The sequence below is a fragment of the Rana temporaria genome, chromosome 3 (genome assembly GCF_905171775.1).
Source record: "Rana temporaria chromosome 3, aRanTem1.1, whole genome shotgun sequence".
NCBI lineage: Eukaryota > Metazoa > Chordata > Amphibia > Anura > Ranidae > Rana > Rana temporaria.
This window is the reverse complement of record NC_053491.1, coordinates 71,873,226-72,132,630: the sequence shown is the minus strand read 5'-3', so window position 1 is coordinate 72,132,630 and position 259,405 is coordinate 71,873,226. Positions and strand designations below refer to the sequence as shown.

Sequence of the window (259,405 nt, the reverse complement as noted above, 5' to 3'; positions counted from 1 at the left end):
CACTGGCAAACAAAGCTGAAAGGACAGCCCAAGCATAACCCCTCCCACTCCCAGCAAGTCTCTGTTTTTTTTTTCATTGGTGTCCTTTGGTGCATGGACATTTTCTATTTCTGCTCTGAGAGAAGCAAAGCTCATTTTTATTTAATTTTTTTTTTTTTTGCTTTTATCAAGCCTAGAGCTGCCTATTACCACTGCGGCTTCCATTTAGCAGCTTTCTGGATTGGTTGACTCCTTGACTGCTTCTCGGAGTATTTTACTGAGACACTACTAGGAAAAAGATGCAGAGCTTTGCTTCATTGACACCTAATCCTGCACTGGTGATAATTTAGACATTTTAGCCGCAGGTTGCTATACTGGTCCAGGGCCATGACAATGTCACCTGGGATTACCCAGTCCCTGAAGAACCCCTGTAAGGTATGTACACTGGAAAAAAGCTGGGGGGGGAACTGTTTGGACCGAAAGACTCAGGGGCAAGTAAGGGTTATGACCCTTTCAAGGAAGCCTGAGGTGCCACTGCCCCCTTACCTTACTTAGAGGTTAATGTGGAGTGACAGAGCTGTATCTTCCTGCAGCCTGTGCTGGGAATTGCAACCATTGCCCAGGAGGATTGCCCCCATGCTAAGTTGGTCTCCCAATGTCCACATGTGGTGCTGGGTTGCATGTTTTATGGGTGCAGCCCATGACGGGCTTTTTTTTCTTTAAGTACATTACAGGACAACGGTACCTTCCCTCTGCTTGCTACTAAACTGAGGCTTGCTGGGAGTGGGGTGGGGATTATGCTGTCCTTATAGCTTTGTTTGCCAATCACCTGAAGGTAAGCCACAGAACCCAATAATCTAAGACTATTATGTTATGTCCTGTAATGTACAAGAAAAGGATTTTACAGGTACGTCAAAAATCCTATTTTGATCGACAAGCATAGGAAAGTCTGACCATTTCATTGTTTTTTGTTTTTTTGTTTTTTTTCTTCTAATGGTCAGTCTTCAACTTTAGCATGTATATATGATGTCAATATAACCTGCCCCTAGATACTATACAATGCCTGGAATATTAAACTACTAGAATGTAGTTTTGAGAACATAGGATGGATGTCTTGTTTTCGGATGGGAATACTGTTTGCTGTAAATATCCATTCTTTTAATAAATGTTTGCAACAAAGTTGTGCCTTGTGTGGATATGTTTTTTTTTTCCAAACACACTTTGAGTATTAATTATAAATAACACGCACTCCTAAGGTAACATCTTGTGATAACCTTTTACTAAAAACCAACAGTCCTCTTTAGCCCCCAAATGCAAAATTGGTAGCTGACTACATAAAAAAAAAATTATCAATAAATAGTACCTATAATAGTAACATAGATCTCATCTTATGCCCTGTACACACAAATGGAATTTCCATCGGAAAAAAGTTGGATGGTTTTACCAACGGAATTCCGCTCAAGCTTGGCTTGCATACACAGTCACGCAAAAGTTCTCTGAACTTTCGAGTGTTAAGAACGCGGTGACGTACAACACTACGACGAGGTGAGAAAAAGAAGTTCAATGCTTCCGAGCATGCGTCAAAATTCTGGATGTCTCTAGGCACTGAAAATGTTGCACAGCCTCCAGGAAAGCCTGTAAATTCTAATTGCACACATTTTCCAGGAGGCTGTGGGAAGGCAGCAGCACATTCTTACCAGATTTTGAATCAGCTCTTCAAGGAGGCTGTGGGCAGGCTGTTGTTGATGTCTCTGGCACTTAGACTGAAGGTCTGGAAACCACAATCTATGGAAGTGTACTTTTACTGTTTAATACTATTGGAAAGTAGTCCACTAGTCATTTTTGCAAGATCTGCAGATATACCTTACTTTTACGCTTTTCTTTTCCTACCTTTCCTTTTGCTTTGGAAGTTTTATCCAGGGCTGAAACAACTAATCAACATAATCAATAATAAAATTAGTTGTCAACTATTTTCATTATCAATTAGTTGGTTAGCCGATTCGTTGGCCTGCATACAGAATGCATTATTGGTTTTACATGTCAATATACAAAGTGCAGCACACAAACACACTGTCCATACATATCAGTAAGTGCCTGAAAACATATAAATGTGTGAAGAGCAATTCCTCATGTGACATGGGACTGGACAGGAAAAGGAAGTAATTTAAAGTGATTCTAAAGACAGAAGGGGGTTTTCATCTTAATGCATTCTAGAGACCAGCACCCCCTGTATACTTTCCTGATCTTGATCCAGCACTACCCTCTCTCTCTCTCGCTCTCTCTCTCTCTCTCTCGCTCTCTCTCTTTCTCTCTCTCCCTCCTCACAGGACTCAGATGCAGCAGCATCTCCTGCTGCTGTCAGTCACAGTCTGCGAGGTGGGGGGCATTTTCAATCACTTTAAGGGCTCTGTGCAGGGAAGATCAGCATCTGAAACCAGATAAGCTGGAGGCTGATAGACGGGAGCTAAATTAAAGTGGTTGTAAAGGCAAAAGGTTTTTTACCTTCATGTATTCTCTGCATTAAGGTAAAAAAAAGTGCAGCTCCCCTCCCAGCCCCCTCCCGCCTATACTTATACTTTCCCGAGCCTGATCTAGATCCAGTGGTGTGTACAAGAGCAATGGCTCTTTCTCATTGGCTCAGACACAGTAGCAGGAGACAATGACACAGCCAGTCAATCACAGCCAGTGAGGAGGAGGTGGGGGCTGAGCCCTGTTCTGTGCGTTAATGGACACACTGAGTGGGGCACAGGAGTGGGCACTTGGCAGGGTAGAGGAGCCAGGAGCACCTGCGGCGGACAGCACATTGCACAGAGCAGATAAGTAAAACATGTTTGTCATTATAAAAAAAACTTGGACTTTAGTATCACTTTAAGGCATTACAACTAAATTTAAAGTAGATGTTTACCAGTATTGTGCATTATATTTAAGAATGATTATATCCATGCAAAAAAGTCTCAGCCATTAGTACTGCTTTAACATGATTTATATATCCCCTTTTTCCACCCTTCACGCGACTTCAAGTCTGACTGTGTGTGTGTGTATATGTATATATATATATATATATATATATATATATATATATATATATATATATATATATATATATATATATAATGTATATGTGTGTATATATATATATATATATATATATATATATTAGGGCTGTTACTGATCAAAAATGTTGTGTTCGATTAATCGTTTTTTTTTTTTTTTTTTTTATCGATTAATCGACTAATTTCGATTAATTATAACGCACATACAGATCCAACTACTTTTAGCTGATCTCCATGCAGGCTGATTCCCAGTGCAGCTACCAACCACTGGAAAATTGGATAGCAGGATACAAAAAACACACAAAGGCAGCGCTCGATAGGAATAGCATTAAAAATGTTATAGTCTTCAAGTAGGTAACAAAATAAATATTGCACTGGAGATAAAAATCGATGTAGCTACATAAACTAAAAATGGTGCGAGTAATACCAAACGGTAGCAAAAGCAGTCATAAAAATAGGTAGCTAAGTATGATACTGGTATAAAAATGTGTACAACGATACCACTGCTGAATCCAGATGAGGGGCTAACATCAGTCCATCGGCATGTAGATGTCCCGTGAAGGGAACTATCACAACTCCCAGTGGATGGTTGTAGAATCCCAGGTTGATAGAGGGAAGTTTAACAGCCCTTACATGTGGCAGATAGTAAGGTCCTGCCGGCATGCAGATATGAAGGCACAGCAAAGAAGCCTTTCAGATGAACACGGCAAGCCCCGCCGGTGTCCGTGACATGACCGGATGTCCGACAGAACTCCCGGAAGCCGGCGAAGAGGTGAGTACCAATCAAAACAATCTTGATCGAACAAAAAAATTTTGATCGATCAAAAAAATTTAAGATTTATCGATGAATTAATAGTTAATTTCCACAGCCCTAATATATATATATGTGTGTGTGTGTGTTATATGCACTATATTGCCAAAAGTATTGATGCCTGCCTTTACACGCACATGAACATTAATGGCTTAACAGGCTAAACTTTACATATTAATGAAGTTGCACACCACACTCCACACAATAATCAACCTAGCCCAGGCCAGCATAGACATTTTTTTGTTTACATTCAGCCGGAACTGTACAGTGTACAGTAGGGATTGAAAGTTTGGGCACCCCAGGTAAAAATTTGTAATAATGTACATAACAAAGCCAAGGAAAGATGGAAAAATCTCAAAAGGCATCAAATTACAGATTAGACATTCTTATAATATGTCAAAAAAAGTTGGATTTTATTTCCATCATTTACACTTTCAAAATTACAGAAAAAATGACGTCTGCAAAAGTTTGGGCACCCTGCAGAGTTAATATCTTGTCCTGCCCCCTTTGACAATTTTACAGCTTGTAAACACTTTTTGTAGCCAGCCAAGAGTCTTTCAATTCTTGTTTGAGGTATCTTTGCCCATTCTTCCTTACAAAAGTCTTCCAGTTCTTTGAGATTTCTGGGCTGTCTGTCACGCACTGCTCTTTTTTAAGGTCTATCGATAGATTTTCAATTATGTTGAGGTCAGGAGATTGTGAAGGCCATGGCAAAACCTTCAGTTTACGCCTCTTGATGTAATCCCCCGTGGATTTTGAGGTGTGTTTAGGATCATTATCCATTTGTAGAAGCCATCCTCTCTTTAACTTCAGCTTTTTCACAGATGGCATCAAGTTACCATCGAAAATGTTCTGAAATTTTATTGAATCCATTTTTCCTTCTATTCGTGAAATGTTCCCTGTGCCACTGGCTGCAATACAACCCCAAAGCATGATTGATCCACCCCCATGCTTAACAGTTGGACAGAGGTTCTTTTCATTAAATTCTGTGCCCTTTCTTCTCCAAACGTACCTTTGCTCATTCCGGCCAAAAAGTTAAATTTTAACCTCATCGGTCCACAGAACTTGTTTCCAAAATGCATCAGACTTGTCTATATGTTCATTTGCAAAGTTCAAACGCTGATTTTTGTGGTGAGGACGTAGAAGAGGTTTTCTTCTGATGACTCTTCCATGAAGACCATATTTGTACAAGTATCTCTTTATAGTGGAATAGTGTACCACAACTCCAGTGTCTGCCAGATCTTTCTGGAGGGATCGTGCAGTCAAACGTGGGGTTTGAATTGCTTTTCTCACAATCCTGCGAGCTGTTCTGTCTGATATTTTTCTTGGTCTTCCAGATCTTGCTTTAACTTCCACTGTTCCTGATGACTGCCATTTCTTAATTACATTCCGAACAGAGGATAGTGACATCTGAAAACGCTTTGCTATCTTCTTATAGCCTTCTCCAGCTTTGTGAGCGTCAACTATTTTCAGTTTTCTAGACAACTGCTTAGAAGAACCCATGGTGCTGATTGTTGGGGCAAGGTCAGATGAGTCTGGGCATTTAAAACCTTTGAGATTGACATCACCTGGTCTTCCCAGACGATGATTGATAGCAATCCATGACATTGGCAGGTCTCAGCTTTGCAAAGGGGGCAGTGCATGCTATGCACTGCCCGCTTGTTTTCTGTAATTTTGAAAGTGTAAATGATGGAAATAAAATCTAACTTTTTTTGACATATTATAAGAATGTCTAATCTGTAATTTGATGCCTTTTGGAGATTTTTCCATCTTTCCTTGGCTTCGTTATGCACATTAATACAAATTTTTACCTGGGGTGCCCAAACTTTCGATCCCCACTGTAGATATCAACATGACTGCAGACCAGGGCTAAGAACAGTGAAAATTTGCTTAGTGCCAGAAGTGATAAATGCAAAATTCTATTTAAACACAGAACAAAAGAACTTATATAAAATGGCTCAGATGTTTTATATTCATATTTTTTTTGTTTTTCTTTTAATACATTTTTTTTTTATTCACTTGCAACATGTCTTGAACTTGCTAGAAACTTTGTTCTGTCAATTTCGTAGCACAGTCCCCTCTCTTCTCAAAAAATGTTAGCCAAATCTTCTGAGAGTGTCTAATTACTGTCTCTGCTGGCCAGGGTTCTCCACCCTTCCCTTCACCTCCCTATATAACCTTTTATGTATCTGCTGGGGTGGGGGATTTGGGAATATTATAGAGTGCCACTTGATTGTCCTGGAGCTGCTGACATCACAACCAAGATGGCGGTGCCCAACAGAAATCTCATGCCTTTTGGATGTCTACACAAGGGAAGCTTTTACAGGTAAATAAAACACACAAAATACATTTAAATGTACATGTAATCTTATGGGATTGTTATGGCTGAAATAGTTGGTCGGGTGACAGTCTCTTTAAAACTTGTGCGGGATTGGACAAGAATTTTGTCACATCATCACTGAAAATTTGGCAGGACACTATTTCCTGCTCTATGAAGAAAGCTTTAGGCATGGCAGCTATTTCCCAGAATGCAATTTATAATCTTTTATGGCCCGTACACGCGACCGGATTTTCCGACGGGAATTGTGTGATGGCAGGCTTTTGTTGGAAAATCCGACCGTTTGTATGCTCCATCGGACAATTGTTGTCGGATTTTCCGACAACAAATGTTGGCTAGCATGCTTTAAATAATGTCCAACAACAAATGTGTGCTGTCGGATTATCCGATTGTGTGTACAGGAGTCCTTCGGAAAAAAATCAAGTACAAACACGCATGCTCAGAAGCAATGCTAACCATAACACAACATTAGCAGAAGTTGCCCAAAGGGTGTCGCTAAAGAGCTGAAAAACACATAGTTTTGTGTTTGTTGGTCGACAATTCTTTGCCGTTTGTATGCAAGACAAGTTCATAGCCAACGCCCTTCCGACAAAAGTCCTACGCGGAAAATTTGATCGTGTGTACCAGGCTTCAGATTGACCCTTGTTGGAATTTCTTCTCCATGCCTGTAGTGACATAACATAATTGTGTAGTATTCCTAAAACCGCTCTTTCCCTTGTTACATCCTGAAAAAACTAGACAATCTTGAAACTGTAAAGATACACGTGGCAGGTGTTTAGGAGCCCATAGGTGTAGGCATGGGAACTTTACTAACAGCCTTGTACTTTACATTGGTTGCGAATTAATAAAACACACATTATGGCGTATTATAGCGGCAGAGAGCACTACAAGTACTGAGCCTAGCCCAAGTTCTTCATGGTGAGAACAATCAAAGATGTATCTCATTGTCACCGAAAACACACAGCTGCCACTGAAGAAGTTTGCTACACTCTAGTAAACCGCAGGAATCAAACAGCAGGTATTTGTAAAATGCGGCCTTTCAATCTATTGTTCTACAGCTAGAATTCTCAAGCAGTAACCTAAATTGATATTCACTGATTTTATTGGACAAAACTAACCAGTCGAATTAAGCTGCTAATGTTTTGTATACAAGCCATATGAAAGCAAGGGTGAAGAAAACAGTTAAATGTAAAATGTTTCATCCTCCAGGAGTTTCATCTAATTGCCGTTGCCTGCAAGCTACAATAAAGCTAATGCATCTACGCTCATAAAATACTACTGTTTTTTTCCCCTTTTTGGTGAGGGTTATTTACTATTCTAATGGTTATTTCTAAGAGGCCAAGAATTTAAATGACATCCACATGGATAATGGCAGCTTTATGTGTTTGCATTTCAATTTAGCCTCCTTCACTCTATATCTACAAACAAAACTAGAACTAACTGTATGCAGGCACGATGGTCCTCTAAATATTAACTGGCCTATCAAATTCCCTTACCTTTTGGTTTTGTTGCAACTTAATCAAATGGAAAAAAATCAAATGTTATTTTGGATTGATGCAAGGCTATATTAAAGTGGTTCTAAAGTCTCGGGGCCAGATCCACAAAGAAGTTACGCCGCGTAACTTCTAGGATGCGCCGGCGTATCTTTTTTCTGTATCCAGAAAGCAAGATACGCCGGATTTTTGCTTAGATACGACTGACGCAAGTCTCTTACGCCGTCGTATCTTAGTTGCATATTTACGCTGGCCGCTAGGTGGCGCTTCCGTAAATTTCTGTGTAGAATATGCAAATTAGGTAGATACGCGAACGTACGTGCGCCCGGCGTATCTATATGCGTCGTTTGAGTAAGGCGTCGGACTGGCGTAAAGTTACCCCTGCTATATGAGGCGTACGCAATGTTAAGTATGGACGTCGGGACAGCATCGAATTTTCCGACGTCCGACATGATACTGAGTATGCGCGCACATGCGCCGTTCAAAAAAGCGTCATTTACGTGGGGTCATGCTTAGTTTACATAAAACACGCCCCCTGTTCCTCATTTGATTTAGGCACGCTTACGCCGTCACATTTACGCTACGCCGCCGTAACTTTAGACGCTTTGTGAATACAGCACTTGCCTCTATAAGTTGCGGCGGCGTAGCGTAACTACGATACACTACGCCCGCCTACATTTACGCCGCTGACTGTGGATCTGGCCCTAAATGTTTTTACCTTAACCACTTAAGCCCTGAACCATTATGCAGCTAAAGGATCTGGCCCCTTTTTGCGATTCAGCACTGCGTCGCTTTAACTGACAATTTTCCACAAAAAGAGCTTCCTTTTGGTGGTATTTGATCACCTCTGCGGTTTTTATTTTTTGCGCTATAATAAATATCCCCAAAAAAAGATATTAAAAAAATAGTTTCCCTCAGTTTAGGCCGATATGTATTTTTCTACATATTTTTGGTAAAAAAAAAAATCGCAATAAGCGGTTGGTTTGCGCAAAATCTATAGCGTCTACCAAATAGGGGGATAGTTTTATTTTATTAATATTTTTTTTTTTTTTACTAGTAATGGAGGCGATCTGCGATTTTTATCGTGACTGCGACATTATGGCGGACACATCGGACACTTTTGGGACCATTGTCATTTTTACAGCGAACAGTGCTATAAGAATGCACTGGTTACTGTAAAAATTACACTGGCAGTGAAAGGGTTAACCAGGAGGGGGCGCTGTAGGGGTTAAGTGTACCCTATTGGAGTGTTTTTACTGTTGGGGGGTGTGGCTGTGCGTGTGACGTCACTGATTGTCGTTCCCTAACACAGGGAACAGACAATCAGTGACGGCCACGCTAGGAAGTACGGGGAGAGGTTTGTTTACACTTACCTCTCCCCGTTCTTCCTCTCTGTGACCCGATCGCGGGGATGGTCACGGAGAAGAGGACCAGGTCGGGAGCACGCTGCGGGCAGCGCGTTGGCAACCCACGGCTGGGATCTTAAAGGGGATGTACATGTACGCCCTTGTGCCCAGCCGTTCCATTTTGTCGCCGTATATCGTCGTGTGGCGGTCCTCAAGTGGTTAAAGTGATTGTAAACGAGCATCTTGTAAAACAACTCATTCGGTTTAAAATAGAAATGAAACGCAACACATTTTTGTATAGATATAATTTTTTATATATATATATATATATATATATATATATATATATATATAGCGCCTGGTTACTTCAAAGTACCGGTGCTATTTAAATTTAGAGGGAGATCAGAGTGTAGTTAAACTCTGATCTGGCTGATATGTTCAAATTGGGTCTCTGTCTCAGCTTGCCTGTGCTGTGGGCTCATTCTGTTGTGCTGGGGGGTTCTTTCCACATCAGTGCAGCAGTGGAGTCAAGGTTTGGGTGCTCTTCCCCAGCAGCCAATGAGGAGGGTTGAGCCTCGCTGTGCATGCTGGGGGAGGGTATTTATGGGGCAGACGCCATTAGTTCTGGGTCTTCTTCTTCAAGTGCGGCATCCCCCTTTAGGGCGTCTGCACCACGGCGCCCTGGCTTTATGGCCTACCTGGACGGGGTGTGCGTGCACTGGCGGCCATGCTTTTGGGGCCTCAGTATGCTTGACCTCTAGCGCCTGAGCGGCAGTCATCTTATAAATCAGCAGCCAAACAGACACACGCTGCTGACTAGCAAACAAGCTGATAAGGACAGCACCCTTGTAGATAGCAGCCATTCAGCAGACTGACAGTTATATTCAGCAGACAAGAAGCAGCTTAGCTAAACGGCACTGCTGGTTCCAGGGTGGTGAGTCCTCTGGGGGGGTACCCCTCATCTCTGCTGCAGTTAGGAGGGTGGGTTGTCCACCTTGCTTGGAATCCCTGTGTCAAGCGTGTGGGCAGCATGGCGTCAGAAACAGAAGTTTTTTCCCTGAAACACCTGAGCTGGCAATCCTAGATGCCTTCATTGCCAAGGTGGAATCAGCGCGTGGAAGAACGGGGGCTAGAAAGCGCCTCCTTCCCCCCCGCCATCTTCTGGGGATAACTCAGATACGGAGCCAGGTCTAGCTACCACTCAGGACCCTGACTCTGAGGTATCTGACGGTGCAGACCTAGATCGGCCAGACAGTGAGGATGACTCTGGACCCAGGTCAGCTCGCAAGAAGGCTCTGGTGAGTGACCTTATCACCACAGTGCGAGATACCCTAAAGATAGAGGGGTTTGTAGAAGCAACAGAAGCGCTGGTCCCCTTTGGGTTCCGTAAGGTGACCCGCACTTGCTAAAGTGTTCCCTTGTGTGTCTTATTTAGACAAACTTTTATACAAGGAATGGGATAGACCACAAAAAAACGTTTTTTTACCTAAAAACCTAGCGGTACGTTACCCACTGGAGGAGAGTTTCTTAAAGAAATGGACCTCGCCCCCCATAGTGGACCCTCCTGTGTCCAGACTAAACAAGCTTACCACCCTTCCCGTGGAGGGGGCTCCTGCCTTCAAGGACCCGGTGGACAAGAAAGCAGAGTCGATATCCCGTAACCTATACACTGTAGTAGGTTCAGTGGTACGCCCAACCATAGTTGGGCCGGTGGGTTCGCGAGGTAGTCTCATCGGGTACAAGATAGAGTTCCTATCTTGCCCACCAAACAGATTTTTTCCCTCCAACCTCCAGCTACTACTGGCTCGTCGGGAAGCCCTAGATGGGGCAGTTCAAGACCTGCTGGAACGCGGGGTGGTTATCCCTGTCCCAGTACAGGATCGGTTTCAGGGGTTTTACTGTTCACTGTACAAAAGAAGGAGGGCGTCCGTCCTATCCTGGACCTCAGGACCCTCAATTGCTTTGTGAAGGTACAAGGCTTCCAGATGGCATCAATCCGCTCTGTCGTTGCTACCCTCCAGCCGGGGGACTTTCTGGCATCCTTGGACATCAGGGATGCCTATCTACATGTCCCCATATGCACAAAGCATCAGAAACTTCTGCGCTTTGCGGTCGGGGAAGACCACTATCAGTTTGTGGCTCTCCCCCTTTGGCCTGGCATCGGCACCAAGGGTCTTCACCAAGGTGCTTGCCCCAATTCTCGCCCTACTAAGACAACGTGGCATTGTTATCGTGGGCTACTTGGACGACCTGCTTCTGAGGGCTCCTTCAGCCTCAGAATTAGAGGAGAGCATGTCTATAACATGTCAGACCCTCAGACATTTTGGGTGGCTTCTAAACATTCAGAAATCAGTAATGATACCGACTCAACGCCTAGTGTATCTGGGATTGATCCTGGACTCATCAGAGGCAAGGGTTTTCTTCCCTGTGGAAAAGTTGCAGACCCTTCGGACTGCAGTGCGGCAGTTGACGTCCCAGAAATGGTTGTCACTCTGTTTCTGCATGCGAGTCCTGGGCCTCATGGCGGCCTCCTTCGAGGCGGTACCATATGCGCAATCTCACACGCGAGTATTACAGAAGGAAATTCTGTCCAGATGGGACAAGTGCCCATCATCCCTGGATTATCAGATCTGGGTGAGCCACCTGGTCAGGGCCTCCCTGGTTTGGTGGCTGACCTCACTGGCACTTCTGTCCGGGAAGTCGTTCCTTCCTTATCACTGGACAGTCATCACGACGGACGCCAGCCTTATCGGGTGGGAGGGAGTCTGGGGGGTTCAGTGGACCCAGGGTCGCTGGTCCCCGGAGGATTCCCACCTGCCGATCGAAGTCCTGGAACTTCGGGCAATCAGGCTGTGCCTCGCCGCATGGTCTCAGAGACTACAGGGGTGTCCAGTCAGGATCCAGTCGGACAACTCCAACGCGGTGACATATGTCAACTATCAAGGAGGAACAAGAAGCTCGGCTGCAGCCTCAGAAGCCGCGCACATTCTAAGGTGGGCAGAAAGGAGCATACCGGCACTGTCGGCCATATACATTCCGGGTGTGGAAAACTGGCAGGCGGACTACCTGAGTCGCCAGTCGTTGGACCAAGGAGAATGGTCTCTGCACCCGGAGGTGTTTCAGCTCCTTTGCCAGAGATGGGGCACACCAGATGTAGATCTCCTGGCGTCTCGACTCAATCAGAAGGTATTGAGGTTTGTGGCCAGGTCGAAGGACCCATGGACAGACGCAACAGATGCGTTAGTGGCACCGTGGAGTCAGTATCGGCTAGTAGAGGCAGAAGGGATTCCAGTGATCCTAATTGCCCCAGATTGGCCTTGGCGCCCTTGGTACGCCAATCTAGTGCGGCTAGTAGCAGACGTCCCTTGGCATCTACCGCAGAGAAAGGACCTCTTGTCACAAGGTCCCATACTGCATCCTACTTTACAGTCGCTGGCTTTAACGACATGGCCCTCGAGAGCCAGGTACTAAGAGACCGGGGCCTATCGGATTCGGTCATTTCTACCATGAGAAGGGCTAGGAAGTTATCCTCTAGGAGGATTTACTATCGCACCTGGAGGGCTTACTTGGCACTTTGCGAAGAGATGAGGTGGAATCCACAGACTTATTTTGTGTCCAGGGTACTGCTGTTCCTACAGCGCGGGGTGGACCAAGGACTTGCCTTAAGCACGGTTAAGGGACAGATCTCTGCCCTGGCTGTTTTCTTTCAGCGACCCCTGGCGACTCTCTAGTGAAAGCTTTTGTACAGGGGGTCCGGTATGTGACCCCTCCGGTCCGTCCTCCACTACCTCCGTGGGACTTAAACCTGGTTCTCTCTGTGCTTCAGAAGGCTCCGTTTGAAGAGATCACGGAGATTTCCTTATTGACACTTTCTCAAAAGGTGGTCTTCTTGGTGGCGGTCATGTCAGTTAGACGAGTCTCTGAGCTGGCCGCCTTATCATGTAGGGCTCCCTACCTAATTTTCCACAAGGATAAGGTGGTGCTGCGTCCGCAGCCATCTTTTCTGCCTAAGGTCATCTCGGCCTTTCATCTCAATGAGGACATTGTACTTCCATCCTTGTGTCCTAACCCGTCGCACCCTAGGGAGACGGCGTTGCATTCCTTGGACGTTGTCCGAGCCCTAAGAGTATATTTAGCTGCCACTGCTCCGTTCCGGTGGTCAGACTCACTGTTTGTTTCGGTAGCTGGGCCCAAGAAGGGCCTAGCGGTCTCATCGGCCACCATCTCTAGGTGGATCCGACAGACAGTAATTCAGGCTTATGCCATAAGGTGTCGGGCACCCCCCTTTCCTATCACCGCGCATTCGACCAGGGCAATAGGTGCCTCCTGGGCTTTCCGACATCAAGCGTCTGTTTCCCAGGTGTGTAAGGCGGCGACTTGGTCGTCCGCTCACACTTTCACCAAATTCTATAAGGTTGATGTGAGTGCATTTTTGGATGCTTCTTTTGGCCGCAAAGTTTTGCAGGCAGCTGTTTAGAGTTGCAACTCCTCAGTGGGGAGCTCTGTTGTTTTTGGGTGAAGTTTAATTTTTTGCTGTTCCCACCCCTCATTTTTTGACACTGCTTTGGGACGTCCCACTAAGTCAAGATTAAGGCTGTGTCCATCTATGAACGAAAGAGAAAATAGGATTTTATGCTCACCGTAAAATCTCTTTCTCTGAGTTCATGGACAGACACAGCATCCTTCCCTCCTTTTTATGTTTGAACTACTTTTTGACGAACTGATCTGCGAGATGCAGAGAGGGGGTTTAACCCAGAGGGCTCGTCCCCTGGGCCGGGCTATAGGGTGTATGATAAGTTAACCTTTTATATATAAGTTTCTGCCTAGTCAACTCCTAAAGGAAGGCTAATACCCACTAAGTCAAGATTAAGGCTGTGTCCGTCCATGAACTCAGAGAAAGAGATTTTACGGTGAGCATAAAATCCTATTTTCTTTATCGTACATCACGGGACACAGAGCAGCATAGCCATTACATATGGGTTATATAGTGTACCTTCAGGTGATGGACACTGGCACTCTCCGACAGGAAGTTCCCTCCCTATATAACCCCCACCCATAGTGGGAGTACCTCAGTTTTTTCGCCAGTGTCTTAGGTGTTGGTGCACGTTGAAGGTTGTGCCTGCAGTTTGTCCTTGGGACCAGGGCCAGCCGACCGGATCCGTCCAAGGTGCTTCATAGCCAAAGTGGACGGTACCCGGGCCCCAATTCGTGGATGGGGTTTTGCCTATAATGCCTCTCCTTGGAGGGCTGGACTCTGGGTTCCAGGACTGGGTTTTTTAACCTATGAATACCTGCTGCCAGTAGTGCTGTATAGGTCCAGGTGTGTGGTGTTCCTGACTTGGACCCCGGTCCCTGAAGGTCTATGACCATACCCACGGTGAAGGGGGAAGATTGGGCCTCTTGCATGAGCAATACCCTGCGGCGTGGAAAGGTAAGCGGGGGGCCTACGGAACTTGGTTTGTCAGTGGGCTCCCCACAGGGGACTCTGGGGAAAAGCCTTTTTTATGCCTCTGTGCATGGGCTAAAAGAGAAACCACAAAGTCTGCATGACTGGATGGCTCAAACACCCAGGTATACTGTTCCTCTGGCTGGGCTAATAGACTGCTGCTGCTGCTACAAGGTGTTTTGCTCCATGAAATGTAAAAGGGAGCATGTCAGGTTTAAATTACTTACTTCCTGATGTCTGTGTGTCTCCAGCAGCTCCCGGGCTCCTCTCCCCACATGGATTCTGCTTCCTGCTTCCTGAGAGCGGCGTCGGGAGCGCGCGCGCGCGCGTGCGCGCGCACTGTTATAGGCGCCGACGCTGCGTGGAGGGGCGGGGGACGCCCAGGGAGTTCCCTCCCCTCTGTACATCAGAGGGAAAAACTCTATTTAGCCTGTCAGTTTGCTGAAGGCTGTGAAGGGACACGGAGCAGCGATGCTGAGCTGAGCAGGATAGGTTTGCCTATGTTATGCTGACACAGTGACACCTAGTGGCCGTTTTTTTTGTACACACCTTGCTAAAGAGCTGTTTAAGCTCATATTTTCTCTGAAAAGCCGGTGTACTAAGTAGCAGTCAGAGTACTTAGTATTTGGTACTCTCTTAGCCCAGCATTAAGGGAAGCAATATTAGGATATGATTAAGCCCTTGGGGCTCAATATTGCTATCTCTTGTTAGGTTTTGGGAAGTTTAGTTTCTGTCTAACATTACCCTAGCCTAAATTTTTTTCCTCATTTATTTAAATGTGTGTTTTTCTCCAGCTATTACAGTTAGTTGTATATTAGCGGAGTATCTCAGATTTGTTATTATGGCTCCTAAGGGTGCAGGGAACGCTAAAAATGCTAAAGGTGTTAAAAAGCCGAAGGGTTCCCCATCGGGCTCGGAGGATATTTCCCAGAATCCACCTGCCCCTACCTCCCCGGAGGATCCGGAGGTTGCTGCCCTGGGTGAGCCATCGGGGTTGCTAGGTGCTATGGCGGGCCCTATTCAACCAACTCCTTCCTATGTCACGGAAGAGATGTTAGCCTCCACCTTGGGTGGATTTGAAAAGAGGATGGCCGCTCTTATTACGGCCTCTTTATCCGGGAAGAAGCGGGCTAGGTCCCCGTCTCCCAGGTTTGAATCTCCTGAGGAAGATGTCCTTTCCACTGAGGAATTGGAAGATACAGGAGACCAGGCTGAGGATCATCTGGACCATTTGGGTTCTGAAGATTCTACTATAGAAGAACCTTTTTCAGCTTCTCACGCAGAAAAATTGTGGGTTCAGTCCTTAACGGATATGGTGCGGTCAGCTTTTAAAATGCCTTTGCCTCAGCCTCTGGCCTCCGCTGTGTCCTCATTGGGCTCCCTAAAAGCGCCCCAAGCCAACCTGGTGTTCCCGGTCCATCCTTTGTTAAAGGACCTGATATTTCAGGACTGGGTTAAGCCAGACAGGATTTTTTTGCCTCCTAAAAGGTTCGCAGTTATGTACCCTTTAGAGGAGGAGTTTTCAAAAAAATGGGCTGTCCCCACTGTTGACGCAGCCATATCATGTGTCAATAAAGCTTTAACATGTCCAGTGGACAATATTCACATGTTCAAAGATCCTGTGGATAAAAGGCTTGAGACCTTACTAAAGGCATCCTTTTCCACAGCGGGGGCAGTGGTCCAGCCAGCTGTAGCTGCCATTGGCGTCTGCCAGGCTTTAAAAGACCAGGCCAAGCAGGCCCTAAAGGACCTCCTGGCTCAACAGGCTCAGGACTTAGCCGATCTACCTAGAGCCTTATGTTTCGCGGTAGACGCTATCAAGGATTCAATCCAACAGGCGTCCCGCCTATCCCTGTATTTGGTCCACATGAGAAGATTACTTTGGTTAAAGAACTGGTCTGCAGAAACCCCCTGCAAAAAACTCCTTACAGGATTCTCCTTTCAAGGAGAGAGATTGTTTGGAGAAGATCTTGACAAATATATTCAAAAGATCTCTAGTGGTAAGAGCACCCTTTTGCCGGTTAAGAAAAGGTTCCGAGGTCCCTCTTTTAAGCGCCCAACCTCTCCAGTTCCAGGGCCCTCATTCTCTAGGCAGTATCGACGGCCTCCTGGACGCGCAGCTGCAAACAGGCCCCAGGGGCAAGCTGCAGGGAACAAGAGACCGTGGAACCGTAAGCCGGTTAAGGCTGCCCCTAAGGCAGCCTTGTGAAGGGGCGCCCCCACTCTCTCGAGTGGGGGGAAGACTCCGGTTGTTCTCGGAGTTGTGGGGGGCCCAAGTTACCGACCAATGGGTTCTGTCCTCAGTAACTCAGGGGTACAAGCTGGAGTTTCGGGAGTTCCCCCCTCCTCACTTTCAAATGTCAAGACTTCCAGGCGACCCTCAGAGACAGGCATCGCTTCTGTCCGCCCTAGAGCGACTCCTATCTCAAGGAGTGATTATGGAAGTACCAGCAGGGGAGCAAGGACAAGGGTTTTACTCAAACCTCTTCGTTGTCCCGAAGCCAAACGGCGACGTCAGGCCTATTCTGGACCTAAAGTTATTAAACCGCTTTTTAAGAGTCCGGTCTTTTCGAATGGAGTCCATTCGTTCGGTGGTGGCCGCCCTCCAAGGAAAGGAGTTCTTGGCCTCCATCGATATAAAGGACGCATACCTGCACGTTCCGATTTTCCCAGGCCATTACAGGGATCTGCGTTTTGCCCTAAACTATCGGCATTATCAGTTCGTGGCTCTTCCGTTCGGACTAGCCACGGCCCCTCGGGTTTTTACGAAGATCCTGGCCCCCGTATTAGCCATCCTAAGGGAACAGGGCATTCTGATCATGGCCTACCTAGACGATCTTCTGGTAGTCGACCACTCAGCGGCCGGTCTAAATCGGGCAGTGTTGCTAGCAGTAAACTGCCTAGAGTCCCTGGGTTGGGTTCTAAACCGGGACAAATCGGCTTTACAGCCCACAAGAAGGTTGGAGTATCTAGGTCTGATTTTAGATACAAGACAACAACGGATCTTCCTGCCCCAGTCCAGAGTGGACTCGATAAGGGAGTTAATCCACATAGTCCTAAGCAGCACAAGGCCATCTATACGCCTCTGCATGCGCCTGTTGGGAAAGCTAGTGGCCACCTTCGAGGCAGTGCCCTATGCCCAGATCCATTCTCGGAGGCTACAGAGAGCAATTCTCGCGGCCTGGGACAAAAGACTCCAGGCCTTGGATCTTCCCATTTCCCTTCCCTATGCGGTAAGGCAGAGCCTGTGTTGGTGGCTAGTCACAAAAAATCTTCTGAAAGGAAGATCGTTCAATCCCCCCTCATGGAGGATAGTAACCACGGACGCCAGCCTATCAGGTTGGGGTGCAGTCCTAGACGATTTAACCCTACAGGGGAAATGGTCAAGGGCAGAATCAGCCCTACCCATAAATGTCTTAGAGATCCGAGCAGCTCGGTTGGCTCTTTTGGGCTGGACGGAGGTTCTGCAGGGCTCCCCAGTAAGGGTACAATCCGACAATGCCACTGCCGTAGCTTATATAAACCACCAGGGTGGCACCAGGAGTCAGGCAGCCCAAAGGGAGGTAGATCGGATCTTTTCATGGGCAGAAGCCCATGTCCCCTGCATCTCAGCTATCTTTATCCCCGGGGTGGACAATTGGCATGCGGACTTCCTCAGCCGCCAACAGATGTCCCCAGGGGAGTGGTCCCTCCATCCCGAAGTGTTCCAGGTCATTTGCCGGAAGTGGGGTACTCCGGAGGTGGACATTATGGCGTCCAGATTCAATGCCAAAGTAGCAAACTTTGTCTCTCGAACGAGGGATCCATTGGCCTGCGGGACAGATGCCTTGGTGTGTCCTTGGCATCAGTTTGCGCTAATCTATGCCTTCCCTCCAATACGGATGCTACCCCGTCTTCTTCACAGAATTCAAAGGGAACGCAAGCCAGCGATTCTAGTGGCCCCGAAGACCTTGGTACTCCTTGATAAAAAGGATGACCGTAGAGGAGCCTTGGGTCCTCCCTCTACGTCCGGACCTCCTCTCACAAGGGCCATTCTACCACCCTGCCTTACAGGCCCTAAATTTAACGGCCTGGCGGCTGAGTCCCTGATTCTCAGAAACAGAGGCCTTTCAGGGCAGGTCGTTTCTACCCTTATAAACGCAAGAAAACCAGTTTCCAGGTTAATATACTATAGGGTGTGGAAGGCCTATATTACCTGGTGTGAAACCAGGAAATGGGATCCCCGCAAATATACTATTGGGAGAATCCTGGAGTTTTTACAGTTGGGAGTGGAAAAAGGTTTGGCGGTCGGCACAATCAAGGGGCAGGTGTCTGCCTTGTCGGTCTTCTTCCAGAGATCGTTGGCTGCCCATTCCTTAATGAAATCCTTTTTACAAGGTGTTATTCGGGTGAATCCCCCGATTAAAGCTCCCCTGTATCCTTGGGATCTAAATTTGGTTCTATCGGCCTTGCAAAGGCAGCCCTTTGAGCCCTTGTCCGTGATTCCTTTGGTCCTTTTGACTAGGAAACTAGTGTTTCTGGTGGCCATGGCATCCGCCAGAAGGGTGTCGGAGTTGGCAGCCTTGTCATGTAAGGCACCTTATTTATTATTGCATAAGGACAGGGTCGTTTTGCGGCCGCTTCCGTCCTTCCTGCCTAAGGTGGTATCAAATTTTCACCTTAAATCAAGATGTGATTCTTCCATCATTTTTTCCAAAGCCTTCTTCTAAGGAAGAGAGGTTACTACATTCCTTGGATGTAGTTAGAGCTGTAAAGATTTACTTGGAAGCTACAGCCCAGATTCGTAAGACGGACGTCTTATTCATTCTGCCGGAAGGGCCCAAGAAGGGCCAGGCAGCATCTAAGGCCACTATTGCTAAGTGGATTAGGCAGACGATTATTCAGGCCTATGGCCTGAAGGGGAAGAGTCCACCCTTATCGGTTAAGGCTCATTCCACTAGAGCTATAAGTGCCTCTTGGGCAGCGTATCACCAGGTCCCTATGGCTCAGGTCTGCAGGGCAGCAACCTGGTCATCTGTCCACACATTTGCAAAATTTTATCAAATGGACGTTAGGAGGAACGCTGATTCAGCCTTTGGGCAGGCGGTACTGCGGGCCGCAGTTTAATCTCCTCTTGTCCGGTGGCACCTCTTGTTTGGTTTTTTCTGGTTGTCTCCCTCCCCTCATGGAGCATTGCTTGGGGACATCCCATATGTAATGGCTATGCTGCTCTGTGTCCCGTGATGTACGATAAAGAAAAAGGGATTTTTATTAACAGCTTACCTGTAAAATCCTTTTCTTGTAGTACATCACGGGACACAGAGCTCCCACCCCTCTTATGGGGAATTTTGGGATGCATATTGCTTGCTACAAAACTGAGGTACTCCCACTATGGGTGGGGGTTATATAGGGAGGGAACTTCCTGTCGGAGAGTGCCAGTGTCCATCACCTGAAGGTACACTATATAACCCATATGTAATGGCTATGCTGCTCTGTGTCCCGTGATGTACTACAAGAAAAGGATTTTACAGGTAAGCTGTTAATAAAAATCCCTTTTTTTGGCCTAAAAGCAAAACACTGTGTGGCGGAAAACACTGCACACCATCCCTACCGTGAAACATGGTGGTGGCAGCATCATGTTGTGGGGATGCTTTTCTTCAGCAGGGACAGGGAAGCTGGTCAGAGTTGATGGAAAGGTGGATGGAGCCAAATACAGGGCAATCTTAGTAGAAAACCTGTTAGAGTCTGCAAAAGACTTGAGACTGGGGCGGAGGTTCACCTTCCAGCAGGACAACGATCCTAAACATTCAACCAGAGCTACAATGGAATGGTTTAGATCAAAGCATATTCATGTGTTTGAATAGACTAGTCAACATCCAGACCTAAATGCACTGGCAAGATTCAAAAATTGCAGTTCACAGAAGCTCTCCATTCAATCTGACAGAGCTTGAGCTATTATGCAAAGAAGAATGGGCAAAAATGCCACTCTAGATGTGCAAAGCTGATAGAGATATACCAGAAAAGACTTGCAGCTGTAATTGCAGTGAAAGGTGGTTCTACAAAGTATTGACGCAGGGGCTGAATACAAATGCACGCCACACTTTTCACATATTTATTTGTAAAAAAAAATTTAAACCATTTATTATTTTCCTTTCACTTCACAATTATGTGCCACTTTGTGTTGGTCCATTACATACAATTCCAATAAAATACATTTACGTTTTTGGTTCTAACAAAATGTGGAAAATTTCAAGGGGAATAAAGACAAGTTGAGCATCACACTCCATTCAGCATCCGGGCTCTAAAATAGGTAGTTCCTGAAGAATGGAAAAATATGTTACCAACTTGTTCATTCCATGCTTAGAAGACTTTGTGCTGTCCTTACAAATCATGGGGGGTCATACAAAATTGGTGTTGTTCCGATACTACTTTTTTAAGACCGAGCACAAGTACTGATACTTTTTTTTTTAATTACTCGCCCATACCGATTACAGTCGGTCCCCGGGTTACAAACAAGATAGGGACTGTAGGCTTGTTCTTAAGTTGAATGTGTTTGTAAGTTGGAACAGGTACACTGTGGGGGCACGCGCGTGCGTGCGTGCCCGCCGCATCACTGAGGTGCCAATGCGTGTGCCTGGCGGCCGCGATGTCCGCCAAGTACGTGGATCTGTGTGCGTAAACACACAGATCCACGTCCTGTCAGGGAGAGGAGACCGATGCTGTGTCCCTTGTACAGAGGGACACAGTTCGGTCACCTCCCCCAGTCAGTCTCCTCCACCCACAGTAAGAATCACTCCTAGGGAACACATTTAACCCCTTCCTCGCCCCCTAGTGTTAACCCCTTCCCTGCCAGTCACATTTATACAGTAATCCGTGCATATTTATAGCACTGGCCGCTGTATAAATGTGAATGGTCCCAAAAATGTGTCAGATGTGTCTGCCATAATGTCGCAGTCCCAATAAAAATCACAGATCGCCACCATTACTAGTAAAAAATGTAAAAAAATGTCATAATTCTGTCCCCTATTTTGTAGGCGCTATAACTTTTGCGCAAGCCAATCACTATACGTTTTTTTTTTTACCAAAAATATGTAGAAGAATACGTATTTGCCTAAACTGAGAAAAAAAATAGTTAAAAAAAAAAATGGGATATTTATTATAGCAAAAAGTAAAAAATATTGGGCCGGATTCAGGTAGATCGGCGCATTTTTAGGCAGGCGTAGCGCATCTCATATGCGCTACACCAACGTAAAGCAGAGAGGCAAGCACCCAATTCACAATGCATATGCTCCCAACGTTGCGCCGGCATAACGTAAATTCGGCAGCGTAAGCCCGCCTAATTCAAAGTAGGTGGAAGGTGAGCGTGATCCATTCAAATGAAGCGTGACCCCATGCAAATAATGGTCCGAACGAACGGCGCATGCGGGCGCATGCTCAGAATCACGTTGAATATACTCCCTAAGATACGACGGCTCAATGCCTACGACTTGAACGTAACCTACGCCCAGCCCCATTCATGTACTACTACGTAAACGACGTAAAATACGACGGCTGTTCCCTGGTCCATACCTTAACATGACTTGCACCTGCTTTATGTGGCTTAACTTTATGCCGGACGTACGACTTGCGTAAACCACGTATATTAAAGCGCCGGGCGCAAGTACGCTCGTGAATCGGTGTATCGCACTCATTTGCATATTTGCAATGAGGCGGCCAGCGTAAATATGCGCCCAAGATACGCCGGCGTAGGAAAGTTACGTTGGTCAGAGGAAGCCTATTTTCAGGCGTATCTAGGTCTATGGGTACGGCGCATAGATACGACGGCACACATTTACACTTACACGGCGTATCTGTAGATACATCAGCGTAAGTGCTACGAGAATCCGGGCCATTGAGTTTTTTTTCTAAATTGTCACTCTTTTTTTGTTGATAGCGCAAAAAATAAAAACCGCAGAGGTGATCAAATACCACCAAAAGAAATTGTATTGTATCTGTACTGTCTTCCTTTATTTTGTAAAAGCAGCAAACTGTTAGGACTATATAAATCTGGTATTATAACAATAACGGTGGGGGGGAAAAGCACATTGTAGCATACAAAACAACTCTAGGAAAAAAATATGTCATGTTTGACATAACATTTTGAGACACAGAGAATGCTCTTTATAAAATGTGTTTATACATAGCAGACTTTCTGTCCAAAAAACTGTCAAGCAAAATTAAAATGCATCTAAACACCAAAACAAAAAAATATAGTTTACCAATCCTCATATGTACTGGCTGCATTTTTTTTTTTTCTACTGATAATCCTATCCCCGAGGGGCTATGTTTACTCCTCCATGGTATAAGGACTCTATTCATACCTAATCATTTAGGGGTAGATTCACGTAGATCGGCGTTTCTTTGTGCGGGCGTAACGTATCCTATTTACGCTATGCCTCCGCAACTTTTACAGGCAAGTGCTTAAAACTTCCGTCCGTGGAATTTCCCAGTGTGCATTGCTCCAAAGTACGCCGCAAGGACGTCATTGGTTTCGACGTGAACAGAAATGACGTCCAGCCCCATTCAGGGACGAATTACGCAAACGACGTAAAAAATTAAAAATTCGACGCGGGAACGACGGCCATACTTAACATTGGTACGCCGCACTTACGCCACCATATAGCAGGGGTAACTATACGCCGGGAAAGCCTAATGTAAACGGCGTAAATGTACTGCGTCGGCCGGGCGTACGTTCCTGAATTTGCGTATCTTGCTGATTTACATATTTTGACGCGTAAATCGGCATACATGCCCCTAGCATTCAGTGTAAAAATGCAGTTACTATCCGACGGCGTAAGAGACTTACGCCGGTCGGATCTAATAGAAATCTATGCGGAACTGATTCTATGAATCAGGCGCATAGATACGACCGGCCGGACTCAGAGATACGACGGTGTATCTGGAGATACACCGTCGTATCTTGTCTGTGAATCTACCCCTTAGTAGCTAAAATGTACAAAATGCTAAAAATACAAAAAAAAAAGATTTTCATGGTGCCTGTTTACACCTGCCTGCCCCTTCCAAAAGTTCCCGAGCATCTTCTTGGGCAGCTTGGAATTTTTTTTGGGCATTGTGTGCCCCATAGACTTGAATTGATGCACCTATTCTATATATGTGTTTTCCTGCATATTTTATGCTCATGTTTCAGTTACAGCAGTAATTAACCAAGATAACATAAATAATAAGTCCAATGCTACATAGGGGACTTGTTATCTCTTTTTGATCTAGAGGCATTTATTAGGATTGTGATTAAAGCGGAGGTTCACCCTAAAAATCAACTTTCTACCATGCCATCCAGCATACTAGCGTCAGCTAAAGTATGCCTTTATTTTTATTTTTTGTGCTGTACTCAGTTTAATCCATTAGTTTCGTTTCTGACTCCCGCAGGGAATAGGCGTTCCTATGCAGAGGGGAACATGATTGACAGCCGGCTATGGCGCGTCACGCTTCCCGATAATAGCCGGAGTAGGACTCGGCTCTTCACGGCGCTATACGGCACCTGCGCACAGACTAGGAGCTGACTGCGCAGGCGCCGTGAAGAGCCAAGTCCTATTTCGGCTATTTTTGGGAAGGGTGATGCGCCATAGCCGGCCGTCAATCATGTTTCCCTCTGCATAGGAACGCCTACTCCCCGCGGGAGTCTGAATGGATTAAACTGTCAGTACAGCGAAAAAAATAAAAATAAAGGCATACTGTTGCTAACACTAGTATGCTGGATGCATTGGTAGACAAAATTATTATTTTTTTTTTTAGGGTGAACCCCCGCTTTAAGCACTCTTGGGCCAGATTCTCATACATTAACGTTGCTCCTGGGCAGCGTAATGTATGTGCTGTACGCTACACCGCCGCAGGTTTACAGGTTTACATCCTGATTCTCAAAACACTTACCTGTAAACTTGCGGCGGTGTATCATTAATTCGCTCGGCGCAAGCCCGCCCAATTCAAATGGGGCGGGCACCATTTAAATTTGGCGCGCTCCCGCGCCGAGCGTACTGCGCATGCTCCGTCGGGTAAATTACCCGACGTGCATTGCGCTAAATGACGTCGCCCCAACGTCATTTGCTTAGACGTTTACGTAAATGGCGTCCAGCGCCATTCACGGACGTCTTACGCAAACGACGTATTTTTTTAAAACTTCGACGCGGGAACGACGGCCATAGTTAACATTGGTTGCCCCTGCAACGCTACGGAAACTACGTAAATTCTCAGCGTCAGACGCGCGTAGGTTCGGGAATCTCGCGTACTTACCTAATTTGCATAGAAGACGGGGAAAACGACGATGCGACACCTAGCGGCGGGAAAAAAATTACTTTTAAGATCTGACAGCGTAACAGCCTTACGCATGTCAGATCTAATGGGTATCTATGTGCAACTGATTCTAAGAATCAGTCGCATAGATACCCGGGGCCAGATGAGGAGTTACGACGGCGCTAATGGTGTTGCGCCGTCGTAACGCCTTTGAGAATCTGGCCCTCTTGTGTTTACCATCCCAGGGACCATCAGTACAAAAGTAGAGGAGGCAGAAGGAGGGTATGGGACCAAATAGGCACCCAATTATATCTTACTGTTGATTATATCAACAGCAGTCCAGCTGAGGAGTGGGAAACCAGCACAGGAGCTAGCTGAAGGACGAAGAACTGTATCTGACAAATATTTTTTTAAGTTATGCTATGTCAATGGGATATGTAGCCCATATAAAATAGGTGTTATCCCAATTTGGCTGCAAAAGTGGAAATACACTTTAGGCCGGGTTCACATATGTGCAAATTGGATGCAAGTTTGACCGCATCCAATTTACATGACATGAAAGTGTGACCGGCTCTCAATGGAGCTGGTTCACACGTTGAGGGCGGCCACGGTGCGGATTCCAAAAGTGTCTTGTGTGTTTTTTGGGTCCAATTCAGGTGCAAATTCACACAAAAATTCGGACCTGATTCGCACCTGAACCAGTGAACAGAAACGCAGGCTGGAAACCGTGGCCGCACATGTGCGAACCCTGCCTAAGGCATTGATGGGAGGAACACTGATCTTGTAAGAGGTAATAAATAACTTTAAGTGATACATTTACCCACATGTTCTACCATTGGAAGCTACAGAGAGTGTTCTGTTTGCAAATAGGCAGAAATTGCCCTTTAATGCCACATACACACTATCGGAAATTCCGACAAGAAAACCGTGGATTTTTTTTCCGACTGAATTTTGGCTCAAACTTGTGTTGCATACACACGGTCGCACAAAATTCCGACCGTCAAGAACGCGGTGACTTACAACACTACAACGAGCCGATCAGTGGCGGCCCGTCCATAGGGGCGCCCGGGCGCCGCCCCCCATCCCACAGTCAGTAAAAAAAAAAAAATATATATATATATTTTTTTAAGTCTGTCCCTTTAAGAATTTTTTTTCCCAAAAACTGGCTTTATGTGCTCTGTGTCCGGGCGCCGGACGCCGGGAACAGTGCTGTTGGAGTAGCGCCACGTCTGTGCAATCACGGGATTGCAGACGCGGCGCTACATTGGCACAAAAAATATGCCATTGTGGCGTTCTCCATCGCGCCACTCGCTTCCGGCGCGATGGGGTGTATTGTTATGGCCGGGCGGGTGCTTACACTGTCTGTGTGCACCCGCCCGTCTCTGTGCTCGCTCCGACGTCACTGGGAAAACAGGAAGTGACGTCGGGGCAGCTCGAGCTCAGTGCGCCCGACCGTGGAAGAGGTAAGCCTGCCTGTCTCTACATCGGCGGCCGCTTCACAGCATCCAACCCCTCCCGCGATTTCCATAATATTCGGCGGCGCCCCCCCCCCCCTCCCCCGCTTATTCAAAGTCTTTTTTTGCATCTAATATTTTAATATTTTATTTTATATTAGTTAAATATATTAAGCTTATTAACAGTTTATTTTTTATATTTGATTCAATTTAGCATTAAGTATAACAAAAAAAATTTTTTTTTTAATAACTGGGGGGGGGGGGGGGGGTGGTCTGGTGGGGTAGTGTTACCGCCCGCTGTAGTGTTACTTGTGCTGTAATGAATTTTCACATAGAAAAGAAATGTTGTTAATAAATGGGTAAATGAATTATAAAAAAAAGATTTTTCCAATAACGGTTATTAAAAAAAATCTTTTTTTTATAATTAATTTACCCATTTATTAACAACATTTCTTTTCTATGTAAAAATTCATTACAGCACAAATAGCGGGCGGTAACACTACCCCACCAGACCACCCCCCCCCCCCCCCCAGTTATTAAAAAAAAACTTTTTTATACTTAATGTGCAGGGAAAATATCGGCCGTCAACACCACCCCACCCCCCGCTTGCAAATTGTCCTGCGACTTGGGACTGGAAAGTTGCAGGATAAGTTGGACCCGATGATTTCCAATGAGAACTGTTCATATCTGTGCAACTTTGAAGTAGTCCCTGCATTGCTTTTGTCCCACCTTGATGTGACTTGATGTGACCTCCAGAATACATAGGCATTGCTTCAAGTCGCTGCAAAATCGCACCAAAAAATTGTGGCAGAATCTTGCGACTTTCAGGCTAATGCAGTCTGAAAGTTGCACAATTCTACTGCAATTCTGATGTGACTTAAAGGAGTTCTCTGAGCTAAAACTTTTAACCCCCGCTGTGCCCGGGCTGTAAAACTATACAAAATAAACTTTCACTTACCTGCCTACGATCCCCCGTTGTTCCGATATCGCCGTCCCGTTCTCCGGTCCCGGTCTCTTCCACTTCCTGGGGGTCGGTGACTCACAGTGCGCTCAGCCTATCAGCAGCCGCAGCAATGTCCCGTCGCGGCCGCTGATAGGCTGAGCGCACTGTGAGTCACCGACCCCCAGGAAGTGGAAGAGACCGGGACCGGAGAACGGGACGGCCATATCGGAACAACGGGGGATCGTAGGCAGGTAAGTGAAAGTTTATTTTGTATAGTTTTACAGCCCGGGCACAGCGGGGGTTAAAAGTTTTAGCTCAGAGAACTCCTTTAAAGCAATACCTGTGTATTCTCGAGGTCTACGGACCTCAAGTTGCATCAAAGTGGGACCAAAGTAATGCAGGGACTACTTTGAAGTCGCACAGAAATGAACGGTTCTCATTGGAAACGACTTGTCATGCAACATTTAAGTCCCAAGTCGCAGGACAAGTAATTCCTGCAGTCTCTGGTAATCTTGTGCAGTATGTCCGCAGTCTCTGGTAATCTTGTGTAGTATGTCCGCAGTCTCTGGTAATCTTGTGTAGTATGTCCGCAGTCTCTGGTAATCTCCTGCAGTATGTCCGCATTCTCTGGTAATCTCCTGCAGTATGTCTGCAGTCTCTGGTAATCTTGTGCAGTATGTCTGCAGTCTCTGGTAATCTTGTGCAGTATGTCTGCAGTCTCTGGTAATCTTGTGCAGTATGTCCGCAGTCTCTGGTAATCTTGTGTAGTATGTCCGCAGTCTCTGGTAATCTTTTGCAGTATGTCCGCAGTCTCTGGTAATCTCCTGCAGTATGTCCGCAGTCTCTGGTAATCTTCTGCAGTATGTCCGCAGTCTCTGGTACTCTTGTGCAGTATGTCCGCAGTCTCTGGTAATCTTGTGCAGTATGTCCGCAGTCTCTGGTAAACCTGTGCAGTATGTCCGCAGTCTCTGGTAATCCTGTGCAGTATGTCCGCAGTCTCTGGTAATCTTGTGCAGTATGTCCGCAGTCTCTGGTAATCCTGTGCAGTATGTCCGCAGTCTCTGGTAATCTTGTGCAGTATGTCCGCAGTCTCTGGTAATCCTGTGCAGTATGTCCGCAGTCTCTGGTAATCCTGTGCAGTATGTCCGCAGTCTCTGGTAATCTTGTGCAGTATGTCCGCAGTCTCTGGTAATCTCCTGCCCATTTCGAGTCCTTCATTACTAACAGTGTCATATTTTAGTTTGTTTGCACCGATCTGTAAGGCTGCGCTATATACCATGATTTGTGATGCTGGGGCTATATACTCTGTGCTGTGACGCTGAGCTGTATACTCCTGACATTGAGTGGAATACAGGGGACGGAGTGGTGGATTGTATAAGGGGTGTGGCTTATGAGAAGTGGGAGGGACCAAATGTGGAAGGGCGGGGTATTGCGCCCCCCCATCATAAAACTTCACCAGCCACCACTGGAGCCGAGAAAAATGAAGTTCAATTATTCTGAGCATGCGTCAAATTGATTCCGAGCATGCATGTTTTTTTGTTTGTCGAAATTGCATACTGACGATCGGAATTTCCGACAAGAACTTTTCCCATCAGAAAATTTGAGAACCAGCTCTCAAATTTTTGCTGTCAGAAATTCCGACAGAAAAAGTCAGATGGAGCCTGTACACGGTCGGAATTTCCGACCAAAAGCTCACATCGAACTTTTCTTGTCGGAATTTGCGATCGTGTGTACGCGGCATAAGTGTTTTTAAATCTCAGAACATAATTATAATATATTACAACTTACCAGTCCTAAAATATGGTGCCTGCATTTTTTTTTTTAAGCCTTTACCTTGTTTTTACCTGGCGATTTCGCCAGTAACACACTTCCTGTTCTAGAGTGACGATGCTCACTCATCATCCTGTATCTATGGAGAAGCTGTGTTGTCACTCAAGTACAAAAAGTGGGTTGGGACTGCAGAACGCCTCCCCTTGCCTTATCTTCATAACAGATAGAGGGATGATGATAGTTGTGCAGCATAGACAGAGTGCACAGGAAGTTATTGAGATAATCCGGAGTTGTATTACTGGCAAGATCATCAGGTGCAAAATGGAAAAATGCATAACAAAAGAAAACTATTACAGCCAGAACATCTAAACTGCAATCTAAACTGTAATACAATAAATATTAAACATAAGCTGCAATATATTTAAGAAGTTTTACTGCCATTTTAATAAAGTGTCCTGTTACATGTAGTACTTTGTCCAATTTTCCTAGGTGTCGGGAACATTTTAGCTGACAAGCCCCTCTCCCCCCTGCATTTGGCGTGAAGAGCTTGTCTCAGGCAAGTGCTTGGAGACTAAGAAAAATGCTATCTATTAAAGCAATCACCTCCTTGCTAGCTGCGTTGTTGGTTTGCCATGGGTGAAGTAGGGCACCCTGGCTGACCTCACAGCTGGCCTTAAGCCTAGTACACACTATCCTGTACTAAAAATCTGATGTTAGTACAACGATGCCGCCCGATATTCGGCCCAGGTGTACCGACCTTGAAACCTATGAAAATAGGACAAAGCACTCCATGCACTTTGTCTCCTAGGGAACAGTACCGTTTTTTTCCTGGTTTTAGAGACTTTACACTTGTGGTGAGATAAGAGGTTCAGCAGTAGGCAGAGCATGCATGTGTAAAGATCAAACATGGCTTTCTCCACGTTCATATACATTTACAAGCAATATCTAGAAACAATGCTGTAAAACTTTTACTGTATATGATTTACATTACACTATTCTTTTACATGCCAGTCTAAGCAAAAACAGAAAACATTAAAAAGACTGTAGTTCCCCTTTTAATGGGAAAAGAGAATGACTCCTGCTAGGAAGCTATGTATTATTTGTGCTAATACTTCTGGTTCGTAAGCTAGGGCTAGTGTACTGCTTTGAAAGACTGGATTTAGATCCATCTACCATATGTCCCAGATTTAAACAACCGATAATACCTACATCACGCAGCATCATTAGTATAATGTGCTTGATTCTCATAATACTGCTGGCAAGCTCAGGATGTGGAAGCTAATGCAGTGCATTAAAGTGCAAGCGTTAAAATACACTGCTTTAAACTTCTTATCTCTGTAGGTGGGAGGAGGGTTTTTGTTCCCCCACAGATAAAATACTTGGAACAATATCTTCTACTCCATTATGAAAGCTTTATACTGTATACAGGTTAAGGAAATGGCTTACAAATGACTCACTTGATGGTGAAATTTGAGCATATAGGTGCAGACCACAAGAGTCTGCAGTTCAGTTTGTGGCCATCCATGTTGTAACATGGACACCTTCTGATTCAGGTTATTTCAGGCTCAGTCAGCATTCCACCACTTCCCCACTCTAAAGCCTCGTACACACGATCAGACTTTCCGACGGGAATTGTGTGATGACAGTATGTTGTCGGATAATCCGACCGTTTGTATGCTCCATCGGACAATTGTTGTGGGATTTTCTGACAACAAATGTGGGATAGCATGCTTTAAAATTTTCCGGCAGCAAATGTGTGGTGTCGGATTATCCGATCGTGTGAAAAAATCCAAAGTACAAACGCGCATGCTCCAAACTGTTGTGGAAATTTAAATATGTATTTGTTATGTATTGTCATAGTGTCACCCATGGTTGGTTCTCCCTCAGCCCGCTCTAGAAAGCTGACTGGGGCAGACAGACTGGTGGAGATACACTTCCTGATTTGGAGAAGGGTGTTTGTGGAGTGGGGGTGTCGGCCGGCGAAAGGGCCCCTGTGTGATGCACAGATATTCGCCTTCTCGGTGCGTCCGCTCTGCAAACGCATTGTCAATTTAGCTGGTGTGCGCTTTTATTGCGTATGTGCGTATTATTTTGTTATTGTTATTACTGTATTGAATCCCTGTTGGAAGGGCTTCCGTATGTGAGCATCTGCTGGGTGAAGCTGACACCCTGTGAGCTCACTTCCTATGGAGGTGGTCACATGTTGTGACCTCACTTCCTACTGGACTTAATTAAACTGCCTGCAGCCGTTTGACTAAGCATTGTTCCAATCACATGTCTGTGATTGGTTCGTTTGAAAGCAAACAACATGTCTGATTGGCTGTTTTGTGAAGCCACATCTTTTGTTACTGATGTTGATGCTATATAATAAAGGGAACAACCTGCAGGAAGCCAGTCATGGCTGGAGCGAGAATGATATGAGAACAAGCTGGTGATGGTGTCTTTTTGTATGGATGGTGAGTGAATCTATTTAGCTTAATTATGGATTATTTCATTAAGATGAATAAGACGCAGAATATCTGTCTGTCTGCTTTGCAAACAGCCAGAAATTCTACGACAAAACCAATGCTAACCATAAGACATTAACCACTTAAGCAGGGCCGGATTTGCTCTCCCTGCCGCCCCCAGGTTCCGCAATGCACCCCCTCCCCGCCAACCGAACCAGCCCCCCCCCCCCCAAATCAACTAAGAATCGCAACCGGATGGCAGGGGCGGCACGGTTAGTTCAAATATATATATATATATAATATATTTTTTTTTTGTTTGTCTTTTTACTTTTTTTTTATTTTTGTATAATTTTCTTATTTTTAATATTATTTTTCTTATTCTTTTTACTTTTTTAAAAAAAAAATTAATTAAATTCTTATTTTTTCTTTTTCTTTTTTTTCTTTTTTTTTTCACTTAACGTTATTGCTTTGTCACCTCCAATTGTGTGATAGCAATTGGAGGTGACAGGTTCTCTTTATTGACCCTGTTACCTCCAAAACAGGGTCTAGAACTCCTGTCACGGCTGAGATGGGAAGTGTGCAGCTCACCCCTCTCACTGTGTAGATCGGTGGCAGGGACAGAAGACAGACTCAGTTGCCGGGGGGAGGACGGATTCCCGAAGACAGAGCCAGCAGAGAGAGGTATGTGTGTGTGGGGGGAATGGATGGCAGCACACATTTTACACTACATTTAGTCCTGCTAGAAAGCAACTTACCGCCCTTAACTGTATGTTCCAGGCATCGGGGTACTCCATGCCACTGCCGCCCCTTGGTGCCCTGCCGCCACGAGGGCTGGCCTCGGTGGCCTTGTGGGAAATCCGGGCCGGCACTTAAAGACCCACTCATGTACATATACGTCGGTACTTTAAAGATGGATATCTCGGTATCTGCTGCCACAACCGAGATATCCATCTTTTCTTTGAGCGGTCCTGAAAACGATAACGGTGGTCTCCGCGGCAGATCAGCCGCAAGATCACCGTTATCGGTGACGGGGGAGCTGTCGGCAGCGGCGGAGGCGATCAGATCCTTTCCCCTGCTCGGCTGGGATACGAGTGAGGGCAAGATGGTCCACAAAGCAATATTTTCTTGTCATTTTTTCAAATGACAAAGTTTTTTATTTATTTTTTGCATTTTAGTCTAAATAAGAGATCTGAGGTCTTTTTGACCCCAGATCTCATATTTAAGAGGACCTGTCTTGCTTTTTTCTATTACAAGGGATGTTTATTTTTTTGTTGTGTAAAAAGTAATAAAATAAGAAAACAAAAAACATTTTTAAAGTGCCCCATCCCGACGAGCTCGTGCGCAGAAGCGAACGCATACGTGAGTAGCGCCCGCATATGAAAACGGTGTTCAAACCACACAAGTGAGGTATCACCGCGATCGTTAGAGCGAGAGTAATAATTCTAGCCCTAAACCTCCTCTGTAACTCAAAATATGCAACCTATAGAATTTTTTAAACGTCGCCGCCATTCCACGAGCGGGCGCAATTTTGAAGCGTGACATGTTGGGTATCATTTTACTCGGCGTAACATTATCTTTCACAATATAAAAAAAATGGGCTAACTTTACTGTTGTCTTATTTTTTAATTCAAAAAAGTGATTTTTTCCCCCAAAAAAGTGCGCTTGTAAGACCGCTGCGCAAATACGGTGTGACAAAAAGTATTGCAATGACCGCCATTTTATTCTCTATGGTGTTAGAAAAAAAATATATAATGTTTGGGGGTTTTAAGTAATTTTCTATTTTAATGTTGTAAACACCAAATCTGAAAAACAGCCAAGGTCCTTAAGTGGTTAACAGAAGTTGCCCAAAGGGTGGCGCTAAAAAGCTGACAAAACACATAGTTTCGTGTTTGTTGGCCAACAATTATTTGCTGTTTGTATTCAAGACACGTTCCTGGCCAACGTCCTTCGGGAAAAAAAGTCCTACGCTTTGTCCAATGAAAATCCGATCGTGTGTATGAGGCTTAAGTGTCTATCCACCCCCCTCTGCTTTCCCAGTGACCACATTCCTTAAGATTCCCCCAACATCTTGTCCAGTGATCACACAGAGTGAAGAGAAAGTATGTTACAGACAAAAGTAAAAAAAAAGGGGACATCTTCTTGTAGCCCTGGGCTCACAATAAGTTGGTTGAATGACAATGGGTGCCATTCAACCTAGAATAGGACTGATACTGGATTTCAGTAGAGGTGAGTCTACCGGGAGCCAGGCTGGGGAATTCATTTTTTTACATTTCTTGGGAAGCTGGAGTTGGCCTTCATTTAAAATGTATAATTTCATTTTGGTGTAATGTTGGTCTTATACTGTAGAGAAGAGTTAAGCTTCTTCAGGTTATCAGCCAGACGTGTGATTCCTTGGATACTTCTGTAAAACTTTGTGGAAGTGGCTTGACAAAGTATTTTTTACACTTAACAAAAAACACAAAAACAAAAAAACAGACGATACAACACTTTTAATATGAGTAACCTAATACATTTATTACAAAAATATATATCAACATGGGACACCAAGCTGGCCCCCCTAATGATATCTAAAAGCTCCACTTCCCCACTTGGCTATTAACCTCCCCTAGACCACCCTCAAAACCAACCTTGGTATAAAAAAACACCCTGCATCAATGACAGATGAGCGGGGTGGAGGATACAACCCCACAAGGGAGCTGGGCCTATCCTCCCCAAACAAAAACTACTGACCTGAGCCCTATACAGCATAAGAATGGCAAAGTCTACCCCACTGCAGATTGTGTCACACCTTAAACCCACAATGGGCGAGTGGGGCACCACAGTGCTGGCAGAGCCCACCACAGGCTAGCATCCACCCGCAGTAGCCCGCTAAAAGTCTATGATGGTAGTTATAGTAACTGTAGTTAATAGGATGTAAAGTGCAAAGTAGCATGCGTCAATGTCCCGAAAAGCTACACCGAGCTGGGCGTGACCACAGCTCCAAGTATATCATCCATGTGAGCTGATCTGGATCTCACTGGCCGCTTCCCATCTCATAGGAATGATCCGTGGTGCACAGATGACATTCTAGGCATCCCAGGTATCCATGCCTCATAGACGAGGCTGATAAATATAGTGGCGGATTTAGGCTCCATGCACAGAGATTCCAGTAATAAGTGCCAGCGCCATAGATCTCAAATTTCCTGGGCTGAGCAGTGGTTGGGCCGTCTGTAGGGGGGGGGGGTGTCCCTGTGTGTACATTGTCTACGGGTTTCGTTCCACCCACCGGAACTTCATCAGGACATGTGGGCTCATCAGCTGTCACTCAGTTATATGTCAGACTGGGTAATACAAACAATAATACAAACATTTTGTTTTCTGGTTAGTATTTATCATTATGTATTTTAAATTGCGGCACAGAAACACCTTTTATATGTTGAATATAGTAATTATCTTAATAATCTCAATTGCCTGGGTGTCAGTACAGAGCTGCATATTTTATATTACTTATTTAATATTAAGACTGTCATGTAAGGCAGATTTGTTGAAAGAGGTCGATTTATTTGCCACACTTCAGTTATCCAGGATAACAGAAACTAATAAAAAAAAATGTTGGAGCTTAGACACTGGGGCACATACCCTAAAAGCTATAGAGTTTTGACCCACTGGCACACCCACTGAAAGCTGTAAGGTTTGGACCACCAGGAGACACCCATTGAAAACTATGACATTTTTACCAACAGAGGACATCCACTGAAAGCTCTAGAGCTTGGACATATGATGTCATAGGGTGCACCCACTGAAAGCTCTGGATTTTTGGCCTGTGGGAGCCCAGTGGAGGACTTGATGGCCTTCTAGAAAGCTTCTTTACAGGTAGGTTCATACAGTGTAATATGGGTGTTGGTTAGCTCAGTGATAGATGCATTTTTTAATTGAGCCCACATTGATCCAAACATTAGTTTGAAGGGCATGGCAGACCACTTTTATTTAAACATAAAATATAAGTTCCAACAAAGATTCACACACAGGATTTTCCAACTTCAGCAAAACAACCAATCACTGGTCTCCCAGGCCACTGGCTATTCAGGCTATTTTTCAGCCTTGGTTGCAGCACCTTTTGTACAGACCCACTTCTGGCCTCCTGATAGGGTTTTCCAGCCCTATGAGCTTTCTCTCTCTAGAGCAGTGGTTCTCAACCTTGCTAGTGCCGTGACCCCTTGATAAAATTTCCCAAGTTGTGGGGACCCCTAACAGTAAAATTATTTTCGTAGCATGGGTTTTCAGAACCCAAGGCAAGACAAGTAATTTGCGCCCTTAGCCTATGGACCTTTTTTTTTTTTAACAGATACGTTTTTATTTATCAAAATGCACAACAACAAGAACACAGTACATTATACCATGGTACATAACTCAGGACACACAGGTGTAAGCATACAAGCAGGCAATTGATTCATACATAAGAAAACGTTGAGGTTGCTAGTCCAGGGAACATCACTCCAGGTAATTACAGTAGGAGTACTCAAGCACATCAGAATCAGGTATTCAGCAGGAGGGGGGGGGGGGGAGCCCTCCAGACGGAGAAGGGAAACCACAGGGTAAGAGGCACGGGGAGGGCCCCGGGGGGGAAGGAAGGGGGGAGAGGCAGAGACACCCCAAGGGACAGAAGAGGGAGGGTCGGAACTCAAGAATTAATTTTACCCTACAAACAGAGCAGTTCATAACATTAGACTCAGTAGCACCAGCGGTAGAATATCTTATCAGTAATTGGACACTTCTCAACCCACTTCCGCCAGATTTTATCAAATTTCTTGGGACACTTACGGCTCATATAGGTTAATTTATAGAGGGGGAGCACCCGATCAACCATTAGCCTCCACTGTGAGACTGTGGGGGGATCGGGTAACTTCCATTTACACAAGATCGTCTTCCTGGCATAGAAGGCCGAATAGAACACAAACAGCTGTCGGTGCATATTGGGCGTTACTGTGTCACAGACTCCCAGCAATAGGACTCTAGGATCCACGGTTACCTGCAGCCCACTAACATCATTAATCTCGGCTACCACACCTCTCCAGAAATCCTGTATTATGGGGCAGGTCCAAACCACATGCATAAAGGTTCCCACCTCTACCAGGCACTTGGGACATTGACCCGAGCATGACGGGTAGATCCTAGCCAGTCTCTGGGGGGTATAGTAAGCCTTGTGTAGAAACTTAAGTTGTATATACCTGTCTCTGGCAGAAATCATCAGCGGGATGTACTGTTGGACTCCCTCATCCCAGTCGTCTGAGTCTAGGCTCGGAATGTCACTCTGTCAACTGTGGAAAAGTTGGGATGTCTGGTCAGTGTCAGAGGAGGATATTCTAAGATACAAAGATGAGAGAATACGATCCGCGTGTTGGAAAGACAAATATGACTTAATACTGTGGGTCACGACCGTCGGGGTCGAGGGATGAGCTAAGTATGATACTGGTATAAAAATGTGTACAACAATGCCATTGCTGAATCCAGATGAGGAGAAGTTAACATCAGTCCGTCGGCATGTAGATGTCCCATGAAGGGAACTATCACAACTCCCAGTGGATGGTTGTAGAATCCCAGGTTGATAGAGGGAAGTGTAACAGCCCTTGCGTGTGGCAGATAGTAAGGTCCCGCCGGCATGCAGATATGAAGGCACAGCAAAGGAGCCCTTCAGATGGATACGGCAAGCCCCGCTGGTGTCCATGACCGGATCTCTGACGGAACTCCCTGAAGGCCTGGAAGCCGGCGGAGAGGTGAGTACCAATCAAAATAATTTTGATCAATCAAAACATTTTTGATCAATCAAAAAAAATTAAGATTAATCGATGAATTAATAGTTTGTTTCCACAGCCCTACTTTCTTTGGATTAGATTGAAGTCCATGGACCAGACTAGCCTTCACTACTTTGTTTAGAACATTGGACTTTCTTTTATCATTTTTTACCCATTTTATGCATACAATTATGTGGGACTTTTTCATTTAGTTCTGAACGTATTCAGTTACGTCCATTGTTTAATGTGTTTTTTTTCATATCACATTAGGGCAGTGTTTCTCAATTCCAGTCCTCAGGCCCCCCCAACAGGTCAGGTTTTCAGGATTTCCCTCAGATGAAAAGGCTGTGGTGATTACTAGGCAGTGAAACTGATCAAATCACCTGTGCAAAATAATGGAAATCCTGAAAACCTTACCTGTTGGGGGGGCCTGAGGACTGGAATTGAGAAACACTGCATTAGGGTAAGCGCTACATTTTACTCACCGTGCTCCTAGGGAGAGGGATATGGGGGCGGTAATACAAGATAATAGTTTGGACGGGTGGGATTCTCTCTTCCTTTTTTTGTTTTTTCTCAAGGGGGGAGGGAGGCCAGAGAGGGGGACGATGAGATGTAGCTCAAACGCCAGGATAGGGAACGAGGGGGAGAAAACGTATTTAAGCTGAGGAAGGGGAAGATATGTATATATGTTTTCTCCCCCCTTTTTTTCCCCCTCCTCGTTGTTTCCTTTCTTCTCTTTCTCGTTCCTCTCTCTCCCTTCCTGGTAATAGTAAAATGGGGGGGGGGGGGTATGGAAATTAAGATAAGATAGCTAACATTAGTATGAATGATATCCCTACCCCCTCCTTCCTTTGTCCTTAGATGGTCTCTTATATGGTTTCAGTGTTTTCTTTTTCTTGGTCACTCTTCAGCCTTTCTTTTCATTTTTTTTTTTCGGGGGGCATGGAAGATCCGGGAATCTAATCCTCTGTCCAGTCCAGGCCCACAAATACCCTAATAGGTAGGCGTTCAAATACCGTTGAAACGGTGAGCGTTTTTTTTTTTAAGCAATATAGCTAAGTCTTCTGTTTGGGAGGGGGGGGGGGGTTGCCTCCTTTTTTTTTTCTTTTATTATTTTTTACCCATTTTATGCATACAATTATGTGGGACTTTTTTATTTAGTTCTGAACGTATTCAGTTACGTCCATTGTTTAATGTGTTTATTTCATATCACATTAGGGTTAGCGCTACATTTTACTCACCGTGCTCCTAGGGAGTGCTTTCTAACTATGGAGGGAATACTGTCACTGGAGGAAAACAGAGATCCGTGATCCTGCTTAGCAGAAACACAAGGGGGCAGATTCATCAATAGATACGACGGCGGATCTCCTGATCCGCCGTCGTATCTGTGAGACCCGACGGTCGGATCTGTGAGATCCCACCGTCGGAGCTATGCGACTGATTCATAAGAATCAGTTCCGCATAGATCTCCCTTGGATCCGACTGGTGTAAGTGACTTACACCAGTCGAATCTTAGGCTGTAATCTCCCACCGGCCACTAGGTGTCGTCGCGATTTTTTACCTGTCGCATATGCAAATGAGGAAAACCGCCGATTCACGTCCGTACGCCCGCCCGTCGCTCGTTTTCTACGTCGTTTGCGTTCGGGTTTTTCCGGCGGATAGCTACCCCTGCTTCTATGAGGGGTAGCTAATGTTAAGTATGGCCGACGTTCCCGCGCCGATTTTTAAATTTTCGACGTCGTTTGCGTACCGCGATCGGGAATACCGATGGCCGCAAACGACGTACCCGCCGCAAACAATGACGTCGTAGCGATGTCATTTGGAGCATGCGCACTGGGCTTTTTCGCCCCGGCGCATGCGCAGTTAAATCAGCGCGGGAACGCGCCTGATTTAAATTGTACACTCCCCCTAGCCGCGGAATTTGCATTCCGCCGGGGGGAGTTAGGATCCGACGATGCAGTTTGCGAGGTAAGTGCTTTATGAATCATGCACTAGCCTCGCAAAATTGCGGCGGCGGATCGTAAATCAGATAGATTACGCGGATCTAAAGATCCACTAATCTATCTGAATCCGGCCCAAGATCTCCATTTTCCTCCCTCACAGAGCCGCGATCTGCCTTGTTTACATAGGCAGACCGCCGTTCTGCCTTTCCTCTGAACAGCCTCGAAGTGGCCAGCTGCCATTGCGGCCACCGGACCTGCTGCTTGGCTCCCGCTGTGTCCAATTACAGTGGCAGCACGTGCGCCCCAGACCTCGTGCACTAAATCACGTACCAGTACGTGATTTTGTGCAGCCGGGCTGCCCTTACGCAGTATACATGTGGTGGGCTGTCCGGGAGCAGTTAATGTCACTTATTCTTAAAGCGTTTGTAAAGGAAAACATTTTTTACCTTTGAAATAACAAAAATGTCATATTTACCTCCACTGTGCAGTTCATTTTGCACAGCGTGGCCCCGATCCACGTCTTCTGGGGTCCCTCGGCGGCTGTCTCTGGTCCTCCCTGCAATTACTCACCACAGTCATGCGAGAGCTCGCATGGTGGTCAGTAATTGCTGGTGCACTCCCGTGATACAGCGAGCGGCCATCACTGTATCACTCGGCCCCGGCCCTCGGCGCGCCGCGTCACTGGATGTGATTGACAGCAGTGCCAGCCAATGGCTGCGCTGCTCTCAATCCATCTGCTCTAGCCAATCAGCGGCCAGGCTGAGCAGCAAAGAGGATATCATGACTGCGCGGGACTTTCGAGGGGTCAGGTAAGTATAACGGGGGGTGGGGGGGTGGCAGCATTTGATGTTTTTTAACCTTAATGCATAGATTGCATTAAGGTGAAAAACATTTTTTTTTTTACAACTCCTTTAAGAATAAGAATTCCTAAACTTTTTTTTAAGAAGCCAAATTCAAAAAATTTAAAAATGTTGCCATCCTTCCACAACACAATAAAGTTTTGCCTGCACTAAAAATCTCCCTAGCATGACGATACATTTTTAATGAATCTCACAAAATACCATTTTGAAAATGTGATATTCTGTCCAAGAAAGTTTTACTGCAAAACAAAATGCTCTGAAATGAAAATAAAAATGTACAGATTGTAAATATTCTTAATTACTGTGTCGTCTTTGGCAAATTAAAGGGCAAAGATAACAAGACTAGATTCAGTGCAGCTTTCTGCTTCGACTCCACAAGCGTTTGTTGTGAATGCTATAATCACACGTGTTATGAGTGGCAGGAGGGTTGGATCCTTGGCAATATCAAGGCTTCATTATAATAATGCAGATATGTCTTCAGGAGCCTGACTTTAACTATCAGGAGATATACAATCTGTGTTGGAAAAACGCCTGTAAATTGTCTTTTTAACAGTGTGTTTATGAAAATCTTGTGCAGACATAAAATTTTTGTTGTGTGGAATAAAAGACATCCTGCATAAGAAAATGTTTATTAAGTGCAAAGATAAAAAAAAAAATACATTTGTTAATTACTTCAGGGAATACTACGCTCACCCAGAATTGGAGATTCAATATTGCCGTAGAATGAGAAGTATTTAATATTGTATAGGGCAACGTCGTTGAAAACGAGCAAAAAGCTGCCTTGATCAAATGCCATATAACACTTCATCTTGGCTGTTCTTCTGTTACTGCAAGTTGTAAACATCTGGTGCGGCATTTTTTATTTTTTTCCCTCTTGCACCTGCAAGTGTAAGGACACACATAAACAAAAGAAAAAAAAAAAGGAAATTAAATCTTGCACAGAGCCTGAGAAAAAAAAAAGCAACCGCAAGGCTCAAGGGAGCAGTGTGACAAGTACTGAGCAGTAAACAAGCTTGAGTGGGATTTAATTCTTGTGACAAGTGCCAGTGGTGGCTTCCCCGCATGGACCGAGCATATGTACGCATTTCAGCAGAGGAACTCACACAGGGCTTAATTCAAACAATTGAGAGATCACAACATATCACCTTACTTTATAACAAAAGCAGCACAGGCGATCGCAAGAGGTGCCGGCATTAAAAATAACGTTACGGTTTTGGTTTGTTTGCGAGCGAGAAGCGACACGTTTTGGGGGGAGATCTCTTACGGCTGCAAATTTGCTTTAGAGCTGATGTACCCGCATCTGCAAGTGCTTTGTCAGTTTCATTAAGGTAACGCTTATCAAGTGCGCGGGGCGATTCTAGATATGGCCATGAGACAAGAAGGAATTTGCTTCGTTCATCTTTGCTTGTCATTTCTGATAAAGATATGTTGCACAGGAATCAAAGATGTAATGTCTCTTAATAAAAGCTGTCTGCTGCGCTCAGTGATGATCACCAGTATTTTTTGCCCCCTGGTATATTCCGATTTAAAAATAGCTGCTTGGAGAAGTCACTTAGCAGCTCAGCTGCAGAAGGGTGCCGAAAATGTTCTGTGGCCACAGTGCAACTGTTGTCACTTGTGTTTTCAAGCTTCAAGCTTTTAACTCTGTATGCGCCATAGAGAGGTACAAGGCGCTGAAAATTTTGATTTATCCCTTTCTGTAGTCGATTTTTAAGTAAGTTTTCATGTAAAGTCACATGACCTATATACTTTTTTTTTCCTTTTTATATTATCTTTTAAGGAGTTTGGGGCCTCCTGGAGGTTCTACTTAAATATATATATATATACACACAGTGCCTTGCGAAAGTATTCGGCCCCCTTGAACTTTGTGACCTTTTGCCACATTTTAGGCTTCAAACATAAAGATATAAAACTGTAATTTTTTTTTGAAGAATCAACAAGTGGGACACAATCATGAAGTGGAACGAAATTTATTGGATATTTCAAACTTAAAAAAAAAAAAAAACTGACAAAATTTGGCGTGCAAAATTATTCAGCCCCTTTACTTTCAGTGCAGCAAACTCTCTCCAGAAGTTCAGTGAGGATCTCTGAATGATCCAATGTTGACCTAAATGACTAATGATGATAAATAGAATCCACCTGTGTGTAATCAAGTCTCTGTATAAATGCACCTGCACTGTGATAGTCTCAGAGGTCCGTTTAAAGCGCAGAGAGCATCATGAAGAACAAGGAACACACCAGGCAGGTCCGAGATACTGTTGTGGAGAAGTTTAAAGCCGTATTTGGATACAAAAAGATTTCCCAAGCTTTAAACATCCCAAGGAGCACTGTGCAAGCGATAATATTGAAATGGAAGGAGTATCAGACCACTGCAAATCTACGAAGACCTGGCCACCCCTCTAAACTTTCAGCTCATACAAGGAGAAGACTGATCAGAGATGCAGCCAAGAGGCCCATGATCACTCTGGATGAACTGCAGAGATCTACAGCTGAGGTGGGAGACTCTGTCCATAGGACAACAATCAGTGGTATACTGCACAAATCTGTCCTTTATGGAAGAGTGGCAAGAAGAAAGCCATTTCTTAAAGATATCCATAAAAAGTGTTGTTTAAAGTTTGCCACAAGCCACCTGGGAGACACACCAAACATGTGGAAGAAGGTGCTCTGGTCAGATGAAACCAAAATCAAACTTTTTGGCAACAAAAATTGATTAAAATTGATGGGAAGATGGATGAAGCCAAATACAGGACCATTCTGGAAGAAAACCTGATGGAGTCTGCAAAAGACCCGAGACTGGGACGGAGATTTGTCTTCCAACAAGACAATGATCCAAAACATAAAGCAAAATCTACAATGGAATGGTTCACAAATAAACATATCCAGGTGTTAGAATGGCCAAGTCAAAGTCCAGACCTAAATCCAATCGAGAATCTGTGGAAAGAACTGAAAACTGTTGTTCACAAACGCTCTCCATCGAACCTCACTGAGCTCGAGCTGTTTTGGAGGAATGGGCAAAAATTTCAGTCTCTCGATGTGCAAAACTGATAGAAACATACCCCAAGACACTTACAGCTGTAATCGCAGCAAAAGGTAGCGCTACAAAGTATTAACTTAAGGGGGCTGAATAATTTTGCACGCCCAATTTTTCCTTTTTTTTATTTTCTTTTTAAAGTTTGAAATACCCAATAAATTTTGTTCCACTTCATGATTGTGTCCCACTTGTTGTTAATTACAGTTTTATATCTTTATGTTTGAAGCCTGAAATGTGGCAAAAGGTCGCAAAGTTCAAGGGGGCCGAATACTTTCGCAAGGCACTGTGTAATATATATATATATATATATATATATATATATATATATATAATCATTTATTTTTTATAGTAATTAGTTATTTCAATTGGTGGTAGTGTGGCTCTCAGAGGCCTCTTATGCCCCGTACACACGATCGGGCTTTTGCCCGGCCAAACTCACATCGGAATTCCGACGGAATAAAATAGAACATTTTCTCTATCTAAACTCCGATGGAATTAATTGGAATTTCCAATGGAATTACTCCAATGGGGCATACACACGGTCGGAATTTCTGATGGAAAAAGTCTGATCGTGTGTACAAGGCATAACACCTTTTTTTTGCCTTTTCACTATTAAGTGCACAATAAATAAAAGGACAGGAGTAAGGCAGAGGAGGGCCGGAGCAAGGCAGGGGAGGACCTGAGCAAGGCAGGGGCGGACAGGAGCAAGGCAGGGGAGGACAGGAGCAAGGCAGGGGAGGACCAGAGCAGGGGAGGACCGGAGCAGAGCAGGGGAGGACCGGAGCAAGGCAGGGGGTGTAGGCTGGAACAGGATCGCTGGCAACATAGGGGCAAACAGAATAGTGACACATTAGGGAAAGGGAGGAACGGCTTAAATAGCCACCTAATGGCTGAACCCAGGAGTGGCTAATTATTACAGCCTTCTGGCTTCTGGGAGACACCTGCTGGTGGACACTGGAACTGCATCCTATGGATCTGCGACCCACAGTGCCACCAGCAGCCGAGTCCTTTCCTGACACATACAGTCTGTGCTGGAGATGCCGGAACTGAGTTCCCCCGCGTTCCCTCTGAAAAATGCCCAGCTTGCAGTCAGCTATGACACATACTTTTTGGTATGCTGTGTCAATAGGAACACATAACAAACATACTGTATAGTGGGATTTTCTCAAATTTGACTGCAAACATTTGTATAATGTTTGTACCTTTCCTACTCAAAAAGGACAAAGCTAAATCAATCAAACATATAGTTATTGTATACTGCTATCAAAAAAATAAATACAAATGTATAATTTAATCTCATTCAGATCAATCTCATTCAGATCTGAAAAAAAGAGATGGGGAGATCAGATTTTATGGATTCAGATTCCTCCTGGTACATCTGAGCTCACTGCACACCAAAGCCACGCTCACATCTGTGCATTCAGGGTTAAAATGCCCTGTGGTATAAGCAAAATAAAAAGCCGGACCTCTGCTCAACAGAGTGCAACAATCCGACACGCTCCATGCCCGGTGCTCCAACCAGCAGTGCTCACAATTTTATGTTGATTGGAGCACTAAGCATGGGGATATCGGACCACTGCACTTATTGATGAGCAGAGGTCAGACTCTTCAGTGTTCTAGTAGCACCAGGTATTTTAACCATTTTTGTAGCAAAAAATAGGGAGGATATTAAAATAAATAAAAAAAAACATTTTATTTTTACAGTTTATTCAGCCTGACTGCATTACAATAATATAGTATAATACTGCACTTTTAGCTGCTATATAAAATGTGCAGTCAACACACAAAAGGCCCAAGCTTTTATTTGTACATAAAAATAGGAACACTTGACAAACACTGGAATACAGAGCAGTACCCTCTGTGAGCGGTATTAATGTAGGGCCCTTGAATACATCTTATATTGATTTGAACATATTATTGTTCCCTTGACACTTATGTGTAGAAAAAAACATGAGCTAGTTTATTGTAACTGTCGTGTTGCTGAAAATCAATGGTGCTGCATTCTCTGTCAATGTGCTCCCCATCCTTGCTTTACAATTTTTGTAAGTAGCCTTGAAATATAAAAATATTTAGTTCAGTTGGTTCAGTATGGTTTAACCAGTTACTATCCGCCCTGTAGACGATATACGTCTACAAGGCGGTTGCTTAACTCTGGGAGGACGTCCATGGATGTCCTCCCAGAATCGTGTGCGCACACGGGAATGTCCGTGACCGCCGGGTCCTCCGTCCAATGACAGAGCAATCACTTGTAAACAAACCGGCGTCATGTGATGACGCCGGTTCCTCCCTCCCCTCCCTGTACCGAACGGTACAGTGTGAGAGGAGAGGGGGGAGAGAGAGCGGATGCAGCACGAGTGCTGTGGGCTGGATCTGTGACAAAGGCAGACACAGATCCAGCCAGCCATCCATCCCCGCTCAGCCATCCCTGTCAAATACTGTGCAATACTCCATACCCATACTGTGCAATACTCTGCAATACCCCACAATACTTTGCAATACCCCACACTACTCTGCAATACCCCACAATACTTTGCAATACCCCACACTACTCTGCAATACCCCACAATACCCTGCAACGTCGCCTATGGGGATCTTTAAGTAGCAAAGTTTGGCACCATTCCACGAGCGTGTGCAATTTTGAAGGGTGACATGTTGGGTATCTATTTACTCGGCGTAACTTCATCTTTCACATTTATGCAAAAGAATGAAGAAAAAATACAAAATTTGCTAAATTTTATAACAGAAACAAAGAAAAATTCATTTTTTTTACAGAATTTTCAGTCTTTTTTCTCTTATAGCGCAAAAAATGCATCAGATGCATACTAGCTCATTAGGCCTTTATCTTGCAGTGTTTTTTTTTTTTCAGGAAGGTTTACAACCACTTTAAAGCAATATGCAAAAGCAATATGCCTTAAAAATACACAACAAAACAAATGAGGAACAAATGGTCAAAAACTGGAGTCAATGTCTGTGACCAAACTGTAAGACATAGGCTAAAGGAAATGGGATTTACATACAGAATAGCAGTTGGTTAAAGAAAAGCAATCATGGACTGCGGATGACTGGATGAAAGTGATATTCAGTGATGAATCTGCATTGGGCAGGGTGATGATGCTGGAACTTTTGTTTGGTGCTGTTCCAATGAAATGTATGAAGACAACTGCCTGAAGAAAACATGCACATTTCCACAATCATTGATAATATGGGGTTGCATGTCAGATAAAGATATTGCAGATGTTTGTTTTAGAACTGCAAAGTACATGGTAATTAAATAAAATTTTCCTCAGAATTTTGTGATTCCATATTGTTTTTTCCTCTGCTTGATCTGCAAAAACAGTTGCAACTGACTACAGTTTTCTTTCTTCTTTTATTTTTTAAGTGTTTCTTAAAGCCAGGAGGTTGGAATGTTAAATGGAAATAGTTTTGAGGCATGTCTGTAATTTTTGTTAGTTTTATTTTACACAATTAAATAATTGAATGAACATTTTCCAATGAGTGGTGATTCCATAATTTTTGCCAGGGGTTGTACTTTCTAGAAATTCATAAAAATGCAATAATGGGCACTCAGAAATTAAACCCAAGTTCTGTATCCTTCACAGTGCACTTTCCAATCACAGTGCTAAAATTGTTTATGAATTTTATTTACTGTATAGCTAACCCAGGCTACACCTCTCACGTCACAACAGATGCAGAGACATGTAAGGACAATCCGTCTTAAGGGTCAGTTCACACCACAGAAACGCAGTCCGGATGTGTTCGTCTTCTAGATTGTAAGCTCTAACGAGCAGGGCCCTCTGATCCCTCCTGTATTGATTTGTATTGTGACTGTACTGTCTTCCCTGATGTAAAGCGCTGCGCAAACTGTTGGCGCTATATAAATCCTGTATAATAATAATTCATTTATTCATGTGTGTTTTGGTGCGTTTCCAATGTGTTTTTTTCCCCCCTCTTTTTTCCCTAAAGTTTCCTGGGTCGCTGTAATGTGTTTTTGATGTGTTTAGAAAAGTTATGCCCTATACACACGATCAGAATTTCCGATGGGATAAAATCCGATGGAATTTTCCATCGGAATTACGTTAAAGCTGTCTTGCATACACACTGTCAGACCAAATTCCGACCGTCCAAAATGCGGTGATGTAAAACACTACGACGAGCCGAGAAAAATTACGTTTATTGCTTCCGAGCATGCGTCGACTTGATTCTGAGCATGCGTGTTTTTTTCTCCGTCGGAATTCCACACAGACGATCGGAATTTCCGATAGGATTTTTTATTACCGTAGATAAATCACATTAATAGAGTTTCAGCTGTACAGTGCATCTGAGGGTATGCTTTGCAACCTAAGTTTTCCATTAGCTTGTCTATGTTTCTGATTGTACTATGCACTTCCTGTACTAGTTATGTTCCTGACTCTTTTGCTGTATAATTCTCTTCCAGCACCACACATGATCAACTTCTTGGGTCTGCCCTTGGCAACTCATACCATCTCATTTGACCCTTCTGGAACTGTATATGCCCATTGTTTTTGGTCTCTGGTCTGTATGTGATACTTCCTGGCTATTGTACCTGTTCATGATGCCTTTGGCTTGCTTGGATCACTCCATGCAGAACCCCACTAAAGAAAGATCTCTATCTAAAGCCTCATACACACGATCGGACTTCCATTTGACTTTTCCGTGGATTTTGCTCCGAATGAACGTTGGCCATGAACTTGGTATGCATACACACATCAGGACTTTTCAGCCAACTTTCACCAAATCAGGTGGTTTTTCAGCTCTTTACCACCACCCTGTGGGCAACTTCTGCTATTGTTGTCTGATCTTTAGCATTGTTTCTGAGCATGCGTGTTTGTACTTTGGACTTGTGTACACACAATCGGATTCACAGCGAACATTGGTCCGATGCAAACGCGAAAACAATTGTCCGATGGAGCATTCACATGGTCAGATTGTCTAATCAAACAGGTCCGTTGGACATTTGTTGTCAAAAATTCCGATCGTGTGTATGAGCCTTTAGACTTCATAATATGGTGCATAGACCTAGGAGAACCTGAGTACAGACAAAGCTTTTCAAGAGTCTCCAAGTGGTAGCTGCTGTAGTAGAAGTTATGAATTATGAACATTCCAATATTTATGAGATCTGGGATTTGTTGGTGTAAGTGAGTGAAGTCCCTGACTTATTTGTAGGTCAGTGACTTAATTGGACCATTGGATCAGCATGACGGCCAGGAAATGAAGGGTCAGCAAGGGAAGCCCATGTATTTTTCTTATTATAGATTTTCCTTAATGTTTAAATTTACCACGGTGGCCTAAATTGTGGAGAAATAAGAACTAAAGAAATAAAATTAAAAAACAAAATACTAAAACTCTGTTATATATACACACACGCTACCAGAACAGGATAAGTCTCCCCCACTATATCTAAAACTGTATCACAACTTACAGTACAAGCCTTGCCAATTCATTTTTTTATCCTCCAGATTGTTCTAGTGATTAAACATTTACTAGATACTATAAAACATAATGAAGCTATATTTTACCAAAAGCTGTACAGCTGACTGCTAGAAATGTATCCAACTTACAATTATTTTTAATGGGTACTATTATATGTATATTGTTTTACTGCAGAGCTTTATGGAAGTGTACCCATAGGAATATATTTTCTTAAAATTGTGGAAATAAGATGAATATGCTTTTGTACAAGGTGATATTAATGACCTGGTAGTACTGGCACTATGTTCCCTTTTATTATACCTACATGTATCAATAAAAACATACAACATGCTCTACAACAAAAAAAACACTACACACTTTTAGAAAAACTACAACATATTCTACACACAGAGGCCCAGATTCTCGTATCTGGGCGTAAAACTGCGGCGGCGTAACGTATGTCATTTACGTTACGCCGCCACAAATTTTACAGGCAAGTGCTTTATTCACAAAGAACTTGCCTGTAAAGTTGCGGCGGCGTAGCGTAAATCCCCCGGCGCAAGCCCGCCTAATTCAAATGAGCCGGGTAGGGGGCGTGGATCATTTAAATTAGGCGCGTTCTCGCGCCGAACGTACTGCGCATGCGCTGTCCCTAAAATTTCCCGACGTGCATTGCGCTAAATGACGTCGCAAGGACGTCATTGGTTTCGACGTGAACGTAAATGGCGTCCAGCCCCATTCACAGACGACTTACGCAAACGACGTAAATTTTAAAATTTCGACGCGGGAACGACGGCCATACTTAACATTGGTTGCCCCTCATATAGCAGGGGCAACTTTACGCGTCGCAAATCTAACGTAAACGTCGTAACTTCACTGCGTCGACCGGGCGTATGTTAGGGAATTCGCGTATTTTGCTAATTTGCATACACGACGGGGAAAATGATGGAGGCGACACCTAGCGGCGAAAAAAAAAAATTGCATTTAAGATCCGACAGCGTAAGAGCCTTACACCTGTCGGATCTAATGGTTATCTATGCGTAACTGATTCTAAGAATCAGTTGCATAGATACGACGGCCCAGATCAGGACTTTACGACGACGTACATGGTGTTGCGCCGTCGTAAGCCCTTTGTGAATATGGGCCAGACAGTATATTATACAGATAGATTGATAGATAATAATGTAAATAATTCCATCGGAGGAAATGAGAAGGTTCTCTATGTAAACTCTGATAGAATTCCTCGGAATATCTGATGGAAAAACTCCGATGGCCATACACACAGTCGGAATTTCCGATAGAAAAAGTCTGTCTGACTTTCTTCATCGGACATTCCGATCGTGTGTACGAGGCATAACTAGATTAAATATCAATAGAACAGTGTTCAAGAAGGTAGCAAAAAAAGTTTTGTGGTCTTCCTTTTTAACATCAATGTTATGTATTTTCATCATACTTTAGTTTGCACGCCATTATGTGCAGTAACACAAATTGATATAAGTTTACTTGCAATAGCTTACATGCATTTTAAGGGCCTCTTCACCCTTTTCATTTGAATTACCATACACACCACCTTATTGCATGTTATGCTGCATGTTCATGTGCATTGCGTTAAGGCAGCCCATGGGCTACCACTGCACCATAGTACATCTTAAATTGAACCTTAACCCTTTTTAGCGACACAATACTATACTATAGTATACAGTATAGTGCAGGCAGATCTGTCACCTTAGCATAGTAAGGTGCCACTGCCCTATGTTTTTCCTTAAATATAGATACAATTTGATGGTTAGAATTTAAAGGGGTTGTAAAGGTAATTTATTTTTTTCCCTAAATATCTTACTTTACCTTAGTGCAGTCCTCCTTCACTTACCTCATCCTTCCATTTTGCTTTTAATGTCCTTATTTCTTCTGAGAAATCCTCACTTCTTGTTCTTCTGCCTTTAATTCCACACAGTGATGCGACACTTTCTCCCTGGTGTGGAGAAAGCCTCTTGAGGGGGGAGGGGGCGAGCAGGAGTGTCAGGACGCCCACTTAGACCCCTTTCACACTGAGGAGTTTTTCAGGCGGTACAGCACTAAAAATAGTGCCTAAATACCGCCTGAAAAACTTCTGCCCGAGGGCTTTCACACTGAAGCGATGCGCTGGCAGGAGAGAAAAAAATCTCCTGCAAGCAGCATCTTTGAAGCAGTGAGAGGAGCGGTATGTATACCGCTCCTTCACGGCTCCTTCCCATTTAAAACAATGGGAAACCGCGGTAATACCGCCTGAAGAGGCGCATTGCAGGCGGTATTAACCCTTTATCGGCCGCTAGCAGGGGTTAATACCGCACCGCTAGTGGCCAAATCCCGCGGCAATTCCGACGGTATATCGCCGCTAATTTTTCCCTCTTACAATGTACTTCCAGCGCTTGTTAGTTGAGGTCATGTACACTGCTCTATGCACACTACACATCCCATAATCCATAGTCCATCTCAGGAGTGAGGAAGACTGGGTGGCTACATTACTACATACAGTGGGACCATGGAGAAAGAATGTAGCCACCCTCTAACAGGAAGTAAGATCACAGCAGCAAAATCAAAGGAATTTTGAGATTTGAATGAAGCTGAGAGCAATGTAAGCTGCTTTTAAGTTAGGAATGCGTACTTGAAAATAATTACCGTATGTATTTTTTAAACCAGGGTTTAGTGTCACTCTAAGCGTACTCAAGGTGTCACTTATCTCATGAAAAACTGGGAACTTATAACAAATGTTCATGCAACTGGCCATAGGCGTGCGCACAGGGTGTGCCTGGGCACACCCCAATTACCCTGTGTGGTGCAGATTCCCCCTGTTTAGACCCCTGATCCCCATACCTATCATGGCTCCTAAACAAATTGTAATAAAATAGAAAAATGTAAAAAATAATAAAACAATCAAATAATAAAACTAAAAACTACTGACACTGTCCACTGCCTTGGCGACACCAGTCTCTGACCGACTGACACCATCCATTGCTCTACTGAAAATGTCAATATGTTTACACATGCGCACACACGCATGTGTGTTTGAGCTTTGGGGTGCACACCCTAATTCAATAGGCTGCACACACCTATGAAATTGGCTTTGATCTATTAATCGATTCATTTATCCATAACCTGCCTGTCAATAAACACAATAGAGTTGATTTACTAAATGAGTACACAATGTGGATGTTCATATTGGCTTGTGAAGTTGTGTTCACTTCAATTATCCAATCATGTACAAGCAGTAATCCATTAAAAAAAAAATCCTGTGCCTATAATTGGATAATTTAAGTTTAAACAGCTTTATCTATTTCCCCAATAAGTGATGGAAGCAAACTGAACACTGTCTATTCATTTAATAGATCAACCTAACTGAGTTGCTTGTCTGCATGTGTAAATAAAAGAACAGAGCAATGCATTATGGCTGATCCACCAACCTGTACGCTTATTGGATCAAGTACATATTTGTAAGACTGCCAGGTCTCAGTTTAATGGATCCAAAAAGGGTGTTAATTCACCAGGAAATAAGGAACGTCTGAAAATGGGATAAAAAGCAGCACACAGACCAGTAAGTAGGAGAAATAGGTTAAAATGCAAATAAAAGTTAAATTGCACATTACCCTGAAAAAATGCATTCTACTTTAGATTTGCCCAAGTCTTCCTGTTCTGCAAATTGCAAATCATGGACGCTGAAATTGAATTCCATTCTGCCTTTTGAACATTATTTTTTCTGCCAACCAAAATAAATAAAAGGATAAGCAAATCAGGCCGTGCAAGCAGTCATCTAAAGGGAGAGAAAATAGCAGTGATACGCTGTTCTCTGAGCTTCAGTCCATTAATTTCCTGTACGGGTAGAACCACAAACCTCACATTAGTAACCTGCGAGATTTGTTTAAGACTTTAGCCTTCAGATTCCCAGGTGGGTGTTTTAATGTTGACAGCTGTTATAATTCTCAAAGTGGAGCTTAGGATCTGTATAACCCTCCGAACAGACACCTGTAATGTGATTCATTTGTTTTCTCTGCTGTTCCCTATGCTCATTTAAAAGTAATTTGCATCTCTTGCCATATTGTAGCTTGAACCCTTTCAGTGCTGGAAAGGACTAGATCTGCAATAATATATGGGGCACAGGTTGGTAAAGAGTTGTTTGTTAAACACACATGGAACTTGAAGCTAACCCCTCTTTGCAAAACATCTCAGCTGTTTTTTTTTTTTATTAGACATGGGGAAATCGTAATTTGGTGTGAGCCTCTGAACTTTGTCTTCTTTCTCACTGTATTAATGTTAGTGCTCCACCTAATATGAAGATTAAGGAATAAAATTCAGTTCTTCTAATGAATCCGGACCACCCCTTTATAAGAGCCACAGTAGGCATCATATGTTCCTGATCAGCAGACACTTCCTGGGATAAAAGAAGCTCTAATTGCCTGATTTGGTGTTGTGTTGCATATTAAATATGAAAAACACTTTGAAAAAGTCACGTGTCCAGTGATGTAACGCGTAAGGAGGAGCCATCTACCTTAGTGCTGTGTGAGCACAGACAGCCAAGTGAGGAACTCTATTTATGCAACTGACCTTCTTACATGCGATCATATTGCGGGGCATGTGTGAGTGCAACTGTGGCGTATTTCATTTATTTCACTCCCAGTTTAGTCCATCTGCGCAATGAGTTTGTAATTGTTTATTTTTTGAGCAATATGGGTCTATGAAGGATTGAGAAGTAATGAAGGTTTGAGAGCAATTCATTACAGCATTGGAGACCAGAAACCTGTTCATCTGGGTATAGTTATCCTCCTGATTTCTATTTCACCTATTAGTGGTGTCTGACTTGGTTTTATATTATCATAACTCTGGAAACTAGGGCTGTGGAAATGAAAGATTAATTCCTCGATTAATCCTCGATTAATCCTAAAAAATTTTGGTTGGTACTAGTGGTGCAACGGATCGTAAATGATCCGTGATCCGCAGGGCACCGCTGCTGCCTCGGCCATATGAAAGGCCGCGGCTTCGACCTAGCTCCCGGAGAGGCGGCCATCTTTGTCCACCCGGCGGCAGCCTAGGTGAGCCTAGAGCGCCGCGCTGAAGTCATCACCCGGCCTCAACTGCTCATGTAAGAATAAGCAAGCACTAATCTTCCTATACAGTGGGAGAGATGTGGACCATATTACAGTGGGGGAGATGCCTGTGGATATTACAGTGGGGGAGGTGTCTGTGGATATTACAGTGGGGGAGGTGTCTGTGGATATTACAGTGGGGGAGGCTGGAGTGGATTTCTCCGCATCCAATTCGCATAACAGGAGATTGAGATCGGCTCTCAATAGAGCCGGTTCACACAGCTCCATGGCGGCCGCAGAGCAGGGGGGTCCTGTGCATCTTTGGCTCCGTTTCAGTTCTGAATTTAATCAAAAATTCGGGCCTGATTTGTCCCTGAAACGGAGAACAGGGACGCACCGGACCCCCTACTGTGAGTCGCATCCGTGTTAAGTGTGAGCCCAGCCTGAAGGCTGCTAGACCACTGTGCCAATATTTTAGCGGCCACTTTGTGCACTCATCTGCCATCATGTTTGTGAATGAATTATAGCTTAAAAATAAACTATATTACCAAAACTATTGGGGCTCTGCCTTTACACACACAAACTTTATTGAACTGGCAAACCCTTTGGAGCTATAACAGCTTCAACTCTTCTGAGAAGGCTGGGTCCGGTGCATCTCCCTTCACCATCTCAGGTCCAATTTTAGCCTGAATTTTTGTCTGAATTCAGACCTGAAATGGACCAGAAATGGACCAGAAAATGCACTTGACTCCTGTGCAATTCACTAGTGTGAACCCAGCCTAAAGCTTATCTAACCTCAAAAACAAATCCAATATGTTGCAGTGTACCGATACTTAAATGTGGAGGTTGCATTTTATTTATTTTTTAGTTGTTTTTCCTTTACCTTTACCTGGTGATCCTGACAATAAATCTATTTCAATTTTCAACTGGCCAAGGTGTTCAGCAAAAGTGGCAGCTGGAGGGTTGAGAAAAGCCATTTAAAACTGACAGGGGTGCTTGCAATGATCCCTTTTTCCTTCATGTAAAACCTTTATCCCTTTATTCTCTAATGGCCTTAAATGTGTTCGTTGTAGTGTGGCGTAAATTTTTTAGTCAAGTCCATCTAATTTTGATCATGCATTTACCCACTACCCTCTCTGAAGTTTGACAATACCGCTGTCCAAGGGTGGCTTCGTTGCTCCTCCACAGATTGCAGCCACCTTAAATATAAGTTCACCTTTTGACAAAAAATAATAAATGCACATTTTTTTGCAGGTAAAAAAGTTGTGCATTTATTGTTTTTTGTTGCAGCAGCCTGTTAAATATTCCACTAGTGATCAGCAGTGTAGCTCGTACCGGACAGGAGGAATCAATGAACTACCACAGTGTCCACACCGCCATAGGTGCTAAGGTTGTCGGGACTTGTAATTTTCCATTCACAGAACACTGAGAATAAAGGACGCGGCCAAGCTGCAAGGCCCTATGCGGCCGCGTTTTTATTTAAATTGCAAGGGGAGCGGGAGGCTGCTCCTTTTTATAACATGTTACATGTTACACCTTTAATATGGGGTAACATGTATTATGAAAAATGAACTTCTCCTTTAAGACTGGAAGTGTTAGGAAATAAGCCTAGAAAAAGGAAACAAATGCCAGCCCATTTAAAAGAGAAGTATGGGATTTTCTTTTAATCAAAACTTACATAGCTGGATGCAGCATTGGTCCCCCACCGGCTCCAACACTGAGAACCGAACAATCAAACACCGCCAATCGCTTGGTTCTCACAGCTCCATGAGCAGAGATCTGGTGATTGTCAGTCAAGGGCTCTCTGCTCTGCCCCCCACCCCCCCATGCGCTTGCTGAAATGCTAAGCCGGGTGCCGGTCCAGGCATGTAAGTGGATCCCGTTCTTGCGATCTTTCACGGGCCTGAACCAGCTCTGTGAAGTCAGCCGACAGTGAGCTTCAGCCCACTATCTGCTGAAAATGGGTCACAGGAGTGCAGAATGAACTGCACTCCTGTGATCCACAGGAGGAGTACAGCCAAACGAGCTTTCGCTGTACTTCTCCTTTAAGGACTGGTAAGCTGCAATATATTGCATTTTTTTTTTTTTTTGGTTTAGATACACTTTACCCTGAAGTGTTCACACCAAATCCTGCTTGTGACCAGTAAGTTGGTGGTCCAAACATTTGAGCATCTAGACTCCACCAACAGCTGTGTGTATGTGTTCTCCAAAGGGTACTTCCAACACCTTCACGCAGTATTAAAATAAATTCACCCCAACAGAAAGAGTTTAGCAAATAATAAAAATATATATATATTTTACCAAATATCTAAATTAATGCCAGGTAGTACTTGAGGTTACGTAGCCCCCACCAGTGGGTACTTGGTAAACACAACCTTTTATAAAACGGTGCATACTTTTATGTAGTAAAGGATCTACAAGAGTAGGCTTTGGGGCTAGAACATCAGTGACCGAGCGGAAATATGAAGTCAATATTCATCACCTTTATATTAATATTAGACAAGCAGAAAATGTTCCATATGAAAATAGGTGCATATAGCCAATGGGGAAATTGGTATACCCTTCAGTCATCCCCAACAGAGGTGCTGAATATAATTAGTGGACTGAAGCAGTGAAATTATTCGGTATGCTCTCTCTTTGATATGGTATTAGAGAACGTTATCACCTAGGCAACTTACAACCCTGGCTACATCTATAACAAACAACAGATGCTGGAGCAAGATTATGTAGCGATATTGTTGTAAGACTTAAGGATAACTAAATCCAAAATTTCAAGAAAGGTGTTTTTTTTTTTGTTAACTAGGAGACACCTATGTAAATGTGTATATTTGAAAGGAATAAAAAAGACAAAAGCACATCTTTCACTCCTATGATGATAGATGTCATTAAGAATTGATTTACCTTGCAACAAAATCAAATCTTCAGAATAATATTAGTGAAGAAATAAAAAAAATGTAATGACTGCCACTAGAGGACTTTAGCCTACAAAAAGAGCTTCCGGAGACTAAGGTACTTTAAGAATAAGGCTTCATTTCCATGGACGTTTAGCCTTTTTTACAGCTTAAAAACGCCTGTCCATGTTTTTTTATTTTTTGAGCTGGAGCTCAAAAATGCAGCGGTAGCGTTTTTAGCGTTTTTTTGCGTTTTTGCGCATTTTTTAACATCTGACGTTTTTACAGCTCTAACGCTGGAGCTTCAGAACGCACTGGTCCTGTTTTTTTTTTTTCAGCTTAAAAACGGCTCAGCCATCTACAGCTCAAAAACTTCATGGTGGGCATGATGCCATAGACTAACATTGCAAAAAACGCTCAGAAAAGTGGCTGTAAAAACGTCCATGGAAATGAAGCCTAAAGGTGAAGGGCGGGGCATGAAATGTCCCTGCCCTCACCACCTGTGGGATCGTGGCAGACCTATAATTTAAATTAATTAAAGTCCGTTAAGGCAAAAAGTTAAATAAAATAAAAAATAATTACTTACCAGAGATTGGTTGATAGGTTGACAGTTGCCCCAATAAATGGTCCTCTAGTACGAGTCTCAGCCTATAAAAGAAAAGAGGACGCGTCATTAGTGGGCAGAAGACGATGAAGATCAGAAGAGGAGCACATCCTACCCTCCCTCCCTGTCATGGCCTGTTTTTTTATGAGGTTTCATCCCTTCCCTTTGAAAGGGGATATTATAATTGATGTTACATTTATAGCTTGAACTTAAATGGCTGAGCTATATATATATATATATATATATATATATATATATATATATATATATATATATATATATATATATATAGTTATATGTTTATTAGGAAGAGTTTAATACATGCTAAGTGTATTGATTATTTATAAATGTATTTTAAGTTAATATAAATTGGTTTATATAAATTGGTTTAATATTTATACCTATAAATAAAGGGCCACAGCCAATTTAAACCACAGGTATTCACCAGAGTATTTTTATTCATTTATATAACTAATGGAATATTTTATTTAAATATCAATTGTTAATGAGTTCTGACTACGATCCCTTACTGAAAGCTGCTTCCAGATATAAAGTGCAAGGTTCCCAGAGATGCAGGTTTCATTATCATGTCTTTCACCCAAATGACTCAAATGATTTTACAGGAATAAAAAATAGCAATTGTAAGTTCTAAGACATCCATAGTAAATTGTGAATGGTTAACAGCGCTATACTCAGGTAGATGATTGTATTATGAGTGAGCAGCAAAACATCTGCAGTGCATCTTCATAGGAGCATTTTAAAGGACAACCTTCCGACTCTTCTAATTGAAATAAGCAGTTGCAGGCACTTTAGATCCATTAATTGAACTCCAAAGTCAATGGCAAACAATAAACCAATTTCCAGCACTACAGACAGTCATAGACATCATTAAGGCAGTAAAGAAAACCAATGATAATGCACAAAGTGCAATAAACCATGCCAATCAATCTAATTTCATTTCACCGTAGGAAGCCCCTTTTTAATACTATTTCTTATTAATTACTATGGGTTTCTGCACTTACCATATCACTACTTGAATCATATGGAGTATTCCTGTTAGTTTTCAATCTGAGGAAAGTTTTAAAAGCAATTAATGACTCAGTCCACCTACACATGATATTTTAGATATAAGAGGAGCATGGTGATCCTAGTCTCTAGCTACTTATATATTTTAGATCCTCCAGCAGAAATTGTCATTATTTCAAACACATTTTTTGTCTACCTTCGAATTCTGCATGTTCCTGTTTCAGTGAGTGAGTAACTTGTATAGCGCAACAAATGCGAACTAAAACGCCTCAAGGCGCTACCCGTCCAGAGTCGTGCCGGTCCTTCAGAAGAGTTGGGTCTTTAGTTTTTTCCTAAAGGCCTGATGGTTTTCCTCCAAGCGGATGGTAGAGGGTAGAGCATTCCAGAGCCGTGGTCCTTGGACCGAAAATCTATAATAAAATCTAAAATCTATAAATTTCATAATATGAAAACAATAATAATAATTTCCCCTTACTTCCTGTTGTGGTTATGGGACAGAAAGTGAAGGAAAATACCCCTGATTGGACACAGATGCCAAAAAAAACCCTGAGGTTTAAACCCTCCATTATGTTGGAAGCACAACAGCATGTAATGCAAAGTACTGTGAACTATATACTGTATGCATTATACTTATCTATGCAGCAGGTGGCACTGTAGTGTTATAATGTGTATTCTATGATATGACTGGATGTTCCGTCTATCTAAGTTCAGTGCACTTGTTTGTATTTAGTTCCTGTTTCATGTTTCTCAAGCTGTAAGACATGCATTTCAATCCTCCATAAAAGCAAAGCAATTGCTGCATACAAAAAGCTTCCAGCGCATGAATTCAATACTCGGCAAAACACCTTACTCTACCTAACATGAAGAAAAAAAAAGGGTTTGCCATATCAGGTGGTTTACCTTCAGCATCTACTAAAATTTAAATATTAGAGTAACCCTTTAATGTTTATATTAGCTACTAACTAAGTACATTTTCTAATGCCTAGACACCTTTCCTGAGAAATAAGCTTTAAACTCTGCCCCCTTCCCATGTAAGGGATAACACCAGTGCAACTGCACTAAATGGCCATTAGGAGTCTATCATAGACCTGAAATGCAGGCTGCACAGTGGGTGCAGTTTGTACTGGAAATTGTTTGTTGGCACTCTTAGGCCTCGTACACACGGGCAAACATGTCCGATGATGTTACGACCCTGACAGTGAGAGGACTCTATTTAAAGTTTAGACCGCAGCTGTAGAGGCTTATCAGAAATGAACCACCAGATCACTCTCACTGAACAATAAGAGTTTGGGGTTATATCATCATATCCTCTAATGGAACAAAACACAAGAGTAATAGCTTAATTCCTCTTAAGCTTAAATAATGAATACAATCCAGATACTACAAGTATAAAGTCTTGTCTAAGTAAATTCAACAATTAAGGGTAGTAGTATTACAGGTACTGTAGAATATCACCACACTGGTATCAATAGAGTGAAATATCTCTGCTGTATCTGGTGCTAGTATATAGTAACAAGTATAGAGTGAGATATACAGTTCTGAGATATACTAGGAATCACTGTTATTGTAACAAGCTGGTTTCAGATATACTTGCGGTTTAGGAGGTAGTCTGTACCGGGAATGTCCGCACAGGTGTTGGTGGTATCCTTATACAGCAGTAGTTTGGTATTTAAATATACTTGCGGTTCAGGAGGTAGTCTATACCAGGGATGTCCGCACAGGTGGTGGTGGTATCCAGCATGTAGTATGCACAAGTGATGAGTCTTTATCCAGTAAGTACTGAACACTCGGGACTTTGAAGAGGTGTGTTGTGGAGAGAGGTGCTACAGAGAGTCTGTAGCTTGTCCAGGGTTCCCAGATGGCGGCAGGGTCCAACAGGAATATCCGAACCCCCTGCCGCCATTCCCGGGAGTTTAAATAGCCCGGGCTGTGGGCTGAGCTGGGCGCCACACGCTGGAACGCACTTCCGCGTTCCAACGTGGAGCGCAGACGTCCGCGCACCGGAAGTGACGCGGACGTGTGTCTGAATGGAGCGCAGCTGTCATAAGTGACAAGTCTGCGCTCCGTGTAAAAGGAGTAACGCTGACGGCGTTACATACTCCCCTCCTCAAGGGGGCACCTCCGGGGCGCCCAGTAAGAGATGGTTTATTAGGATATTTATGATGAAACTGCTTAATGAGTCGAGGAGCATGAATATTTGAAGAACATTCCCAGGAATCATCTGTGGGAGAATAGCCTTTCCAACGAATCAAATATTGAATAGAGGATCCTCTCTTCCTAGAATCAAGAATCTTCTCTACCTGATATTCAGTTTCACCAAAAACTTGAATTGGAGGAGGAGGTTGTGGATCTCTATCTGGAAAGGGATTAGGTTTGTAAGGCTTAATTAGTGAAACATGGAAGGATGGATGAATCTTCCAATCTGAAGGTAGAAGTAATCTAACAGCATTTTTGTTTATGACATGAGAAATTGGGAAAGGTCCTGTGTATTGACGACCAAGCTTCTTTGAAGGAATATTAAGTCGCAGATTCCGAGTGGATAACCATACCAAATCTCCAATCTTGTATGAAGGTGATATTGTTCTATGAGAATCATAGTATTTCTTCTGTCTAATTTGAGCAGCTTCAAGGTTAGAACGAAGAGTATTTAAAGTGTTTTTTATGGTTGAGAAGAAATTCTCAACAGCCGGAACATTATTTGGAAGAAAAGTAGATGGTAAACTATTAGGATGAAACCCATAATTTGCGTAAAAGGGTGAAAACTGAGAAGATGAATTGGAAGCATTGTTATATGCAAATTCTGCATGTGGAAGTAAGTCAAACCAGTCATCTTGAAGATGAGTGCAATAACAGCGCAAATACTGTTCAAGTGTTTGATTGACACGTTCCGTTTGCCCGTTTGTTTGGGGGTGATAAGCAGTAGACCTGCGATGATCTATTTGTAATGTTTGGCAAAGGGCTCTCCAAAACTTGGAAATAAATTGTGACCCACGATCTGAAATGATCTGGGATGGAAGACCATGTAATCTAAGAATATTAGATACAAAAGCCCTTGCTGTTTCTTGAGAAGTAGGTAATTTTTTCAAAGGTACAAAATGGGCCATCTTGGTTAATATATCAACAGTGACCATGATGGTGTTTGCTCCATTTGATCTAGGGAGATCTACTATGAAATCCATGGAAATAACATCCCAAGGTCTATTAGGTATTGGGATGGAGGTTAATAAACCATAGGGAGGCTTCCTTGAATGTTTGTTGGTGGCACAAGTGTGGCAAGAACTAACATAGTCGTGAACAGTCTTTGTCAGGTGAGGCCACCAATAATTTCTCTTCACTAAATGAAGGGTTTTACTAATACCAGGATGACCTGCAAGTGGGGCGTCATGGAGTTGTTTTAATAGTATGAGTTGTAAACTTGGTGGAACATAGATCTTGTTGTTGAAAGTTAATAGTCCATTAGGCTCCTGTTGTAGACCTTTAGGGAGTTGAGATCTGTCTTTGGAAAGAGTTTGAATGAGCAACTTATTAAATGTCAAAGTTGTTCCAATGAATCGGTTGGAGGGAATAATGGAAAGTGGAGGAATGTCCATGGATTGATCTTCATTCATACGAGATAAAGAATCTGCTTTAATATTCTGAGTACCCGGGAGGTATGAAATGACGAAATCAAATCGATCAAAAAATAAACTCCATCTGACTTGACGGGCAGAAAGAGTTTTACAAGTTTTAAGGTGCTGTAAATTACGATGGTCGGTGAGAATAGTAATAGGGTGTGTGGAACCCTCCAGAAGATGTCTCCAGTTTGCGAGAGCATCCTTTATTGCTAACAGTTCCTTCTCACCAATCGGATAGTTCTTTTCAGCTGGTGATAAAGTTCTAGAATAAAAGGCAACAGGATGTAGTGGTTGTGATAATGTGGGTCGTTGGGAAAGTACAGCACCCAAAGCAAAATGTGAGGCATCAACTTCCAAAGTGAAATGATACATTGGATTGGGCAGTTGGAGAATGGGAGCTGAAGTGTAACTGAGCTTAAGTGTTTCAAAGGATCTCTGTGCTTCCTTGGACCAAATGAAAGGTATCTTAGAACTAGTTAAACTAGTAAGTGGTCTCACAATTGATGAAAAATTCTTAATGAATTTTCTATAGTAATTAGAAAATCCAAGGAATCTCTGAAGGGCCTTTCTAGACTGGGGAGAAGGCCAGGTCAAAATGCAATCCACTTTAGTATGGTCCATCTGAACTCCGTCGGGAGTGATTTGATAACCAAGAAAGGAGATAGTCGTCTGACTGAAAACGCACTTCTCAAGTTTTGCATATAGAGAGTGAATTCTGAGCCTATCCAGAATCCAACGCACATGCTTGTGATGTTCTTCCAGAGTATCAGAGTAAATTAATATGTCATCCAAGTAAATAACAACACAAATGTCGAGCAGATCATGAAAAATATCGTTAATAAACCACTGAAAAGTTGCTGGGGCATTACATAAACCGAAGGGCATTACACAATACTCGAAAAGTCCGTATCGGGTTTTGAAAGCAGTCTTCCACTCATCTCCCGAGCGGATCCTTATCAGATTATAGGCACCTCTGAGGTCCAGCTTTGTGTAGATCTTAGCTGTTTGTAAACGTTCAATGAGTTCTGGAATGAGTGGTAATGGGTATCTATTCTTTATAGTAATGTTATTGAGAGATCGATAATCTATTATCGGCCGAAGTGATCCATCCTTATTTTTTACAAAAAATAGAGCTGCACTAGCTGAAGAAGTGGAGGGCCTTATAAATCCTTTTTTAAGGTTCTCATCCAAGTAATCTTTTAGGTGTGTAAGCTCTGGTTGTGAAAGGGGGTAAATCCGAGCGGTAGGGATAGGACTGTCAGGAATTAAGTCAATAGGACAATCATAAATCCTATGTGGAGGAAGTTTATCTGCGTTAGTCTTACTGAATACATCAGCGAAATCTTGTAAGTAATTTGGTAGATTAGCAGGATGAACTTCTGAAAAGGAGATGATACATGGAGGATGACAGAATTCTGTACAGTAAGTAGACTGTAAGGAAAGGGATCTTGTGGACCAAAGAATAGTAGGCTGATGAAGATGCAACCATGGTAGACCTAAAACTATAGGAAAAACTGGAGATGAAATAATATCAAAATTGAGAATCTCAGTGTGGCCAGTGGCACAAGTAACTGTTAAGGGAACTGTCTGAGATGTAACTGGACCGGAAGAAGAGTTAGAACCATCAATAAAAGTGAGTGACACTGGAATTTGCTTTAACACACTGGGAATTTTATTAGCTTTTACAACATTTGAATCAATGAAATTGCCACATGCTCCGCTGTCGACCATTGCTTCAATGGAAATCTTTCCTTGATCCCACTGTAGGGTGAGAGGAACAAAAATATAATGATTAGATATGGTTCCAGATGAATTTAATTTACTAATGTGGGAGAAATTACCTTCTGAGTTCTTCTTGAGAAGAGGACAGGTGGAAACGATATGGTCAGGAGCAGAACAATATAGGCAAAGATTGTTAGCTCTGCGGCGCTGTTTCTCTGCAGAAGTTAAAGGTCCTTTGATAACACCAAGTTCCATTGGAGAATCTTTGGGAGGTGATCTAGACCTCCTGAAGGGAGTGACAGAGTAAGTAATGGCACGTTCGGTCTTTCTTTCACGAAGGCGACGATCAATAGTCACTGAGAGGTGCATAAGATCTTCCAGAGTAGTGGGTAGGTCAACGCGGGCAAGCTCATCTTTCATGGCCTCAGATAAACCCAAACGGAACTGGTTTCTGAGAGAAATATCAGACCATTGAGTCTCCCTGCACCAACATTTGAATTCCGAAATAAAATCTTCAACAGGCCTCTTCCCCTGTTTAAGACTCCTGATTGAATTCTCAGCTGTTAACTGTTTGTTAGGATCTTCATATAACAAAGACATTTCATCAAGAAATGTGTAAAAATCTCCTAGGAGATCTCCGTGTTCTTCTACGTAGGTGTCAGCCCATACCCTGGGCTCACCTTTAAGATAAGTAATTAATGTGAGGATCTTTATCCTATCAGAATGATAAGTACGTGGTCGCAGCTCAAACATCAATCGGCATGAACTAATAAACTGTCTGTAATTTTTTCTATCTCCAAAAAAAGGTTCCGGAGAACAGGCCTTGGGTTCAGGTCTTTCTCTGGCTTGTGCAAAATTTTGATCTCTTAAAGCATCATTCTGCATACGTAACTCATTCATGTTAGTGGTAAGATTATCAACCCTTTGAGAGAGTGCAACTAAATGATTTGCAAGGTCAGCTGGATCCATTTTAGATATATATATATATATATCCTTTCTTTCTTTATGAGGTTCGGATATTATGTTACGACCCTGACAGTGAGAGGACTCTATTTAAAGTTTAGACCGCAGCTGTAGAGGCTTATCAGAAATGAACCACCAGATCACTCTCACTGAACAATAAGAGTTTGGGGTTATATCATCATATCCTCTAATGGAACAAAACACAAGAGTAATAGCTTAATTCCTCTTAAGCTTAAATAATGAATACAATCCAGATACTACAAGTATAAAGTCTTGTCTAAGTAAATTCAACAATTAAGGGTAGTAGTATTACAGGTACTGTAGAATATCACCACACTGGTATCAATAGAGTGAAATATCTCTGCTGTATCTGGTGCTAGTATATAGTAACAAGTATAGAGTGAGATATACAGTTCTGAGATATACTAGGAATCACTGTTATTGTAACAAGCTGGTTTCAGATATACTTGCGGTTTAGGAGGTAGTCTGTACCGGGAATGTCCGCACAGGTGTTGGTGGTATCCTTATACAGCAGTAGTTTGGTATTTAAATATACTTGCGGTTCAGGAGGTAGTCTATACCAGGGATGTCCGCACAGGTGGTGGTGGTATCCAGCATGTAGTATGCACAAGTGATGAGTCTTTATCCAGTAAGTACTGAACACTCGGGACTTTGAAGAGGTGTGTTGTGGAGAGAGGTGCTACAGAGAGTCTGTAGCTTGTCCAGGGTTCCCAGATGGCGGCAGGGTCCAACAGGAATATCCGAACCCCCTGCCGCCATTCCCGGGAGTTTAAATAGCCCGGGCTGTGGGCTGAGCTGGGCGCCACACGCTGGAACGCACTTCCGCGTTCCAACGTGGAGCGCAGACGTCCGCGCACCGGAAGTGACGCGGACGTGTGTCTGAATGGAGCGCAGCTGTCATAAGTGACAAGTCTGCGCTCCGTGTAAAAGGAGTAACGCTGACGGCATTACAGATGAAAACGGTCCGCCGGACCGTTTTCAGCGGACATGTCCGCCCGGAGATTTCTGTATGATGGCTGTACACACCATCATACAGAAATCCGCGCGTACGCGGTGACGAGGCCGTGCCGTCGCCGCGACGATGACACGGCGACGTGTGCGGCCCTGGAAGTTCAATGCTTCCACGCATGCGTCGAAGTGATTCAACGCATGCGAGGGATGGCGGCCGCTCAGACATGTACGGTAAGTCTGTACAGACGACCGTACATGTCCGACGGACAGGATTCCAGCGGGCATGTTTCTTAGCATGCTAAGAAACATTTGTCCGCTCGAAAACTGTCGGGCGGACAAATGTACACTGGAAACCTGTCCGATCGGCCGTACACACGACCGAACATGTCTGCTGAAACTGGTCCGCGGACCAGTTTCAGCAGACATGTTCGGTTGTGTGTACGGGGCCTTAGATTTTCATATGTGATGGTAGTTGCAGGGTTTTTAAAAGTATAAAAAATGGGGAAATATTGTAAGGATGCGCTGCATATGTATTATGTTATTTCACCCTGACATATGTTTTAAGGAGGACTTGCCGCAATTACATTGTATGAATATTCACGTGCTTGGCTTCTATTCTATAACCATAATTTGTGCTGGCATTGTGAGTGAGTTGTTGCATTCAGCTACTTGGCAAGCGGTAAAAGGTATTTTAATCCTCATGACATCTGAGGGTACTGACTACTGAAAATAAAGGATAACTTTCCCAAGGACCACTATAAACAAGGAAAATTGTCTCCAAAATGATGAAGCTTTCTGTGGGAGTTATGTCCTGTTATACAGTCCTTAGATGTAAATGCTCATGGTATGTATGAGCCAGAACTACTAGAATGGCTCATAACTACTAGAGATTGGAAAATGTATTTGCTTTGTGCCAGGATCAACACCGATTGGGATGATTCACTCCATTACTGCATACATTTTGGTTCATACCAATAATTATTGGTGACATTTAGGCTTCTCTTGCTGGATTTTCTGCTCTCCTTTTTAAATATTTACTTAAATTTTTAATGCTGGCCATAGAGGGTTTGAATCTCGGCCAGTTCAGCTGGAACCGGCCGAGATTCGAACTGTGTATGGCAGGCTGAATGTACCAAATTGATCGATTGATCAACTTGGGTACAACCAGCCTGCCAGGTTTTACTTGCGATTATCAATAGCAATATTTACCATTTTCTCCCGGCAGGGAAACTTGTGGTTTACAAGTTAAAATCAGTATTTTTTGCAAGAAAATTATTTAGAACCTCCAAACATTATATATCATTTTTTTTAGCAAAGACCCTAGAGAATAAAATGTTGCAATATTTTATGTCACAAGGTATTTCCACAATGGTCTTTCAAAAGCAATTTTCTTGGAAAAAATACACTTCACTGAATAAGCAAAGAGTGGAGTATGGCTTCACTTAAAGAACATAAACGAAAATAACAACGTACCATCATCCAAATTACTAGAGCAGAATAAGGGAGAGTGGGGAAAAGGGAGTAGTTGCCCTTTTCCCCACTCTCCCTTATTCTACTTCACTGAATAAGAAAAAAAACGAAACAGTAAAGTTAGCCCAATTGTTTTGTATATTGTGAAAGTTGATGTTACACCAAGTAAATAGATACCTAACATGTTATGCTTTAAAAATTCTCGTGGAATGGCGACAAACAATGGTACTTAAAAATGTCCATAGGCGACGCTTTCAATTTTTTAACGGTTACCAGTTTAAAGTTGCAGAGGAGGTCTTTTCCTATAATTAATGCCCTCGCTCTAATGATCGCAGCGATACTTTATATGTGTGATTTGATTGGTTACATTTGCGTGCACTACTTACTTGCTTTGATACACAAGCACACGGGGAAGGGTGCGCTTTTTTAAATTATTTTATTTCTGTCACAAGGAATGTAAACATCCCTTGTGACAGTAATAGGCAGTGACATGTACTCTTTATGGAGGTATCTGGGGTCTAAAAGACCCCAAACCCCTCCTCTGCACTTCAATGGATTTTAAAATGCCAAAATTATAATTTTTGAATAAGTTGGATGTTTTCAAATTGGCACCGTTGGCTGGCGAGTAAACCAGAAGTGACGTTGTGATGTCGCTTCTGGGCTACTACATCGAAGACCTGATTGAAGCCGATTCCGGCTTTGTTTGGGACTCCAGTCAGCCAGCGGTGGAGCGGCGGTGTGGGGGTGTCCCATGCCACTGCTTCTAATAACGGCCAATCGGCTGCTTAGCCGCATCGATTATTATCACATGAAAACCGATCATGCATTTTGCGAGAAGTGGTTAAAAAAGGCAAAGAAAAATGTAATAACAAACATGTCATACTTACCTGCTCTGTACCATGGTTTTGCACAAAGCAGCCCCAATCCTCCTCTTCTTGCATCCCCTGCTGACTCTTCTGGCCCCTACCTCCTGTCGAGTGACCCCAGAGCAAGCAGCTTGCAATAGGGGCACCCAAGCAGGCATACATCAAAGCCGCTGCTCTGCACCTCTATTGAGACATGGAGCTGCGGCTCGGTTTAGAGGAAGGGGGTCTGTCCTCTGAAACGCGTAAGCCTTTCCACCGTTTGGCCAAAGGATCACCCGCCCCACCGGTCAGAGCATTGTATATGACAAGCCTGGTTTTATTCCTACTTTTGTGAGAATAACACACTGTTATGTGATTTTAATAAACGGTTATTTATGGTAATGCTCTAGGTGTTTGCCCCCTCTTGTGTACATTTTTAACAGACAGGAACAACACCAAGTGTATTACTTATCTACAGCATAGAAAGGCCAGGGCAACAGTCTAGTTCTGCTATCTGACAGTGTTGTGTACAGTAATGAATGGACATTCAAATTGTTTAGCAGGCTTCCACAAATTTATTTTCTGTCTATTTAGCTGTTTGCCTGGAGTTTAGCTTTAATTTAAAGGAACACTAAAGGTTTGTTTTTTTATCAGATCAATTGATTGCTGTAAGCTAGAGCATTTAAATATCACTTACCTCGTTTTTCCTTTTGACCTCCAAAATACAGTAATCCAGGTATGAAAATGCCATTTCCTGTCTCTCCTCTTCTTGCTTTCCACCAGCACCTGAGCCGTTTTGCATGGTGGAAAGTAGAATGTGCTCACCCCCTCCCTATGACTACAGCCCTGTGTGAAGATGCTCTCTTATCCCTCACAGGCATGGAGGCTAAGCCTAATGGGAACTGTAGTTCCCATTAGGCCGTGATGTAGCAAGAATGAATGTGCACCGCAAACCAGGAAGTCAGTGAGAATAATGATTCAGGAGTGACGGAGGTGAATAAAACAGATCGATTTCAACAGTTATCAAACTAGTTATAATGCAAAACATTACTTTTTACTTTATCAGCTACTGTCAGACTTTAATTTAAGAGGAAAATATTTTTGTCTTTACAACCCCTTTAAGTTTATTATAGAAAAAAAAAACATTTGTAACTAGAAAATAGTAAATAACATTTTGATGAATCAGTATGATGGTTGTTGCCTCTTGTGCCTTTCAGTCCACCTATAACTTCTACTTCATATCATTTCTACTTCAGAGAAGTTTATCTGGTGGACAATTAGTTCTATGGTGTCATTAACTTGCCTGGTATTTTTTTTACACCTATATTTTTGGATACAATTTGTAAATGATCCTTGCACTTGAGAGAATTTGTTCTACTTGAATTGTTGCCTTTAGAATTACTGAAAAGTTCATAAAAATCAAAATTAATCAGTGTATTCAAAACACAACTATCAGTAGGGTTAAAAACAGACATGTAGGAATGTCTAAAAAAATAATAATAATCTAAAACCAGATTTGCATACCGGTATGTATTTTTATTAAATTAGTGTTGGGAGAAAACATTAAAGCAGTATTAAACCCAAAAGCAAACATGTATTATATTGCTTCTTACCAATTCTTATATGTGATGGTTGTATTAGTTTCCATTTTTCTTCTATTTTCATCTAGTAATCCAGCCAGCAAGTCTGCTGTTTTTCAAAAGAACAAGCTCTCTTCCAGATGTATCACTTTGTAGGGATGAGACAAACCATTTTACACTGGCATGGTTGTTTGAAATGATCAGCTTTTATTTATTCATGCAAAACCTAAAAAGGGAAAAAACTGTTTGCTGTAAGTGTGAGCTGGAGTTTGGCTTCAGTTTGTTAGTATACAGTATTTAAATCTCCTAGTCCATTCAACGCTAACCTCCTTTCAGATTGACAATGCTGTGCCCTTTGTGCTCCTTCATCCAGAGTGCAGGTTTTGTAATACATGAGGGGCCAGATCCACAAAGAAGTTATGTCGGCGTATCTTTTTTCTGTATCCAGAAAGCAAGGTACGCCGGATTTTTGCTTAGATACGAGTGACGTAAGTCTCTTACGCCGTCGTATCTTAGTTGCATATTTACGCTGGCCGCTAGGTGGCGCTTCTGTAGATTTACATGTAGAATATGCAAATTAGGTAGATACGCCGATTCACGAACGTACGTGCGCCCATCGTATCTATATGCATCGTTTGCGTAAGGCGTCGGACTGGCGTAAAGTTACCCCTGCTATAGTGAGGCGTACGCAATGTTAAGTATGGACGTCGGGACAGCGTCAAATTTTCCGTCGTTTGCGTAAAACTTTCGCGAATAGGGCTTTGCATAAGTTACGTTCACGTCGTCTAGGCATTGAGCGGGCTTAATTTAATTTGAAAATTCGACGTGATACTGAGCATGCGTGCGAATTTGCGCCGTTCGAAAAAAGCGTCATTTACGTGGGGTCATGCTTAGTTTACATAAAACTTTACATAAAACACGCCCCCCTGTTCCTCATTTGTTTTAGGCGCGCTTACGCCGGCACATTTACGCTACGCCGCCGTAACTTTAGACACAAGTGCTTTGTGAATACAGCACTTGCCTCTCTAAGTTGCGGCGGCGTAGCGTAACTACGATCCGCTACGCCCGCCTACATTTACGCCGCTGACTGTAAATCTGGCCCGAGGTGTGTTACTGGCCAGATCAGCAGGTTAAAACAAAGGGGAAAAAGCCTAAAAAATAAAACGAATGCAGCCACCACATATAAGGCTCAGTAAGCTACAATATATTACATTTTTGTTTTTTTAATACCACTTGAATGATTTCTACTTATCATAGTAAAAGATAAAAAGTCATAAAATACAAAAAGGAAAAACAAGTGACAGTTAATTGCCATATAAGTTATTTGCTAGATAGTTGGCAGCAGCTGGAGGTATATCAGAAGAGGAGAAAATACAGAAACCTTTCTCTCCTTATACTTACTAGAACTTCAGGCTCTTTTTTTACTCCTATGTAAATGAACACTAATCTTTACAGACACTAATGAATTAGACCTCTAGTCAGGCCCTCTGAATTAAGATGGAAAATAACCTCCTTCTGCACCTGACTGGCTGCAGTGCTGATTTATAAAATCATGCAATACTCTAATCTTCTATATTGTAATCATTCTTGTTCTATCCTGGTATGTGGAGTTTAGGTTGTTGTATACAATCATATAAAGGCAGTGAGAAGAGCTGCACTGCCACCTCTAGTATTACTGATGCAATGAGTGTTGCAAAATTATGATCCTTGTCTGCAATATACGGAAGTTTTTTTTTTTTTTTTAAGAAAAGATGTTCAGAAGGTATGGTTTTCTTAACGAAAAAATCTATAGAAAATATCACTTGCATGATGATAGGGGAGGATGAGATAAAAATTGCTTGTTGAATTGTTAGTGGTGTAATCTTGCAATCTTAAATAATAAAACAAGTTTTTTTTTTTTTTTATTAAGATTTTAAATCCTTGTTTCAGTGTATAATTTGTAAACACATAAAAAAACGGGGGTTCACTTACTAAAGGAGAATGGGCTGTTCACTACACAGAGTGAATTTTCATTTAGCTTGGTGAATAAATATGTGCTGACTTATATTTATTATATTGTGTTGTATTATATTGTGCTTGCAATTTTATATAGTACATGGACATGGATGAGCGAGTTTGGCATTTTATGGAACTTGACTGGCCTGCACAGAGTCCTAACCTCAACCCAATAGAACACCTTCGGAATGAATTAGGGTGGAGACTGCGAGCCAGGCCTTTTTGTCCACATCAATGCCTGACCTCAAAAATGCTCTTCTGGAAGAATCGGGAAATATGCCCATAGACACACTCCTAAACCTTGTGGGCAGCCTTCACAGAAGAGTTAAAGCTGATATAGCTGCAAAGGGTGGGCCAACTCAATATTGAACCCTATGGACTAATGCTGGCCATACACTAGACAAGAAAATCATCCGTAAAACGGTCATTTAGACATTTTTCGCCCACTACGGCAAGTTTGGAAAATTTCTGTCGAACGAACGATAAATTGCAAGGTTAATACGTTATTCGTCCATGAAAAACGAATGGTTCCTGCTGCGCATGGGTGAAAAAACGTAACCTGGAAGCAGGGGCGGACTGGCCATTGAGGCACTCGGGCACTGCCCGAGGGCCCCATGCCACTAGGGCGCCCCATCAGGGTTGCCAGGCTCAGTAAAACCAGGGACAGTATGTAAAAATCTGTGTTTTTTTTACACCTGTCCCTGGTATGTCCGAAACCGACATGCTTTTGATGTGAAAATCCCGAGATTTTAGCTGCCCCGCCTCTGCACTGCCTCCTGGCATGGTGGCCATCTGTAAGCCGGGGGGCCCCATAATCTTCTATTGCCCAGGGTTCCCATGAGTTGTCAGTCCGCCCCTGGCTGGAAGATAAATATTTGTGCCAAGAACGATCACGTCAAAGGGTCACGCCAAATAGTATACACCCCACCAACTATATAACCTGAAACATCGTTAATCATGATATACCTATCTTGTAAAAAAACTAGTACATAATAGACCAAATATGCTATATTAAAAAAAATAGAACTGATCCACAGAATCAGTTTTCCATAGTTAGGCAGAAGATCCGGCATGTGTAAGGGACTTACACTGCCGGATCTTAGGATGCAGTACCGCATCCGCCGCTGGGGGCATTTCGTGTCGAAATGCCGCTTCGGGTATGCAAATTAGCACTTACGGAGATCCACAAAGTTTTTCAGCTTTGTTTTTTCTCCGTAAGTTTTAGTTTGCAAATGCAAAATTAGGGCTGCTTTTACAAAGTGTAAACTGTTTACACCATGTAAAAGCAGACCCTTCTGTCCAGCGACACGATTTTTTTTTTGTTTCAAATTTTTTTTTTCCCGCTGTATCTTTTTTTTTTTTCAACTTTATTGACCCGTCGCGATCCACAAAGCTCGGCGTAACGTAATTTCGCGCTATGCACGTCGGGAAAATGACGTCACGAGCATGCGCAGTACGGCCAGCGTGGGAGCGAGCCTAATTTAAATGGGAATCGCCCCCATGAAAAGAGGAACGCCTTGCGCCGGCGGAATTTAAGTTACACAGCCAAAAATTTCTAGGTAAGTGCTTTGTGGATCGGGCACTTAGGTAGAAATTGTAAGGCTGTGTAACTTAAATGGGAAAATTTACGTTACGCCGGATCTTTGTGGATTACCCCCTTACTTCCTGGAAGTCTTGGATGGGGAGTGATAATTGGGTAGCGCACTGCATCCTGGGATATGATGACACACATTTCCCAGGAGCATTAGAGGGAGATGATGTCAGGATCCTAGGTGATTCCAAAGGCTGATTTTGTGGGACTGCATAGCAACAGGCATTTCCAGATGAGTGAAAAAAAAAATGTTTTTTTCTTTTTTAGGTCTAATGAGCACAATAATGAAAAAAAAGTTTTGGGATGGAAACTCCACTTTTGCCTAGGTTCACACTGCTGCGAATTCAAAATCGCGGTAAAATGCTCGATTTTACCGCGATTTCGCGGCCGCGATTTTGCCGCGATTTGCCGCAATTTAATGTAAATCGCGGCCCGAAATCGCAAAAAGTAGTACAGGAACTACTTTTTGAAATCGTAGATGCGGCGTCGCACTGATTAGGACAGTGCCATTGCCGACAATTGCCGCCGATTTGAGATGCGATTTGACATGTCAAATCGCATCTCAAATCGTTCCAAATCATACCCAGTGTGAACCAGGGCTTAAACAAATTTGTGTTTTTGGTTGTAATATGACAAAATGGGGAAAATCTCAAGGGGTATGAATACTTTTTCAAGGCACTGTGTATGTATATATATGTGTGTGTGTATATATATATATATATATATATATATATATATATATATATATATATATATATACAATGATTATGGTGAATTAAATAAATCATTTGCAAACATTCCACAAAAAAAAAAAAAAATTCACTATGATTCTCAGTATTCATTAATCAGATTATGTCATCTAAATTTCCTGAAAATGTTACAAGATATGGTCCAGGGACACATTTATTATAAATTAGGATATACATGCCCTAAACTATTATTAGATGATTATATATTGAATCAAGAGTTGATCAACAGTTAAAGCTTTCTGCAAACTAAACAGAAGAATTATTAAGACACAGTACAGTGGTTTTTGGTCCTTAAGACAGTTTGTGGATTAATGGGGCACTTTCCCTTATCATCCTTCCTCCTACACAGCTCCCAGCTATGAGCAAAATGCTGACAGAGTCAGCACTTCCAGGGCGTGATCCTGGGTCCTCAGCACAATGCTTAAAAGCCTTATCCTCATAATGGATTACTTTTTTAATGATACTCCTGCAAACATATGGTGAGTGGAAATGTTGAACAAACAAGATACTTTTCTATTAACTGATAGCTCTTATTAACCATTTATCCCTCAGACTCTCAGGAAGTCACCTAGTGAATTATTGATACATTTTATGTATTTGCTAGGAGCACAGTGCCACGGCTTTACTCATTGCTTGTACCCAAATCAATTGTGTTCCAATTAATCCTGTAATAAATATTTAATAGTATAATGCACTGAAACTGTGAAAAGGCAACAAAGTGTTCTCTACATACTAAGTAGATGAGAAGCAAGCTATAAATAAAAAGTTTATGCTCCTGCTTGTCATTTCATGTAAAAGTACAGACATTCCCAAATAGTCAACCCAGTCAGCCACCAAAGAAACCTAAAATACAAAATGCTTCTATACTGAAGGGCCCTCTCACACTTATGGATTGTAAAGCAGTGGCGGCAAGTCCATAAAGGGGCACCTGGCCACTAATCTACATGCAGGGCACCGTACGCATGGATTCCAAGGGGGTTTTGTTTTTGAAGCACATGATTAAAGCCTGAGGCCCCGTACACACGACCGAGTTTCTCGGCAGAATTCAGCCAGAAACTCGATCGGAGCCGCATTCTGCCGAGAAACCCGGTGGTGTTTACACTTTTGGCCGAGGAAGCCGACGAGGATCTCGTCGGGCCAAAAAGAGAACATGTTCTCTATTTCCTCGTTAGTCAATGAGGAAACTTGGCTCGCCGAGATCCTCGGCGGCTTCACAAGGAACTCGACGAGCAAAACGATGTGTTTTGCCCGTCGAGTTCCTCGGACGTGTGTACGGGGCCTTAAGCCTCGTACACACGCTCGTTTTTTTCACGGCAAGAAAACTGCTGGCAGAGCTTTTTGCCGAGAAAACCGTTCGTGTGTATGGTTTCTTGTCGAGAAAACTGTTGTGAATCTTGACGATAAAAAAAGAGAACCTGGTCTCTATTTTCTCGTCGGGAGTCTCAATTTTCCCATCGTGATTCTCGTCGAGAAAAACGTTTGTGTGTATGCTTTTCCGAGTGTTAAAAACGCGCATGGTCAAAATCAAGTATGAGACGGGAGCGCATCTTCGGTAAAACGAGCGTTCGTAATGTAGTTAGCACATTCGTCACGCTGTAACAGACTGAAAAGCACAAAGTCTCTCACCAAACTTTTACTAACACGCGGTAACATGAGATTATCAAAAGCAGCCCCAAGGGTGGCGCCAATGGAATCGAACTTCCCCTTTATAGTGCCGTTGTATGTGTTGTACGTCACCGCGTTTGAGAACGACAACATTTTGGCTTGACAGTGTGTATGCAAGGAAAGCTAGACAAGAATCCCTTCAAGCTTGACAAGAATCACGTCGAGTTTTCTTGTGAAAAAAAAAAATGAATCACGTCGAAGAAAAACTACGTTTTTTTTATAACGGGATTCTCGGCTGTGTGTATGAGGCTTGAGGCTCTAATTGGCTTTAAAAAGTGGTGGGCCCTTGTGTAACAATAGTGAATTAATATATTTAGTATGTATATCTACACAATTTGTGTCAACATATATACTAAATATAACATACTAAAGTGCTCAGTGCTAATATAGTGCAAAAATAAAATAAAGTGCAATCAATAAGAGTCCATCTGGTGTGGAATGTTGAGCTGAAATATATGAAAATATTTTCTGTTGACTTTCTGTGCTCCCCTCCTGGGTCTCCAGATGGAAATGGTAAATACGCCTGTATCAGAATGATGACTCCCGTTCACAGAGTAAGTTGGTATGTCTGGCCTTTAAGGATCTTCCTCCCAGTGGTCTGGATCCTTCAGACTCACACGGTCAATAAAAATCCATTGTGACGTGATTTAAACAAATGGAGGAAAAAGCATATAGTGTAATACTGCAATTTTTATTTTAAAAGGTTTAAAATCATTGCACTTACATCCAAAACTTTAAAACGTGCAGAAATTGGCCTTGGCATACAAACAGCCTTCACAGATACTCCTTAGCTTAATATTCGCTATTCGCGGGTCCTGATTGGCCAGGGGTCTCAGGACCCACTGTCTGTTTGGCCGGGAGCAGAAGCAATGGCTCCAGTGTCATCCCAGGCAGGACTTGTCATATGCCTCTTAAGGTAAGGAGGTCTCAGATCACCGCCTTCGCATCCGTCTGTCTCCCATGGGGGGGGTCTGACTTATCAGAGCCCATCAGTGAAGGAGAAAACATACTTATTTACAAAATTTTATAACAGAAACGGAGAAATTTTTTTTTTTTTTTCCAAAATGTTGGTCTTTTTTTATTTGTTTAGCAAAAAATAAAAACCGCAGAGGTGATCAAATACCACAAAAAAGAAAGCTCTATTTTTGTTTGGGTACAGTGTAGCATGACCGCACAATTGTCATTTAAACAGCAACAGCATTGAAAGCTGAAAATTGGCCTGGGCAGGAAAGTGCCCGGTATTGAAGTGGTTAAGGTTCTAGAGGAGACTGCTGTGGAAACACTAGATAATCAGGCATATATTGTACAGTAAAAAGGAAAACTGTCATGAAAGAGACATTGCATTACCCATTTCTCATTTTGAAAGTGTGAATTGACTGGCTGTCATGCTGACCCTTGTGCTTCATTTCTTTGAGTTATTGACCTGTAATGCCGCGTACACACGATCATTTTTCGGCATGAAAAAAAACATCATTTTTCAGCATGTCCAAAAAACGAAGTTTTTCCAACTTCATCATTAAAAATGACGTTGCCCACACACCGTTGTTTTTAAAAAATGATGAAAAAAGCGTGGTGACGTACAACACGTACGATGGCACTATAAAGGGGAGGTTCTATTCGCCTTTGGGCTGCTTTAGCTGATTCCGTGTTAGTAAAAGACGATTTGTGCTTTTCTGTCTGTTACAGCGTGATGAATGTGCTTACTCCATTATGAACGGTAGTTTTAACAGAACAAGCGCTCCCGTCTCATAACTTGCTTCTGAGCATGCGCGGGTTTAAAACCTCGTCGACGTTAAAAAATGCAGCATGTTCGAATTTTTTTTTTACGTTTTTCAGAACTCGAAAAACGATGTGAAGCCCACACACAATCATTTTAAATGACGTTTTTAAAAACTTCATTTTTTTTCATGCCGAAAAACTATTGTGTGTACGCGGCATTAGAACCATGCAGATAAGGAATTTTGACTTTCCTCTGGATTTTTTGACTTGCTTACTTGTTGCAAGTCAGCAATGCAAATAACAGAAAATAAGTAAGTATCTGTAATCAACTATCATCTTCAGAAGGAGTTTGGTAATGGTAGCCTTTGTATTTCTGTATTAATATATGACAGAAGTACTTTAAGAGAATCTGCTTCCCTAAGAAAACACTGATCCTTTTAGGCAGTGGATTCCATAACTAAGCAGAATGAGTAATATTAATTGACTGAATTGTCTTTTTTTTTTTGGTTCAGATAGATTACAATTTTTCTCCATAATTTCTTGAATGATGCAATTTGAAAATGGCTCTTTTTCCATAATGATTTTTAAATGCTTCGAATACTACTTTTGTTGGTACGCTCAACTTCTCTAAGCTCCCTGAAGCAGCATACCCTTATAATTTGGTTCTTCTCCTCTTCCGTTTTTGTTCTTCTTCCTGATCTGGGGTTTGTCTGGGTGTTCTCTGCCCCCCTGATGATAATGCCTTGGAGATTCTTGCTGTCTCACATCTAAAAAACGTTGTGGGGTTCTATCGCAATTCTGTTCAAATCTTCTCTCTTGAGGATATCTTGGTGTTCTTCCACCTTCATCATTCCTACTTAGCAGTTCAAATTTATTATATGTAGGTACTGTGTAATAGCCATTATGAGTGGGTCGCTCATTCCTATCATCATAATGGTAATTTTTTTTTTTAACTCCATAATTCCTCCACGGTGGTGTTGGGGAACTTCTTCCATAATAGGGTTGTTGATAAGATCTTGATTAATTATAGCCATTATTTTGGCAATTATTCTGTCAATTATTCCTCCAATATGGCTTCTTCCAATTACCATTGCCATTCCATCTTGGTTTCTGGTTGGGGTATTTTCTCACTTCAGTATCCTCTTTTATCATTTTTTTTTCAAGGGAACTATTATTGGATTTTAAAGTGGCTATTAACCACTTCAGCACTGGAAGATTTTACCCCCTTCCTGACTAGAGCACTTTTTACCATTTGGCACTGCATCGTTTTAACTAACAATTGTGCAGTCATGCAATGCTGTACTCAAATGAAATTTGAGCCCTTGTTTCCCCACAAATAGAGCTTTCTTTTGGTGGTATTTGATCACCTCTGTGTTTTTTTTTATTTTTTTGCGCTATTAACAAAAAAAAGCGACAATTTAAAAAAAAAATATATTTTTTTAATTTTGCTATAATAAATATCCCCCAACAATTTAAAAATTAAATTTCTTCATCAGTTTAGGCAAATATTTATTCTTCTACATATTTAAAAAAAAAAACACAATAAGCGTATATTGATTGGTTTGCGCAAAAGTTATAGCACCTACAAACTATGGGAAAGATTTACGGCATTTTTTTTCATTAATAATGGCGGTGATCAGCAATTTTTAGCAGTACTGCTACATTGCGGCGGACAGATTGGACACCTTTGACACTTTTTTTTTGGGGCCATTGACAATTATACAGCGATTAGTGCTATAAAAATGCACTGATTACTGTGTAAATGTCACTGGCAGGGAAGGGGTTAACACTAGGGGGCGATCAAGGGGTTGACTGTGTGTTCCCTCAGTGTGTTCTAACTGTGTGAGGATGGGAGTGACGAGGAGAGGAGACATATCGTTTTTCTTACTTAGTAGGAACAAACAATATGTTTTCTCTTCCCTGACAGCACAGGGATTTGTGCGTTTACGCACACAAATCCCTGTGCTAGCGCTCGTGCACACGATTGCGCATGGCCGGCGGCGATCGTGCCCACCGGCTACGCGCATTGGGTTCCCTGCTGTGCAGCTGGCGCGCACCCTCTGGTGCCTGAAACAGAGAAGAACGTACCCATACAGTGATCAGTGCTAATGCACTGATTACTGTGTAAATGTCACTGGCAGGGAAGGGATTAACACTAGGGGGCGATCACGGGGTTAACTGTGTGTTCTAACTGTGTGGGGATGGTAGTGACTAGGAGAGGAGACATATTGTTTTTCTTACTTAGTAGGAACAAACAATATGTTTCCTCTTCCCTGACAGCACAGGGAACGTGCATGCCCTCTGGTGGCTGAAACAGAGAAGAACGTACCCATATGGGATTTCGCCCCTTAGGGGAGCTAGTCTGCCGCAGTATATCTGCGTGAGGTGGTCGGGAACCGGCTTAGTAACATATTATTAATATGTTACTATGACAGACTAAGCATGCAACCATAAGGATATCTGATTTAAGATATTTGATTCCCCAATTAGTGAAAAGAAAAGCATAGGTATAAAGCTTACATCTTCAAAAAACAAGTCGGCAATGGCCGCTCTCATATTTAAATCACGATAGGTTCCTTTTAGTGAGATTTTCAGTATTTTCTAGTGAGTGGTGACATCTTGTGGATGCATACTGTTAATACAGCTGTCAGAGGCTTTAACTGTTGTTGGGGCTGAGGCACTGCACAGAGTCTGCATACCCCAGTGCCTCATATATACATATCATATTTCTACAGATATATTATGTAAAAGTGTATAGACTCGTACATAGGAATAACTGCAGAATAGAAAAAGAAAAGTCAGAATCTATACATAGCATGTAGGCTGCCAAGCAATGCACATTAGTACTGCAAGTGTCATGCTCTGGGAACTACACCCTAACATAGGGGCCACATGCTCTGGTAAAAGGGCATATCTATTAGGTGCATACAGTATCTCAGAAAAGTGAGTACACCCCTCATATTTTTGTGAATATTTTATTGTATCTTTTCATGTGACAACACTGAAGAAATTACACTTTTTTTTTTAAATCAAAAAGGTGTTTTTTATAAAGAGGCCAAAGGCCACAGAAATTACAATTAAGCATCCAAAAGAAAATGCCAAATACATTACACTGACAGTTGTACAAAAACAAGGAGCATAATACAACCACAATATTATTGCTGAAATAGGTACCATGTACAACTTCCACCTCGCCCTTCGCTATATTTTCCAAAAGGAGGAACAAAAATACAAAACAGTGAAGCAAAAAACAAACAAAAAAATTGTAAAGCTTGTATAACAGTGTAAATTTGTTGTCCCCTCAAAAAAACTCAACACAAAGAATGGAAAAAATAAATAAAAAATCATGTCTTGAGCTCTTTGCTTTCAGGCCTCGTACACACGACCGAACATGTCTGCTGAAACTGGCCCGGCGGCACACGGGGACACTGAATCGAGCGAGGACCCGCTCGCTCACACAGCGGGGATGCATCGCTGGATCCAGGGACAAGGTAAGTAAACCATGCCTGTGGATTCAGCGAGAAGGTAAGCCGCGCCGCTGCACGCTCTGCACATCTACCCCGAGCGTGACTCGGGGATACCGATCCTAGCATGGAAAAACCACCCCGAGTCACGCTCGGGGATACCACCAAGGAGGTTAAAAAAAAAATCTCTGGTTAGGCCACATCTGGAATATTCCGTCCAGTTCTGGTCACCAGAAAGGATGTGCTGGAGCTGGAGAGAGTCCAGAGAAGGGCAACAAAATGAATAAGGGGACTGGAGGACCTCAAGTATGAGGAACGACTACAAGCACTAAGTTTATTCTCACTGGAAAAGCAACAGTTGAGAGGGGACATGATGACGATTTACAAATACCTTGATGGTGATTCCAGCATAGGAAAAAAAACTATTCAGTCTCCTTGAGTGTAAGAGGACACGGGGCCACACAACGACATTGGATTAGAGGCAGTTTAACCTTAAACTGCGCAGGGGGTTTTCCCTGTCAGGGCGCTACGGATGTGGAACTCTCTTCCACAAGTGGTGGTTTCAGCAGGGAGTATTGATATTTTTAAAAGACTATTTGATGTGCATCCTAACAAACACAATATACAGGGATATGGGAAATAATTACCAACACTGACACACGTACACCTACGCAGGTTGAACTGGATGGACTATTGTCTTTATTCAACTTTACCTACTATGTAACTATGTGAACTCATTCACATTATAACAAAGGCTTCTGTGAAAGGACAGCAGAGGGCAGAACTGTGTGAAAAAGCAGTATTGCTCCAATCAGAGAGTGTGGCGATACCTGTACTTCTGCTGCTTAGTAAAACTATCAGTTTTAAGTAAAAGAGGTAAGTCCACAAGGTAGCAACTTATAGCAAATAAAGTGGATACATTCCAGGATTTCTAACTATTTTTTTCAATTATATGGAGCACCTCATGATCCTATCTGATGGAAATGGGTGGAAAGAAATCAATGCTCTAAATGTGACTTCAGTGAGGCAGATGTTCTGCATACATTTTGGGAATGACAAGCAGTTCTGGGTGACCATACATTCTTGCACAACAGATCTATATTCCCTGGAGCCCAGAGAAGGCTATACTTTGAATACCTAATGTACAAAATATAAATTGAATAAACCATTTAAATCCATCAGGGGTGCTCACAATGGTCAGATTTTATTCATTTAGTTAAAACCTCAATCCTTTAACTGCTTAAAAAGTAAGCTAGAGGTTTTAATTTATTAGTTACGTACTTTATCTAAAGTTCATCTAAATCCAAATAAAACTTAATCTACAAGTCCATCGACCGTTGCCCTCTCCAGACAATGCTGCTGTTTGTGAGTGTATCCATTGCTCCTGTATACACATAGGAGACACCCTAATGCCGCGTACACACGATCATTTTTCAGCATGAAAGAAAACGTTGTTTTTCCAACTTCATCATTAAAAACAACATTGCCCACACACCATCGTTTTTCAAAAATGATGAACAAAGCACGGTGACATACAACACGTACAACGGCACTCTAAAGGGGAAGTTCTATTCGCCTTTGGGCTGTATTAGCTGATTCCTTGTTAGTAAAAGACGATTCACACTTTTTTGTCTGTTACAGCGTGATGAATGTGCTTACTCCATTAGGAACGGTCTCATTACTTGCTTCTGAGCATGCGCGGGTTTAAAACGTCGTTTTAGCCCACACACGATCATTTTTTACAACCCGAAAAACAACATTTTTTAAAACGACGTTAAAAAATGCAGCATATTCGCCCACACACGATCATTTTAAATGACGTTTTTAAAAACAACTTTTTTTTCATACCGAAAAATGATCGTGTGTACGCGGCATCAGACCTGTGTCACTGGCCAGACCACCTATTAAAAATAAAGGAATGAAAGCCTAAAAACAGAAAACTTAAGCCACCACTACATCTAATGCCGCATACACATGATCGTTTTTCATGGCGTGAAAAATATATATATTTTTAAATGTCATTAAACACGTTCGTGTGTAGGCTCCAGAGCATTTTTCTCGACGTGAAAAATGGCCAGCAAAAATATAGAACGTTGTCATTTTTCACGTTGTGAAAAATGGTCGTGTGTAGGCTTTAACGACGGGAAAAAAACGCACATGCTCAGAAGCAAGTTATGAGACGGAGCACGCTGTAACAGACTGAAAAGCACGAAGACTGAAAAGCGCAAATCGTCTCTCACCAAACTTTTACTAACACAAAATCAGCAAAAGCAGCCCAAAGGGCGGCGCCATCTGAATGGAACTTCCCCTTTATAGTGCCGTCGTACGTGTTGTACGTCACCACGCTTTGCTCCAGCATTATTTTTTCACAATCGTGTGTATGCAAGGCAGGCTTGACAAGAATCACGTCGAGAAAAACGTTGTTTTTTCGAGGACATGAGAAACGGTTGTGTGTACATGGGGATAAGCTGAAATATATTACATTTTTATTTTTGGGCTATATTGCTACTCACTGCTTGGGTGTATATGCTTTAAAGCAGAGGTCCGCCAAAGTTTTTTTTTTTTTTAAAGTCAACAGCTACAAATACTGCAGCTGCTGAATATTAAAATAAGGACACTTACCTGTCCAGCGCGCCCGCGATGTCAGCACCCGAAGCCGATCTCTCCCTCGGCTCTCGGATGCTGCCCCCATCTTTGGTAAGGGAATCAGGAAGTGAAGCCTTGCGGCTTCACTTCCTGGTTATCTACTGCACATGTGCGAGTCGCGTTGCGCAATCCGAATGGTCCCTGCTGTCTTCTGGGACCTGTGTGTCTCCCAGAAGAAAGCGGGGGGAATGGGAAGTGGCGTAGATACCCGCAGATAATGCGTCTATCTATGCCCAGAAATGGGAGCAAATACCTGTATTAAATAGGTATCTGATCTTACATGACAACATGGGATCCCCGGTAGGCATGGACCCGAAGATTTGCTTATTGGGGCTTCTTCCAGATATAGATGCGGATAAATACCAGACCATATTCATTAATGAGACGCTGTTTATGGCTAGGAAAGTGGTGGCTAAAGTATGGATGAGAGCAACTGCCCCATCTCTACAGGATTGGAAAAGGGAGGTGAACACCACCCTGCCATACAGAAAGTTTATATACATACACCGGGGCAGGCCACAAAAATTCTCCAGCGTATGGGATAGGTGGCTAGAAGATGGAGAAACGTGCACAGCATAGGATGATGAATATGTGGCTTCTTGAAATTGGAGAGAAGGGTAATGGAGGGTGGGAATGGTCCCAGATATTAATAGATGCATAAGGTACGGGTTGCTACTAGTTGCTAGAAGAGTGGAAACGTGGGAGGTGTAGAGCTCAGTGATTAATTGGCCAGAAAACTTTGTATTTGTATAGACGGGAAAGGACGTGATGACATGCATTTACTGTATAACTGTACATTCTTGATTCATACTGCTGTATGTGTGTACTTTGTATTTACATCTCAATAAACTTTGACTTCTTAATTAAAAAAAAAAATAGGTATCTGATCCCCCCTGAAAGGTACTAATAAAGAAAAATTATTCAGCGCTGGAATGTAAATATAAACTAAAAAATGCGAGCCAGCACTAAGGTAAATTCAAATAAAACACCTCACATTGACATAAAATAATAATAGTGCAGCGCAAAACAAACAATTTTAAACTATACATACAGAAAGTTAAAACATATGATATATGATATATAATTAAAAAATTATATAATAGAGTCCATATAAAGTGCTCAAGTGCAAAAAGATGATCCAAAACGGAATAAAATAGTGCAAAAATCCAAAGGGTGATATCCAGAAGGAACCTCCACCAAATAGCAGGAATGGCCTCTCACCTTACAACTTCGACCTGCAATAGGTCACAAAGCATAATCAGAGAACCACCTGTTCTCAGAGGACAGCAAGCAATGCAGCAATAGAACCACGATATCAGTCAGACTCAAGGCTGCCTTTTTTCACCCCACGCTGATGAAGTCCCGCTCATAGGGACGTAATGTCGTACGAGGGGAAGGGGCCACATGTGACGTCAACCGCGATCGCCGACCTAGACTGAAACCCATGCTCTTATGGATGTTTTATGCTGTTTCGCTGCACTCATTTGAGAGTGCTTATACAGTGAGTATATTCGCTTTTTATTCTTAAATAAATGTATTTTGGCTTCAGAGAGCACTAGATTTCCTCTCCTTTGTTTTTTATGCCCTGATTGCCATGTCCTGATCCTGAGTCTGACTGATATCGTGGTTCTACTGCTGCATTGCTTGCTGTTCTCTGATTATGCTTTGTGACCTATTGCAGGTCGAAGTTGTAAGGTGAGAGGCCATTCCTGCTATTTGGTGGAGGTTCCTTCTGGATATCACCCTTTGGATTTTTGCACTATTGTATTCCGTTTTGGATCATCTTTTTGCACTTGAGCACTTTATATGGACTCTATTATATAATTTTTTAATTATATATCATATATCATATGTTTTAACTTTCTGTATGTATAGTTTAAAATTGTTTGTTTTGCGCTGCACTATTATTATTTTATATTTTAAACATTCCTGAAAGGTGCCAAATGTGATGCTGGAAGGGGGGGGGGGGGGTTCCGAAAAGCAGAAGTTCCATTTTTGGGTGGAACTCCGCTTTAAGCTCATTTTATTTTTTAGTTTAAAAAGAAAAACTTTGGGCATATTAATTAACTACCCGGAGTCCTAAGCTATTGTTTACAAGCCCCCTCTATAACCTGTGACTACTAGCATTGATCTGAAAATGTCTGTGGTCTATTTGAGATTGTGTTAATAATCTAAAAAGCACAGCATCAGCAGGAAAACAGTGCTACAGTTCTAATGTACACTAATAATATCCACCAATACTCAGGTTTAAATGCATGTGGTTAATGAACAGTGTCAGGTAAGGGTAATGTAGAAGATTAATGTCCTACCAAACTCCACAGGCTATCTTATCTACAAACTGATACCCAGTGTTATCTCTGCTGGGACAGGACTTGTAAATGGGATATTTTCACCATTAATAATTAATTATTCATCAACTTATTTATCAACCACAGCAAACTCTGTGTTCTTGTTCTGATGTTGTTGCCAGTAGACCCTTTAAATAATTCAATTTCGTTGAATTTAAACAAAGCTAATAATATAACTTTCCTTTTCTCTTTTTGTCGTAATTTGCTTTATTTAACGAAGAATTTTACAAGAAAATAGAAAAACATGTGTCTTTGCAGTCAATACACTATAGAAGAAAACATATAGGTGGATTCAGAAAGACTTAGGCTGGCATATCAGTAGATACGCCAGCCTAAGTCTGAATCTGCGCCAACGCAAATTTAAGCGTATTCTGGTAAACAGATACGCTTAAATTAGGCTCAGATACGAGCGGCGTAAGTGTCTTACACCGTCGTATCCTAAAGTGTACTTTTTAGGCTGACCGCTAGGTAACGCTTCCATTGCGGTCGGCCTAGAATATGTAAATGAGTAGATATGCCGATTCACGAACGTACGCTTGCCCGACGCAGTAAAGATACGCCGTTTACGTAACGCACTTTCAGGCCTAAAGTTATTCCATCAAATAGCTGGAATAGTAATGTTAAGTATGGCCGTCGTTCCCGCGTAGAAATTTGAAAATTTACGTCGTTTGCGTAAGTCGTCCGTGAATAGGGCTGGACGTAATTTACGTCCAAGTTGAAACCAATACGACCGTGCGGCGTACTTTGCCGCAATGCACACTGGGATATGTACACGGACGGCGCATGCGCCGTTCGTAAAAAACGTCAATCACGTCAGGTCACCCCCCCCCCCCATTAACATAAAACACGCCCCCTCAGCCGAATTTGAATTAGCCGCGCTTACGCCCGCCTGATTTACGCTACGCCGCCGTAACTTAGCAGGCAAGTACTTTGTGAATCATGCACTTGCCTCGCTAACTTACGGCGGCATAGTGTAAACACGATACACTACGCCGCCGCAAAGTTAGGGCGGTCTATGTGAATCTAGCTATATCTCCATAACTGGATTAAAAAGAAATGAAAGTGGAACTATGGGCAAAATTTTTAATTACATTTATAATCCATTCCGTCACTATGGTTACACAGCAGTTGACGTTTTTCTGCGCACGTGTTATTACCTGTTAATCCTGCCAGTAAAACTGGCAATAGATTTTAGAAACAAACATTTGTACAAAAATTCTCATGAGTACATTTGATGACTTTTGTTTCAGAAATCCGCTTGTTTGTTTGTTTGAATTTTTCTCCTCTTATTCCTTCAAATTTGACCCCACTAATGAGTAGAAACTCAAAAAAAATCTTAAATTAAAATTTTTCAAACGAAATTCTACTAGTGTATGGCCAGCTTAAGTCTGTTATTTTTCAACTTCCTTTAACCAGTTCTAGACCGCATATAAATACTGCGGCTGGATGGCCAGGTACGTGATTTTGTGCACATGGTTTTGGCCGCACACGCTCTCCGTAAGGAGCGCCACTCCTGCTGTGAGTGGACACAGCGGGAGCCAATCAGGGGGTCCAGCAGCCACGATGGCCACCTCGACCCGCCGATCATTCACAGGAGAGACGGATCAGCCATCCTGCCGGTGTAAACAAGGCAAACGGCAGATCTGCCAGGAAGGGAAAGAGAGATTTTGTGATTCAGCTAAGCTGAATCATGGATCTTTCTTTTCCTTCTGTCACGTATCAGGTGGGACCAGACTGTGTGGATCCCCACAGAGGAAACAAAAACGCATATAAGGTGAATAATAATAATGTTTATTAAAGATAGGTGATAAATAAGTAAATACAAACAGTGCACACCCAACCAAACAGAAACCCACAGACAACAAATAGTTATATACAGCAAAAAGGGAGAACCAGAATCATACACGTAAGCCAGGCCAGGGTCATACACAGCAGATCAGCAGATGGACAAGGGATGTTCCAGAAACATAAACGTTAGCCAGGCCAAGGTCATACACAAGGAGATCAGCAGATAGGGTAAGGAACACAGGACAGGGAGAGGATGGACAGATCAGATTGCAGGGCAGGGATGCAAGGTAACAGGTGGGACAGGATAGGGATCAGGACAGGGAGACAGGATCAGATACATGGGTAACAGGTTTAGGGCACAGGAACAGGTTCAGAATCAGGATCAGATAACAAGCTAGCAGGTCAGGGCGCAAGGACGATACCAAGACAATGAGAGTAATCATCAGCCAGGTATTTATGTGAATACCAGTAATTGGCATCAGGTAACACCTGAGCACAGGAGGTGATGTCTGCTCCACACTGCCGGTATACACCCTCTGGTGAACACCGGTACTATGGCCCAAGGGTCCAACAGTGCCACCAGCAGGTGAGTCCTTTCACTACAGGTCCTGAGTGTTGGTGACACCCACTGGTGGACACTGGTACTGCGATCCAAGAGACCAACAGCGCCACCAAAAGGTGAACCCTTTCTTGACACCTTCAGTGTGACACTACACCACACAGTAAGCTCCCTAGGGAACAATTAACTCTTTGATCGCCCCTGGTGTTAACCCCTTCACTGCCAGTGTCATTTAAACAGTAATCAGTGCATTTTTATAGCACTGATCACTGTATTGGTGTCACTGGTCCCCAAAAAGTGTCACTTAGTGCCATATTTGTCTGCCGCAATGTCACCGTCCCACTAAAAATCGTATATCGCCGGCATTTGTAGTAAAAACAATGAAAAGTCCCTAAATCCATACCCTATTTTGTAGGCACTATAACATTTGTGCAAACCAATCAATATATGCTTATTGGGATTTTTTTACAAAAAATATGTACATATTGGCCTAAATATATGAAGAAATTCAAATTTTTTTAAAAAAAATATTGGGAATGTTTTATAGCAGAAAGTAAAAAATATTGCTTTTTATTTAAAATTGTAGGTATTTTTTTTGGTCTATAGTGCAGAGACGATAAAATACAGCCAAAATAAAGCTCTATAAAGTAATACATTTTATTTGGATACAGTGTCGCATGACCGCGCAATTGTCAGTTAAAGGGGCGCAGTGCAGTATCGCAAAAAAATGGGCCTGGTCAGGAAGTGGGTAAAACCTTCCGGAGCTGAAATGGTTAAACAGTGGTTCTCAACCTCAGCCCTCAAGTACCCTCAACGGGCCATGTTTTTAGGTTTGCCTTTACTTTGTACAGCTGCTTTAACCAGTTCCCGACCCCCGCATGTACATATACGTCCACAATATGGCACGTACAGGCACATGGGCGTACATGTACGTCCTCGCCTATTAGCGGGTGGGGGGTCCGATCGGGACCCCCCCCGCTACATGCGGAGGTCGGGTCCGCTCGGGGAGCGATCCGGGACCACGGCGCGGCTATTTGTTTATAGCCGCTCCGTCGCGATCGCTCCCCGGAGCTGAAGAACGGGGAGAGCCGTGTGTAAACACGGCTTCCCCGTGCTTCACTGTGTCGGCGCATCGATCGCGTCATTCCCTTTATAGGGAAGACACGATCGATGACGTCATTCCTACAGCCACACCCCCCTACAGTTGTAAACACATACTAGGTGCACCCTAACTCCTACAGCGCCACCTGTGGTTAACTCCCAAACTGCAACTGTCATTTTCACAATAAAGAATGCAATTTAAATGCATTTTTTGCTGTGAAAATGACAATGGTCCCAAAAATGTGTCAAAATTGTCCGAAGTGTCCGCCATAATGTCGCAGTCACGAAAAAAATTGCTGAACGCCGCCATTAGTAGTAAAAAAAAAAAATTAATAAAAATGCAATAAAACTATCCCCTATTTTGTAAACGCTATAAATTTTGCGCAAACCAATCGATAAACGCTTATTGCGATTTTTTTTACTAAAAATAGGTAGAAGAATACGTATCGGCCTAAACTGAGGAAAAAAAATGTTTTTATATATGTTTTTGGGGGATATTTATTACAGCAAAAAGTAAAAAATATTGAATTTTTTTCAAAATTGTCGCTCTATTTTTGTTTATAACGCAAAAACTAAAAACCGCAGATGTGATCAAATACCACCAAAAGAAAGCTCTATTTGTGGGGAAAAAAGGACGCCAATTTTGTTTGGGAGCCACGTCGCACGACCGCGCAATTGTCTGTTAAAGCGACGCAGTCTCAAACTGTAAAAACACCTTGGGTCTTTAGGCTGCATATTGGTCCGGGGCTTAACTGGTTAAATCAATATCAATGACACCAGTCAGATTTTTGTTTTCGCCATCTGTGTCTCATTGCGGAGATTGCCCTTCCTTGGGGAACTCCAGGTAACCAGAACTAGTATCAATCGCCATTGGAAGATTTTCCCTCTATTACTTTTTCAGGGACAACCCAAAATTTGTGATTTTCTTTTACTTTCACTTTCAATGATAATAGTAAACAGAACAAATAGAGAGTGTGAATCTCCTAAATAGGGCACAGACTGCAATAGTTGGCAACTACTACTGAGATATTATATAAAGCAAATTTCATTCCATTGTTAATTGAGATTAAGGTACAGTTTAATATAATTGCCCCGGGGGGAACTATCTTGGAGTGGCAGAATAAATATCTTTAAAAAGTTAATATTACCCAAAAAAGTATACAAAATGAAGATGCTCCCAATTCCATTACCACAGGTACACTTTAAAAAGTTACAGTCAATGTTCCTAAATTTTTTTTGAAGAGGGAAAAAAACACGTATCAAATTAACATTATTGACAAAGGATAAGGCACAAATGGGATTAGGGCCACCTGATATAAGAAAATATTATCACGCGATTGTAATATCGCGAATAATAGAATGGGTTAAAAATAACACTGAAAAAAGGTGGGTAAATATGGAAATTACAATCAGTAAAACATCACTGGGGAAATTTATTTGGATTCCGGCACAGTACAGAGAACTGAGCACAGATACACATTGTATTACTAAGCACGCTTTAAAAATATGGGACAAGATGCACAAGAAGGAAAATTGGGATTACAACTCACCTTTTATACCACTAACCAACACAAAATATTTCACACCAGGAGAATGAATTATACAAGAAAACACACAATTAAAAGACGTAATGGAGCAAAATAAACTGTTAACTTTTCAGGAACTAAAAAATAAAAAGGAAGTGATTCTGATTGATGTATGGCGATATGCACAATTAAAACATTTCTTTGAAAGACTACCCCAGCCTATTCGATCAGTAGAAAATCTACGGCCCCTGGAGAAATTATGTAAGGGGAAAGATGATTATTTCCAAAATATATAAGATATTAAACGATTTAAAAATGCTGGGCATACCGCCATACATCAAGAAGTGGGAGGAAGAATTGGGCTCAATTTCGAAATGACACAATTAATAAAGAGATTGCATGCTACGTTGGTAAACTGTAATATAATGGAATTGAATTATAAATGCCTCGTTCGTTGGTATCTTATCCCGGACAAGGTACATAAATGCTCAGGGGTAACATCACAGTTATGCAAGGAAACTGGAACTATGGCCCTCATATGGTAGACATGTCCCAAAATTAGAAAATACTGGGGGAGATAAGACAAATAATCAGAGAAATAATAAACATTGAAGTCCCAGATGACCCGTGGGTATGCTTGTTACATGGGTTTCGAACACCAACTAAACACTACCTGAAAACAACACTCTCACAGCTCCTGAATGCTGCAAAGAGCCAAATACCCATACATTGGCAAGAACAGGAATGTCCCATACTGAAGGGGCGGTGCAATAAAGTAGATGAAATTTATAATATGGGATATCTGAGGTTCAGCGAGGGAGATGAAAGGGAGGATTTTGAAGAAAAGTGGAAGGAATGGACTGGGTATAAGCATACAATGGGATACGCAGAAGTGATGGGAGTACAATATAATACTGTATGATATTGTGCAGTATTGTATGGTACTGTATGGTATTCTTCTTTATGTACAATATTACATGGTACAGGATAATATAATAAATCCGAATTATATTAGGCAGTAGGGAGAAGAGGAGAAAAGTATATGAAAAAGAGAGAAGATGGAAGTTGGAGATATATTAGAGGAGTGAGGTTGGGGGATTTGGGATATTTTATACTTTATATGATATATCTATATTAATAATTATCTTTTTGATATGTTATGTACAAAGCAATAATGGTATGTGTATATTGAAAATTAATAAAGATAAAAAAAAAAAGACTGCAATAAAAAAAAAAAAGTTTTGCCTTTAGTTATACTAAGCTTGAATTATAAGCTTAGTTAGTTATAAACTTGAATTGTCTAGTAACTAGAAATGGGTGAATGTGCATGAGTTTGGTTAGCAGGGTGTTTGGCAAACCCCTATTAAAGTCCAAAATATGCTGACTTAAATCTGAACCCGATTGAAGTCTCTGGTGCAAATCTTGAAAATCAATTCTGGCCACTTTCAAACCTAATAGACAAAGGGATTGTCAAACAAAGGGCATGGGAAGCTTTGTCCTGCCATGGGGGACATGTACCAATGCAAAATTACTTTACAGTGGGGAGAGGGTCCTCTTTTTTGCAACTTCAAGCTTGAGAGATGGGTTTAAGTTGTATGTGGGGGTTAAAAAACAGTACGATTCTCTTGGACAACATCAGTGACACCACATTCTGGAATACATATTTTTCATGTATAATGGGTATTTTTACTTTTACATTATTATTTGGCCTAAATACAGCAGCTGTATCACTTCAAACTGATTCATTACAATGTTTACATTTATTTTTAGGTAGTTTTGACTTTGACACAAGATTTTTATTTTTATCCAGCAGTAATAGTCCTGAACTGAACAGTAGAAATAGCAGCAAAAAGAGCCCTAATAGTTGTAGGAAAGGATAAAGCCCTCAATTTCATTCCAATTGGTCCGTGAAAGTAAGCATAGCAAAAGACGAGGCAGGTCTTATCAGGAAAAAAAATATGATGCATTATTTCTAAAGCAATAGCCAGAAATGTTGTACAGCTACTGCATAGTATTTAAGCTGCTTTAGTAGGACAGAATGTAAGAGGGAGAGAAGAGACATTTTTTTCATGGATCAAAAAATATAATTCAAGAGACATTTGCCACAAATAGTTTACATTTGCTGAAGACTATGTAAACAGTTCTTAGGCTTAGTACCAATACTTGCGTGCTCGAATACTCACTGATACCGATTATCGATACCCTTGCAGTGCGATTTGAGCCCATACAAATTTGAAGTCACTATGACAAGCCAGGGTTCACACAGGAGCAGTGCGGGAAACCATATGTGATTAGGACAGGAATCACACTGCATTCCTGTTCAAATCGCATGTGATTCTTTGCAGTGGGATTTGAGCCCCTTAATTTTGTATGAGCTCAAATGGCACCGCAAAGGTATCGGAGCATTTGCACGAGTACTTGTAATCGTGCAAATGCTTAGTATCGGTATAGGTGCAACTCTAGTTTTAATCGTCAAAAACAATTAAAGTGTTTTAAAATGATAGCCACGATTATTGTACTTTAGTGGCAGATACAGTACCTGAATGAAGAGCCTGAGATGATGCAGGTGGCCTCTAGCACCCCCTGGAAGTAGAGACAAGGCCTTTAGGAGTGATAGAAGGGCACACGTGTTAGCGTGCAGAAACTGAAGAATGGAACCTGGTAACACAGGACTTTGATGGGCAGAAGTACAGCTGGTAATTTACAGAGAATACACTATGAGCAGAGTTAGGTCACAAACTGGGTTCCGTAATGGCCATGCAGGAAGGCACCAACTTGTAGGCAACTTTAAGTTCAGGAACAAGCAGAGGCTGGCAAAGTGCAGGCAGTGGCATACAAAGTCAGAATCCTGGTCAGCAGTCCAAGTCAACATTGGTAACAGAAATAAGCAGCAATCATAGGCAGACAAAGATAATCCAGGTGCAAGTCCGCTGTAAACCAGGTCAGTAACAAGATCAAGCACAGGGTTCAGGATCAGGAATCGGAGATTGAAAGAACCTTCAGCAAGGATCCTCTGCAAAACTCAGGTTTAAATATCCTGCTATTCACCAATATCTGTGCTGGACTTGCCCACATGTTTGCATGTATGTGCATATGTGTACACAAGGTCCCATGTCTAGTTTGGTTTCTATGCCAACAAACATGTGCACACTTATATGCATGTGCATGAGCTTGAGGGCTGGCATTTCTTTTCTGTTCCTGAAAATTTGACAGAGACTAAGTAAGCAGCTTAATTAGGCTGCAAAGGAAGAGAAAGGGAGAGAGAGACAGAAGACAAGTTTTATCATGGAATAAAACTAAAAGTAATACTAAAGGATCTTTTTGTTTTTAAAATAACAAACATGTCATATTTACCTCCACTGTGCAGCTCGTTTCGATCTGCAACTTCTGGGGTCCCTCGGCGGCTCTTGTGGCTCCTCCCCCGCATTAGATAACCCCCTAGGAGAATCGCTCTCCCTGGGGGTTACCTTGTGGGCGTGCTCCCGAGTCATTCATTCCGCGTCTATAGACATCAAATGTATGTCTCAACCCCGCCCCCTGGCACCCCGCATCATTGGACTTGATTGACAGCAGCAGGAGCCAATGGCTGCGCTGCTATCAATCTATCCAATCAAGAACCAGGACCCTGTGGAGAGAGTTAGGGCGCGTCACTGCCGAACGAATTCCACGACTCAGGTAAGTAAAACGGGGGGCTGGGGGGCCGATGACTGCCAGAATGTTTTGCACCTTAATGCATATCATGCATTAAGGTGAAAAAACATGAAGGTTTACAACCCCTTTAAATTTTATTAATTGAGAAACAATAACCACACATTGTGTACATTCACTGATGATCATATAAGCAACTTTGTAAGGCTGAATTATGAGTAGGAGAGAAAAGACAGTTTTTACCATGTAAGAAAAAATAGAGTGTATTATTTCAGAGACAATGGCCAGAAATATTTACAGTCGCTGCACAACATGTATGCAGCTTATTAGGCTACAATGAAAAAAGAAGAGACAAGGCAAGTTTTATAATGCAATAAAATTAAAGTGTATTTTTTCCTGTTGGCCTGTTGGGCATGAGTGGGGATCCTGCCACTTTCTGGAAATGTAGCCTGGAGGTTCTTCCGCAGCACCTCTTTTGCATGACTTTTGCTCCCTCTAGGATAGTAACATTAAATCTGCCATTTTCCCTTTGTATTGGGGGTCTAAGAGGGTTGCGACACTGTAATGGGCCCTCTCCTTCATGGCATGAATCCTAGGGTCCTTGCATTTGACATTTCAGTGTAAATGAGCCCATTTGCTCAAAATTGCCTGGAACATCACTGTTCTCAATGTTTTGGCCTCAACCATGTGACTTGATGTGTGACACCAATGATGGGGGCCTTTTTTGCAAACATTGATTTAACACCAATGTGAGTGACAGAAATAAGCAGCAATCATAGGCAGGCAAAGATAATCCAGGAGCAAGTCAGCTGTAAACCAGGTCAGCAACAAGGTGAAGCACAGGGTTCGGGATCAGGAACCAGAGATTGAAAGAACCTTCAGCAAGGATCCTCTGCAAAACTCCTCCGAGGTACGATATCGGCGTATAACACGCACCTGTGATTTTCCCCCTATTTTCAGGGGGAAAAAGAGCGTGTTATACACCGATAAATATGGTATACAAAAAATTATTAATTAAACCCATAAGTGCATTTTTTACCACTACTATTCCTTTATATTGGCTTTTAAAATTTACAAATGCAACAATTTAGAAATTGTATGAAAGGTTTAGCACTGGGAAACACTTTTTGAAAGATAAATAGTGCTATTTATATACAACTATATGGATCAGACCAGAATGAGGGACAAATGAGAAGGAAGGAGGGACAGAGGGACATTGCTCCAAATCAGGGACAGTCCCTCAAAATCAGGGACAGTTGGGAGCTCTGTGTAAAGCCACAGCTGCATGTTTGCATTTTTTTATTGTATCCATTTAAAAGGTTTTGCAGGGGTGATGTGCACTTTAAGAATACTCTTAGAAATAAAACAAATGTTTTATTCCAAAGTGGAGGTTCACCCGAAAACTTAATTTTTAACATTAGATTGAGGCTCATTTTGTCCAGGGGAATTGAGTAGTTTTTTTTAAATCGAAGCAGTACTTACCGTTTTAGAGAGAGATCTTCTCCGCCCCTTCCGGGTATGGGCTGCGGGACTGGGCGTTCCTATTTGATTGACAGGCTTCCGACGGTCGCATACATCGCGTTACGATTTTCCGTAAGTAGCCGAACGTCGGTGCGCAGGCGCTGTATAGAGCCGCACCGACGTTCAGCTTCTTTCGGCTACTCGTGACGCGATGTATGCGCCCGTCGGAAGCCTGTCAATCAAATAGGAACGCCCAGTCCCGAAGACCATACCTGGAAGCGGCGGAGAAGATCTCTCTCTAAAACGGTAAGTACTGCTTCGATTTTAAAAAAACTACCCGATTCCCCTAGACAAAATGAGCATCAATCTAATGTTAAAAATTTTGTTTCGGGTGAACTCCCGCTTTAACGCTGTTAGTATGATTAAATCAATGTTTTTTTAGCTAAAGAAACAAGCATAAATTTACAACATTATACAAGCTATGGAGCAATGACTGAAACACAAACAATCTCACACATGAATGCAGAAAAAAAATCAAACATGAGTAAAAAGTATCTGAAAGAAAGTTATCTGCAATAATATCAGGCTTGCCATGAGGAAGAATAGTGGAACATTAGGAAATGCAGACACCCCACATGTGCATTCCATTACAGCTCTAATGCATTTAACTCCAAAGACTCCTCTGCTGTTAATGTAGAAGAATCAGGATTCAGGAAGCCTTACATCCAGACAGATCTTCTCCTAAAGGCATCCATTAATATAAATCAACAGTAGCAATTTGGTTCGATCATTTATTTGCAAGAATCATTAAGGTTTATTAGCATAATTATTCCCTGTGGGGTTTCATGTCATGAAAGTGAAAAATGGTGTTATCAATATTTTAGGGTATATTTGCAGTGTTCAAAAGGAGCAGAAAGAGAGTTCTGCAGGTGGTGTCCAGCTGGAGCAAATTCAATTAGATATGGTTCATTAATGCATAAATGTAAACTTTTAGGGCTCGTTCACACCATGTGCTGTGACCTACGTTTGTCAACACAGGATCAACGCAGGTCACTGAAAGGATACATAAAAAACAATGTTTTCGATGTGCCTCTTTCACACCACAATGTTGTGTACAGAGGCAGCTCTAGGCTTTGTGAGGCCTTAGTCAAAACTTGACATGGGGTCCCACTAGGGTTGCCACCTCATCCCTTTAAAAAGGAACACATCTGAATTACACAGGTTCTGTGGCTGATTAAGGTGGTAATTAAACTCACTTGGTGCCTTATCTGCATTAAATTAGCCTCAGAATCTGTGTAATTGCCACCTCATCCCTTTTTAAAGGGATGAGGTGGCAACCCTAGGTCCCACTCACACCCATGATGGGAAAAATTATTCAAGGACAAGGGCCTCTTCCCCACAAACCTGGTCGGTGGTTGTGGGGGTCTGCGGGCAGGGTGCTTATCAGAATCTGGAAGCCCCCTTTAACAAGGTGGCCCCCAGATACTGCTCTTTAATAACCAAGGGGCGTGGGTCACCCGGTGATGTCACCTGGTGAACCCGCCCCCTTGTGACGTCACCGACTGAGGGAATGCTGGGTCATTGACGTCACAAGGTGTGGTGTCACCAATATTTACTGGTTGTTAGGAACGCTGACGGTCCCGCTCCTGAGTCAGGGCTCTTAACGCTGCCTGAGCACATCAGCATTAAGGTCCCCTGTCCCTCAAAAACTGGGGTAATGCATTGGGTAAGTTAGGCGGCCACGAGGCCCCTGTGAGTGTGACCGCCTAATTTGCCTAATTAAAGAACCGCCTCTGGTTGTGTATATGTGTGCTGCAGTGCGTTGCGTCAAAATGCAACCTGTCTCAACGCTATTGGCACTGCGCTGACAAGCCATTCACCTCTGCAGCTAGGGGTTCGGATCCCGGTCTCGGCTACATGTGAATGGAGAAAGAGAAGTTGCGCTAAAACATGTGAATGGAGTTTGGTGGTCTCAGCCCGGCTCCCGGTGGGTGTGCTATGCGAGGTAAGCCTGCGCTTAGTACGCCCACCCCCCTCCCACAAAAACCACCACACTTACACGCACTCGAAATTGGGTTAACATGCACGCACTTTGACCACGCGGTCTCTAAAAAGAGAGGCGAAGGACTAACGGGGCTGGTTGAGCAAGCTAGATCCTCTCACTCCCTTATAGGGAGTCCCTCTGCCCCGTTGGGCTTCAAAGCGGAGCAGGTAGGGCGAGCTTTGTGGGAGGACCCCCTCACACACCCGCCATTGCCACCCGGGGCATGGAGAAAGGTGGCAGATTGCCTCTGGGGGAGGCCTGCCTCCTCCCAACTCCTGCAGTCCGGCTCCTCTCTCGAGTACACGCACAAAAAATACACTTTAAAAAAAAAAAAAAATGCAACCTGTCTGCATTTTAACGCAATGCAAAGTGCAGGGACATATGTAAACACAACAAAACTAAAAGAAAATATATAAAAATAAATTGTTAGCATTTTTACCCCTTCCAGGGACCGGACACTTTGCAATGGATGACATAATAATGTATGCCAACAAGCATTAAAATGCAACACACTGCAAATACTTGTTAAATGCATATCAGTGCATGTACATTTTGAGCAGTACAAGTTTTTTTGTGCAGTATAGTGTAAAAAGACTCTTGATATACATTATTAGCTAGATTCAGTAAGAGCGCCGCATCTTTAAGGCGGCGTAGCGTATCGTATTTACGCTATGCCGCCTTAAGTCAGAGAGGCAAGTACTGTATTCTCAAAGTACTTGCCTCCTAACTTATGGCGGCGTAGCGTAAATGCGGCGGGCGCAAGCGCGCCTAATTCAAAATAGGCTGAGGGGGTGTGTTTTATGATAATTTTCTTTGACCTGACGTGTTTGACGTTTTTTTGGAACGGCGCATACGCCGTCTGCCTACATTTCCCAGTGTGCATTGCGGCAACGTATGCTGCACGGGCCTATTGATTTCGACATGGACGTAAATGGCGTAAATCCCTATTCACGGATGACTTACGCAAACGACGTAAAATTTGCGCGGGAACGGTGGCCATACTTTAACATTACTATTCCAACTATTTGTTGGAATAACTTTAGGCTTGATAAAGCGTTACGTAAACGGTGTATCTGTACTGCATCGTCCGGGCGTACGTTCGTGAATAGGCGTATCTAGTGATTTACATATTCTACGCCGACCGCAATGGAAGCACCACCTAGCGGCCAGCCTAAATATTGCACCCTAAGATAGGACGGCGCAAGCCGTCGTATCTTAGATAGGTTTAAGTGTATCTCTGTTTGAGAATACACTTAAACTTAGGTCGGCGCAGATTCTGAGTTAGGTCGGCGTATCTACTGATACGCCGACCTAACTCTACCTGAATCTAGCTATATATATGTAGTACCAACCCCCGAAGGACCTGCTGAATATTTCGGGCAGCATGTTACCTCTATGTCTTCGCCGTCTAGGGTAGTAAAAGAGAGTTGAAAAAGTTGTCCACACTTTACATTTCTTTTTCTAAGATTTATTTGCAGAACTTGGTAAGGAAAGAAGAAGTGGTTGATGGGGTGGAAGGGTAAACAAGCAGATAGGTTCAGGTGCATAATCTCAGTTCGGAAACACTCCTGCTTCCAGCAAACAGTTCTCGTCGCCACTCTAGTCAGAGTGGGTATTACTCACCCGGATAGGTCCCTCTCACTGGCCTAGCAGCCAGAATGGCGCACGGAATAAAGTTCAGTCTCTGCCACAGACCTTCCTTTACGATGAGACACTTTCGGTCCTGAATCACCTTAACACAGGATTCCTCACCCGGATCTCTCCAGATTCACTTCTGTAGAACTTAGATCTGACAGGCGATCACCATCAAGCCTCTCAGTGTATGGTGCATCCTTCGATGAAGTTTCCAGGCCTCCTCCCGAGATACCAGCCTCTTGCATGGTCCTCTCCAGGATAGGTCCTCCCCTGGCTTCCTTCGTCAAGCGGCTTTTTCCCTCCAGGACAGACAGCACAGGATCACCTTGAAAGCGTAGGCACCAGTCTGACTACTGGGCCTACTTAGACAGATCACAACCCCGGACCAACGTGGTCCCAGGGCCAGGATTTGAGGGACACACACCCCCGGCCAGGTGGGCCACGAGGTGGTGAGACGACAGACTGACGACGATGGTCCAGTGGCGTCTGTTCCTTAAGTACCCCTCCCCAGCATGCACAGCGGGACAATCACCCCCGCTGATTGGCTGCCGAGGGGGACACCCAATACACCCTGACTCTGCTGCTGCCACCCTTGGCCTGGAGTGGTAATAACACCCCCAGGTGAACATTGGTGGCTACTCCCAGCACAGCCATGCTGCCATGCGCCAGAGTGCTCCCCTTCTGCCTCCTTCTCCTCTTCCAGAGGCAGCTCTCTCCACCGGCAACTGACAGGAGCGGATCAGAGGAGGAGAGACAGTGCCGCCAGCGCCATGGTCCCAAAAATGTGTCAAAAGTGTCCGAAGTGTTCCGCCATAATGTCGCAGTACCGAAAAAAAATCGCCGATCGCCGCCATTACTAGTAAAAAAAAAATATTAATAAAAATGCCATAAAACTATCCCCTATTTTGTAAACGCTATAACTTTTGCCAAACCAATCAATGAACGCTTATTGCGATTTTTTTTTTATGAAAAATATGTAGAAGAATACGTATCGGCCTAAACTGAGGAAAAAAATTGTTTTTTTATATATTTTTGGGGGATATTTATTATAGCAAAAAGTAAAAAATATTATTTTTTTTCAAAATTGTCGCTCTATTTTTGTTTATAACGCAAAAACTAAAAACCGCAGAGGTGATCAAATACCACCAAAAGAAAGCTCTATTTGTGGGAAAAAAGAACGCCAATTTTGTTTTGGAGCCACGTCGCACGACCGCGCAATTGTCAGTTAAAGCGACGCAGTGCCGAATCGCAAAAAGTGCTCTGGTCTTTGACCAGCAATATGGTCCGGGGGTTAAGTGGTTAAAGATAAGATCCCAAATGTGGATGGTATACACAGAGTCTGGATGTAGTCTGTCATTAAAGCCACAAATTATTTGTTTTACTTGCAAAAAATAAAAATTGCTGTGAACTGCTAAAGTGTTCGGGTTTAGGTCGAAGAAAAAGTGTCAGTTTGCAGCCCCCCAAAGAAATTTGAGCACCAGCTGACACTGGACAGGTAAGTGTTCTTTTACTAAAAGTCAGTGGCTACAGTATTTATAGATGGATTTGTATATATTTGTAGTTGTAGCTGCTTTCAAACAAGAACCGCGCTGGAAAGAAAAATAAACCAACGCTGGGGGCGCTATGACAAACAAATTCTATACACCTATACGGGCAAGGGACACATAAAGAGCCCACATTCTTGGAAGATGTCTCATGCTTTATATAATAATGATTTATGGACATCATATATTCTATACCCGGAAGATATCGGCTTCTGTATGCTGCGCGCTGTGATTTTATGTACAGAAATTTTTAGCAGGATACCAAAAACATGGCCGCCCCTGTGGTTGAGCGACACATCCTGCCTATGTGTACTTGGATGTGAGGGGCGTGTCCGGTGACGTGAGGGACGGTGGGCGGGAAGGTACAGGACACTTCCTTGGTAACCTGGTTACCGGAGTAACGCGGGCAAACAGGAGCGGCAACCAGGATCAGGGGAAGCGCGGGGTCTGCGGAGCCATGATGGTAATAGATGACACGGAGCCAGTCCTGTGTAATCATTGTGTCTGTGTCCCCAAATGTTATATGTCTCTATTGTTCTGGGCTCTCCACATCAAGGACTATTGTTTATATGCCATAGTCATAGTGTGTCTGCAAGCCAAACCTTGTGGTTTTCCATACATTACGAAATGCTGAGATTCTGAGAACCTCTTTTATTATTATTATTGTTGTTGTTGTTATTATTATTATCATCTTGTTTTGCTGCTTGTGACACATTTGGGAGATTTCCCTTCACTTCCTGTTCTGTAGACACCATAGTAAGTGAGAACAAATCCCCTCTTAGGCCCATTCACACCAGAAGAACCAATGTATTCTAAAGGAGCAGTTCATCCCAGTGCGCTGTGCTGTAAAAATAGTAGCATGTGCAATACTTTTAATTTTTTATATAGCGCAAAGCAGCGCATGTAAACACATGTAAATGGCAGAGTCATAACAGTCCGTTTAAGGTTTTATGTAGGAATAAAGTTTAGTAAAAAAAAAAAGTATTGACGCCCATTTTAAAACGCAATGCATGTCAATGGATGTGTGCTAAATGCATGCTTTGTGGTGTTTATGGATCCTTAGAGCTCATTTTAACCACTTAAGGACCGGACCAATATGCTGCTAAATGACACAAGGGGTTTTTACAATTCGTCACTGCGTCGCTTTAACAGACAATTGCGCGGTCGTGCGACGTGGCTCCCAAACAAAATTGGCGTCCTTTTTTCCCCACAAATAGAGCTTTCTTTTGGTGGTATTTGATATCCTCTGCGGTTTTTATTTTTTGTGCTATAAACAAAAATAGAGCGACAATTTTGAAAAAAATGCAATATTTTTTACTTTTTGCTATAATAAATATCCCCCAAAAACATATATCAAATTTTTTTCCCCCGCAGTTTAGGCCGATACGTATTCTTCTACCTATTTTTGGTAAAAAAAAACGCAATAAGCGTTTATCGATTGGTTTGCGCAAAATTTATAGCGTTTACAAAATAGGGGATAGTTTTTTTTTTTTTTACTACTAATGGCGGCGATCAGCAATTTTTTTTCCGTGACTGCGACATTATGGCGGACACTTCGGACAATTTTGACACATTTTTGGGACCATTGTCATTTTCACTCAAAAAATGCATTTAAATTGCATTGTTTATTGTGAAAATGACAGTTGCAGTTTGGGAGTTAACCACAAGGGGGCGCTGTAGGATTTAGTGTTCACCTAGTGTGTGTTTACAACTGTAGGGGGGTGTGGCTGTAGGACTGACGTCATCGATCGTGTCTCCCTATAAAAGGGATCACTCGATCGATGCGCCGCCATAGTGAAGCACGGGGAAGCCGCGTTTACATACGGCTCTCCCCGTTCTTCAGCTCCGGGGAGCGATCGCGACGGAGCGGCTATAAACGAATAGCCGCGCCGTCGTCCCGGATCGCTCCTGAAGCCACGGGAACCTCCGCATGTACCGGGGGGGGGGTCCCGATCGGACCCACGTCTAGGCAGGGACGTACAGGTACGCCAATGTGCCTGTCCGTGCCATTCTGCCAACGTAAATGTACATGCGGCAGTCCGGAAGTGGTTAAGTGATATTAAAGGCATTTATTTTTATTAAAATAAAAAACATGTTATACTTTTTTGCACAGAGCAGCCTTGATCCGCCTCATCTTGGGTCCCCCCACTAGCACTACAGGCTCCTCCCTCCTGTTGAGTACCCCCAGAGCAAGCAGCTTGCAATGATGACACCCAAGCAGGCTCGCTCCCGAGCCACTGCCCTGTGTGTCCATGGTTCAGCCCCACCCCCTTTCTCTCCTCACTGGCTAATGGCTTCCGCTGCTGTCTCAACCAATGAGGAGGGAGAGTCTCATGCACGTTGCTAGATCGCAAAGGTGTTCAGGTAAGTATTCGAGGGGGGCGACTGCTGCACAGAGTTTTTTTTTACCTTCATGCAGTAAAAACACGTGGGTTCAGCTGTGTTTTTAGCACCTCAAAGCACTCCCCTGAAAGGAGAACTTCACCCAGGGAAATTATCCCTCCCTCCACCTCGCTTGTCTTTGGCACCACCGCCTTTAATTATCAGACGTGTACAGTAAGGATGAGCTCCGGTGTGTTCGCACACTCCATGTGCAGAGCCCGCCAGGAAGTCTGCACGGCGCTGCGCTAATCACAGGTAGGGAGACATTTCCCGATCTCTGCAGCCGAGCATCGGGACAATGTCTCCCTGCCTGTGATTCGCGCAGCGCGGTGCCGACTTCCTGGCGGGCACATGGAGAGTGTGAACACGCCGGAGATCATCCTTAGTGTACAGATGTGTAGCAGGTCTCCAGGACACCAATAGGCAACCTGGGCACTCCAGCTATGGTGAAACTAGTAATCCCATCATGCCCCTACCCTAGGACCTGGCAAGGACTCTCAGCACATCTGTGCATACACAGGACATTTCTGTGTATCTGCGGACAGCCTGTACCAGTTACCGGCAGCTATTCTTCTTAGGTTGCGGTTTGTTCATGCATGGAAATGCCCACGGTCTACACATCTGCGCACGTGTAAAATCTCATGGTAGGGCTTGTGCCCTACAGTAAAGTGGTAGTAATATCCGCTTTGGTATTTCTACCTCCAGGTAAGTCTTATTATAAAATGAATATCTCCTAAATGTGCAGTGTTTAGGAGATATTCACTCGTTTTGGCAGCTGGTAATGTCACCATGCACTCTGATGGAATGGCATGCCTGTGCTGTTCCTTCAGAGTGCTGTGCCGTGGCCCTGACTCCTGTTCATGCCACGTCATCGCAGCTCAGCCATTTAAGCTGCCACAGCCTGTGAACCTGGAAGAAAGACCTGGTGAAGGTGGATACCCTGTCAGCACTGACATTACACTGCTAGAAGGCTTCGTTCTAAGGTAAGTATTGCATAATGTGCTAGTATGCAGTGCATACTTACAGAGTTCACCACTTACAGAGTGCCTGTCTCTGATTACTGTGTAGCAGAACGGCATGTTTGCCACCGCTATGCCCACCTGTAACTGGTTGTTGAGGACGCTGTCATCTTTACAGCCAATAGGCTTCTAGTCCCTTTTTTTTTGTTGCACACTATTATTCCTATTACATCCTTTGTGATAGAAATAAGCAGTGATAGGTCCTCTTTATGGAGAGATCTGGGGTCAATAAGATCCCAAATCTCTCCTATAAAAAGTAAAGCATTAGATCAGGGTTTGACAAATTTGCTTGGAATCTAGGAGACAGCTAAAAAAGTTTGGAGGCAGAAAACGCTCCCGTCCTGCCAAGCTCGCTCGCAGGAGCGAACGCCTACGTGAGTAGCGCCCGCATATGTAAACGGTATTCAAACCACACATGTGAGGTATCACCGCGATTTGAAGAGCGAGAACAATAATTCTAGCCCTAGACCTCCTCTGTAACTCAAAACATGCAACCTGTAGAATTTTTTAAACATCGCCTATGGAGATTTTAAAGGGTAAAAGTTTGTCGCCAATCCACGAGTGGACGCAATTTTGAAGCGTGACATGTTGGGTATCAATTTACTCGGCGTAACATTATCTTTCACAATATAAAAATAAATTTGGCTAACTTTATTGGTGTCTTATTTTTTAATAAAATTTTTTTTATCTTTTCCCCAAAAAAGTGTGCTTGTAAGACCACTGCGCAAATACGGTGTGACAGAAAGTATTGCAACGACCACCATTTTATTCTCTAGGATCTCTCTTAGAATAAAAAATATATATAATGTTTGGGGGCTCCAATTAGAGGGAAGGAGATGGCAGTGAAAACACCGGGCAAGCTCCATTAGAATTGCTGGTTTACTTGTCATGCCAACGGCCGCCACAAGATGGCGCCAGATCACAGAAGGAAGCTTAGGCCTGCAGAAGGCCGCAAAGCCGCAGCCTCAATTACCGGCTGGTGCGGCCCGCCGCAATCGCAAGGTGGGGGCGCACGGAGACACAGGATGGGGTATCCTGTGTCTCCGTGCACCCCCACCTCTTCCGCCGCGCAATCGCGCCGGCCGGTAATTGAGGCCTTCTGCAGGCCTAAGCTTCCCCGGGCGCCAGGTCACTACTTTTAGTCGCAATTGCGACCGGGCGCCTGGATTTTGTCGAGCCCTGCATTAGATAAAAAAATAAAATAAAACATTGATCTCGTCTAATGCTTATAAACACAAAAAAACAGATGGCCTTGTTTACATTGGGACAGAAACCAGAAGTGACGTCACTGCGGTCCTCCTAGACCAGGGATATGCAATTAGCAGACCTCCAGCTGTTGCAAAACTACAAGTCCCATCATGCCTCTGGGTGTCATGCTTGTGGCTGTCAGAGTTTTGCTATGCTTCATGGGACTTGTAGTTCTGCAACAGCTGGAGGTCTGCTAATTGCATATCCCTGTCATAGACCATAGAGATGAGCAGAGACCATCTTTCCTCCGCTCATCTCTGTTACCAGCCGCCCCAGACCCAAAGTTGGGTATTAATAATTCTTTGGTAGGGTTTACACTTTATGTCCTCTTTTGCAAATTCATGGTGAATTTCAGGAATTTATTTATCTTTTTGATTAGGTCTCAAAGAGAGGACTGACATGCAGTCAGAGGGAAAAGCAAATAGCTGAAGCTCAACGTCGGGAATTTACCCGGGAAGACCAGATAAAAAGACTGAACCAGGAGCAGCAGCTGGAAGCATCTCTACAAAGTGAGGACCGTGTGGAGAAGAAGCGCTATCTTAGAAGACTGCAAGATGAAGAACAGGAGAGACAAATGGAAGATGCCATTCAGCATGTAAGAAATCTGCTCATCTATTATTTGATACTCCAGATAAACATGTGGCTTAGGGTTGGTAATTGATGGATTTCTGATTCTTTTCGATTGCATTTAGTAATATCTGAAAAGTGTTACATTTATTTAAGTTTTTGTGACTTAGGCTGCTTTCACACTGGGGCAGGGGGGCGTTTTTAGTTTTAGCGGCGCTTTACCGTCATTTTAGCGGCGCTATTCGGCCGCTAGCGGGCCTCTTTTAACCCCTGTTAGCAGCAGATGAAGGGGTTAAATGTGCCTGTGTAGCGTCCGCTGCCGAATCGCTCTGCAGGCGCTTCGGCAGCAGTGCCCATTCATTTCAATGGGCAGGAGCGGTGTATACACCGCTCCTTCACCGCCATACAGATGCTGCTTTCAGGACTTTTTTTAACGTCCTGCCAGCGCAACGCCCCAGTGCTTTCACACTGAGACTGCAGGGAAGCCATTTTTCGGGTGCTATTTTTAGCCCAAACGCGCCTGAAAAACACCCCAGTGTGAAAGGGGTCTTAAAGCAGAGCTCCACCCAAAAGGGGAAGTTCCGCTTTGAGGTCTCGCTCCCCGCTGCTGAGCTTTAGGAACTCGTTCTCTGATATACCCCTCTGCTCATAGGTAGAGACTTTCAGAACTGTTCGTTAAATAGTTGAGCACTCTGCTAATCTATTTATAGCATCCTCCCAAACACAAAACTCTGGCTGCATTTATCTCAGTTGACTGAGAACTTGTCAGAAGTTCTCATGCTGATAATAGAAGAACAGAGCAGGAGACAGCCGCGGGACATGGTGCTTTGAAGAGGGATAACAAAACACTGCACATATACAGTATGGGCCCAGCTCAAATTTCATGAATCGAGTTTACATCCACATTTTGATAATTTGCATACATGGTACAATATTTCTTGTCATCATTGAGTCCTTTAGATAGTAGGATGTCATATACTCTATAGTTATTTTACAATAGTGTCTCTAAGATATAAACTGTTTTGCCTTATAAGTATTAAAAAACCTTAAATTAATTTTAATTTTCCTTTGTGGAAAGATTCAATAAGGTTGTACTTCGTTAAAGATTTCTTGTGTATGCTTCTCAGTGTTTCTTGCTAGTTTAGGTAAATAGTCATATGCCGCGTACACACGATCGGTCCATCCGATGAGAAGGGTCTGAAGGACCGTTGTCCTAGGTTAACCGATGAAGCTGACTGATGGTCCGTCGCGCCTACACACCATCGGTTAAAAAAACGATCGTGTCAGAACGCGGTGACGTAAAACACAACGATGTGCTGAAAAAAACGAAGTTCAATGCTTCCAAGCATGCGTCGACTTCATTCTGAGCATGCGTGGATTTTTAACCGATGGTTGTGCCTACTAACGATCGTTTTTTTTTTTTTTTTTTCTTTTTTCCATCAGTTAGGTATCCATCGGTTAAATTTAAAACAAGATTGCTTTTTTTTTTAACCTATGGATAAATAACCGATGGGGCCCACACACGATCGGTTTGGTCCGATGAAAACGGTCCATCAGACCGTTCTCATTGGTTTTACCGATCGTGTGTACGCGGCAATAGACTTGTCTTTCTCAGTTTGTTGGCATTTCTCGGTGTTTAGACAATGCAAGAAGTTGATATTATGCAACAAATGTGCTTTCTGCCAGTTGAACCACAGACTTTGTGTAATAAACTGGTTTCTGGTTTAGAGCGAGCCTGCTTGGGTGCCCCTAGAGCAAGCTACATGCTCTGGGGGCACTTGGCAGGAGGGAGGGGCCAGGAGTGCACACAGGGGGCCCAAGAGGAGGAGGATTTGGGCTGCTCTGTACAAAACCATTGCACAGAAGAGGTGAGTATAACATGTTTGTTATTTAAAACAAAACCTGACTTTAATATCACTTTAGGCTTTCTACATGTCTCAAACTTTAGTCTTTCGAGGCCTTTATTGTGAGGTCAGTGAACACCTGTACTACTGACTTCATTGGAAGTTTAGTCTGCCTCTCTCATCAGTATTCTGTATTATTGATAATTTTATACCAGAGAAACCCTGACAGCTTTATTGTCCATTCAGCAGGCTAGGGGTGTGTTTTGTGCAAGCTGATGCTGCAGTGGAGGTTTGGGATCTGTCTGTGATGTCTGTAAGGGATTCCTGGATCGCAAAACTATTTTTTAAAATGCTAAAACGCTTCTCTTTGAATTTAATATTTTTTTTTTTTCAGCTGATCGGCTGATCGACTCCTGTTCAACTGCAGTGGCCACACATGGATTGAAATGTAGCTGGTCCCTGCTAAACTGGCTGAATTTTGATACATCTATGGCCAGCTTAAGACAAGCACAAAGAGCATTTTGCGTGCTAATCACTGGGAGGTGGCCTTTGTCCGCTACTACATGTTTAGGGAAAAAAAATATACAATATAAATTATTTTCTCAGCAGGTGTTCAGTTGTCAAAAATGAGCATGCGTATGTCTGTACACTTTCCATAGTGAAAAGTTTAGACTATTACGTCTGAGTTACTTTGCGAAAGGAATATGAAGTTCATTCATGATTTATTGCTTTTTTTAAATATAGGCAGAGGAAACGAAAAGACTAAAGGAATTACAGTTGGAACAGGAAGAAAGAATGGCGACAGAACTGGCTAGGATCAAGCAAGAAAAACTCAAAGATGAAAAACTGAGGCAACAAATCCGAGAGAACAGGTAGTTTATTGAAATGAAGGCCAAAAATATATATATATATATATATATATATATATATATATATATATATATATATATATATATATATGTGTGTGTGTGTATATTCCGCTTCTTTGTAGACCTTTTTGTTTTTTTGCTTAACAAGTTGAGGACACTGAACATATAATACACGCCACAAAAATTTCGTCAACGTAAACAGGATGCGTGTGGCACGTCTTGTCCTTTTTGCCCCTCTGCCGTGTACATACATTAGCTGTAGCTGCTGCAGATGTCAAAAAGAGGGTCACATGACTCATGTCTCTCAAAACCCTTTGCTATATAGAGCGATACAAAGTAACATTGTTATATTTGTATCTACTCTGCTTCATTTATCTGCAAAAAAACTGATGAACTTCAATCTGCTGCCTGTAAATTTAAAAAGTTTTATTTTTTTTGTCTATTTAACCCTTTGTTAACGCTAATCAGCCCTAAGTAACTCCTTCTTACCCTTCTCCTGTCAACTATTAGGCCCCTTGCACACTGGGGCGTTTTTCATGCGGTACAGCGCTAAAAATAGCGCTGCTATACCGCATGAAAAATCATGCCCTGTAGTGTTCAATGTGAAGTCCTGCTAGCCGCATCTTTACCGCGGTATAGGAGTGGTGTGTTCACCGCTCCTATACCGCGCCTTCCCATTGAAATCAATGGGAAAGCGTGGTAATACCGCCCGCAGTGCGGGCAGTATTAACCCTTTTATCGGCCGCTAGCGGGAGTTAAAACCTCACCGCTAGCGCCCGAATATCGCGGTAAATACGACGGTATAGCCGCGCTACAAATAGCGCGGCTATACCATCACCGCGGCTGCACGCCTCAGTGTGAAAGCAGCCTTACTTTTATTTTTTTTAATACACATTGTATTAGTAACCATTAATATTTAAACAACATTTTTTTATTTTGTGTCACATTTACAATAGGGCAATATTATTATTATTATTATTATTATTATTATTATTATTATTATGTCTAAGATTTGCATAAAACATTTTTGCTAGACAATATCACAAAAAAGCCTTGTTTGTCCTTTAGAAAAACATACATAAACCTGCTCCCACCCCCATTTTAAGGTCTATTCTAACTACCCTGTAAAAGAAAGATGTGTATACTTACCTTTTCTGAGGGCACTTATGTCTAGTTACATGATCGAATTCCAGCACCGGCTTCATTGTAGAGGAGGGACAGCCGACAACAGATGCTCCATAGTAAGCCTATGGACGTTGTCATCACCCAGGCTTTGCAACCATTGCCGGTGATCTCTCCTCTCTCCTAGGGGGGAATCGCGGGACTGGACCTGAGTGCCCTCAGCATAGGTAATTGTAGACCTCTTTCCCTTACAGGGCAGTTAGAATATGCTTAGAATCGGGGTGGTAGCAGGTTTAAGTATAGTTGGGAATTGACTGAACTTCTACTTTAATTTGTTTATAATGACTGTACTCTTTTCCCAGCCTGGAGCTCCGAGAATTAGAGCAAAAGCTGAAGTCTGCCTATCTAACCAGAGAGCGGGCTGCACAAGTAGCAGAAAAAGAGGTCGTTAAATATGAGAAAATTGTAAGTTTTTCTACTTTTGATGAGAAGAACACCAAGCTATATATATATTGGCCATTTAAAAGATTTGAACATTTTTTTTTTGTGCTTACCCATAAAAGTAATTTATTCGAAAGATGGGAGCCCAGAGGTTGTATACAGTACATAAGGTCAGCACTGCTTCCTTTTTTTTTTTTTTTTAAGACCCGGATCACACTGGGGCGACTCGTCAGGCGACACAGCCGCCTGACAAGTCGCGTCCCATTGTAGTGAATGGAACCGTTCTAATAGGAGCGACGCAAGTCGCTCCGACTTAGAAAAAGGTTCCTGTACGACTTTGGGGGCGATTCGGCGCGACTTGCATTGACTTCAACACTGAAGTCATTTTGCAAGTTGCCTCTCAAGACGCCTTGAGATCGCCTTGCCGAGTCGCCCCCAAAGTCGTGTCGCCTGTATGTGAACCGGCTCTAATTGTTTTTATTGAAGAATTTAAACAAAAAACAAAACAATAGACAAGACAAGACACAGATAGAGCACTGCTTCTTTAACATTGAGCCCCAGACAGATACACTGGGCCAGATTCACATAGATTAGCGGATCTTTAGATCCGCGTAATCTATGTGATTTACGATCCGCCGGCGCAATTTTGCGAGGCTAGTGCAGTATTCACAAAGCACTTACCTCCAAACTTGCACCGGCGGATCGTAACTCCCCCGGCGGAATTCAAATTCCGTGGCTAGGGGGAGTGTACAATTTAAATCAGGCGCGTAACCGCGCCGATTTAACTGCGCATGCGTCGCCGGCGAAATTTTCCAGTGCGCATGCTCCAAATGACGTCGCTAGGACGTCATTGTTTTCGGCGTTAACGTAAATTACGGCCATCCGTATTCGCGACCGACTTACGCAAACAACGTAAAAATTCAAAACTCGGCGCGGGAACGACGGCCATACTTAACATTAGCTACCCCTCATATAGCAGGGGTAACTATCCGCCGGAAAAAGCCGAACGCAAACGACTTAAAAAAAAAGACGGGCGGGTGTTCGTTTCAGAATCGGCGTATCTCCTCATTTGCATATTCGTCGCGAGTAAAACACGAAACACCACCTAGCGGACAGCGGAAGATTGCAGCCTAAGATCCGACGGTGTAAGTCACTTACACCTGTCGGATCTAAGGGAGATCTATGAGTAACTGATTCTTATGAATAAGTCGCATAGATCCGACCGTCGGATCTCAGAGATACGACGGCGTATCAGGAGATACGCCGTCGTATCTCTTTGTGAATCTGGCCCAGTGCCTTGAAAAAGTATTCATACCCCTTGAAATTTTCCACATTTTATCATGTTTACAACTAAAAAAGTAAATGTATTTTATTGGAATTTTATGTGATAGACCAACACAAAGTGGCACATAATTCTGAAGTGGAAGGAAAATTATAAATGGTTTTGAATTATTATTTTTTTTTTTTTTAAATAAATAACTGAAAAGTGTGGGGTGCATTAATATTCAGCCCCCCTGAATCAATACTTTGTAGAACCCACTTTCACTGCAATTACAGCTGCAAGTCTTTTTTAAGGATGTCTTTACCAGCTTTGCACATCTAGAGAGTGGCATTTTTGCCCATTCTTCTTGCAAAATAGCTCACGATTTGTCAGATTGGATGGAGAGCGTCTGAACAGCAATTTTCAAGTCTAGCCACAGATTCTCAATTGGATTTAGGTCTGGACTTTGACTGGACCATTCTAACACATGAATATGCTTTAATCCAAACTATTCCATTGTAGCTCTGGTTGTATGTTTAGGGCTGTTGTCCTGCTGGAAGTCTCAAGTCTTTTGCAGACTTGAACAGGGTTTCTTCTAAGATTGCCCTGTATTTGGCTCCATCCATCTTCCCATCAACTCTGACCAGCTTCCCTGTCCCTGCTGAAGAAAAGCATCCTGACAACATGATGCTGCCACCAGCATGTTTCATGGTGGGGATTGTGTGTTCAGGGTGATGTGCAGTGTTAGTTTTCCATCACACATTTTAGGCCAAGGAGTTCAATTTTGGTCTCGTCTGACCAGAGCACATTTTTGCACATTTGTGCTGTGTCCTCAAAATGGCTTCTGGCAACAATGGCCTTCTTTTTGCCACAATTCCATAAAGGCCAGATTTGTGGAGTGCACGACTAATGGTTGTCCTGTGGACAGATTCTCCCACCTGAGCTGTGGCTCTCTGCAGCTCCTCCAGAGTTACCATGGGCCTCTTGGCTGCTTCTCTGATTAATGCTCTCCTTGCCCGGGCCTGTCAGTTTACATGGACGGCCCTGTCTTGGTATGTTTGCAGTTGTGCCATACTCTTTCCATTTTCGGATGATGGATTGAACAGTGCTTTGCGAGATGTTCAAAGCTTGGGATATATTTTTATAACCTAACCCTGCTTTAAACTTCTCCACAACTTTATCCCTGACCTGTCTGGTGTGTTCCTTGGCCTTCATGATTCTGTTTATTTACTAACGTTTTCTAACAAACATCTGAGGGCTTCACAGAACAGCTGTATTTACACTGAGATTAAATTACAAACAGGTGGATTCTATTTAATAAGTAGGTGACTTCTGAAGGCAGTTGGTTCCACTAGATTTTAGTCAGGAGTATCGGAGTAAAGGGGTCTGAATATAAATGCACGCCACACTTTTCACATATTTATTTGTAACAAAAAATTGAAAACCATTTATCATTTTCCTTCCACTTCACAATTATGTGCCACTTTGTGTTGGCCTATCGCATAAAATCCCAATCATTTATTTTTTTACGTTTTTGGTTGTAACATGACAACATGTGGAAAATTTCAAGGAGTATGAATACTTTTTCAAGGCACTGTATAAAGAAAAGGTTACTTGCAAAAAAGTCCTGCATTTTTATGGGGTTGGGATTGTTGCTAAAGTACTGTAAGTGCAGTAAAGCTTGTTGGGATGCCTGCTATACATCCATACTTCTATTTTACAACAAGTCCTGTTCACTTATATTTTAGTACAGGAAGTAAAGATTGGAAGTACACAGCAATGTATATACAGTATACCAATCGTAGGTAACATACTATGACACAGAGTTAGCCAGATATCCAATGTACTTTTAAAATCTTCTCCTGGTAATTATTAGCAGCTTATCAAAAGAAGAAAGTTTTTCCTTCTGGTGGTCCTGAATGCTACATTTATATGTTGAACCTTGCCATAATAATACAGAGCAGCTCAGTCTGATCACCACCATAATCTGGTGACAGAACCTAGCTAAATACAAACACAGAAATCAGATCAGCTACTACCAAACCAATATAAAGCATCTGTGAAGCACCTGCTGGACAAGGGCAACTCTTCCCACATTTAGTGAGTGTGGTGGTGCATAGGCTTGCTTACCTGTAACTGATTATAAACATGAATATATGTGGTCCCACAACAGAACTATAGATGGCAGTGTAAAAATACATGAAGCATATGTCAATACAAAATATTACATATTTCGTACATCGCTGCAATACACATACACTTTAAACATGCATGTGAATTAATAGACCCATGTGGATGTTTATATGTTTTTTTTTTTCCCTCTCATCCATTGAGGGACGTGGAGATCCAGATACCATTGAGTTATACTGTCACCTATAGTGGTATTGGGCACTGGAAAAAAAAATTGTAGGCAAGCCCAGGAAAACCCCCCTCCTCTATCCACTGGGGTTGATTTACTAAAACTGGAGCGTGCAAAATCTAGTGCAGCTGTACATGGTAGCCAGTCAGCTTCTAACTTCAGCTTGTGGAATAATTTTCTGTGCAGAGCTTGCAGTCTCCTGTTTTTAGTAAATCATCCCCATTATGTCTAATGCTCTTTGCAGGTATCCTAGAAGGACAGAAATATTTTCTTCAGCCGTGCAGTGAAAAATCTAAACAAATGTTGCTAGCCCTTTTTGTTTTTTAGATTCTTCCTCCTATTAACTTAAAACAGGATTTATCACTATGGGCCAATTGCTGTAACGCCGTTGTATCCCTGTTCCTAACTATGGAACTGATCCACAGAATCAGTTTTCCATAGTTAGGCAGAAGATCCGGCATGTGTAAGGGACTTACACTGCCGGATCTTAGGATGCAGTACCGCATCCGCTGCTGGGGGCATTTTGTGTCGAAATGCCGCCTCGGGTATGCAAATTAGCACTTACGGGGATCCACAAAGCTTTTCAGCTTCGTTTTTTCTCCGTAAGTTTTAGTTTGCATACGCAAAATTAGGGCTGCTTTTACATGGTGTAAAGTTAGTACACCATGTAAAAGCAGACCTTTCTGTCCAGCGACACGATTTTTTTTAAATTTGGAATTTTTTTTTTTTCCGCCGTATCTTTTTTTTTTCCCGACGCAACTTTATTGACCCGTCGCAATCCACAAAGCTTGGCGTAACGTAATTTTGCGCTATGCACGTCGGGAAAATGACGTCACGAGCATGCGCGGTAGCGCGCCTAATTTAAGTGGGAATCGCCCCCATTTGAATAGGAACGCCTTGCGACGGCGGAATTTAAGTTACACAGCCCAAAATTTCTAGGTAAGTGCTTTGTGGATCGGGCACTTAGGTAGAAATTTTAAGGCAGTGTAACTTAAATGGAAAAAATTAAGTTAGGCACGATCTTTGTAGATTTGGCCCTATGATCCTGCTTTCACTGGTCTCTATATTGCTGCTACACAGATCAGACTTTCTTCAGCTTTACGTTGGTGCCAGAGTCTTCTGACCTGGACATTGTAGGACTAGCCTAGAATGTGACTATCATGTGCTGAGTTCTATTTGTGGAGCTTTCCAAACATTACGTATGGGTAAAAGTTAGTCACATAGCATTTTTTCAGGTCCAGAGCTGTGGCATTGCCTCAGCGCCTGCTTGTTCTCTGAAGGCTCATTCTGGCTGATCTCCTGGAGCTACAATGCTATTTGCACTGCTGGGCACCTTGCAAATTTCAGGCTACTGTCGGTTCGACCGCAGTAGGGGTTAAAGCTGAGGAACTGAGTGCAGATCTGCTGGGTAAAGTGTTGGGCGCTATCACTTTGTGCACTCTTTCTTGCATTCAGTGTAGAGGAAACAACATCCTACTGCTGCTCTTGCATCACCTGAAACTCCCATCTTTGTTCTGCTCCTTCTGCCTACAGTGACCTGGTCACCTCTAACATCTACACCTCACTGTCTGGGTTTATGAGAATCTGAATCCTTACCTCACAGTTTTGTCCTAGTTGCATCACCTCCACGCAGCGTAACATGCTTGCACACAGAGAGGACAGCCCCACTGCTATGGGTGACCAAAGCCCATACTCTAATGGTTCCCATGGCATCTACTATCCTTTGAAAGCACCAATTCCTTCAATCTGGAAATTGGTCATCCTGTAGTCGTAGGGTCTACATAATCAGAGTCTCCCTCTGTTGGGTGAGGCTGAGTCCCCACTGACTGCCCTACCCTGTCATCAGGGACCTCTACTGCAATACTTTGTGGCCAAATTCATCCAATCTCTTGAAGACAATGATTGCAAGGGGTAGGCATGCTTCAGTGCCATTTCCTGAAGAATCTTTCTCCGACATTTTTGAGGCCCTAGTATAAGCTGAGCCACCAGTCACTGTGATCACCCTTTGACTCGGATTCAGAGTTCTAACAATTTATCTCCAAAGAGACTGTTTTTGAGGCACTGTAGTCTCCTGCATTCACTTCAAAATCACAAGGGATCATTTTGCCCCTTATTAATGCAGTACAAGAGACGCAAAGACCTTTCCATTACAAACCGCTGTTTGAGGTATTCATTTGTGTGGGCAGAAAACACTCTGAAGAGTCCTGGGCCCCACTTGAGGGTGTGTTGGATCTGTTCCCCTTTGTGGATCTGCCAGTGACCCACCTTTAAAAGGAAAACGACTAGACAGGTAGAGGCTGTGCTTACCTTTTTAGGGATTCTACTGACAGGAATTGGAATCCCTGCTTAAATCGATGTTTTCTTTGACAGGCGCTGTCTTGCTGCTGAGATGTTGATAATGTATCCAAAGAGCATATGATTTGCTTAGCCTTAGGGGAGGCATTGTATATTTGGACCTTCACATGATGAAGGATCATCAGGAATTCCATGGAAGGCCAATGTTCCAATCCTATGTTTCTCCCATTCTAAGCTCTCTGAAAAGCCTTCTGCTCCAACTTCCAAAAATGGAGGACTTCCCCTGGGTTCCTCTCACCCCTTACTCCTGTCTACAGGTATGTGTGAACCCAGTCTCTGTCCCATGCAAGCTAAAACTCTTATCTTAGGGAAGTCTCCTGTCCTTGGGGCATGTAAAGCCCTTAATAGAATTGTGTATCCTTCAGTGTTCCTCTCCTGCAGAGGGACCTCTGACCTACTAGGTTGACTGGGACTGGCTCTGATCATTCCCTGTTGGGATAAGAATACTAATCCTCATTGTTGCCCATGCACATCTGATACTTCTTGGAGCATTGGTTCTTGTGTTTGGCCTTTCCCATTGTGAGACACTTGGACAACCCCCTGGGAAGAGTCAGCTTTGTGGACTTTTTTGAAGTTGGGGTCTTCTCAAAGAACCTAACATCTGCAAGGTCCAGCTGGATCTGGCTTCATCAGGTCTCGGCACTGGATGCTGTCTATTACCTGTGAGGTAAACCAGTTTAGTTCCTCAATATAAAGAGACACAGCTGGCATATCTTTTATATACCTCTCATCATCTGACAGGAATTAACCCCTTCTGCCTTGCAGAAATGTTAAGCATTGGCGGGCCTTCCTCAGCCCCTTTCTCTGCTATCGAAGCTTTTTTTCTGGTGCAGTCTAATGGCTTTGCTTCTATAGAATCGGTGGCACCATCCCTGGCTATATTATATGGCCTTCCAGAGAAGGTGGTTCCTTTTACATCCTGGGATCCTACCCTGGGCAAGTCTCCTGGTTCAAAACTCAGTTTGACACCATCTAGGTCAGGGGTATGGAATTAAAATTCCAGGAGGTCCAGTCACTTACATAATTTTTCCCCTTCAGAGTCCCCCTATTATATAGGGCTCCCCCATCTCAGTGCCCCCTTACATAGGGTGTCCTTATCAGAGTGCCCCCTTACATTAGGTGTCGCCATCAGCATGTCTCCTCACATCAGGTGTCCCCAGAACATCAAGTGTGCCCATCGGAGTGCCCCTTTATGTCATTTGTCCCCATCAGAGTGCCCCTTTATGTCAGGCATCCCCATCACAGTGCCCCTAGATTAGGTGTGCCCATCAAACTGCCCCTTTTACGTCAGGTATCCCCATCATCAGCCCCTTTACATCAGGTATCCCTATCACAGTGCCCCTTTACGTCAGGTGTCCCCATCACGGTGCCACCTTACATCAGGCATTCCTGTCAGAGTGCCCCTTACATCAGATATCCCCATCAGCGTGCCCCTTAACATATAGTGGGCCCATCAGTGTGCCCCTTAACATATAATGGGCCCATCAGCGTGCCCCTTAACATATAATGGGCCCACATAGTGGCAGGAGCCAGCAGAGGTAACGAGCTGCAGGGGGCGGGAGCAGCGAGGTACTATAGCCACTTTGTGGCTCTTCTCCTCTCTTCGCATAAATTTGTTATTGTGCTCCCTGTTTTTGGTGAGGTTTTTGTTGCTTATGCTTGTTTAGGTTGGGGTATTCTTCCATGTAGCGTAATTTCCTCTGGTGGCAACCTGTCAGTCTAGGTGTGTTCTTTCTCTGGTCATTTTGGGTTGCTTTCCCTGTCTATAGCAGAGAGCCCAGCCTCCTCCGCTTCAGGTTTGGGCTTGGTTCCTCAGGTGGCCCCTGCGCTACAGACAGTTCCTAGCTTTTATCTTTGCGTCTGTTAGCGGTTGTTGCTGTGTTGCCCACCTCTCAGTTTGACTGCTTTTCAACTTCCCGACAGTTGCTGAAATCCTGTGTCCCTCAATGGACAATAAGAAAATAGAATTTATGAATTTGTTGTAAAATAATTTTCTTAGAGTCCATTGTGGGACACAGATCACACCCCTCTGTGTTTTATGTTCATGCTCTTGGTACTGATTGCTTGAAACTGAGGCATTCAGGGGGGAGAATAGGTTATCCTGGGGCTGACCTTATTTGTTTTTTTGTCTGGCAGTTTCCAATGTTGTAGTTGGCAGTATAATCTGATAGCATCTAAATTCCTGTACCTTTTTAAAATGGACTCCAAAATTAGAATTTTGCAGTAGGTACAACAATCCTCTTTTTGTCATTGAAATATTCTTTCTCTAACCTGTCACTCACAAAACTTTTGCATACTGAATAGAAACGTGAATCTGAAATAGCTCGCAAAATGAAGGAGGAACATGAAAGGGCTTCAGAGGAGGAACTGGCTAAAGAGACCCGGCGCTATCATGAGAAGCTGCATTACCAGAAGGAGCTGGAAACGCAGCTGGAAGAAAAGGAGATAAAGAGGCAGGAAGCTTATCAGGAGTTCCTGAGGGAGAAAATCCTGGTAGATGAAATTGTAAGGAAGATTTATGAAGAAGATCAGACGTAAGTATAGAAAATTTGTGTGATGGTCCTTCTAAAGGAAATATATGTGTATGTGCAGAATTTATTTTCTGACTGTAAATATGAATTGTATATGACTGCATCTGTAATGAACAGTTAACCACTTCATCCCCGGACCATTTGGCTGCCAAATGACCAGGCCACCTTTTGCGATTCGCCACTGTGTCACTTTAACTGACAATTGTCGTGCGGCGTGGCTCCCAAACAAAATTGACGCTTTATTTTGGTGGTATTTGATCACCTCTGCGGTTTTAATTTTTTGCAATATAAACAAAAATAGACCGACAATTTTGAAAAAAAAACAATATTTTGTACTTTTTGCTATAATAAATATCCCCATCTTTTAAAAAAAGTGAATTTTTTCTCAGTTAAGGTTTAAGGCCCCATACACACGAGAGGATTTATCCGCGAATACGGTCCAGCGGACCGTTTCCGCGGATAAATCCTCTCGAGGATTTCAGCGGATTTCTCTGCGATGGAGTGTACTCACCATCGCATTGAAATCCGCGCCGAAATCCTCTGGCGATGACGTGTCACGCCGTCGCCGCGATTATGACGCGGCGACATGCGCGACGCTGTCATATAAGGAATTCCACGCATGCGTCGAATCATTACGACGCATGCGGGGGATCCCTTCGGACGGATGGATCCGGTGAGTCTATACAGACCAGCGGATCCATCCGTTGGGATGGATTCCAGCAGATAGATTTGTTTAGCATGTCAGCAAATATTTATCTGCTGGAATCCATCCCAGGGGATAAATATCCGCGGAAACAGATCCGCTGGAGTGTACACACCATAGGATCTATCCGCTGAAACCCATTCGCTGGGATTTTTCAGCGGATGGATTCTATCGTGTGTATGGGGCCTTAGTAGTAGTCTACATATTTTTGGTAAATAAACATATACTATTGGTTTGCACAAAAGTTATAGCGGCATTTTTAATATTCATTTTTTTTTTTTTTTAACTTGTTATGGTGGTGATCTGCTATTTTTTTTTTTTTTATTGTGACTGCAACATTATGGCGGACACATCGGACACTTTTGACACTATTTTGGGACCATTCACATTTTATACAGCGATCAGTGCTATAAAAATGCACTGATTACTGTATAAATGTGACTGGCAGTGAAGGGGTTAACCACTAGGGAGCGGGGAAGGGGTTAAGTGTGTCCTAGGTAATGATTCTAACGGTTAGGGAGCGTGGTTTACTGTTACACGTCACTGATTGCTGCTCCCGATGAGAGGGAACAGACGATCAGTGCTGTGTCACCAGGCAGAACAGGGAGATGCCTTGTTTACAAAGGCATCCCCCCCGTTCTGTGACCCGATCGCAGGACACCGGCGGACATCCAGTCCGCGGGGGCACGGTCACGGAGACCACTGCTGGTGTGTGGGTTCAAAGCAACGTATATATACACGCACGTTGCTTTGCCTGCCCGTGCCATTCTGCCAACGTAAATGTGCGTGAGGCAGTCGGCAAGTGGTTAAACAGCTCCAGTAAGCAATATATGCACCTAAGCCGCCCATATAACATATATCTGCTGTAATTGTAGGGTTTCTAATTTAGGTTGGATAAGGGGAATAATTTTATTATAAAGGATTTATTTAGCGCCAACAGTTTGCGCAGCGCTTTACAACTTGAATAGGTAAGATAGTTTTTAGTAAAAACTAAATTATTCTATCTTTTAAATATGAAGTTTGACTGCAATGTATTTTTAACATGTGAATGATTTATAGCAGGCAACCAGCATTTACAGCCCTGGCTCTAATTTGTCTCTTATTAACATATTTTATGTATACTTCTATCATTATTGCCTGGCATCCTAAATAATAATTTTACAAATCTATTCATCACTAGTCTTTGACAGTTTTAGTTAGCTAAAGTTTACCCTTTCAGGAATAGGTATTGCTGTATTTTTACTAATCAATTAATTCATTAATTTAACATTTACATGTTTACAAAGATTCACCACCATCTATATCCCTACATTCTTTAAGTACCTGGATTGTTAGTTTTAGGATTGCACCGATACCGTTTTTTTCCGTCGGCGAGTACGAATACCATAGCTCATACAAAATAAATAGGTTTGCAGTTGTGATCTGAGACTAACGGCTGTTCTAATCCCTCTCCTCTAATATTATTCCCCCCCCTTTAGCTATACTTTAATTATCCAGAATCCACTACTTATTTTCTATAGTTGTTGGTTCACTGCTACCCTAAAAAAATCTTAAAGGCAATCTATGATCACAGCATACACTTTCATATTACAGCGCAACATTATAATAACAATACAAACAATGGTTATTTTTGACAATCCAATAGAAGTTTGGGAAACCTTTTCCATCTCTTTCCACAACTTCCTGTATTTTCTGCTTGCTTTGCAGCGTCCCTCTGCTGCTTACATTCAGTTTCTAAGAACGATATATCCCATGGTTCAAGCAGTGATTTCTGTACTGACTCCACCTCCTCGTCTCTGCTCCTCTGTAGACAGAAGGCAGGCTCTGTCAAATGTGTGACACAGCAGTGCCTATCAACCGGGCATGGTGAATATGTGTCACAGAATTCAAGACAGTAAATGTGTCATAAAAGACATCTACCAACTTCAAGATCGTTCAGAGAAAAACTATTAGGTTTCATTTTCATCTAATCCTCTGTGGTTAATAATGTTAGGTGGCCAGTCTCTGTGTTTTCTAAAAAGAAAAGAAAAAATCAAAGTGCCTCTCGGTGCTCACGTGACCGGCCACCTCTCTCCTCCTCTTCTCCCGACTGACGTCAGCGGAAGATTCTCAGCCCTGCCCACTGTAGCTGTCAGATCGAGCGAGGGGAGAAGCGGTTGTCTACATGAATACCGAGGGGCGCAGGTATAGTAAGGCATTTTTTTTTATATAAATCACAGACACTGGGCACCTAACATTATTAATCACAAAGGATTATATGAAGACAACACTGTGGTCTAACAACCACTTTAAGTTAGGCTTTCTTAAAGCATTTGTTAACCCAAAAAAGAAAAAAATGGATCCTGTTCCCTTAAAGCGTGTTATACAGCACAGTGATTGTGCTGCGTCATTTGGCCCCCTGTACCACCTGAAATACCTAGCTGATCCTGCTTGGTTATACCCTTCCCCCTGTATGCTGACCCTGACATATCAGGGGTGCTGAGCTCTGACATCAGAGTCAGCGTACGTGCCTCCATCATATGCAGCTTGCTCTCCTGTATTTCCTCTGTCCTCACCCCCCCTCCCCTCCACTCTCTGTCTGCTCGTACCAGTAGCCCCCCCCCCCCCCCCCCGCTGCTCTCATATCTGCAGCTAAATACTGTAATCCCCTCTGTACCATTATAATAAGTATACAAAAAATGTGCCACTGTATTCACCTATAAATGGTCTTTGCAGCAAGGAGCATTGGAAGGCAACGCACATCAAACAAAAGCCAGGGAAAGATCCTTGGAAAAAATCCAAGCTCTACTTACCAACCAGCCTGTGACCAACCAGATTAACCTGTCTAACAATATGTGTTTAAAAACAGGGGTATAGTTGCACAAATTTGCAAATACATGCATAAGCTACAGGCCCTGGCAAGGCACTCTGTGATCTGTAGACCCTACCTCTAAGGCCCCGTACACACGGCCGAGGAACTCGACGTGCCAAACACGTCGAGTTCCTCGTCGAGTTCAGGGATGAAGCCGCGGAGGAGCTCGGCGGGCCGCCTTCTCCCATAGAACAACGAGAAAATAGAGAACATGTTCTCTATTTTCTCGACGAGTTCCTCGGCGGCTCCATCGGGCCAAAAGTGTACAGACGACAGAGTTTCTCGGCAGAATCCGGCTCTGACCGAGTTTCTCGCCGAATTCTGCCGAGAAACTCTGTCGTGTGTACGAGGCCTAACTCATGAGAGGCTTCACAATGGAAGCACATGCATTCTGATGAGATATATGGACTGGAGGGAGCCCACCCCTCATTAAAAGTACAGGGGCACATTGAACACCCAGCAGGTAGCACAATGGCTGCAAAGGTGTCAATGTGTTGCCTGGCCAAAAATCAAGCATATTATAATAAGTGTCCCTGTGCCTGTGTAATGTAAAAAATCTGCCAATCTGTATCTATATGAGCGTGGCTCCGATCGCTCAGCTGACTGTTGGTGTTCACATCGGTCCCGCCCATTGGAACTTATGAGCCGAGAGAGTAGAGAGGCGAGCAATCAGCTGAGTGCCAGGAACCAAGCTTATATAAATATAGATCGGCAGATTTTTTACATTACACAGGCACAGGGACATATTATTATTATTATTATTATTATTATTATTATAGTACAGTACAGAGACGATGGGAGGATTTTGTTAAAGTGGGTTCCAATATTAATTTGCTATTATAAAATTAAATATCCTCTACACTTCATATGCGTTCATATATAAATTAAATGTCCTATACAAATGCATATGCCAATATATACACTAAGTGCAATTACAAATAAAGTGCAAAATGTTCTCCAAAAAGTGCACTGTGCTATTCCTAGATCACAAAAGTGCAAATGTCCACTTTCAGTTTTCTGATTAAAAAATAAAGTGCATATTCAATGTGTTCTCTCTTCCTCTGTCCATCACCTTGGTGGATACGGAATGGAGAAATGGTGGAAAATGGCCACATGGTGGTTGGAGAAAGTTTTGCACTTGATTTGTAATTGCACTTTATATAGGACAGGACACATGAATTTGTATAGAACATTTAATTTATATATGGACACACATATGAAGTTTTATAGGCTATTTTCTTTTTATGATATCAAATCTATGTACGGTACATGTTTGCATGAACTGGAGAATTTTATTGAGTACATATGATTTTTTTTGCGGAAATGGTGTGTGTGTGTGTGTGTGTGTATACTCTTTAATCTGTTACAGATGTCTTCCAGCATGTTAAAATGAAATTGCTGTGGTAGAGATTATTATATTCATTTTAGCAGGTAGAAACAACAGCAACTTCATTGCTATAAACATACACTACAGGCTGTTTCTAGGCTTAAATCCTTGGTTGATGGACCATAGATCCACATTTAAATGGCCGTTGGGGCTCTCGTATACACACACATACTGGCTGATACCAGGTAGAACTGGGTGAATTATTTTTCTCTTTCGTTCATAGACGGACACAGCCTTCATTGACCTTAGGGTTATGCTTCTTCCTACCAGGAGATTTAGGCAGAATTCTACAGCACTTAAGGTGTTAAAAACTTTCCTTCATGCTGCTCCTCCCAGGGGGCGTGGCTCCCCCAGGCATAACCCACACCCTGCTTTAGCAGCCTCAGTTTGTTTTCTGCCTAACGACAGGAGGTCAAGGCTATCTCTGGAGTTCCTGGACTCTGGAGTTTTTTTCTGGCGATTTTTCTCGCTTTTTTTATTATTTTGTTCCTGCATTTTTGAATCCTGCGATTCTTCTATCAACAGCCGACTGGGTGACAGGCTGGGTCCTCGACTCTTGTAGTCCCCCCATGTTCGGCCTTCGAGCGTGTGCCGGCCCTCAGCTCAGCTTTGGGACGTCCACGACAGGCCCCATTGCTCCAGGGGCGGCCGGGGAACTTTGGTTCTAGGGCACACATATGACCGGTCTCTATGGCTTTGTCACAGTGTGTCTGGCCGACAGCCATGCCGTTTACGGACGTTGGTTCTGTCTGGGATACCTCCAGCCGGGTAGTCGCAGGACAGGTAAGTAGTGGCCCCTTACTCAGGTAAGTGGTCTGGCTGGTGGTTTCCCTGGGGAGGTCGACTGAGGGTCTGCCCTGCTTTCCTCTCTCCCCTTCCTCTCCCTCCTTCCCCTGACTGGGTAGTGGCTGTGAAGGGGGGCCTCCTGGGTTTTCTTTGTTACCACCGGGGCCCGTGTGTTGTTAGGGGGACTGTGTTGTTACTCTGGGGGGTGCTGCTGTGTGCTGCTGTGTTCTATGAGGAAATTTTTACCTCAGACAGCGGCCGTCTTGGAAATCTCCTTGGTAACGCTGTGATTCTTTTCTGAGGTAACAGACAAAGCAGTCAGGGCTGCTGTGTTCTATGAGGTAATTTTTACCTCAGACAGCGGCCGTCTTGGAAATCTCCTTGGTAACGCTGTGATTCTTTTCTGAGGTAACAAAGCAGTCAGTGCTGCTGTGTTCTATGAGGTAATTTTTACCTCAGACAGCGGCCGTCTTGGAAATCTCCTTGGTAACGATGTGATTCTTCCCTGAGATGACTCGGCACAGCCTCTGGTCAGTTTTAGTGCTGTTACAGTTTTAGTGCTGTGAATCTTCCATGAGGTGAATACACATCACAGTCAGCACATCAGAGCACACCTGAGGTTTTTCAGCTCCCTCTGCAGCTGGGTGGGGTGGTGAATACCGGGGGCCCCCATGCTCTGCAATAGCAGCAAGGAGGTGACCAGTGGGTTTTTTTTTGTCCTGCCTTGCAGGGTGGGTGACTCAGCGCTGACACTATGGAACTCAAGCTATGCCTGAGTTAACCCTTAATGCCCCTCCCCCTGCCACATCGGTTATGTTGGCTGTCCTGGGTTTCTTGCCAGGTTTGAAGCAGCTAGTGCCCGGATGGGGGGTAAAAAAGCGCCCCCTCCCTGAAGCCTGCTTCTGGGGATGACACAGAATCGCTGTTTTTTTCTGGTTCTGTTATGTCAGAGGCTGCGGGTTTTAACCCTTATGGATAGTGAGGATGACTCTGCTGCAGTCAGTTGCTGGCAAGAATTTGTTGGAGCTCTTGTTTCTGCGGTGCGTGAGGCTCTAAAAATTGAGGATGTGGCGGAGACACCTCCGTGTCAGTACCAGCACACTACCACGCACCGCTGAAGGGTTTCCTTGTGTTCCTTATTTGGACTATATGTTATACAAGGAATGGGATGCACCGCAAAAAGTTTGTCAAAAAACTTTGCAACCCGTTACCCCCTTGAGGGGGGCTTAAAAAAAAAAAAAAAAAAGTAGGTCTCTCCTCCGCCAGTGGACCCCCCTGTGTCCAGACTGCGCAAGGCCACCACATTGCCTGTGGAAGGGGCTCCTGCATTTCAGGATCCCGCTGATAGGAGAGTGGAGGCCGTGGCCCGCTCCCTATTCACGGTGGTGGGTTCGGCGGTGAGGCCGGCTCTGGCCGGGGCACTGGCAGGCCCCGACTAAAAGGGCGAAGCTCCTGCTGCAGGAGCTGGAAGAAGGACCTCTAAGGTGGCCTTGGTGATCACCGTTAAGGGTGAACGGTCCTTTTGGGTCTTCCCTGACTGGCATCATTGAGGATGCCACAGGTGGTAAGCGCATGCTGTTCCCATGGTTTGGGAAGGGCTAGGGACCTCGCCCTGTGCAAGGACCCTCCTTGCCTACCTCCGAGCGTTTTTTCGCTCGCCCTGTGCGGTGGGGGTAGGTCTACATGGTGCTTGAATCCCCGCTGCGGGGTAGCAGCGCACCGGATACCGCATGCCTAACAAGTCTGCGGACATACCTGCTTCCGCCTGAAGGTCTGCTCCCGCCCGTGTCTCGGGTGGGGGACTGGCTTCGCATTGCGAAGTGTTTTCCTTGGGGTACAAGATTGAGTTTCTCTCTTGTCTGCCAAACAGGTTTTTTCCCTCCGGCTTCTGGCCTCCTCCGGTTCGCCGGTTGACTCCGTCAGGGGCTGTCCAGGATCTTCTGGTCAGGGGAGTGATTGTGCCAGTTCCCTCGTTGGAACGGTCTCGGGGTTTTACTCCATTCTGTTTGTGTCCCCATGGAGGATGGGGCCCGGTCGATCCTGGGCCTCAAGTCCCTCGTTTTGTTTTGTCAGGTTTTTCTGGCATCCTTGGATGTCATGAACGTGTACCTGCATATCCTCAAACCACCAGAGATTCTGTGCTTTGCGGTCGGGGGGGACCATTTTCAATGGTGTCCTTCCCATTCGGCGGGTTTTCGCCAAGGTGCTCGTACCGATACTGGCCCGGCTGTGACAGCGGGGGTTTGTTATCATGGGATGTCTGGACGACATTCTCCTACGAGCTTCTTCGAGCTCTGCATTGGTGGAGCCGTGTCAATCACGTGTCAGGCTCTCCGAGTGTTCGGCTGGTTTCTGGATTGTCCTGAAATCAGGGTTGATTCCGTCTCAGGGATACCTGAGACTGGTCCTGGATTCCTCCGGGGCGGGAGTGTTTTTCTCCTAGCGGAAAAACTTCAGACTCTGCTATCTGCTGTGCAGCAGTTGCCGACCCAGAAGCGGTCATCTCTGCGATTCTGCAGGAAGGTTCTGGGTCAGTTGGTAGCCTCTTTCGAGGCGGTTCCGTATGCCCAATTCCACGCCAGGGTACTACGGAGGGAACTGCTGTCACGATGGGACTAGCTTCCGTCATCTCTGGATTACCAGATTCAGTTGAGTCATCTGATCATGTCTCCCCTGGTATGGTGGCTGGCGTTTTCGGTGCTTCGGGCCGGAAAAGTCATTTTTCTGCAGGCCACTGGACAGTGGTCACGACGGATGCCAGCCTCTCCGGTTGGGGAGGGGCGCTTGGGGCACCCAGTCAGCCCAGGGGCACTGGACTCAGGTGGAGTCCTGCCTACTGATCAACGTTCTGGAGCTCCGAGCAATCAAGCTTTGCCTTACCAGGTGGTCCCTGGATCTACAGGGCCGACCGGTCAGGATCCTGTCCGATAACACCACGTCCGTGGCGTAGGTTGATCATCAGGGAGGCACACGGAGTTCTGTTGCAGCGACGGGGGTCGCGCGCATCCTTTCGGTGGGCCGAAGGGTCCGTTCCGGCTCTATCGGCCGGGTACATTCCGGGAATACGGAATTGGCTAGCCGACTACCTAAGTCGCACTGCACTGGGCCAAGGAGAGTGGTCTCTCCGCCCGCAGGTGTTTCGGGGTCTGTGCCGAAAGTGGGGCACTCCGGACGTGGACCTTCTAGCGTCCCGTCTCTATATCGGTAGGTGCCACGGTTCGTGGCCAGGTTTAAGGACCCGTGGGCGGACGCGTCAGGCGCGTTGGTGGCTCCTTGGGGTCGCTGTCGCCTACTTTACACCTTCCCTCCTCGGAAGCTTCTTCCTCGCCTGCTGCGCAGAGTAGAAGCTGTAGGGATTCTATCGGTCCTGATTGCCCCAGATTGGCCGCGTCGCTTCTGGTACGCGGACCAGGTGCGTCTGCTGGCAGACGCCCCCTAGCGTCTTCCCCTGGGAATTGATTTTCTGTTACAGGGTCCAATCTTCCACCCTGTTTCACAGCCACCGGCCTTATCGGCGTGGCTGTTGAGAGCCAGGGGCTTAAGGACCGAGGCCTATTGGGCTCGGTGGTCTCTACCGTGCTGCCTGCACGGAGGTCTACCTCACGTAGGTTTTTTCCTCATACATGGAAGGCCTACTTCTCTGTGTGTGGGGAGATGAACTGGCACTCTCGTACATGCGTTGTGTACAGGATTCTGCTGTCTTTGCAGCAGGGAGTGGTTCAGGCTCTCGCCTTACGTACGGTTAGGAGCCAGATTTCTGCTCTGGCTGTTTTTTACTTGCAGCGACCCTTGGCATAGCACTCCTGGGTGCGTGCGTTGGGTCAGGGGGTCTGGCAGGTGGCCCCTCCGGTGCGCCCTCCATTACCCCCATGGGACTTGAATTTAGTCCTTTCAGTGCTTCGGGATGCTCCCTTTGAGGACATTCGGGAGGTTTTTTGTTTTATTGTCACAAAAGGTGATTTTATTTCTGGTAGCAATTGCCTCGATCAGACGGGTGTCTGTCTGTTCGGGCGGCCTTGTCTTGCAAGGCTCCCTGCTTGGTCATCCGTAAGGATGAGGTGGTGCTGCGGCCGCAGCCGTTTTTCTCCCTAAGGTCGTTTCGGCTTTTCACTTGGATGTGGACATTGTTCTTCCATCCTTGTGTCCTCAGCCGAAGAACCCGAAGGAGGCCACTTTACATTCTTTGGATGTGGTTCGGGCCCTTCGAGTTTACTTGTCGGCGACAGCTCCGTTCCGGATGTCGGACTCGCTGTTCGTGTCTGTGTCCGGTCCCAGTAAGGGCCTGGCAGTTTCGTCGGCCACCATTTCCAGGTGGATCCGACGGATTGTGCTTCAGGCCTATGCCCTGAAGGGCGGGTGCCCCCCTTTCGGGTCATGGCGCATTCGACCAGGGCGATCGGGGCCTCTTGGGCTTTCCGACACCAAGCCTCTGTGTTACTGGTGTGTAAGGCTGCGACCTGGTCGTCGGTCCACGCTTTTTCAAAGTTTTATATGGTGGATGTGAGTGCATCTTCGGATGCCTCCATTGGCCGCAGGGTGTTACAGGCGGCAGTTTAAGGTTGGAGTTCCTCCGTTGAGTAACTCCGGTTTTTGTTTGGGGTGTAACCTGTTTTTGCTGTGTTATTTTTCCCACCCCTCGAATTTTTTTGACACTGCTTGGGGACGTCCCTAAGGTCAATGAAGGCTGTGTCCGTCTATGAACGAAAGAGAAAAAAGGATTTTTGTACTCACCGTAAAATCCATTTCTCTGAGTTCATAGACGGACACAGCACCCACCCCTCCTTTGTTTGTACTGCTTGTTACGAACTGAGGCTGCTAAAGCAGGGTGTGGGTTATGCCTGGGGGAGCCACGCCCCCTGGGAGGAGCAGCATGAAGGAAAGTTTTTAACACCTTAAGTGCTGTAGAATTCTGCCTAAATCTCCTGGTAGGAAGAAGCATAACCCTAAGGTCAATGAAGGCTGTGTCCGTCTATGAACTCAGAGAAATGGATTTTACGGTGAGTACAAAAATCCTTTTTTTTCCCCTAAAAAAATCTGTGATTTATTTATATTTTTTCTAAAAAAACTCGATTATACGATTCAAATCGATTATTTTTTTTTTTTTTTTTATGGACACCGCTCCGGTCCTGAGGAGCTGCGGGCAGGAGTGTTTAGGTGAGGCTGCGACTTCGTCCTAGTCTGCGGCCTAGTCTTCGACCTAGTCCGCGACGGCCGGCCTTGTGGCCCTTTCCCAGGATCGCTGCTGACTGACTTCTCCCCTGCACACCCCGGAGAGGCTATCATGACAGGAGGGACACAGGAGGGTTGTTTGTGAGGGTCTGCACCCGGTAATAAAGGATTCTTAGCGCCGGTCCTGGGGGGGGGGGGGGATCTAAAAAATATTTTAATTTTTTTTTTTTTTTAAATATAAATAGATTTGACCTACCAACTCGATTTTTAAATCAAATCAATATTTCTTTCCCAGCCCTAATACCAGCAGACATGTATGTGTTTAGTGAGAAATCTCCTGCAAGTCTGAGATCCATGTATTTGACTTCCGTTGCCATTTTTACATTTATAAACGTCATCTAGTTTATTAAAAAACTTTAAAGAACAAATCTGCTTGGTGCTGTTTGCATCTAAACTGGCAGCATATCCTTGGTACCCTTATTTTATTTATTTTTTTAAATCAGATTTTTTTTTTATTGTGCCAGTAAAAATAAATTAAAAAAAAAAGGACCATAATAACACTAGTCACAAATAAAAGCAAGAGAAAACACACATATCCGTACCATGTACCCTTATTTTTAGAAAAGTACTGTTTATGGGGCACTCATTTGTCTCCCATGTCATAGGCCTTAATGGAGGGGGGTGGGCACAGCATGATTCCCAATGACACTCCGTCATCAGGGCAGGCACAAACAAATTATACTTCAGTATTAGAATGAGGAGGATATGCTTTTCTGCGTGATGCTAGTCGGCTCTGTTTCAGGACTTGAGACTAAGCAGGTAAGCATTTTATATTTAAAATGCTTTGCAAAAAAAACAGACATTTGTTATGACCAAAACTGTACTTTCTCTTATCGTCCATGGACGGACACAGCTCCTTAAATCTTGACAAGTGGGTTATGTTCCCTGTTTACAGGAGAGGACTAGGCAGAAACATGTTAAATAGTTAAATACATGTTACATTAACAGAGTTGAACAGCCCCGCCCAGGGGGCGGTCCCTCCAGACATAACCCTCCTCACTGCAGCATGCAGCCTCAGTTTCGTTCTGCCTAGCAAAGGAGAAGGACGTATGGCTCCCTTTGGGCCCAGCGCCCTGAGGAGAAATTTTATTTTATTCTATCTTCTTTTATTTTATTTTCACTTTTTCTTGAAGAATCTTCTTTCAACTGTCGGCTGAGAGACAGGCTGGATAATATAGATCCTTGTAGTCTACTCAGTCCGACCAGCAAGCGTGGGCACACCTTTGCAAAGAGGCTTGGTCTGCCACGCCATACCCCATGACTCCTGGGGTGGCCGGTGAGCTTTGCTCCGAGGTCCACATATGACTGGGCTGTGGTGTTGTCTCACTCACAGTGGACCGGGCCGACAGCTACCTCCATTTCGGTTGTAGTTCTGTCAGGAATGCGTCAGCGAGTCCTCGCTTGGACGGGTAAGTACAGTCCCTCCTGCTTCGGTGGGTTGGTACAGCTGGGCATTCCTGGGGTTTGGGGGTCCCTTCTCCCTTCCCTGCTCCTTTCCCTTGCTGCATTGCTAACATTGCCGCTGTCAGGGGGGAGGGGGCCTTCCTGAGGGGACTGTTATCTGGCCTGTGTTTTTTCTTTTTTGTATTGGGCTTTCCTGTGAGGTAAAAAGCCCTGTGATGAGCACAGATGTTTATGATTATACTTCAGCAGACGCTGACTGATTGGTGACACCTGTAATGGTTTTGCTTTTTATGCTGTATCTGTGACTTGTCCTTAAATAAAACAGCCCTAGGAGGCTTTTCCTGTTTAAACACAGGTCCCTGCAAAAGTTACCTCACGGTTCTTTTCCTCACAGGCAGCGCTGGGCAGTCTCCTCCTGAGGGAGTCCCCTGGTTACCCCTGGTCAGCGCAGCAAGTGGGTGAGAGGCCCTGAATAGGGCTCTAGGAGCTTTTGTCTATTTCTATGGACAGGTGTGCATATTATAATACACACTATGTAAATATTGGAGTCAGTATCTGGGTCCTTCCCCACATGCTGGTGGTGGCAGCAGGTGTTAGCACCTGGGATTCCCACAGAGTTTTTATTGTTAGTCCTGGACACAGTTTGTGCCAGGGTGGGGGTGGACTGCGGGCGGGCGGTAAAAGAGTGCCCCCTTCCCCCGTTATCCCCTGGGGAATGCTCTGTTATGGAGCCATGGACCAGGTACCTAGTTAAAAAAAAAAAAAAAAAAAGGCAGAATAAGGCATTTATGGGTGCGCTTTTTACTGCTGCAAGGGACTCTCCTAAGCTGCATAGTGCAGCTGGGTTTCCGCCGAGGGCTCGGTCTTTTTTGGATCACACAAATCAGACCGCTGTGTAGGTTTTTTCCTTCTGTGCCCTTCTTTGATAATTTCTGAGATGCGGAATGAGAAAAGCCGCTGAGGGCTTTTGTAGTCCCTCACCGCCGGGCGGGAACCCCCACTTCTATGGATCTGACTGATAGAAGATCCGAAGTACTGACCCATTCCATGTTTACCATGCTGGGGTCTGGCTTGTGCCCACTACACTGGGGTCTCAGTCGACGCTGGCACCATTTTTTGGGAGGTTTTTCAATTGCATTGAAAACTCCCATTGGCGCCCATTTTGTTGTAGCCCCGCTATGGCGCAGCTTACATTGTGCCGGCCATTTTCCTGTGGCCGCGTTCTGAACGCTCGGCGGCCATCCTGGAGTAGTTCTGACCCCTAGTGCTGTATACAACTCACAGAGTGAGCATTTTGCACCAGACAGTGGAGGAGCACCGACTCTCTCCTGAGGTTATTAGCCTAGCGGACCAGCTGGTCCAGGGCCTCATATAGGTCTGTGATGCTTCATTGAATGCTGCGCCCTTGTTATCCAGGGCGTCTGTTTCAGAATGGTTTTATGCACACGGTGGTGTAGTGCTTAACTCCATTACTTGGCAGCAAAAGAGTCATTGGTTAGAATCCGCACACTGACGCCAATCTTCCTGGAGCTTGCATTGTCGCTCCCTGTGTCTGCGTGGGTTTCCTCCGGGTACTCCGGTTTCCTCCAAAGACATGTGTGCATACACCTACATAATATACATACACACCATGTGTGTGTATTATTTAGGGGCAACCCTCCCAGGCCGTCAAAGGCCCAGCTGGGGGACTATTCTGTCCCTGGGTGCATAAGCCGATCACGCCTCACCCAAATCCTGCCAATGTATATAGCCTTCCCTCCCTGGGCTCTGGGTGGGAGGGGCGGCTTGCAGGTTCACAATTCAGTGAAACCTCCCTGCTCTCCGACTAGTGGGTCTGCGAGGTGGTCTCTTCGGAGTACTAGATAGGGTTTCCTCCTATCCACAGAACAAAGTTCTGTCCTTGTGTCTTCCTCTCTCGGCCCGTCGGTCTGCCTTGGGCAGTGTGGGATTTGCTAAGCTGCGAGGTAATTTTACCTTTCCTGCAGGACGAGAGTTTTGGGGTTTTCTATGGGCCTCAGGCCCTAAATACCTTTGAACGTCGGGTAGTTCTGCATGGAATCCATTTGTTCGGTGGTAGCTGCGCTTCATCCGGGGGATGTCCTGACGTCCTCGGACATCAGGGATGCATACATTCATGTCCCGTTTTGCACATGTCACAGTGTTTTTTTCTGTGCTTCGTGATGAGAGAAGGGTCTCTGTCAGCCTGTGGCCCTCCCTTTTGATCTGGCGTCGGCACCATGGGTTTTCAGCTAGGAGCTCGCACTTATTTGAATTTTGTTGGGACAGCGAGGCTTTGCCTCATTGGCTACTTGGACGACTTTCTTCTGAGAGCAGCTTCTGTCTCCGACCTAGTGGATGGGTTATTCCCATTCAGACCCTCCGAAGATTCGGGTGGATGTTAAACGTTTAGGCCAGAAAGTGTAGCTCGGTGGCAGCAAGCCTGCCCTCCATGTGTGCGACCCAGGGTTCAAATCATGGGCATGCTAGGTTCCGACTCAGCGTTGGAGTATCTAGTGTTGATCCAGACTCCTCAGTGGCAAAGGTCCTTCCCCCTGGAGAAATTGCAGACTCTTCAGTCTGCGGTGAAGGTATTGGCATCACGCAATCAGTCTTCTCTCCGGGCGCCTGCTGGTTCGGGGTCTGTGGGTAGCCTCCTTCAAGGTGGTACTGTATGCCCAGTTCCACACCCTGGTTTTCCAGGGGAACTACTGTCCAGGTGGTAAAAAATCTCTTGTCTCTGAAATCATTAGATTCCTGTGCGCCACCTAGTCAGAGTCTCTCTGAGTTGGTGACCGAGATTCCCGACTCTTCGGTCCGGGAAGTTGTTCCTTCCTTCCAGTGGTCGGTGTTTACGACGGATGCCAGCTCACGGTTTGTGAACCGGGAGGTTCACAAAACTGGGGGGTCCAGTCGGCCCTGAGTCGCTGGACTTGCGTGGACCTATGACCACACCTCCTTGAATGTGTCTGGTCTCGGTAGCTACCCAGGGTCGGGCCTGGCTAGTGCCTGGTGAGAGACCGCCTGGGAATACCAGGTGCTGTCTACTGTTCATTGTCCTACTATTTTAGGCGATCAGGCTATGCTTCTCCTTGTGGTCGACCGATCTGGTTTCAGCCAGACAACGCCACGGCCTTGGCTTCAGTCTACCATCAGGTATGCCGGCAGGCGGACTACTGGAGTCGCCAGATGCTGGACCAGGGCGATTGGTCTTTGTGCTTGGGTTGTTTTGGCTCCCTTGCAGGAGGTGAGCCTCACATGGCATGGATCTCCTGGCAGCTTGTCTTCGCCGCAAGGGTGTCAAAGTTAGTGGCCAGGTCTAGTGATCTTGTACAGACGCGTCAGTCGCGCTGGTGGCTCTGTGTTGTCTGTATCAGTGATTTTTTGCCATTCCTCCATGGTAGTTGCTTCCTCGGCCGCTCCACAGAGTGGATGCTGAGGAGATCCCGATGATTCTAATCACTCCAGATTGACCTCGGTGTCCTTGGTACGCTGATATCAGGCGCCTGGTAGCGGAGGCACCCTGGCAATTGCCAGGGCAGGAGGTTCCTGTCTCAAGGTCCCATACTTCCTCCTGTTGTACAGTCACTGACTTGCTCAACATGGTTATTGGAAGCCAGACTTTAGGTGACCAGGGTCTGTCTGACTCGGTCATCTCAACAGGGCACCGTAGTCTTCTTCCGGAGGATCTACCGTCGCACCTCTCTTGGTGCGAAGGGATGGAGTGACGTCCACGGGCGTACTCTCGGTGTCAAGGGTCCTGCTGTTTTTAAAGCTTGGATTGGATCTAAAAATTGCTTAAAGCACCGTTTGGGGGCAGATTTCAGCCTTGGCTGTGTTCGTTTAGTGGCCTTTTTGCGGCCCATTCCCTGGTGGGTCCCCTTTTTTTGTGTGCAAGGGGTTTGTCATATACTTTCCCCTCTTGACCCATCTCTTCCCCCATGAGTTTTGACTCTGGTGCTCTCGGTTCTTCAGGAACCTTCCTTTTGGAAACATCAGAGAGATTTTCTCTTGACACTATCTCAGAAGGTGGCCCCTTTAGTGGCCTTTACCTCTGTTAGAGGGGTTTCTGAGTTGGCGGTCTTGTCTTGCAAGCCGCCATGCTTGATCCCCCATAAGGATTAGGTGATGGTGCGCCCGCGACCTTCCCTTCTTCCGAAGGAGGTTTCGGCCTTTCATACTTTAGGCGTGGTACGCGCTTTGCGGGTATACCAGCCTACTACGGCTCCATTTCGGAGCTTCTGACTCTCTTTTGTGTCGGTGTCTGGTCCACAAAAGGGCCTGGCGGTCTCGTCGACCACCATTTCTCGGTGGATCAGGCAGGCCGTCATACAGGCCTATGCTTCTAAGGGGCGGGCCCCCCTTTCCGGTCACGGCACTTTCGACCAGGGCAATTGGTGCTTCCTGGGTTTTTTTTTCGACATCATGCGTCGGTCTCACAGGTGTGCGAGGCGGCGATTTGCTCGTCCGTTCACGCTTTTTCCAGAATTTACATGGTTGCTGTGAGTGCATCTTATGATGTTTTTTTCAGCCGCTAGTTTTTGCCGGCGGCTGTTTAAAGTTGCACCTCCTCCATTGAGGAGCTCTGCTTGTTTTGGGGTGAAGTTAAAATTGTTTTTACTGATATATTTCCCACCCCTCGTTTTTTGACACTGCTTGGGGACGTCCCACTTGTCAAGATTTAAGGAGCTGTGTCCGTCCATGGACGATAAGAGAAAATAGGATTTTTTGTACTCACCGTAAAATCCTTTTCTCTGAAGTCCATGGACGGACACAGCTCCCACCCCTCCTTTTTAGGTTTGTACTGCTTGTTACGAACTGAGGCTGCATGCTGCAGTGAGGAGGGTTATGTCTGGAGGGACCGCCCCCTGGGCGGGGCTGTTCAACTCTGTTAATGTAACATGTATTTAACTATTTAACATGTTTCTGCCTAGTCCTCTCCTGTAAACAGGGAACATAACCCACTTGTCAAGATTTAAGGAGCTGTGTCCGTCCATGGACTTCAGAGAAAAGGATTTTACGGTGAGTACAAAAAATCCTATTTTTTAACCCTATAAAAAAAACTGAGTATGTATAGCCAAAACCTCTTCTTCTTTTTTTTATTTTTTTCCCCATTCGCATACAGCCCAGAGATCCAGTAGGGAGTGAGAGGAAACCTCTATAAAGTGAGGGGAATTCTCCTCTTGTTATAACTGAAACGCGCGTTTCTCCTTTTATCTCACTTTCTGTCTCAGACAGCGGTCACCAGGAAAAATAAAGAGGGTAAAGCTGGCCATAGATGGTTCAAATATGAGATGGTTCTGTAGGGACCGGCCAAGATTCAATCCATCTATGTGCAAGCTGGTTATACCCAAGACGATTCCTCGATCGACTTGGGTACAACCAGCCGGTTAAATGATATACTTATGATTATTGACGGAGGCTATAGCAGCTAGCCGTAATCATTGGCCTGGATTCAAGAAGCAATTGCGCCTGTGTAACCATAGGTTACACAGCGCAATTGCTTACTTGCCCCGGCTCTTATGCCCGCATATCTTAGGCTGCATTCTTGCGATGGCCGCTAGGTGGCGTTCCCATTGTGCTCAGCGTATAGTATGCAAATTGCATACTAACACCGATTCACAACGTTGCGCGAGCCCTGCGTACGCAATTTACGTTGTTTCCGTACGGCGGTTTTTGCGTAAGGCTGTTACGTATACCCGTGGTTCTCGTGTCGCAAAATTTAAATTTTACGTAGTTTGCATAAGTGAATCGTGAATGGCGCTGGACGCCATTCACATTCCCTTTTTAGAAGCAAATGACGTCCTTGCGACGTCATTTGCCGCAATGCACGTCGCGAGTTTCCCGACGGAGCATGCGCTCTACGATCGGCGCGGGAACGCGCCTAATTTAAATGATTCCCGCCCCCTACGGGATCATTTAAATTGCGCGCGCTTGCGCCGGGCATTTTTCCGGCGCACCTGCGCAATTTACGGAGCTTCTGCTCCGTGAATCGAGGGCAGCGCAAAAAAAATTGCGGGGGCGCAGGGCAAAAACGTTGCCCTGCGCCTCCGTAAAAATAGCGCAATTCTACCTGAATCTGGGCCATTGTGTTTTGCCGGCCGGGAAGGCTCCCAGCCAGCAGAACACAATAACGACTGTGTTGATGGGGGAATCAAGCTATTTTTTTTCATTCCACCCGTGGTGGAAGGAAAGATAATCAAATCATCTATGGCTTGCTTAAATCTCTGCAGTGACGCTTGACTGGGTCCTTATACCTACACATCCAAAAACAAAAAAAAAAATATGTTTTTGGCCATACATTCACTTTAAGAAATGGAGAAACCATATTCCTAAAACACCAGCAGATGGCAGAGGTGTACAGAATTTTTTTTTTTTCTTCTGTTTTAAACCTATTTGAAAACGCATGGTGTTATAAAGCAGGCTGACACACGTTAGACCTTCATTTTACTTTACTAAATTTATGCTTCCATAGCTGAGTATTTGGCAGTTTTGACCTTGTTTAAAGAGGTTGTAAACCCAGAGAAAAAAAAATGTAAGACAAAGGCATAATGAGCTAGTATGCATCGGATTCTGCCGAAATCTCCAACCACATCACTTCCGGCGACCCTCCAGCAGCAAAAATTTAAGGATTACGACGAGTTGGTTATTTTCACAGAACACCGGCAGCATATACACTAAAGAACATGATATGAGTGGACATTGTTAGTCCGCCCGCTAGTAACCAACAACATGAAGGAATCTTCTTCTTTCTCCTTTTTTTTTCTATTTTTTTCGTACCCAGAGAGGGTCTAGTCTAGAGCAACCAGGGGATCTTGATCACATCGTTCCTGTTTCAGTCCTTTCTCTCTAAACCTTCTTCTCTTCTCCCCCTTGTCCTGCCTCCTTCCTTCTTTTGAAACGACTAAGTAATAATTATTTTTTATGTTAACTTGTTTCCATTTGGACACTTGGTGCAAGTAAAACGGGGAGAATTTTGAATTTGAGATTCAGGTACATTTGCGCTTTTTTTACGGAGGCGCAGGGCAACGTTTTTGCCCTGCGCCCCTGCAAATTTTCTGCGCTACCCGCGATTCACGGAGCAGCAGCCCCCGTAAATTGCGTGGGCGCTCCGGCAAAATGCCCGGCATAAGCGCGCGCAATTTAAATGATCCCGTAGGGGGCGGGAATCATTTAAATTAGGCTCGTTCCCGCTCCGATCGTAGAGCGCATGCTCCGTCGGGAAACTTTCCCGACGTGCATTGCGGCAAATGACGTTGCAAGGACGTCATTTGCTTCAAAGTGAACGTGAATGGCGTCCAGCGCCATTCACGATTCACTTACGCAAACTACGTAAAGTTCAAATTTCGTGACGCGGGAACGACGGGTATACGTAACATTGGCTGCCCCTGCTAATAGCGAAAAAACCGCCGTACGCAAACGACGTAAACTGCGTACGCAGGGCCCGCGTAACGTTGTGAATCGGCGTTAGTATGCAATTTGCATACTATACGCTGAGCACAACGGGAATGCCACCTAGCGACCATCGCAAGAATGCAGCCTAAGATATGCGGGCATAAGAGCCTTATGCCACGCATATCTTAGGCTGCAGTCGGCGTAACAAGGTTCCTGAATCAGGAGCATTCATTACGCCGGCGCAAGTAAGCAATTGCGCTGCGTAACTATGGTTACGCAGGCGCAATTGCTCTCTGAATCCGGGCCATTGTCTTCTCTATATTGGTTACCCTACTAAGGGAAATTGTACCCATGTGTCTACCAACTATTCCCCCTTGTTGGGGCTCTGTTTTGTTAAATACATGAAACTTAATAAAAAGATTGGAGTCTAAAAAAATTGCAAGAAATTAATCAACTCAAATCTATTCAATCAACATGCCAAAGACTGAAAGAAAAAAATATTTTACCTGATTAAATGAAGTATTGTATTTACTCAAAAAAAATGTAATAATAATAAAAAAAAATTAAATAAGAAAAAAAGGGCAAAAGCTTTAAGCGGAGTTCCACCCAAAAGTGGAATTTCTGGTGATCTGCTTTCTCCTCCCCTCCGGTGCCACATTTGGCACCTTTTATGGGGGAAGGGGGAACGGGTACCTGTTTTTGACAGGTACCCTTCCCCACATCCGGGAGGCAGCGCCATCCCTCGGAAGTTTGGCCCCCCTCCTCCTTCCCCTGCTGCCAGGCAAATTAGAAAGCGGCATGTGCTTTGCGTATGTGACAGCACCGACAGCCATGGTCCGAAAATAGGCTGGTGTGCCTACATGGCGGGCTCCCTGGACAGATAAGTGTCTATATAATAAGTCAGCAGCTGCTGTATTTGTAGCGGCTGACTTTTAATTGATATTTTCCCAAGCAGAACACCGCTTTAACGCTTCTCAGGGGAATTACCAATGGCAATATTAACCCCCTACCGCCGTGCGTACGCACATAGGTGGCCTCGGCTTTCAGGGTTATACCGGGATGATGCCCGCAGCTGCAGGCATCATCCCGGTACCGTTGTTTAGAGCGGGCGATTGTCTATCCAGGCATATACCGAAGGAGCGGGAGGGGACATCCCCCCTCCGCCACTCTTACATGGCCTCCCGTCCCTCCGGGAGACCCTATCCACGAATTGAAACCTCCGGCACCTAGCCACAGACTGGAACAAAGCCGTAAACACAGACTGGAATGAATGTAAACATGGAAGCAACATCACAAGGTCACTTCCGGTTTACTCGACTGCCAATGGCGCCGTGAAGAAAAGTATACCGCTCTAAAAACAATCAATCCCCATTGCTTCTGTCCCAACAAACCAAGAGGGTGCTGGCTGTGCTCAATTATCATGAGATGAAAGAAAAATCCTGGATCGCCGCACTCCTCAAAAAACGATGTCTTTATTCAAAACATGAAAAAACAACAAAAATTCAAATGGAAAAAACAGCCAAAATTCATGCAGTCAACCAAGAAGTGGATTAGGAAAAAAGAGCTGACATGTTTCGCATCCTGTGATGCTTACTCGTAGCCAATGGCGCCGGATTTAAAAAAATATACAGAATTCAGATTTTTAGGTACTGTAGTTTGTCGCCATTCCACGGGTGCGTGCAATTATAAAGCGTGACATGTTTGGTATCTATTTACTCGGCGTAACATCATCTTGCACATTACATAAAAAAATGGGCTAACTTTACTGTTTAATTTTTTGAAAATTCATGAAAGTGTCTTTTTCCAAAAAAGTTGCGTTTAAAACACTGCTGCACAAATACCGCATGACATAAAATATTGCAACAATTGCCATTTCATTCTTTTATATTCTCTGCTAAAAAAATATATATATTATGTTTGGGGGTTCTAAGTAATTTTCTAGCAAAAAAAATATGAATTTTGTCAGAAATAGGCTTAATCATGAAAGGGTTAAAGTGGTTGTAAACCCTATTTTACAACATTATGCTACAGGTAAGCCTATAATAAGGCTAACCTGTAGCTACCCAGGATATCTCCTAAACTGATATCCCCTGTCCCCTGCATGTGCCGATGACATCGGCACATGCGCACTGGGGCAAACTGAAGCAATGGAACCTATGTGACATTTCTTCAGTCTGCGTGCCGTTATCGGTGGCTTCTGTGCGCATGCGTGGAAGTGACATCATGGCGGTTCCGGCCAATCACGGCGCCAGAGCCGGGACGACATGTTGGCGGCTTCTGTGCGCATTCGTGGAAGTGACATCATGGCGGTTCCGGCCAATCACGGCGCCAGAGCCGGGACGACATGTTGGCGGCCAGAGGGGAAGACGTAAACCGCTGCGGGGGCTTCGATCTCTGGTAATTAATGCATAATGAGCTATGCATACTAGCTTGTTATGCCTTTGTCTTGCAGGTTTTTTTTGTTTTGTTTTGTTTTGTTTTTTTAAGAGGGTTTACTTCCTCTTTAACCACTTAACCCCCGGACCATATTGCTGCCCAAAGACCAGAGTACTTTTTGCGATTCGGGACTGCGTCGCTTTAACAGACAATTGCGTGGTCGTGCGACGTGGCTCCCAAACAAAATTGGCGTTCTTTTTTTCCCACAAATAGAGCTTTCTTTTGGTGGTATTTGATCACCTCTACGGTTTTTATTTTTTGCGCTATAAACAAAAATAGAGCGACAATTTTGAAAAAAATGAATATTTTTTACTTTTTGCCATAATAAATATCCCCCAAAAATATATAAAAAAAATTTTTTTTTCCTCAGTTTAGGCCGATACGTATTCTTCTACCTATTTTTCGTAAAAAAAAATCGCAATAAGCGTTTATTGATTGGTTTGCGCAAAAGTTATAGCGTTTACAAAATAGGGGGTATTTTTATGTCATTTTTATTAATATATTTTTTTTACTAGTAATGGCGGCGATCAGCGATTTTTTTTTTTTCCGGTATTGCGACATTATGGCGGACACTTCGGACACTTTTGACACATTTTTGGGACCATTGGCATTTTTATAGCGATCAGTGCTATAAAAATGCATTGGATTACTATAAAAATGCCACTGGCAGTGAAGGGGTTAACACTAGGGGGCGGGGAAGGGGTTAAGTATGTCCCTTGTGTGTTCTTACTGTGGGGGGGGGGGGGTGGACTCACTAGGGGAAACACTGATCCTCTGTTCATACATTGTATGAACAGAAGATCAGCGTTTCCCCCGCTGACGGGACCGGGAGCTGTGTGTTTACACACACAGCTCCCGGTCCCCGCTCTGTAACGAGCGATCGCGTGTGCCCGGCGGCGATCCCGCGCGCGCGCCCCTAGTGGCGGCTGGAAGAGAGGACGTTCTACTACGTGCTCTCGCCCAGCAGAGCCAACTTGCCGACGTAGAATGGCGGTGCGCGGTCGGCAAGTAGTTAAGTATCCAAAATTTTAATTTTTTTTTTTGATCCAGGGAACTAAAACAGAAATGGGGCGGAAATTTTTTTTATTCATTTTTTGTCAAAGTAACCCTGGTTTTTACTTTACAATCTTTCCTTTAAAATCCAAACTGATGAGGTTTGTGAAAGGTTGAAGTTCATGAAGATGTGTTTTTCTTCAACCTAAATAACATGCAGCTGTGGTTTGCAGTACAGAACCATATGCAGGAACGTGGGTTGATGGCCCATTGGAAGTTGATGTGAATTAGTGTAGAAGAAGCGTGAATGAGCCCTTCAAAACACATTTGTCACTTGTCCTAAAACCCACAGACTTGAAAGTTATTGTGATTGCCATAACTTAAAGCTGAACTCAAACTCAGAAGTCCTTCCTTGCAGTGGAGCTCTGCCTGCTACTCGCTTATGCCTAGGGCAGTGTTTCTCAACTCAGTCCTCAAGGCGTCCCAACAGGTCATGTTTTCAGGATTTCCCTCAGATGAAATGGAATGGAAAGATTGAAAACATGACCTGTTGGGGCGCCTTGAGGACTGGAGTTGAGAAAGAAAAGCCTAGAAAACCAGGTTCAGCAGTTTCCCTTGCCTGCTCCTCCACTCCAGCAGGCTCCTCTTTGCTGTTTGACATTTTCGAGGAGTTTCTTCTGCCCTGCTCTTCGGGTGGTCCAGGGTCCTCGGACGACATGAAGACAGATGCAGGGACCATGATAAGAGGCCCCCTTCCATTAAATGACTGGCTACCCTTGCAGTGCAAGCGCAGCCCCATTGCAAGGAAGGACTTTCTAGTTTTCCAGAGTTCACCTTTAAAGCTTGCTTGCTTTCATAGCTTGTCATACAGTGCATTCATGTCCCACATTTCATAGTCCTTTTGCTGAGATAAATCGGCATAAAATTGCATTGCATATATTTATTGCTAAATGACCAGCATCTCAATGGTTACTTATTTGCTATATCAGGGAAAGACAGTTAAAGCTGGAAAAAACGACTGCTACTAAGAGATACATCGAAGAATTCAAGGAACAGCAGAAGACTTGGAGGAAATTGGAAAAAGAGAAAATGGAGGCAGAAAATCTGAGAATTCGGTCGTTTGCAAATATGCAGCAGAGAAGAGAAGAAGACCGCATGGTCCAAATCAGGGAGCGGGAGGAGAAGAAGAAAGCTATCCAGGACTTGGTACTAATTGCTGACACACAGAACCATTTAACAATGCACAATGCATTCAAAATGTATCGCAATGCAGAATTTATCAAAACTGGAGCTGCCAGAATCTGGAGTAGTTGTGCATGGAAACCAATCAGCTTCTATCTTCAACTTGTTCAGCTAGACCCCTTTCACACTGAGGAGTTTTTCAGGCGGTACAGCGCTAAAAATACCGCCTGAAAAACTCCTGCCCATCCTTCTCAATGTGAAAGCCTGGGGGCTTTCACACTGAAGCGATGCGCTGGCAGGAGAGAAAAAAATCTCCTGCAAGCAGCATCTTTGGAGCGGTGAGAGGAGCGGTATGTATACCGCTCCTTCCCATTTAAAACAATGGGAAACCGCAGTAATACCGCCCGCAATGCGCCTCTGCAGAGGCGCATTGCGGGCGGTATTAACCCTTTATCAGCCCGAGTGCTTTCACACTGAGGCGATGCGGTAGCAGGACGTTAAAAAAAAAACTCCTGCAAGCAGCATCTTGGGAGCGATGAAGGAGCAGTGTATACGCCGCTCCTCCACTGCTCCTGCCCATTGAAATGAATGGGCACCGATGCCGAAGCACCTGCAAAGCGCTTCGGCAGCGGCGATACATGGGAGGTATTAACCCCTTCATCGGCCGCTAGCGGGGTTAAAGGTGGCTGAATAGCGCCGCTAAAATGACAGTAAAGCGCTGCTAAAACTAGCAGCGTTTTACCGTCAATGCCTGCCCCAGTGTAAAAGTAGCCTTCTAGTGCTGTTGTGCACAAGTGTAGGTACCTCACTTACCTTAAACCGGTAGTAGATGCAAGAAAAATTTAATTTTGGTCCCCCTGCAGGTTTAAGTCCAGAGGCCCGGATTCAGAAACAACTTACGCCGACGTAACTATTGTTACGCCGCGTAAGTCCACGGATGCGCCGTCGTATCTATGCGCCTTATTCAGAAAACAAGATACGCCTGAATTTTGGCTTTATACGACCGACGTAAGTCTCCTATGCTTCGTATCTTGGGCGCATATTTACGCTGGCCGCAAGGGGCGCTTCCATTGATTTACGAATATGTAAATGACCTAGATACACCGATTCACGAACGTACTTGCGCCCGTCGCTGTAATCTACGCCGTTTACGTAAGGCATACGTCCGGCGTAAAGTTAAGCCTTATAAAGCAGGGGTAAGTAATGTTAGGGTATGGACGTCGGAACAGCCGGCGGATTTTACGTTGTTTGCGTAAGTCGTACGTGAATGGGGATGGGTGTAGGTTACGTTCACGTCGAAGGCATTGAGCCGTCGTATCTTAGGGCGTATATGCAACGTGATTCTGAGCATGCGCCGTTCGTTCAGCCCTTCATTTACATGGGGTCACGCTTTATTGTAATACATCACTGATCACGCCCACTACCTGCCTACTTTGAATTATGCGGGCTTACGCCAGCCCATTTACGCTACGCCGCCGTAACTTAGGGAGCAAGTGCTTTGTGAATACTGGCCTTGCCTCTCTAAGTTACGTCGGCGTAGCGCATATGAGATGCGCTACGCCCGCACAAAGATACGCCGCTGTATGTGAATCCGGGCCATAATGTACTAGTATGCACCGCATATTAGCAACTTATTACCGACTTACCTGTTTAATATGCTCTCCCTTACTGCTGTGTTGCCAATCATGCGGGTCACGGGCGCTTCAAGTTTGGCTTGGTTAGCCTTCTGAGTTCCGTTTCTTTAGCCAGTTAAAAAGGCCGGGCGATGCTGGCATCCCTCCTGCACATGCGCACAGGAGTCACGTCATCACAGCACAGGTAATGCACGCTGAGCTGCACATGCGTGGCAGGGAGGCAGGGAAAGCATTTATAACAGAAGAAACCAATATTTTATCAATTCATATATGTGTACTTGTTGTAAAATAAATATTTACTGTGTTTTATTAACAGCTTGTGGAGCATATTCATAGAGAACAACAGCAGAGAGATGAACTCGACCAAATGCGAGAAGAGTTATACCTGGAAGAACAAGCCGAGCAGGCCAGACAGCGTGAAATTGTAAGTGACAGAAATGCCCCCCTTCTGGAAGTCTTGCTTGTAATACTTTCCTAAAGGTGTCTGAAGTTGGATGAGACCACCATCAATCTATCTGTGGGACAGCAGACATGCCTGGCCACAGTTATTGGGGGGAAATGTTATTTGCAGATTTTTTACACTTTGCTTACCCTTTTTTCTCATCTCTGTGAATTAATAATTGCAATATTGGGGTATATTATTTAATGCCTGCTGGCAATTTACAAGTGTCGTTTGAGGTATATCTTTCAGTCATCAGATTGCTTCATATAGCATTTGAAATGTCTTTAAAGGTTTATGGACCTATTTTACTCTCCTGCTTTGTTCATTTTGTTTAAGAATGCATTGATTTTTTTTCTTGATAGTTTGTAGCAGATATCTGCTACATTTAAAGAATTTGCCTGGTGAACAACCCATTTCAGATTTGCAAGATTAGTGAGGCCTAAAAGGAGATTAAAGTATTTATTGTTCAGGGATGTTTGCCTTGAGGGAGGTAATACATAGTAAGAGGATAGTGCAAATGCTGCCTTTATGCCTGGTAACAAGACAGAAGATGCACAAGATACGAACGTGTTCATTTTACTTCCCAGTAACAGTTCTTGGCAAGATTATTTATGGAAGTCTGTACTTGCTGTCATTCCAAAGTGTAGGTACTTATAAAGAAATCGTCCCTCCTGTTTCTTATCCACCTTGTGATCTGGTGGAACGATCTTTGCACCTCAATACCCATGTGCTGCAGGGAATTCACACTTTGTGCCAAAGTATTTTTTTTTTTATTGTTTGTTTAAGCAAATGCCGGGGGGAAGTAAGACTAAATGGTTTTACTGTATTTAGAAAGGGGGGGTGAATTCTAATGGAGAAATTTTGCCACCCGGTTTTCCCTATACCTAGTTTAGTTACCAGTGTATTCTGGTGCACAGGACCATTCACTGGCTTCTTCAGGTGGACCATAAACACATACTTTTTAACGACATAAACTTTATTTCCTACTACACTTTTTAAAGGAAGGAAAATGTGTAAAAACATGGCTGAAGAAGCACTACTGATTACTGACCCTGACCACAGAGGCTATAAGCATGCTCCTGCACTTCCCCCTGCAGAATCTCTGTAATCTTCCAGTGGCTGATCGTCCTCTGAGCTGCCAAGACCCTGATGCTATGTCCTTGATGCACAAACCTCCAGTCTTCTGTAATTGCTCCCAAACTTAAAGGGTCACTAAAGGAATTTTTTTTTTTTTTTTAGCTAAATAGCTTCCTTTACCTTACTGCAGTCCTGGTTTCATGTCCTCATTGTTCGTTTTTTGCTTTGATGTTGCTGTAATTCCTCTCTGTTCTGGACACTTCCTGGTTGTTTCCTGATCACCACAGTACTGGAAGATTTCTCACTGTGGTGACTAATCAAGGAGGTGTGATTACTGTGTGTCTAAAACTCCTCAGCACCAATCCAGTTTTGTTTTGCAAAACCTTCACTGCCCTCTATTGGCTCTCTGGCTCTGTACATCAGAGAACCAGGAAACAACAGCAAAAACGAAACTCAACTGTAGGTACATTATATGATTGTTTTTTATCTATTTTTAATCATTTTTAAAAGGAATCAGTTAACTATTACGTCTCTATACCCTGTAAACCAGTAATTTCAGCAAAACATTTTTTTTTCCTTTAGTGACCCTTTAAGGAGACTGTCTGGGCTCTTATTGACGCAGTACGCACCACCCGTGTAGCCTATTGCTAGTGCTGCCCACAGTTTATGATCCTTTAGTGCTCCTAAGACCCAAATATTTCTTTTTTTTTGAGACTGGGAAAATCTTGACAAGCTCCTTGTACCTCCCAAAACCTTCACCAGCCTTGTACCCATTTAAGAACATTGTTAAAGCACCATCTGCCCCCTCTGTAAGTCCAGCAGTATCTTATCTTAACAAAGCATCTGCCATCACCATAGAGCAGGGGTGTCCAAACTTTTTTCAAAGAGGGCCAGATTTGAAGTGAACATGCGTGAGGGCCGATCATTTTGCCTGACATTCTTTGAACCATTAAAATGTGGTCTAAGTGTGTTTGTTCGAGCACTAATACACTGCCCAACAAGAATTCTCTTGCCTTTGTGGCTGCCCATCACAGATCCCCAGTCCATCACAGATCCCCAGTCCATCACAGATCCCCAGTGCCCTTCCAGTTTGTGGCTTTGCTATTTGGTCTGTCCTCTGCACCACAGGTACTCGCCAAGGTGCTGCCACCTTTGGTTTCCTTACTGCACTCTCAAGACGTTACCATTTTGAGATATCTGAACGACCTCCTGCTCAGGGAATAGTCTGCATGGGTTTTGGCAAACATAGGCCTGACTGTCCAGACCTTGCAGGGGTTTGCCTTGTTCCTGAATCTTGAGAAGTCAGCATGGAAATATTTGTGTCTAATCCTAGACATGGCTCAAGCCACAGTTTTTAACAGTCCAAAAATGGCCAAATAAATGTAATTGCTAGGGTTAACATACACTTTATAATAGTCATATTCAATAAATCTAGTTTATAGTCCATTATCCAGCCAGACAGTGGAGCTCTAGGCTCCTTTCATTGCTTTCTCTACCTACCACATCTGAAAAAGGGTGAAATGTACACACAGAACTGGGTAAGTTACCACAATGAAACCTTAACCAGACTGCTCAGTGTGGCATTTACAAGCCAGACATCTGCGGCTGAATGGGAGCCGAGTCTTCTGTGGTGTCTCTTTAGCTAACCTGAAGCACTTTAGGATTCTTTTGTTATCTATTAAACTTGTGTAAAACAAAAGATTTCATGCTTATATTAAATAAAATAAGAATCAAAATAACGGAAAACCACTATAATTTTTTTACGTGAACCAAGAGTTTCTGATAACCATGTGCGTAACATTTTGTAGGAAGAGTTGGAAAAGAAAATTCGCCAGCGTCTTGAGTTGCAGCGAACATTTGAAGAACAAATGGCTTTTAAGCAAATTGTTCAACAAGCAGCAAAAGAGGAAGAGGAGGCTTTCAGACAGACAATGCTTGCAAAGTTGGCTGAAGATGACAGGATTGAGCAGATGAACGCTCAGAAGAGGAGGATGAAACAATTGGAGCACAAAAGAGCAGTGGAGAAACTGCTTGAGGATCGGCACCAACAGTTCATTGCCGATAAGGTGACAAAACATACTTTTTTAATTTATTCACTGCAGAATCTATTTCTAAAAATAATGGACTGTATTGCTCTTTTCTTACACAAAAAAAACTCTACACACTAAGGGGCAGATTCTCGTAGATCGCCGCATCTCTGCGGCGGCGTAACGTATCTCATTTACGTTACGCCGCAAGTTTTACGGGCAAGTGCTTGATTCACAAAGCACTTGCCTGTAAAGTTGCGGCGGCGTAGCGTAAATCCCCCAGGGGCAAGCCCGCCTAATTCAAATTAGGCGGGTAGGGGGCGTATAGCATTTAAATTAGGCGCGTTCCCACGCCGAACCTAATGCGCATGCGCCGTCCGAAGAATTTCCCAGGGTGCATTGCGCTAAATGACGTCGCAAGGACGTCATTGGTTTCTACGTGAACGTAAATGGCATCCAGCCCCATTCACGGACGAGTTACGCAAACAACGTAAAATTTTCAAATTGTGACGCGGGAACGACGGCCATACTTAACATTGAGTACGCCACCTAGGGGGCATGTTTATATTTACGCCACGTATCTCTTACGGAAACAGCGTATCTTTACTGCGACAGGCAAGCGTACGTTCGTGAATCGGCGTAACGACTCATATTCTACGCCGACCTCAATGGAAGCGCCACCTAGCGGCCAGCGTAAATTTTGACGCCTAAGATACGACGGCGCAGGCCGTCGTATCTTAGGCATGTTTAAGTGTATCTCAGTTTGAGCATACACTTAAACATACGACGGGCTTAGATTCGGAGTTATGTCGGCGTATCTACTGATACGCCGGCGTAACTCTTTGTGAATCTGGCCCTAAATGTTGATTGACACTTTGTGGTAGGAAACGTGCTGATATGAAATAAGCAGGAAATAGCAAACTTGGATGCTGAGAATGTATTTGGAAAGAGTTCCAGTTCTACAGTCATTAAAGCAGAGTTCCACACAAAAATGGAACCTCCGCTGTCCGGATTCCTGCCCCCCTCTGGTGTCACATTTGGCACCTTTCAGGGGGGAGGGGGGAGCAGATACCTGTCTGAGACAGGTATTTTTACCCACTTCCAGGCATAGACCCCCGCATTATGCGGGAGTCTACAACACGTCCGGCGCCCCCCCACCCACCCGCTTTCTTCTGGGAGACACAAGGGTCCCAGAAGACAGCAGGGACCAGTGGCATTGCGCAGCACGAATCGCGCATGCGCATTAGGGTAGCCGCAAGGCTTAATTTCCTGATTCCCTTACCGAAGATGGCGGCAGCAGCATCCGAGGACCAAGGGACAGGTCGGCCTCGGGTGCCGACATCGCGGGCACACTGGACAGGTAAGTGTCTTTATTTTAAAAGTCAATAGCTGCAGTATTTGTAGCAGCTGACTTTAAAAAAAAAAAAATTTTGCCAGACCTGCGCTTTAACAAACCATAAAATATAAGCCAATCTTTCTCAACCTTTTTTAAACATGGATAAACCCTTGAATTAATTTTCCAGGCTCAGGAAACCCCCTACTAATAATTACTATATCTGCAGCTCATGGTACATTAGTGTGATGATCACTCGGGAGAATGCTCGTTACATTAATGGTCATTGGGAGAAATACACCCCCCCCCCCCAGTACAGTTTGCTAAAAAGATCAGTGCAGCCAGTGGTTCCTCGTCTGAGAGGCAGAAGTTACTCATTGTTCAAGGAACCCCTAGCAACTGCTGGAGGAACCCTAGGGTTCCACGGAATCCTGGTTGAGAAAGGCTGATATAAGATATGATTACAGAGTTCAGCCCTGGGAAGCACCCAACAAATAAGTTGTTATAACGTAAAACAGTCTGCATTGGGTCTTAGATGCTCTTGTAAATGACTAAAAGCATTAAGACTACTTGTGGTTCAGCTTCAAGAATTGCATTCGTTTGATGGGTACTTTTCGTTGGTCAGTAACTTTGTATAGTGGTCTGCAAGGGTTACATCCACTTAGTGCTTTATTTAATGGAACCTACTAATGTGGTAAACCTTTAATTCCATAATGGTCTCTACCAAGTCTTCTTTCAAAATAGGAAGTTTTTGCGCACAGCAAAAACTATATCATGTGACATGGTAATAGGCCACACCTCTAAATAACAGACTTTGTTTTGTATTGTGACCAGCAATTTGAGTAGAACTAAAAGAGGAACTTTTTTTTTCCTTTCATTTTGGATAGAGTAAGGGCATGTTACAATCCCTGTCCAAGTATTTTGCCACTTGTGCCCATTTTTGGAAATTTCCTTCTACTTCTTATTGCATAGCTAAAACGGGAAGCGAGAAAAAATCCTTCCAAAGTGAGGGAATCCCTGACTGTCACCAGAACTTGTGTCCCCATTGGAAGATAATCCCTCTATTCCTGTTCTGGTGACAACTCAAAATCTTGAATTTTCTTTCACTTTCATTCTCAGTGAAAATGGTAAACAAGACACACAGGCCCGAATTCACAAAGCACTTACGCCGACGTATATAGAGATACGCCGCGTAAGTGTAAATGTGTGCCGTTGTATCTGTGCGCTGTGCCCACAGAACTAGATACGCCTGAAAATAGGCTTCCTACGACCGACGTAACTTTCCTACGCCGTCGTATCGTGGGCGCATATTTACGCTGGGCGCATTTTCCACTCCCATTGATTTTCTATGCACATATGCAAATGAGGGAGATACGCCGATTCACTAACGTACTTGCGCCCGGGGCATAATATACGCGGTTTGCGTAAGTCGTACATCCGGCGTAAAGTTATTCCCCATATAGGAGGCACAAGTCATGCTAAGGTATGGACCAGGGAACACAGCCGTCGTATTTTACGTAGTTTAGGTAGTACATGAATAGGGCTAGGCGTAGGTTACATTCACGTCGTAGGCAGTGATTCGACGTATCTTAGGGAGTAGTTCCGACGTGATTCTGAGAATGCGCACTGGGATGTGTCCACGGGACGGCGCATGCGCCGTACGTTATTCGTATCTTTATGACGCTCAGTCCATCATTTACATGGGGTCACGCCTCATTAGCATGGCTCACGCCCACTTCCACCTACGCTGGCTTACACCGAGGAAGCCCCAGCGTATGTTTAACAGCGAGTGCTTTGTGAATCAAGTGCTCGCCTCTGTGCGCTGCGCTGGCGTAGCGTATGTTTAAATATGCGCCGATGTATGTGAATCGGGGCCATTGAGTAAAATTTCTTAATGGGGGCACAGATGGCAATAAAAACCTGAAAGATGTTCTAATCCCTTGCTACAGGCAAGTTTTGCCTTTTTGTTATACTTTAAGAATGGGAGATTAAACATGCACTAGTTATAATTTTGTGCATTGGTATGAAGGGGGCAAAATGACTAAAGATGCCCATACATGGGATGTTTATTGCCGACACTTACACTGTTCATACATTGCACTTAAACTTTAAAAGAAGCTATAGGGTCTAATAATCAGTCCTCCGATATTACATGATTGATGATTATATCACCATTTTTACTATCCTCCGTTCACTCCAGGTTTCCGGTTTAATGCCCAAATATTAGGATATGTCAGACTTATGCAAAAGCGAGTATGATCAAATCTGTAAACAATCTGCTGTTGTATTGGCCAGCTTTAGAATAAAATCTTGCTGCAGCTTATTATCTAATAAAAATATTACTTAAGAAACCTACAATATATACTAATAATTAACTGTGTGTAGGAACGTGAGCTCCTGGAAAGAGAGGAGGAAGAGAAGAGGGAAGCATTTCGCCGGGCTATCATTGAAGAGGAGAGACAGAAACTTCTTAAGCAACATGCCACCCAGTTACTGGGCTACCTTCCCAAGGTAAGTGCCTGCCTTTTATGGTCTGTACCAGGGGTGCTCAAGCTCTTTCATGTATAAGCCACAAATACCAGCATGCTATTTTATGTATCTTCTAATATCATTTTGCCAGTGTTATCTGTTGGCCAAAAAGTTTTCCTTTTCCTCTTTTTTTTTTTTTTTCTAATTAATAAAATATTAGTAGTTTTGGGTAATCTCTCAAATGTATTTTAAGCACACTATTGAAGTTTGAACCCTTAGCTGCACTCCTTTAGCATATATGCTTCACTGAGACCCACTAAGGAGTTTTTCAGGCGGTACAGCGCTAAAAATAGCGCTGCTATACCGCCTGAAAAACTCCTTCACTGCTTACTCAATGTGAAAGCCCGAGGGCTTTCACACTGAGGCGATGCGCTGGCGGGAGAGAAAAAAAAAATCTCCTGTCAGCAGCATCTTTGGAGCGGTGAGACGAGCGGCATGTATACTGCTCCTTCGCATTTAAAACAATGGGAAACCGCGGCAATACCGCCCGCAATGCGCCTCTGCAGAGGCGCATTGCGGGCGGTATTAACCCTTTATCGGCCGCTAGCGGGGGTTAATACTGCACCGCTAGCGGCCGATTCCCACGGCAATCCCGGCGGTATAGCGCCGCTATACCACCACCGCGGCTCCCGCTCCAATGTGAAAGGGGCCTTAGGGAGTGCAGTAGAGGTTTGCCATTGTTCTACTGTAGGAAAAATATTTTTCCAAGCACCAGTCACACACACAGCAAGCAGCAAACCAGAAGGTAATACTCTGGTCAAACTGCCACACACCAGTACAGCCCAGGTGCAGGCAATAAGCTCCAGGCTACAGACCCGATGCATTTCACCCAGCCCACAGGGCTATTCCTGGAGTCATTCACTTTGTGTGCACCAAATGCCTTTGCAAATGCAGATATTACCTTGTAGAAGTAACCGTGACTTCACTATAGTATACAGGTGAAACTCGAAAAATTTGAATATTGTGCAAAAGTTCATTTATTTTACTAATGCAACTTAAAAGGTGAAACTAATATATGACATAGACTCATTACATGCAAAGCAAGATAGTTCAAGACGTGATTTGTCATAATTGTGTTGCATGTAATGAGTCTCTCATATATTAGTTTTACCTTTTAAGTTGCATTAGTGATATAAATGAACTTTTGCACGATATTCAAATTTTTCGAGTTTCACCTGTAGCATAGCCTGAGAAGGGCTTTGGGAAGGTCTGACTGCATGCAGAAAACTACAGGAGGGGGGTGGGGTGGATACAAGACTGGTCACCCTACACTGATCTGGAAGAAATACACAAACCACACCTAGAGTCAAATAATAATACGCATGACTCTCTTTTTTTTAGACATTTTATGCTTGCCCCGGAGTTCAGCTTTAAGATGTTAACTTTTGTCTCATGAATTTCAGGGAATATTTAAAGGTGAAGAAGATCTCAATATGTTCGATGAAGAGTTTCGCAAGACTTTTCAGAAGAGAAGTGCAGACATGTTTTCAGATGATGGCTGGGGTTCATAAATTAAAGTATAACTACCTAAAGGGAAAGTTTTTTTTGTTTTTTTGGGGGGGGGGGGGGATAGAGAGGAGATGGATTAGAACATCTGTTCTTATTGCAGTCTGTTTCCTCTTTAGGGGGACTCACCCTCTATTTTTGTCCTGTTTATCATTAAAAGTGAAAGTAAAGGAAAATCGCAAATTTTGGGTTATCCCCAGAGAAGTAATAGAGGGGAATTCTTCCAATGAGGACACTAGGTTTAGTGATCTAGGGGACCCTAAAAGATTTCTATCATTTGCGGTGATTTCCTGTTTTGGCTATGGGACAGAAATTGAGGGAAAATCTCCCCAATAGGACACAGATGGCAAAAAACAATCCGACGGGTTATAACCTTCACTTGCTCTATTCAAAATGGGGGGGGGGGGGGAAGTTTTGCCTATAGTTCTACTTTTTAGGTTCTTCACTTTTCTGCCACCGGATGGCAGTCTATTGCTGTATCAACCATGTGCTATTTGATTTAAGTTATGGATGTATAGTTCTTGTATAAACATTTTATGTGTGGACCATTAGCTTATATCTTCCTGCAGATGTAATGTCCAATAAAATGTTTAATATGCATTGGTTTCGATTTTGTAAAACTACACATAATAAACCCTTATATATTTGTTTACAAGCAAGAATCCTATAGTATAATGTAATCTATCCCAATCCTCGTCTGTCTTCATGATACTCAAATTTGAATACATCTTAGCAGATGAAACCAGAAGTTTATTTGCAATTAAATTAGAGGCTATAGAAATCATCAGTTAACATCGGTTTGCACATCCATCTTCAGTTCAGTTCTGTTTACATTCGTTTTCACTTTAGTTCAGTTTACGTCCGTCTCTCTACATCTATTTTTTGCATCCCCCTTTTTTTTTTTTTAACCACTTAAGACCCGGACCAATATGCAGCTTAAGGACCTTGCCCCTTTTTGCAATTCGGCACTGCGTCGCTTTAACTGACAATTGCGCGGTCGTGCGACGTGGCTCCCAAACAAAATTGGCGTCCTTTTTTTCCCACAAATAGAGCTTTCTTTTGGTGGTATTTGATTACCTCTGCGGTTTTATTTTTTTGCGCTATAATCAAAAATAAAGCGACAATTTTAAAAAGAATGCAATATTTTTTACTTTTTGCTATAATAAATATCCCCCAAAAAGATATAAAAAACATATTTTTTCCTCCGTTTAGGCCGATACGTATTCTTCTACCTATTTTTGGTAAAAAAAATCGCAATAAGCGTTTACGATGTATAACGTTTACAAAATAGGAGATAGTTTTATTTTTATTAATTATTATTTATTTTTTTTACTACTAATGGCGGCGATCAGCGTTTTTTTTTTTTTTTTTTTTCATGACTGCGACATTATGGCGGACACATCGGACAATTTTCACACATTTTTGGGACCATTGTCATTTTCACAGCAAAAAGTGCTATAAAAATGCATTGATTACTGTGAAAATTACAATTGCAGTTTAGGAGTTAACCACTAGGGGGCCCTGTAGGGGTTAAGTGTGACCTCATATGTGTTTCTAACTGTAGGGGGGCGAGGCTGGATATGTGACGTCATCGACCGTCTTTCCCTATATCAGGGAACAGACGATCACTGACATTGCCACAGTGAAGAACGGGGAAGGTGTGTTTACACTCACCTCTCCCCGTTCTTCAGCTCCTGTGACCGATCGCGGGACACCGGCGGCGATCGCAGCCGCGGTCACGGAGCTTCGGACCGCGTCGCACGCGCGCCATCGGCTGGCCTCTTAAAGGCGACGTACCTGTGCCATTCTGCCGACGTATATGTGCAGGAGTCGGTCCTTAAAGGGGTGGTTCCCCTAAAAACAAACTTTTGACATTGCATTTGCTACATTAATTACAATTAGAATCGGCTGGTTTTATTGAAAAAAATACCTCCGTACGTAGCGTTTGCTATATTCGTTCCCACCGCCACTTCCGGGTACGATGCTGGCGGTGGGCGTTCCTAATTGATGGACAGGCATCCGACCGACGCATCCATCGCGTCACGAGATGCCGAAAGAAGCCGAACGTCGGTGCGGCTCTATACGGCGCATGCGCACCGACGTTCGGCTTCTTTCGGCATCTCGTGACGCGATGGATGCGTCGGTCGGATGCCTGTCCATCAATTAGGAACGCCCACCGCCAGCATCGTACCCGGAAGTGGCGGTGGGAACGAATATAGCAAACGCTACGTACGGAGGTATTTTTTCAATAAAACCAGCCGATTCTAATTGTAATTAATGTAGCAAATGCAATGTCAAAAGTTTATTTTTAGGGGAACCACCCCTTTAAGTGGTTAAAGTTGTCGCAGAAACCAAACAGAGGTGACTATTGTATAAACAAAAAAAATGTTCTTGTTTAAAAACGGACATAAACGGAACAGATTTAAAAATAGACAGCATCCGTTTGGATCTGCTCTGTTCCATTTCAACAGATCTGGACGTTGGCTGTTCCATTTAAAAAAAAAAAAAAAAAAATGGACCTGAATGAATGCAAATGTAAACACATGATCATCCGTTTTGCCCTTAGAAATTAATTGCTTTGTTTTTCATCCACCAGTAGACAAATGGAAAACGGACAGACAAGATCGCACATGTGAAAATGTGCCTTACGCACAACCGTTTTTCATGATGAGAAAAATGCAATTTTTTTTAATTGGTCGTGAAAAAGGGTCATGTGTAGGCTCCAGAGCATTTTTCACGACGTTTTATTTTACGTCGTGAAAAACGGTTGTGTGTGTACGCTTTAACGAGGGGGAAAAAAATGCGCATGAGACGGGAGCGCTAGTTCTGGTAAAACTAGTGTTCGTAATGGAGATAGCACATTCATCACGCTGTAACAGACTGAAATGCGTGAATCGTCTCTCACCAAACTTTTACTAACACGCGGTAAAACAAAATCGGCAAAATCAGCCCAAAGGGTGGCGTCATTCGAATGGAACTTCCCCTTTATAGTGCCGTCGTACGTGTTGTACGTCGCCGCGCTTTGCTCTAGCATTTTTTTTTTTACGATCGTGTGTATGCAAGGCAGGCTTGAGAGGAATCACGTCGAGAGAAACTTCGATTTTTTTTTTTTTCCATGACGTGAACAACGGTCGTGTGTACGCGGCATTAGGGTTGTTCAAGTTAGGTAATGGACCTATTAATGATGGAAAGGTATAAAAAAGGTCACTATTTATAACGGGACAGGGCAGAGGTGGTTTGGGCAAAGTGGATGGAGGAGGGAAGGAAAAGGAAGGGGGAAGAGAGGAGAGAGGAAAAAAAAAGGGAGGAGAGGCGCACCTCACGACTAGAGTTCAAGGAAGCTCCAGTTGAAGCCAGTAAGGAGAAATTTAGAGCTCCAGGGTTGTCAGATGGCCAAAAATGTATTTTATCATTCAGTTTGGCTTCAATTTTCTGGTGTAAAGTAAGAGTTGCCTTTTTTGGTGGTGTTTTTAGGGGAGAATTTGTGAGTTTTAGAGCCGGTTCACACTGGGGCGACTTAGGATCTGACTTGACGTCGCCTCAAGTCGTCCCAAGTCGCGCTGTCGAGAAAAACAATGCAAGTGAATGGGAGCGGTGTTAATACACACGACTCGAGTAGCTCCGACTTCAAAAGAAGTTCCTGTACTACTTCAATCCGACTTGTAGGCGATTTGTACCCATTGATTTCAAGTCTGATCACTGTCTTAACTGAAGCGACTTTCCAGTAAGATAACATACATTTCTCAGGCAAACCTCTCCCTCCCCCTCCCTCCCCTAGAGCTGATTGTTGTTTGATTGGCCACTGGAAAGTCTCCTGTCCTGGAGACGACTTCAAGTCGTGTTGTAAATCGCCCCAGATCGCCCTGTGGTTCATGCTCAAGTCATGTCGGAGTCGCCTCTGAAAGTCGCGCTGGAAGTCGTGTCGCCCTAGTGTGAACCGACTCTTAGGATTTCGCTATTGATTTTTTGGCCTCTGTCAAAACATTAGGAACAAATTAAAGCACATTTTGAGAAAGGCTAGGAGGTTTAAGCTTTAGTAGAGCATGCTGGGCCACAAAGGAGATCTTGGATATCAGCTGAAAAACTTGTAGCCCAAACTGTCAAGCCATCCACCATCCATTGAGAAAAAGTTCCCATCTATCCACATCCCCATAAAAAGGATAGCCATCTAGGCATTTAGTGGGCAATTATAGAAAGTACCATGTACCAAAGTGTTAAGACTTAATTTGTTTCTACTGCCAGAATATTCCAGAAGCAGGATTTGGTTGTTTCCCATTTCTGGTACCATTCTTGTGCATACAGATCTAGACCCAGGTCTCAGTGCCAGGTCTGTGTATAAGTAGGCAACCTATGCATCTATTCCTTTTAAAGGAGTTAAGAGATGGAATCCGGGTACAAAAAGCAGGATTATGAGTAAGAAACATAAGGGGCTTACTGGGTGATTGTAGGTTCGCTGAATATTTGACCGTGTCCCATATCTGCAGTGTAAATTTAGTGATAGCTTTGGAGAGATGGCATCTGTCAGCAGGTTTTAGGCCAAAGAGGTTGTTTATGTGGAGGGGATCACGATCAGCTGACACCCATCCTTGTTTAAAAGTTCCGCCAAGCTTCTGGCCATCTTCCCCCAGCAGAGCCAGACCCTCCACGTTTAGGTGCAGTCCATCTTTGTTTTAAAGCCAGAAACTAACAGCAAAGTTGGCCCAGTTCTCCATGAATGCAAAACCCTCCTCCTTACACCAGCTGCTCGGCTACTTGTATTGTTAGAAAACTATGCTCAAGGCATTAAGAAGCCATCTGCAGGGAAGACTTGGGAATCTTCGGGGTCTGCCCATGTGCCATTTTCCCTTCAGCAGCATTTTGCTGGCATAGTATGGTATTGTCCCCATGTTACAGAGTTGGCAGAATCCATTAATGTTATAAGTGGGACACTTCTGGGAGCGTTATTTATGTACAACTGATCAGGAGAAGCCGGTCTTCTATCGGGCTGAGACTACACCTGAAAAGGTGGTGGTTTCAGCTTTCCCTCCTTTTGTGTACACCAGTATTTTCTTTCTCTTCTTTCCACTACCCAACTACAGTGACCCAAAGCCACCCTCAGCATCACCTCCCTAGGTGCAAGTACTTGAGGTCTTGCTGCACAGCGAACCTTGTTACTCACTGCACACAGTGCAGTATATCTTTTCAAAGAGCAGCTGGAGATCTGCTAACGCCTTTGGCATGAAGGTGCAGCCTCACTTTTGTAAATGTTTACCAAGGAACCCATCTGGCTGTGCATAGTGCCTCCTTGGGTTATGGATGTTAATAATGGCTCCTTTTAGCTTTTGATGGCATCTATTCCATCTGCACTACAGATGCCCTCTTTGTGCTACTATATAGAGCTGTGTCTTAGGAGGGACAAGCCTTTTGGAACCATATGCTATAAAGCAGTGGTCATCAGCCCTGTCCTCAGGGCCCACTATGGCTCGTTCAGGTCCGCCTGTCATATTTGTCGGCGGACTTTCTCTATGGAGCGTCAGATGTCAGCAGAGACATGTACGCTGACATCCGACCTGAAAAAATCAGACGGATGGCGATACAACGCCATATCCGTCCATGGCGGATCAGAGTGGGTAAGATCTGATGAAAATGGACATGCTGTTCGTTTTCATCATATCTCTCCATAGGAGACAGCGGTGCTGCACAAGTCCCTCCCCTCTTAGTGAGCAGAGAGGGACTTGTCATCCACCGGCTCAGCGGAGATCTGCGGAGAGATCTCCTGCTGAGCTGGCGGACTCTGCTAAGACTGAGTCTGCCTAGTGTGAAAGGGGACTAAGAGGCCAGGTTTGCATGATAACTGAAATACATCACAGGTGATATCATTTGCTGCTCAGTGATTGCCGTATTCTAGGCTGCATCGCCCCAAGGTAATACATAAAAAACCCGGCCTGTTAGTGGGCCTTGAGGACAGGGTTGATGACCACTACTAAAAAGGTATTCTGTCTATTCATCCAGGAAAATCCACATCCTCGGATAATGCCGATCCCTAGTATTCCCTCCCCAGGGGGGCCTTCTGTGGTACAGAGTCAGTTGGAACCGATTTCCACTGCTCCCTCCCCTGGCAGCTTTGTGTCCTCTTGGGGGCACTAGTAATTCTTGTTACAAACTGAGGCTTGCAGGACGGGGTTACTTTGGGCTGGCCTATACATTTATTTATTTTGTTTGCCAGTGTCCAAACCACCCAACAGTATATGACTTCCTTTGCCACTCAATAGACTCCAAGAAAAGGATTTTTACAGCGAGTACAACAAGTTTATTTTAGCATACAATTCTACAGCTGTGTGTGTAAAAAAGCAGCAATATACAACAATTACTATGTAGAACTGACATACAGTTTAACATATGTGACAAGGCAAGCATGAAGCACACGTTTTGAATCATAGTAAAAAAAAAAAAGGCGAAAAAACATTAGACTTCTTTACATTAATGGAAAAATGCATAATTACTTTACAGATAAATAAAAAGCTTGAAATTTTGTGTTAGAGATGCATATACTACAAAAAGCTAAAACATGCATACAGCCTTTGGCCTTGTTTCAATTGCAGTCTAAGAAACTCCCCAGTCCAGGGCTTTCATGAACTCCTCCTCTGTGAATGAAAGCATCTTTGCTGCTTCAATGTGCATCTAGAAACAGGTGGGGGGAAAAATAGAACCGATTAGCCTCATGAGTGTACACTGAAAATATAAATTCACTGTCATGTGTAAGTAGTTAACCAAAAAACAAATTGGGTCGCTGCAGGATAATGTTAGGTAGGTGGATTTACTAAAGGCAAATATACTGTGCATTTGTCTAGAGCTGAGTGGAGGCGCTACCGATTTCCTATCATCCAATCATGTGCAAGCAAAAATTCATTTTTTTTATTTTCCTTGCAAGTTCCCCTCAACTCTAGAGCCAGTGCACAGACTATTTACCTTTAGTAAATCAACCCCATAATGTGCTAGTATGCATAGCATACTAGCACAATATGACAGACTTACCTTAAAAACAAAGCACGCCCCTCCCCAATCAGTGCCCAATCTCCACTGACAGGGCTTCCATCTTCACCCGGTCTTCCGTCCGGGTTCATGGGCTCCCGCTGTTTGGCTGAGTCGAAATGACCTCACTCCCCCGCATGTGCGCAGGAGACACAGCTGATGAGGAGTTAATTACTGTACCTACAGGTAAGCCTTATTATAGGCTTACTCGTAGGTATAAATTAAAGCGGACTGCCACTTTAAAAGCTTGAAACTGGGAAACACAAGATTGTGATGAAAAAAAAAAGTAAAAACCAAACCATTCTAATATTTTGGAGAAACAGACTAAGGAGGTTTTTCCAAAAAACTAAAACATGTCTGTACCAATAGTAATGATCCAGATCTTGTTTTGGCTCAACTTCAATCAATCATGGTAACGTCACCTCACTTCTGCCATTATTTACTGAATACATCTTCCCCTACTTACCTTGGCACCAAATTGTTGCATGGATCATGTTAGAAACCAGGTCTACTACAATAACAACTGTTATCTACCACTATAGCAAGGACCCTTTCTAGTGACCAGTCACCATTTAAACAAGTCTCCAGTCAAGGCTGGACCTCATATTGGGTTTTCTCCAACTTACACTTCGTAGCCAAAGGCAGGGGGCAGGAAATGTAAAGATAAGAGTCTTCCTGCAGGTTACTGATTGATTATATTTCACTGAGAGCTCTGTTACCTGAAGGAGCCGACTGCCTTCCCTCCTATAGAAAAGTGTTTGTATGTTTTACTATAATAGTACAGGAGGAACAAGGAATCTAAATGAAAGGGTAACTAAGCAGAGCCCTATCCACAACACGTATGTACTGTGGTTTATCATCTTCAGAGCCTTCAGCACACAGAGAATTACAATCTTTGTCCGATTAACGTTAGTTTTACCAAAATTATGTATTTTGAGAACCTACCCAAACTATTAAAAAATCAGCCAGGCCCTTGCACTACATGGTTGTTGGTAGCTTAATATATATCTAAAACACACAATTGAATATATTGCAGTATGCCACTCGTATTTTTTCAGAACATTTTCAGCAAGTACAGAAAACACCTGCTGATCCTGCTCCTTCCATAGATACAATGGATAAATAAGTGTAGCCACAAAGGAACTGTAAAAGTTTGTTATTTACAGGTTTACCAAGTAATAAATAAAGAGAAAGATAGCCTGAAAAAAGAAAACTATGAACGTGAAACCACCATATCGAAGGACAGATTAAGCCGCAATATATTACAGTTTTGGTTTTACATATTGTTTAAAGGGGTTGTTAAGGTTCATGTTTTTTCACCTTACTGCATTCCCTATGCATTAAAGCGAAGGTTCACCCTAAAAACATTTTTCTAACATTACATTGTGCTCACTGCCAACATTGTTGACAGTATGCTGATTTTTATTTATTTTTTGCTGTACATACCGTCGTATAGGCACCCCCCCCCCCCCGGCTTCCGGGTAGTAAATTCCCGTGGGAGTGGGCGTTCCTATGCAGAGGCTAAGTGATTGACTTGATGACAAAAACTTCCCCCCCAGCGCATAAGGCGCGTCACCAGTTTCCGAAAGAAGCTGAAGGTCGGTGCGCAAGCGCCGTATAGAGCCGACTCACAGTTCGGCTTCTTTTGGGAACTAGTGACGCGACTTATGCGGCGGGGGAAGTTTTTGTCATCACGTCAATCACTTAGCCTCTGCATAGAAACGCCCACTCCCACGGGATTCACTACCCGGAAGCTGGGGGGGGGAAATAGCTATACGACGGTATGTACAGCAAATAAAAATAAAAAATCAGCATACTGTCAATGTTGAAAGTGAGCACAATGTAATGTTAGAAAAATGTTTTTAGGGTGAACCTCAGCTTTTTCGGGAAAAAACATCTGACATTTAACGCCCCCCAGTCCCCCATTTTACTTACCCGAGCCCTGGAAAGTCCCGCATCGTGAACACGCTTGATCTTTGCCTGGTCTTCGCGGCTCTTCATTGGATAGATTGATAGCAGCGCAGTTATTGGCTCATGCTGCTATCAATCAAATCCGATGACACGGGAGGCGGGACCGTGTTATACACTCAGTGGCTATGGACGCTGAATGTATGACACGGGACAGCACCCGCAAGGTAACCCCCTAGGGAGAGAGCTTCCCAGAGGGGGTTAGCTATTGCGGGGAGGAGCCGAGAGAGCCACCGTGGGACTGCAGAACCGGAGGATCGGGGCCACTCTGCCAAACGAGCTGCACAGTGGAGGTAAGTATGACATGTTTGCTATTTAAAAAAAAAAAAAAATTGAAGCTTTACAACCCCTTTAAAGGCAGTTCTGACAAAATTCACACTCGGGAATCTCTGCATATACAATGATCATTTATCACTCAAATGCTTTTTGTGTTGGTATCAAATCACACAGCCATCCTTTCATCTTTAGTTCTGCCTATTCAAAACAAGTAAAAGCCACAGAATTTTCAAAGGTTGAAGTGTAAAAAGTTGTTTACAGCTCAGTTATTCCAGCCAGTGCTGCAGCAGAGACGAAAGTTATTTTAGATTTCAGAGACCTATGGGAATTTCATGTTAAAAATGCCCCTTGGACCAACATGTACGTAAAATATATTTTTAGAGCAAAGACAACAGCAAACACAGAAAACACCTGAAATGTTACAGAATGTTGTACTCTCGCCCTCCCTTAAGCTGACAGGTGTTACTTGTACTTAGAGCTCCCCAGGGGAACATCAAAATGGCTGCCACGTCAAAAGCCAGCCAATAACTAAATCGTGCAGCGGCTCACATAGTAGGCCATTCTAAAAGTAATACAGAAGTAAGCAAGTATAAAGTTGTTTGGCTTTGGGTTGAAATAACAAAATGTATGTCTTGCATTGAAAATCATTTGAAAAAATAAGTACACCCCATGGAAATTGTTGACTATTTGAACAGGCAAACATTAAATCTCAATTAGACAATGCCTACAGATTGGCGTGATCTGAATCACAAAGTCATTATTATAGTAACAAAAAATGCTAATTTGTTATATGGACAAGAACACCCCTACATTTACCACTACTTTACCACCATGAAATTACAATCTCATATTTAATGGAACACAAACCTCAGATGTATAGGGTACAGTGCTCTCTTTGCTACTGACAAGGCCTCAGAAAGTAACTATTGCTGCCACTGACATACTGCTGTGGGATGGCAGGTTGATAAGCCCAGATGGCAGGTTGCTGACACGCCATTCCAGAGCATCAGGGTTGTGAATAGAACTGGCGTCAGAGGAAGCAAGCGGCTGCAAAGCCAAATAAGCTGATGCTTCCTGTAAAGCATCGGCTTCTGTCAGGCGGAGTGATCCCAAATGCACTCCACCTGGAACAGCCCAGCCACAGCCGGCGATACCTGAATGGAAGACTGTTATTAACCGGTTAAGACCCGGACCAATATGCAGGTTAAGGACCTTGCCCCTTTTTGCGATTCGGCACTGCGTCGCTTTAACTGACAATTGCGCGGTCGTGCGACGTGGCTCCCAAACAAAGTCATCGTCCCTTTTCTCCCACAAGTGGTGGTATTTGATCACCTTTGCGGTTTTTATTTTTTGCGCTATAAACATAAATAGAGCGACAATTTTGAAAAAAAAAAATCGATATTTTTTACTTTTTGCTATAATAAATATCCCCAAAAAAACATTTTTTTCCTCAGTTTAGGCCGATACGTATTATTCTACCTATTTTTGGTTGAAAAAAAAAAAAAAGCAATAAGCGTTTATTGCATATTTAGAGGAATATGTCAAAACTGACATGGTCCCCCGGAGCCTCAGATGGGAAATCAATCCCCAAAAAAATGATAGTGAGATAGAGGAATGGTTCAAATACTTTAATGAGGCAGGGGTTAATTTCCTACGGTTCCTCATAGCAAAGAAAAAAAGAAAACTAGCTTTGCTTGACCATGAAATTGATACTATCAAAAATAAACTCATACCCTATAAATCTGATCCAGACTATTCACATAGATCGGATATGTTAAAAACCATCCTGATTAAAGAGGAAATGGAACAGAAAACTAAGAAAAAGAAAAAATACAATAGGGATTTAAAAGATTATAAAGATGGGCTTGTTTTTAAATGGCAGGTGACCACTGCTCCTCCTCCACCAAATGGTAACCCAATGGGATCTCAACCAACAGTCAATGAACATATAAGACCCAACCCTGGGAATTATCTTGACCACTATGGGACACAAATGATTTACCCACCAGGAGGTTCCTTGACAGGACCACAACTAGGTGCTACCAATCAGGGAAGACCAAATTTTGGTAATTATCCCAATCTATATACAACACAGTGTAATCATTTGTCCCAAACAGCTGAGGCTGACTACAGAGGTCCTAGTGCCAGGGACCATTTTGGTCCACACATGACACATTTTGACCAACCACCTCCACCAACCTCAGGCCCAAACAGACGAGGTCCCTACCAATATCCCAACACCAGAAGTAGAGGTAATGGCAGAGGCAATCGTCCTAAACCCAATCGTCACCAATCATCAGCCTGGAGACATCGTTTAGAGAGAACTGACCAATCCGGTTCAGGGATGTATCCTAACACCAGAAATGATAACTCCGGGGAATATGTCAATGCTAACTATAATAGATTTGCTTCTGCAACAAATGACATACAGGAACGAAGTCTGAATCCCGAGGAGAATCACACGAATACAAACCACAATAGGTTTGCTCCTTTAATAATTGACGCACAGGAACGATGTTTGAACCCAGAGGAGAATCTAGAAATACCCCATTTACATCAAGGTGAACAAGCAGCGAACCATTCCAGCTGGGATTTTCGGCCTGTCACCCGCAACCGAACCAAAAGAAATGGGGACGCAAGAGGGGGTGCAGAGGGGGGAGGAAATTACACCCCAATAAGACAGAGGAGGACATAACCAACACCGGGATCATCAATCTCAGTTCACAGGAACTGTCAACGGAGGAGCTCACAACTTTAAACAAGGGTCTGAAGTTTGTCCCCGCACGCAATTTGAACAAATTTCAAACCTTTGTTGATATACAAAAATTTACACGGAAACTTAATATCAAGAGGTATATCCTCAGTAACCCGGCAAGACAATCACTGAGAGAGAACTCTGCGGTCAAACATTCAGGGATGGCTAACGCCTCCCTCTTTAATCCATCTAGCTCTCAGGCTCCCAACCTAAATGTCTTTCGGGATTTACTGTTAAAGGACCTTGATAATTTGAGAATTAAACCTATACAGTCTCGTGCTAACCTAAAAGCTGGTATGGACTCCATCTGTGAAAGAAAGGACATAATAATACGACCTGCCGATAAGGGGGGAGCCATTGTCATTCTAAACAAGACCTGCTACCTTACCGAGATGGCGAGAATTTTGTCTGATCCTGATACTTATGCCACACTCCCTATGAATCCCACCATACCCTTTAAACGGGATCTGAAAGATCTCATTACAAAGGGTTTTGACATGGGTATTCTTAACAAGAAAGAAAAGGAACACTTGGTCCCCTTAGCACCCCGTCTTCCGGTGATGTACATCTTGCCAAAGATTCATAAAACCTTGATAAATCCCCCAGGAAGGCCCATCATCAGTGGTATTGACTCCATAACCTCTAGAATAGGCAAGTATATTGACTTCTACTTGCAACCACTGGTGATGTGTACTCCTTCCTTTTTAAAAGACACCAAACATGTCATCAACCTCCTTGGAAATATAGTTTGGAAACCTACCTATATGTTAGTCACAGCGGATGTGGCTTCTTTGTACACGTCTATTTCACATCACTTGGGACATGACGCAGTACAACATTTTTTGATACAGAAGTCCACTCTGACAAACACTCACTGCAGATTCATAATGGAACTGCTTGATTTCGCCATGGAGCATAATCACTTCTGGCATGACGGCACCCACTATAAGCAAATCAAGGGGGTAGCCATGGGGGCAAAATTTGCGCCAAGCATGGCGAACCTGTTCATGTCGAAGTGGGAGGAGGATACTGTACTTATGAACAGACCATCAAACCTCATCCTCTGGAAAAGATTCATCGACGATATCCTGTGCATCTGGGACGGTGACGATGATTCAGTCAATTCCTTCATCTCGACTCTCAATCGAAATGACAGGGGTATTGTCCTAACCCATGAAAAGAGTGCCACTATGATACACTTTCTGGATTTAAACATCTCTATAACCGATGGCAAAATTGTCACTTCAACATACTTCAAGCCTACGGATAGAAATGGATACATACCGGTTGACTCTTGTCATCATCCTTCATGGCTGAAAGCGGTCCCAAAGGGCCAATTTTTACGCCTTAGACGCAACTGCACAAATCTAGATGAGTTTTATAAAGAGGCAGCACTACTAAAAGCTAGATTTTTAGCCAAGGGTTATGATGAGGCAAGACTTGGCAATACCATTAGGGAAGTAAGTCAGATTGATCGATGCACTCTGCTAACAGATAAACCATCGGACACTAGTACAAAAGAAAATTTTGGCTTAGCCTTCATAACCACCTTCTCCAGCCAACATTGGGCTATTAAGAGAATCATAAAGAAACACTGGGCAGTTATTAAAAATGACAGGATTCTAGGTCCACTCCTCACAACTAACCCTACAGTTTTGTTCAGAGGAGCTCCAAACCTCAGACACTCGTTGGCCCCTAATGTACTAGATGTCCCACGCCAACCGGTGTTTTTTGGAGACTTCAAAGGCTTCTACCCTTGCAAAAAATGTAGAGCCTGTAAATTAAATGTCCTCCAGAACAGACGCTACACAGATTTTACCTCCATAGGCACAGGTAAAACATACCCCATCAAAACCTTTATTACCTGTAGCACTAAATGTGCGGTGTACCTTATAAGGTGCCCATGTGGTTTGGAATATGTAGGACGAACCACACGCAAATTACAGGTCAGATGGGGCGAACACATTACCAACATCCTGACTGGATTTGACAAACATAATGTGTCCAAACACTACGAACTAAAACATGATAAAAACCCAGAGGGGACTGTGTTCATTGCCTTGGAGAAATATGTTCCACACTGGAGAGGTAGCAATGGCACAAGATCCATCTCCAGAGCCGAAACCAACTGGATCCATAAACTCGGATGTCATGTCCCTGGAGGACTTAACGTCGAATGGGACATTAATTGTTTCATCAATAATAGTTAACAAGTCCCATTTGAACCCTGCTCTACTAATTTTTCTTTATATATTTTTTTATATACACATACATTTTTTCTATGGCATAATTTTTATCTGCCTGGTATATTTTTGTGCTCTATGCATTCGGCTTTATGATTTACAAGCCGCTAATTATCCACTAATTAGACACTAGTGCCAAAGATTAATCTATGCATTTGGTTATGTGATTCTTGTGTATTTCATATGTTACTAAGTCCTAATCAATCAGACATTATTGCCAAAGGAAAAAATCCCTATGACATTATGGGTGTACATTTTTTTAACATATAACCTTTATATATATATTTCCGTTGGGCAATCATTTTTTGTTCATACACACCATTATAATTATTGTTAGTGTATGTTCTTTATGCCCTATCTTCGGGTTCCATGTCAATTTTAATTATTTTTGAAGTATAGATAATTTTGAGCGGTAATACGCTTTTTTATCCACAAGATGGCATGGTTCTTTTTTCCTTTTGTAACTCAATGAGAAGTACAGCCTATTGTGATTTCTGTCTTAACTCCGCCTTGGCCAATGAGCTCATTTCGCTTAAGCTTTGGGCTGTATAAATCACGCATGCACAGTGAGGTGTGCGTGCCCCTGATGATGTCATTACGACGAAACGATCGTCGGGCTGCAACACACGCACTGTGCATGCGCTAACGGCCCAAGGCGGTCTGTTTATATTTTGGAGCTTTTTCTTTTTCCTTGCAAGGACTCTGTATATTTGTTCCCTATGTATGGGAAATCTTTTTAATGGATTTTTAATTGAATTTTTAAATAAACCAATATCAAGCAGGCTATACTATGGAAATTTTTCCTTTTTTCATATGACATCTGCTGACCACCGTTGCTACATATCTCTGTGAGTGCTGTCATCCCTGACCCATATGAGGAGCTACGACGCTGTGGACCCTGACGTTTGATTCGTGAAGGATATCGATCCATCTCCACTGCCTGAGGGACGTTTGTATCCCAACACGCCTGTTTAGATCCTTCCTGAGAAGGTCGGGTCACAGGCTTTCCGGTAAGCCTCCATTTCTCTTTACATTGGATTGTCTGTGGATTGCTTCCTCCTATTTCCATCTGCGGTCTTTTGGTGGATCTTCTGTTCTTTTACCATCTTCACCTGAGGGGACTACAAAACCCCTCCCTCACTTTTTTTCCTTTGTGGACTCTATTTAATTTTACTCACCTTTATTCAACTTTATTTATACTTTCCATGCAACATGGACTTATATTGAAACACTGTGTATCATTATCACTGTGATTATTTATGTGGCATAATTTACACTGATTTGTTGGAACACTGAGACAGTTTCTCTGGCTTCACTGCAGAAATACATTTGTTTTAGGCATCACTTACCTTCACAGGTTTAGTTATCATGTTTATTTTTTGCAACAGTCCTGTTTACTTCAGAGGATAATTGCCATATTAGATTGAGTTATTTTTATATTTCACTTAAATAATTTTTTATTCATGGTTTATTTATTTATTTAAATATTCTATTGACACACTTTTCACACTTGATGTTATATTTTGTCTAGCGCTGCACTGTCTTTTTCCAATAAGCGTTTATCGATTGGTTTGCGCACAATTTATAGCGTTTACAAAATAGGGGATAGTTTTATGGCATTTTTATTAATAATTTTTTTTTTTTACTACCAATGGTGGCGATCAGCGATTTTTTTCGTGACTGCGACATTATGGCGGACACATTGGACACTTTTGACACATTTTTGGGACCATTGTCATTTTCACAGCGAAAAGTGCTATACAAATGCACTGATTAATGTAAAATTGACAATGGCAGTGAAGGGGTTAAGTGTGACCTAATGTGTGTTTCTAGCTGTAGGGGGCGGGGCTGGACGTGTGACGTCAGTGATCGTCGTTCCCTATATCAGGGAACAGACGATTACTGACATTGCCACACAGAAGAACGGGGAAGGTGTGTTTACACACACCTCTTCCCGTTCTTCAGCTCCTGTGACCCGATTGCGGGACACCCACGGCCTGCGGGTCCCGCGGGCGTGGCCACGGCTGGGCTCTTAAAGGGGACATATATATGCGTCCATGTGCCCAGCCGTGCCATTCTGCCGGCGTATTTAGTTGTTTAGCTGTCCTTAAGTGGTTAAAGGTCAGTTTATTACTAAAATCAGTGTTTATATGGGCATATCTGTTCTGCAGTTGTTACTGGGCTGCTTTCAAAATGATCCGCAGGGTTAGCTGCACTGTGCCATAGACATCTTCTATTACCTGCGAGTTTGGTGCGTTTTCAGAAAGTGCACTACACCTGTAAGATATAATAGAAGCCTATGGCAAAGTGCAGCTAACCCACAGGAATGCCACAGGTGCACTGCACTGCGAACTTGGTGTGGGTAAATTGCAGTGCATCAGTGTGAAAGCAGCCTTAGGCACCATTCACGCGATCAGTCCAACTCAATCGCACCCTCCATTCACCTCTCCGGAATGGCAGATGTACACGCACTTGTGTCCATTTACTATGTTTTACTTTAATAATAAATTCATGTGAATATCAATTTCATAAATATATATAAAAGTGGAACTTTCGCTATAAGCACTCCTCGCCCCCTGACATGCCACATTTGGAATGTCATTTTTTTTAGGGGGGGGGTTGGGGAGTGTATCATTTTTAGTAGGACTTCCTGTCCCACTTCCTGCTTACTTTTGGCCACCTAGGTAACTCCTAGGCGGCCCCTCCTTGCCAGCGATCTTCTGGGACAAAGGCTGGCCAATAGCAGAGCGCAGTGCGCCTCACGCCCCGGCCGTGAAGCCGTAAGCCGTCAGGGCCAGGTGCCCACAGTTGCTATGACAGTGCCGAGGAGAGGAGCAAGACTCCGGGCGGCTGCATCGCTGGACCATGAGACAGGTGTGTGTCAGTTTATTCAAAGTCAGCAGCTATGCTTTTTTATAGCTGCCGACTTTTAATAAACTAAAAAACGAGTGGAACTCCGCTTTGAATGAATTGCAATTCATATAATTTGCAGAGGTGGTATATAGAAGCACATTCTGATTACCCATATGTAAGGAGATTTAGAAGTTATTGAGAACAGCAAAAGATATATGGTAAAAATTACATAAAAAGGTAGTATGTCAAAACATGGCTACATCCTGTGACTTTCGACGTGTTTCTTAGTTAAAATCCACTTCCTCAGGAGAAGATGAAGGAACATGTCCTATGTGTCAACAGGATGGCAGGATTCATATTTAGTGTGTAACATGCCCAGGTTTGCATCTGCAGTTTTTTATAATAAACATGTCATGATATTATTAATACTGTCACCTGCCTCATTTAAAGTCCCAAACTCTCCCCTCTATTTGCCTGATTTAGGGACAGAGGCACATGAATACATATGCTTCATTCAAAGTCCCACACATATGTGTGGGTATTTTAACTAATATTCAGGCCTAAAATGTGCATCTTAACAAAATCTAAACTGGCAGTGAATACAATTATCACCAAATGAATTGAAATCAATCATTCCACTGTAAGAAAAATAACCTACAAGTGATTATAAACTAATGATAACTTGTCCAGGACTGGCTGGACCAGCAAATTCAATTCAAGAACTTGATACTAAAAAGGTCTCAGAGAGTGTTAGGATTTCATTGCAGGGTTTGCAACAGTTGTCAAAGTGCATGCATCTACAATCAGAAAGAGATTGCACCAATTCAACATCTTTTAACTGTAGGAAGTTCACATGAAGAAGAAGTAGTCAAATGTTTTGATGTCAAGCTGGTGGGCTGTTATACAAAATACTAACAAGAAGTCATTTCTGCTAAAGATTTACAGTGTAAATCTCAGAAGTGAATGGAAAATACAAATCCTTTGGCAAATAAAAGCGCTCCCATAAATGTATTACGTGTGTATTTAGCGGTCTGCCTGGAGGTCAGTTTTATGAAATATAGAACAATGTTCAACTTTAAAATATCCCCAATTTGGCTTGATAATCTTTATCTTGAATCCGAACTGGAGTCGGTTGTTAAGGCAGTGCACACAAGCACTGCCAGCCCCACTGCTAGTATAACCTGTAGTATTTACTGGATGCCTTTTTGTAAAATTCTTCTAAATATTTGAAAGGAATTGCTCAAATGTGCATCCTCACAGGGTGACACTGTGGATGCACCGGTATAAACGTACCAACGTCCCGATATTTGAAAATGGACATTATATTACCCTAAGAAATTGGACTTTAAACGGCACATGGGTAGTTCATGTAAAAATCTTGTTTTTTTATTATTATTATTATTATTATTATTATTATAGAATTCTATAAAATGCAGTAATACAATCAAAAAGTATTTTTATATAATAATAGTCGGTACACAGCCCAAGATAATGCTCTAATATCACATCCAAAAACTATAATAATATTAGTACACTCAAATAAGGGAAATACACAACCAGCAAACAATGGTTGAACAATGGTTGAACAATATGGCCCGGATTCACAAAGCACTTACGCCGACGTATCTCCAGATACGCCGCGTAAGTGCAAATATGCGCCGTCGTATCTATGCGCCGGACTCAAACTAAGATACGCCTGAAAATATGCTTCATTCGACCGACGTAACTTGCCTACGCCGGCGTAGAGTGGGTGCATATTTACGCTGGACGTATTTGGCGCTCCCATTGATTTTCTATTCACAAATGCAAATGAGGGAGATACGCCGATTCACGAACGTACGTACGTACGTACGTACGTACGTACGTCCGACGCAGTGCGCGTAAAGTCATACGTCCGGCGTAAAGTTATGCCCCATAAAGGAGGTGTAACTCCGCAGCATCCATGCAAAGGGAACACAAGCCGTCGTATTTTACGAAGTTTACGTAGGACGTGAATATGACTAGGCGTAGATTAAGTTCACGCCGTAGGCAGTGATCCGACGTATCTTAGGGAGTAGTTCCGACGTTATTCTGAGCATGCGCACTGGGATGTGTCCACGGGACGGCGCATGCGCCGTTCATTATATGTATCTGTCTGAGACTCAGCCCATCATTTGCATGGGGTCACGCCTCATTTGCATGGCTCACCCCCACTTCCACATACGCCAGCTTATGCCTAGGAAACCCAGCGCAGATTTGGCAGCACTGGCTTTGTGAATCCAGTGCTTGCCTCTCTGCACTGCGTCGGCGTAGCGTAAAGGAGATACGCTACGGCGGCATTAAATATGTGCCGATGTATGTGAATCCGGGCCTTCAAATATACACCAGCTTTGCATCTGGTGTGTATATTTTGGCGTTTTTGCCAACTACACCTGTATAGAACCTCCTTTTTTGCTTACCAGCAGACTGTGGTCCGCTTACTACCGTGCTGTATTTACTATGATTTCTACAACCCTAACTGGCTATCTAGTTTAGTTATATTGCCAGTGTGTTGTTATCCAGGTTCGTGTAGTGCCCTGTACACACGATAGGTTAGTCTGATGAAAACGGTCTGATGGATTTTTCCATAAGTTATCCGATGAAGCTGAGTGATGATCAGTCGTGCCTACACACCATCAGTTAAAAAAACGATCATGTCAGAACGCGGTGACGTAAAACACAACGAGCTGAAAAAAATGAAGTTCAATGCTTCCAAGCATGCGTCGACTTGATTCTGAGCATGCATGGATTTTTAACCGATGGACGTACCCACAGACGATCGTTTTTTTCTATAGTTTTTTTATCCATCAGATAATTTTAAAACAAGTTCATATTTTTTTAACCTATGGATAAATAACCGTTGGGGCCCACGCACGATCGGTTTGGTCTGATGAAAATGGTCCATCAGACCGTTTTCATCAGACTAACCTATCGTGTGTACACAGCATCATACTATTCAATACGACCTGTGTATCACCATGCTCCTGAAAAAATGTTACGATACGCGAAACATGTAGAGCAAAGCAAGACATTTCTTCTGCATATCGGACCTATATTTAAAGCAGTTGTAAACCTGCATAAATTATTATTTCTTTTTTTAAAAACCTGCAAGGCAAAAGGCATAGTCGGCTAGTATGCACCGCATACTAGCCGATTATGAAATACTTACCTCGGAACGAGGTGACCACCACTTACCTGGTCCACGCCGAGCAGGATGTCATCTTTCTCCGGCGTGTCTTTCGGGTATCGCCGCTCCAGCGCTGTGATTGGCTGGAGCGGCGATGACGTCACTCCCGCACGTGCGCGCGGGAGATTTAAAATCGTCAGGGTCCGGCGGATGCCGGTCCTTTCGCCGTGGATTCCCCCCTGTGCATGCGCCGCCCGCATTGTGAGGGGAATATCTCCTAAACCGTGCAGGTTTAGGAGATATTCTCCTTACCTACAGGTAAGCCTTGTTATAGGCTTACCTGTAGGTAAAAGTCAAAATAGTGGGTTTACAACCACTTTAAGGCTATTCACTCCATATTTATATTTATATTGTTAAACCATTATTGTTTGCTGGTTGTGTATTTCTCTAATTTGAGTGTACTAATATTATTATAGTTTTTGGATGCGATATTAGAGCATTATCTTGGGCTGTGTACTGACTATTATTATATAAAAATACTTTTTGATTGTATAACTGCATTTTATAGAATTCTACAATAATAATAAAAAAATAGATTTTTACATGAACTACCCATGTGCCGTTTAAAGTCCAATTTCTTAGTGTAATTTAATGTCCATCTTCTTCTAAATACCTTATTCCTTCTCCCCGATCAGCGCTCATGTGACCGCCCGTCGCTCTCTCCCTCCGATGTATGTACTACAGAGGGAGGGCCCGAGCTCTCCCTCTGACGTCTGTCGGGGGTCACGTGACTTCCCTCCCTAGTGTATACTTCGGAGGAAGAGAGCGATGGGCAGTCACATGACAGCTGATCGAGGAGAAAGAATAAGGTATTTAGATAAGGAATTTTACAAAAAGGTATACAGTACTATAGGTTATCCTAGCAGTGGGGCTGGCAGTGCTTGTGTGCAGTAATTTGTATACTGCTCAGAATGGTGCTAAAGGGGGAAGAGAGGGGCGGCTCATACACAGCTGACAGGCAGGAAGGGGAGGAGGACAGAGGAGACACAGGATAGCAGAGAGCAAGGCTGCGGATGACAGAGGCACGTAAACTGACCACAGTGTCAGGGCTCAGCAGCCATGATTAACCGTGGTCAGTTTACAGGGGGGTGGGCAGAAACTAGCAGGTAGTTCAGGTGTTACAGGGGGTCCAAATTACACAGCACAAGCACTCAAACACTGAAAAAGAACAGGATCCTTTTTTTTTTTAGGTTAACAAACGCTTTAAAGCACTCTTAGGCCTCGTACACAAGATAGATTAACCAGAGGACAACGGTCTGAAGGACCGTTTTCATCGGTCAAAACCGATCGTGTGTGGGCCCCATAGGTTATTTAACCATAGGTTAAAAAAAAGCCAACTTGCTTTAAAATTAACCGATGGATTCCTAACCGATAGGTCAAAACCGATCGTTAGTCGGCACGACTATCGGTTAAAAATCCACGCATGCTCAGAATCAAGTCGACGCATGCTTGGAAGCATTGAACTTTTTTCCAGCACCTAGTTGTGTTTTACGTCACCACGTTCTGACACGATCGTTTTTTTAACCTATGGTGTGTAGGCGTGACGGACCATCAGTTAGCTTCATCGGTTAACCTATGACAACGGTCCTTCAGACCGTTGTCCTCTGGTTAACCTATCGTAAGTACGAGGCCACCATTATCACTCACACTCTTTCTGCCACTAGATGTACAGAGGACATCCTGCACGCGTAGGGTGTCACCATGGCTCCTGCATTCACAATGTAATGAATCATAGAGTGGTGTGGACTTTAGTGTTGCTCTCTGTATGATTGAGGACTGCCCAGCCTAACAGAGGAGGCACGTCACTTTACTGACCTAAAGATATCCTTAAAGTGATAGTAAGGTCTCATTTTTTTTTTATTTAAATAACAAATGTGTTATACAGTGGGGATCGAAAGTTTGGGCACCCCAGGTAAAAATTTGTATTAATGTGCATAACAAAGCCAAGGAAAGATGAAAAAATCTCCAAAAGGCATCAAATTACAGATTAGACATTCTTATAATATGTCAAAAAAAGTTAGATTTTATTTCCATCATTTACACTTTCAAAATGACAGAAAACAAAAAAATGGCCTCTGCAAAAGTTTGGGCACCCTGCACAATTTATAGCATGCACTGCCCCCTTTGCAAAGCTGAGACCTGCCAGTGTCATGGATTGTTCTCAATCATCGTCTGGGAAGACCAGGTGATGTCAATCTCAAAGGTTTTAAATGCCCAGACTCATCTGACCTTGCCCCAACAATCAGCACCATGGGTTCTTCTAAGCAGTTGTCTAAAAAACTGAAACTGAAAATAGTTGACGCTCACAAAGCTGGAGAAGGCTATAAGAAGATAGCAAAGCGTTTTCAGATGTCAATATCCTCTGTTCGGAATGTAATTAAGAAATGGCAGTCATCAGGAACAGTGGAAGTTAAAGCAAGATCTGGAAGACCAAGAAAAATATCAGACAGAACAGCTCGCAGGATTGTGAGAAAAGCAATTCAAAACCCACGTTTGACTGCACGATCCCTCCAGAAAGATCTGGCAGACACTGGAGTTGTGGTACACTATTCCACTATAAAGAGATACTTGTACAAATAGGTCTTCATGGAAGAGTCATCAGAAGAAAACCTCTTCTACGTCCTCACCACAAAAATCAGCGTTTGAACTTTGCAAATGAACATATAGACAAGTCTGATGCATTTTGGAAACAAGTTCTGTGGACCGATGAGGTTAAAATAGAACTTTTTGGCCATAATGAGCAAAGGTACGTTTGGAGAAGACAGGCCACAGAATTTAATGAAAATAACCTCTGTCCAACTGTTAAGCATGGGGGTGGATCAATCATGCTTTGGGATTGTATTGCAGCCAGTGGCACAGGGAACATTTCACGAGTAGAAGGAAAAATGGATTCAATAAAATTTCAGCAAATTTTCAATAGTAACTTGATGCCATCTGTGAAAAAGCTGAAGTTAAAGAGAGGATGGCTTCTACAAATGGATAGTGATACTAAACACACCTCAAAATCCACGGGGATTACATCAAGAGGCGTAAACTGAAGGTTTTGCCATGGCCTTCACAATCTCCTGACCTCAACATAATTGAAAATCTATGGATAGACCTTAAAAGAGCAGTGCGTGACAGACAGCCCAGAAATCTCAAAGAACTGGAAGACTTTTGTAAGGAAGAATGGACAAAGATACCTCAAACAAGAATTGAAAGACTCTTGGTTGGCTACAAAAAGCGTTTACAAGCTGTGATACTTGCCAAAGGGGGCAGTACAAGATATTAACTCTGCAGGGTGCCCAAACTTTTGCAGACGCCATTTTTTTGTTTTCTGTAATTTTGAAAGTGTAAATGATGGAAATAAAATCGAACTTTTTTTGACACATTATAAGAATGTCTAATCTGTAATTTGATGCCTTTGAGATTTTTCCATCTTTCCTTGGCTTCGTTATGCACATTAATACAAATTTTTACCTGGGGTGCCCAAACTTTCGATCCCCAATGTACTTGCCTGCTCTGTGCGATGGATTTGCACAGATTGGCCCGGATCCTCCTCTTCTTGGGTTCCCCTTTGCTGCTCCTGGTCCCTCCCTCCTGTTAAGTGCCCCCACAGCAAGCAGCTTGCTGTGGGGGCACCCAAGCCAAGCTGCAGCTCTGTGTGTCCATTCAGACACGAGCTGTGTTTTTTTGGTATAATCTTTATTTTGTAAAAAGAAAGACATATAATAGGACATGTCCAACATTTTTTAGTAGAATGAAATCACTGACCTACATGGGCATACAACAGAAATAAACATGTTGAACCTAAATAAAGAAATTAAATAAAGTACCACAACAAAATAAATATCTTGTGGTTATTGTGCAGGCTGACCAAGGCGTTGTCGCTGGTTAGTTGGTTAAGGAGATCACCTTGGGGTCAATATTGTGGGCAACTGCAGGTGCAAAGGATAAATAGCGTGCACAGGCCTCAGAGCAATAGCCTTGCCCCTGGTGATGAGCTAGAGGGGGCTGTCAATAAAACTGTAATGAAAATATGGGCCCTTGGCATGCCGCTGACAAGCTGTGGTTTGGCCCCACCCCACCCCCTCTGTCTCTTGATTGGCTAACATACATGATTGAGAGCAGCAGTGGCCAATGGCACCGTTGATGTGTCTCAGCCAATCAGGAGGGTGCAGCCGAGGGACTTGTGGACATTGCTGGACAGAGATCGGGCTCAAGTAAGTATGAGGGGGGTTGCTAAAAACAGAATTTTTTTTTATTTTAATGCATAGAATGCATTAAGATTAAAAAACCTTCTGCTTCACAGCCCCTTTAATTGGGAACTATAAAAGTGTCCAGTATCATCTAGCTCTTTATTCTCCAGCAATAAAGTCCCTGCCCCCCTTACATACGCTGGATAAAAAAAATAAAAAATGTCAATAGCATTTTGGCGAAAGGGGTGAAGGATGAACCAGGGAAGGTGCTTTTCTGTTTTCACTATGTAGAGCCAAAAAATGTCCTTTCTTGCCCCCAAGGAGTTATGCTGTTTTGTAGACATCAGCAGTCCCTGGGAAATGTGAAGCATTTCGGACGTGACAGTTTAGGGGGCAAATGGTGAACAGAGCTTGAAGGAAGAAAAGTAATGCTAGTGCCAGCAAAAATTCAACCAAACCCTGATTTATGAGAGCAATCTCCATTATTAAATAGTTTGGAGGTTATTGTGGATTAACTATCAAGCTGGAATAAGTCAGTCATAATTCCCACTGATTATACAATATTTGGCTCCGAGTCACAGTGTGTTCTTACAGCTGACATGTATTTTCCCAGGACTGAGAATTAAAAGGACATTAAATAATAAGGAACTTGTTAATCTGAACTGGAAGCCTGTTTCAGTAACTATGAAGTGCATGGAAAAAAGCAAGATTTCTCAGCAGATGATTACGTAAACTTTGAAAAAACACTTTTACTGAAGTCTCATCCATCTATATATTAGGGCTGTTACTGATTAAAGTGTTCGATTAAGCATTTTTTTTAATCGATTAATTTCGATTAATTATAATGCGCATACATTTTTCTGATCTCCACCATATATAGTCCCCACTGTAATATCCACAGACATCCCCCCACTGTAATATCCACAGACATCTCCCTCCACTGTAATATCCACAGACATCTCCCCCCCCACTGTAATATCCACAGACATCTCCCCCACTGTAATATCCACAGACATCTCCCCCCACTGTAATATCCACAGACATCTCCCCCCCCACTGTAATATCCACAGACATCTCCCCCCCCACTGTAATATCCACAGACATCTCCCCCACTGTAATATCCACAGACATCTCCCCCCACTGTAATATCCACAGACATCTCCCCCCACTGTAATATCCACAGACATCTCCCCCCACTGTAATATCCACAGACATCTCCCCCCACTGTAATATCCACAGACATCTCCCCCCACTGTAATATCCACAGACATCTCCCCCACTGTAATATCCACAGACATCTACCCCACTGTAATATCCACAGACATCTCCCCCACTGTAATATCCACAGACATCTCCCCCACTGTAATATCCACAGACATCTCCCCCCAATGTAATATCCACAGACATCTCCCCCACTGTAATATCCACAGACATCTCCCCCACTGTAATATCAACAGACATCTCCCCCACTGTAATATCCACAGACATCTCCCCCACTGTAATATCCACAGACATCTCCCCCCACTGTAATATCCACAGACATCTCCCCCACTGTAATATCCACAGACATCTCCCCCACTGTAATATCCACAGACATCTCCCCCACTGTAATATCCACATACATCTCCCCCCACTGTAATATCCACAGACATCTCCCCCCACTGTATTATCCACAGACATCTCCCCCCACTGTAATATCCACAGACATCTTCCCCCACTGTAATATCCAGACATCTCCCCCCACTGTAATATCCACAGACATCTCCCCCCACTGTAATATCCACAGACATCTTCCCCCACTGTATTATCCACAGACATCTCCCCCACTGTAATATCCACAGACATCTCCCCCACTGTAATATCCACAGACATCTCCCCCACTGTAATATCCACAGACATCTCCCCCACTGTAATATCCACAGACATCTCCCCCACTGTAATATCCAGACATCTCCCCCCACTGTAATATCCACAGACATCTCCCCACTGTAATATCCACAGACATCTCCCCCACTGCAATATCCACAGACATCTCCCCCACTGTAATATCCACAGACATCTCCCCCACTGTAATATCCACAGACATCTCCCCCACTGTAATATCCACAGACATCTCCCCCACTGTAATATCCACAGACATCTCCCCACCGTAATATCCACAGACATCTCCCCACTGTAATATCCACAGACATCTCCCCCACTGTAATATGGTCCACATCTCCCCTACTGTATAGAAAGATTAGTGCTTGCTTAGTCTTACCAGAGAAGCCGGCCGAACACGAGCAGTTGAGGCCGGGTGATGACGTCAGCACGCCACTCTAGGCTCACCTAGGCCACCGCCGGGTGGACCAAGATGGCCGCCGCTCCGGGAGCTAGGCCAAGCAGTGGCCTTTCCTATGGCCGAGGCAGCAGCGGAGCTCCGCGGATCACGTGGTGTGCCGATACGCATATGGTGACCCGTTTGGATCACGGATCGTTTACGATCCGTTGCACCACTAGTACCGATCAAAAGAATTTTGATCAATCAAAAAAATTAACGATTAATCGAGGAATTAATTTCCACAGCCCTAATATATATATACACACACACATACGGGTAGTTCTATAATAGTTTAGTTTTATTTAGAAAACTATCAAACATCATAGCGGCATTCATGTAGTGTTTAAAGGACATTTAGGAAGCAGGACTGTGGGGGTTATTTACGAAAGGCAAATCCACTTTGCACTACAAGTGCAAAGTGCCCTTGAAAATGAACTGAAATTGCACTTGGAAGTGCAGTCGCTGTAGATCCGAGGGGGACATGCAAGGAAAATAAAAAAGCATTTTAACTTGCACATGATTGAATGATAAAATCAGCAGAGCTTTCCCTTCTTTCAGATCTACCCCTCAGATTTACAGCGACTGCACTTCCAAGTGCACTTTCAGTGCAATTTCAAGTTCACTTTGTACTTGTAGTGCAAAGTGGATTTTCCTTTTGTAAATAACTCCTGTGTCTCCAGGAAGCATTTGTGCAAGCAGCATATGCAGTATCAAGATGCACATGGAACTGTAATCCATGTCTGAATTCAGAAGAAATGGTACAATCCATTTCCTATATCCAACATCCCGTTTTACTTTGCTAGGAGAGGATTGTAATATGGAATTTGCTCTTTTATCTGGCATCTGTCAAACGTTGGTGAACTGTTTCAAATCCTTGCAAACCACTATACCAAATTCCCTTTTAAGAGAATGTTGAACTTTCAATTGATGTTAAGAGTGATTCCCGGTATCGATGTGTTTTCTTTCTTTCTAAATGGAGGAGAGACACTTATGCCCTGTACACACGGTCAGAATTTCAGATGGAAAAAGTCAGATTGGAGCTTTTCATCGGATATTCCGACCGTGTGTATGCCCAATCGGCTTTTTCCGTCCAAAATACCGACGGACTTAGAGAACATGTTCTCTATTTTTCCGACAGAAAAAAAATCCTATCAGAAAATCCATTAGTTTGTATGGAATTCCGACGCACTAAAAACCACGCATGCTCAGAATCAAGTCGACGCATGCTCGGAAGCATTGAACTTAATTTTTTTGGCTCGTCGTAGTGTTGTACGTCACTGCGTTCTTGACAGTCGGAATTTGGTCTGACTGTGTGTATGCAAGACAGCTTGAGCGTAATTCCATCGGAACAACCATCCACCTTTATTCCGATGGAAAAAACGGTCGTGTGTACAGGGCATTAGTATCCTTCTCTCTCCTTGCAGAGAGAGAAAAAAAAATGTGTGTAAAAAATGTAATAAATAATAAAAAATACAAAAAATATACAGAGATCAAGGTTTGATCTAGGTCAGTGTTTGTGTCAGTATTTTTTTTTTTTGGACCAATTTATTTATTTATTTTTTAGTATCAGTGTCCGTGTGAAAAATAAATAAATCAGGAGATGCCCATTAACATTTACCACCAAAAGAAACCCCAATTTGTACTAAAAAATGTGGTACAGTTTTAATAACACATGTCAAAGTTTCAAAATTGTGCTTAGGCATTTCTATTTGTTTTACCCTTAGTCGCAAATGGGGTTTTAATATTAAGTCCTTTGTGTCCTGTGATGAACTCAAAGAAAATAATTTTACAGGTAAACCAAAAATCCTAATTTTACAGAAAAAGAGCAGTCTCTATTAGAGTAGAGTATCTGCATTTTCTACTGCTATATATACAGTAGGTACCCTTCCCCCAACTTCCATTCCCAGAACAAGAAGTAAAAAAAAAAGTTCCTAAAAGGAGACGTAGACAGCAATATAAACCTTGCAGAAATTCGATGTTCTCCCCAAATCTATAAACAAGCCAGGTGGCACAGAGAGGAAGAACAGGTCCTCCCTCCTTCATTCTCTAACCTCTGGCTGGGAAGTGAGGAGACAAACAAGAGAAGTATTGGCAGTTGACTGTAATGCCATACTAAGCATTACAAGAGGAGCGTCGCCGACATAGACCGAGCTGAGCCGAGTGTACCTAGGCACGGCTCCCTTCGCAGTCACGCCCAGTCCCGCCTCCTAGCCTTTACATCCCGCCATTGGACCGTTGTTGTGTCCATCAAGGAGCCGGGCCAAGGGGCGGGACTAGGCAGGACTGCGAGAGGAGCCGAATACACAGGACATCCGGCTCTGTGTATATCGGCGACGCTAAATTTAAAAAGACATCATGCTACAATTTTGGGCAAGGCTGCAGATGGATGCTGTGCAAGGCTGCAGATGGACACTGATAAGGGGATTTTAAACTTCCTTAAACTTCCCTCCTAAACTTGGGGTGCGTGTTATATGCCGGCCCATGTTAAAAGCAGAAAACCACGCATGCTCAGAATCAATTCGATGCATGCTCGGAAGCATTGAACTTCATTTTTCTCGGTATACGGTATACTAGAATTATGTTATACGTGTAGATTAGATTCAGACAGCATATAATGCAATTAGCGGACCTCCAGCTGTTTCAGAACTACATGTCCCATGAGGCATAGCAAGACTGACAGCCACAAGCACGACACCCAGAAGCAGAGACATGATGGGACTTGTAGTTTTGCAACAGCTGGAGGTCCGCTAATTGTATTTCCCTGAATAGTAGAACACAGCTTGGTTTACAAACAGAAAAAGGATATACAACACGCTCACCTTTTGTCTTTTTAAAATGTCTATAAGTTTAAGTTGTTTCTTAAATCCAGCCATCAAATCTGCTTTTTGTTTTTCCAGCTTCTTGTTTTCCAGTTTCAGTTCATCAATCTTTCTGCGCTCTTGATTAGCGGTATCCTGGGAGAAAGGAGCAGTGCTACATTAGTGAGCTTTTCTTTTCCTTTTTTCTAAACTTTTGGGATAAAGATTTTTACATGGGTAGCACAGTAATTAGCACTTCCGCCTAACAGCACTAGGGTTATCAGTGTTCGAATGTCAGGTTGTTCAAATCCCAATCATGGCACTACCTGCCTGGAGTTTGCATGTTCTCCCTGTGCATGCGTGGGTTTCCTCCGGGTACTTCGGTTTCCTCCCAAACTCCAAAGACATGCTGGTAGGTTAATTGGCTCTTGTCTAAACTGGCCCTAGTATGTGTACGCAAGATTGTGAGTTAGAAACCTTAGACTGTAAGCTTCTTGAGGGCAGGGACTGATGGTAATGTACAATTATATATATATATATATATATATATATATATATATATATATATCCTATGTACCTGTAATTAATAATAATAAATAATACATAAATAAAAGCTACCATTGTACCAATAATAAAAGCTACCAACAGCTACACTGTTGGGGCCAGATTCACATAGGCTAGCGGATCTTTAGATCCGCGTAACCTATCTGATTTAAGATCCGCCGCCACAAGTTTTTGAGGCAAGTGGGTAATTCACAAAGCACTTACCTCAAAACTTGCGGCGGCGTATCGTAAATGCCCCGGCGGAATTCAAATTCCGTGGCTAGGGGGAGTGTATTATTCAAATCAGGTGCGTTCCCGCGCCGATCGAATAGCGCATGCGCCGCCCGCAAATTTACCCAGCGTGCATTACGCTAAATGACGCTGCAAGGACGTCATTGGTTTCGACGTCCAGCCCCATTCACGGACGAGTTACGCAAACAACGTAAATTTTTTAAATCGCAACGCTGGAACGACGGCCATACTTAACATTGGTTGCGCCTCATAGACCCAGGGGTAACTATCCGCCGGAAAAAGCCGAACGCAAACGACGTAAAAAAAAAGCGCCGGGCAGTCCTTCGTTTCTGAATCGGCGTATCTCCTCATTTGCATATTCGTCGCGTAAATAAACCGAAACGCCACCTAGCGGCCGGCCTGGAATTGCCTCCTAAGATCCGAAGGTGTAACACAGTTACACCTGTCGGATCTTAGGCATATCTATGTGTAACTGATTCTATGAATCAGTCGCATAGATACGACCAACGAAACTCAGAGATACGACGGTGTATCAGGAGATACATCATCGTATCTCTATGTGAACCTGGCCCTTAGTGTTAAATGCAGGGCTTTTTTTCTGGCGGAACGTGTCTATTGTTGCTGGATATAGGGGGCTGTCTTTTGTTGCCGGAGGGATCTATTCTTGCTGGAGGGATCTATTACTGCTTTTACTGCAATAACAAACTCTAATGCCTTGTACACACGATCGGAATTTCCGATAAAAAAAAGTCAGACAGAATTTTTTCTTTGAATATTCCGTCCGTGTGTATGCCCTATCTGAGTTTTTCCTTCGGAAATTTCAACAGACTTAGAAAGAGAACATGTTCTCTTTTTTTCCCCGATGGAAAAAATTTCTATCGGAAAATTCGTTCATCTGTGTGGAACTCCGACGGAGAGAAAACCATGCATGCTCAGAATCAAGTCGACGCATACTCGGAAGCATTGAACTTCATTTTTCTCGGCTTGTCGTAGTGTTGTACGTCACATCGTTCTTGATGGTTGGAATTTGGTGTGACCGTGTGAATGCAAGACAGCTTGAGCGGAATTCCGTCGGAGTTTATCCCAACGGAAATTCCTATCGTGCGTACAAGGCATTAGGGCTCATTCACATGGTCGCTTGGAGCTGTACAGTAGTGATGAGCTCATGCATTTGCTTTTTATTAACAAATTCCATACAAATTAATTAATTTAATAGCCCCCCAAATTATACTTGGTTCCATGTTCTCTAAAGTGGGCAGTTCTATGGGCAGGTAGGGGCGGAGACTAGAGTAACCTACGTGAAGGTGATGGGCTCCTGCACCTTTTCTCGGAGGAAAAAAAGCCCTGGTTAAAATGGCTTGTATCAATACCATAAGTTGCCATTCACACCTGTGTGTTTTACCTCGAAGGGCCAAAATGCTCAATAATCCAAATGCCATGCTTTTAAATTGTTATAAAAGGGTGTAAAAGAGAAGAGAGGCACCTCTAAGTGTAGCAATATGTTGCTAAATGTTGTGCCATCACACTTAAGGACAGAAGGTGTTTTTACGATTTGGTGTTTACAAGACTAAAACAGTTTTTTTTTTGCTAGAAAATTACTTAAAACCCACAAACATTATATATATTTTTTTCTAACACCCTAGAGCAGGGATCCTCAAACTACGGCCCTCCAGCCGTTGTAGAACTACACATCCCATGAGGTATTGTAACACACTGACATTCACAGACATGACTAGGCATGATGGGAATTGTAGTTCCTGAACAACTGGAGGGCCATAGTTTGAAGACCCATGCTCTAGAGAATAAAACGGGGGTCATTGCAATACTTTGTCACACCGTATTTGCGCAGCGGTCTTACAAGCGCACTTTTTTGGGAACAAATTAACTTTTTTTAATAAAAAAATAAGACAACAATAAATTTGGCCCAATTTTTTTATATATTGTGAAAGATAATGTTACGCCAAGTAAAATGATACCCAACATGCCACGCTTAAAAATTGCGCCCGCTCGTGGCATGGCGTCAAACTTTTACCCTTAAAAATCTCCATAGGCGACGTTTAAAAAATTCTATAGGTTTCATTTTTTGAGCTACAGAGGAGGTCTAGGGCTAGAATTATTGCTCTCGCTCTAACGATCACAGCGATACCTCACTTGTGTGGTTTGAACACCGTTTTCATATGCGGGCGCTACTCGCGTAAGCGTTCGCTTCTGCGCGCGATTTTGTCGGGACGGGGCGCTTTAACATTTTTTTTGGGGGGTTTTCTTATTTATTTTATAATTGTTTACACTGAAATAAAAAAAATAAAAAATTATCACTTTTATTCCTATTACAAGGAATGTAAACATCCCTTGTAATAGAAAAAAGCATGCCAGGTCCTCTTAAATATGAGATCTGGGGTCAAAAAGACCTCACATCTCATATTTATACTTAAATGCAAAAAAAAAAAAAAAATGGAAATTTTGTCATTTGAAAAAATGACAACAAAAAAATGTCTCTTTAAGACGCTGGGCGGGACTGATGTTTTGACGTCACTTCCGCCCAGCAATGCTATGGGGACGGGTGGGGGCCATCTTGCCCTCACTCGCATCCCCACACAGCAGCTGAAAGGACCCGATCGCCTCCGCCGCTACCGACGGCTCCGGTAAGCGGCGGAGGACGCGGGAAAGTGGCGGGAGGGGGGCCCCTCTCCCGCCACCGATAACGGCGATCTCACGGCGAATCCGCCGCGGAGACCGCCGTTATCGTTGACAGGACCGCTCACTGAAGAGATGGATATCTTGGTTGTGATAGCAGCTGCTGCCGTTACCGAGATATCCATCTTTAAAAACAGGACGTATATATACAGTGGGCGGTCGTTAAGTGGTTAAATGTAATCATATTGCTACACTTAGAGGCTCCTCTCTTCTCTGTTATACTCATCGCTTGTATATCAAGGCAATCTTTATTAAAACATTCTGCTCATCTTGCAAAATGCTCTCAAACCAAGGTTTTACTGTACTTTTTTTTATGCTATTCTACCATATCTATTGTAATCCTTTTTTTTCCCCTTTAAACCAATTTATAAGCCTCAGACTCTGCTGTATGTTACACTGACAAATTAGACAAAGACAACTACGGGAAAATGCAATCTGTACACAGATTAAAGCCAGGCATCTGCTTTATTGGTGGATCAGCTGGATATCTTTTGTCTTATTTGTAGACGTCACACACACAATACACATCTGGAGCAATTATGAAACAAACATTTTTATACCTCAGCTAATATACGGGAGGGTCACAGGTCAAGGATAAGAACTAGATACAATCTTAAAGCGGAAGTTCTGGCCACAATTTCACTTTTTAAATATAAATATCCCTGTAATACACAAGCTTAATGTATTCTAGTAAAGTTAGTCTGTAAACTAAGGTCCGTTTTGTTAGGTTGTTACAGCATTTAGACACTTTATAAAATAGAAATTGACTGGGGCCATCTTAAGTGTGTGCATCATGAAGCCAGACTGTATGACTTCCTGGATTTCAGCCTTGCAAATCTCGCACATGCTCAGTGCTGCACAAGCAGTATCAGATCAGGTTTCAGCACCTGTGCTGTCCAAGTCACATGATTCTTTGAGACTGGGGAATGCACAGACTCCTGGAAAGTTACACCCACTACATTCCCAGGAGTCTATGCGGTGTAGGTTAGGAAGCATTAAGCACCTAGGTGCAGGAAGTGGGAAGATTAACTATTCTGCCTAGCAACAACACTTTGAAGGCATCTAAAAAAAAAAAAAAAAAAAATTTGTAAAGGACTAATGACATTTTTTTAAAACTACTGATGTAATGTTATATTTATGGTGGAACTCCACTTTAAGGACACTAAACTGATTTAAAGTGGAGTTCTAGCCGTTTCTGTGTTTATTAAAAGTCAGCAGCTACAAAAAGTGTAGATGTTGACTATTAATAAGCACGCACTAATCTGTCCCACGATCTGGCGATGCGCACACCCCCCCCCCCCCCTGAAAGCTCACTCCTCTGCCTCTTCCCCAGTGACAACATCACAAGGGTGGGGGGCACCTAGCTGTGACAGCTTGTGGCTTTATAGCCAGGTGCGCACTGCGCATGTTGCACTGTGTGTCCTGAATGGCCAGGCAATCTCCGCCCCAGACGCCTAGGAAGCTGGGTACCTGTCAAAACGCTGCCCCCCCCCCAAAAAAAAAATACATGCCAAATGTGGCATGTCAGGAGTTCCTAAAGTGGAAGTTTCACTTTTTGGAAGTCCGCTTTAACAAAAAAACATTTTTTTTATTCTTATAAAGGATGGTGACATTTTACAGCTAAATCTATGAAAATGGTAACTGGTCTACATGCAGCAATTTAAAGCCAAAATCCAAAAAAGGTAAAAATGCTCCTTGCTTGTCTCTGGGGGACAACTTACCAGATCCTGTTTCCCCAGCAGAAAGTGCTCCCCCATGCTCTGGCATTAACTGTTTCTCAGCATCCTCATGTCCAGTGCACATCAGTGTGACATCAGAGGACGTTAGACTGCCAGAGTGTAGGGAAGAACAGACTGCTGGGCCCAGCCTAGCAGTATAGAGGAGGCTGTGGGAGCAGAGAATCAGGTAAGTAAAAGCGTTTTTCCAAACTTAGACACCCTGAGCAGTTGACCCGTGCAGGGGAGCAGTTTTACTTTTCCGGGAGTTCAGCTCTAAGAAGTCAATCTACTCAAAATTTGTATTTTATACATAAGTGGTAAGAGTCCGTTCTTATTGGTCTTGGATTAACCAGTGAGATATCCCTGCTATACTTCCAGAGTTGGCCACCTAGAAGTGCATAAGAAATTCAACAAAGAGAACCCCTCAAAGGTAAAGCAAAAGTGCATACCCAGGAACTCACAACACAGAAATTGGCACATGGTTTAAAGGCCAAGTTCACCTTTGTGAAAAAAAATTATAAATAGATACATTTTTGTGGTAAAAAATCATGCATTGCACCCACGATCAGTGGATCATAGATGCAAAGTCAGGCTCCTGCAGACACTCCCTACAGCTTTCTGCCTGTACCTCTGTAGGACTTTCAGTTTGAAAGCTTGTGAATTAATTATGGGAACACTCATTAGCTCCCCCCCTCTCAGTTTATTGAAAACTACAAGCCATCTGCTGTGGTGGAAGGTGGAAGATGAGACTTGTAGTTTCCTCATTCACAGATTGCTGTGAATCAATGATGTACAGTAGCTGTGTGGCAGAGCCCTGCATAGAGGGGGTTTTGGCAGTGGGAGCCATGTAAGAAGAAGCATGTTACAGGATACACCCTAAATACAGGTGTAACATGTACCATGCTCCTAAAGGTGAACCTATCCTTTAATTCTACAGCCATTACAACAAATAAGTTATCAGCCTTAACTGATCCTTTAAGGCTGCATTCACACCTCTCCTTTTTTAGGTACATGTGTTGTCTTTTAAGCTGTTAGACCTACCCTCCTGATGGAAATGGAGTGCTGAACAAGTGAAAAGGGTTGTTTTTAGTTTCACTCATATATACATTAGGTTTTCATTTTCATTTTAATTACATTTATTTACTGTAATATCCACAGACATCTCCCCCACTGTAATATCCACAGACATCTCCCCCACTGTAATATCCACAGACATCTCCCCCACTGTAATATCCACAGACATCTCCCCCACTGTAATATCCACAGACATCTCCCCCCACTGTAATATCCACAGACATCTCCCCCACTGTAATATCCACAGACATCTCCCCCACTGTAATATCCACAGACATCTCCCCCCACTGTAATATCCACAGACATCTCCCCCCACTGTAATATCCACAGACATCTCCCCCCACTGTAATATCCACAGACATCTCCCCCCACTGTAATATCCACAGACATCTCCCCCCACTGTAATATCCACAGACATCTCCCCCCACTGTAATATCCACAGACATCTCCCCCACTGTAATACCCACAGACATCTCCCCCACTGTAATATCCACAGACATCTCCCCCCCCACTGTAATATCCACAGACATCTCCCCCACTGTAATATCCACAGACATCTCCCCCACTGTAATACCCACAGACATCTCCCCCACTGTAATATCCACAGACATCTCCCCCCCACTGTAATATCCACAGACATCTCCCCCACTGTAATATCCACAGACATCTCCCCCACTGTAATATCCACAGACATCTCCCCCCACTGTAATATCCACAGACATCTCCCCCCACTGTAATATCCACAGACATCTCCCCCCACTGTAATATCCACAGACATCTCCCCCCACTGTAATATCCACAGACATCTCCCCCCACTGTAATATCCACAGACATCTCCCCCACTGTAATACCCACAGACATCTCCCCCACTGTAATATCCACAGACATCTCCCCCACTGTAATATCCACAGACATCTCCCCTCCACTGTAATATCCACAGACATCTCCCCCCTCACTGTAATATCCACAGACATCTCCCTCCCCCCACTGTAATATCCACAGACATCTCCCCCCCCCCCCACTGTAATATCCACAGACATCTCCCCACTGTAATATCCACAGACATCTCCTCACTGTAATATCCACAGACATCTCCCCCACTGTAATATCCACAGACATCTCCCCCCACTGTAATCCACAGACATCTCCCCCCACTGTAATCCACAGACATCTCCCCCACTGTAATATCCACAGACATCTCCCCCCACTGTAATCCACAGACATCTCCCCCACTGTAATCCACAGACATCTCCCCCCACTGTAATATCCACAGACATCCCCCCCCACTGTAATATCCACAGACATCTCCCCCACTGTAATCCACTGAAAGGTGGTGCATCCAGCTAGACTTGGGGTCTCCAAATTTTCTAAACAAGGGGGCAGTTTACTGTCCTTCAGACGTTAAGGGGGCCAGACTGTGGCCAGTGTAAGTAAATAATTCCCTGGCATTATTGGGAGTAAACAATGCCCCATGGTATTAGAGGGAGGAATATTGCCCCATTGTTGGTATCAGAGGAAGGAATAGTGCCCCTTTCACTGGTGCCAGTGGGAAGTATATTACACTGCTGTTGGTGCCATTGGGAGGAATAGTTCCCCATCATTGATATTAGTGGGAAAAATAGTGCCCTATTGTTTGGGTTAGTGTAACGTCCCGTACACACGATTGTTTTTTCCGTCGGCATAAACTCAGACGGGTTTTTCCGACAAAATTCCGCTCAAGCTGTCTTGCATACACACGGACACACCAAATTCCGACCGTCCAAAATGTGGTGACGTACAACACTACGACAAGCCTAGAAAAATTACGTTCAATGATTCCAAACATGCATTGACTTGTTTCCGAGCATGCATGTTTTTTTCTCCGTCGGAGTTCCATACAGACAAAACGGAATTTCCCGTCGGGAAAAAAAGAGAACACGTTCTCTTTCTAATTCCGTCGAAATTTCCGACGGAAAAGTTCGATGGGGCATACACACGGTCGAAATAGCAGATGAATAAATTCCGTCTGACTTTTTTCATCGAAAATTCCGATCGTGTGTACGAGGCATTGGGGATTGTGTCCTATTGTTGGTATCAATGGCAGGAATTATGCCCCATTGTTGGTGTCAGTCAAAGGAATAGTGCTCCAAGGGCTGGATTAAGAGCAAGCAAAATGCCACATCCGGCCCCTAGGCTGAAGTTTGGAGACCTTTGAGCTAGAGCAATTAAAACAGTAAGGGCTATGTTATATAAAATTAAAAGAAAATGCCAGTAAAACTACCTATGCTAGTTGTTGAGCTACATGGAAAAAAAATGGCACCCGATAGATAATAGTATGGGAATAAAAAGGTGACAAATGTGTCAGCAGTAACACTATGACACTTTGTGACATAATCCACCAATGATGTGGTAGTTCTGCTTTAAAGACCAACAAAGTAAGAAGAGGAAATGAGTACCTTATTACTCTGCTTTAGATTATTGAGTTCCATCTTATATTTATCAACTTCTTCAAGGGCTCTGTTCAAGCGAACCTCGACGGCACTCTGGTTAGTGGCAGACTGCTTCTGTGCTCTCTTAAAGTTTTCCAATTCCTATATTAAAAAAGCGAAATGTTCATAGTAGAAGTGAGAAAAAATTATTTAGATTTGTATGACAGTAACAGACCATTAATATCACTAATGACGGATAATAATATATGACTGATAATAATATACCGGCATACCAGCTACAGAACATGCATATATATTACACACTGTGGTGACTTGCCTTCATCAAGATTGTTTTTTCCTATGCTGTAGCAGCTATAGGCTACGCAAGAGCCCATTCACACAGGGGCAACACGACTTCCAGCACGACTTTGGGAGGCAACTTGGACACGACTTGAGTATGAATCATCAGCAACTTACAAGGCAACTTCAGGTCGCCTCCAGGACAGGAGGCTTTCCAGTGGCCAATCAAACAACAATCAGCTCTGTGGGAAGGAGAGGTTTGCCTGAGAAATGTATGTTATCTTCCTGTATTGTTGCTTCAGTTAAGACAGTGATCCGACTTCTGAGGCGACTTCCATTGAAATCAATGGGTACAAGTTCCCTACAAGTTGGATTGAAGTAGTACAGGAACCTTTTCTGAAGTCGGAGCGACTTCAGTAGTGTACATTAAGACGGCTCCATTCACTTTAATTCATTTTCTCGACCGCGCAACTTGGGGCGACTTGAAGTCAGATCCCAGGTCGCCCCAGTGTGAACCGGCTCTCAGAGTTTTATTTTTACAGCAGTACCTTCCATACGCTGCTTAAAGCAGGGGTTGACAAATCTAGGAACCAGCTAAAAAAGTTAGGAGCCAGAAAACGCGCCCCGTCCCGACGAGCTTGCGCGCAGAAGCGAACACATACGTGAGCAGCGCCCGCATATGTAAATGGTGTTCAAACCACACCTGTGAGGTATCGCCGCGATTGGTAGAGCGAGAGCAATAATTCTGGGGATAACTTTACTGTTGTCTTATTTTTTAATTTAAAAAAGTGTATTTTTTTCCCAAAAAAGTGCGCTTGTAAGACCGCTGCGCAAATACGGCGTGACAGAAAGTATTGCAACGATCGCCATTTTATTCTCTATGGTGTTAGGATAAAAAATATATATAATGTTTGGGGGTTCTAATTAGAGGGAAGAAGATGGCAGTGAAAATAGTGAAAAATTACATTAGAATTGCTGTTTAACTTGTAATGCTTAACTTGTAATACCAACGGCCACCACCAGATGGCACCAGCTTACACATCTGGTGGTAATAACTTGTAATACCAACGGCTCACCACCAGATGGTGCCATCTCACAAAAAAAAAAAATATTTCTAGTCGCCATGGCGACCTGGCGACCGGGATTTGTCGAGCCCTGGCTTAAAGAAAAACAAACTGTCTGCGTTGACATATTTCATAGAGCTTATGGATATTCTAAAGCAAGAACACAGCAGAAGTGATTTGCTTTAGGACACCATCTTTGTTTGAGACTCCAGGTAACCCATCTGAACACAACAGATAGGAAGTAGAATGACTTATTCAGTTGCTCATAAAACTTGAGCTTGAACAACTGATTTCTGTAAACAACAGATTAAAGAAAAAGATCAGCTAAGACTAAATAGACAAGAACCCACTGCCTTAAGCTAATCATTGTCAGACAACATGGTATGTTTCTCCTCCTGCTGCCCTATAGCTTTAAGGCTTGTTCACACTAGTGAACTATGTGGTGGGCTGCATATTTCCAGACCATACATCACACCAGCTGTCATGATTTGAAGTCAGGTTCAGAGGCCAGTAGCTATAGCAGTACAGAGGCACCCACCAACCAGCTGTGTAAGTACAGAAGCAGGTCATGGCCAATGACATGGGTTCACCTGAGGTGTGGAGTATAATACTAAACCGGTGCTCATCAGAGCTCCCAATGGTGGAGATGGGTTTTTCTGCACCAGGAGGTGAACAAGCCAGGGTCCAGTAGCAGATATAGTAGGTAAGGGATAAGAAGAAGCGTAGTCAATAAACAAGTCAAAGGTTGCAAACGAGTGGTAGCGAAGATACGGATTGCAGCAGGAGCAAAAAGAGTGAGAGAGCATAACAATCTGGCAAACAGGAAGTGCAGAGACATAGCTTAAATCACAAAGTTCATGGGAGGAGCAACAAGTTCAAGATTCAAGAAAAACAGAGTTCAAGGTAAGATCATTTAACCACTTGACCACCGCCCCATGTCAAAAAGACGTCCTGTTTTTAAAGTTGAATATCTCGATAACGGCAGCAGCTGCTGCCACAACCGAGATATTCATCTTTTCAGGGGGCGGTGGTGTACACGATAACGGCGGTCTCCGCGGCGGATTCGCCGGGAGATCGCCGTTATCGGTGGCGGGAGAGGGGCCCCCCCCCTCCCGCCGCTCTCCCGCGCCCTCCGCCACTTACCGGAGCCGTCGGTAGCGGCGGAGGGGATCGGATGTGTCCGGCAGCTGAGCGGGGACGGGACTGAAGGAGAAATCTCCTTCACCCGTCCTCATAGCTCTGCTGGGCGGAAGTGACGTCAAAACGTCAGTCCCGCCCAGCCTCTTAAAGAAACATTTTTTTTTTGTCATTTGAAAAAATTACATTTTTTTTTTTTTTTTTATTTTTTTTGCATTTAAGTCTAAATATGAGATCTGAGGTCTTTTTGACCCCAGATCTCATATTTAAGAGGACCTGTCATGCTTTTTTCTATTACAAGGGATGTTTACATTCCTTGTAATAGGAATAAAAGTGATCAATTTTTTTTTTTTTTTATTTCAGTGTAAAAAATTATAAAACTAAATAAAAATAAATAAGAAAACCAAAAAAAAAATTTTTAAAGCGCCCCATCCCGACGAGCTCGCGCGCAGAAGCAAACGCATACGCGAGTAGCGCCCGCATATGAAAACGGTATTCAAACCACACAAGTGAGGTATCTCCGCGATCGTTAGAGTGAGAGCAATAATTCTAGCCCTAGACCTACTCTGCAACTCAAAAAATGCAACCTGTAGAATTTTTTAAACGTCGCCTATCGAGATTTTTAAGGGTAAAAGTTTGACGCCATGCCACGAGCGGGCGCAATTTTTAAGCGTGACATGTTGGGTATCATTTTACTCGGCATAACATTATCTTTCACAATATATAAAAAAATTGGGCAAAATGTATTGTTGTCTTATTTTTTAATTCAAAAAAGTGATTTTTATCCCAAAAAAGTGCGCTTGTAAGACCGCTGCGCAAATACGGTGTGACAAAAAGTATTGCAATGACTGCCATTTTATTCCCTAGGATGTCTGCTAAAAAAAATATATAATGTTTGGGGGTTCTGATTAATTTTCTAGCAAAAAAATTGTGAAGGAGAGAAGTGCCAGAATAGGCCTGGTGGTCAAGTGGTTAAGGAATTGTCCAGGCAGCTGTCTGGCATCCCAAGTGGTTCAGCAAGAAGCAATATCGCAAGACACATTAAAGTTTGCAGCTTCAGACCCAGGTCCTAGCACCAGCAACAGAGTACATACAACACAACAATTTTACATGTGCCCTAGCAGGTCACTGCATGTAGCGTGAACATACCTTTAGCCCTCGTTCACATTAAATGCAGCTTTGAAATTGTGCAACTTCATCTAAAATCACACAATTTCAAAACCGCATGTTAGTGCAACTTCAGGTGCGACTTTGAAGATATCTGTGCGGCCTTCATGCACAGATGTCTATACAAGTCACACCTGAAATCGCCAAAAGTAGTGCAGGAACTACTTTTTCAAATTGATGCGGCAATGCAAAGGTGGCGGCGCATCGATTTGAACATGACCATTGCCAACAACAGGGTGCGACTTAACCTGTGAAATCGCATGACAAGTTGCTCTAATGTGAACGAGGGCTTAGGGACCTTACAGAAGATGTTTCATAGTAAAGAAACTGCTGTTTCAGTAGCGGGCCTCTGTAACCAATAACTAGGTCTTGATGGAATGGTCTCTGCTGAGCAGTGAGGATTATGCTACACAGCTACACAAGCACACTGACGGAATACATAGGATCTTCTGCCACACAAAGCCTCTGACATCCGCCTCTCCATAACAGGTAAGTATGTAACATTGTGGATAAATAAGGCTCTAAACCCGGGGGAAAAAATCAATAAGACTTATATGCAGACAACGGGTCTCTTTTAGCAGTCAGGTCCTCACTAAGCTGCAAAGAACATATTTGTCTAGAACACATTTGTGGTTTTAAACTGGGCAGTTTACCTTAAGTGGATGTAAACCCTCACACATACCCAGTGAAGTGAACATCCTCAGATGATGCACAAGGATAAAACAAATTTGAGTTTGAGAGTTGGTTCTCAATTTTTCCGACAACGAAACCGTGACCGTGTGTATGCAAGACAAGTTTGAACGAACATACCATCGAAAAAAAATCCACGATTTTGTTGTCGGAATGTCTGATCGCAAAAGACTTGAGACTGGGGCAGAGATTCACCTTCCAGCAGGACGATCCTAAACATATAGCCAGAGCTACAATGGAATGCTTTTGATCAAAGCATATTTATGTGTTAGAATGGCCCAGTCAAAGTCCAGACCTAAATCCAATTGAGAATCTGTGGCAAGACTTGAAAATTGCTGTTCACAGACGCTCTCCATCCAGTTTGGCAGAGCTTGAGCTATTTTGCAAAAAAATTGGGAAAAATCATCACTCTCTAGATGTGTAAAGCTGATAGAGACATCCCCAAAAAGACTTGAAGCTGTAAATTGCAGTGAAAGGTGGTTCTACAAAGTATTGACAAATGCCCCCCACACTTTTTCAGTTATTTATTTGTAAAAAAAAATTAAATTTATAATTTTCCATTAACTTCACAATTATGTTCCACTTTGTGTTGGTCTATCACTTAAAATCCCCCTAAAATACATTTACGTCTTTGGTTGTAACATGACAAAATGTGGAAAATTGTAAGGGGCATGAATACTTTAAGGCTCCGTATCAGTGCAGCCTATCAGTGTCCATCAGTGAAGCCTCATCAGCGCACATCAGTAAATAAAAGCTCTATTTGTAGGAACAAAATGATACAAATTCAGTTTGGCTACATGACTGCACAATTATTATTCAAAATGTGACAGAGCTGAAAGCTGAAAATTGGCCTGGGCAGGAAGGGGGGTGAAAGTGCCCAGTAGGCAAGTGGTTAAAAACCACTTGGTACTTTATATTCTAGTGACAGCAAACTAAAATTACTAAAAGAAACAGTAACAAAATAAATAATTATGTTTACAATATTTATAGAAGGTCTGCACAGAACAATATTTCAGGTATTTCTGAAATCGTTATATACTTGATTGTAGCACAGACACTATAGCCCAGATAAAGTAATAATATATCATTATAAGATAGTAGCCTCACACCACTATTTAGCCATCAAGAATTTTATCAGGTGGTAGCTTGCAATCATGATACCTTTCTGGGGTAACTTTTCTATATATTCCAATGCTACAACTCCAATCGATTAAAATAGAAATTAAAAGTTGCAAAGGCAACCTGTCAGTCATTGTGTGCAGTGTCTTCATCTGTCTGTAAAGGTATACAACTCAAAATGTATACTTTATTAGGATTTAAGGCAGACTTTAAATTATGCTCCTTTAACCTCTATAGTACAGCGATTTATTATTTAAATAATGTTATAGATGAGCCCTCCATACATTTGCTTGTCCTTATCAAAATTCTTAGCAACGCTTTACCCATATCTTACATATTAAAAATTAGGGCTGCGGAAATTAACGATTAATTCCTCGATTAATCTTTATTTTTTTGGATCGATCAAAATTCTTTTGATCGGTACTAGTGGTGCAACGGATCGTAAATGATCCGATCGGATCACCATATGCAGATCGGCAAACCACGTGACCCACGGAGCTCCGCTACTGCCTCGGCCTAGCTCCCATAGCGGCAGCCATCTTGGTACACCCGGCGGTGGCCTAGGTGAGTCTAGAGCTTCTCTAGTAAGATTAAGCAAGCACTAATCTTCCTATACAATGGGGGAGATGTGGACCATATTACAGTGGGGGAGAGGTCTGTGGATATTACAGTGGGGGGGAGATGTCTGTGGATATTACAGTGGGGGAGATGTCTGTGAATATTACAGTGGGGGAGATGTCTGTGAATATTACAGTGGGTGAGATGTCTGTGAATATTACAGTGGGTGAGATGTCTGTGGATATTACAGTGGGGGAGATGTCTGTGGATATTACAATGGGGGGGGAGATGTCTGTGGATATTACAATGGGGGGGGAGATGTCTGTGGATATTACAATGGGGGGGGGGGAGATGTCTGTGGATATTACAGTGGGGGAGATGTCTGTGGATATTACAGTGGGGCAGATGTCTGTGGATATTACAGTGGGGCAGATGTCTGTGGATATTACAGTGGGGCAGATGTCTGTGGATATTACAGTGGGGCAGATGTCTGTGGATATTACAGTGGGGCAGATGTCTGTGGATATTACAGTGGGGCAGATGTCTGTGGGTATTACAGTGGGGGAGAGGACTGTGGGTATTACAGTGGGGGAGAGGACTGTGGGTATTACAGTGGGGAGATGTCTGTGGGTATTACAGTGGGGAGAGGTCTGTTGATATTACAGTGGGGAGAGGTCTGTGGGTATTACAGTGGGGAGATGTCTGTGGGTATTACAGTGGGGAGATGTCTGTGGGCATTTCAGTGGGGACTATATATGGTGGTGATCCGAAAAATGTATGTGCGTTATAATTAATGAAAATTAGTCAATTAATCGATTAAAAAAAAATTATTAATCGAATACGAAAATTTTAATCAGTAACAGACCTATTAAAAATATAAAAAAAATGGGTAAGGCTAGGATACATCACTGCATCTCTAACTTGTTTTGAAATGTAAGTTTCCAATAACGAATTCCAACATCCAGCATGGTTTAGAACATTTCCAGTAGAACCAACACAGCCGTTGGCTAGCAAACACTGTAATAAAAATGTATTAATCAAATGAAGTAATCAAATAATGTTTGCTTTCAAAAATACCAAAAATATATTTTAATAGCTTCTTTGCAGCAAATTACTTACTTCAATAAAGTTGCATATTAAAATCCAAATGTGTGTTTTTTTGTGAAAAATATGCACGTCAACCTCCCCACCAAAACTCCCATTACGAATTTGTATTCTCATCATGTGCTTCTTAAGTACTGCAAGAACATCATGGGTATCATTACATCATCTCTTATTAGCAAGTCCTACCGACTCTCTTCCAAGGTCCTACTTCAGCTAATATTTCAAAAGCAAGAAAATAGAAAATGACCTCATATTCCTCCTCACTCCCATCCCTGAGGGAATAAGTTGCTTTTAACCTTCATCTGTATTGTAATATTTAGCTACTATGACAGCACAAGGAGCTAGCAGTGCTGTGCATGAAATATGGAATTATACCCGATTAACCCTTCTTTACGAGATTATGATACAAGGTGAATAGATAATTAAGAAATCGTCATCAGTAATAAAAGAGAACTAGGGTATAAGAGATGATGTGCCTCACATGGCCATTATGTGTCTGCACACGGGCTGCAACTGAGTGATAAGCACAACATAAAAACAAAGTGATGTATAATCAATATACAGTGGGGAAAATAAGTATTTGATCCCCTGCAGATTTTGTAAGTTTGCCCACTTACAAAGAAATGAAGGGTCTATAATTTATATCATAGGTGTATTTTAAATGATAGAGACAGAATATCCACCAAAAATACATAAAACAAGTGCTATAAATTAAGTTGCAGTTCAGTGAGTGAAAAAGGTAATTGATCCCCAAGCAAAACATGACTTAGTAATTGGTGGAGAAACCCTTGTTGGCAAGCACAGAGGTAAGACGTTTCTTGTAGTTGGTGACCAGGTTTGCACAAATCTCAGGAGGGATTTCAGTCCACTCTTCTTTTCTCTAAATCCTTAAGGTTTCTTGGCAACTCAAAGTTTCAGCTCCCTCTATACATTTTCTATAGGATTCATGACGCGTACACACGATCGGTCCATCCGATGAGAACTGTCTGATGGTCAGTGGTGCCTACACACCATTGGTTAAAAAAACGATCGTGTCAGAACGTGGTGACTTAAAACACAACGACGTGCTGAAAAAAACGAAGTTCAATGCTTCCAAGCATGCGTCGACTTGATTCTGAGCATGCGTGGATTTTTAACAGATGGTCGTGCCTACTAACGATCGGTTTTGTCCGATCGGTTAGGTATCCATTGGTTAAATTTAAAACAAGATTGCTTTTTTTTACCCTATGGATAAATAACCGATGGGGCCCACACACGATCGGTTTTGAGTGTTCCTCGAGTGTTCAATAAGAAGTGCAGGGAAGCAATCTGCTAAATGCAAAGAGTAGTACATCACAGAACTTTACTGAAGTCAGACCAGTACAAGATGGATTCATTGTTTGCAATAGGCACTACACTTTGAACATAGACAATTTATGTATTTTGTTTTTACTTAGTAAGTCTTGTAGAAAAGTGCAGCTAAATGTTACTGTACCTTTTCTAGTGAGAAAATTTGATGCTGGAATCCATCATTTTTTTTAGTTGCTTCCTCAGATAAAGCTTTATACTTCTCTGCTTGGGTCTGCTGTACGTTTGCCGTTCTCTGTAGTCGTACACGCTCCTCCTCCAGTTCTTTTACACGAGCCAGAAGTGTTCGATTTTCATCATCCTGTTGATTACATAAAAAAAACAACATTAACGGTGGCCAATAAGCAACATAATTATTTAATATATAAAAAATTCAACAGTTAATAGGGTTAAAGATTGTAATGCTATACTGTGCTAATTCAGCTCTCCAGACATGTATTACAAGCTACAATGCACTACTTTTAGCTCCCGATACCATTTTCTCTGCCAATTACAGTGAGAGGCTTGACTGAACACGCAGGATTAGCCAAGCGTTCTAAGAAATAAATGCCACCAAACAGAAAAACTACATGCAAGTTTCCAAAAACAAGTCGTACATTTATAAGGAAAAAAATAAAAAAAATTGGTGAATGGCTCAATTACATATGAACTCCGGGAATTATCTGTATTGCATACTTACATTGGTCCGGATTGATACAACGCAAGTATGTGCATCTCTTACCTGATGGGCTAATGGGGAAGCTGGCAATCACTGCATTATTTAACGCTACAGTGTTAGTGGCAATTGGGATGTTACTGCCTTTCACCTACCCAATCAATCAGAGAACACCTTGTATTCACTGAACACAAGTAAGCCCCTGTGTTGTGTGTGCAGAAGGGAAGCCACATGCACATGACCTGAGCAGGACCCAGAAGATTATGGCCATCATTGACTACTACAGTGATATTCAGCTTTCAAAGTGGTCCATCCGTTAGGATTACAAGCATAATCCGTTCCAGGAGAATGCTTGTAATCCAAAGCACTTGCATATCAAAGCGAGTTTCCCCACAGAAGTCAATGGAAACGAAAATAATTTGTTCCACATTGACTTCTATGGTATGCAATAACGCATTTGGCCAGAGGTGGGGGGGCACCGGAGAGCCTTGGAAATACTCATAGATCGTTCGGCTGCCCTCGGAAAGGCTTTATTTTCCAGTGTTTGAGTATTTCGAAATGGCTCTGATCGGGTCTGGTGTCCCCGCACCTCGGCCACATGCGGTACTGCACACCGCAGAGGCTTGAATCCTGCTCATTTTGCGAGACAACACTCGCAAACCGAGTCAGGTTTAAAAAAAATAATAAAAATATTGCACGTATTGCGAAACGCTTGTTAACCGCGTTACTCGCAATCTGAGGTTCCACTGTACTTGCATTGTGCCAATCTGGACCAATACAAGTATGCAAAACAGATAATTCCTGCAGTTCAGACTTAGCTTCAGTATGCACCAGTTAAGTTGACAGTAATTCTGCAATTAATTTATTTACCTAAATAATTGTTAAACTGTTAAGGACATAAGGCTTTTACTTGTGAACTGTTTTAACCACTTAAGACCCAGACCAAAATGCAGGTAAAAGACCAGGCCCTTTTTTGCGATTCGGCACTGCGTCGCTTTAACAGACAATTGCACGGTCGTGCGACGTGGCTCCCAAACAAAATTGGCGTCCTTTTTTCCCCACACATAGAGCTTTCTTTTGGTGGTATTTGATCACCTCTGCGGTTTTTATTTTTTTAAACAAAAATAGTGACAATTTTGAAAAAAATTCTATATTTTTTACTTTTTGCTATAATAAATATCCCCCAAAAATATATATAAAAAAAAAATTCCCTCAGTTTAGGCCGATACGTATTCTTCTACCTATTTTTGGTAAGAAAAAAAAAAAAAAATCGCAATAAACGTTGGTTGGTTTGCGCTAAATTTATAGCGTTTACAAAATAGGGGATAGTTTTATTGCATTTTTATAAAAAAAAAATTTTTTTACTGCTAATGGCGGCGATCAGCGATTTTTTTCATGACTGCGACATTATGGCGGACACTTCGGACAATTTTGAAAAATTTTTGGGACCATTGTCATTTTCACAACAAAAAATGCATTGTTTATTGTGAAAATGACAGTTTCAGTTTGGGAGTTAACCACAGGGGGCGCTGATGGGGTTATGTGTGACCTGAAGTGTGTTTACAACTGTAGGGGGGTGTGGCTGTAGGTCTGACGTCATCGATTGTGTCCCCCTATAAAAATCGATGCTGCCGCCACAGTGAAGAACGGGGAAGCCATGTTTACACACGGCTCTCCCCGTTCTTCAGCTCCGGGGACTCCAGCGGCGATCGGGGCCGCGTGTCCTGCAGTCCCGGAGCTTCGGACCGGGTCGCGGGAGCGCGCCGCCCGCGACCCACGGCTGGGTACTAGTACAGGACGTACCTGTACATGGATGTGCCGACGTATATGTGCAGGAGGCGGTCCTTAAGTGATTAATAAAACACAGCTCATCTTTTTTTATTATTATGCATTTTTTTTTTTTAACTTACTCAAGTTTTTATATTACCACTGCATTAATTTAAAATTAAAGTGGTTTTAAACCTCAAACATGAAAAATGAAAAAAAAGCACATCCCTTTATTGTGTGTACTTGTGTCAGTTAGGAGCACTAAGTGTCACTTCATTCCCCTGCCATCAGCATGCATCACTTCTGACTAATTTTTCTGACACCAAGAGAAAAAAGGTGACAGGGGAGGGATCTGCAGCCGATTGACAGCCTCAGCTCTGTTCCTGTGTGCTGAGTGAAGGGGGTTTGTCCCATCCCTCCAATCAGCTGTCAGAGCTCTCCTTTTTTATTCCTCAGACAAGCTTTAAAGTTCAGCACTTTGGATGTAAAGAAGAAGTGGCTGCAGACAGACAGATACAACTTATGTAGGAGGATTTGTTTAATCTCTGTATCAACTGATGCCAGTCACTTCACTGGGTACATGTGAGGGTTTACAACCACTTTTAAATCTGTCTCCATTTGTATCCTGAAGAGATCCCAAATAAAGGTCAGTTTTCTCACATGAGATGTGTATCATTGGATGATAACTATAGTATATACCAGGGCTCAAAATTTCAAGTCCTGAGCTACTAGCCAGCCCTCAAGGGTTATTCGCCACCAGTTGCCCCGCCCAACCCCTACCATGTCCCGCCCCTACTCCCACCCCTAGACACGCCATCATAAATCTCATGAAATGACACTTAAATGTTTTATGCAGAATTAAGTTATAAAAATAAATATTAACAACAACTTTATTCGTGCCCAAAATTCGCAGCCTGTCCATGTCTATCAATGCAGCATGTGTGCCCAGTGAAGCAAAATGTCCCCATTTTGCAGCCAGAGTCCTCCACCATTTTGCAGCCTACCGGTGCTGGGTAGGAGAGGAGCTGCTGCCACCTGGTTGTTCAAACCGCGGGGAACATAACAGCTTTCAATTCAATAGCTGTTTTCCCCGCCGCGCGTCATATACAGCCCCTCCCCCCTTTTCCGGGAGACTTTGATAGACAGATCACCCGTCCAATCCTGGGACGGGTGATCTGTCTATCAAAGTGCCCGTACAAGGGGGAGGGGCTGTATATGACGCATGTTTTTGGGGAACACAGCTATTGAATTGAAAGCTGTTATTTTCCCCGCTTTCTAAACAACCAGGCAGCGACGACTCTCCTCTCCTTGCTCGCCCCCCCCTGCTCCCAGGCAGCCCACACTCGCCAGCCCTCAAAATTTACTCGCACAATGCGAGTGTAAATTTTGAGGGCTAGTATATACAGTACATTTTGGTTTTAAAGCAGTAAAATATTTCTAATACAATGCTCTGTAAACAAAAGTTTTCACTCACAGGCAATTTAAAAAGAAAATTAACCAAAAATGCACCAATTAATAATTAGAGTGCCAGGCTTTTCATATATATTTGCTTTGAACCTATGAAACTTAGTTTAGTGTGCTGTGAATGGACAGTTTGTAACCACTAATTCTGCACTTTTCATTTACAATTTAGAACTGGATCTTTTGACAACTGGAAGAAACTAAAAAATTTTTTTAAATCTTTATTACATTTATTTTAATGAAATGCTTTTGGAGTAAAAATCTATCTAAAAGATAGTTTTCTAGTTAACATACATTAATAATTTAGTTTATTCAACATGAAATGGAGCTTAGTTATGTAGCATGAGGCTGTATATGCTGCAATATTTAAATTGTTTGTAAACTCATTCAATGAATCCAAGCTCTGCAAGCTGAGATAAATTGCACTGCATTGATGCATTCACACAATTTCACAGAAACCATGAGATAAAACAAAGTTCAGGAATATTCCTTTATCCCATTTTTTTGCAAATCTACATTCACTACAAACTGTATGTTTGAATCAGTTCTGATATTGCTGTTTTACTAACATTGTTATTCTAAATAGGAAACCTTCATTTTGGGCACCATTGGTTTCCGCTGCTGTCAATCACATTCTGTTACGAGCGAGCAGGGGCAGGGATGAGCTGCCCTGTTTGTGTCAATGGACACATACAGGGAGTCTCGGGAGCGAGCCTGCATGAGTGCACCATGGGCAGCGGCTTCCTATGGGGGCAATCGCTGAGAAGGAGGAGCCAGGAGTGCCGGTGGGGGACCCCAAGAACAGGAGTACTGGTGCTGCTCTGTGCAATACCATTGCACACAGCAAGCAAGTATGATATGTTTGGTATTTTAAAAGAAAAAACACAAAGGGCTTAAAGGGGTTGCAAACACTCGTGTTTTTTCACCTTGTGCATCGTAAGCATTAAGGTGAAAAAACTTCTGGTAGTGACCTGCCCCCCAGCCCCTCATTTTACTTACCTGAGCCCCATATTTCCCACAGCGTGGACAGGCTGTCCCTCTCTGCACAGGGTCTCGGCTCTTGGATAGATTGCTAGCAGCGCAGCCATTGGCTCCCATTCAATGACGCGGGCGCAGGGGGGCAGGGCCGAGTCCAGCATTCTCATCTATGAACGCAAATGCTGGACTCGGGAGCGCACCAGCAAGGAAACCCCCCCCCTGGAGAACGCATCCCCTAGGGTGGTTATCTGATGCGGGGGGGACCTGCGAGGGGGACCCCAGAAGTCGAGGGTCGGGGCCACTCTGTGCAAAACGAGCTGTAAGTTTGACATGTTTGTTATTTAAAAAAAAAAAGGAAATTTTAAATCACTGAAATATTACTTTAAGGCAGGCCATAGATGATGCGATTTTTTTTTTTAATATGCGGCTTGTACTCAAGTCAATTAATGGATCGATTTGGGTACAATCGGCTTACCCATAGATGGTTTAAGACTCGGCTGTTCCCTGCTGAAAACGGCTGAGATTCAAACCATCTTTGGCCGGCTTTAGTGACTAGAGTTCTCCTTTAAGACAAAGGTGTAGTTTTGCTTTAACCTGACAGGAGTAAATTCAGGACATTTAGAAAAAGACCAACTGTGCCAACAGGCCTGGAACATTGATTTTACCTTTTTATTACATTCATGTGTTATGTTGTCTAACTCCTCTTGCATGACTCGTAGCTTTGCTTTAAGAAATCTAATTTGAGCTTCTGTGGAAAGAAAACATATATGCACTGTATAAACTGTTATGTATGCACACTATACTTTGCAATGAAAATCTCCAAAAGGTACGTTCAGTTGTGGCAAGTCAATTTGTGGAAACATTTTAAAAATAAATTAATGATTTTTCCTAACTATACATTGATTTGACTAAAAGTCGCAAACCAAAGATCTTCCATTTAATGAGCTCCTGACTGATTTAGACTCAAATATTAGAGTGTGTGTGTGTGTCTGAGAACTGATCACAAAAGGATAATTTACAATAGATTGTCTTGATTTGTAATGTATAGATCACATCTTTACAAAGTACGAAACTAAGCTTTTCTTTCACTTGAATTCTATTGGAATTGATAAGAAACATGGACACTTACACAGTGCAAAAAAAAACAAATAAAATGTACGATAACCGGTATAGAGTTGAAGGGAGTTACAGTACCCTTTCGCAAGTATTGAACTTTAAAGCAATGACGCAATGATAAATAAAATAACCAAGCAACGTTAAATTGTAAGGTGGAGAAATATAAAAGTCATGCTTGAGATCGCGATATGCTTCATGTCCAAAAAAAGGCCCCTTCAACTGGGAACGGCAGAACTGAAGACAATGTCATTGTCCATGGGACCAAAAAGGGGTAACCGTTCTTGCCTGTGGGCAAAGGGCCCATTCTGGAATGGAGAGGATCGGAAATAAGAGATGAAGAGATAGAGGAGAGAAAGGGGAGGGAAGGAAAAAAAAGGGGGGGGGGGGAGGAGGCCCTCCCTGTCCCTGAGGCTAAAGAAATACACACGCACCGTTATAGGTTACAGTTCCAGGAAGCGCGTAGGCTGTTGTGTTGATGGAAAGTAATCTAACCAGGGCTGGCAGGTATGTAGGAATTTATTGTGGGTATCAGCAAAATCAATCTTTTCGATAAATTAAACAATGAAAGAATCACTTGTTTGTGATCACTTGATCCATCTCTAGCTACACACATGGCCACTATAAGACCCACATCTGTGAATGATCTGGTCAGACACGCCTCTTCCCTTTCTGTAAAATACAATCTTGTGTCATGAAGCTCGTTTTGAAAGGCATGGCTATTAGGCTGGCCATAGGTTAGATTATGCAATTTTCTTTCCTTCAACCACAGGTTACATTACAATCGCTGTGCTATGGTATTCTGACAGCAGGAGGTTTCCTCCCCGTCAGAATACAATGATCACTGCTGGCGGCTACGGTGGCCGGTACTGATTGTATGAAACAAACCTGACAGGCTTGTTATACTGAAGTCTATCGATCGACTTCAGTACAACCAGCCTGCTCTTAGACGTATCAAACTTTGTCCAGTTGCTGTTGAACCGGCTGAATTTTGATTTGTCTATGCCAAGCTTTACTCAACTTTGCCAGTGCAGAGCTGTGCATTGTGAAGGCCTGTTTAGGTGAAGTTCTTTTTTTTTTTTTATATATATATATATATATACGTTTTTATTGATTTTTCAAAACACAGACAAAACATTTACAATTACAAAAACAATAAACAAACAAAGACAAAAGCAAAAAAAAAAAAAAAAACACATGCATACATTGGTCTTACGTGGTATTTATGGAATTCTTGCAATAAACATTACATCAAGTTATAGCGTAAAAAACATAATATAGTTCTCCTGTTAACTCGATTTTCAAGTTTGAAGGCAATACAGTCCTATAGTATATACGTCAATATAAAATATTCAAGTGTTAATGGGTATTTGCCCAATACCCGACGGAAAAGGGCTAATAGTCGTATTCCTCTAAAAAGCTTCAGAGGCGGTGGAAGAATCCATCAGCCATTTGGACCAAACCTTCTCATATTTGAGGAGACATCCTCTATTAATATAGGTCTCCTTATATAATTGTAAGCTATTGTTAATAAGTCGTTTCCACATAGACAGTGATGGGGGGGGGGGGGAGTTTTTTTCCAACTAAGAGCTATAGCTTTGCGAGCATAGAACAAAAGCAGCCCCATCAGAGTACCCCCTGCTACCGTGGGAATATATTGCTCTATCAGACCCAAAATACATAATGCCATTGATATTTGTAGTGGAATAGAAGTAATTTGTAATATAAAAGCTAGTATCTCTTCCCAGTACCCCACTATTACTGGACAGGTCCAAAAAATATAAGTAAAGTCTCCAGGAATCCCCCCACATTGCCAACAACCAAGGACAGAGTCCGGATTAATTTTATATAATATATGAGGAGTACAATTCTATTTTAATGTACAGAACAAGTGATAGATTTGGGAGTGATGTGCCCAGGGAGGAAAGAAGCAAAAATAGCACACGTCCTTAAAATCCCCACAATGATTCCCTTTTATGTCAGGATGGCACCTAAGTTTGATAGCCAGAGGGTTTCAGGGCCAGTATAAATAAGATGGGAGATAGAGGGCACACTTGTCGGGTTCCCCTGTGAATATCTATTTGACGTGAGCTATATCTATACCTAGCTAGGAAAGTATTAATTTGATTTGCCAAGACTTTATTGATCAGTTTGAAATCTACATGAATACGTGAGATCGGACGGTAGTTAGCACAGTCCCCATGACCCATTCCCGGTTTAGGAATGACATGGATAAAAGCTGCATTTTCATACTTGGTCTTGGGCTGCAATTCTAGAACAGAACATAGAAAGGTCGCCCTGGGACTTTTAGTGAGGTGAATACGAATAGCCATTAAACATACCAGAAGTAAACATAGTCTCAATATTTATTTAAAAAATGTCATACGCATATAAATAGCATAGATGGGTGTCAAGCAGATAAAAAAGTAAAGTACAATGTAAAAATTGTCATGAACATACAATACATATAGAATGCAGTAACACAAGCATCCAATATAACCATACGCGCTTCGCAAGACAAGGCTTGCTTCTTCAGGGGTGGATCTATGTGTAGTATATCAATCGGCCTGGCCAGATTACCAAATGCTGGCTTTCCAAAGGACGGCAACGAAAAATATCCAGCACGGAAGCTGAGGAGGCAGAACCCAACCTGACCCAACAGGGGACAACCGGAAGGGAGACACGGCATGGGAAGAGGTATATTTCCCGAAAAGTCTAACAATGTTCATTGTGGATGTCAGCCACAGCCCGATTAAAGCTTCTGCCCGTGGAGTAGAGAAAAGTGAAGAGGGGTATAATTCAAAGTATACCCATCATTAATGATTGACAAGGTTGTGTAAAAAAAAATGTTTTGCTTTCTTTCCTGCATTTTCCAAAAACTTGTGACAAAAAATATATATATATTTTTTAAAGACTCCTTATGCCATTCAGAAAACACCTTAGGGTGTTTGCTTTCCAAAATGTGATCATTATGTGGGCGTTTCTGCTGTCCTAGCACTTCAGGGACTCAAGAAATATAAGTAATCAAGAAACTAGATGCGTAATTAATGTTCCTTAAGAGCCCAAAATGTGCTCCTTGGATTTTGAGCATCTCTATGCATCTTGGCTGTGAAAAAAAAAGTCTCAAACATATACCCACACTAAGAAAGGGGTAGCAGAATGTGTTTTGGAATGTAATTGTAAGTAGTCAATGCCATGTGTGAGAAATAACTTGTTAAAATGACAACTTTGTGGGTAAAAAACACACATTTCACATACATTTAATTTCTTAATTTTCCAAAAAAAAGTGACAACAAATTACAACTTCAAAAAACTCACCATGCTTCTTACTAAATACCTTGGACAGTCTACTTTCAAAGAAGTGTAATTTGGGGAGGGGATGTTTTTATATTGTCCTGACATTTCAAAGCCTCAATAATGAGATATGCAATCAGTACCCCAGGATTGTTCAATTTTCAAATATATATACTTTCACACAGACTTAGAGCCAGTTTACACACAAGCGGCACGACTTTGGGGGCGACTCGACAAGGCGATCTCAAGGCGACTTGAGAGGCAACTTGTAAAATGACTTCTGTATTAAAGTCAATGTAAGTTGCCCTGAGTCGTCTCCAAAGTCGTACAGGAACCTTTTTCTAAGTCGGAGCGACTTGCGTTGCTCCTATTATAACGGTTCCATTGACTACTGCGGACCGCGACTTGTCAGTCAAATTATATTTGCAAAATTTCATAACAAAAACAAAAAACTTGTTTTCTTTTCAAAATTTCCAGTCTTTTTTCCTTTATAAAGCAAAAAACAACTACCAAGTGGTGATTAAATACCACCAAAAGAACGCTTTCTCGGTCTCAAAGATATAAAATGTATTTGGGTACAGTACAGGTTGAATGAGAATTTGTCATTTAACGTGTGACAGGGGGTGAAACATTCCGATATTGAAGTAGTTAAATTCCCCAAGGTGACCATTCAAATCTGACAGTTTAGAAATATTTGAGACGTGCTATATTGAATTACTCATATGGTTAATATATCTCTCGGGGGCATAGCAATCCTAATTAAAATTGGAGATTTTAATTCACTTCTACTGTAGTCCATCATCACCTTTATCAGAAAATTCCAAATTATGGCCACACTTACAGTAAAAAATAACATTCTATCCTGAAATTGGTTTCTCTTCAAGTCTACGCTGAGGTTCCTGTTAACTGCCAAGACGAAAAGTTCATGGGGCAGTTTTTAATTCTGACCCCCAACACTTGAACATATTAAAAAAAAAAAAAAGATATCCCCTTGGGGCATTCTGTAAAATAAAAATATTAAAGTGAAGGTCCGGCTTAAAAAAAATAATAATTAAAAGTCAACAGCTACAAACACTGTAGCTGCTGACTTTTAATAAGGACACTTACCTGTCCAGGATGCCGGCGATGTTGAATGCCGAATAATCGCTCGGGTCACGGCTGCGCCGCCGCCATCCTCGATGAGGGAATCAGGAAGTGAAGAGTTGCAGCTTCACTGCCCGATTCCCTACTGCGCATGCGCGAGCCGCGCGAAGCTATGTGAATGGGCTGATGTCTCCTGGGACACACACAAGGTCCCAGAAGATACCACTCCCCATTTCCCAGGAGGCAGCGCTAAGGGGAGAAGAAAGAAGACCCACCACGAACGAGGAATTGGCAGATTAGGACGATCTGCCTAGTAACAGCCACTTCTGGTAAGTATAAAAAATGTATATATTAGTCTTTTTGGCATTTTTTTTTTTCTTTTTAAAAGGTGGGCCTCCACTTTAAGTTTGCTAATCTTTTTGCATGGCAAACTCTCCATCTATCTCAAGTCCTGCTATGTCCTTTTTTGTCTGGTCTGACAGAAGATTTGGCGTTTTGACATCTAAAAGTGAAACATTAGTTATGGATGGCAAATGGGCTTATTATACTTATTTATTTGACTATACAAACGGTACTGCCTGGACAAAACGTCAAATATATGACACCTGACTAAATACGACAAGCATGCAGAGCTGCGGAGCAGAAAGGATCACTGTCAGAAACCAACAGAACAGTCATACAGAAGCCAGAATTAGATATGACAGAATCCCATGACCTGATATTACTTTCTGGCAGAAAGCAGAGTTTTCAAAACCTTGAGTTATTTCTGACAAAAGAATTTAATAAAATATTTCCTTGATCACTGTTCCAACACAAAAGTCGAGCATTATATGCATCATTTGCCGCCACTGTCAGCTCAGGGTCTGAGGTTCATGGTTTCATCTCACACACAAGTTGCATTGGCTCATGCCCAATGCTGACACTGCAGCACAATATCAAGGGAGACCAGAAGTAGCGGAGGTGACAGACATCCTTTGGATGAGACATGAAGCAAATCTATTACTCACACTTCAACAACTCGTAGCCACATGGGCTTTGCTGCAATGCTGTCAAAAAATCAACACCCCCTCCTCTTTAACCAGTGCGGTTATACTGTAAATGGGACTATTTAGCTGTACTTACACTGTTACCTTGAACTAAGATTTTTTTTTCCCGGAAAGTTTACTTTTGGGTTTTTCTGTTCATTGAGACTCCAATTGTTAACTCCTCCTCCTGACAATGCTAGTTGCCTTGCCTGTCTATCATGCCTATCCTCAACACTTTGAGGTAATAACAAATATGCAGATGAGTTTGCTCTGACTTTCATAATCCGATTACTTGTTCTAGATCTGAGATTCAGAGCAAAGAGAAGCTAGTGGATCAGCAAAGAATCCAGTCAAATTGTATATTTAGAAGGAAGTCAATAATGGCAGTCCACCTTTTTTTTTTTTTTTAAAGAGAAGTTTAAAGCGAAGATTCACCCAAAAGGGGAATTTCTGCTTTAGGTGGCCACTGACTATGGGCCCTGGCTTTTAAGGGAACACTACTTGTTGGGAGGTGTGTGCTTGCTTCGGATTCAAGTCCATGTTTCACCAAACTGGAGGACCTATATCAGGGCTCAAGTCCTGCGGGAACGCGTGGGAACGGAGTTCCTGCACTTTTTTCACAACAGGAACTCAGTTCCCTTTGCAGGACTAGAGCAACCGAGAGCAGCTGAGCCGCCCAAGCCAATCCTTCACTAAGTGGCGATGCCCAGCTCGAGTCACTGTCAGGGGCAGGCGAACCTTAGTAATCCTTTATGTTACTGGCCACTTCCTGTATATGGATTCATCAGGTAGTGTGCAGGTATTCTGTCACTTCCTCGATGCCGCAATGTCTCCTGGGAGCTTTTGTCATTGTTCTTAGGAGACATTGCGGAGGTCTGCTGCAAGTTTTTCGCAGGATTTAGAAAAAACCTGCTTAAAAAAAAAAAAACATGCAGTGTAGTAATTATGCATATGAGCGTATCATTTTTTTTTTTTTGGTGGGGGAGTGGATCTTGGGTGGGAGTTCCCACACTTTTTTCTCCAGGACTTTACCCCTGATCTATATAGATATTTGGGGTGTCTAGGCCCAAACCAGCAATGACTACTTCAGACTGTAAGACAGAGATGTTCATATCATCAGCTTAAAGCAACCTGCTGCTGCTAACAAAGCAAACAAAATATTGACATGCATTAAAAAGAGGATGAACTCCGGGGATAAAACGATCATTCTCCCACTCTACAAGACTCTGGTCCGGCCGCACCTAGAGCATGCTGTTCAGTTCTGGGCACCAGTCCTCAGGAAGGATGTACTGGAACTGTAGAGAGTCCAGAGAAAGGCAACAACGCTAATAAAGGGTCTGGAGGATATTAGTTATGAATACCCACTAAGTCAAGATCAAGGCTGTGTCCGTCCATGAACGAAAGAGAAAATCCTATTTTCTCTTATCGTCCATGGACGGACACAGCTCCATAAGTCTTGACAAGTGGGACGTCCCCAAGCAGTGTCAGTAAAACCAATTTAACTTCACCCCAAACAAGCAGAGCTCCTCAACGGAGGAGTTGCAACTTTAAACAGCCACCTGCAAAACCTTGCGGCCAAAAGAAGCATCAGAAGATGTATTTACATCAACCTTGTAAAACTTGGAAAAAGTGTGAACGGACGACCATGTCGCTGCCTGACACACCTGTGAGACAGATGCTTGATGTCAGAAAGCCCAGGTAGCACAAATAGCCCTGGTCGAATGTGCCGTGACCGGAAAGGACGGCACCCGTCCCTGAAGAGCATAGGCCTGCATGACAGTCTGCCTGATCCACCGAGAAATGGTGGCTAACGAGACCGCCAGGCCCTTTTGTGGACCAGACACTGACACAAAAAGTGAGTCAGATCTCCGAAACGGAGTTGTAGCAGACAGGTACACCCCCAAAGAGCGTACCACATCTAAAGTATGAAGGGCAACCTCCCTAGGATGCATAAGGATGGAAGTACAATGTCCTCATTCAGGCAAAAAGCCGAAACCACCTTCGGAAGAAAGGAAGGTTGCGAGTGCAACACCGCCTTATCCTTATGGAGGATTAAGTATGGCGACTTGCAAGGCAAGGCCGCCAACTCAGAAACCCTTCTGACAAAAGTAATGGCCACCAAAAAGGCCACCATCTGAGATAGCGTCAAGAGAGGAAGTCTCTCTGATGTTTTCAAAGGGAGATCCCTGAAGAACCGAGAGCACCAGATTCAAATCCCATGGAGGAAGAGGTGGTTCAAGAGGGGGAAGTATATGACGAACCCCCTGCACAAAAGGTACCCACTAGAGAATGGGCCACCAAAGGCCGCTGAAAGAGCACAGCCAAGGCTGAAAACTGCCCCTGAACGGCGCTTAAGGCAAGTTTTTGATCCACTCCAAGCTGTAAAAACAGCAGGACCCTGGACACCGAAAATGTCCATGAACGCCACCCCATCTTTTCGCATAAAGCGATGAGGCCTTCCAGGTGAGATGGTCGATCTTCCTGGAAGAAGACTTCCGTACCCTCAGCATGGTTAAGATGACCGAGCCGGAAAGCCCCCAGTCTCTGAAGAAATGGCCTTCAATAGCCATGCCGATAAAGCCAGCGACTGTTAAAACAGGATGAAGTATAGGACCTTGAGACAGAAGGTCCTCCCGCATTGGCAACCGCCAGGGTACATCCACCACCAGGCGCACGAGATTGGCGTACCAAGGACGCCAAGGTCAATCTGGAGCGATTAAAAACATCGGGATCCCCTCGGCCTCCACTCTGCGGAGCAGCCGAGGAAGCAACTTTAAATGTGGGAAAGGCATAAAGTAGCCGATACTGACCCCACAGGGCCACCAACGCGACTGACGCGTCTTTACAGGGAGCTCTAGACCTGGCCACGAACCCTGACACCTTGCGGTGGAGAAGAAAGGCCAGGAGATCCACGCCCTGTGAGCCTCACCTCCTGCAAAGGAGTCGAAACCCCTCCGAGTGCAAAGACCAGTCGCCCTGGTCCAGCATTTGGCGACTCAGGTAGTCCGCCTGCCAGTTTTCCTGATGGTTGACATAAGCCACAGCCGTGGTGTTGTCCGACTAAATCCCGACCGGATGACATCGCAACCTCCACGATCACGAGGAGAGGCGTAGCCTGAACGCACGGAGATCTAAGACATCGAAAGGCAGATGGGATTCCACTAGAGTCCATCGACCCTGGGTCGACTGGACCCCCCAGACACACCCCCAACCAGTGAGGCTGGCGTCAGTCGTAATCACCGTCCACTGGAAGGGAAGAAACGACTTCCCGGACCGAAGAGCCAGGGATCTTAGCCACCAATTCAGAGAGACCCCGACTAGGTGGCTTACCTGAATCTGACGATCCAGAGACAAAGGAGATTTGTTCCTTTAGGACAGTATCTCCTGCAAAACACTAGTGTGGAACTGGGCATAAGGTACCATCTAAAAGGGGGCTACTATGAGGCCCAGGATTCGAATGCAGAAAACGGAGAGATGACCAATTGCGGGATGCCAACTGTTTCACCGCAGACCGAAGAGTCTGCAATCACTCCAGGGGAAGAAAAACCTTTGCTTCCGAGGAGTCCAGAATCAACCCTAGGTACTCCAAACGCTGAGTCGGGACCAGGACGGGGGAAAGGCTTCATGCATTGGCGGGTTTGGGTGCCGGCTTGTTCGGCTTACACACCCAGGGACGTTTCTGTCCCCCAGCTGAGCCTTTGTCGGCCTGAGAGGATTTACCCGCGGGCCCTGACTGACGAAAAGACCGATTCTGAGTGGGGAACGAAGGACCCGGCTTACGGCGTGGCTCATTTCCCCTGGTGGACTAAGGGAGGAGCGTGCTCTTACTCCCAGTGACATCTTTGATAATGTCATCCAACTAGGTACAAAAAGGGGTACCGAACCGCCAGGCGCTGAGGAACTACAAGGACTTCTGCGGCCTTTCCTATTCCTTATCAATAAACTTGTCAAAATAAAGGAAATATAAGGAAATTTGATTTGTGTGCCCAAAAAAGACAGAGCCCTCAGAGGATACCTCCGCTGCACTATACAGCATAAGAGAGTCCATTACAGTAGTAATAAGCGCACTGACAAGTGCCCTGTCACTGACCCAAGTCATGAGTGACAAGGAAGATCCTGGTCCACTTTCACAGGCAACACAGAACCAGGGACCTGACAGCCAGGTCCTGGTCTGAGTCAGAGCAGTCCCCAGGGGATAGTGGGGGGAGGGGGCACTTTTCAACCCCCCCTAACACCCGCACGCTGCTCCAACAAAGTGTTCATGAACCGCAGGTGCAGGAGCCCCAGCAGCCACCTCTGGCATGTTTTGGGGAGGGAGAACCAGACACTGACTCCATCCAGATAGCTCTCAGGGACCCATTCTAGACCTGAATAAAGCCCACCCTCCTTGCTACGCTGACCGGTGGTCACCCAAGGGGCTCACCAACCACAGGAGGAGACCGTTCAGCGCCGCTGCCTACCCTCAGAACACAGCGAGTGTGAGGAGAAACGCTGTGAGGTAAAACATGTGGAGATCAGTGCTGCGCGCTGTACAAGCCTAGCACTAGAGGCCAAAACCACCTCCAAAATGGCCGCCGGACGCCACAGTAAAATGGCTGACCACAATAGTAAGCTGCGCCATAGCGCGACCACAACAAAATGGCCGCCAATGGGAATTCACAATGGTAACAGCAGGCTTCAAAAAATTTCGCCGGCGGCAAAACGTTGCAACGTGGATGAGAAGGCCTAATGAGGCCTTTCTGAAGCAAACACACCCCCACAAAAATACACAGGCCCAGACACCCCATAGTCCCCTAGTGGGAAAATTAGCCCCCCCACAGGTCCATCCCGGCAGCAATAGAACAGCAGAGGGAAATATGACAGAGAGCAGGGAAGGGAGGACAGGAGGACCCCCGAACCCCAGGAAGCGGGAAGGACTGTACTTACCTGTCCATGCGAGGACCCACTGACGCATTCCTGACAGGCATACACCGCGTAGGAGTAGCTGTCGGCCCGGTTCACCACAGCCCAGTCATATGTGGACCCTGGAGCCAAAGCTCACCGGCCACCCCAGGAGCCATGGGGTATGTCGTGGCAGACCCAGCCGCTTTGCAAAGGTGTGCTCGCGCTTGCTGGCCGGACTGAGGAGACTACAAGGATCTATATATCCAGCCTGTCTCTCAGCCAACAGTTGATAGAAGATTCTTCAAGAATAAAAGAAAATAAAATAAATATAAAAATGTCCTCAGGGCGCTGGGCCCAAAGGGAGCCATACGTCCTTCTCCTTTGCTAGGCAGAAATAAACTGAGGCTGCATGCTGCAGGGAGGAGGGTTATGTTCAGAGGGACTGCCCCCTGTCAAAGAATCATGTTTTTTATTATCTCACATGTTTCTGCCTAGTCATCTCCTGTAAACAGGAACATAACCCACTTGTCAAGACTTATGGAGCTGGGTCCGTCCATGGACGATAAGAGAAAATGCATTTCCACTATACAGTGTATCACTAAATGGTGGACCAAGTGACAGCCTTGTCCAGACTGCAGCCACGCAACTTAACAGCCTGGATGTCTTCTCCTGTGTGTACCCCTCCACCTGCCACGCCGCCACTGTCAACCTCACAGCAAGGCAGAGAGTTGGGAGGTGAAGCAGAGGGGAAGGGGAGCTGCCCAACTTTTTACGTTAACAGGAGGGTGATTAGTTGCTAGAACTTGGGGAAGTCTCAGTAACAACTTACCTGCTTGTTAACATGGAAAATTGGGCAGCCCCTGCCCTTTGTTCAGACCTTCTGTGTCATGATGTAAAGAAGAGACTAAATACAAGGAATTAAGGTGGATGGGGGGGGGGGGGCAGCAGACACTGATGTAGAGCAGGGGGCTGTGATGTAAAGGGGAAAAACCAAGGAAACTGATGTAAGGGGGAGGGGCATGAGCTTTGTTTTGAAGGGGGGGATTGAGGACACTTGTGTGAAGGAGGGACTGCGATATGAAAGGGAACTGTAGACTGCAGGGGGGGGGAAATCACCACAGTCGACCAGTTCTGCGAGGGCATCATATGACATCCTCTCGTAAATGCGCCCCCTCATGCACTGGCTGTGGCGCCAATCAGTGCTGCCAATACGTGCTTAACAGTGCCTCTTCATCAGTGCCGCCTTATCAGTACCCATTAGTGCGACCTATAAGTGCAGCCTATCAGTGTCCATCAGTGCTGCCTATTAGTGCCAAAAAATCACCTGTTTGAAAAACAGAAACTAAGAAAAAAGTTTTTAGATTTTTTTCAAAAATAAATAAAAATATAAAAACCCCAGTGATGACTAAATACCACCAAAAGAAAGCTCTGTGTAAAAAACAATGCTACAAATGTCATATGAATACAGTGCTGTATGACCGTGCAATTGCTGTATTGACCGTGCAACGGTGCTGAAAATTGGCCTGGGCTGGAAGGCGGTAAAAGTGCCCAGTGGGCAAGTGTTTGAAAGGGGGATATCAGGACTCTTAAATCCTCTTTGGAGCCATTGGGAGCCTTTGGCCAATAAAAACTGCAATAACCACATCCAAAGGGTGAGTAAGATTTAGGCCTTCTCTATTAGAAAGTTTTATTCAAATATTTAGGAGGAGAACACTACTATCCTGGACCTTCCCATCTTAGTGTCCAATGTGTCCGCCATAATATCGCCGTCCCGATATAAATCGCAGATCGTCGCCATTACTAGTAAAAAAATAAATTGTAATAATAATAAAAATGCTATAAATCTATCCTCTATTTTGTAGACGCTATAACTTTTGCGCAAACCAATAAATATACGCTTATTGCAATTTTTATTACTGAAAATATGTAGAAGAAGAATACATATCGGCCAAAAATGAGAAAAAAAATTGCTTTTTTAGCAGCTTGCTATGGGAGCACCCAAGCCAGAGCTCCATGTGTCAATTCAGACACGGAGCCGCGGTTTGACCCTGCCCCCCCCCCTCTCCCAATTGGCTAACTGACTTTGATTGACAGTAGTAGGAGCCAATGGCGCCGCTGCTGTGCCAATCAGGAGGGAGTGTCCTGGACGGCCGAGGCGTTCGTGCACATTGCTGGATAGAGATGGGGCTCAGGTAAGTATTAGGGGGCTGCTGTACACAGAAGGCTTTTTATTTTATTGCAAAGAATGCATTAAGATAAAAAACCTTCTGCCTGTACAATCACTTTAAGTAGTATGAATTGGATGTTGATGCAAAACAAGTCCCGGCATTTGGTGTTGGGTCAGACAACACGAACTGTCACACTGCAAAACAGCACCTCTAGTGGTTCTTTAGGCTCCATCTACAATTTTAGTTGCCAAATCTAATTAATGGCAGCCAAAGTAAAGCCTCATACACACGATTGGACCTCCAACTGATTTTTCCGTTAATTTTGCTCCGAATGTTGCGTTGTCCGTGAACTCGGTACACACGGTACTTTTTCAACCAACAAACATAGTGACATAATAGACGTACTACATGTTTTTTCTGCTCTTTATGACCACCCTTTGGGCAACTTTTGCTATTGTTGTCTGATCTTTAGCATTGGTTCTGAGCATGCATGTTTGTACTTTAGACTTTAGTCCGATGGACTTGTGTACATACGATCTGATTTGCCGACGTAGGACATTTGTTGCCAGAAAGTATGGCCCGGATTTACAAAGCACTTGCGCCAACGTATCTCGAGATACGCCGCGTAAGTGCAAATATGCGCCGTCGTATCTGTGCGCTGTGCCCACAAAACTAAGATACGCCTAAAAACAGGCTTCATTCCACCGACGTAACTTGCCTACGCCGGCGTAGTGTGGGCGCATATTTACGCTGGACGCATGTCGCGCTCCCATTGATTTTCTATTCAAATATGCAAATGAGGGAGATACGCCGATTCACAATCGTATTTGCGCCCGACCCAGGCTACGACTGGTGCGCGTAAGTTGTATGTATTGCGTAAAGTTATGCCCCATAAAGGAGGTGCAACTCAGCAGCATCCATGCAAAGGGATGCACCAGGGAACACAAGCCTGCGTATTTTACGTAGTTTACGTTGGACGTGAATATGACTAGGCGTAGGTTACGTTCACGCCGTAGGCAGTGATCCGGTGTATCTTAAGCAGTTGTTCCAACGTGATTGTGAGCATGCGCACTGAGATGCGTCCACGGGACGGCGCATGCGCCGTTCGTTATACGTATCTGTCTGGCGCTCGCCCCATCATTTGCATGGGGTCACGCCTCATTTGCATGGCTCACGCCCACAACCTACGCCGGCTTACGCCTAGGAAACCCAGCGCAGTTTTGGGAGGAAGTGCTTTGTGAATTCCATGCTTGCCTCTCTGCGCTGCGGCGTAGCGTAAAGGAGATACGCTACAGCGGCATAAATGTGCACCACTGTCTGTGAATCCAGGCCTTTGTCTGTTCTCACAGTGAACATTTGAATGATGAAAAAGCCAAAAAGTTTGTCCGATGGACATAGGCGTGCGCACAGGGTGTGCCAGGTGTGCCTGGGCACACCCTAATCACCCTGTGTGGTGCAGATTGCATCAAAATATACTGCGTTAATATGCAGTAACGCACAGAAAAATACAGCATTGAATGGCACGTAACACACTGAAATATACAACGTTAAACGTGCACTAATGCACAGAAATATGTTGCATTAAACGTGCAGTAACACACTGGAATATACTGCTTTAAACATGCAGTAACGCACAGAAATAGACCCCTAATTTTTCACTAAAGCTCTCTAATGGGGCTCCTAAAATAAAATAAATATATAATAAAAATAAAAAACTACTAACACTGTCCACTGCCCTACTGACACCAATCTCTGCCCTACTGACACCGTCCACCTCTCTGCTGACACCATCAGTATACTGTATATACACATGCAAATATGTTTGAGCTTTGGGGTGGACACCCTAATGCAAAACCTATGCCGATGGCGCGTGCACACGGCCGGCTTGTCCGCAAAAACAGGCTGTCAAAAAGTCTGATTGTTTGTACGGGCCTTCAGAAGGATTTTTCAGGAGATGGATAGAGTGAAAACACTGCAAGTGAAGTTAAACAAAAATATTTTGCAGGTGCATAAAAATCTGTAGTAACTAGAAATCTACAAATGACAAAGAATCCTCCCTGTGCTTACTTTTCAAAGGTCCTTCACTTTCTATAGACCAGACTTTTTTGATGGGTTCATGAGGGAACATTAGAGGATTAGTGGCATTGCATACATATACATGTAGGAAGCTAAACTGGAAGGAAGATAGATAGATAGATAGAGAGAGATATATATATATATATATATATATATATATATATATATATATAAAAACTAAAAGCCACATACCTGCACCAATTTCATCGCTTATTCCTGGAATGACATCATCTTCAATGTTTTCTGGCAGCTCTCCCTCCTCCAGCTTAGATTCAATCTTGCTAATGGTTTTTGTAAGGGAGAAGTCTGCAATATCTGTGGGGATTGCAACGTCATTGGCAGCTTGTGTGTTGGTAGTTTTCGGTCGAGGTCTTGAGAAAAAACAGAAACATGCCCTTCATTATAATGCACATGTCAGTGATAAGGAGGAGCAAAATCACAGTTGCAGATCAGAGGTATCACAAATACATTAGGATATACAGTATATTTATATATACACACACAGCAGGTAAAATAAGTATTAAACACGTCACCATTTTTCTAGGTAACGTATATACTCGAGTATAAGCCAAGTTTTTCAGCTGAAAATGCCCCCCTTGGCTTATACTCGAGTCACCTATTTGTGCCTGATCTCCCGGACTTTGAGAACCCGGTACCGGCCGGCCGTAGGTCCCCTGGACCCCAAACTTGGCACACTCTTTCTCTACAAGTATGCAAAGTTTGTTGTCTGGGGGACCTACGACCGGGGAGCACCAATTTTTCAAAGCCGGGTACCCCTTCCATAGACTCCCATGTAAAACTGTAATTTCTCCGGTGACTTTGGGGACCCGGTACCGGCCAGTCGTAGGTCCCCTGGACCCGGAACTTGGCACACATGTAGCCCCATTTCTCCTCTATAAGTGTGCAAAGCTTGTTGTCTGGGGGACCTATTTTTCAAAGCCGGGCACCCCTTCCATAGACTCCCATGTTAAACGTCAGTCTAGTCATGGACACAGTGAGGCATGGACACAGTGAGGCATGGACACAGTGAGGCATGGACACAGTGAGGCATGGACACAGTGAGGCATGGACACAGTGAGGCATGGACACAGTGAGGCATGGACACAGGCATATACTTGAGTCAATAAGTTTTTCCATTTTTTTGTGGTAAAATTAGGTGCCTCGGCTTATACTCGAGTATATACGGTTAATACATTTCTAATGGTGCGATTGACATGAAATTTTCACCACATCTCGGTAACAACCAGGGGAGGGCTGGCAGCCTTAGGCCTGGGGGGCAAGTCCAGTCAAGTGGCCCATTAAATCACCGAATCAGCTCACCTTCCATCTACTTTTTTTCTATTGAAAACCTGTGGCGTGCAAAAACTCAACCCGGTGCAGGAAAAATATGCACACACATAAAGAGGTGCAACAAAAAACTGTGATGGGTGCATCATCAATTGGTCCTCCGAAAAGGACCCAGCTCTGATCCCCCAGGGCGTTAGGGTCCTGACAGGGAAAAGAGTAAACTGTGGTCCATGCAGCCGAAGCCACATGGACCCAAACATCCTTGGAGGGACTTCCAAAACAGAACCCTCCTCGGTGAGGCTCCCCCGAAGGGAGACCCCATAAGAGCGGGCAAACTAAGCCAGAAGGCCATGTCCACCCACTCCCAAGACTTTCAGAGCAGGCCCGAGGACCAGCACCCTACTCATCACACATAAAGTGCAGTGCACCAACAAAAAAAAGATGTAACGTGACACACAGGGGAAAAAGAAAAAAGAAAGTGGGGGAGAAGGAAGGTGGGAGAAGTGAGTATAAAGTGACCAACGTGCAATACGTTGGCCGGCCCTCCGGCCAGGAAACAAAAATTCCCCTGGTCCTAGCCAAAAGGCTTGGCCCTAGAGGCAGGTGTTAAAAAGGTGTATGTGGAGATCAGTGACCAAGGTGCCACACGATGAGTGCCCCTCACACACTCGTGCAATGTATGGCACCCCTGGACTGCCACTCCAGGGGCACTATCTCCACAGGCTTTTCAACGGACCCTGACCCACGACCCGGACAGACACAGTCCCGTTCCCCAACCCCACCAGGAAGGTTTGGGAGCTCTGGAGGCTCAGGGAGAGTGCCCTTACGCCCCTTTCACTCCTTACCTAATTATACTCGAGAGGTACTAGCTACCCATTAGACCTTCCCCCTAAGGGTAGGGCCAAGGTTCCCTCTCGAGAAACTGGCAAGGCAGGGTTAGGAACTGCATCAAATCCAGGCCAGAAGGCCAGGGGCCCAGCCCTTCACCTTCGACCTCATGCCTCTCCGCTCAAACCAGAAAACTGATAAGAACAGATACTACACTTGATCTTAGCCAAAAGGTCGAGAAGTGATTTGGCACTGCGTCGCTTTAACTGACAAGTGCGCGGTCGTGCGACGTGGCTCCCAAACAAATTTGACGTCCTTTTTTTTCACACAAATAGAGCTTTATTTTGGTGGTATTTGATCCCCTCTGCGGTTATTTTTTGCGCTATAAACAAAAATAGAGCGACAATTTTGGAAAAAAATAAATATTTTTTACTTTTTGCTATAATAAATATCCCCAAAAACTTTTTATTCCCTTAGTTTAGGCTGATACGAATTATTCTACTAATTATGGTGGACACATTGGCGCTATTTTGGGACACTTCACATTTATACAGTGATCAGTGCTATAAAAATGCACCGATTACTGTGTAAATGTGACTGGCAGTGAAGGGGGTTAGGAAGGGGTTAAAGGGGTTGTAAAGGTACATTTTTTTTCCTCCCTTGGACTACAGCAGAGTCAGGACGCTCTCTACGTTACAGATAGAGAAGGAAGCTGTGTGTTAGTGGGTGGGCGCGATCCCGGAGCTCGCGGCAGGGGCGCACAGCAGCCGCCGTCACACGCACGCACGCCCACACGGCGGCAAATTTAAACTGACGTATATTTATGTTGATTTGACTGTCTGTGCCATTCTGACGATGTAAGTCTACAGGAGCCGGTCCTTAAGTGGTTAAACAAGCTTTAATATGCTTTTTCTTCTCTGTGGTGAGCGTGCATACAGGCCACGGCGGTTGAGTGCATTACTTATTGTTTTCTTTGAACAATTTTACCTGCCAATTCCAGGTCTTTCTGAAGCGCTCCACAAGTGGTCCTTGGCTCTTGGACAACTTTTCTGATAATTCTTTTCACTCCTCTGTCAGAAATCTTGCAAAGATTGGCCAGTTTATGTTCTGTCCACTTCCAGATTATGGTCCTAACAGTGCTCACTTCAGAAGTTTAGAAAACAATTCAGAAGTTTAGAAATCCTCCTGTAATGCAATGCCATCAGTATGTTTTGCAACAATAAGGTTGCAAAGTTCTTGCTTTTACCCATGAGATGTTTCTTGTGCGACACCCTTTTTTAAGCCATACGTTGATCCAGCCGATATTAACTTGCACTGGAAAAGGGAAGCATTGCTTTATAATTACTAATAGATTTCAGCTGGTGTCTTGGCTTTCCATGACTTTTTGCACCTCCCTTTCGTATTGTGTTGTTACCGACATGTGGTGAAAAAAATGGTGACGTGTTTAATACTTATTTTACCCGCTGTGTGTGTATATATATATATATATATATATACACACACACATACACACACACATACATATATATATACACACACACACACACAGTATATACAGTACAGACCAAAAGATTGGACACACATTCTCATTCAAAGAGTTTTCTTTATTTTCACGACTATGAAAATTGTAGATTCACACTGAAGGCATCAAAACTATGAATTAACACATGTGGAATTATACATAACAAAAAAGTGTGAAACAACTGAAAATATATTTCATATTCTAGGTTCTTCAAAGTAGCCACCTTTTGCAGCAGACACATCTCTAGAACTGTTAAGAGGAGACTGTGTGAATCAGGCCTTCATGGTAGAATATCTGCTAGGAAACCACTGCTAAAGAAAGGCAACAAGCAGAAGAGACTTGTTTGGGCTAAAGAACACAAGGAATGGACATTAGACCAGTGGAAATGTGTGCTTTGGTCTGATGAGTCCAAACTTGAGATCTTTGGTTCCAACCCCCGTGTCTTTGTGCGACGCAGAAAAGGTGAACGGATGAACTCTACGTGCCTGGTTCCCACCGTGAAGCATGGAGGAGGAGGTATGATGGTGTGGGGGTGCTTTGCTGGTGACACTGTTGGGGATTTATTCAAAATTGAAGGCATACTGAACCAGCATGGCTACCACAGCATCTTGCAGCGGCATGCTATTCCATCCGGAGAGGAGAGTGATGGGGTGCTGTGCCAGGTGACTACCTCTTGAAGCTCATCAAGAGAATGCCAAGAGTGTGCCAAGCAGTAATCAAAGCAAAAGGTGGCTACTTTGAAGAACCTAGAATATGAAATATATTTTCAGTTGTTTCACACTTTTTTGTTATGTAAAATTCCACATGTGTTAATTCATAGTTTTGATGCCTTCAGTGTGAATCTACCATTTTCATAGTCATGAAAATAAAGAAAACTCTTTGAATGAGAAGGTGTGTCCAAACTTTTTGTCTGTACTGTGTGTATATATATATATATATATATATATATATATATATATATATATATATATATATATATATATACACACACACACACACACACACACACAATATATATATATATATATATATACACATATATATACACACACACACACACACACACACACACACATATATATATATATTACACACATACATACACACACACTGTATGTATGCATGCATGCATATATATATATATGTGTGTGTGTGTGTTATATTTATTTTTTCCTTACCTAGGCATTTGTTTTTTCCCATTGTTTGCAGAAAATGGCCTGCTCCGAGCTGATGACTTTGTCGATTTTGGATTTGGTTTACTGTCATTCTGTAAAATTAAAGTAGTTACATTAGGCAGAAAGTCATAATTACAACATTTTACACTGTACAATTACATTGACCATGCGAGCCACCCTGTGTCCTCACAGATGTCTGCTGCTCTTGAAAGTCTTAGTTACCTCATACAATACTGTGTTAAATCAAAGTGGGTCCAAATTGACCTAATATGCAAGTATTCAAAATACTAACATAGAAAGCCATTCACAAATCTGCCCCAAGCTACATCACCGATCATGTCTCCAAATATCCAAACTGTGCTCTCCGCTGCCCTTAAGACCTTCTGTTCTTAAGCTTGTAATAACAATTATAATATTATTATTATTATTATGCATCTCAATACCCAAACAGAGAGTTGTAAGCAAAGTGTTGCTGATCTTTTACAGTATGCTACATTAAAGCGGAACTTCAATGTTTCATCTTTCCATCTGTTAAATCCTCTGCCCTTGCTGTTTTACCTTTGGATAGTAAAACATTTTTTTTCTGCTAGTAAATACCTTATACAGCCAACTCCCTGTTTCTTGTCAGGATCCTTTAAAAAACAGTTGTATACCCTGCTTTGTTATTTTTACCTACAGCGGGTGTCTTTTGAGACACCCGCTGCAGTGTCTCAAATGCTTGGCTTCAGCTTCCCGGTAGGTGGACTAGTGACATGGGCATGACTAGTGACATCCAGTGCACACACCTGCATGACTTCAACGCGTTTCACCGGAAACCCAGCTTCTTTAAGACGTATGGTTGTGGTTATCTGACTATAACCATATATCCAGCCGCTTCATTCGACCACCAAGAGAATGAAAAAATACCAAGTATGAAGAGAGGGTGGCTTATGCCATACCGGGTGCCCGGGAAGCCAATCACTGGGACCTAGTGATGTCATGTTGGAATAGGCAGCAGAAGAATCACTTAAGTGAATTTGTTGCTTTGCCCTGAATATGATTTTAACGTCCTTATTAAATTCATACAGAAAAGCACATCGAATCTAGATGGAAGCACATTAACCCACCAGTATGTTTCTGGAACGTGAGAGGAAATTGGATCACCCATAGGAAACCAATGCATCGCAGAAGAACATTCAAACTCCATGAAACATATCAACCTATTTCCTTCTCTGAGGTCGCAGATTTTTCTAGTTGCTAAGAAATCTAAATAAAATGGCCCTCAAGTATAAAATCAATGCTTTACATTTGAAAAACCTTGCATTCAAAAAAGAAAAAATCAAATTTTTATAAATCAAGCCTACAATTATATGCATACATGTGAACCATTTTCATACCATATTCCGCGGAAGGGTTAAGGTTGGTACTTCAGGGGACAAAAGATGCCTAACAAAAAAATAAATAAAAATTTAAGAAAAAAGATGGCATATCATTTTTTCATTATAATGATTTTGTGGTAAATGAAATTTTAATTTATACAAATTTTAAAATGGTTTTACATATTTATTTTTACACAATAAACATAACAAATAAACATTTAAGGCTCGGTTCACACTGCAGCGATGCGGGAACCCTGCAAAGCCAGTATGGTTTTCTGCATTGCATGTCTCCCGCCGACAGTTCACACTACTGTATCAATACAAAGTTAATGACACCCCTAGATCGGGTGAAAACTGTCAACTCAGACAGAAATCGGATCGCATGGGTGTGAACACCAAAACGCTTGTGCAGGACCACTTTTTTTGGTCTGGAGCAGACCAAAAAAAGGGTCCTGCACGAGTTTGGTCGGAATGTGATGCAAATTCAGCCATACAATCTGAATGGCTGAATTTGCATCACACAGACATCGCAGTGCGGTGCGAATCACATGCAGTGAACCGGCCCTTATACATGATTATACATGATAAAGAGTTTTTGGTGTACAATGGGTTTTTTTTAAGACACAGTCTAGTAGCAGCTTACATTGAGGTTCATTCTGAATTGCTGAAATCTCAGATGGAGCTAATGAACTGGTTACTGCTCTGATTTATTCTGTTATGTGTGTAAAGGTAAGGCTGGCTATAGATTATACAATTTTTTAGTTCAATTTTCCTTAAGGCAGACCATAGACGGCTCAAATCTTGGCCAGTTCAGCAGAAACGGGCCAAGATTTGAACCGACTATGGGCAGTTCGAAATGTACCAAGTTGATGATTCAACTTGGGTACAACCAGCCTGCCGGATTCATTTGCGATTATCGCTAGCAGTTGCTATAGCCGCTAGCAATAATCACTTTCTTCTCTTGACGAGGACAGCTTCCCCCGCTACCCAGCCGGGAGAATAAAATGGCTTGGCAGGAGGGATTCCCCTGTCAGCACTGTCTGTGTTCATGAGGAAATCGTCCAAATTTCTTTCCGACAACCCATGGCCGCAGGAAAGAAATTTTCACCGGCTATGGTCTATCTTAGATTTACCAAAACCTAAACACTTTCAAATTGTATGCTACAGGCAGTCACCAAGTTACGAACAGGTTAGGGACTGTAGGTTTGTTCTTAAGTCGAATATGATCGCAAGGAACAGCATGCGCAGAGCGGCAGATATGTTGTTTTCTAATGTTCCGTCAAATGTGCCAGCCGTTGAAAGGGTCCCGTTGAATGTGCCCGCCATCAAAAAGGTCCCATCGAATGTGTCCGCAATCAAAAAGTGGCCACGCAGCCTCCCGTTCGTAAATAGGAGTCGTTCGCAAGTCGGATGTTTGTAACTCGCGGACTCCCTGTATCAGGAAGGTCCTTGCACTATATAGTTAAAAGGTAAATCTAAAGGAAATTGAATAGGAAATTGTATAAAGTATGGCCAGCTTAAGCTTGAGCTTTTGAGCAATGTAAACAGGCGGTTTACATAAAAGAGTTTAGTAATTGAGTTTACATCTACTTAAAGTCAGACTCAGAAAATTTGCATTTTCAGAAGCCTATGTATTTCTCCCATCACATCTTTCCCTTAAATAATGCTATATCAAAGCTAAAGTCCCAACGTTGTTGACCTACACGGCATGTATATCTGAAAATGGATTGAAACTAGTCTGATCATCATAAAATGTGGTACTCTCTTCATTAGAACATTTTGTAAAATATCAAATCTGCAGCTACAGTTTTCATGCGAAAAGTCAAAAGGGGAGCAGGTAAAATATATTGTTTGGTTTTTAATCGCCGATAAATACATCTTCTATCCTTTTTTAAAAAATGCACAAAAAAAAAACTGAACTGCAAGCATTGCTTAAAGAAGTACAGCCAAAGCTTGTTTGGCTGTACTTCTCCTATGGAAACTCAGGAGTGCAGTTGGTTTTGCACTCCTGTGATCCGTTTTCAGCTGAGAGCAGGCTGAAGGCCGCTGTCGGCTGACGTCACAGAACCAGTCCAGGCTTGGGCAAGATCACGACAGTGAAGTCGGGATCTGCCCACATGCATGGACCGGCACCTGGCTCAGCCACCACAGCTTAGCGCTCCAAAGAGCAAGGGGGGTAGAGCAGTGTGAACTGAGCGATCTGCAGTGTTTGATCGCTTGGTTCTCAGTGTTAGAGCTAGTGTGGGACCAATGCTGCATCCAGGTAGGTAAGTATGATTAAAAAAAAAAAAAAAAAAAGAAGGGGAGGTTTAAAATTGATTATGCACTTTAATAATTCATCTATTCATCTAGTGTATGCAGGTTTATACAGTGGGGAAGTATGGCCAGAAAATAAGTCAGCACTAAGGCCCCGTACAGACGACCGAACATGTCTGCTGACCAGTTTCAGCAGACATGTTCGGTCGTGTGTAGGCCCGAGCGGGCAGGATTCCAGCAAACATTTGCCCGCCGGGCCTTTTCCCAGCGGGCAAATATTTCCGGACTTGTTTTAAAACAGCCCGCTGGAATCCTGTCCGCTCGGACATGTTCGGTCGTCTGTACAGACCTGCCGTACATGTCCGAGCGCCCGCCATCCCTCGCATGCGTCGAATGACTTTGACGCATGCGTGGAAGCATTTAACTGGCAGGGCCGCCCACGTCGCGGCGACGGCGCGGACACGCCCCGCGTATTGTTTACGCGCGGATTTCTGTATGATGGTGAGTACAGCCACCATACAGAAATCCCCGGGCATACATGTACGGTGAAAACTTAGGCTCGTCTGTACGCGGCCTAAGTCTTTACTCATTAGGATTGAAATGAAAAGTGGGTTCAATTCACCAAAAGTTATGATTTAAAGACCCCAATGATATGGAACATACAATACAAAATGTATTCAGATTAAAAGAAATGAGTATACAGTGAAACCTCGGATTGCGAGTAATGCGGTTTATGAGCGTTTCGCAATACCAGCCGTTTTAAAAAAAAAAATCCTGACTCTCTTTGCGAGCGTTTTCCCGCAAGACAAGCAGGATTCAAGCCTCTTGGGTGTTGCATTTGGCCAGAGATGCTGGGGCGCCGGTGCCGCTCGGATACGCAGCAGTAAGGAATGGTCTACTACCTTAGCGGTGCACTCCTGACTTCAACAGTGTGCATCTGTCACCTGGCCTCAGGTGACCTGACAGTACCCAATTCTTACGAGGTCTCCCCCGCTTGGGCCCAGACTTGGAGGGAAACCTCAGATAAAACCTCCTCAAAAGACGAGGCGCAAAAACATCAGATGCAGTGATCCAAGACCTCTCCTCAGGACCAAATCCATTCCAATGCACTAGGTACTGAAGAATGCCTTTACACAGCCGGGAATACAGAATTACTGTGAGGTCACTTGAGGCCAGGTGACAGATGCACACTGGAGGAGTCAGGAGTGCACCGTTAAGGTAGTGGACCATACCGGCTGACGTTGCAGATGGAGCTTTAGGTGGTTCAGGAAAGCAGGTCCACTGGAGCCCCAACACAGATCCCACTGTGAGCTAGAGCATAAGATTCCCCAGGGCGTGGAGTCTCTAGTGGTAAGGATGGACTGCTCTGCAACTGGTTCTAGGTCACGGCCCCCAGGGTCTCCCAGCTCATGCACACAATAGGCTACTGGGAGGATAGAGCGGAAGCAGCCCTCCAGGACAACAAGGGATAGTCAGGAAATAAGCCAAAGGTCGAGGAAACTAGCAGACAAGGATTAGACAAAGAGCACGCCAAAGGTCAGGGTATCAATCAGGCAGGGATAGGCAAAGAACAAGCCAAGATCGGTGAACAGAAACAGACGTAGAGCACACGGCAAGAAACACACAGGAAGCCAAACACACAATATTGATCAGCAAGGCTTGATTTACTGTGCACAAGTTAATATAGTATAGTCCTAGTTAGAGGCTGGGGTGGAGATATGCTTGAGGGAAGATTATTTAAGCATACAGGTGAACAGCGACTGGCCTCTAAGCTGAACACAACAGGATATACACATGAGGTGACGTCAGAACAGAATACACAGGAGGTGACGTCGATGGATGGCGCATGAACGTCCACCCACCCTAGGTAGAAGGGGGGAGGAGGGTCTGTGGCATGAATCTCAGCTCCCAGAAGGAATGGGAACCAGAGGGCTCTTAAACCAGATCACATGACACACCAAGTAGAACAAAGAAGGCTGTATATATACACACCAAGGGATGGGAGGTAACAGCCCCATCCTAAGGGTGTTGGCCCTAGAGAGAGGGGGAATTGAACAAATCAGCAATATAAGTATAATAACTAGATAAGTAGATGTTGTCAGACCTAGCTAGACCTAAACTAGGTGTTTCCATCCCGGTATTGCTATAAGAACAAGGAGAACAGTTGGGACTGTTGTTTAGCGGTGACCTGGTAAGGTCAATTGCCTCCATCCTTATCTACAGGTGATACTCAAAAAATTTGAATATCGTGCAAACGTTTTTTTTTATTTATTTTTTTCACTAATGTAACTTAAAAGGTGAAACTAATATATGAGATAAACTCATTACATGCAAAGCAAGATAGTTCAAGCCGCGATTTGTCATAATTGTGATGATTATGGCTTACAGCTCATGAGAACCCCAAATCCACAATCTCAGAAAATTTGAATATTACATGCAAGCAATAAAACAAGGATTGTATATAGAACAATAGCGGACCTCTGAAGAGTATAAGCATGCATATGTACTCAGTATTTGGTTTGGGCCACTTTTGCAGCAAATACTGCCTCAATGAGGCGTGGCATGGAAGCTATCAGCCTGAGGCACTGCTGAGATGTTATGAAAGACCAGGATGCTTTAATAGCGACCTTCAGCTCTTCCGCATTGTTCGGTCTCATGTCTCTCATCTTTCTCTAGGAAATGCCCCACAGGTCAGGCGAGTTTGCTGGCCAATTAAGCACAGTGATCCCATGGTCATTGAACCAGGTTTGGGTGCTTTTGGCAGTGTGGGCAGGTGCCAAGTCCTGCTGGAAAATGAAGTCAGCATCCCCATAGAGCAGTGGTTCTCAACCTGGGGGTCAAATGATAATTTGCCAGGGGTCACCAAATCCTGGGCTGTTCCTGAAACCTGCACCGCTCTCCCAACCTTTTCGTGGCTGCCCATCAGGGCAGCCACCCACTCAGCCACTTCACAGCAGGTTGGGGGGGGGGGCACAGACTAGAGGTCAGCTGACTGGTGAGGAATGTGAAGTGGGAGGGGCTGGAGGAGACCCCATATCCTGATTTTGGCATAGGTGTCAGTGCTGCGAGACACCACAGAGCAGAAGACACAGTGAGTAAAAGCACTGCCACTCATCCCACCCCCCCCCCCAACCAAGGAGTAAGAAAGGGAATAAAAATAGAGAATACACAGAAGGGAGGTGAAAAGAGGGGGAGGAACAAAGAAAAAGGGAGAGAAAGAATAAGAGAAAGAGCTAGAAAGACGGCTAGAGAGAGGGATGTGGAAAAAAGAAAAACCATAAATTAGGATAGAGAGAGATAAAAGAGAAAGAAAGGAGAAGAAAGAGAAAGAGTTGTACATCCTAAAATGTACCATAAGGGTTTTTAATACTGTACAAGAGGAAAGGACTTAATATCCGTCGGTTAGGGGCCTTGGGTACTGACAACCCACGCTACAAAAATAATTTTACTGTTGTTAGGGGTCCCCACAACTTGGGAAATTTTATTAAGGGGTCCTGACCCTAGAAAGGTTGAGAACCACTGCCATAGAGCCTGTCTACGGAAAGAAGAATGAAGTGCTGCAAAATCTCTTGGTAGACGGCTGCGGTGACCCCGGACTTAATGAAGCGCAGTGGACCAACACCAGCAGATGACATGGCTCCCCAAATCAACATAGACTGTGGAAACTTCACACTGGACTACAAGCATCTTGCAGTGTGTGCCTCTCAATTCTTCCTCCATACTCTGGGTTTTTGGTTTCCAAATGAGATGCAAAATTTGATCTCATCAGAAAAAAGAGAACTTTGGACCACTGAGCAACAGACAAGGTCTGTTTTTTCTTTAGCCCAGGTAAGACGCTTCTGACATTGTTCGTTGTTCAGGACAGGAGTGGCTTGACAAGACGAATACAACATGTGTGTGATGGCTCTTGATGCACTGACTCCAGCCTCAGTCCACTCCTTGTGAAAGTCCCCAACACTTTTGAATGGCCTTTTACTGACAATCCTACCCAGGCTGCGGTCATCCCTGCTGCTTGTGCACCTTTTTCTTCCACATAACTTTCTATTAATGTGCTTTAATACAGCACTTTGGGAACATCCAACTTCTTTTGCAATTACCTTTTTGAGGCTTTCCCTCCTTTATGGAAGGTGTCAATGATGGTTTTCTGCACAGCTGTCAGGTCAGCAGTCTTTTCCATGATTGTGATTCCTACTGAACCAGACTGAGAGACCATTTAAAGGCTCAGGAACCCTTTGCAGGTGTTATGGCTTAATTAGCTGATTATAGTTGGACACTTTGAGCCTAGAATATTCCACCTTTTCACAATATTCTAATTTTCTGAGATTGTGGATTTGGGGTTTTCATGAGCTGTAAACCATATTAATCACAATTACGACAAATCACAGCTTGAACTATCTTGCTTTGGATGTGATGAGTCTATCTCATATATTAGTTTCCCCTTTAAGTTGCATTAGTGAAATAAATAAACTTTTTCATGATATTCAAATTTTTCGAGCATCACCGGTATATGTCAAAAAAAAGGAGGGGGGGGGGATTGGGACTTTGAATGAAGCAAGTAGGTGTTTAAATTTCAGTTTAATATATAAATTAACATACAAACGCATAATCATGAGTGTATGTCCTCCTGTTCTTTACCGAGCACAGGACACTTTGCACGTTCATACTATAAAAACAAAAATATATATACCGTATTTATCGGCGTATAACATGCACTTTTTCCCCCTTAAATTCAGGGGAAAATCGCGTGTGCGTGTTATACGCCGATCCCTGCTGTCTGAGGGAAGAAGAGCGAGCGTCGCTGAATTACATAGAGCCGTGATCTCCTTCCTGTGTATACAGCGCTTCGTCACGCACAGCCACGCCTCCTGGCCCCTGTACTGTCTATCATATGAGCAGGGGCAGGAGATATGGCTGTGAGTGACGGAGCGCCGGGTACACAGGAAGGAGATGGCGGCTGTATGTAATTCAGTGGCGCTCACCTCCCCTCTTCCCTCGGAGACAGCATCAATGATCTTACACTAAAAAGGTGAGACTGCAGATGGGCACTGAACAGGCAGGGCATTTTGGTAAATTTATAGGCTGCAGATGGGCACAGATCAGGCTGCATTGAGGCTGCAGATGGGCACAGATCAGGCTGCATTGAGGCTGCAGATGGGCACAGATCAGGCTGCATTGATGCTCAGATACCATTATTTTGCTTCAAAGTGGATTATTAAAACAAAACATTTTTTCCTGAAACTTCCCTCTTAAGTTGGGGTGCGTGTTATACGCCGATAAATACAGTATATATTTTTCCAGAAAGTCCTGCATTGATGGTTTCAGCACCTATGGTCACTCTGACTACTTCAATTTCTTGCAATCTGTCTCCCCTGGATGTTTCTCTTGCTGGACAGCAGGCCATTCACACCACCTCAGCTCCCGTTGGAGATGCCCCCTTTGGGGGTCCCCGATCTACAGTGCCACACTTTCAGTCCAAATAGCAATTATATAATCAACGTTGCAAGTATGGAAGAGAGCGGGGTATTTTATTTGGTTTGATTTTATTTTATATGTTTTATGATTTTCCTTTTTTCCTTGGGTAGGATCAGACCATAAATCAACTCCTTCGATTTTATTTTTTATTGAACTCACGCGCATGCTCCTGAAGAGTGGATCAATCCATTAAAATTCATAGAGCTATTATATGCTGTGTTCCTATGATTCAATTAATATCTGTCAGTATGTATAGATTTTTGATATTGACCATTTATAATCATTTATAATCATGTGGCAACTCGTTTATATTGTATGCAAGGATATACATTTTTATGAATTGTACCAGTTATATAATTGTATTGGATATACACTCATGATTATGCATTTGTATGTTGATTTATTTATTAAACTGAAATGTATACACCTACTTGCTGCATTCAAAGTCCCAATCTCCTCTCCCCCCCTTTTTTCGACATATAGATAGGGATGATGGAGGCAATTGACCTTACCAGGTCACCGTCTCATATAAAAGGTCCCTATTCTAATTTTTCTGTGGAAAAACAGATGTAAATGGATGATCATCCGTTTACATATGCTTCCATCATCATCAGTTTTTTGGAACAGGTCAAAGCCTTATTTTTCTTCTGTAAAAATACAGATCAGACGAAAAACTGATGTAAAAAAAAACCTCACCTCAAGTGGTTAAGGACTCTAGCTGGTGGATGTAAAGAACTGATGACAAACTGATGTAAACTTCATCCATTTTTTTCCTTGAAAAAAGTGACTAAACTAAGGAAACGAATGGTCCACACGTGTGAAAGTGGCCTTAAGCCTTGTACACACAATCAGATTTTCATTGGACAATGCGTAGGACTTTTGTCTGAAGGGCGTTGGCCAGGAACTTGTATTGCATACAAACGGCAAAGAATTGTCGACCAACAAACAGAAACTATGTGTTTTTTCAGCTCTTTAGCGCCACCCTTTGGACAACTTCTGCTAATGTTGTGTTATGGTGAGCATTGCTTCTGAGCATGCGTGTTTGTACTTTGGTGTTTTGTCCAAAGGACTTGTGCACACACGATCAGATAATCTGACAAACGCACATTTGTTGGCAGACAATTTGAAAGCGTGCTATCCACATTTGTCTGTGGAAAATCCGACAACAAATGTCCGATGGAGCATACAAATGGTCGGATTTTCCGATAACAGCCTGTCATTACACAATTCCCGTCAGATAATCCAATCGTGTGTACGAGGCTTTAGACATAGCCTCCATCAATAACATTTCTCCCTGTCATCTACCACTGTTTCTCTTTTTAATTTTTTTCTCTTTTTATCGTTTTCTTTCTTTGTTTCTCACCAGTTTCAGATCCGGCTTCTTTTTTCTTGAAACTCTACTTATAAGGACAACATTCTGGAGTCATATTTCTCTGCTGCAGACTAAAGCCTGAATACAGATTTACTTTTTTATTCAATAACAGTTGAACCTGCTAAGCATGCTGTATATAGCACCAGTTATGTACAGTATACAATAGTGAGTCCCAGTAGCAGGATGGGGACTTCCTGTCCTGCTCCTGAAGATTGAGTTGGGCTGGACACTGCTCAGTCCTTCACATGCAGCTTTGTACTCTATGAATGAATACAAAGATTCCTCTGACTGGCTGAGGCAGAGAGGTGGCCAGTTGATGTCATGATCTTCACTTCAGAGGAAGCTTTGTATATACAGTTTATACAGAGTTCACCCAGCAGACAAAATAGTTTTTTGTTTGAGTCAGCTTAGACTATACAAATGTGGATGGTAATGTAGCGCTACGTGTGAGCCAAAAAGCAATGGCTGTATACACCTAATGGGGTGTGACCATATATTGTGACACAAAGGATGTAATGGCAAAAATTGCACCACAACAAAATGTGAAATTAAAATCAATAAAGTGAATATAAACAACAATGTAATGTAGTGTCCATAAACAATAAAACGATGAAGATGTCATGAGATGGTGAGGAACTTCCCAACAGAAATCTTCAAATATGAGGTGGAATACATATGCGCTTACCGCAACTGTTGGACCCAAATGTCGTACGACAGTGGATCGATCGAGCTTGGAATGTCCCACAGAGATGTCACCGGAAGTCCAGAAGGAAATAGAGTCTACCTCCTAGGTAGTCAGATGTTGTCAATCCAGGAAAGGGCAGGAAAACCAGATGTTCATCGGCCACCGACTACTCCAATACTAAAGATCCTAGTAGTAAACCTTGGGTATGGCAATCATAAAAGATCCTCCAAGCATCCAAACACGATCTGGTTCAGGTAAGTGAGAACCCTGGCATGGGCACTGGAAACCAACTGGAGAGGGCTCAAAAAAACCTTATCTTCCACAAATTCATATACGACATTTGGGTCCAACAGTTGCGGTAAGCGCATATGTATTCCACCTCATATTTGAAGATTTCTGTTGGGAAGTTCCTCACCATCTCATGACATCTTCATCGTTTTATTGTTTATGGACACTACATTACATTGTTGTTTATATTGTTCACTTTATTGATTTTAATTTCACATTTTGTTGTGGTGCAATTTTTGCCATTACATCCTTTGTGTCACAATATATGGTCACACCCCATTAGGTGTATACAGCCATTGCTTTTTGGCTCACACGTAGCGCTACATTACCATCCACATTTGTCTGAGTTTTGTCACATTCCTGTGTAGCTGCTTCACTCTGTTCAGGGTTCATTCTTTGTTACACTTATTTTTGTTTTTGGGCACATATTATTTCCCTTTACATTTCGACTATATAAAGACAAAGCAAATGTGGAGTCTTTTCAATTTGCATCAGGCATTTGAAACATTGCTAATATATATATTTTTTTAAGACACTACTAACCTGAAACTTTCATCCTCATCTTCATCAAAAAGTTTAACTTGCGTCAGGGCTGGTTGTGATAGCAGCTGCTGTTGCTCTCTCTGAAAGAAGAAATATGTTAACATTTGCTTTTGCAGTATTCAATACTAGAAACAAACTATTACATATTCTATTCTTCTGCATTTGTTTAAAGCTGAACTCCTGGAATGGTTTAAATTGCATGCCTACGTTGGTTCAACTTGGCAGCTGGGGAAGCTGATAATCACTGTAGTAGTCTGCACTACTACAGAAATAGCCATGATATACCGGGTCCCCCTCAGGTTCTGTGTGAGCAGCTTACCCTCTGCACACTGAACACTTCCATTCATAGAGCACCTTGATATTTTACATGTTTACATTATTTACATGTTTTTGAACAATAGTTTGTATTGAATATTTTTGTTTTAGCATACACACAACCCAACAAACATAAGAAGAAATAAATAATTAAAAGGAAAAATACACTTATTAACATATCACATGCTGATACATTATGTAAAAATGCAAATATCCACCCCTACATTAGCATAGTCTTATGCCGCGTACACACGGTCGGAATTTCCAACAACAAATGTTCGATGTGAGCTTGTTGTCGGAAAATCCGATCGTGTGTGTGCTCCATTGCACATTTACTGTCGGAAATTCCGACAACAAATGTTTGAGAGCTGGTTCTCAATTTTTCCGACAACAAAAGTTCTTGTCGGAAATTTCAATCGTCTGTATGCAATTCCGACGCACAAAAATCCTACGCATGCTCGGAAACATTGAACTTAATTTTTCTCAGCTCGTCGTAGTGTTGTACGTGACCACTTTTTTGACTATTGGAATCTCCGACAACATTTGTGTGACCGTGTGTATGCAAGAAAAGTTTGAGCCAACATTCTGTCGGAAAAAAAACGTTTTGTTGTCAGAATGTCCGATCGTGTGTAAACGGCATAAGTCTCATACCCAAAAACATACCATTCTTAAAGCACTTATTTAGGGTTGCAGAACAGCATTTGTTATTTAGCATCACGCCTGTCTCACCACGGAATGCAGATCTTCATATTCTCACCGCCACCAGTTATATGACTCAGAATGACCCACCGCAATCCTTACATTTGAGCAACCATATTGTAATTGTATTAAGCCACGCGTTTCCACGTAGCCGATTATTGAACTTTTAGGAGAATAGCCGGTACCCAACAATATAGACCAGGGTTTGACAAATTTGTTTGGAATCTAGGAGCCAGCTAAAAAAGTTAGGAGCCAGAAAACGCACCCCGTCCCGACGAGCTTGCGCGCAGAAGCGAACACATACGTGAGCAGCGCCTGCATATGTAAACGGTGTTCAAACCACACATGTGAGGTATCGCCGCGATTGGTAGAGTGAGAGCAATAATTCTAGCCCTCTAACTCAAAACAGGCAACCTGTAGATTTTTTTAAACGTCGCCTATGAAGATTTTAAAGGGTAAAAGTTTGTCGGCATTCCAAGAGCGGACGCAATTTTGAAGCGTGACATGTTGGGTATGAATTTACTTGGCGTAACATTATCTTTCATAATATAAAAAAAAAATCGGGATAACTTTTTTCCCAAAAAGAGTGCGCTTGTAAGACCGCTGCGCAAATACGGCGTGACAGAAAGTATTGCAACGATCGCCATTTTATTTTCTAGGGTGTTAGGATAAAAAATATATATAATGTTTGGGGGTTCTAATTAGAGAGTAGAAGATGGCAGTGAAAAATAGTGAAAAATTACATTAGAATTGCTGTTTAACTTGTAATGCTTAACTTGTAATACCAACGGCCACCACCAGATGGCGCCAGCTCACACATCTGGTGGTAATAACGTGGAATACCAACGGCTCACCACCAGATGGCGCCAGCTCACAAACAAAAAAATTATTTTTTTATTTTTTTTTGCCCACCTTCCAAGCCAAGTCGCCAGGACACCATTTCTAGTCGCCATGGCGACCTGGCGCCCGGGATTTGTCGAGCCCTGATATAGACCCTATGCATTCACCACTAACCCGCCTAATCATCCACTAATCAACCAGCGTGCCCCTAACCTTGATTTTTTTAAATGAACAACAAGACAAGGCTTTGATTTGACATGCTAGATAGGAGGGGTGGCGACACCACATGTCATCCTACATTGATTTCTAGATTTCCCAGCAGCCCATGAGATATTAGATATGCATAATTAAAATTATTGTAAAATTAAAAAAAAAAATTCTATAAAAACAACAAACATGTTAAACTTACCTGATCTGTTGCAGTTGATTTGCACAGAGCAGCCCAGATCCTCCTCTTCCTGGGCCCCTCCTTCCTGTTGAGTGCTCCCACAGCTAGCAGCTTGCTATGGGGACACCTAAATCAAGCTGCAGCTCTGTGTGACCATACAGACATGAAGCTGCGGTTTGGCCCCGCCCCCTCTCTCCCCTGATTCGCTAACTGACTTTGATTGACATCAGCAGGAGCCAATGGTACTGCTGTTGTGTCTCGGCCAATCAGGAGGGAGAGACATTAATGGGTATCGCTGGACAGAGATTGGGCTCCAGTATTAGGGGGGCTGCTGCACACAGAAGGCTTTTAAATCTTAATGCATAGAATTTGGACTTTACACACCCTTTAAGCCTGGTACACACGGGATGAATGTAGGGCGGCATTGGCCAGTTCAATAGAAACCGGCCAACATTTGACCCGTGTGTACCGGAGTCAGTCTTAATTTGATAGTCAAGGCCTGAAAAAGGTCACCCAATCGACTCCCAATCAGCGCTCTCAGTCATGACTTGAGTGTTCTGGTGGGGGGGCATCTCCCTTTCAGAACACAATAGAACAGCAGGGGATATTGCTGTACCAACGTTGGATAGTTAGTACAGCGGCTCCTCCTGAGCAGTCAGTTTTTTGTCGTTCAGCCCTACTAGTGTGTACAAGGTAATGAATGCATTAATCTGTATATTCTGGTGCTGGAACCTCTCCGTGTAGAATAATTTGTTTTTAACTTTGAGAATATTGGAGTAGGAAAAAAAAAAAAAAAGGAGTATGCAAAAAAGGGGTTTACTTTTAAAGAAGAAAGGGTTTACAGAAAAGTTTACAGAAAGAATTTATGTGAAGGAAGCCTAGGGATGTATTCACACTATAGTGTCTTGTGAATGCATGCAAATCATAAGATTTTGCGCATATTTAAAAAAAACGTGTGCTGCGGTTGTGGTGCCATCTATTGTTAATGGCGCAGGCAAAACAGATTGTCGCATAAAAAACAAACAAAAAAAACACACATGACATATGCTACAAACCACACGGTTAAAAACTTGTGTAGCTTAATGCTCAAAAAGATACATGAGCTACCTTGGCATGTTTGTGGCACATAGGGCAGCCCATTAAAAATGAATTGGCTGCACTATGCTATGCATGTTGTACCAAAAATCTGAGAAGTATCATGCTATTTGGAATGCATGATGCCATGTTTCTAATTTTTTAATCCTTGACCTACAAAACAAAGATTGGACTTGGTGTGTATCTTGAGCCTTTAACCACTTAACCCCCGGACCACATTGCTGGTCAAAGACCAGAGCAATTTTTGCGATTCGGCACTGCGTCGCTTTAACTGACAATTGCGTGGTCGTGCAACATTGCTTCCAAACAAAATGTGCGTCCATTTTTTCCCCACAAATAGAGCTTTCTTTTGGTGGTATTTGATCACCTCTGCGGTTTTTAGTTTTTGCGCTATAAACAATAATAGAGCGACAATTTTGAAAAAAATGAATATTTTTTACTTTTTGCTATAATAAATATCCCCCAAAAATATATATAAAAAAATGTCCTCAGTTTAGGCCGATACGTATTCTTCTACTTATTTTTGTAAAAAAAATAAAATAAATCGCATCGAAACCAATGACGTCCTTGCGGCGTACTTTGGAGCAATGCACACTGAGAAATTCCACGGACGGCGCATGCGCCGTTCGGGAAAAACATCAATCACGTCGGGTCACCAAAAATTAACATAAAACACGCCCCCTCATTTGAATTACGCGCGCTTACGCCGGCCCCATTTACGCTACGCCGCCGTAACTTAGGAGGCAAGTGCTTTGTGAATACAGCACTTGCCTCTCTGACTTACGGCGGCGTATCGTAAATACGATACGCTGCGCCGCCGTAACAATGCGCGCCCCTACCTGAATCCGGCCCATAGCGTTTACAAAATAGGGGGTAGTTTTATGGCATTTTTATTAATTTTTTTTTTTTTACTAGTAATGGCGGCGATCAGCAATTTTTTTTCGATACTGCGACATTATGGCAGACACTTCGGACACTTTTGACACATTTTTGGGACCATTGGCATTTTTATAGCGATCAGTGCTATAAAAATGCATTGGATTACTATAAAAATGCCACTGGCAGGGAAGGGGTTAACACTAGGGGAAGGGGTTAAGTATGTTCCCTGGGTGTGTTCTAACTGTAGGGGGGGTGGCCTCACTAGGGGAAATGACTGATCGCTGTTCATACATTGAATGAACAGACGGTCAGGCATTTCTCCCCTGACAGGACCGGGAGTTGTGTGTTTACACACACAGCTCCCGGTCCTCGCTCTGTAACGAGCAATCGTGGGTGCCCGGCGGCGATCGCGCCCGCCGGGCACGCGCACAGAAGTCAGGGACGAGTGGCCGCTTAGAGAGCCGACGTATAGCTACGGGCTCTCGCGCAGGGGAGCCGACCTGTCGCCGTATAACTGTGGCGGCTGGTCGGCAAGTAGTTAAATGTACGGTGACTGGTATTCATTCTTTTCTAATAAAATAGATTATAAAACAGTTTCTGGATGGCCAAACAGTAGGCTCAGTGTCCTTTAAGTCTTGACCCTTTCTAGTAGGAAAGTGATATGAGAATCTTAGGACCTTACTGGGATTTCTCCCTGGCATCACTATTTCCTTTGTTTATTATCTTTCATTACCAACTAAGAACTAAACAAAAGGAGAACTGACGTTTGGTAAAAGCAGTTGTTTTCAGATTGCCATTTTCAACCACAAGGCTTCTTTACGTACAGTATATATGTCAACCTAGACATTTTTCTTCTGTGGACAGATTTGGCCTTAATAGTGTTTCACACATTTCAAACCATAAACTACAACAGAAGGGTGACATTCCACTTGGATTTTGTGTTACCAGAGATAAGCACCTGTCTACTGTACTTACCATCACTTCTTCAGCCTCGCGAACAAGCTCAGCTGTTTTTGCCTCCAACTCGGCATTCAGGCGCCTATATAAATACAAATACAATGGAATTTGGATCACGTATATTACCAATTTCTGCTCTTTTGTACATTTTGTTAAGCTGGGTGTTTCTTTTTTTTTTTTTTACTGGGGGTGAATAATTCTGGGAATCACAGAACCATAGTACAGCAATATGATCCCAAATACAGCAAAGCAATTTATTAAATATGTGCTCATCAACCCTGTCCTCAGGGCCCACTAACAGGCCAGGTTTTATGTATTACGTTGGGGAGATGCAGACTAAAATACTGCAATCACTGAGCAACAAATGATATCACCTGTGATGTATTTCAGTTATCTTGCAAACCTGGCCTGTTAGTGGGTCCTGGGGACAGGGTTGATGACCACTGTATTAAATGATGACATAAAACAAGCACACCAACTTATTGTTTAAAGGGGTTGTAAAGGTAAAAAATGTTTCCCCTAAACAGCTTCCTTTACCTCAGTGCAGTCCTCCTTCGCTTACCTCATCCTTCGATTTTGCTTTTAAATGTACTTATTTCTTCTGAGAAATCCTAACTTCCTGTTATTCTGTCTGTAACTCCACACAGTAATGCAAGGCTTTCTCCCTGGTGTGGAGAAAGCCTCTTGAGGGGGGAGGGGGCGAGCAGGAGAGTCAGGACGCCCACTAACACACAGCTCCTTTCTCTATCTGCAAAGTAGAGTGGCGTCCTGACTCTCCTGCTCGCCCCCTCCCCCCTCAAGAGGCTTTCTCCACACCAGGGAGAAAGCCTTGCATTACTGTGGTGAGTAACAGACAGAAGAACAGGAAGTGAGGATTTCTCAGAAGAAATAAGGACATTTAAAAGCAAAATCGAGTTAAGTAAAGGAGGACTGCACTAAGGTAAAGGAAGTTTTTTTTAGGGAAAACTTTTTTTTACCTTTACAACCCCTTTAAGCTATAAACAATAGGTGGGTCTTTCACTCTCTTATGGGATGGTGATTGGAGAGATCGCTAAGAAGTTGTACTGATCATCAGTATATGGATAAAGCAGTTCTTGATTCCCTACTGAGGAAGGGAGCCAAACTTGTCTGGTGGGCCTCCCTTATTTTTGTTAGAAGTTCACGTGTGGCTATTGGTTTTATAGGGGCAATAAAACTTTTTGGTGAAAGGGTATATATCTGGTAAGCAGCGTTATTGCCATGAATTGGATTGATGTTTAACATCTTTGTGAGTAACATATTTTTTAATAATTTTGGGCTTATACCAACATACTACAAAATATCGTTCTTCTCTTGAGCAAACGGTGTATGGGACTGCACGACCATTGGATTAGAAGTAGGGTTGTCCCTACATCAGATAAAAATTTAGCTCAGAAAAAAAAAATATATATATATAAAAAAAAAAAAAAAAAAAGAAGAAGAAGTAGGGTTGTCCCGATACCCATACTAGTATCGGTATCGATACCGAGCATTTGCCCGAGTACTTGTACTCGGGCAAAAGCTCAGATTCTTCACCCAATGCCTGGACAGTCAGCGGTGATCAGTGCGGTGGGGGAGTTACATGCACCGATCACCGCTGACTGTCCTTGTATCCTCCTCCATTCTGCTGCTGTACCCCTCCGTGTCCACCCTCTGTACTGCTGCCGTGTCCCCCGTCTCTGGGCTGCCGCCGTGTCCCCCGTCTCCGGGCTGCCGCCGTGTCCCCCGTCTCCGGGCTGCCGCCGTGTCCCCCGTCTCTGAGCTGCCGCCGTGTCCCCCGTCTCTGAGCTGCCGCCGTGTCCCCCGTCTCTGGGCTGCCGCCGTGTCCCCCGTCTCTGGGCTGCCGCCGTGTCCCCCGTCTCCGGGCTGCCGCCGTGTCCCCCGTCTCCGGGCTGCCGCCGTGTCCCCCTCGATCGGTAAACCCGGCTCCTACCTTTTCCGAATGTACAGAGTCAGTGATCACTGACTCTGTCCATTCACATAACTGAAACATTGTAAACTGTGTTTACAATGTTTCAGTTTATGAATGGAGAGAAGCCGCTGTCTTCTCTCCTTTCATTTTCAGCGCAGCTGAGGCTGCTAAGAAAGGGACTGGGGAATCTGTGTCCCTAGTCCATTTGCTTGTCTCAGAGGGGAGATGTCAGCGATCTGTTAAGACCCCTGATATCTCACCAAAGCCCCCCCAAAAGGGCTGATAAGAAAAAAAAAAAAATTTATTGTAAAAAATAAAAAATTCAATAAAAAACACACTGACACTGTCATTCCCCCCCACCCCCCTTAAAAAAAAAAGAAAGCATTTAAAAAAATAAAAAAAAGAAATTATAAAAATACAAATAAAATAAAAAAAATTGTAAAAAAATAAATAAAAATACTGACACATGTGCCACTGTCACATGAGATTTAAAAAAAAAAGTATCGGTAATCGGTATCGGCGAGTACTTGATAAAAAGTATCGATACTTGTACTTGGTCCTAAAAAAGTGGTATCGGGACAACCCTAATTAGAAGAAAAAGGATAGTCCTGGTGACAGTCTTTGTCGCATTCACATGTACGGAGGAAAAATATGGTTTATAACTATTTATAATATACTAAGCTATGGTGAGGTCTTTCTTCTAAAGCCGGGTACACTCTTGAAGCATGTCAGGAGATAATGTCCAGTTCCAAAAAAAAAACGAAAAAAAAAACGTCTGACATTCGGCCTGTGTGTATGTCGGCCTGTTCGACAGAAGTCGGCCACTTCTGTCAGATGAGCATGCTGGAAAACCAGAAGGCGATTGACTCCCTACCAGAGCTCGCATCCAATGGCAGAGAGCGATAATCTGATTGGGGGGAATGTCTCCCTGTCAGAACACAACAGCTCAGAGGAGGAGATTGCTGAAGTAACCTGGCATTATAAGTACAGCAGCTCTGACCAGAGCTGTCAGTTTTTTTTTTGTTCAGCCAGCGGGGTTATAAACAAGCCACGATTACAAGGTTTCATTATGTACCGATATCCTTGTTTATTGCTTTGCCAACAAGTACTACTGCGCCCTGCTTGTTATATACTACTTTGAAAGCTGGGGATGAAACTAAATTTAAAAAAAGCACCTTCCAAAAAATTGGAATAATTTTTTTTTAATTGTATAATATAAAGATAATATACAATAGTTACCAACAACCTTTGAAAGGGTCTTGGCACAGTTACATATAGTGCAATCATGGCCTGGAGTGTAGCCATGGCTCTTTGGCTCTCCTCCGACTCTTTGCCCCAGCTGCCTCAGTGGACAGGCAGATGCTGTATTCTGGCTGGAGATTCTTTTCAATTTGTCTTGCCAACAGACTGGCAAACACCACAAGGATACGAATCCCCCCGTCAGTCAGCCACTTCTGATATCAATTGCTATGGTATGCCGAAAATTCAGATGAGGCTCAAAGCAGAGCAACTTTATATATCTGTGGATATCAAAGGCTGAGGTGATTTAATGAACCACTAGTTTAAAGAAGTCCAGCCAAAGTTCGTTTGGCTGTACGAGACCTATGCATCACTGGAGTGCAGTTCGTTTTGCACTCCTGTGACCCGTTTTCAGCAGAGATCAGGCTGAAGTCCACTCTCTGCTGACGTCACGGATGTCAGTCTAGGCACCACGTCATCGCGATGGGGTGCGATGCCCCCTCCACAGCCAGGCACTCCAATGAGCGAGGAGGGAGCAGAGAGCTGTGACTGACAGTCAGCAGCTCTCTGCCCACGGAGCTATGAAAACCGAGCGTTCGCTCGGTTCTCAGTGCAGCATTGGACCCATGCTGCATCAAACTAGGTGAGTACGAATAGGGGAAAAAAAAAAAAAAAAAAAACTTTAATTCTCTTTTAGGAACGCTAGTCAAAAACCACTGCTGTAAAGTGTAAAAAAATTTGATTTTATTTCTACTCACTGAAAAATCTATTCACTAAAGGACACAGCCCAGTAGGGTTATAGTGCCACTGTCAGGCGTAGGACACTAAGCCTATGGGCAGCCCTTACTTATGGCCAAACCCCCATCTGCTATAGGCAGCTCAGTTAGTTACAAAGCAGCACAGAAACAATATCAGCGGGGTGGAAAATCTTTTTTTCTGTCACGTTCATTAAAGGACACATCCCTGTAATAATCTTGACCGCAGGGTCAAAGCAGTGATCTGGGTGGGAAACCAGAAGCGAAAACACGCAACAAAATAACCCCTAAGGCTTCAAGTACACGGACATTGTTCAACCTCTCCTGAACGATTTAACTTGACAGCTAGAAACCTTCATCCAAAAGCGGCCGCTTAGCCGCGTTTACATGCCGCGTTTGTGTCTAGAAGCGTATTTTTTGGGGTTAAAATTTAAAATGTCTGTAAACGAAACGCTGCTAAATGCGAGTTACAGCGTTTGCCACTTGAAATGGCGCTTGAAATGCCTCTAAACACAGCTTCTGAATGCATTTTTTTGGGTTCCAGAAAAAGCCTCAAAACTCAACTGCCTAGAAATGACTATCAACGATCCGCATTTAACAGCGTTTCGTTCAGACGTTTTTCATTGTTTGTTAAAAACGCTCTTAAACGCAAACGCGGCATGTAAACGCGGCTGAACGGACGTTTTTAAATGTCGGATTCTAGCTGTCAAGTTAAATCGTTCAGGAGAGGTTAAACAACGTCTCGTGTACATGAAGCCTAAAGCCTCGTACACACGATCAGTCCATCCGATGACACCATAGGTTAAATAACCAATCGTGTCAGAACGCGGTGACGTAAAGCACAACGACGTGCTGAAAAAAAACGAAGTTCAATGCTTCCAAGCATGTGTCGACTTGATTCTGAGCATGCGTGGGTTTTTAACAGATGGTTTTGCATACTAACGATCGGTTTGGACCGATGAAAACGGTCCATCAGACCGTTTTCATCGGTTTAATCTATCGTGTGTACGCGGCCTAAGAGCTTTTGGCATCTCATTTTACCAAAGCTCCTGAACTCAACTCCATAAAAGCCTTTGTGTCCATGTACAAATAGGCTTTTAGTAGAGTTTAGGAGCTGCCGCGTTTAGGTAAGAAGTTGAATCTCCCTTTCTTGAACACGAAAGGATCATGTTCAGGATAGGAACGTTTTGACTGGCGGTCGTGGGAAAACGCAGTTTGCGTTTTTGCATTTTTTCGGAGGCCAAATTCAGGGTAGGCGGCTACAGTACATGTCGCCTAAGGGAGGAAACCTCATATTTCAGCCTTCAAAACCTTGCAGCCAACACATCAACCTTGTGAAACTTGGTAAAGGTATGGACAGACAACCAGGTAACAGCCTTGCAAACCTGAGATATGGAAGCCCGATGGCCCAAAAAGCCCAACATGTACTAATCCTTACTGTGCCACGATGGGAAAGGGAAGTGGTTGGCTCTTAATGGCATAGGCCTTAACAACGGTCTGCCTAATCCATCACAAAATAGTGGCAGAGGAAGATTCACCCTGACAAAAATACAAAAGCAAAATGTGCAACTAAAGCCTCGTACACATGCACAGTTTTCTTGGCAAGAAAACTGCTGGCAGAGCTTTCTTGCCGAGTAAACCGAGCGTGTGTACGAGGCTTTGAGGTTTCCCGTCAAGAAATTTGCCCAGAATCTTGTTGAGAAAAATAGAGAACCCGTTCTTTATTTTCTTGTTGTGAGATTCTCTGTAGTGTTTTCCTGCCGAGAAACCCGAGCGTGTGTATACTTACCTCTCCATGGAAACCCGCGCATGCTTGAAATGACTTTGACGCATGCGCGGTAGCTTCCAAGGAAAAGGTAGGGTGAAGAAAGATGGCGGCGACGGCATCGAATGTGACGAGCGCACGCTCGTCATAGTCGATGACGTCACCGCGTTCGTGCCATTCAAAAGAACGGTCGTTCTTTTGAATGGAGTGTGTGTACACTCGGCCGGCAAGAGAATCTTGCCAAGAATCTCGTCAGGAAAAACAACGTTTTTTTCCTGACGAGATTCTGGGCCGTGTGTACAGGGCTTAAGAGTACCATTAGGGAGCTAGGTCCTCACTCCTTGATACTAGGCTGCCTATAGCAGGTGGGGGTTTTGCCACCAGCAAGGGCTGCCCATAGGTGGTGCGGTGTTGTTTTTTCTGCCTAGTGTCCTACGCCTGAAGGTGGCGGCATAACCCTATGGCTAAGATTATTAGCAGGCTGTGTCCTTCAATGGACATAATGAAATGAAACGCTTCAAAACTAAAATAGATGGCAAGTACATAATATACCAAATAATAGAGCACTAAAACAAGTTGAAATCGACTGAAAAATGTGCTATTCTGTTCTGACCAACAGACTTCTTTAATACATTATTCAGCAGAAAGAAATTGCATTTTAAAACCAAGATAAAACCATACTTGTATTCTTCTTCTTTTGCCAAAAGACTGTCTTGTGTGGTCTTCTTACCAGACTCGGGTACTACATGACCAGTACTGTTTGTCTTCCGCACCTAAAAAAAATGTTTACAAATTTTTATTAGAAAGAAAAAAGGAGACTTTAATCACTTAAAGGGGTTGTAAAGGTAAAAAAAAATTCCCTAAATGGCTTCCTTTACCTTGGTGCAGTCCTACTTCACTTACCTCATCCTTCCATTTTACTTTTAAATGTCCTTATTTCTTCTGAGAAATCCTCACTTCCTGTTCTTCTGTCTGTAACTCCACACAGTAATGCAAGGCTTTCTCCCTGGTGTGGAGTGTCGTGCTCGCCCCCTCCCTTGGACTACAGGAGAGTCAGGACGCTCTCTACGTTGCAGATAGATAGCTAGATTCAGGAAGTTGAGCGCATACTTGCGGCAGTGTGGCTTTTGGCATTTAGGCTACGCCGCCGTAAGTTAGCGAGGCAAGTACATGATTCACAATGTACTTGCCTGCTAAGTTACGGCGGCGTAGCCTAAAGCGGGCGGGCGTAAGGGCGCCTAATTCAAATTTGGCTGAGGGGGCGTGTTTTATGATAATTAGGCTTGACCCAACGTGATTGACGTTTTTTTGCAACTGCGCATGCGCCGTGCGCCTACATTTCCCAGTGTGCATTGCGGCTAAGTCCGCCGCACGGGCCTATTGATTTCGACGTGGACGTAAACAACGTAAATCCCTATTCACGGACGACTTACGCAAACAACGTAAAATTTTCTAATTTCGAACCGGGAACGGCGGCCATACTTTAACATTACTATTCCATCTATAAGATGGAATAACTTTAGGCCTGATAAAGCGTTACGTAAACGGCGTATCTGTACTGCGTCGGCCGGGCGTACGTTCGTGAATAGGCGTATCTAGTGATTTACATATTCTACGCCGACCGCAATGGAAGCGCCACCTAGCGGCCAGCCTAAATATTGCACCCTAAGATAGGACGGCGCAAGCCGTCGTATCTTAGATAGGTTTAAGTGTATCTCTGTTTGAGAATACACTTAAACTTAGGTCGGCGCAGATTAAGGCCCCGTACACACGACAGAGGAACTCGACGTGCTTGGCACGTCGAGTTCCTCGTCGAGTTTTGGGATGAAGCCGCCGAGGAGCTCGGCGGGCCGGCTTCTCCCATAGAAGAACGAGGACAACGAGAAAATAGAGAACATGTTCTCTATTTTCTCGTCGAGTTCCTCGGCGGCTCCATCGAGCCAAAACTGTACAGACGACAGAGATTCTCGGCAGAATCCGGGTTTTGACCGAGTTTCTCGGCGAATTCTGCCGAGAATCTCTGTCGTGTGTACGAGGCCTCAGAGTTAGGTTGGCGTATCTACTGATACGCCGACCTAACTCTACCTGAATCTAGCTAAGAGAAAGGAGCTGTGTGTTAGTGGGTGTCCTGACTCTCCTGTAGTCCAAGAGAGAGGGCGAGCATGACACTCCACGCCAGGGAGAAAGCCTTGCATTACTGTGTGGAGTTACAGACAGAAGAACAGGAAGTGAGGATTTCTCAGAAGAAATAAGGACATTTAAAAGCAAAATGGAAGGATGAGGTAAGTGAAGGAGGACAAGGTAAAGGAAGCTATTTAGGGGAAAAAAATTGTACCTTTACAACCCCTTTAAAAGTCTTATTCGCCCTTGGGCAAAAACTACATTGATAATCTTTAGACTTCGTTCACATGGGTGTACAGTACTTATGTGTACACATGGGAGGGCCTTGTTTTTCCCACACGGGCAACGGTGTTCTGTTCATCCCATGTAGGCAGTCGCACTTATGTTAATTGGGACACAGCCGCTGCTCCCAATTTGACCTGCGGGTGCAAGTGTGTGTCCCCAAACTCACTCCGTCTGCATTAAGGGACACGCGCACACACACCAATGTCAGATTGGGAGCTGTGTCTACATCTGCTGCAACCCAACTGACATGAAAAGTGTCTGTCTGCTCGACAATGCATGGAAAATCTGTGCAGGCAAAACACGGCCCTCACCCAGGTGCATGCTCAAAGGCATAGTTCACCTTTACCATAAGACTGCCTATGCAGATAAGGGGTCTGGTGGATAAAAACAGACTGTGCAGCTCTGACCAAAATAATAAATAATGCTCTTGCTATAGGTGTAGGCCATGTACATACCTCATGAAGCCTGACTGGAAAACTCCCAGAGATGGTATTAATCCTATGCTGCCTTGTTGCAGGGAAGTTGTTAAGACACGTCCAGCTGTTACTGCTCACAATCAGCATCACATTCTCTGATTCAAGGCCCCTTATGGCCCGTACACACGATCCGAATATCGGACGAAAACGATCGTCCGATGAAGAATCGTACGATTTTCGGATCGTGTGTATACTACTTTCGAGAGCCGATCACGACCGTTCATCCGATATTTTTCGATCAGACATGCACGAAAATTTTCCTCGTACGATGTAAGATCGTACGATTTTCGTTTAGTCAGTACAGTTGTCGTCCGACAATACAATACAAATACATTACAACACATGACATCACTTCCGATTATTTTTTTCGGTCGTACGAGAATTTTCGTGACTTTAATAACCTATTTCACTTTACTTGCGACTATTAAGCGAAAAAAGTCGTACGATCCGTCGTACGATATTCGGATCGTGTGTACGGGCCATTAGGCTGGGTTCACACTACTACACTACTTTCATCCTACTTTGCTCTGCTACATTGGTCCTACATTTATCCTACATTGGTCCTACATCCATCCTACTTTCATGAACAGGATACTACTTTGGTCCGACTTCAATGATATTCAATGGGCCTGAAGTAGGATCAATGTAGGACCAAAAGTAGTACAGGGAGCATTGTCAAAGTCGGACCGACTTGTGTAGGACGCTACAAGACGCTCTCATAGGGAAACATTGAACACAGAGCAAAGTAGGATGAAAGTAGTGTAGTAGTGTGAACCCAGCCTGACACATGCTTTTCCCTCCCTGATGGAGTAGCCCGGAGGAAAGGGAGTCTCAGGACAGCCAAGGCTCTCATGCACATTGCTGGACCAAGAGGGGGCTCAGGTAGGGTGACCACATTTCCAAACTGCCATTCAGGGACACACCACACCCCCTCTCTCACCTTCCCCAAAAAAAGATTAGGGGGGCGGGGGGAATGTAGTCTCGGGGTTTATGGGGAATTTGGCGGCAGGTTATTTGTCAGGTGAATGTGCCACTTGCCACCAGATGCAGTGCCGCTTGTCACCCATAGCCTGCCAACAGATGCAGTGCCGCTTGTCACCCATAGCCTGCCACCAGATGCAGTGCTGCTGTCACTTCCTCTGCATGAGCCACGTGTGTAGAAGGAAAGGAGTGGCATCACTATCTGGAGAGTGAAGATCACACCAGTCCCTGCTGCTTGGCGCTGGGTGCCGGAGAAGGAGGATGTGCCGAGGTGGGTGGGGACAGCCGTGCTGCACTAGGCACAGGCCTCGCTCCCGGTCTCACTGTCTGAGAGTAAATTGTCACTGGTTGCAAGATGCCAGGCAGCGCTGGCTCTAGCAACCAGTTCCGGAAATGTAGTTATTAGTTAGTAGGGGGTGGCTGTGTCCTCTTTTTTATTCCGGGACATTGTATTGTCCCAGAATGAAGGGACCCAGGACAGACAATTGCGGGACAGTCACGAGCAATCCGCGACACGTGGGCACCCTAGGCTCAGGTGAGTATTTGGGGGGGGGGGGCTGAGGGGGAAGCAGCATACAGAAGGTTTTTTACCATCAGCCAAGAATAAAAATGTTTTTGAAACTGTTAAAGGAGTTGCATTTTATGCATAAAAAAAACTTCTGTGTGCAGCAGCCGCCCTCCAGCCCACCCTAATACTTACCTGAGCCCAGCGATGTCCACAAGTTCCTCAGATGTCCGGGACTCTCCTCCTAATTGGCTAAAACATAGCAGTGGTGCTATTGGCTCTCGCTGCTGTCAAAGTCAATTAGGAGAGAGGGGGCAGGGCAGAAATGTTGATGAGCTCCGGCGTGTTCGCAAACCTCACGTGCAGAGCCCGCCAGGAAGTCGGCACTGCGCTAATCACAGACAGTGAGACATTTCCCGATCTCTGCAGCCATGCTACCAGGACAATGTCTCACTGTCTGTGATTAGCACAGCACAGTGCCGACTTCCTGGCGGGCTCTGCACGTGGGGCTTGCCAACACGCCGGAGCTCATCCTTATTTAAACTAATGGGTTTTGTTCCACTTTATGATTTACTGCTGCTCAGGGCTTCAGCAAAATGGCAGCCTCCAGCAAGAAGAAACCAGAGCAATGCTGGATGCAATTTACAGCCACACAAATGTTGGTAGCATACCTAATAACGTGGAATGTATGTTCCTTACTAAAGAACATTATTTTTTTATCAAGTTGTCATGGGTGGAGTTCCACTTTAAACATTTCTTTACAAACTGTTAGCAGGCTGGTCGTTTGTTGCGCAAAATTGCACGCTTCCCGACACGCACATAAAATGCAGACGACTTGGCAACCCCACACATTTTCTAACATGCGCATTTTTGCAAGTGACAAAGCACATGGCGCACCATGCAGTTAGGTGCAATTTTTAAAAAGGGTCAGTGGCTGCTTTTGTAGGAATCGCACTGAAACAACGCAGCGCTCCATCGCACCTGTACGGTGTGACCCCAGCCTTGCTGTAGTGCAGGATGGAGGTGAATTGGTTGCTATAGAATGCAATATTCTATGGAATGAGAACGACTGTCTCATTTCTCCGATGTGATCGTGTGCCCCCATACACCTGTCTACAGAGCAGAGAATTCCCAATACACGGGGGCTCAGTGCTGACATCTATAACAAGTCTGCACCGGGCACGGAAATATCACGCGGCTCACCTTGCGGGAGGACACCGGCGCTCTCCGGTTTTCCGCCATTTGTACGATTATCGTTGCAAAAACGCGCCGGCGTTCAGTTGCTTAGCAACAGTCATACAGCAGTCTCGCGAGAATCCTCGAGGACACAGAGGGGAGGAGGTCACGTGATCTCTGGTGTTGATGAACTGTTGTGGATTGTGTGTTGAATCAGAGGCTGTGTGTATCTCCAGCTGAGGAAAGCTGCACACAGGGAATCCTGGAAACAAACAATGTGTTTTATCAGGAGGGATTGTGTACACTTCTTCCTATGGGCTCATTCATACTAGTTGGGCGATAAACCCTTATGGTAAACTGTTGGCGCTATATAAATCCTATATAATAATATATAATAATGGTTGGGCTGCTTTTACCCCCCATTCCAACCACTACCCCCTTTATCTGCTGGGGGTGTAACACATGCTGCACCTACATTTGTTGTGCTATACAAGTTACTCACTCACTCACTACAATGCCTTGCTTCACTGTCACGCTTGGGACTTTACTTATACCTAGGGTTGCCAACTCATCCCTTTAAAACAGAACACATATTATTTACACAGGTTCTGAGGCTAATTTAATGCAAATAAGGCACCAAGTGAGTTTAATTACCTCCTTAATCAGCCACAGAACCTGTGTAATTAATATGTGTTCTGTTTTAAAGGGATGAGTTAGCAACCCTACTTATACCCCCTGTCGCTTATCCGGCGTAGCATCCTCTGGGCACGATCAATTCAAGTGAATGAGGCGGCGCTGCAAATGCCATGCAAGTGGTTTCGTATCCTCACCACCTGTCAAGTGATCTCTGAAGAGTGATCTGAACAGGGATTGCCCTTCAAAGACCAAAGCAACTGTGAACGAGCTCAGGTGGCTAGTGGTAAATAATTCATACATCTCAAGTCTCCCGCATTTCTGCGGCGGCTCCCGCACACCCGCAAGCGACGCGCGATCTCCCGGGAATGCTCGGTGTGGCAGGGAGCAACTGTAAACACTGATCTCCCTAGTATAGATTTTTAGCCTCTGTCTGTTTATTCATCTTTAGTGCTGAGAAAGGGACTGGGGAATCTGTGTCCTCAGTCCCTTGGTCTGTCTCAAAGGGGAGATACCCCTGACATCTTACCAAAGCCCTCCAAAAACAATATTGTAAAAAAATTCTAAAAAGTGTAAAAATAAAAAACTGACACCCCTCTCCCCTGCCCTACCAACACCGTCCACTGCCCTACCAACACTGTCCACTGCCCTACCAACACCGTCCACTGCCCTACCAACACCGTCCACTGCCCTACCAACACCGTCCACTGCCCTACCAACACCGTCCACTGCCCTACCAACACCGTCCACTGCCCTACCAACACTGCCCCAACCTCCTCCCCCAAAAAGCATTGTGGGGAAATTTTTTTTATTTTTTTTTAATTAAAAATAAAAAAACAACTGCCACATACCACCCACCCCCTTCCCCGGAAGCATTGTGAAAGAATATTGAAAAGGTGATTTATGAAATATTTTGCCGCGGGCGCAAAGCGCCACCTCCCAGAAATTAGTTTGCCACCTCCCTGAGCTTTTGCAGGTTGGAATGTCTGATAATTGATTTTCTTTTCCAATCAACCTCCCCTGATTGGAGTATTCAAGCCTCGTACACATGATCGGATTTTCCTCAGGCAAAGCCAATTATCGGCATTCCTTCTCTAACGCTGTCACGGCAAGTGTGAAAGAGGACATCTACACTGATAATCAGGGCATTGATCATCGGTGTCCTGATGATCAGTACAGCCCCAACAGTGCCCGTCAGTGCTGCCTATCAGTGCCAATCAGTGCCCATCAGTGCTGCCCTTTAGTGCTGCCACTCAGGGCCCACCAGTGACACATATCAGTGCAGCCTCATCAATGTGCATTAGCAGGGGCGTTGCTAGGTCTACAAAAGATCCGAGGCTAGAGCCCATAGCAGCGAAGTAAAGAAAGTCATACGGTTGGGCGGGCATACACATGTATATGTCCTCTGTCCCCTGCACCCCACCGTAGTGTCCTCTGTCCCCCACACCCCACCACACAAACACACACTGTAGATAGAACTCATCTACAAAGGTGTACAGCAAGCAGAGCATCTGAGATCGGCATCACAGGGCTGGATGGGGGCGGGAACTTCTGAAGTTAACTTTTCACATTAACATGAAAGTTAACTCCTGCGGTTCCCATCACCATCTAGCCCTGTGATACTGGCCGCTCGCCGCTGTCCAATGAAGAGGACAGCAGCGAAAATTTCCGCAGGCCGGGTGACCGCATTCAGGGCCGGGTACCGACCCCTGCCCTAGAGACTCTGGGCTATGGGCCCCAGATCGGGGCTATAGCCTCAATAGCCACCCCCTAGCGACGCCTCTGCCCATTAGTGCCACATATTAATGCAGCCTTATCAGTGCCACCTCATCAGTACCCATCAGTGCCGCAAGAACGATCAAGCGGCTGTTCAGCCGCTTGATCGTTATAACAGGCGTTGAGAGGGGACTCCCCCCCTCCCACCGCATTCTGGTGCTTCTACCGACTCACCCCTGCCAACGGTGAGTCGGAGAAGGGAGCGGCTGGCGCCGGATGCTGATGATAGAGATTTTCAGCAGACCAGATGGTCTCTATGATCGTTCGGAGGCCGGGCGCGATATTATGGCATCTTTCACGGCCCGTGCAAAAATGGAGCTACCTTGTCCGTAAGCTGCAATACTTTTTTTTTTTTTGGGGGATTTTTGGTTTTATCTGCCTCTGGCTCCCATGACTCAACTGCACAAGGGCTCCTCCCAACCTGGCTTATACAATTTGTAGCTCTAGTGTGTGCTACTAGAAGTGTAGTAGAGGTAAAACATAGTCTGGCTCTGGGATAAACTTAATTTGGGTCAGGGTTATTACAAGCCAGGGCTGGAAAACTCATCCCAGCAGCTCTCTGGTGCCCCCCCCCCCCATTTCTACAACATTGGAAAACGTTAGGCTAGGAGGGGTTGCCTTGAACATGGCCAATTCCCAGGTTGGGGCAGGGCCGTCTTAATAGCATCATGGGCCCCTGGGCAAAGTAATGCTCTGGGTCCCCTACAATGATGACAGTGCAGGTAAACAGACATCAAGTAGGTCACTCATGCAGATTGCCTCCCCAGTTTATCTATCACTCTCAGTGTCATCATGGGCCCCCCAATTTCGGGGCAGCGTGGGCTCAAAGACCAGCTGCTTTAGGGAAAGTGCAGGGGCCCCTCATGCATCTGGGGCCCCTGGGCAGTCCCCAGGTGTGCCCTTTCATTAAGACAGCCCTGGCGTTGGGGCACTGAGAAGGAGTCAAATAAGACCTTAAATAGACATGAGCCATGCCAGCAAGGGAGTTTGGTTGGAAGACGGAGAAGCAGTTATGAGGGAGGCTGTCGGTGGCCCTTGAGGGACCCCTTCCTGGTGGGTTACCTCACTCCATATGTGCTACTTTTTAAGGGACTGAAAGTTCCCGCCTATAATGGACTGTTGCTGAACTGACAAAAAAGCCTGTCAGTTCCCTCAGGAAGTGTCCCTGAAGTTGATTTGTTGGCACACTGGGCAACCCATAATCCCTTACCCCATCCAAGTTATTATCCCCTAACAGGGCGGCCATCAGGGGGTACAGGCAGTACACCTGTAAGGGGCCCGGAGGCCCACAGGGCCCCGGATGGCAACCCCCCTTTTTTTTATATATAAAAATATATATTTTTTTTAATATATTTTTATTTTATTTTTTATTAAAGGGCCATTTTTTTTTTTTTTTTTAGGGGTCCGGAGATCCCCAGGGCCCTGGATTACAACCCCCCTTTTTTATAAAAAAAATATTTTTTATATATTTTTTTATTTCTTTTATTCTTTATATATATATATATATATATATATATATATATATATATATATATATATATATATATATATATATATATATATATATATAAAAGAAAATAATATAAAAAATAAATAAAGCATTTTTATAAAAAAAGGGGGGTTGCTATCCGGGGCCCTCTGGGCCATTTAATAATAATAATAATAATAATAATAATAATAATAATATTTTATATATATATATATATATATATATTATTATTTTTTATATTATTTTCTTTTTTATATATATATATATATATATATATATATATATATATATATATATATATATATATTATTAAAGGGCTCAGAGGTCCCCAGGGCCCCATGTGGCAAACCCCCTTTTTTTTAATTTATTTTTTATTAAAGGGCCCAGAGGTCCCCAGGGCCCTGGATGGCAACCCCCCCCCTTTTTTTTTGTATAAATGTTTATTTTTATTTTTTTTATATTTTTTTATTAAAGGGCCCAGAGGTTTCTTTTTTTATTAAAAGGGCCCAGAGGTCCCGGATGGTATATATATGTTTATTATTAAAGGGCCCAGAGGTCCCCAGGGCCCCAGATGGAAACCCCCCTTTTTAAAAATAAATACATTTAAATATATATTTATTATATATATATTTTTTATTTTTTTATTTTTATTAAAGGGTCCCCAGGGCCCCGGATGGCTACCCCTTTTTTTATATATATTTTTCTTTATTTCCTATTTTCTTGTAAAGGCCCGCCCCGCCCCCCCCCCCCCCCCCCGGGCTTCTCAATTCGTGGCAGCCTCCCCGCTTCTCAATTTAAGGTGGCAGCAACCCCCCCCCCCCCGGTTCTCTTCTCCAGGGGGCCCATGCCTGAAGCTGTGTAAGGGGCCCCATAATTCCTGATGGCGGCCCTGTCCCCTAATAAAGCTACAAAAACAAGCCAAAGACTGATTTATGTGTCCAGGTGAAAGCAGGAAATGCTGAGTGACTGATTGTGCAGCAGTGGGGAACGCTGACTTCAGCAACCCCTACAGGGGTAGTGCTACAGGTATATGGGCACTGACTCACTTATTACATCACTACAGGAGGGCTCTAGCTAAAAAGGACCTAACACACCTCTGTATAACCAGACACTGCCTGTGACAATTATAAACCAATCAGAGTGGTTCCAAATTATGTACTATACTAAGGAACTATATAAGTCAGTGGTGGCCTGTCCATATGGGCGCCCCCCTAATCCATGCATCCGGCTCCTAATCTACATGCAGGGTGCCAGATGCATGGATTTCAATGTTTTTTTTTTTTTTAAACACATGGTTAGAGCCTGAAGGCTCTAATTGGCTTCAAAAAAGGAAGGGCTTGCGGCGCAGTTGTGTGACAATAGCGAATTATTATTTGCTTTTGTCTGCCTGATTCACCTCCAGGCCAATCAGGAAGAGGGTCTGAGACCCGATTGGTGGAGAGGAGAAGCGATCGTATTGGCTACCGAGGAGGAGGAGACGCAAGAGAAGCTGCCATGAAGCAAAGGAGAAGG

General features: G+C 43.6%; 2 protein-coding genes and 1 pseudogene across 2 annotated transcripts; 1 reads left to right on the top strand and 2 right to left on the bottom strand.

The window, feature by feature from the left end:
• Window positions 1-100,964: 100,964 nt before the first annotated feature.
• MNS1 (meiosis specific nuclear structural 1) lies at window positions 100,965-153,920 on the top strand. The gene is made up of 10 exons (XM_040342740.1): window positions 100,965-101,071; window positions 105,637-105,852; window positions 108,413-108,540; window positions 110,022-110,124; window positions 118,380-118,609; window positions 142,777-142,993; window positions 144,920-145,027; window positions 147,931-148,188; window positions 151,868-151,993; window positions 153,415-153,920. Exons 1-10 carry the CDS (start codon window positions 101,066-101,068, stop codon window positions 153,520-153,522), a joined length of 1,500 nt encoding a protein of 499 aa, XP_040198674.1. The 5' UTR covers window positions 100,965-101,065; the 3' UTR covers window positions 153,523-153,920.
• Window positions 153,921-159,783: 5,863 nt separating this feature from the next.
• On the bottom strand, window positions 159,784-254,141 carry TEX9 (testis expressed 9). Its single transcript, XM_040342739.1, has 12 exons — window positions 254,023-254,141; window positions 249,133-249,224; window positions 242,781-242,844; window positions 237,590-237,669; window positions 226,992-227,040; window positions 225,619-225,707; window positions 220,996-221,174; window positions 205,826-205,908; window positions 200,427-200,600; window positions 191,841-191,975; window positions 183,146-183,280; window positions 159,784-160,177 (listed from the first exon to the last, which is right to left on the bottom strand). Exons 1-12 carry the CDS (start codon window positions 254,059-254,061, stop codon window positions 160,100-160,102), a joined length of 1,197 nt encoding a protein of 398 aa, XP_040198673.1. The 5' UTR covers window positions 254,062-254,141; the 3' UTR covers window positions 159,784-160,099.
• On the bottom strand, window positions 223,006-223,164 carry LOC120933957 (annotated as a pseudogene).
• Window positions 254,142-259,405: the final 5,264 nt, after the last annotated feature.

Coding starts and splice junctions, on each gene's coding strand:
- MNS1 (XM_040342740.1), top strand. Junction 110,125..118,379: donor TCGTTAAATATGAGAAAATT/GTAAGTTTTTCT, acceptor CATACTGAATAG/AAACGTGAATCTGAAATAGC. Junction 145,028..147,930: donor AGGCCAGACAGCGTGAAATT/GTAAGTGACAGA, acceptor AACATTTTGTAG/GAAGAGTTGGAAAAGAAAAT.
- TEX9 (XM_040342739.1), bottom strand. CDS start 254,061: ATGGCGGAAAACCGGAGAGCGCCGGTGTCCTCCCGCAAG. Junction 242,845..249,132: donor GCAAAAGAAGAAGAATACAA/GTATGGTTTTAT, acceptor GTATTTATATAG/GCGCCTGAATGCCGAGTTGG. Junction 191,976..200,426: donor AAATTTTCTCACTAGAAAAG/GTACAGTAACAT, acceptor TTTTTAATATAG/GAATTGGAAAACTTTAAGAG.